We start from the raw sequence: 288,358 nt of genomic DNA on the forward strand, positions 1-288,358 counted from the left end.
AGTCCCAAACATGCTCAATGGGGGACAGATCCGGAGATCTTGCTGGCCAGGGTAGTTGACTTACACCTTCTAGAGCACGTTGGGTGGCACGGAATACATGCGGACGTGCATTGTCCTGTTGGAACAGCAAGTTCCCTTGCCGGTCTAGGTGTGGTAGAACGATGGGTTCGATGACGGTTTGGATGTACCGTGCACTATTCAGTGTCCCCTCGACGATCACCAGTGGTGTACGGCCAGTGTAGGAGATCGCTCCCCACACCATGATGCCGGGTGTTGGCCCTGTGTGCCTCAGTCGTATGCAGTCCTGATTGTGGCGCTCACCTGCACGGCGCCAAACACGCATACGACCATCATTGGCACCAAGGCAGAAGCGACTCTCATCGCTGAAGACGACACGTCTCCATTCGTCCATCCATTCACGCCTGTCGCGACACCACTGGAGGCGGGCTGCACGATGTTGGGGCGTGAGCGGAAGACGGCCTAACGGTGTGCAGGACCGTAGCCCAGCTTCATGGAGACGGTTGCGAATGGTCCTCGCCGATACCCCAGGAGCAACAGTGTCCCTAATTCGCTGGGAAGTGGCGGTGCGGTCCCCTACGGCACTGCGTAGGATCCTACGGTCTTGGCGTGCATCCGTGCGTCGCTGCGGTCCGGTCCCAGGTCGACGGGCACGTGCACCTTCCGCCGACCACTGGCGACAACATCGATGTACTGTGGAGACCTCACGCCCCACGTGCTGAGCAATTCGGCAGTACGTCCACCCGGCCTCCCGCATGCCCACTATACGCCCTCGCTCAAAGTCCGTCAACTGCACATACGGTTCACGTCCACGCTGTCGCGGCATGCTACCAGTGTTAAAGACTGCGATGGAGCTCCGTATGCCACGGCAAACTGGCTGACAGTGATGGCGGCGGTGCATAAATGCTGCGCAGCTAGCGCCATTCGACGGCCAACACCGCGGTTCCTGGTGTGTCCGCTGTGCCGTGCGTGTGACCATTGCTTGTACAGCCCTCTCGCAGTGTCCGGAGCAAGTATGGTGGGTCTGACACACCGGTGTCAATGTGTTCTTTTTTCCATTTCCAGGAGTGTATTTACTCTGAAATGTCTACGTTAAATCTCTAATCGACCAGTCTCGAGTAAGCTAAAATATGGTCGGAATGAAGCTTATTGTGTCAGATCAAATTTCTAGGATTCTGTCATTTTGACACAGATCGCACAGTCTCTCGCGACATTACATAAGGAAAACATAGCTTTACAGGTCAGAATAATAAACAAATAATATCTTTTTGGAATTCTAGGTGAAGCATGTACTAATACAATACGATCGGTCATTGCAGTAGCTTATTCCCCTGTCTTCCAGTCTGACAACATTCCACACACCATGATAAAATAAGCTACGTAGTACGATAGTGTGCATATAAGGTGCAATTCATCAAATAGTTACAGTTTCTTTAAGGAGTTCCATACACAGTATTAGAAAAACAAGCTTCCTAGGAGGCAAATAAAGGTAATATAACAATTTGATCACCAAGAGACACAGAGTTTGCTAATCAGTAGGCTAAGACAGAGTGAAGCATCGGGTTTAACAGATGAGAAAAAAACTGCTCTAGTTGATTGGTTGGTTAATTTGGGGGAGGGAATACACCAGCGAGCTCATCCGTCCCACCTGTTTGGTGAAGGATAGGAAAGGGAACCGTCCCGGCATTTGCCTGAAGTGATTTAGGGAAATCACGGAAAACCTAAATCAGGCTTACCGGAGGCAGGTTTGAACCGTCGTCCTCCCGAAAGCGAGTCCAGTGAGCTATCCACTGCATCACCTCGCTCGGTAAAACTGTTCTAGTCCGAAGGTCGAAAGAGGTCTGACAGTAAAACTGTCAGCGAATACACTTGATTTCATCACAAATTTTCATCTTTCTTAGGCATACATGAAGCCTTTCATTGAGAACTAACAATAGCCGACGTGTTTTTTCCCCCTTGAAACTGGGAGGAGAAGGTCTCCCATGTTGCCGCCACGATTGCTTATTTCCGTAGATTTAGCCTTGCTTTATAAGAGCGTGCGCATTTTCGGATTTAATTTCATATACCATTAGCTTATATAGTAAGGACTCTGAAGGGTTTGGTTCATTAGAAGTGTTGTTCAAGCCTTATGAAACTTCATGAAGTTGGGCTGGGGCAATAGACGAAGGATTTTAGATTTTTACTGCAGGAGTTGTTTCAGTTAGAAGGCTGTCTCAAAGAGATACATCCCATTTCACAAGAATATATCATCTACATGAATCCATACAGAAACTTGGAAAATGGAATGATGGTATGGTATTGTTGGCCGGGAGGTGCTGTCCGGGGAAGTTCGGCCGCCGAGTGCAAAGCAAGTCTTATTTCAGTCGACGCCACATTGGGCTACTTGCGTGCCGGTGAGCAGGATGAAACGATGATGAGAACAACACAACATACACTACATGAACGGAGATAATCTCCAACCCATCCGGGAATCGAACCCAAGCCCGCTTGCATGGGAGGCAAGCACGTTACCACCCGGCTAAGCAGGCGGACTGAAAGTTGGAGTACAATTTTAAATTACGAATAGGACTACAAAGCTGTGACTTCCAAAATAACTATCCAAATTTACAAGCGCGTATCTTTTACATGCATTTACATGTCTTGGCATACTTTTTTACATGTGCCTACATCTGCATCTTCATGGTTATTCTGTAATTCACGCCTAAGTGCTAGGTAGAGGATTCATCGAACCACTTTCACATTATTTCTCTACCGTTCCACTCTTTAACAGCGCACGGGACAAACGAACACTTAAATCTTTCCGCGCGAGCTCCTATTTCCCTTATTTTATTACGATGATCATTTCTCCTTATGCGAGTGGGCATCAACAAAACATTTTCGCATTCGAAGGAGAATATCGGAGATTGAGAGTGAAAAGATTTCGCAGCAACAAAAAGCACTATTCTTTTAACGATCGCCACCTCAGCTCCTCTATTTCGTGAAAATACAAAACGAAAACAAGCTCCCTTTCTTTGAACTTTTTCGATGTCCTCCGTCATTCCTAGCCGGTAAGGATCTCATTTCGCTCAGTAACACTCTAGCAGAGGACGGTCAAGCGTAGTGTAAGCAGTCTCTTCAGTAGACCTGTTGCATTTTCTAAGTATTCTGCCAATAAACCGCAATATTTTTCGCCTTTCGCACAACGTTATTTATGTGATCATTCCAAATTAAGTTGCTCGTAACTAGTATACCTAGATATTTAGTTGAGCTGATAGCCTTTACAGTTGCATGATTTATCGTGTAACCGAAATTTACTGAATTTCTTTTAGTATTTATGTGGCTGACCTCACACTTTTCATTGCCACTTTTCACACAATACAGATAATTTGTCTAAATCATTTTTCAGTCGGATTTGATCTCCTTCTGTAAAACTTTACCAATCTTGGGGACTTTGCATTATTTTAATTTGGCATACTTTTCTCGTGGCTTCTACAACAGGGTTCTGACCCTTTTTGTGTACCATGGGGGATCAATATCATCTCTTATTAATTTATTTGGTATATAAATCTCTCAGCTGCCGCCGATTCTCTTTCTTCGAATTTAAGCCACATCTGGTCTATGCGTCCATAGTATCAATGTAGCTGTAGATGTAGAGTATATAAGGTAGTTTCCTTCCAATCGAACGCACATTGGGTAATGAACGAGCGAGCGGGTGAGCGAACTAGCTTCATTAGTGAGAGATCTACCGACAGCCACACCAAATGGAAACTTGCAACTGGCTCCAAAATAAAGTTCAGTTTTGATGCAAAAATTAAAATCCACCTCAAGATTTTCCCGTCTTCATTCATGTAGACAATATTGTCTTGCGAAATCGGGCGAATGTTTTTAAAACACCCAGTATATAACGGATATCTCAGAAAAAATAGATTAAATTCATTAGATATGTCCAATGTGTCCCATGCTATTATATTAATATCTTCGAAAGCTTCAAGACCACCATAATCTGCATGATTGCTTGCACCAATAGACACAGTTATCCCAATACTTCTTCCATATACATCATCGAGAAGCACACAAATGTCGAAGTGACATCCTTAAACACATTAGAACCTCCAATAACCCACTGTTTGTTTGGCTCGCCTGAAGCTTCGATTGAAACAGCCTCCAAGTTCCTGTAGACTAGAATGTAACGTCGAGGACGTACATAACGTCTCCTCGACGTTGTAGAGGCCTTTGAGCTTCAAAAAATGGTTCAAATGGCTCTGAGCACTATGCGACTTAACTTCTGAGGTCATCAGTCGGCTAGAACTTAGAACTAATTAAACCTAACTAACCTAAGGACATCACACACATCCATGCCCGAGGCAGGATTCGAACCTGCGACCGTAGCGGTCACGCGGTTCCAGACTGAAGCGCCTTTAACCGCACGGCCACACCGGCCGGCGCCTTTGAGCTTGGCAACAGTAACAGAACGATGCTTCTGCCACCAACATACATCACGCGTAATGAACGTAAATGCAAGACGAGAAAACTCAGAGCTCCTGCGAAAGCAAGTAGACTGTGGTTTTTTCCAAGCTCCATACACGAGTGAAACGGAAAAAGGAATGACTAACAATGGTGCAAGTTACCTTCCGCCATGCGCCGTATAGTGACTGGCTGAATATGGACCGAGAGACTTCAAAAAGTAACTAACTCATTATTATAGCAGTCTGCACTATACTTCATAGTGACACAGATACGTGAGACCATTTTTCAATATAGTCACCAAGTCTCTGTAAATAACGGTCGGAACGTTCTACCAATCGTTCAGTTTCTCGAACGGCAGAAATCCACTCCTTGCTCACCGAGCCATTCGCAAACTGCTGTCTTAGCTTCGCCATCGCTGAAAAATCTCTTTCCTCCCAAATGTTCTTCCAGTTTGCCGAAAAGACCGAGGTCTGGACTTCCCGATCAGTTTCACCCTTGTCTGTGCTGTCTCGGTCAAACTGTTGGCACGATTTCACTACGGCTGTACAAGACATCACATTTAGTCCATATAGTGACAGAATTTCACGAGGAATTCCCACAAAATCTAGAAATTTTGCCACAAGAATCGAACTGCACCTAGAACTTCAATATTGCAGTACGTTTCCAATTGCCGTGCTATTTCACTCGCAACCCGTGATGCACCTGTTATCCGTACCGCACCAGAACTGCGTCTGCAGGATACCCTGTGTACGTACTCTCTTCTGGCGACGCGCCATGCTCTTTGAGCTATGGTCTTGGCTTGGGACGACAGACGTAACTTACACTACAGGCCATTAAAATTGCTACACCAAGAAGAAATGCAGATGATAAACGGGTATTCATTGGACAAATATATTATACTAGAACTGACATGTGATTACATTTTCACGCAATTTGAGTGCATAGATCCTGAGAAATCAGTACCCAGAACAACCACCTCTGGCCGTAATAACGGCCTTGATACACCTGGGCATAGAGTCAAAACAGAGCTTGGATGGCGTGTACATGTACATCTGCCCATGCAGCTTCAACACGATACCACAGTTCATCAAGAATAGTGACTGGCGTATTGTGACGAGCCAGTTGCTCGGCCACCATTGACCAGACGTTTTCAATTGGTGAGAGATCTGGAGAATGTGCAGGCCAGGGCAGCAGTCGAACATTTTCTGTTTCCAGAAAAGCCCGTACAGGACCTGCAACATGCGGTCGTGCATTATCCTGCTGAAACGTAGGGTTTTGCAGGGATCGAATGAAGAGTAGAGCCACGGGTCGTAAAACATCTGAAATATAACGTCCACTGTTCAAAGTGCCGTCAATGCGAACAAGAGGTGTCCGAGACGTGTAACCAATGGCACCCCATACCATCACGCCGGGTGATACGCCAGTATGGCGATGACGAATACACGCTTCCAATGTGCGTTCACCGCGATGTCGCCAAACACGGATGCGACCATCATGATGCTGTAAACAGAACCTGGATTCATCCGAAAAAAATGACGTTTTGCGATTCGTGCACCCAGGTTCGTCGTTGAGTACACCATCGCAGGCGCTCCTGTCTGTAATGCGGCGTCAAGGGCAACCGCAGCCACGGTCTCCGAGCTGATAGTCCATGCTGCTGCAAACGTCGTCGAACTGTTCGTGCAGATGGTTGTTGTCTTGCTAACGTCCCCACCTTTTGACTCAGAGATCGAGACGTGGCTGCACGATCCGTCACAGCCATGAGGATAAGATGCCTGTCATCTCGACTGCTAGTGATACGAGGCCGTTGGGATCCAGCACGGCGTTCCGTATTACCCTCCTGAGCCCACCGATTCCATATTCGGCTAACAGTCATTGGATCTCGACCAACACGAGCAGCAATGTCGCGATACGATAAACAGCAATCACGATAGGCTACAATACGACCTTTATCAAAGTCGGAAACGTGATGGTACGCATTTCTCCTCCTTACACGAGGCATCACAACAACGTTTCACCAGGCAACGCCGGTCAACTGCTGTTTGTGTATGAGAAATCGGTTGGAAATTTTCCTCATGTCAGCACATTGTAGGTGTCGCCACCGGCGCCAACCTTGTGTGAATGCTCTGAGAAGCTAATCATTTGCATATCACAGCATCTTCTTTCTGTCGGTTAAATTTCGCGTCTGTAGCACGTCATCTTCGTGGTGTAGCAATTTTAATTGCCAGTAGTTTACTTTCTGAGGTCTCTGCGTATCTAGATGTAAATGTAGATGGGTGAAAGACTGTGATCGTCTCCCTAAATATACTGTATAAATTCGCTTTTAAATATCTAGCAGTTGAGATAAAAGGTGGTAAGAATCTGCCTCCTCCATTGTAAATGGCGTCCGAGGAGGAAAGGGACAAGCCGAAAAAGTTTAGGGCACGCATTAATTAAGCGGAGAGTGAGAGAGTGTCGTTGACTGCAGCTGTTGGTCCTTGCCGGAGCGCTGTCCGTGGCGAGCGCGGGTCTGCTGGGAGCCCCCGCCGTCGTCGCACCCGGAGCGCCACTCGCCGCCCCCGCCTACGCCGCCCCCGCCTACGCCGCCCCCGCCTACGCCGCCCCCGCCTACGCCGCCCCGACCGTCGCCGTCGCCCGCGCCGCGCCCGTCGTCGCCAAGGCTGCCGTCGTCGACGACTACGACCCGAACCCTCAGTACAGCTACGCGTACGACATCCAGGACGCGCTGACCGGCGACTCCAAGGGCCAGCAGGAGACACGCAACGGCGACGTGGTGCAGGGCAGCTACAGCCTGGTAGAACCCGACGGCTCCCGCCGCACCGTCGAGTACACGGCCGACCCAGTCAACGGCTTCAACGCCGTCGTGCACCGCGAGCCCGTGGTGGCCGCTAAGGCTGTCGTCGCCGCCCCCGCCGTCGCCAAGGTGGCTGCCCCGGTCGCCTACGCCGCCCCAGCGTACGCGAAGGTGGCCGCCCCCGTCGCATACGCCGCCCCTGCGTACGCCGCCCCTGCCGCCTACGCTGCTCCCCTGCACACCAAGGCCATCCTCGGCTAAACGATGCTTCATCTCATCCTCTTCCTCACGCATTTATGTTAATTCGCGCATTAAATTATTATATATTTGTAAATAAAGGAATTGCACAGTACACAATTAGTCCTTGTCATAAACTTACAAGACCGTACACGGACACACGCTGCGAGCAAACAGATTCGATGATTTCAGTAACTGCTCCGAATTTCTTAATTTCCAACTACGCGTAATATTCTATTTTTGGTTTTTGATAAATATTATTTCCAACTTCCTGGCAAATCTCATTTGTACGTAATTTTCTTGGCTCAAATGGCTCTGAGCACTACGGGTCTCAACGTCTGAGGTCATCAGTCCCCTAGAACTTAGAACTACTCAAACTTAACTCACCTAAAGACATCACACACATCCATGCCCGAGGCAGGAGTCGAACCTGCGACCGTAGCGGTCGGGCGGTTCCAGACTGTAGCGCCTAGAACCGCTCGGCCACTCCGGCCGGCGCAATTTTCTTACATTACCTTTGAGTAGGCGTAGGTTCTCCATTTTCTCCCAATATGGTTAATTTCTTCGTGGAGTATTTCAAAGAACACGCGTTAAATTCAGATCCTCTTCGTCAATCTAGCTTCTTTCGTTATGATCCGGCCACGCGGATGGCTTTCAAATGGCTCTAAGCACTATGGGACTTAACATCTGAGCTCATCAGTCTCCTAGACTTAGAACTACTTAAACCTATCTAACCTAAGGACATTACACACATCCATGCCCGAGGCATGATTCGAACCTACGACCGTAGCAGCAGCGCGGTTCCGGACTGAAGCGCCTAGCACCGCTCGGCCACAGCGGCCGGTCGGCTACGTGGAATGGAAGCTCCTAACCCATTAACTGATCATATGAATAGCAGGCACACTAATACCAAGTTCAGTGCTGAGAAAAATAGAGAAGGAAAATTGCCATTTTTAGATGTGTCTTTTGTACGAAAGTCACATGGGAGGCTCTGCCACACTATTCACCGCAAACTTACACACATTAAATTACACCTGAATAGACAAAACTTTCGTCATCCAATGACAAATAGATCAGTAAGTTTTAAACTCTGCGGAGACAGGGAAAGGAGAGTCGATGTGTTTGAGATGAGGTGATTAAAAAAAACATATAGCTAAAACTGTTCCTGAAAAGAACCACCTGCATTCCTAGATCAGTTATCTCAAAGAGATGTTCCATATGACCAGCTACAGTGAACGAGATGTTGCATAACCCACCTCCCGCAGATAATCATCGTAAGATGATCAGCCTACTCGGAGCTACAACAAATAAAATAGGCAAAGTTTTGAGAGTACAACACATTCAATCCATTTTATAACGACCCAAGAAAATTAAAGAGATTATGCGCCAAGTAAAATACGGCCTTTGTCCCAGTGTCCTTCGCAAGCTTTTCTGAATGCAACGGCAGTTATATTGGTCATTCAACACTAACGATTTCAGAACGCTGCACAGACCACTGATGCCACATTAAATGTCTCTATTTCGACAAATCTGCTATTGCCTTACACAGCTACATAAACAAGCAAATATCTTACACTATGCATCTACCTACTGGGATTTTGTCGTGAAGCAAGCCGTTGACATCAGAATGGAGAACAACAACTTTAACTGGTGCATGAGAATGGGCGCTTGATACTGAAAGTGTACAAAGAAACAAGGTGAGTTGCCTAGTGTCTAGCGGAATCAGTATCGTTATTAATTTCCGTCTTTCATAGTCATGACGTAATGTCTGATAGCATATGGAAATTCCGTGAGTTCGTGACGTCTCCATGGCATAATTCATCTAACTAAGAACGAAAGTACCACAACACCAGTGGTTAGCACACTGTACTCACATTCTGGAGGACGACGGTTCAAACCCGTGTCCGGCCATACTGATTTAGGTTTCCCAAGATTTCCCTAAATCGCTTCAGGCAAATACTGGGATGGTTCCTTTGAAGGGGCACGGCCGATTTTCTTTCCCGTCCTTCCCTAATCCGAGCTTGTGCTCCGTCTCTAAGACGTCGTTATCGACGGGACGTTAAACACCAATCTCCTCCTCCTCCTACTGATTACCCCTGATGATGACGACAGACAGAGTCGTTGGAATTTTGAGTTTACATACAAATATGACGTGGTAAGAAATCCGAGAAAGTTTTATCCAAGAGTGTCGCCGCGGCAAACAACGTCCTCATAATTTTAGTTATGTTTTCCATATGAAAGTGTGAGGGGCGTATCTTAATTACAACACTTGGATTGTTACTGCTCTTACTAAATACGTGTCGTGTTGTCACAAAAGTACAGAGGTTGTAAGGTTCTAACTGTTTGCTGTTACATTCTAACTGCTTCATGTTGCCGACTATGGTTGGGGACACCCCATATAAAATTATATGACGGTGCTTCTACTGAGTTCCTACCCCTCACAAAGAAAATAATTTCTGAAATTGTTTCAAATTTGACTTTCAGGTTTGCCACCAGCCCAGACACTACTCTACATATAAATATAACGAAAGCTGGACGGGAAAAATTTATATAGCTGCATTAATTGAATCAAGGTATTTTACGTGAATGATCAACAAAGCTTAAACTATGGAGCCACATAGAATTAATAAAAGAGAATAATTTCAAATAAAATGGTTCAATAAAGGAGCCTTCATTCAATACGCATAATACATGAGAATTAAACTTTGACAAAAATATTTATTAATGAAGCTAAGATGGTGGGTTCAAGGAACGACAATATACACAAAATTTTGCTGGTGTCTGAACTCAAAGTCACACGATAACTTAATAATAACCCAGTGATCAACAATTTCATAGTCTGTATGGAAAAGTACCGAGGAAAGGGAGGGAAACAGACCGCACATTCGTTCACAGACATACAGAATAAGACAGGCTTGGATCAGAACTCCGCCAATGCTACATAAATGAAACTACAGTAAGGAGGTTTGTGCGGACTGCGGGGTTAACGGTAAATCTGAATCGAAAGCCAGATAATTTGAACACAATTCAGTACATGGGGATATTCTCACATTCACATAAGTTATGCTGCTACGGTCGCAGGTTCGAATCCTGCCTCGGGCATGGGTGTGTGTGATGTCCTTAGGTTAGTTAGGTTTAAGTAGTTCTAAGTTCTAGGGGACTAATGACCACAGCAGTTGAGTCCCATAGTGCTCAGAGCCATTTGAACCATTTTTTTTAACATAAGTTAAAAACGGTTTAACGTATTGGGCTGTTCTACATCACGCAATGTTCTGAAGGAACAATGCGACTTAGAAATAATTATTAAATCTAGCACTCCTAACATTTCCCGCAAATCTATGAGCTCAACGCTCCATTATTAATAACTGGAAGAGAAAATTAGACAACTTCACCTAGTCTGAAGCAAACATTCACATTTCGCAAGAGAAATTAACAAGGCTACGACCACGCTTAATGAGTACGAAGTGAACTCACCAGAAGCCCAGGACAGAGTGACTTCAGCACAGCCGCTGGTGAGGGTGGTCCCAGGTAAACGGAAGTGACCAGAGTGTTCCTTCCACCATTCAAATCTGCTTACCCTGCACCAAGATAGAAGACCCGCACCGACAGCAGACGGAAAGCAGCAAGACAACGCTGTCCTTTATAACCCAGATAAATGTGCATTCACACACACACAATCGCATCATAAGGTATAGGAAAAGAAACATGATAAATTTGGAAATTTGTGCTAACGTCCTATGAGACCAAACTGCTGAGTTCATCGGTGCCTAAGATTACACACCACTTAATCTAACTTAAACTAACTTACGCTAAGAACAACACACACACCCATGCCTGAAGGAGGACTCGAACCTCCGACTGGGGGAGCCACGCGGATCGTGACAAGGCGCCCTAGACCGCGCGAGGTAGCCGGAAACATGATAATACAGAGTACATTGGATAATTAGGATGCACGTGATATACATATGAACAAAAAGTTATTGTAAAATGAATCCTAATAAAGATGCAAAGCACAAGTTGCCTCTATTAATCTGTCAAATGTGAAATACATCAAAAAAAGTTTTGCATCACCCCTGGTCCACGAACTCCTGAAGATAGACGTTGACTGTGGATATTGTATCACAGGCACGGTCCCTTTGACTGTTCAGAGATGTCGCTAAACCCGCCCAAAGATGTAAACAACTATGCATGAGCAGCGCCTATTAGATGGAGGGGGTCAGACAGCCGATCAGTTTCAGGCGTTTCACCAGGAAGGAGGTACACGGATCGTGTTGTCTGTAGTTCAACCATGCCTAGACGGTCAATACTGCAGTTCGAGCGCGTCCGCATTGCTACTTTGTGCGAGGAAGGGCTCTCAACAAGGGAAGTGTCCAGGAGTCTCGGAGAGAACCAAAGCGATGTTGTTCGGACATGGAGGAGATACAGAGAGACAGGAACTGTCAATGACATGCCTCTCTCAGGCCGCCCAAGGGCTACTACTGCAGTGGATGACCGTTAATACCATGTTGAATAATGCTTTTCGTGCAGCCACAGGACGTCGTGTTACGACTCAAACTGTACGCAATAATTGCATGATGCGCAACTTCACTCCCGACGTCCAAGTTGAGGTCCATCTTTGTAACCACGACACCATGCAATGCAGTACAGATGGGCCCAATAACATGCCGAATGGACCGCTCAGGATTGGCATCACGTTCTCTTCACCGATGAGTGTCGCATATGCCTTCAACCAGGCAATTGTGGGAGACGTGTTTGGAAGCAACCCGGTCAGGCTGAACGCCTTAGACACACTGTCCAGCGAGTGCAGCAAGGTGGAGGTTCCCTGCTGTTTGGGGGTGGCATTATGTGGGGCCGACGTACGCCGCTGGTGGTCATGGAACGCGCCGTACTGGCTGTAGGATATGTGCACATCTTGTGAATGACTTCCTTCAGGATAACGACATCGCTCGACTAGAGTGTCCAGTATGTTCTCCAGACATGAACCCTATTGAACATGCCTGGGCTGGATTTTAAAGGGCTGTTTATGGACGACGTGACCCACCAACCACTCTAAGGGATCTACGCCTAATTGCCATTGAGGAGTGGGGCACTCTGGACCAACAATGCCTTGATGAACTTTGGATAGTATGCCACGACGAATATAGGCATGCATGAGTGCAAGAAGGCGTGCTACCGGGTATTGGAAGTACCGGTGTGTACAGCAATCTGGACCACCACCTCTGAAGGTCTCGCTGCATAGTGGTACAACATGCAATGTGTGGGTTTCATGAGCAATAAAAAGGGCGAGAATGATGTTTATGTTGATCTCTATTCCAATTTTCTGTACTGTTTCCGGAATTCTCGAAACCGAGTTGATGCAAAACTTTTTTTATGTGTGTAGTTCCACCGCTCAGTCTTGTCACAGGAAAAAGAGAACAGCACGAACATACCGGCGCGGAATTTCATTCATAATATAATTTAAATCGAAAGGATGCCACAAAATCAATTTCAGTGTCGAGGTTGTGCCATGAAACGGCTCTTGTAGAGGTCTTTCAAGGTTAACATCAGTCTGAAATTGACTGACAGAAAAAGAAGCAACACAAGGAATATTACACAGAAACATAAAGAGAGTATCACAACGGAATTAGGAGAAATTCCTACACGTCATAAAATGTGCCAGAAAAAAAGAACTTCAAGAATAACTTATATTAAACGCTACTAGGTACGGCGATCTGATAAAATAGTAGATAGAAAAAGAGAATATAATAATGCTATATTGATATGCTGTTCGTTAAGCAAATGTCTCTGAAAGAACATCGAGTCTTGCCCTCTTCTTCATACATATTCTGAAGCTCTAAAGGTCTATATGCATTTAGTTTGACAGATTACCTAGCATCCACCACGGTCGAGCCTGTACTACCGGTGCCGGTACGTGATGTCCACTAGAACATAAACAGCAAAAAAAAAAAGCGTTTTGCATAAACTGCATATGTGTGAACGTGTGTGTACTTGGATGCGAGGGTAGCAGGGCATAAAAGAACGAGCCTTATAAAACTAAAGAAAGTAGTGTGAATTATAAACAAAACAATAACCAAAATAAGGGCAGCCTGTTACGAAAGTGCAGATCTGAAAAATCAAAACTGTTGACGGGTAACATTCAGTGCATCCCATGGTCCGGTACGTGCGCGAAGTGCATGGTACCAGTATGTTCCAAAAATCCGCTCGCGAAAATGCGATTTTTCAGAGTGGCCTATCTCGGGTTGTATTGATCACAGACATAAGCGCTCAAGTGTTTCGAATAGCGCTTGGGCAAGGAAGCATTTGTATACCCATCGGAAGAACGGGATTACCGTAGCTACCCTACAATACAGGATCAAAATTTAAACGTTACACACTTCCACCAGTCCAGACAAATTGAGAAAATCGGTTGGTTCCTTTGCGTTAAGTGTTGTGTATGGTGGACCTTAGGTGGCTTATAAAAACACCATTTTTTATGGGCAGTTCCTGAGAAAAGCTCGAGAAACCACGATTTTTGGGCACGAAAAGCACAAACTGTAAGAAAGGTCACTTCTATAGTTTCTATTCATGGCATATCGTCAAAATTTTTACCACTTGTTCTTAAGATTCTCGGAGAATGTTGAAACTTTTTTAATATCAAATGGTTCAAATGGCTCTGAGCACTATGGGACTTAACATCTGTGGTCATCAGTCCCCTAGAACTTAGAACTACTTAAACCTAACTAACCTAAGGACATCACACACATCCATGCCCGAGGCAGGATTCGAACCTGCGACCGTAGCGGTCACGCGGTTCCAGACCGAAGCGCCTAGAACTGCACGGCCACACCGGCCGGCTTTTTAATATCATTATCCATTACGGAGACACAGAGGTTCAAAGTTACCGCATTCATTCACGTATAATATGCACGTAATATCCGGTCCGAGGCATATATCTAATTTTAACTGAGTTAGTGAACACGTGTAAAAGTTCTGGGGACATCGAAATGGTTCTAAGGTCAGAAAACTACGCTTTTAGTCAGCACCTTTTCACCAATAAAACTTTGTGACGCGCTGTTCCCGTGTAATGCGTACTTCACGCCCATACAAATATGCTCAAGGTGGTACTGCAGTGGCAAAAGATGAGCTAAAAAGGATCTTAACATGTCTGGAAAGAACGTAAGATGACTGCCAAAAATAATGTGAAACCGGAAAAACTACAAAGTCAGTAAAATATTTCTAATAAAATTTTTACTCTTTTAAGATACGAATCATAAGCCGAGCGCTTTCGGCAAATTGCGATCGATGAGCCAAGTATCCAGAAAAGCATAAAGCAAACTATTTTGTGTTAATCATATATTATGAATAATTTGTATGTGGCGAAGAATGTAAATATCTCGGAGTGTATAAGTAAACTGTCAAAATTTTACCGACGTATACACTTGGTTTTATATAAGCAGCACTCCCTGTTGTAGCAGAGAAACGAAGGGATGCGAAATGCCGTGTGTGAGTATGCCACATCTGCGTCAACTTACTCGGAAGCAGATCGCTCTTTGAAATCCTAAAGCTTAATGAAGTGACGCAACGGAATTAATTTTAACGCAAGTTGATAGTAAAGCATTGAATTCCAAGTACCGACATTCCCACAGTTACTGTATTGATTAATCTCATGAGAGGGATGTGCCAACAACGAAATTTAGTACTTGATCCATGTAAATCATAGCTTTATTTCAAGTTGCTGTGTGTGCACAGATTCATAGAAAACATTACATTTAATTACATACACTTCAAGAACATTTAACTGATACATGAAATCGGTTGCAAGACAAGGAAAACTAAAGGTCCGGGAAGAGTATCTGATGAAGGGATATATGACAATGATAAAGCACTTCCTAACATATTCATTAACTATAATGGAGTCGTGCAAATACAGTGGCTGGTTGATCGAAAGAAACAAGAAGCACTACAAATGCACTATGCCTGTGAACTCAGTCATGCTGGGCCTGCGTGCATTTACACTAATCTAGTTGTGGTATCGTCCGGAGAACGAGATTCCCTGTCATAGGTGATACCCCACGACGAAATCACAAGTAAGGCAATCGCTGCCTGACGTAGCAACGAATGAGAGAAGTCCGCGTAGAAACGCACTCAAGAAGTTCCAGAGGCAGCTGCTGCCGAAAGAGTACTTACGTCAGAGCACAGTGTCGTTCAGCTGACACTCTAATCCTCACCTACGAAGTTAGCATCGTCTTACTTCAGGATCCAGAAGCGCGAGTTGTTAGAAATCGGAACTGTATCGAAGTTCACAGTCAAATGTACACTGAGAGCGACAGTAATAAATTCATAGACATTCATGTGGACATGGATTGTTTCCAAGCTAAGTATTCTATGTTGTTCAAGATTTAATAAAGCGATCTAACATTTTGTGTTTGTGTTGGGGTACCTATTCCATATCCCCAAGAAGTGAATCTAGACTTGCTAGGACCCATTACAGCGCCGGCGCGTATGTCTCAAGTGTGTTTTCGTCCAGTACTACACTAGCTAAGCCCTAATGCCGTTGCAACCAAATCCACCGAAGCTGTTGTATGATCTTACCATAATTGTAAGCAGACGTGATGATTGCAGATGTGTAGGTGGAGGTAACCACTATTCGGACTGTCACCTGTCTGTCGCCTTTGCCTCTCTCCACCTCCAAGTACGACACCGACCTACCGTATAAGGAGGAAAATCAAGTTGATGCTGCCTAGCCTGTATCAGAAAGTGAATTAAAGTGAACCCCCTGCTCCTAGCTCCTGCTCTGCGCGAGATTTCGCCATTAAAGCCTTGTCCGGCAATGGCAAGATTTTTCCTAGCTTCCCCCAATAGTATTGTTGTTAGTTTGCAGTTTTACTCCCACCGTGGTCTGCAGAAGACACAGCCTACAATTCTGTGTCCGTCCGCTTGCTCTGTTCTGAGAATTCAGTCAGCCATCAGCCTTCATTGGTGAAGCACCAGGAGACAAGCAAGCTGCATATTTAGCTTTTCCGATTGTGGAGGTGGAAAATACCGCTTCAGTTGTCAGGTTCTTCTTATTTTTCAATAGTTAAAACACGACCGGCTTTGGGCTCTTACATGCCCATCATCAGATGTTATAACTGTGTGCTGTGTCCCCGAACGCCGCGGGGGACGAGTACATGATGCGGTATATCACCAGCTAGCGCAAAGTACGGAGTGTTTACAGTATAATTCTTAAATACTTTGAATGTTTTGTGTGATTTCAAAGTTTAATTTTTAAATTCATTGCGTGGTTTTGTATTTCAATGGTACAGAATAGCGTTTAAGTAATGGTAACAAGTACATTCGCGCATAATGTAGTGCTGTAGTCGTTTTGTTTTGGACAGCCAGTAACCGCTGATACAGCCAGTCAGTCGTCAGCCTTGGTTGCTGAAGCGCCAAGAGACTAGCGAGTCATACATTTAGATTTTGTTTGTGTTCGCAGTTTAATTCTTAAATTCTTTGCGTGTTTTTGTACGTTTGTAAAGTTTAATTCTTAAATTCATTGCGTATTTTTGTATTTGAGATGTTACTGTAGTTAATAAATCCGTCAAGAAGGCCAGCGGGGTGTTTATGCTACGAAAATCAGGTAAGCAGATGTTAGCGTCCCACTTATATAATGAATTTAGCTCTAGCCGGCGGCAAACCTGTGAAGACTATTTACAGCACAAATGTTGACAGACAAAAGTTAGTACAAATTCGTGTGCATCAGAAGGTCAATGCGCGAAGTATACAACTTCCATCGTCATACCCTAGCGAAAGATCTTGCCGAAAACCCCTAGGAAATTCTAGTCATACATAAAATCACTAAGCGAATCGAAAGCTTCTGTTCAGTCATTCGTCGACGGTAAAAGGAAAACTGATTTCACGTTCAAGAAAACATTCAAGTAGGAGAATCGTACGAACACAGAATCGTTTCCAATGAAACGAATACTCCTAGCTGCATACAGGCGTTGATATAAGTCAACGGGGACAGTTGAAAATCTGTGCCCCGACCAGGACTCGAACCCAGGATCTCCTGCTTACATGGCAGACGCTGTATCCATCCTTTTTTTTTTCATTTTCATTTTGTTCGGTATTGTTCGTTACGTTTGGTCTGGGCGGGTGTCACAAGACATCGGTTCAAGTTGATCGTAGATTCCTTTACTCAGTTTTTTTAATTATTATTACAGAGGGCGAGCAGTCCTCTGACCGAACACGCTGAACTACCGTGCCGGCGTCTGAGCCACCGAGGACACACAGGATAGTTCAACTGCAGGAACTTATCTCTGGCACGCCTCCCGTGAGACCCACATTCACAACTTATTGTCCCGCACTATAGTCATAGTGCCCCTGCCCATTATACACATTACTCGCGGCTTTACTGCCGATTCCCGTAAGAGTTCGGGCACTGTTTGTGCATCTGCACAGAAAAAGATGGTCAAAAGGCCTGTGTGCCTTAAATATATATATAGAATCGTTTGATTGTCGTACAGACTCCCGCATGGAGGACATAGAAACTGGCATCCGTGGCGTACAGAAGCAACTGGAAGTGTTGAAGACAGTGAAGTCACCAGGTTCAGATGGAATCCCATTTCGATTTTACAAAGAGTACTCTGCGGCATCGGCCCCTTACTGAGCCTGCATTTATCGCGAATCCCTCCCAGTGAAAAGTCCGAAGCGACTGGAAAAAAGCGTAGGTGGCTCCTGTATCTAAGAAAGGCAAAAGAATTGACCCACATAATTGCAGACTAATATCTCATGTTAATGGCGCTGTGGTGTACGGTAAGATGTCGTCGCTGAGTGACTGTAGAAGTATACAAGATGACTTATACAAAATTTCTAGCCGGCCGCGGTGGTCTAGCGGTTCTAGGCGCGCAGTCCGGAACCGCGGGACTGCTACGGTCGCAGGTTCGAATCCTGCCTCGGGCATGGATGTGTGTGATGTCCTTAGGTTAGTTCGGTTTAAGTAGTTCTAAGTTCTAGGGGACTGATGACCAAAGTAGTTAAGTCCCATAGTGCTCAGAGCCATTTGAACCATTTTTGAACAAAATTTCTAGTTGGTGTGATGAATGGCAGCTTGTTTTAAATGAAGAAAAATGTAAGTTAATTTGTAATTTATTTGCGTGAAACATGCAATTACATGCATAGCAATTGATAGTACAACACAACAGTATACAATCTAATTTTACTTTATAATAGGAACTTAAGAATGTAGTCCAAATTATTTGACATAATAATACTTTACATTTTAGTTTCTACAGTAGGCGGATGAGTAGGAAAAACAGTTCTATAACGTTCGAATACAGCTGCTTGACACACTCAAATCGATTAAATATCTATGCGTAGCGTCGAAAAGCGATATGAAATGGAACGAGCGCGTCAGATTGGGAGTAGGGAATGCGAATGTTCGACTTCGTTTTATTGGGAGAATTTTGAGAAAGTGTAGCTCATCCATTAAGGAGGCGGCGGAGAGAAGGCTGGTATGACCCATTGTTAACCCAAGAACGCCAAAGGGGAAAGTATTACATTGCTACTAAACCATCGTTAAGTTTACAACTCCGCATTTTACTCAAAGGAAATGACAGTTTATGGGTTATGCAGTAATTAATTACATTATTAGCTCTCCAATGCTATGGTACAGAACAAATTAAGTTCAAAATTTCTCGTTTTATGCCCTACTGCAGTCGAATATTTTACGAGAGTTTAGTAACCTAGGGGTAAGTACTGTTCGAGTGTTTGAGATCCCCGTTAGGTCAGATTAAAAATTGGGAATTCCTGGAAGGAAGACGACGCTCTTTTCGTGAGGTACTATTGCGGAAGTTTAAAAAACTGGCATTTGAGGCTGACTACTGAACAATTCTACTGCCACCAACGTACATTTTGTGTAAGGGCCATGGTGATAACATGCGACAATTTAGAGGTCGTACGGAGGCTTTCAGACTATCGTTTTCCCTTCGTTCTATCTGAGAGTGTAACAGGAAAGGAAAGGACTACTAGTGATACAAGATACCCTCTGGCATCCAGTGGTTTGCGATGTATGTATGTAGATGTATAGCATAGCGTCACGTTTTAATAACAACAACGTGCAAATTCGCGGACTCAGTAGTACAGTAGTCATTTGTCTGTTTTGGTCGGCCAGTAACCGTTGATAGTCAACCATCAGCCCTTGTTGGTGAAGCACCAGGAGACTAGCAAGTCACATGTTTAGCTTTTCTCTTTGTGTTCACTGTTTAGTTCTTAACTTCCTTGCGTGTTTTTGTCTGTTTGCAAAGTTTAATTCTTAAATTCATTGCGTAGTTTTGTATTTGAGTAGTATAGTATCTCGCTTTCGTAACTGTAAGGTTTACATTCGCGCATTCTGTAAAATAGTAGTAATTTATTTGATTCTTTTAGATGACCAGCAACCGCTGACCACAGCTCAGTCAGCCGCCAGCCTCCGCTAGTGAAGCACAAAAATACAAGCGAGTCACATAGTTAGCTTCTTCCGTTTATTTTCGTAATTCACACTACTGGCCATTAAAATTGCTACACCACGAAGATGACGTGCCACAGACGTGAAATTTAACCGACAGGAAGAAGATGCTGTGATATGCAAATGAATAGCTTTTCAGAGCATTCACACAAGGTGCTGGAACCCAACGGCCTCGTATCACTAGCAGTCGAGATGACAGGCATCGTATCCGCATGACTGTAACGGATCGTGCAGCCACGTCTCGATCCCTGAGTCAACAGATGGGGACTTTCGCAAGACAACAACCATCTCCACGAACAGTTCGACGAGGTTTGCAGCAGCATGGACTATCAGCTCGGAGACCATGGCTGTGGTTACCCTTGACGCCGCCGGCCGGGGTGGCCGAGCGGTTCTAGACGCTTCAGTCTGGAACCGCGCGACCTCTACGGTCGCAGGTTCGAATCCTACCTCCGGCATGGATGTGTGTGATTTCCTTAGGTTAGTTAGGTTTAAGTAGTTCTAAGTTCTAGGGGACTGATGACCTCAGCTGTTAAGTCCCATAGTGCTCAGAGCCATTTGAACCATTTGAACCCTTGGCGCTGCATCACAGACAGGAGCGCCTGCGATGGTGTACTCAACGACGAACCTGGGTGCACGAATGGCAAAACGTCATTTTTCGGATGAATCCAGGTTCTGTTTACAGCATCATGATGGTCGCATCCGTGTTGGGCGACATCGCGGTGAACGCACATTGGAAGCGTGTATTCATCATCGCCATACTGGCGTATCACTCGGCGTGATGGTATGGAGTGCCATTGGTTACACGTGTCGGTCACCTCTTGTTCGCATTGACGGCACTTTGAACAGTGGACGTTACATTGCAGATGTGTTACGACCCGTGGCTCTACCCTTCATTCGATCCCTGCGAAACCCCACATTTCAGCAGGATAGTGCACGACCGCATGTTGCAGGTCCTGTACGGGCCTTTCTGGATACAGAAAATGTTCGACTGCTGCCCTGGCCAGCACATTCTCCAGATCTCTCACCAATTGAAAACTTCTGGTCAATGGTGGCCGAGCAACTGGCTCGTCACAATACACCAGTCACTACTCTTGAGGAACTGTGGTATCGTGTTGAAGCTGCATGGGCAGCTGTACCTGTGCACGCCATGTTTGACTCAATGCCCAGGCGTATCAAGGCCGTTATTACGGCCAGAGGTGGTTGTTCTGGGTACTGATTTATCAGATCTGTGCACCCAAATTGCGTGAAAATGTAAGCACATGTCAGTTCTAGTAGGATATATTTGTCCAATGAATACCCGTTTATCATCTGTATTTAATCTTGGTGTAGCAATTTTAATGGCCAGTAGTGTAATTCTCAAGTTAGTGGTAGCTGGATGGATAGAGTGTGTGCGTGCTGCATGCGGATGCAGGAGGAACTGGCCCCAGTTCGTGAACAGCTGAAGACGCTGAATGGCCATGGTCAGCATCGGTTTGTGCAGGCCGCGGAAAATCTGCCATGTTGGATGAACACCACAGGTGTCGCTTGTTTCGTCCACAAGCTCTGCTCTTGAGACACCTTCCAGCCCACCCGACGCGCGGGATCCGTGGTCACTACAGGGTGAGTGGCGGGTTGTTACCCAGTCGCGTCGCTCGAGGCCGACAGTCAGTGTGGGCGACATCGCCCATTCAATCTGTCAGTGGACAGATGACTGCTCATTCAGCAGGATGCGAGCACGCACATGTTATCGGGAGTTCCAATGTTAGGCACGTTGTGAAGTCCATTAGGTGCACTCGATAAGTGCCCTGAGAGGCATCATCCGAGATGTGGAAGAGGCCCTGCTGTGGCTATCAAGGGTTCAGGGTGCACAAGCCTGCAACTTGTTGCTCATGTCGGCACCAAATGGCGGCTGTCGCTTGGATTCTGAGTTCGAAGACTGCTGGCAGGGTGCAAGCAGAGGTCACGACTGGCATCATCGTACCCAGAGTCGATCGGCGTTCTTTGGTTTGGGACCGACTGGAGGGTCTCAATCACAGATTCAGTGATGGCCATAGCTATAGATTTCTGGACGCGCGTTATGGGATGGAGATCTGTAGGACTCCCCTTGCTAGGTCAGGGGTACACTACACAGAGGAAGCAGCTGCTCGGGTAAGAGAATATTGTGGAGTGCACATGGCGGTTTTTTAGGCTTGTTGGTAGTTTGAGGTCCTCTGATGAATGCTCGCCAATCGATACACAGAGAGATCGGGTATAAAGTAGAGACACTTCGACTGTCAAAACTGCCGAAGAACTCGTAACAAATGTCCTGAACTTAATGTCCTCCAGGAATGTTGTCGCACTCGAACAGTTTGCAGCCCTCCAGGAATGTCACACTCAAATTATTTTCTGAACCGAGAGCTTGCTTAAACCCGAAGTAGAAAGCTCCGAAATATTTAGCGAGGCATGGAACGTGGAAGAAACGTGTCTAACATATGAGACACACTTATGTAAACCCATTTTAAAGACGTAAAAGTAAATGCAGTTATATTTTTTATCATGGTAATAATATCTTCTATTACTTAATTTTGCCATACATCTACCATATTTGCAATAGTCAACAATCTTACAATGTAATTATTAAATCTTCACATACAAGGCATTTCATATAAATGAGGTAAAGGTTTCCTAATATGACATAGTAATAATATTTTTTTATTACTGAATATTGAAATATGAGCATACAGTTTTCAAATGTTCGTTTATTCCTGTTATACTTCACTCATTTCACACTACTTATGTTTATTTATACGACATTGCGAGCAAACAAAATTGTCTTCTATGACACCGCAATCTTAATGAGCCCAGCGACATTTCGTGCACTGTGTCCATTTTTTCCCCGTGTTTGTCGTCATAAAAGCGCCATATACAGAACAGACGTTCTGCGTCATCGTCATCACTGCTGCCTGATTCACCACTCTCATCGAGATGGACACCCGACGTCGAGTCACTAGACGATTCTTCTGCCTTAGGTCTACGTTTTGAAGACTTTCCACTCTTCTCCCCCGAATAACTTTTTGGCTGCCTTATTCTTAGCTTAAGCTGCTGATTGTTTCTGTTTAGATTCTTGTAATCGCTTCACATAAGGAGATGATGTTCTTAACTCAGGAGAGCACAAATGCGATGTTACACCTACTTGAATGGCTGTATCTCCAAATGGCTTTGCGATCTGTGGAAGATATCTGTAGGGCTGACAGCTTGACCAACATCACCATCACTAGTTTCCTTTTCGGTTTCGGCATCTCTTTCTTGAGGAGGGTTAGTATGGTGACGAGCTGAAAATTCATGCTCCCTAAAGATGTTTCAGTTGCATGCGATGAGATTTGTTTTTGTGAAGGCATTCACAGACACTTCCATTGTTGCTGCTCCGTTGTAAGCTGCCCCAAATAACCAAGCTATTGATAATGAGATGACAACACGACCTGGTATACTTGCAAACCACATGTATATCTCTTGGGCATAGTAAGTTTTCCAGGGACCCATAAATCCGACATCAAGGGGCTGCATTTTATGCGTAGAGTGAGGTGGCGAACATACCGTATGGACGTTGTTTTCACATGCTTTATCTAACACATAGAGATTCTTCGTATGGGAATAATGTCCGTCAAGGTTCAAAATGACAGGGTCATTTTAAGATGGCTTTATATGGCTCACAAAATGATCGTACCACTGAGTAAAAAAATGAGTTTGTATCCAGTCAGTTTGATGACAAGCTGATACTGATCCTGCGGATGAACCAGCCATCAATTCCTACTTGATATCCTTCTTTGGGAAGACAACTAGTGGCGGACCGTTAAGTGCTAGTTGAGTTCATACAAGGCACAACTGTGATGAGATTTCCCCTTTCTGCTTAAATCAAGGCAGCAATTCCTCTCTTCCCTTTCATAGCAATGATCTTGCTATGTTTGTGCTGCACGGGCGTCACCCCAAGTTCTTCAATACTGAAGACTCGGTGTGTGTTATGATTGACTCTGGATAGCACAGATTCGTAAATATGAAAAAAATCTCGCCACATTTTCTGGAGTAAAAGCTTTCACTCTTGTCGCTGCGAGAGGTTGAGGAGTTCCCATTAATAAAATGGGATGTCTCTTAAGGGAATTTCGGATCCATTTCTTTCCTGCTAAAGCTTTTTTCTGAACTGAAGGGATTCTTCAGCCAATTTTTTACAGCTAAGTGGAAGACCATGTTTCTTATGTCTTTACATTTAAGAGCATAAATCGCTCTTTCACTGCAAGACACTATTTCACCAGTTCATCTTCCTGATGAAATGAAAGAACAGGCCTTCTACCAAGATTAGCCCCTAGCAACTCCTGGAACGTATCAGTTTTATTCTTCAAATACCTTTCCGTGCTACGTTTTCATACAGCAAAAAATTTCGAAGCTTTTAGGTACCCCCGTCTTGCAATTTTTCACACATGTAGCGGCGTGAAAAATGGCTTCGTTATCCCATGTTTTCCTTTTAGGTGCCAAGGCCATCTGTGAAGAATGAATACAATAGTCAGATATAGACCTCGAAAGACTTCAATTTCTATGATTTTATTTGTTAGATTATTTTTTATAAGTACTGTGAACCAAGTACTTTGAATCTGGAGAAATATTGATTAACCTATGAACAAAATAGTGCCTAATCCAAAGGTCCAAAAAACATGCCAATTTCGAATCATAGGACTAGTCAAAATAATCCCCGTTTATGGTAATTTAATAAATTGAAATAAACACATTTGTCAATATTTTGCTATAATAAATGATAAAATATTGTCATTTTATAATGTTATTGTATAAATCGTATACAACAAATTGTGAAAGAATTAGTTCCCCCCCGTATGCGATAGGTATCTTAGGTTGCGACATTTCCGCATATTTGAATCCTTATACTATCGGATTTTAGGAATCTCGCCACCTTACACAAAGAATCACGCCCATGCTAAAAGCGCTCGTTGGAAAATGAACGTCATTATCAATAATTATAGGTAATTCCATCACATATAATAACAATAAACGATTACATTAATATCCTCTCACCTTTAAGCAGAAATATTTTCTGAGTACCGCTGTCACGAAAACTTCAAACAGTATACATTTTATAAGAGCCTCTACGTACTCTGTCCGGTTCAACAATCGCATCCTGCTCACTGTATCGTCGTGAACACACTAGAGACATGATTAAGAAGCACTCCACCGGACTTCAACACCTGCTATGAGCATAGTCGCGATGTCTTACATTAGGGAACTATCTCATAATAAGCACCTTTTCTCTATATGAGGAGATGAAGGTGCGCTACAGCTAATGTAACTCTCATTTTATCTCAGCCAAAAGCACAATTCTTAAGCTAGTTCGTCATAATCTTATAATCATTAATTATATCTTAGACATATAGCAGGAGGTAGCACAGAAGTAACTTTTTTATTTACGGATTATTCTCTTACTTCTTGGTAGAACAGGTCCATATTTAAGGTCGAATAATCAGCAAACTGTTTTCGTTCTACTGAATTTTGTTTATTTCTAACTAGTTTTCACTTTACTGGGCCGTCTTCCGGAAACAACTGACTAACATCCACGAGAGACACTAGTTCTTATGCAACCAAACATTATAAACAAAGATTCAATCTACTTGTACAAAATGTTGTGCACCAAACATGTTTTACAGATTATATGGTTATAAAGTTAAAGTTTTTTAGGTCATGACATTGGTTGAGAAACTGTCCAAACGCATAGACCAACTCCAGGATGCTTTTAAGGCAACAAAGGCGCCATTATCAAGACCCCGCTCAGTTTGAACGAGGTCCTAGAACAGGGCTAAAAGAATCTGGATGTCTCTTCTGCGATACTGCAGATAGACTTGGCAGGACTGTAACCAATGTACATTATTGCTGGCAGTGGTGGCCACGAGAATGTACCATCGCAAGAAGATCTGGCTCCGGATGGCCACGTAGCACTACCAGGGGGAAAGACCATCAAGTCTGGCGTATGGCTCTGGCGCATCATACTGCATCTACAGCAACAATTTGAGCAGCACTTGGCACCACATTGACACAATAAACTGTTACAAGTCGGGTACGTCAAGGACTGCTCCGAGCCAGACGCCCTGTAGCGTGGATTTCACTGAACACGAAACACCACCATATGCGACTTCAGTGGTGTCAAGTAAGAGCACATTGGGGGGTCGAGTCGAGGTGTGTTATGTTTTAGATGAAAGTTGGTTCTGCCTCTATGCCAGTGATGGCCACATGTGGTTTGAAGGAAGCCAGGCAGGGGCCTGCAACCAACCTGTCTGCAGCCTAGACACACTCCACCTATAGATTAGATTAGATTAGTTTTTCGTTCCATAGATCCGTGCTGAGGAGATCCTCATCGATGTGGAACATGTCAAATTTTTAAAGATGAAATCACAATACTAATAGTATGAATATATACAATACATCATTTGTTTCTATTAAAAAATTCGTCAATGGAGTAGAAGGAGTTGTCCACTAGTAAGTCTTTCAGGCTCCTTTTAAACTGATCTTTATTTGTAACTAAATTTTTTATGTTTGCTGGCAGATTATTGAAGTCCTGAGTAGTGGACCCCTTTTTGAACTAAAGTAAGTGCTTTTAAGGCCTTGTGCAGATCATTTTTGTTCCTGGTATTGTACGTATGAACTGAGCTGTTTGTTGGAAAAAGAGATATATTATTTAGGACAAATTTCATTAAGGAGTAAATATACTGAGAGCCAGTAGTTAGTATACCCAGTTCTTTGAAGAGGTTTCTACGGGACGTCCGTGAATTTACTCCACAAATAATACGTATTACACACTTTTTGACTCTGAAAACTTTTGTTTTACTTGAAAAGTTACCCCAAAATATTATACCATAATATGTGCGAAGTTATCGGCTGGGGTGCGATTTCGTATGACAGCAGGAGCACTGTCGTGCTTATCCCACGCATCTTGACTCCAAATTTGTATGTCAGTCTGGTGATTCGACCTGTTGAGCTGCCATTCATGAACAGCAAGCCAAGGGTTGTTTTGCAACAGGATAACGCTCGCCCACACACCGCTGTTCTAACCCAGCATGCTCTACAGAGTATCGACATGTTGCCTTGGCCTGCTTGATCACCAGATCCGTCTCCAGTCGAGTACATATGGAACATCATCAGACGACAATTCCAGCATCATCCACAAACAGCTTTGACGGTGTTCAAATGGTTCAAATGGCTCTGAGCACTATGGGACTCAACTGCTGAGGTCATTAGTCCCCTAGAACTTAGAACTAGTTAAACCTAACTAACCTAAGGACATCACAAACATCCATGCCCGAGGCAGGATTCGAACCTGCGACCGTAGCGGTCTTGCGGTTCCAGACTGCAAGCGCCTTTAACCGCACGGCCACTTCGGCCGGCCCTTTGACGGTGTCTTGGCTGACCAAGTGCAACAGGCATGGAACTCCATCTCAGAAACTAACATCTGGCACCTCTATAACAGAATGCTTGCACAGTTGCATACCTGCATTCAGTATTCTGGCGGTTACACCGGTTATTAATGTACCACGATTTCACATTTGCAATGGTTTACCTCAGCGCATACATTAACATATGTTACCTAGACAAATGTATTCTAAAAATTTCATTACACTACATTAATTACATTCTGGTGTTGCGATTTTTTTTCTCGGTGTGTTACACATGACAAACATACATAGGACCCCAAAAGGACGAATGAAATCCTCAAAGAGTAATAAATACAAGAATATAATGAAACTAGTGTTAGCGCCTGCGCATAGCGTGGGTAAAGGAGTTGAAGTTCAGTGTAAAAGACTGAACGATCTACCTCTAGAGTGTGTATATTACAATGACTCAAATGAAATGGTAGATTGATTATGACTACTTACGTCACATCTTCCACGGTGAATACAGGTTGGGTTGGGTTGGATTGTTTGGGGAAGGAGACCATACAGCGAGGTCATCGGTCTCAACGGATTAAGGAAGGACGGGGAAGGAAGTCGGCCGTGCCCTTTGAAAGGAACCATTCCGGCATTTGCCTGGAGCGATTTAGGGAAATCACGGAAAACCTAAATCAGGATGGCCGGACGCGGGATTGAACCGTCGTCCTCCCGAATGCGAGTCCAATGTCTAACCACTGCGCCACCTCGTTCGGTCGGTGAATACAGGTCACCCGAATCAAATGTTATCAGTCATATCTGAGATTCGAGAACGATGCATCATTGAGTAGTTATGAAGTCAGTTGTTCATGAGCTTCACAGACCTGCAACGGAACATTTATTCACAGACGTGATAATAAGAGGATTGGATGATTTATGGCAGGCTGATCTTGCAGATATGCCAGACTACTCACAATCAAATAACGGTTGCAAGTACATTCTAATGGTCATAGGTACATATTCCAGATTCACTTGGGCCCTACCTGTGAAGGTAAAGATGAAAATAAAGATGGGGCAGGAAGATTCGAACATCTTTGAAAAACTGTTGCAGACTGGAATGAACTGGTGTCCGAACAACCTTCAGACCATCCATGTAGGGGAATTATACAATACGATCAGGGATAAATCACTACTCAACAGACTCCTATGTGAAAGCTAGTATTGTCGAATGATTGAACAGCACGATCAAAAACCAGTTGTGGAAGCAGATATGCCAGACTACTCACAATGAAATAACGATTTCAAGTACATTCTAATGGTCATAGATACATATTCCAAATTCACTTGGGCCCTACCTGTGAAAGTAAAGATGAAACTAAAATTGGGGCAGGAAGTTTCGAGTTTAATCTCCAAGGGACATACAAATGGCTAAACATCCTACCACAAATCAGTGACGAGTATGATTGCACAATTTATCAGCACTATTTACTATACAATTAAGAAGAGACCTATCGGTGTCCATGATAATGGACTTCTAACTACAGTGTACAACCGTATTACGATGGTGGGTCCACGCAGATAGGAGCTCAACGTAGATGATTTGCTATATATTTCGAAATACAAAACCGCGTTTGAGAAGTCCTACCTATCGAACTAGTCAACAGAGATATTTACAATTTCCAAGGTGCAGCACACAAACCTCAGAACATACATCTTAAAAGACAGTGACGGTAAAGAAAATGCGGGGAATTTTTAGACACAGGAATTACAGAAAAGCTCTGAACCGAAAATGTTCCTCATAGAGCGGGTCATAAGACGTCAATGGAACAGGGCACTGGTGAAATGGCGTGGCTTCTCATCAAAGCACAACAGTTGGGTGAACGTTTGTAATTTGCTATAAATGGAGAATCACCTAAAACTTGCACCGCAAATATTGAGGAAGCGGAAAGTGCTATTGATGTGCGATTTTCACAGAATGAATTGGTAGTAAGGGGCTCGTATTGTTATCCAATAAGCAGATTGTAATAATGCTTAGAAAGTGTATTTTTTGTGCAAACATACACTTTTTCAGTGGAACAATGCCTACTGACATTAAAAGACTAAAAGAAGATAAATTAGAGGGTCAGTGGCGTTTGTTGCAGGATTCTAGTGTGAGTCACTTACGAGATATCGCATTTTCAAAAGTTCCCACACTGACACTTGCACAATACCTGTGGTAGTATACTAAAGAACAACGCAACTGCATATACTAGTTATGTGGATTCTGACCAGTAATGAGACAGTTGACCACCAAAGGTTGTATTCAGACTGACCATCGGCAGCAGTAATACACACTTCCAGTCTGGTATGGAATTACTGCTTTATACATGATTAGATTAGATTAGATTTACTTTCATTCCTAGTGATCCGTAGTGATGAAGTCCTCCAGGCTGTAGAACATATCAGAAAAACAACAATACATGACAAATATTTACAAAAAAAAGATGGCTCTGAGCACTATGGGACTTAACATCTCAGGCCATCAGTCCCTTAGAAGTTAGAACTACTTAAACCTAACTAACCTAAGGACATCACACAAATCCATGCCCGAGGCAGGATTCGAACCTGCGACCGTAACGGTCGCGCGGTTCCAGACTAAGCGCCTAGAACCTCTCGGCTACCAGCGGCCGGCCAAATATTTACAACTCAAACAAATAAGCTAATGTACCATTCCACAGGTCCCAAGTGGCATGGTCGTCAGTTTTTAAAGAACGCTATATGAAAGAATCATTTTACAAATGCTAATGCACTGAATTTAAAATAAAAAAAGATTTTATTTACTTATAAGGTAATAAACGTGTAGTACAACTACTATAATACTTATTTACAATGAACACATTACTGCACTGAACTGGTGCAGAAGTTAGACGCACACACACACACACACACACACACACACACACACAAACACACACACACACACACACACACACACACACACACATATTTATTTAAAATGAACACATTACTGCACTGAAATTGTGCAGAAGTTATATATATATATATATATATATATATATATATATATATATATATATATATATATCAGTTGGTTCTTCTGAGAAATTCATCAATAGAGCAGAAGGAGTTGGCCACCAATAAATCCTTTAGGCTTCTCTTAAACTGAATTTCATTGGTTGTTAAGCTTTGTTATGGCTGCTGGCAAGTTATTGAAAATGTGTGTTCCTGAATAATGCACACCTTTTTGTACAAAAAAAGCATTTCAGCAGAGATGTCCAAGCAAGCTGCAATAATATGGTATTGCATACATCAGATGTAGTTGGTATGTCCTTATAGACAGCATCTTTCAGCTTTCCCCACAGAAAAAAAGTCTACAGGCGTCTAATCTGGGGTATGGGCCTGCCAAGGTACAGATCCCCTGCGTCCAATCCAACTACTTGGAAACAATTCGAGAAGACATGCTGTAGTACTTCATACACTAGTAGCTGGACAGCCGTCATTTTCGTACCACAGGTCCCTCCTTGTCTGCAGAGGAATGTCGTCTAGCATCCGAGGAAGATGGTCTCTCAGGAGGCTGTGATACTTAATACGCATTCAGTATTCCATCTATGAAACACGGACCCCTGAGCTGCTGGTTCACTATACCACATTACACGTTTATACTCCATGGAAGCTGACGTTCCACTCGATGAAGCCAACGAAGATTGTTAGTAAACCAATAGTGCATGTTTACCTGGCTATGACAGGTAAATTTGGCTTCATCACTAAACAAGATACATGATACATGTGGAGTATCCTATCTTAATGCCCATGTACAGACGTTAACACGATTCTCGTAGTCGTTTCCATGCAGCTCTTGATGCAGAGAGAGATGCCATAGGGATGAGAACTATGTCGATGGAAAATGCGTAGGACACTTGCCTGACACATGCCACTTCCTCGTGGGATAGGGTGGGGAGAAGTACGGATCAACTGCAACAGCAGCAAGAACATTAATTTCCCCCTCTTCTGTCGTCACTTGTTTCCTTCTGTTACGCTGTCTAGGCGTTACTCTATCACTTTCATGTAACTGGTTGAAGGGGTTGATAAATAATTGCCTAGATGGTTGACGTCAATTGGGATATCTTGCTGCAGACACCATACGAGAATGACCTGCATTCTTTCTACACTATTCATACACCATGAGTATGTCGGCGGTTCGTGCATTGGTAAATCCCATCGTCCACTCATGACCTACAGCTTGAACTGTCACACACTGTGTGACTAGCAACTCGCAGTGCACCCAAGGAACGCAGAAGTACACTGTAATCAAAATAACAACATCGTATTTTGCAACTAAGCCGGTTGAATGGCACGAACAAATGTCGGTGTGGAAACTGTTGAAAATACGATATCTCGTAAACGACGCGCACTAGAATCCTGCAACAGACACTACTGTCATTCTAATGTAAACTGTTTTTTGTAAACTGTAGTTTGTTGATGTCAATTGACATTGTTCCATTTAGAAAAACATATGTTTGCACAAAAGACACAATTTGTAAGTGTTATTACAATCTGTTTCTTGGATAACAATACGAGCGCCTCGCTACCAATCCATTCTGTGAAAACTGCACATCAATAACACTTTCCATTTCCGCAATAACCGAGTGCAAGTTTTACGTGATTCACCCTGTACAATAGGAAACGGGAACCTCAAATGACACAGTAGCGTGACATGAGTGCTAGCAAAAACAGAGGTGGAGGCGATATTCTCGAGAATCTACCATTCGAACTCCACATCCCTGGATACAATATTTATGAACCTAGAACGAAACTGAAACAGCGCCTAACCCATGGAGATAAGGAAATTAATATCCTAGACAACGCATGCAAAGAGCACTACATTGCTTATGCTACAAATAAAGATCGTCGCATTGCAGATCAAATATTATGTGATAAGGCTAGACAGATACGTTGAAGAAAGGATATTGGTGTAGGGCAACGTACTGCTGCAGGTGTGATCGATAAGGCAATGTGTGCCAAACTTAAATTGGATGCTGACATAACCCTCAGGCAGATAATGAATTCAGCTCGTCGCACACTAAAGAAGAAGAAGAATACTATGGGATGTTTAAAACGTAGCATCGAATCAACGCTAACAGCGGCGAAAGGGGCTTTGGGGCAGAAAGGAGAAAGGAAAAGCAGTGTTAAAACGCCTAGGGTCCTGCCAATGCCTAAGACATCCGGTGGAATAATTCCATCTCAAGAAGAGACAGTGGACTTTCGTCACAAATGTTCCGCTACCAGGTTTCTTAGATGGATACAAGTGCTGGAGCGTAATACTGATAAAATTAGGAATCGAATCAGCCAGTGTACATAGTGCTAGTCGGTACGATTCGTATAGATTGTAATATCGTAACAAATTCTTACCTTAACGACAGATTAGTCCATACCATATAGTCATTCTTTCCTACAGTGAGCCCCATTTATAAAATTCCAAAGGTTCCCAGTAATAAGATATATCTACCTTGACTGTTCAGGCATTGGACCATCTCGAGCTGAATATCGTAGATCAAAACTCAAATCTAGTTTATTTTCGCGGTGAAAAATTATAGTACGTGTTCTTCTGAAGCAAAATCATGGGTATTAAGCATAAATATGGCTTAGCTAACCGTCGGAAGACTGCAGCGGAAACAGAACGCGATAATGCGCGAGAATTACGAGTACGTTAAATCCATTGGTTTGAAACCTTGTAGTGACGTCACAACTCACAAGAAGTAACGACTCCAATTTAGTACAACGAGTGTATCATTAGCCAAGAATATTATTCACACAAACCGTTTGCATCAATAACGTTTAATATAATGATGAGGAACGAATTATTATACAACATCAAGATGGATTGACACTTCCAAGCAAGAACTTCCTATACTTGTAGAGGGTATTTACTCCCAAGAAAGCCGTGGCGCAATTAGTGACATCGTCCCTTACACGTAGTGCATTTGCCTTTCTGTTTCAAGAAATAAGATACGAGCTTAATGGAGATGAAATCGACTGCACTAGAAACGTGGGGAACACATCTACATTCAAGACATACGTCTCTGCTTCAGCATCGGATCTGCATGCTCAACAAACGCAGTATGGTTCATAGACAGATCTATAAATAAAGTGTGTGCATTCCATTCAAACTTTTAATGGTCTTCTTTGAAGACAGCAATCGAATTTTGATGAATGCAAAGCAGGAGCTGCTTCTAATTCGAAGCGTTACATGCAAAAAGTCGCACATTCTAGGATGGAGAGAAAAAGGGCATAAATTCATGTAGAAATGTACCGCACCTATAGCTACCAGACGAACAGAATCTGAAACTTTTATATGTTCTGAATTCAGGAGTACAACTGCCCATAACTTTCCGTTCTGGGCAGTTGTTTGAATACCCGATACTTCCGCAGTCATCACGCCGAGCATAGATCCTTAAGGGTTCTACCCGACTAGATACACCTTGCTTAGTTATTTTAGCACTGCAGACTGGCAGAAAGGTGAGTCTTGGAAATGATTCAAGCATATTTGACAGTTGTAATCTAATCAGTGCAAGAGTTTACCTATACTCCCAGTTTTTTTTTTTTCTGTGTGATAATTTACAGCTCGGCTGGAGCAGAAACGCGTATGGACTATTGTATGACACGTAGGCAAGATTGAATTCATATTGCGCGATTGGTGATGGTTTCGGATGTACGGTAAGCCTACAGAAGTTTAAGGAATTTATCACCAATAGTCCTGATAAATCGTTCGAAGCAACGAGAGTTGGTGAGGACTGGAGCTGTGGCCATACATATTGAATTCTAATCATCCATAACTTCCCTGTGGGCACTATGTGTATGCATTAATACTGTATAGCTGTCCTGTAACGTACTCGCTGATAACAGGAATTGTACAACTTGTGGTATAAATGTACAGGCGCTACACAACATCCAACGCATTATTCAACTATGCCCCAAAGAGCAATGTTAGTTGCAAACAGACAAGGGTTTTATGGCGAGTGCGGACGATTTGTGTATAAAGATGGGGCGTACCTTGCATTCTCCAACGTCGGACAAGTACTCCACATGTATTCCACAACTATTGTTTTTGTGTCGTCTCGTTGTCTCCATAGAGCTGTACCATGGGAAGCAAGGAGAGGATGTTGTTTGGTGGCCGGTATCCTCTTTCTATAATGCAAACTGCATGGATTAAATGGGTTCTTTAGTCATAAGAATAGAAAGTTGTTTATCTCAATATTGTGTTGTGGTACAAGCTCTCTGTAATAGTCCACTTTAGCCTCAATGCTGGTGAAATGCAAAGTCAGCTATGTACACTATTAGGGTTGCTATGTGCTGCCTGTCTCTGAGTTAGCGGCGGAGCTAACTGCTACTGCGATTCCCACTGGGCTGCGACTGATGACCCTGGAACTCACTCAGTGTGACAGACTGCAACAGACTCGCCCTCCGGTCCGCAGCGCCGATCTAAATACTGGCAGCCGAGAGGACGTTGGCGGCACATTTCCTGTGAGGCTGTTTTTGGCCTCTGTCGATCTCCTCGCAAACTCTATACCACGTGGTGTGCTAGCGCCAGCTTACGCCAGCACACTCCTTACCCCCCCCCCCCCCCCACCCCCACCCCAAAATACCACACCGTTGTCATGTAGTGAGGCTGCGAATGACAATGGGGAGGGAGGCAGGACACTGGACGAATAGATGGTCCAGGAGTCATTACTGTGGAGGATGGCGTACTCTCGACTGTACTCTGACATCTGGCATGTGAGGCAACAGGAACATCCCCTGGAAAACTGTCAGGGCACATCTCCAGGCCTGAGGGAGTTTCCTGGGGTGATGATGGAGAAGGCGACAGCGATGGTGGGTCCAGGTCCATGAAGTCAGTGAGCAGGTGCGGCGGGTGCGAGGGCACATTGTCCATCTGCTACTCCTGGGGTGCCCTGGTGGCACCAGCAGGCACCTATGATGACGTGAATCTGGGGGATGAATAGCAGCAGAATCATGGGACAAATGGCATGCGCGAATTTGGTTCTGGTGACGGCGCTGCAAATCATCTGGACCTCAATCAAATACACGTAAGAGCCAATGCGTTCCTGGATCATGCCTGTTTCCCATCGCCCACAGTTGCCATAAACCCTGAAGGGAACAAGATCGCGAGGTGCAAAGTGATACTTGCGGACCATTGGCAGCGCCGGATGCTGCTGTGGATGCAGCAACAGGAGCAGCGTCTGATGGCGGCGGCCATGCAGAAGTTCCGCCAGTGACGGTCCTTCTCGTGGATGGGAGCGATAGGAAGCGAGAAAGAGTTGCTGTGCCTGTTCCCATGTGTGACTGGTGCAAAGCTTGACCATCTGTTGCTTGAAAGTGCGTACGACGTGTTGTGCTTCTCCATTGGACTGTGGGTGAAATGGAGCACTTCTTACATGACGAATGCTGTTGCGGTCAAAAAAACACGTGAAGTGAACTGTGGTCCATTGTCCGACACAAGTACTTCTGGTAAACCTTCGATGGAAAATATTGAGGACAATGCTTGAATGGTGCTCCGTGATGTGGTAGAAGCCATAGGCACCGCAAATGGAAACTTGCCAAACGTGTCTATCACTATCAGCCCATAAGTGTTCCAAAAGGGTCCTGCAAAGTCTATATGCACTCGTTGCCATGGCGATTGAGTCCTAGGCCAAGCTGAGAATGTTTGTGGCGGAGCGGATTGGTTCTCCGCGCATGCGCGACATAGTTACGTCATCTGCTCAATGTGGGTGTCCATGCCCTGCAAAATACAGTGCCGTCGCACTAACTGTTTAGTGCGAACAATTCCCCAATGTCCTTGAGGGAGCAGTCGCAACACATCCTTTTGCAACACTTTGGGAATAAGCACACGCGATTGTCCACTGTCATTTTGAACTAGAATCACATCATGTTTAATTGAAAGGCTATGCCGACGTGCCAAATATCGGGGCACAGCTGAGTTCTGGATACTGTTCAATGAAAGAGGCCAAGACGTGCGAATATTGTGCAACAAAATCTTGAAGTCTGGGTCTGCTTCCGTGGCCTGTGCTATTTTTCTGCAGTTCAAGGGAAAAGATTCGAGCAATTCAAAGTCCTGCGCGTCAATTTGGCAACAAGATACGGCAGATGCAAAAAAAAAATCAGAGTCTGAGCCAATTGGAAGGCGCGGTAGAGCGTCTGCTTTGCCATGCTTTGCCGTAGGTCTGTACACAATTTCATACTGATACTGCGAAAGCAACAAAGCCCAGCGTTGCAACTTTTGAGCAGTGTGCGAAGTAACTGCCTTTGACGGATGAAACAAGGACTGCAAAGGCTTGTGATCCGGCACTAAATAGAACTTCCGACCATAGAAATAGTGATGGAATTTTGCCACACCATACACAATAGCGAGAGCCTCTTTTTCAATTTGAGAGTAATTACAGTGAGTTTGAGTTAACAACTTTGAGGCAAAAGCAATAGGTCTACAGGGTGAAAAGTAGTTAAACTGACAAACTCTGGGAGGTTGTAAGGGACATCAAAACAAATATTTTTCCCTAATGTCATTTTTTCCTATGAGGAGTATTTAAACCGGTAGAGGAAGATTTCTCCGGTGGCAAATTAATTAAACCAACAAACAGTTCTCCATTTTTTTATGACCAAGAGACAACTCATTAACACAACCCAATTTCAGTTATAGTGGATTTTCAAAAATGCCTCCACTGACACGTAAACAAAGGTTACACCGTCGGATCATGTTCTGTCTGACACGGGCAAAAACCCCAGGAGTATCTTGAATTGTTCCTGCTGCTGCTACTATCCGAGCAACCAGATCCTCTTCTGATGCAACAGGAGTTGCTTAAACAAGGTTGCGCATCTCTCCCCACACAAAAAAGTCCAGAGGGGACATATCTGTGGATCGAGCTGGCAATGGTACTGGACCATCTCTGCCAGTCCACGTTCCTGGGAACAGTCGGTCCAGAAATCGACGCAATCGACAGCTGAAATGTGCCGGCGCCCCGTCATGTTGGAACCACATGCGTTGTCTTGTAAGGAGCTGGACTTCTTCCAGCAATTCTGGCAATGCTCTGGCGAGAAAATTGTAATAGTGCCTGCCATTTAATGGCCTAGATAGTAGATACGGCCTAATTAAACAGTCCCCGACAACACCGACCCACACATTAACGAAGAACGGCACTTGATGAGCGCTAGTAACTGTGGCATGTGGGTTATTCTCACTCTAAACATGCGAATTGTGTATGTTGAAGACTTCATCACGCCCGAACGATGCTTCATCGGTAAACAACACAGAGGATGGAAAGTAGGATGCATTTCACACTGTTCCCTTTACCACAGCAAAAACTGTGCTCTGGGTGGATAATCAACTGGTTCCAGGTTGTGTACACGCTGTAAGTGAAATGGACGTAACAATTGCTCTCGAAGGACTGTTCTTACATTCGTCTGATTCGTCTCCATGTTACGTGCAGTTGCACGAGTGGTGATTGAAGGATCCTACTCCACATGCTGCAAGACAGCTCCCTCAAACTTCAGCGTTCTTACCGTTCGACGGTGTCCCTGTCCAGGTAATCTGCTAAATGACCCGGCCTCACGCAGACGTTGGTACACAGCAGAAAAGGTTGTATGATGCGGGATATGGCGACTAGGATATTGTTGTTGATAAACCCGCTGTGCAGCTCGTCTGTTGTGGTGCGCTATGTAGCACACACCAACCATATCAGTGTACTCACTCCAGGTGTATCGCTCCATTAGTAAACAGAGACAATGCACTACTGCACTAGTGGACAGCAGTTGCCTACAACTGAAGATCGTAATACGGCCTCTAACAACTGAAGAGCTTAATACGGCCTCCACCGGTTTAAATAATCCTCATAGGAAAAAATGATATTAGGGAAAAATATTTGTTTTGATGTCCCCTACAAACTCCCATAGTTTGTCGGTTTAAATACTTTTCGCCCTGTATATTGTGCACCAATTCTGTGCGAAAGCACAGCGCCGATTCCGTAGGAAGAAGCGTCGACTAGCAAAACTACCGGCTTAGCAGGGTCAAAATGTACTAAACATCTGTCACTAAGCAAAGCATTTTTGAGTTTCTGAAATGCGTCTTGACAGTCTTTAGTTCACACAAAACGTACATTTTTGCGACGCAAGCGATGCAATCGAGCCGCGATCTGTGCGGCATTCGGTATGAACCGAATGTAGTATGTCATATTGCCTAGAACTGACGGCAGTTCAGATCCATTGCGAGGAACAGGCAAGTCATGGATTGCAAGCAAATGAGTTTAGAGGGGGTGCACACCCTGACTGTTTATCAGATGACCTAAGTACTGTAATCCAGTTTGAAAAAAGTCACACTTTTCGAGACGACACTTGAGTCCTGCTTCTGACAACACTCGAAAAAGAGCACGCAAACTGGCAATGTGTTCATCTGATGTATGACCCGAGACGACAATGTCTTCAAGGTAGTTTGAGCAAAATGGCACTTTTGCAGTCAGCTGTTCCAAGTAACGTTGAAAAATGGCGGGTGCGGGAGCACTGCAGATGGGCAAACGCAAATACTTGAACAGTCCGAAGTGTGTATTTACAACAAACACTTTCTGTGATACTTCATCAAACGGAATTTGCAAATTGGCATCACGCAAATCTATCTTAGAAAAGTAATGTCCTGCACCAAGCCTGTCCATGAGTTCCTCGGGGCGAGGTAACGGATAAGAGTAAACTGCTGTCTGTGGGTTGAATGTAGATTTGAAGTCAACATGAACGCGAATGCGACCAAAGGACTTAGGGAGCAAAACTAGTGGACTTGCCCACTGACTAGCTTGAATGGGAGGAATTCCACCATTATCTTGCAATTCTTTCAATTCACTGACTACTTTGTTTCTTAAAGTAATTGGAACGGGGCAGGCCCAGGAAAACTTAGGTTGTAAATTGTCTTTCAGTGTAACATTATGTTATTAGCTTTTCCCATTCCTTCTGAAAATAATTAAGGAAATTCTTTAAGCAAGCTATCTACACTGTCTTGTGGTACAAATGTAGAGGCCGACAGTACATTGTCGTGGATGCTAAGGCCAAACAAATCAAAGGCATCTAAGCCGATTATGTTCTCAATGTCTCTTGATTTCAACACAGTAATGTTCACTGTCCTGGTGAGAGATTTGTAAGTGGCAGGCAAACTACACTGTCCAAGAACTGTAATTTCCTGGCCGCACGGAGCGGCCGCGCGGTTCAAGGCGCCATGTCATGGGCTACATGGCCCCTCCCGCCGGAGGTTCGAGTCCTCCCTCGGGCATAGGTGTGTGTGTTGCTCTTAGCATAAGTTAGTTTAAGTAGTGTGTACGTCTAGGGGCAAATGACCTCAGCAGTTTGGTCACTTGGGAATTCACACACTTCTTTTTTAGCAATTCGGAATGAGATAAATAGTTTGTTAGAACTTCATTGCAGAGCACTAGGGCGAGAAGGAGGCAGAACCTTACTTTTGTCAGAACCTTCTATAGATTTGAGGCCGCGCGGGATTAGCCGAGCGGTCTAAGGCGCTGCAGTCATGGACTGTGCGGCTAGTCCCGGCGGAGGTTCCAGCCCTCTCTCGGGCATGGGTGTGTGTGTTTGTTTTGTCCTTAGGAAAATTTAGGTTAAGTAGTGTGTAAGCTTAGGGACTGATGACCTTAGCAGCTAAGTCCCATAAGATTTCACACATATTTGAACATTTAGATTTGGGAAACAAAACGTTCACTGCATGGGCACGAGCCTGTTTCTTCTGGGAGCGGTCAAAATTGGCGTTTTTGTGCCGTTGCAAGCAAGCTGGTTGGACATGGCCCTTTTTTTTCACACGTGTAACACGTTGCGTGACGTGATGGGCAGTCTTGCCTTTTATGGCGATCAAAACATCTAGGGCAAGACTTCACTAAGTTCACAGGTCCGTTTACATGTTTACGTGGCAGTTCTCGCGGCCGTGTAGGCGCTCGCTGTTGTTGCTGCTTGGGACGGTCCGAGCAAGGGGCGACTCGACCCGACAAATCGGGGCCTGGTCAGACTTATCGGCCGCTATGGCACCCGAATCATATTGCTCTAAGATTTGCAACACTTGAGGAAGTGAAAGATCAGAGTACTTTAGGATCCATTCCCGTATTCTACTAGCGGAGACACTTAATGTTATAGCATCCCTTGTAACACCCCACCCGTCACTTATCTGGTTTTGGCGTGTGTTCACCCCAGCTAATTGACTAACAGATCAACAGAGAGTGCAAAACTGCCGCAATATCGGATAACGCAAAGAAAGTAATAAGGCCCTGTGACTCTGATTGAACTGCAGTGGCAATGTTGACATTAATTGATTCAGAATTGATCACTTTTAATTAAAAAGGGGTGCACATGGATGTTATACTAAGCTATTGAACACCAGATACAAATGATGAACATAAAATTAATTAAGAAAGTGACTTAGGATTTCAGCTACTTAATTGAAAACAGATGCAGTCGATTAGCACAAATTTATTTTAACTCCCTACCTTCAATCATCACATTACATGACTCTCCTATCAGGCAGTGTTAATAAATAGCGTTTACGTGGAGTAAAGCGCGATAAATCAAAATTAATTCCTATCGACTGACCCAGGCGTAATGGGAAGTGCGAGAAGAATTCCCCAATACACGGCCCATGAAACTCTCGTGGAAACTTTGCCGACATGATCCAACAAATTAATCAGTGGCTTAATTCAAGCCAGAGAGGGTGCAATATCACCGAATTCAGCATGGCGGGGCATCGTCGTTGTGAGGACGTCAGCTGGCCTCATGTTGCTGCAAGGCTGCCCTCATCTATTCACTCCTAGCTATCTTGCTCAGTACACAACTGAACAAAAACTTTCTATCTCTAAGCTCAATTGTTCCATTTGCTAAGTCCTAAACTGCAGAGATGCTCACTCTTTCTCAGGCAAGCTGAGTAAGGAAAGCCACGTCCGCACTCTAGGCAAGCTGGAACAAAAGACCTCTACGGAGACTTCTCCCAGTCCGCTCTTTGCCTTGGTTTCCCCTCCAGCAAAATCACTTACTCCAATTGCAGCGCAAGTCGCGTTAATTATGTGTCGCTTCCCAGTGCCGACCAATGCCTGCTCTGGGAAGTGAACAAATTCCCACAAAATATCCCTTCCTCTCAACTTCTGCTATTTATCTCCTCCCAAGCCACCCATCAAGGTTAGCGTCTGCACAAAACACCATTTTTTCCAGAATTCTGACTCCGAGGAGAGTACTTCAAATTCCTTGGTCTTATGTTCCCATCGGAGGCCGGCATATTTCTTTCTGTCACTCTTCACCTGATTTACTTCAGACTCCGCAGACCGTGAATTGAGCGTGAAGTTGCTATAGTCACAAACATGCATATTTTGTCCTCTGTTGACCGCTCCACCGTAGCTTTGCACAGCTTTCTCGCATGTTTCACTGAAAATGGGACAGCAGACATTTATCAACAGGCGTACAAGTTCTCTGTCTGGTACACCAGTATGGGGCCAACCACCCACTCACTGTCACTCATCTTAAGGCAGCTGGAGGCCACGCCCCGTTACCGCTTTCTCAGAGCTTGAGCCACCCTAAGCTGCCTATTGTCGCTTCCCTTCGCAGCTCCCCAGCCGGCCACGGTCAACTCTGAATACTTCCCTGGGATAAACTAGCCTCCAGGAATTCGATGCGTTTCCACAAAGTTTTCATGTCATGTGAATTACTTTAAAACCATCACCCGACATTACTTATTCCAATACGTCCATACTATACCCTCTAAAAGATGCATTGTGCCTTGTCAGTCATTTTTGTTCAGCCCTACTGTTCGTTCAGCATGAGTTAGGTGATCTTTAATGACTACATGTAAGGGGCATAGTTCTTGCTATCTTACACCCTAATCATTAAGTCACTCTAAAAGTTGCCACAACTACACTTAAATTTACACTTCCTAGTCATGCCCGTTAATTCTGTATATCACTTATGGTACGTCTGTTCCAGCTTTTTCTGCAAACGAAAAAACTGATCTCTGGCTGCAGCTACTTGAACTTGCAGCTCGTAGTACTGAGTTAATGCAGTGATTACTTCGCCATAACTGAGTCTGTTAGGAGACGCAGTTGGGAATAGTTTTTGTATTATCGTAAACACTGGGGATGTCGCAATCGAAAGGAAGTATTGTATCTTCACAGTACCTTGAACTTGATGAACTGCACAATGAACTTGTAACTGTGTCAGGTATTCATGCTATTCCTCTTCTGTGTTGTTAAATTGCCGGAATCGTGGTATGCTGGTCAGCGGCACTTGCTGGCTGTGTCGGTCGGTTGGCTTCTGTTGTTGTGTGGCCGATGCTGATTGTGCAGCCAGAAGTTGTTATACCTTCATCAGCAAGGCAGCAATTTGTTGGTTCTAAAACTGAAAAGCCTGTGTTAGATCCATTACATTGGCCATCTGCGGCTGAGGTGCAGGGGCAGTGGGTGGAGGGGGCGGGGTAGCCATGGTTTACAGAAATACGTTATAGCAAAGCCTCTGGAAAGAGAAGTTTGATTACTCCTGCAGCTCCCCTGCTGGCGCAAGAACACAACAAAATTTAGCAAGCACTTGAATACGATCACCCCTGCAATCTGAAACACAATAGAAGCAACAAAATTAATCTTCAAAAAAGGATTCTCGTCACTATCTTTTATGTCATCTCGTTGTCTCTATAGAGCTGTACCGCCTCTTTCTGTAACACAAACTGCACACATTAACTGGATTCTTTATTCATAAGAATAGAAAGTTACATATCTCAAGATTGTGTTGTGGTACAAGCTCTCTGTAATAGCCTACGTTAGCCTCACTGCTGGTAAAGTACAAAGTCCACTATGTACATTATTAGGGTTGTTATGTGCTGCCTGTCTCTCACTTAGTAGTGGAGCTAACAGCTACTGTGATTCCCACTGGGCTGCGACTGATGACACTGGAACTCACTCAGTGCGACAGACTCTCCCTCCGGTCCACAGCGCCGATCTAAATACTGGCAGCCGAGAGGGCGCTGGTGGCGCGTTTCCTGTGAGTCTGTTTTTGGCCTCTGTCGATCTTCTCGCAAACTCTCTGTCGCATGGTGTGCTAGTGCTAGCTTACGCCAGCACAGCTGTGGCACCCAAATTGTTTAGCTCAGCACAGTGTGCTAAACCCAAGAAACGGCGACGTGGTTGATTCAATTGCTGGGTTGGTGAAAGGGTGTCGTATGAAGATATGTGTTGTCATTCTGGATGTATGATAATAGAGACAGTATTGTTTATGTCAAAGGCTGTGATAATATTTCCTGGTTTTGAGAAATTTAGAAATGTATATCTATACTGAATGTGAAAGCAGAAGGATGTCCTGCCCTCAAGTAGCTGAAGTAGAAGAGATATGAACAACATGGGTTTATGAATGCTTCAGAAAATGTACAACTATTTTTCAGTTGGCTTACTAATGAATAAATTGTTTCTTAAAAAAGCTTTGTATTTATTCATTAACTTCTCATTTTCCACTTCCTCATTTACAGGCTTTGGGTGAGTATTTAACTTACACATTCTGCTGCATTCCTCATGAAAAGAAGAAGTGCCAGGAATTCCTTGCAAAGTTGATGTGTCATTAGGCAGGAGACATCACACCAGCAGGCACTGGCAGGAAGCAGCAAGAACAGACATGCAGCACGACTTTGATTAGATATGCTGGAACATTACTGCAGTACGGAGTGCACACCACACACAGAGGTATTGGATTACAAGCACCATGAATACGCATGTAGCAGTGTTGGATTTCACATATGTAAGTACATGAACTACCGTTAACTCCCACTCTCATGAAGAGTGCATACATAGTGGTACATGCAAACTTGCGCCTCTCGCTCTCACAAAAAGCATGGACGTCAGCACTGTATACGCAGACTTCTACTTCTCTTGGTACATGCGTAGCTGCACCCAAGAGCACGTGCCGCCTGTAATTAAATCAGCGCTGAATGGCTCCTGCTCATTGCAGTCTGAACAGCCATGACATGCTCCAGTTCTACTGTAGACATCTAATGACAATCTGTATTACATGGTCCTACCAAAAATTCAGCGTATACCACTTCAACGATCAGCTCGGCCACATTTCCACAAACGATCGCAAAACACATCGCAAGGTTCCACCGAGACTCGAACTTGGATCACTGGATTCTAAGTCCAGAGTGCTAACTATTACACCATAGAACCCCATGCTACTACTGCCCTTAAATTCCGCACAAGATGATGACGAAGGCTCTGGTAACCACGCTTGTTTGTCAGTCAATGACAGCTTGATTTCAAGTATAATGTCACCACTTTTCAGTGATGAGATAATAGCATTTATTATTAATGACTTACACGAGGGTGAACATAATATATTTTTTTCTGTATATGTATGCAATTTTTTTATGTTTCATATGATACTTACTTGTTCCTTTGTTTTTTTCTGCTATAGGAGAACGGATCGATACTGATCTGGCACAGCAGGTGCCAATGACGCCATTTCCCTATCAGAGCTCATGGGGATGACACTAGTTGTTGAGAGGCAGGTTCTTAAGTAGCAGTATTATTATTTCTTCCATCAACATTAATAATTGTTTTTTTTATGATTGCATACAGTGTTTTTTTTTATGTGTTCATTTGATGCTGTTATTGCAAGTGAAGTAGAAACAGAATTCATTCAAAAGCTGTTTCAACATATCTAATAGTATAATTAATAATGAGGATGATGAGTCACTGAAAATACTTATCATCAGTGAACCTTGACTAAGTATCGGAAGTCAATTATTATTGGTGGATGTGCTTGCCTATTGCGTGTATCTGTGTGTGATACTGATCAGTTTCGCTTCTTCTTCCATTACAGAAAGAGGTGGGCTCACAACACCTCCACTGGACCCTTAATTGATGGTGTCATCAACGTCTGAGTCACATCGACCTAGCGGTAGCTGGGTGGCGCCGTCAACCACTGTGTCACCTCAGCTGGGGCCATTAGGCTGCCGCCCCTGACCTAGCAATAACAGTGTGGTGTTGTCAAAGTCATCACTGTCACACCGTCTTCAGTACCTGAAAGCGTTTATCATCAATGACTCTCAATGTAAGTATCAGAATTTAATTGTTATTGGTGGATATACATCTCTATTGCATGTATCTTTGTGTGATACTAATTAACTTTGCTTCTTATTCCATTGCAGAAGGAAGTGAGCCCACAGCAGTATCGCTGGCCCCTTCATTGATGTGGGCATCAACATCTGCATCACCTCAGTCTAACAGTAGCAGGGTGGTGCCTCTGATGTCATCGCCATTGCCTCAGCTGGGGTCAAATAAAAATGGTTCAAATGGCTCTGAGCACTATACGACTTAACTTCTGAGGTCATCAGTCACCTAGAACTTTGAACTAATTAAACCTAACTAACCTAAGGACAGCACACACATCCATGCCCGAGGTAGGATTGGAACCTGCGACCGTAGCAGTCGCTCGGTTCCAGACTGTAGCGCCTAGAACCGCATGGCCACTCCAGCTGGCTCAGCCGGGGTCATCAGGCTACTGGCCCCAGCCTAGTGGTAGCAAGGTGGTCCATCACCCTGTCCAAGTTCTAGTGGTAGCAGCCCCACACCCCATCTTGTTAACCAACAGCAGGTAAATTATGTAGCCACATTAGACTACTCTGTGGTTGCTGTTGCTTTCAGGGACATGACCTTCATTGATTGATAACATCAATGCTGGATTTCGAGATCTAGTTACCTTCCTTCGAGCATGCCAAGCAGTGTTGGGAAGGGAGCTCCCTGAAATTGTCAATGCCTAGCTGTCCAACTATCAGGTGCAAAGCAGTTCTCTACTGTGAGCTGTTACACCCTCCCTGAAGGAGATAGCAATGATGCTGTAGAGGCAAGTATCGTCAACCTATGGTGCGATATCATGGGATATGTCGATTGCAGAGTGGTATGGAACATTTACTGAGAGCATCATACTAAAGCTTCTTTCTGATATGAAGGTAAGAGGACCTAGTAAGGCATTCAGCCATAAACACTAGCTTGATGTGTACTCAAACATTTTTGATCCAGTTAAGGGGGAGAGCTCCCGTTTCATCTCTCTCCAAGATGATATTGTTGCTAAACAGGCATGTATTAATGTCCAGAATCTAGATGAGAAGGATGAATACTGCTTTTCATGGTAGCTTCTGGCTTGCAATAGAAATTATCCAAATGATGCATGTCATACAGGTGAGTACCGGATATATAACATCTGCAGGCATTTGAAGGCATCTCACTCCCTGTCACAATCCCAGACCTGTCAAAATTCGAGAGGCAGAACCCTGATTACTCAGTTCGCATTTATGATCTGTCTGTACATGAGAAGAAAAGCAAGCCAGAAGATGTGAAGCATAAGGTAGTTGGGCCACTCTAATTTTCCAAAGTAGCCAATCAGTGTGCTAATCACGTAAATTTATTGCTCTTCTCCAAATGCGAGAAGCAACACTACATTTGGATCAAAAACAAGTGCCCCCCTATTTTTGGCCCAAATGAGTAAATATGAGCATAACTGTCGCTTTTTCTGCAGACACCTCAGTTCTTTTACTAAACATGAATATTTAGAAAAAAGTCTAATTGATTGCTCGAGCCAGAAACCAGTATGTGTAGAAGTGCCCACTGAGAATAAAAAGGTCTTAAAGTTTAAGAACGCCCACCACCAGAAGTGATGCCCCTTTCTACTACACACCGACTCTGAGTGTTTACTAGTTCCTGTGGCACATTGTGAAGGTGATCCCAACGCCTCTCACATCACTTTCATAGAATTGTGTGTACCATGTGTGGCAGTGTATCAGATGGTATGCCCATATGATTACAGTTGCAACAAATTTGACTCACTTGGCAGGGATAATCCTGCAAGATAGTTACTCTCTGAGGTTAAAAAACTTGCATGGGATGTTGATGGCCTTTATAGCAAAAATATTCCAGTGGACACCTCACAGGAGAATGATTCCTTATATAAGCAAGCAGTTAAATGTCGTATTTGTGACCTGCCTTTGGCTGGAAAAGTGGAAATTCCATGTAGAGACAACTGTCATCTAATAAGAATGTTCTGCAGTGCAACTCACAACACATGCAACCTGCAGTACAAACTGCCATGATATGTGCTTCTCTTCTTCCATAATTTGAGCTCGTATGATGTTCACTTTCTTGTTGAGCACTTGGGTGCCTTCGGGATGGAGAATGGTAAGATCAATATCATACCTAAAAATGCAGAAAAATACGTTTCATTCTCCAAGTGAATGATGCCAAGAATATTGATCTGCTTCCTGGATTCACTACAATTTATGTAGGCGACTTTTGAGAAACTTGCCAAGACTATGCATCAAGAGGATATACTTATCACTCGATCTGTATTTCCTGAGGATACACAGTTTAAGCTTGTAATGAAGAAGGGGGTCTTTCCATTGAATACCTTGATTTGATGGAGAGACTCTGCAAAACCATATTTCCCAATATAAATGCATTCACCAGCAAACTCATAGGCACTGCCATAATGGATGTGGAGTATAGGCACGTGGTGAATACTTGGCAGAAGTTCAACATCTCTGATTTAGGGGGGTATGCTAAATTGCACATGGAGACAGATGTGCACCTGCTCACAGACATTGTTTAGAAATTCTGGAGTGTGTGCCTGGACACATATGCACTGGATCCTGCCTTATGTTACACTGTACTGAGCCTTTCATGGGATGCTGTTTTAAAAAAGACACATATCAACCTTGAACTGTTGATTGATGTTGAAATTGTTGTGTAAGGCCTTGTACACAATGGTAAGGAGAGATGGGCTACAGAATGGTGTGGCAACTGTCATCATAGGAAAGCCAGACAGGAGCAGAAATGATTAGCAGACAAGTTAACACAATAAACAGATGATTTACTTAACTTGTATTTCTCAAGGCAAACAAAGACCCATTGCAAATAATCCAGCAAGAAATAGAACCCAGCCACACAGTGTCAATAAGGGTGAGACTCTCTGCACAAAGGCACGAATAATGGTATTGTAGCAATGAGCCTCCAAGTGCATGTGGGCTGAGTGGCTGCCACTGGCCATCCTACATTGCAGTGGCAGACTGCTCATAGTCCAGAGCCACTGAAGGTGTGGCTCTGCAGGTACACACCATTGGGCCTGCCAGATCCCACATAACCGCTATTGGCATTAGACGAGAACTTGTCATTCTGTTACCAACCTTGATATGTCATGGGATGGTATCAATATGTGATACACAGATATGTTGCTTTTATTCAAATGCAGGACTTGCAGAGGACTTTTCCTATGCATCCACAGGTATGCCAAGGTGAATAACTTGTGACTGAGTGAGGGGGAGTACAGGCAATCTGACGATTTGTGTTACATACTTTACTCGGATGTGAACATTTTCTATGAAGAGACCATTCGATGATCTCGCTGTTCTGAAGGTTCCGATAGTTATCAAAAGATGAAATTGTAAAATTGAAGGATATGATCCTAAACATGGCTACATATGCTGGTAGGGGATATGTCCTGGAGGCAGATATGGAATGTCCTGCTTATTTACATAATGCACACAATGACCTGCTATTGTGTCCTGAACACCTGGTCCAGTTAAATGGTTCCATTCCCAAGCTGATGATAATGTGAGGAAATATGCAGAGACACATTTTACACTCCATAAATCTCCAGCAATGCCTCTGGTTGGGGATGCAACTTCTTAGAATCACCCACAGCTTCTCCTTCAAGCAGCATCCCAGGTTGAAGAAGTATATTGATTGAAACACCAAACATAGGACTCTCATGATGAGTGATTTTGAAAAAGATTTTTATAAATAAATGAATAATTTGGTTTTTGGCAAAACCATGTAAAATGTTAGAAACTGTCATGATATTCATTCAGTCTACTATTGGGATGGCCAGTGTGGTGCAAAAGATTATGGCACCAGGTCAGATTTTAAGCAGGCCACGATCTTCAATGGAGGACTAGTTGCACTGGAAGTTGCTGAGGTTTCAGTGGAGTTTACTAAGCCTGTCAATATCAGTATGTGTATCCTTAACTTCTTAAAGCTTCATATGTACCAATTCCATTACAAATTTGCAAAACTGAAGTTCACTGATGTCAAATTATTTCAGATGGATATAGACAGTTTCATACACTGGGTGAAAGGCTGTGATCCATATGAAGTAATTAGGTGCAATCCCAAGAAATTCGACATGTTTTGATTTATAACTGATAATCCTAATTGGCGTAACACCTCAGAACAAGAGGGTTATCAGCTTGATGAAGGATGAAGCAAATGACTCACAGATTGTAGGATTTGTAGGGCTCAGATCAAAGATGTGTTTGTGTTGTGTAGATGCAGGTGCCATCCAGAGATGGGCCAAGGGTGTGCATCACACTGCCTCACAGACTCTCACAATTGAAGGCTATAAGGAGTGTCTGTTTTCTAATGGTGAGTCCTCTCATGTGGAGCAGCAAGTAGTCTTTTGGTCACAGGGCCATGTGGTACATACTGTACTACAACTGAACTGTGTGTGTGTGTGTGTGTGTGTGTGTGTGTGTGTGTGTGTGTGTGTGTGTGTGTGGTGTGGGTGGGTGGGTGTGTTTTGTGAAGTGTTTGTTATAGTTTTGTAGATGTGTGTGTGCATGTGAATTTGTACATATGACTGCTTGTACCATGCACACGACTGCACACTGTGTGTGCTTGTAACGGTATTGTATATATTTCGTGTGTTTTTGTGAATGTGTGTGGTTCCTCAGCTGCTGCTGCTAGTCCCTATACACAGTAAATATTGTAAACAATTTTTTAAAAATAATCTTAGCATAATATATCTCTCCTAGCTGATCAACTGCTGTTGAGTAAATAAAATCATTCTGCAGACGTGCGATCTCTTTTTTGCAAAAAGAAAAAAGTATTGTTACTGATATAATGTATTTGTGCTGTTGTAGCCTATTGTGTAGTTGATCGGTAGCTGTTATATAAAAAACAAAACCATCATGCATTTATGCAAACTCTTTTTATTTTTCAAAAAAAGAAAAAAAAATTGTTTCTTATACTACATTATGAGATAATTTGCCATATCTGTGTTTTTATTATTATTATTATTATTTGATCCTTTCATAATTAAAGTTATTATAGGGTGGAAGTAAATAAGAACAAGTTTATAGAACTTTTTTTATTTTACACACAATCATTCACCTTTTCAGAAAGATCCAAATAATTGTCTTTTATATGCTTTCAGTTCAGCTTGAATCATGTTCAAGCCTACAGGTGCAATTACATACATGGGCATTCCTCCAACAAATCCAGTCTCCACTGATTTTATAATTACACACTTTGGTACATGAAGAATAAAGGCACTGATACATTGCTCCACTTGATCAATATTTACACAGTTCTTGCACAAATACTCAATAAATCCATAATGCACTCCTTTCACATATTGATGCCAGTGACACAATCTATAAGTGACAATTGATAATGCACAATACAGATCTTTCAGTTTAATATGTTCTGAACATAATAAGCTACAGCTGGGTGTTGTGGCATAATTCAATCTTTTATTCTGAAAGTATCTGTTGGTTTTAATTTTTAAAAGGCTTACACTGGATCAGGGGCTATTAACGGGAACAAGTATATATATGATCTTGTTGCTTACATTACCACATGTATATCTTTACCATTCGATTGTGACAGAGTCCCGAATCAGCCAGAGTACCTACAGACTCTACTTCTTCCAAATGTCAACCCACATAACACAAACTGCCAAAGCCAACACTAAAACACATGCACCTACATGGATTGCTGTGGAGGTAGAATGTTGACTTTATTTTGTTATTAACACACACATAGCTCAGTTATCCCATACTGTGCATCAGTTGTCCATGGGGCACTCCACGTTGTCTGGAGACTTAGCTGTGTTTGACAGGTGCTGATCTAATGTGAACTATTATTTGTTTGTCTATAATTTTAATTGTTAACATGGAAACTGATTTCACAGACTTGAACTGTTGGTATACTCTTATAAAATTATGTATTCTGAGAGGTTTACTACAGAGGATGCATAAGTGTATTGAGGGTCAAAGTCTAGATAGTCGGTATTATTTTGTCAGAATTGCAGAGATGCTCACTGCACCAAGATCTGGCCAGTACACACACTGGCCAGTGGCATCTAAGGCATGGGTAGTACTCACAGTTGGTGCACCGCAGTCCTCAAAACCTCAGAAAAATGTTCTTCTCTTTCATCACCAGATACGTGAGCATTCCACCACTGCTTTCGTGAAAGACCAGCACGTACACGTACCTATTTAAGAACACCAGCAGAGACAAGGTAATACAGTATCCCCTACATACAGTTGTGTGCTAGTGTCATTGTACCAACAAACCACATCACTAGAGATACTTACATGGATTGTTATTGGCTGAAATAAGTAATGGAATGCGATTTTTTTCCTATAAACATGAGGTGTTTCAGAGCAAAAAAGTGATTCCAGTCTGAGACCACCAGTAGCAACATTTACAGTGATGACAGCATCAGTAGAGATGAAATGGTGCTGTGGAAATGATTATGGTGACGGCTCATTGGGCTAATAAGCAGGCCCAATTTAACTCCAGTGATCCTATAGGTATCTATTTAAGATGATTTTTTTCCTATGTTTGTGTGTGTTCCTCATACCTGAATTCTGATGATTAATTTCTTCTTCTTCTGCCTTTTTCTTCTTGCTCTGCTTCTGTTGCAGACGTGATGAATTTTTGCAGGTTCAGTCATGCATCTGCAACAACAACTTCATAACCTGACATGTTGATGATGCATTCATCATCCCAGCCCTGTCTGTCAGCAATGTACTTGCTGCACCTGCAAACACCACCACAACCCAGTCTATCCTCATGAACACGGTACAGGCTAATGACACCAGCTCGTTTCCTGATGCAGCCACACTCTTCACACCCTGCATCATCTGACATTGTCATGGCATCGGGCATCATTTCAGCATCACTCTAGGCCTTGCAGCAGCAGCAGCAGCAGCAACACCTTACTCATTCAGTTACACATCACCAAGTCCTGTAGCCACATTGGACTACTCTGAGCTTGATGGCACTTTTGCAGACTATAGTATCCTGCCCACTTGTCTAATATAGGGTGCCTAGGAAGCTATTTTCTTGAATCGCTGGGCAACCAGTCAAGCAAATCATTTTAATGGAGTTTATTACAATAAGTTAAATCAACAATACTTAACTTCACATTTTCACAAAGAGGTGTTGCAAGCAATTGATGACATGCAAATAATCAATGTCTTTTGATATATACAATTTCAATGCAAGTAAAAAACAGTTCATAAGTCATGGCTAAAGTGTTTAGATGGTGGCTCGTCTTCAAGTGCCCCTGTGACTAGATGGAGCAGCGCTTATATTTTCTTCATATAGGGGCTGCTCCTGCTGTGATGTGATCCTAGTCAGCTTACTATTGGCTGACATTGCCTCACAGCCCTCTCTGCTGTAACATTCCAGGCCGACGTGCTAGATGTTACACCAGAACATTCCTCCCCCCCCCCCCCTACCCACCCACCCAAAGTGACAGACCGCGATACGCGATAATGGCAGGGGTGGCCGGAGGGTGGACGCTGTGCTGGACCGGAAGCTGTGGCTGCAGGGGATGTCAAGCTCCCAGCTGTACCCCTCCATCTGCCCTTTGCTCTGGCGGAAACAGCATTGCCTCACAGCCCTCTCTGCTCTTCCATTCTTCATCGCCCTGCCGGCACTTGTCATCACACCAGAACACGTACACAATCTCACAAGCTCACATTGACAACACTAATGCAGGATACCGAAATGTTTAATTGTTCTGAAGCCATTTTGAAAAGGCACTTTCCAAATCTGTCAATGATCTACGGAATGCTGCCATTAAGTTCAAGGTAGTTCTATCTTGTGAAACCACACAATCCCCAAAAGCAGGGTAGTGACACTGTTCAGGAAAAGAGCGTTGTACAAATTTGGGGTACTAATGGAATGATATCATGGGGTGACTCACACAGTGATTCAGCACTTTTACTGAGAATGTCACAATGAGCCATTTTTCTGAAATGCAGGAAAGAGGATCCTTTTAAGGCATTCAGCTGTGTACTCCATCTCAATGTTCCACACCTGATCCCTCTTCTGAAAAATATAGCCACTCAACAGGCATGTATTAATGTCCAAAATACTGAAGAGGGGGATGAATTTTGATTTGCATGGTCCCTTCTGGCTTGTTATAGAAAATATAGTGTTCATCCTGAGTGTATACTAAAAATCAAATGTCTGTGAGCATTATAACTTCAAAGACATCTCGTTTCCCATAAAATTACTGGGCATACCAAAATTCAAGAGGCAGTACCTGGATTATTCTATTCACATATACAGCCTGTATTTAATAAAAGGAAGCCTAAGGAAGATGCCCAGGAGCACACTGTGCAGAAAGAAGAAAAGCTTAAAATAATTTTCAAAATTAGCCAGTCAGTGACCTAAACATATAGATTTGTTGCTATTCTCTGAGGGTGAGAAGGCTCAAATAGTTCAAATGGCTCGGAGCACTATGCGACTTAACTTCTGTGGTCATCAGTCACCTAGAACTTAGAACTAATTAAACCTAACTAACCTAAGGACATCACACACATCCATGCCCGAGGCAGGATTCGAACCTGCGACCGTAGCGGTCGCTCGGATCCAGACTGTAGCGCCTAGAACCGCACGGCCACTCCGGCCGGCAGGGTGAGAAGGAATAATATGTGTGGATCAATAACATGTCCTGCCTGCTTTCCTCCCAATTCTCAAAAATGGAAGGAGCAAGATATTTCTCCTATAGATGTCTCGACTCCTTTACCAAGAGAGGGGAACTTCACTGTCTGCTCTAGCCAAAAACCAGTATGTGTGGAAATGTCTGCTGAGGATGAAAATGCATAAAGTGTAAGATTGCTCACAACCAGAAGCAATGACCCTTCATCAAATATGCTGCCTTTCAGTGCCTCATAGCTCCTGAGTGGATTGTGGAGTTTATCCCAATACCTCTCAAACTACCTTCACAGAATAGCATGTACTGTTTGTGGCAACATATCAAATTGCATGCTCATATGACAGGAGTCACAACAAATTTGAATTATATGCCAGTGATAATCCTGTGAGATTGTTGTGCTCTGAGCTTGAGAAACTTGCATGGGATGTTGATTGCATTTACCACAATAACACTCATATGACCAATTGCAGGAGAATGGTTCCTTGGAGAAGAAGGTAGTTGATTGTCATATATGTAGGCTGCTGTTGGATAGAAACGAGGAAACTCAGCACAGATATCATTGTCATCTAATGGGGAAATTCTGTGGTGCAGCCCACAATGCATTCAACTTGAAGTACCAACTGCCACAGCAAATACCTGTCTTCTCCCATAATTTGAGTGAGTATGATGCACTTGGATAATTTCAGTTTGAAGGATGATAGGATCAGTATTATTCCTCAGACCATTGAAAAGTATATTTCATTTTCCAAGTGAATCATGCCAAAAACAGCGCTACACTTCCTGGATGCACTATGCACCATGGATGTGTACCTTCAAAAACTTGCTGAGGCGATGCATCAGGAGGATATGCATATCACCAGAGCTCCAAAGCTGATGATGGAAAATTTCAGCTTGTGCCAAAGAAGGGGGTCTTTCCCTACAAATATTTGGGTTCTATGGAAAGATGGCACAAAACCAAAATGCCCAACAAAACCACATTCTGCTGTAAATTAACAGAGGTGGAGTGTGAACATTCAGTGATTGTTTGGCAGGAGTTCAGCATCTCTGATTTAGGGGTGTATGCTATGTTGTACATGAACACTGATGTATGATTGCTCAAAGACATTTCTGAGGAATTCCAGAGTGTATGTCTGGGCACATACTCCATGGATCCTGCCTTCTATTACACCACACTAGGGCTTTCATGGGACACAATGTTGAGAAGAACCCATGTCAGCATCAAACTGTTGGCTGGTGTTGACTTGCTGCACTTCTTCAAATGTGGGATTCATTGGGAACTTTGCCAGTGTTGCACAGGTATGCGAATATGAATAACCTCTGAGTGAGTGAGGAGAAATATAGGTCATCCTGTACTTGAATGTAAACAACTTCTTTTTGTAAGCCATGCAACAATTCTGCCATTTGGAGGAGTTTGATGGATGCCCACAGGGGAAATCTCCAGACTGAAGCAAAAAGTCCAAAATGTGGCTGCTGATTCTGGTGAAGGATAGGTTCTGGAAGCAGAACTGATATATCACACCCAGTTTCATGACATAGACAGTGAACTGAATCTGGAGTGCCTAGTCCATGAAATGGTTCTGTTCCAAAGCTGTTGACAATGCTGGGGAATAAGCAACAATATATTCTGCACTACAGAAACCTCCAGCAATGTCTGAGTTTGTGGATGAAGCTTGTTAGAATCACCTGTGGCATCTTCTTCAAGGAGCACTGCTTGTTGAAGGAGGACATTAATCTAAACACCTAACAGAGGGTCCTCCACCATGTGGCTTTCAAAATGATTTTTACAAATTAACAAATACCAAGTGATTGGTTCCCAGAAGTTCCTATCAGTGGACTGGACTGATTCAAAGCAGTATATCAGGTGAGCTGGGGGGAGGAGGGGGGGGGTGTTCTTCAATATACCTAGCATAATTGCCTCAAGTGTAACTTGATATCCCCTCTCACCAAAAGTTCTTATAAGGTGCAAGGGCATGGGCACTAGCAACCCCAAATTGTAAGTAATTATACTGATACAAGTATTAAAGACCAGCAAACATTTTGATTCATTATCTGATGTAAGTTGTAGATAAGCACCTTTAAAATCTATTTTTGAAAAATATTGGATACCAATGAATTTCATTAACAAAACCTATGTGTAAGCCATATGACAGAGATCAGTGCTGGACTGAGGAATGATAGGTGCTTTGAAATTGCCACAAAGGCATAAAGAGACATTATACATTTTAATGACAACCCTAGGCATCGCCTATTGACTGATTGAGACCAGTGAAAAGACATATAGTCCTTGAAGTCATATATATTCACCCTAAACAGTATCTCCCCAGCAAATGGTATATGGTGAGTTCTACAAAATTTTGGCACCATTGACAATTTTGTAGAGATGTGAGCAGTAAATGTTTTGCACAGCCTAGCAATGGTTTGAAAATCTCTTTGTATGTATCTAGATCACAAGATATGACTGCTTCACTGCTTCAGACACTAAATTTACATGGTCCACTATTTTGAAACCAAATACCATAAAAGCATGTAAATTGAAAATGTTAACAGTGTTGGGTGATTTCACTAATAAGAAGGTTAGAACAAGCTCAGTGTGCTTGTACTTAACTGTAAGTTGCCTGGTCGGCTCTTGTGACTGTGTGGAGTGGAATGCTATCATTGGAATGCGCTGGTATTGGATGTCAACAAGCAGCTTGTTGACACACAGCTGCCAGGTGTCCAGGTATGCCACGTGCCAAACACTGTGCAGCACAGTGCAGGCAACAGTGTGCTGAATGATGGCTGCAGCAGTCCAGGCTTGACTGAACCAGCATTGGCTTGTGTGGAGAATGCTTCAGTGTCAAGGGGGAAAGGTATTTCTGATGCACCTATTTGGTATTAAGAAGTGGTTTATTCAATAATGAGTGGGGCTCATTAAGATTGACATACTTAAGTCTCTCATGAGATGATAGCAATATGGACAACCATGAACTCAGGCAAGACTTGGGGGTGTGAAAACAAGATAATGAACCAGGATCATCAGCTGGCTGTTGCTTGTGATGGAAATAAACTACCTTGACATTTGAATTTTGTTAGTGAAAGTATACTGAGCATTGGAAGCAGTCTCAAAAGATTTAGCAAACTTAAGAACTTCACTAATGTAGGATTAGGATCAGATATGGCTAATGCTTTATCTGTGACTTCCCTGTCAGGTATTAGGCATGCAACCACATCACAAATCAGTAGGAAACTTACAATTCTCACAAGTGAAACTGCCCTGGTGTGATAGATTCTGAAAATCGGCAGCCCACACTGCATAAGTCTGCCCATATTTTTTTATGACACTGATTAAAAAGTAGCTACAAGGTGTTTCTGATTACCATGGTATTCAGTTAATGGGGCACATGATTCAATGAATGAAAAATGACTAGGGTTTGAGAGCGGTCATAACTTTTGTACCTCTTCATTCAAACAATTGCTAGAAGACAAAAATAAAGAACTTTATTGCCTAGTGGAAATACTATAAATAAGGAAACACTGTTCAAAATGTCAGAGGTATACTTCTCAGCTCTCTGAAGCATCGTCAAAGGAGGTGAATGGCAGTGGGGGCATAGTTGTGACCATTGACTGATGTTGTTGCTGCTGTTGGGACAAGAGCTGCAGGAGAGTAGCTTGCTGTTCTTGTTACAGTTTTTGTTGTTCCTGGTGCTGTTGGTGTTGCTGCTGTTGCAGTGACAGCTGCAATTGCCAAAGTTCCAGAAACTTCAGGTCTGTAATACCAACACTAGGTGTGAATGTGTTGCAGACTGCACAATAGGTTAAGTCATCAAGTACATGTACATCTACATACATCTCCACAAGCCACTGTACGGTACATGAGAGAAGGTAGCCTCTACCACTACAAGTCATTTTCTTTCCACCCCACTCACAAATAAAATGAGGGAAAAACCACTATCTATATGCCTCCATATGAACCCTAACTTGTCTTATCTTCATGGACCTTATGCAAAATGTTGCAACTTTTCTGGCCACATACACTGTGAAAGCATAAACTGCAAACACAGCAACAGTCATTGTAATGTGTACACTGAATGCAAACCAATAGTGAAACTAAGAGAGTCCAGGAACTAAGCAGGATTTTTGTAGTCACATTGTTATGTCGGTAGACAAAGTACTTCATACAGAACAGCACAATATAAGACTAGCTGGCCTGCTGTATTAGCTCCGTGCAAGAGTCATGGCCCACATGGCACATCAGAGCTGCCCCTTCTGGTTACAGGTGTTGGTTGTCATAATGAGATAGAGGTTTCTCTGCAATTTCTATCAATACCCTCTGTAGATGGGGATACTAAAACTGAGATATCAGTTAAGAGGTATGATAGTTTACCTAACTGGAATACAGGGCTTTTTAGCTGGTGTCACTTGGGCAGTATTTATTTGTCGATTATACAGCATAGTATTACATCCAGCTGTTGTGACCACTTTAGGTGAGTGGTTGTTCCATTTTTTGGAGAGATCAGCTATTGCTAGAGCTCTGTACATTTCCCAGTGAAGGTATGAGCCCATCCTATTGTGCCTCTTGATGTATTCATTCCTTGTCACAGTGGGGCAACCTGATATTATGTGGTCCATGGTATCAGAACATACTCTACAAATTTAATACGTACTGTATTGAGTAGTTTTTATGATTCCTTTTTGGTATTTCTTCATTCTTAAGGGTTGATCTTCATTCTTAAGGGCAGCTACTATTAAGAGCTTGTAATTCTGCTCTCATTCCTCCTCTTTTAAGTTACATATCTGTCTTATTTGCCAGTCACCCTGGATACTAAAAATGCAGTTATTTATGTCTCTGTGATTATTTTACCTTATTCTGAATCTTAATTTTGATATCATATTTTATAAATTAATCAGTACTAGTACCTTCTGTGGTCTGTGATATGTTTTTTGCAACATTCTTAGAATGGGGAAAAATCATTTGTTTCAATTTAACACCTCAGACCATATTATTTGATGCACTGGCAGATAATTCATGTGCTGGGTCACACACCTTCCAAATCCAACTATGGCATTATCCACAGTCCAGTCACATTAATGTGACCACCTGTCAAAAGCCTGAATAACCACCTTTTGCAGTGCATGTGTGTAGGAAGAGAGTCAGGAAGGTTCTAGAAGGTACTGATGGTGATGTGGAGCCAAGCTAACTCCAGTGCTGTGACTAGCTGTGCTAGGTTCCTCAGTTGAGGATCCATGGCATGAACAACCTGATTGACGTGGACCCACAGATTCTTGATTTGGTTTAAATACAGGATGTCTGGTGGCTTGGTAAATATGGTTAACTCATCCTGGTGCTCTTTGAACCTTGTATGTACACTATGAGCTGTGTGACATGTTGCATTACCGCGCTGGTACATGCCATCATGCTGATGAAAAAATAAACTGCATGTAGGGGTAGACATGATCCCCAAGGATAGATGCACACTTGTGTTGAACCATTGTGCCTACCAGAATGATGAGATAACCCAGGGAATGGTAGAACATAAAGCTGCCTCCTCCAGCATGCATGCTTCTCACAATCACTGCTGGGCCATACACACCAACAGCCTTCTGAGTGACAGAGCATAAAATGTGACTCAACTGCAAAGACCACCTGTTGCCACTCAGTGGATGTCTAGTTGCAGTTTTGATGTGCAAATTCCATCCATCATTGCCGATGAACAGTAGTCGTCGTGAACCAGGCGGCTGCTGCGGCGGCCCATACGGAGCAAAGTTCGCTGAACAGTCATTGAGGAGATACTATCAGTAGCCCCTCGGTTCACCTGGGTGATCGGTTGCTCAACAGTTGCACATCTGTTCACCTGTATGTATCTCTGTAGCCATTTCTTACCCCTGTGTGCACTACAATTGCTTCAGTCCCAGTTTTGGATAGTGTCATTTTTCCATGCATGGTATACTTTAACCAAGGCAGCATGCAAACACTTTACAAACTTAGCAATTTTGGAATACTTCCACCCTTCTCACAACAGCCAGTGATGATGCCATTTTAGATGTGAGATAAATTGCTCTGTTTCCGCATTAGAACAACAACTACGCTGTTTTCCATGTCCTCCTGGTGTGCTTTAGATGGCCTCCATTGGTAGTGCTGTCACCTACCATCTGTGAGTCATTATGGCATGTTGATGTCTAACATAGGCAGTGGTTGTATTAATGTGACTGGACTATGTATAATGAAATACTGTCTGAAAAAATCTGACCAAATATTCAATCAGGTCTTGATAAGATTTCAAAGTGGTTTAAAGATTGGAAACTGGAACATGTAATGTGGTGTCTCTATTTGTCTCAGATTTCATCCTCACCCAATATGTCATGAATAGTCTGTCAATGTCAGCTCTAAGGTGCACAGCAACATTCGTGGTAAGTGTACTATGTTCTTCACGTAAAATGAATTTTTAGATACAGTCTGCCAGATCAAAACTGTATTTAATTATAGGAATTGCCAGTGATCCCATGACCCTAAGTTTGTTCTTGGTGTTGGACTTGGTTTTTAGTACAATTTTTACCCTCCTGTAGTATTATTGAAGCATCTTTTCTTCACTGCCCCTTTGCAGTTTTGTTATTCTCTTCTGTGGCAAGGTACTTGTAAATCTCCTCAGGTTCTAGATTCCTAATACTGGTGTCTTCATCCAAGTGAATGTGCTCTTCCATCACAAGTTCCCTCTAACCACTCTTAGTTTTGCACATTTGCCAGTACCAAGATGCATGCAGATGTCATCGTTAAATGTTTTAAGAATAGTATCAATTAAGGTCTTGTCATTTCTTCTAAATAATTAAAACATCATCCATAAATAAATGCAACTAATTATTTGCTGGTTGTTGTGGAGATTATAACAAAAAGAGCGTCTATTCAGTTATCTGGAAAGAGGAATAAGGCAAACACAAAATAAAAGTGGAGGCAAAGAATCACCTTGAAATATTTCCTGTTTCATCTGTGTGATAAATGACAGTAAGCATTGCTGTCCATTATTAATGTATAGCATGACACTCTGTCATTCGATGCTATATCTACAGAACTGAATCAATTTTGGAAGCTCTTTATATAGTTCAAGACATTTCAGCATCAAATCATGTGGTACACTATCTTATGCCTTTCTGTAATTCATCCATGCCACACTTAGGTTTCACCTGTGTACATAAACTGGTAATATTACTATTATCATTATTATTACTATATACCTCTTTAGGTCCTAAATCTTACCAGGTGAAATATGGCAAGGTCTTGTACAATCTGTGCAGGAGTAGTGGACATGTTCCATTTCCCAAGGTGCAATACCATGATGGCTAAAAGTCTTTGTATATCTTACAAACTGAACATGCTCTGTTTGGCATCAGGTTTTTCATCTAAAGGTTTACAATCATACACGTAATGCATCATCAAAAACGTTTTCTATCAGACAGAAGCAACATAAAGAATTGAGTGACTTTGATTGGGGAATAGTTGTAAAAGACCACTAGCTTTGGCATTTGAGCAGAGAGATTTCACAGCAGTATGTTCCCAGGACTGCTTTATCACTGTTATCCTGTAGTGAAAACACTGAGAAGCATGAAACCTAATCATCTTTCTAGTAGATCTAAAAAATTAACTGATCTAGACTGTTGAAATCTAAAGCACACCATATGAATTAAACATTCTAGTCAGCTATTGCAGGTGACTTATGTTGCAACTCAGATACAGAAATTTAGTGACTGAATGATTCCTAGACACAAGACAGAACTTAGCTTTCAAGATTATGCTGCTACACAGAAGTTAATGATCAGAAAAAAAATTGTGATGTTGGTTAGTATAGTGAATATTACGCTGACATTTATGGAAGAAGCTTTCATAGAGTGATGTAGCATCAAAGAGAAATAAGAGTGGGGCTGGCTAATTCTGGCAAACAATACTAACCTTAGTGTGTTGCATGGAAGTGGTATCCAGTGGAGGTTATGTGATGCTATGGAGCAATGAGTACCTAACATTGTGCAGTGGTTAACACACTGAAATCCCCATTTGGCCATCCGGACTTACGTTTTCTGTGATTTACCTAAACAGCTTAAGCCAAATACTGGGATGGTCACCTTGAAAAAGAAGTAGAAAATTTTGTCATCAGCTGTGTTGAATTGATATGTTATTCAAAGACATTACAGCTCCATGCAGGTAGCATGTGATTTCAAGTGTTTACAGTTCTTTTCTGTAATAAGATTGGCAAAGATATATGTCAGGTGAATCTGGAGAGGCAAACCCTATTTTGTTTCCACAGTTGCTGCTTAGTAAAAACCAGCAAACAAGGAAGGACTTGTTGACCAATTGTGTGGTTCATTGTCTGCCAGGCTGTGAGCTCACAGGCACCATTATCTCACAGAATGTCCTAGCCAGATCACAACATGCTAACACCACTGAATAGATGGAGAGATTTCCTTCACCATTTCCCATTGAACTGAGAATCACTATAATTGCAAAACAAGAAATCATAAGATAACTCTGTGCAGTGGAAATCTTATTCCCTTCACACTCATTATTCTTCCTCATATTGCTGAAAATAAATTAGCTCACTCTCATTGCTGAAAATAATGTCACTCACTCTGATTGCTGAAACGCATTTGTTTAATATCAGTACTCAACCTAATTGTGCTCAGTCTCAGTGTAATAAATCACCAAACTGTTCACATCAATGGCTTCACATTATTGTCAGCCTGTTGTAGCCACTTGAACTGAAAGTTTTCTTTTTCAGTGCTTAAACCATGACTGGTTTTGGGCTATTGCATGCCCAACATCAGGTGTGATAATTTTGTGCTTTGATCCTGAGCACCATGATTGAGGGTATAGGGTGTACTGTACCACTCCACCAGTGAGCACAGACTCTGTGCTCTGCACTTGCTGGCGTACATTGCTTCCTATGCTCTCCATGAAGTTGCTCAGAGTCAGGGCACCAGATGGTGGGCATGCAATAGACAAAAATTGGTCGTGGTTTAAGCACTGAAAAATAAAAAAATCTTACACCTGAAGTGTCAATTTCAAAGTCTACTATAATGCTGAATTGCAGATTTTCCTCCAGCAGGATTGTTTGTCAGCCCGTTGATGACTGCACTCACTTGCCAAGAAGTTACATGTTTTCTTATAAACCCTGGAGTAGGTTGAATGAGTTATTATGTCCTGCCTGTCAGTCAAGATACCATCAACTGTCTACTGTTGTGCATAATATCAGACTGTATATCAAGCTGCCTGTTATATCTAGCGCAGCATGTCAATATACTTGCCTTCAGTCCTTATCCTGAGAAGAGCAAGCCCCATTAGGGGAAGGATGGTGAAGGAGGTTGGCCATGACCATTTCAAAGGAACTCCAACCCCCTCTCCCTGCATTTGCCTTAAGCTATTTAAGCAAACAACAGACAACTTTAATCCAGATGGCCAGAGGGGGAGTTCAACCATTGTCCTCCCAAATGTGAGAGTAGTGTCTTATCACTGCATCACCTTGCTAGATCTGGCTGCCAGACCTAGAAAAATCAGCCTTACCTCTTATTTTTAGTACAGGAGCAATGTAGATTCATGCAATGTAATCAGGCCACAGTTGGTATTGCTGAATAAATTTGTTTTAAATATCAGTCATTTTCTCTATCAATGACGTAAAATCATTGTACAAATTCAGCCACGACCATTAGTCAATAAAATTGTCAGTCACGATCACTATTTACATTTTTATTTTTTTAAAATATGCACCTTAATGTGTTTCAGCCACAGCCTTTATCAGAATCTATCAGATAAACAGTAAAAATGAGATGTGATACTTCTACAAGAATTATAATAATACAATTATGGAATGAAGCAAAGACATACTAAATTTAAAATCTCAATATACTGTATCTCGTCAGTTCACATGTACACTTGCACCACAGACTAGTGCTGTTTAGTGAAGCAGCCTACCTTATATAACAATCTATGACCATTAGGTGGTGTTAAATTCAATTGGACTTGTCATGTTAAAATCCAAAATAATGTCTGCAAATTCAACATAAAGTCATTATATGGATAATCTATACAAATAATGAATTTAACTTGTCATGTTAAAAATCATTGTCTACATATTAAGCACACAGTCATCTCATAAAAAATCTATAAAAATAATAAAACAGACAACAGAGTTGATAAAATGGCTTAAAATTATACGTGACAGAGATTAATGTAGCTTTTCTCTCTCGTGTATAGAATGTAAAGCTGTATTGCAACCCCTTCTTTTTTCTGCAAAAATTGTTAAATACATAGCAAGGGCATTAGCATAAAAGAACTATAGAGTTCAATATTATTCCCATCCTGTGTCTGTTGCACTTACTTCTAGTGTTGATGCTGCAAACATGGCACCTGTCACAGCCAGTGGCCAATGCACACGTGATGGTTGACAGGCAAGCACCATCCTCAGCCCAGACCCCCCTCCGCCCCCCCCCCCCCCCTCCCCCAGCTAACTGCACTGCTACACTAGTGATCTCAGAAGATGTCAAAGCAGCAGTTTAAGCAGAAATCATTTTGTTTGTTAAGCATGCACTGTGGTTCTTTTTGTACTGAATAAAGATTGCCATTTCTTCTAGTCAATTTACGATGTGGCTTTTGGGTGCCTTGTGTAAAATTTCTAAATTGTGTTGCATGTGGCCTGTTTTATGTCTGTCAGTGTTCAGATGCTTACCGAGGCCACTCTTGTTCTGATCATGTGTGTGCTCTCTAAATCAAACAGCAAAGTGCCAGTTCACTTGTCTCACAAAAAATTTATTACAATCTTGGCAGTTTAACTTATAAACACTGAAATCCTTAAATTTATTACTTTTCTCATGGATTCTATGCTGTAGTCTTGCTTCCAAAGTTCCTTTGGTGTGAATGCCTACATTCACTTTAGCTTTTTTAAAAAATCATTCTAAGTGTGCTTCACTATGTCGTTGGTCAAGGTAAAAAATATGTATCAATGATATACACTCAGGCATACTCAGAAAGAATCATATGTAGTTTTGACACTACACCATAGAATCAATGAGAAACATAATAAATTCATGGATTCGGGTGTTTATGAAATAAACTGCGAAGACTGTAATAAATTTTGTGTTTAACATATGGGCAAGAACTTTACTGTTCCATTTATATAGCACAGACATGATAAGGACAATACTGCTCCCGGTAATCATCTGAACACTGATAAACATAAAACAGACCATATGCAAGACAATTTAGATATTGCACACATGGCAGCTAAAAGCTACATCCTAAACATATTAGAAGAAATGGAACTCATTTTTATGGCAAAAGAGAACCACAACATCTGCTTAATCATTTCAGATTAAATTGGCACTCTGACATCTTGAAAGACTTATTAGTGTCGAGCAGAGACAGGACTGGCTGAGGGTGGTGCTTGCCTATTGTCCATTGTGTGTGCATTGGCCATGGGACACAACAGGTATGATCATGTTTGCAGTGTCAACTCCAGAAGTAAACACAACCATGAGATGGGATGATACCGAAATCTACAGTTCTTTTTATGTTAATATATTAATGCCCTTGCTCTGTATTTTAATAATAAATTCATTATGTCTTACATCCTCATTTTTACAAAAAGAAAAAGAGGTTATAATACAGCTTTACATACTTTGCGGTAGAGGGAAAAGTTATGTTAAGCTCTGCCTTGTATAATTTTAAGCCACACATTAAATTGTTTTTATTAACGCAGTTGTTCATTTTATCAATTTTCTGAAACAATGGAAACTCCAGATTGGAGTACCAACAACATTAGGAAAAGGAGAGATTGCTACTCACCATACAGATGACATGTTGAGCTGCAGACAGGCACAATGAATAGACTGCTACACATTTAGCTTTTGGCTAAAGCCTTCTTCAGAAAAGAAAATGTTTTCTTTTCTGAAGATGGCTTTGGCCAAAAGCTAAATGTGTAACAGTCTTTGCATTGTGGCTGTCTGCAATTTGACTTACTGCTTTTATAGATTTTTTTAATGAAATGACTGTATACTTTTAACATGTAGACATTAATTTGAATTTTAATATGACAAGTTCAGTTCAGCATTTTTGTAGATTATTTTTCATGAAATGACTTTATTCTTAATTTGTAGACATTGTTTTGGATTTTAACATGACAAGTCCAATTGAATTTAGTACCACCTGATGGTCATGGATTGTTATTTAAGCTAGGCTACCTCGCTAAACAATACTAGCCTATAATGCAAGTGCACATGTGAACTGATGAGATACAGTGTATCTAGATTTTTAATGTGACATTTCTTTGTTTTCCCAATGGCCCTGTCACAGTGGTAACACCAATTCCCTTCAGATCACTGAAGTTAAGCACTGTCAGGCTTGTCTAGCACTTGGGTGTGTGATCATCTGGGTCTGCGAAGTGCTGTTGGCAAGTGGGGTGCACTGAGCCCTTGTGAGGGTAATGGAGGAGCTATTTGATGGACAAGTAGCAGCTTTGGCCATGAAAGCTGACAACAGCCAGGAGAGTAGTGTGCTGACTGCATGCCCCTCCATATCTGCATCCAATGATGCTTATTGGCTGATGGTGATACAGCGGTCCATCAGTGCCATTGCACCTTCCAAGGCCAGTTCAGATGGAGTTATTGTTGAATTATGTTATTGTTTTATTCTATAAGTGTATTGTCACAATGTTTTTAGAAATATTATATCTCATTTGTTGTGTTTATCTGATAGGTTCTGATGAAGACTCTGGCCGAAACACATTAAACTGTTTATAGGTATGGTATGTGCGTGCAAATGTATGCCTGTCCTTTTTTCCCCCTAAGGTAAGTCTTTCCGCTCCCGGGATTGGAATGACTCCTTACCCTCTCCCTTAAAACCCACATCCTTTCGTCTTTCCCTCTCCTTCCCTCTTTCCTGATGAAGCAACCGTTGGTTGCGAAAGCTTGAATTTTGTGTGTATGTTTGTGTTTGTTTGTGTGTCTATCGACCTGCCAGCACATTCGTTTGGTAAGTCACATCATCTTTGTTTTATATATATATATATATAAAACAAAGATATATATATATATATATATATATATATATATATATATATATATATATAGAGAGAGAGAGAGAGAGAGAGAGAGAGAGAGAGAGAGAGAGAGAGAGAGAGAGAGAGAGAGAGAGAACTTTATTGATCAGCCATTTTGGTTCTTATTCTTACTCATAACACTTATCTCATCCCATCAATAACCTACACGAGCATATTTCTTCCAAACTATCCTCATGCCCAGCAAATGCAAAAGGTAAATATTTGAAGACAATCAGACAAATATAACAAGCCAACTGCAAAAGCAAGTCTTCATTTAATAATATTGTCTCCTTCATTTTAGTTACAGTACTACATTAAATTATTTTGCAGCATGGGGCATGATCTGGTGTAGCTCTCCATGCTAGTCTATCTTGTGCAAGCTTCTTCATCTCTGCATAACTACCACAACATATGATTTTCTTAATCCACGTGGCACTACTCCAGTCCATAAAACAAAGAACTCTGAACCACGGCTCAAATAAAATCATATGCATTTGATGAATTGGCCTTTACAAAAACCAGATCTGAACATCTTTGGGATGAAATAGGCACTCTATTGTTTGCCAGAGCAATTCATTAAAAAATCCAGGAACAATTCGTCATGCTCCAGGAAGAATGAAAACAAATTTCACCTTCAGGGTATCAGAACTTGCTGGAAAGTCTTCTTATAGCATTAAATGCCATACTGGTAGTGAAATGAGCTGCTGTGTGATATCAGTTATATAGTGGGCACATCAGAGATATTTCATAAATATCATCACGGACTACTATTCAAGGAATGAGCAAGAAAGTTAAAAGTAGAAACTTCATAAAAGGGTGATTTTGTGGTTGATTTAAGTGAATATATCTAGTGATAAGATTACAATGTGAACTGATGTTTCAGATTTTTCAAAAGGTTTCGTTATTTTTTCCATGATGTTTTGTATGTTGAATGATGTTCCTAACATTGAGTAAATCTGGGTATTACCCAGGAATAAGGAAGAGGAAGGCAGGGAGGGGGAAGCTGTGACAATTTACAGGGCTTTTTTGTGACATCTGTGATTTTTCGATGTATTCATCAGTTTGTACAGTCTGTACAATGCACCTACTGAGTACTGCTGCATGTATGAACCTTTTAGTGTGTGTTTACCTTGACATCAAGTTCTAGGACAGATACTTTGGAAAAATTTTCATTAAATTTTTATTGAATGTGTGTGGACATCAATTCTAGTGACACCACTGACCAGAGAGTTTCTGCAGCAGAGTGGAGTAACTGCAAGTTGCGTGAGTAAAGCAGTTTGGTTTAAAATGTAATGTAATGTGATTATATTGTATGGTGTGCTGTGCTAATAAAAAAGTGTTACTGTCTATTGTGTCACTTACATTTATGGTATGTCTCCTTACACCAATTAGGGAAGTCTACCATAAATGCTTCCATGATAGATAAACTCTAAATTAAATATTTGTCAGTTTTGAAGCCTAAATATGTAACTGTGTTCATCAGAATGACAGCTATTTCATTTATGTGATTTGATGTATGGGATCATGTCTCATAGTCCTGAACATAAAGCTCTGACAGCTTTTTTGGATTAATTTTGACTTCCAAGGGCTACATCGCTGAGTAATTTTCTCATGGAGTGTTGGAAATCTCATGATGATGTAATTAAGATTTGATCCCAAACAAATTCTATATATTGGTGTTTGGACAGGTCACATGTACACAACAAGCATAGGATTGGATCCCACATTAAACACAGAAGAAGCCCAGCCTCTGTGGGTTGGATAATGCTGCTTGTCTTTTCCTTTCACTGTAGAGAAGCTCTGACAAGTTTGGTTTATGATGAAAGCTGGAGTGACACACTGTTGACAATATGATGCTATTTATGGTTAAATCTGATTCCTTGTGTAAGCTTGTGTCCTATCTGATAAATATGTACTTGCTTCCCAGATCAGAAAGTGATGTTGTATAAAATGTCTGCTGTCTTACTGTTTCACAACTGCAATGAATGCAGTTCCCATAAAGATTCAGTGGTAGGTCACAAACTTTGATTCAATCTAAAATTCAGCCCCTGTTCATTAAGTTTTCTGTCACCCTCATTTTAACAGACTCAGTAATTCTGCAGTCCCAGAAACTTGGAGTCTGAACCACAAAGTTGTCTGTAGTACTCATTTCCTGACAGGCATTTCTCTGCAAAATTTCATTTGCTTGGCTGCTTTAGTCAAGTGTCTCTCTGATGCTCAAGCTCTGCAGTAGTATCAGTGACATGGTTATGGTTTTGTTGTGGACTTCTCCTCAGCTGTAACTTCAGCAGAGTATGCAATATATACATATATTTAAGGCCTACAACAGTGCTAATGTCATAAATAACATTTCCAATTCTTTTACTGATGTGAGGTACCCAGTGTACCAATTTTCCATGAGTTTTCATAGATTTCTACTGATATTTCCAGATATTGTGCCTGTATAAGGAAGATATGTGATCCTTTTTCTTCCTTCAGTTTCAATCTCTGCAATAAACAGTGTTGATTTCTGAGACAATGCCAATCAATTTGTCAGTCTGAGTTTCCATTCAACAGACAACATTTCATAGGTTTGTCATTCTTCAGTAAGGCTTTCCTTGTATGACAGAGTATAGCATCTCTTCATGAAAGATGATAATTGTTTCCATTGTGTAGATAGAAGTGGAAGAAGGAGATTTCTAATAGAGAAGGTGGACAAAAATATGGGAACCAAAACCACAACACCTTACCATGCCTAATACAGTGCAGGAGGCCTGTTGTCATTGAAAACAGCTTCCAGCCATCTCAGAGTGGTTTTCAGAGTAATATTATACCATTCTTCCTGCAAAGTAGTGGTAAGTTCAGTAATGATGATAGAGGTGGACAGTCATCACACATAAATAGTGATCACAAATCCTCTCCAAAGTAGACCACAAAGGCTGAATAATATTGAGATTTAGTGCCTGTGATGGCCAGGGGAGATATGAAACTTCATCCTAATGCTCACAAAACCAGGCCTGGATGATTTGAGCTGTGTAAACAGCAGCCCTGTTGCCTTCAAACACAGCATCACCATTGAAAAACAAACACTGTAGAATGTGATGGGCCTGATCAGTCAAAATGGGCACATAGTCCTCGACAGTAATGCAACCTTACAGAGTACCCATGGGGTCCATGAAATACTATGATATGGCTGCCAAAATCATTAACAGACCCCCCACCATGTTTCACTCTTGAAAGTGATCTCAGTCAGAAGTTGCAAACAATGTGAAAAAAGACTTTTTTGATCAAAGAACGTTCTTCCACTACTCCATGGTCCATGTCTTATGACTTCATCACCACATTTACCTGTAATGGACATTTGCATCACTGATGAGTGGTTTTGTAATTCCAGTTCATCCTGCAATTCCCTGCTTATGGAACTCCCTTCATGTCTTTTTGGTGCTGACAGAGTTCATGAGTGCAAAATTCTGTTCCGCATTGACTTTTATAGCTGTCATCCTCTTATTTTTCATCACAATCCTCTTAAGGTTTTCCACTTTTCCTGTGTGTGGTATAAATCTTTGATATTGTGCCTCTTGAAACACCTAACACTTTGGGTACCATAAAAGCGCCAACAATTTTTCTACATTTGAATTCACTTAACTCTGACATAATGCACTCACAACCACGTGGAACACTGATCTGATCACAACTGCACTTAAAATATATTGAGCCACATTGTGTAGGCGTTGTTTGTAGTCAAGCACAGCAACACAAGCTGCAGGCTCTCCTAGCATATGCATTTACATTCAAGAATGCATTTGTCATGGTCTTTCCCTATTTTTGACCAACCCCTGTGGCACTGTGGCACAGAGACCTGTTTCCTCTGATCTCATCCATCAAGTTGATGTTAGATAGGTGGCCCTACTTATCAAATTCCCACATTAATTTTATATTAGGTGAGCTACTGCAAGAAATCTTTTAAATTTTCCATTTTATATGGGTACACCACCACAAATGTGACCACTTATAGAACAAAATGTGTTTGCTTGAATGTGGCAGATTCTAGTGACTGTGTCTCAAAACATTCCATTGTGAATATGCTGCCACCACCACTGTAATGAGCTGTTAACCATCACCTAATTGTTTTTTTTTTTTTCATTATTACTTTCAAATGTGAAGTATGCTGATGTGAATAAATGCCTAAAAAACTAAAAAATGCATCAAATGTCTCACTAGTCAGTTTTAGAAGCCAAAAACTAGTTGCTCAGTTTTCATGTCATCAGCTTTACAAGACAAAAAGGAATGGAATTGCTAGAAGACCTAGACACCAACAAGACCTAGACACCAACAAAAATAATTTCTATCAAACAAACCAAAAAAATCTTCAGATATCACACTACTTTTTCATAGGATCTTAAATTTCTCTACTCAGTTCACCTAGTTGCACTGATCACATACCCCAACTTTTTCACTGACTTTCACCTTTACTGTCAAGCCATTATACAAAGGTTCTCAAACCATAGGCTTTCTGTGAATTGTGCTTACCTTCCTGCTAGTTCCCCCCTCACTTAACACTGAGTATACAGAAACTAGAATTGGACACAACCAGGAGGTGTTGCCACTGAGTTGGCAAAACACAGAAAGACAACAACAGTGATGGACAACCAATGAAGACATGATGATAGAATGACAAATGTGGGAAGTGAACCAAATAAAGTGTCTAGATGTAGACATATTAGGAATGAAGCACTGTGGAGTACAATGAACAACATGAGAGTGCAGTTGGAACATGCCTGAGGTCTGGGCCTCTATGCTGCTGGTTTTATAGCACAGCCACTGGTGCTGACAGACACCTGGGATGTGGCCCCCACCTAGTGCTGAGGAGTGCCACCTGGTGGCTGTCGCCTAGGTCCATGCATTCTGATGGGCTTTCAGACTCATCGGGCTGGGATACTACGAGAGACTATTTGCCTGTGTATCTTTCTTTATACCAAAACTTTTTTCCCTTTGTGGGATAAATTCTTTTCCAATTGCTTGTTGACTCTGCTTTTGCTTATTTAAATGTTTATCTCTCCTAAGGTTGGCTTCTTTTGTCACTGAACCTAAATCAGTCCTCTGCTGAAGGCCTACTTTACTTTGTTTCTGTAATATTACTTAGTCTGCTTATCTCTTGGGCACAAGTGCCTCTGCTTATTCCAGTCTGAAAATTTTATCTTCATTTTTGTCCTGCCTTCTGCTTTTTTTCTTTTCTTTTGAAGTACAATCTCAACTTTGTTAGTTACTCTTAAGTGCTCTCTGCCTCTTGTATCGTCCAGAATAGTTTCTAAATCCTCAACTATAATCGAGTGCAGTTATTACCTTACTGTGTACAGATACCTCTTTTTCCATATGTGTGTATTCTTTCATTATCTATGAAAAAGAGATTGCTAATCTGTTATTATTACATCCCCTGGATCTACATCTACTTTGCAAACCACTGTAAAGTGCATGGTAGAAGATGCACCCCATTGTATATATGCATTAAGGTTTCTTCCGTTCCACTCACATACAGAGCGCAGGAAAAAAAGACTGTTTAAATGTCTCTGTACACTCTGTGACTAAACTAATCTTGTCTTCACAATTCCTTCAGAAGCAGGATGTATGTGGTTCCTTGATTAATACTGGTTTATGAAAATTTGTAAGCAGGGTTTTGCAGGTTAGTTGGCCTCTAATTTCAAGCATCTGCCAGGTTTCTCAGCAAAAGGTCAAACAATGTTATGACTATTCAAGCTGCCCTTCTCTAAATATGTTCACTATCCCCTGTAAGTCTTATTTGGTATGGATCCCACACACGCATACAATATTCTAGGATGGGTTATTGAACAAGTGCCTTGTGAGACATTCTCTTTACAGACATTTTCCCAGTGACCTACCAATAGACTGAAGTCTGCCATCTACTTTACCTACTACTGAATCTAAGTGATTATTTGATTCCATATTCCTACAGATAGAGAAACCCAGGTATTTGTACGAGTTCTCTGGTCTCAGTTATTACTCATTGATATTGTAGTCACAGGGTGCTATGTTTTTGCATTTTGTGAAGTGCACAATTTTATATTTATGAACATTAGAAGCAACTTACAAGTTTTTGCATCTATCTGAAATCTTATAAAGATCTAACTGAGTGATTGTGTGGCCTTTTTTGAAACAGTTTCTCACAGTGGAAAACTTCATCATCTGCAAAGATGCTCAGGTTACTATTATTATTCTCTGCCACATCACATCATTAATATACAACATGATCAGCAAGGGTCATAAAATTTCCCTGAGCCACACAATAAGTTACTTTCACATCTATTGATGACTTTTTATCCAATATAACTTCCTACATCCACCATACCAGAAAACCCTCATTCTGATAACAAATTTCATTTGATAATCTGTATAATCATACTTTCATTGGTAAGTCTTGGTGTGGTACTGAGATAAATACTTTTTGGACGTAAAGGTGTACTGGATCTACCTGACTGACTTGACCTGTGGCTTTCAGAATGACTTGTGAGAAAATGGCAAGTTTGGTTTCCCATGGAAGAGGTCATTCTCTTCCTAAAACCTCATTACATTTGAACTCAGAATATATTCTAAGCTTCCATGGATGTCAAACATGTCGGACAGTACTTCTGTGGATCACTTCTATGAGGGCAGTCAAATGAAAACCCAACACCTGCCACAACAGGACCATGGAATGGTCCTATATTTATCCCACTGGGAGATGAGACAACGAATTCCTGTCTTGTAGAAAACTGTCAGTCACTGACAGATCCACAACCATGCCCATTTTTGCACGTTGAGGAAAATGTTGCAGTGTTTCCCAACCAAATCACTTAAGTGTAGCCTCTGTCCGATTATCAGTGTGGGGGCGGGTGTTATAGTGTAACAGGGTGATTCAGTGTGACAGCATTCTTACAGCACGAGGGGCAGGGCCTTCTGTTCAAGTTCCTCTAGTGTCAATGCGCAGCACTATGCACAAACCTACATGCACCATAAAGTCAAAATGTCCAGGAATGCTGTTGGACAGAATCATCCTGTTGCACGATAATGCCCACCGCCACGCTGCCAATCAGATGAAGGCTACCTGGATCCTCCACCATGTGGTTTTCACATCATTGGTGACATGAAGAAGGATGTGTGTAGACATCGGTTTCAGTCAGATGAGGAAATGCAAGAGTGGGTCCGACAGTAGCCGAGCGCATTCTATGAACCCAATTGATTGTCTCGTCTACCAGTGGGATAAAGGTCTTAGCGCATGTGGTGATTACTTTTGAATGGAACCATTCCATGGTCCTGTTGTGGTAGGTTTTCGGTTTTCATAACCCAACAGTTTGGTGGTAGGTTTTTGGAGGTACGTGGCATAGATGTTTAAGCACAGGTCATGTAATTCATGTGAATAGTGTGCTACCGATTTGCAGACTCAGTGATGGTGCCTGATAGTGACCCAGATGGTTTCCATAGGATTTACATCATGAGAATTTGGTCACCGAGACATCAACGTGAGTTCACTATAATGCTCCTCAAACCATGTAGCATGGCTGTGATTCTGAGACACTGACACTAATTTCTGTATCACACATCTTGCAGTTGAATTAAACTGGGAGGGTACTTCTGGATTCTCATTTGTAAAGGAACATTTGAAAATTGAACTCAGCAGTTGTGTTTGTGTGTTGTTACCCTCTATATCCATCCCTGTGCCACCCTTGAGTGTCTGGACCTTGCTGTGGTTGACAGCCATTACATACAAGGGAGTGTTGAAAAGTAATGCCTACAAATTTATGCGAAAGCTCTAAAAGCTTTTCAAATCAAGCAACATTATTAACATTCTGCATCTTTACTCTTCATGTCTACATATCTGCAGACCTCTGTTTACATGGCGGTGTGTAGTGTAACAGTTGGTGCGAGAGAAATAGCATGCTGTAATTGAGTTTTGAATTTGAAGAGTTTTTCCACACATGAAGCACCCTCTCCTTCAGTATGGCAATGCCAGACCACATACAAGTGCTGTGACATCTGCAATAATCTGATACCTTAGGTTCAGTGTCATTGATCATTCTCTATACAGTCCCAACTTGGACCCACTCGATATTTTCATCAGTTTCCAAAACTGAAAAAGCAGCTTTGAGGACCTCACATTGATAGTGATGAAGTAGTGCTATCAAAGGTGAGGTGGTAGCTCAGTCAATAAAGGGAAACATTCTATAGCAACAGCATCAACAAACTGGGCTCTCATTGCGAGAAAAATGTTTGTCGCCAAGGTGACTATGTTGAGAAATAAATATGTAGACATGAAGATTAAAGATGTAGAATGTTAATAACATCTGTTTTACAAAAAAAAAAAAAAAAAAAAAAAAAAAAAAGCTTCAAGAATTTTCACATAAAATGGAGGCATTACTCTTCAGCACACCCTCATATGACCAGAATTTCTTTGGGTTTTGTAGGATATCTTTCAATAAGATTCTGCTATGGTTGTAGTTAAAGGCCTTCATGCACCACCCTCTTGACAGCCAAATGTGTTACACTCAGTATCTATCTATTCATTTATCTATTATATATCTATCTATAGGCCTATGCTTTGTATTTCACCTATTACACAGTAGTAACTTTCTTTACTAAGTTTCTTTGCAGACACTGTGTACGATGGAGGGTCCCTTCCATCACATACTGTTCTACTAGGTGCATACGAATCCAGTGACTGGTTAACTGTTTTGAGCCTGAGACAGAGCTACTCTACATGCTCCTCCAGAGAGTTAAATGCTCCCAAGTTCCCCCTTGAGATGAGACTTAACTGTCTCTTTGTCTAGTTTACTGGACATATAAATCTTTGTACGTGCTTTAGTTGCCCTTTGTACTTAATTATTCATTGTTTCTACAACCTTCTACATACTTCATTATTGCTTTTACTCTCTCATGAATTTTCTGTTGTATCAACAACTTGAAATATAAGCATTACTAATAAAATTATTGATATTAATAGATAAGTTGTAGTTCCACAACGAATAATTTGGTATGTGATTGTAACTTCCTTTGTGGCCCACTTCTACATACACTGATAAGCCAAAACAATATGACCACCTGCCTAATAGCTCGTTTGTCCATCCTCGGAACAAAATACATCATGAATTCTGAATACCAGAGACCCGAAAGTTTGGTGGTAGTTTTTTGGAGGTACCTGGCATAGATGTTTATGCACAGGTCATTAATTCACATGAATAATGTGCTGCCAATTTGCAGAAACAGTGACGCTGCTCAATAGCAACCCAGATGGTTTCCATAGGATTTACACCAGGAGAATTTGGTCACTGAGACATCAACGTGAGTTCACTATAATGCTCCTCAAACCATGTAGCATGGCTGTAGTTCCAAGACACAGACAATTACACTGCTGATAGATGTCATCGCTGTTGGGGAAGACATCAGGCATGGAGGGATGCAGGTGATTTGCAGCTGTCAGCATGTTTTTGATTACTACGACAGGTCCCATGTGAGCGCAGGAGATTGTTTCCCATAGCATAATACTGCCACCAACAGCCTGCATCCATGGCATGCTGCACATTTTGAGCCATTGTGCACCTTGATGACAGAGTTTGTGGTGGAGACAAGCATCGACCTAGGATAGCAAAAATGTGTTACACCTGATGAAGTGACACATTTCCATTGATGAAAGGTCAAATCCTGATGGTAATATGCCCACCAGGTAGGTATGCTGTGGTGATCCATGTTCCAGAAAGTGTGATGAACAGTGTCCTCTAAAACACTTGTGCATGCACCAGTATTGTGCTCTTTTGCCAAAGATTCCACAGATCACCATCTATCCTACTTTACAGACCAGACAAGCCTCTGGACACCAGGTTCTGTGAAGAGACATGGATGTCCAACCATTTAGTGCCTAGTGGTAGTTTCACTGTCCTACCTCTTTCCGTAGATGCCCACGACAGTAGCATGTGAACATTTGACCCGCTTTGCCATTTTCGAGGTACTTGTTCACAGGCTTTGCATAACAACAACCTGTCTATTGTCAAAATCGCTTATCTCAATCAATTTCCCTATTTGCAGTCCCATACCTTTACTGGGGTGATCTCCGTTCTGTGCCTGCAACACTTACAAACTTTTGTTACCGTGTCATGTGCCCGCAATGCCACCAGGCAGCATGATGGGCAGTGATGATCATGTTTTGGTGTATCAGTGTACATAGCCACACCAATCCATATTGCATTTAATCTCCAAGTGTTCAATGTTATTTATTTCAATTAGAATGGCTGTGTCAGTGAGATACCAATCTGAAGGTAGCCAGTATAGATAAATTGGTTTTAAGTGCTGACAGCAGTCTCCCCCCCTCCCCCCCCCCCCCTCATCCCTACATCAATTCAACCATCACTTATACAACTTGTTTAATTTGGACCATTGTATAGAAACAAATAGTGCCCAATGAGGTACAAATATATCAAATCTGCACATTCTTTGCTAATTACTGTACATTCAAGAAAAGTTTGAGTGCCCCACTCTGTATATTCTTCCAGCTAAATGATAGCAGATTTAGAGGGTAGTCTTACAGCAGATGGCACTCAATCACATGACATTTATCTGCTACATCATGTGCCTCATTCAAAGTTTAGCCTGCATTCAGCTTCAACACACAAAATACTCAGCTATCATTTGCTATACAACTTCCATAACAACTAAGTTTCAGGAGGTAACTTCTGTCATTGGTTTACATGGGGAATTCGAACACTAATGAAATAAAATGATAAATGTTACACTAGAACTCTCAACATAACACTAATAGCAGCTGGAACACTTCTAAAGGCATTGTGAAAAATGTCAAACAGGGACTTTTAACTCCCTAGATGTGTGTATCAAACATTAAGTAAAATACTAATGTCCCTAACATCTGTAACTAGAAATGGCACGTTTTGTTACGTCATACCCATAATTGTACAAAAATGTGACTGAATTCAGCTGATTTTTCCATTTTTTTGTCAAACTTCATTCTTTCTTCAGAGAACTTTCCTTTCTAAAACAAAAACATTTACTAATTGAGCTGCTCGGGGGAACAAAATGGTAAACGCCAAAATCACAGTTTCGAGATACAGTGCATTGAAAGTTTCAATTGATCTACAAATCTGAATAATTTTTTTTGAACAGTTCTTTTATTCTGTAGTGATTCAAACATCTATCTTCTACTATAAAGACCTAAATGAAACTGAGAACTGACTAAAACAAATGAAATATACAAAAATTATTACATTACCATACACCATTAACAACACATAGTGATAGAACATTACATATTAAATTTTACAGTAAGTCTTCAACACTTTACTGAAACTGCAAAATCATTCATCACTCTCATTACTAATGTCTTTTTCATCTAAAATTGTTGGCTTTAGTGACAGGAAAAATCCATTGTGGACAGGATGTATGTAATTTAGGAGTGACAGGGTGTCAGCAACTTCCTTCTTTTCAATAAGCCTTGGCCCATTGTATTTAAGTCGAAGCATAGGAACTCGTCCTTGCCTTCCACGTTTCCTGAAGTTTATTTCATGCCAAATGTCATGACATGTCTCGCTGATGAATAAAAATGATGGATATTCGGAGGTCATCTTCCACCTACATATTTTCCTTAGGTTGACATCTCGATCATCAACTGTCTTCTTTCTGAAGACAAGCGCTTCTTTAGAGTGTCGTATTTGATAGAAATCCTCTCTTTTCATATTATATACAAGCCAACTTCTTGATGATCTCGCACCACTTATCTGGACTGTACACATCTTGTACTTGTCGGCGAACGTAATTTTCAATTGTACTTCAGGAACGTAATGGTATGTACATGCACTTACCATTATGTTCGTGAAACGTACTAAAGACAGTATATTTACAAAATAACGTACCTCTGAGTCATCTGAATCGTTAGGAATGTATTCTGGATCCCTCTCGAAGATATTAGTATCATTGGAAGTATATTCCTCGTCTTCTGCCATGTTCACTGTTGCCATAATCTCAGAGATGTTTTTACTTGCCACCATTCTCTCTGTCACTTACCATTATGTTTCCGCAACAGATGGACAGTGGCGCTTACCATTAAGCTCCTCCCTGACTTCTGTTGAATGAATTTGGAACTACTAGTAAGTTTACTGCATTGTGCATCCTACAGGTGGTGTCATTAGCCATCTACCGCAAAATACACGGTGATGGCGCTTACCATTGTGTTCCCCCGAGCAGCTCAATTCTGGAAAGTAGGATGACTATTGTCTGTTTTGTGTGTTTCTATTCAAAGTGCTAGAAATCTTGTCTTCTGAAGGTAAGGATTGGCCTGTAATTCTATTTCTCATTTTAATAAATTTTTGTATAGAGTGGGTATTACCAAATTAATTACAATTTGCAACTATTGTTATTATTCATATTTGTATGAATTATTCTTAAAACATTTCACAAGTAGTGGAAAATCACATTAGACTCATTGAACATAAATACTGATGTATTCAAATATCTTTGAAGTGCAAGGTATGGTATCTTTGTTGTTGATTTTTGTATATCAATTATTCAGTTAGTTAGGGAGTATCAGTACTGTTAGTAGTAGGGTAGCAGTGAGTCATGGAATAGTACAATGTAAGTTGGTGTGTTATGGTGTAAAACACTGAACTATCTGCCATAAAATTGTGGTGCCATAGAATGGATATTGGATTTGTTACAGACGACTGGAATTTGAGCCGAAGGAAATAAAAAGGCATGTTGAAATATCATCACGCAGCAGTGTCCTTATCTGTTACATACCAGCTTGATCTTACTGACATACGAAGATTTATAACCAGATAAGTATGTTTTTTAGTTTAAGTGTTACTTCAAACTTCCTTCTCAATTAAAATAGTTGCACCTAAAAGTGTGGCGTGAGAACAACTGATGACTTGTTACCAACGGTGGAGGGATTTATTATAGTATGGACTGCTGTAGGGAGAACTTAAGAAAAAATGCTGAATTGTTATGCTGTAGAAATTACATAAATAAGGAACTTTCTTTTGCATACAACATGGGATGGAGAATTTCTGGGTGTTTAGGTGCAGAATGTCTGGGTATAAGTAAAAACAACAATTTAACATTGAAATTAAATAAATTTATTCTTCATTTCTTTAATAACAAATAAATTAATTGTATTATTTTTATTTACATAAGTACAGAATGTTCCTCTAGTGAACAATACTTATACCAGTCATACTGTAACTTTTATCGAACAGTCAAAATCAAAACTGCTAAGGCCATTTCCATTGAGGATATATATATTTTTAAAGGAAGAAACTACAATCTGTTATACAAAACATCTATAATTTATAGTTCTTTATCCAGTGCAAGTTCATTGCTACAGAATGTGAAGAATACCACTCTAACTTTAATGCAACCTTAATCTGTTGAGGAGGTTGAGGGTGAGATCCAACCATATGTACTGAAGGAATTTACATTTAGTTAAGTAGAATAAATTTTCTAAGAATTTGACACATTCTGCACAATAACACCTACCATTTAATGTGCTAGTACATCCACAAGAAGCATCTGACTAGAAGTTTAACTGGTATACCATTTCTGCTGATAAGCAGGCAGATCAACTACATAATCATCTGTTCAGCAGCATATATTGCATATATAACTGCAATTAACAAAATGGAAAGTACTCTGTTTTACTTAATTATAGCTTATGCTATCTATATCTAGTAGAATGAATAATACAACATGTCAATAAAACAATAGTGATACATTTCAAGTACAAACTGAAAGGATTATATTATAAAGTATAATACAATTAAAAGCAATTACAAAATTTTTTAGGACCTTTAAAATATTTTAAAGGCTGTGTGTAATCCACTTGAATACTGGTGTATTTTTTTTTTAAAGAAATTATTAATTATACTATATATGTTACTCACTGTTCTTTGTGAGTGTATCATGGAATGTGTAAAGGAATGATTTTTTCCAAGTTACTACATCATAAAATGAGCTTTTCAGCATTACTGGACACTATTAACATTAACTGTACATTAAGTGATATATTATTTTGAATAAATGGCACAGTCACTTTCTCTTCGGACACAGTGACAACATGAATATGAGAAACACAAAAATGAACACAGTAACCAACAAGACACATACAAAAATTATTTATACACCTGAAAAAGTTTTAACAAAGATGTAACAATTATTTACATTTATTGGCATTTCATATATTATGTCAAGAGCCAACAGTGTTGTTAATGATTACAATAAACTTCAATAAACAATTTACTATTTAATGAAGATTTTTTACTCTGAAAATGAAATCAGGGACTACGTGCCGGTTTACTGTATCTCCCAGTAAAATACAATAGCACACACAACTAACAGCATGCAATGACTTAAAAACATTTGTCTCAAATGAATATAGAACAGCCCGATCTTTCATAAGCATGGATTTGCAGAACATTTGCAGTGTTCATTTATTTTTTTAATTTCCTTCTATTCCTCCATTTTACTCACCATAGGAATTCAAGCAAAGTATCTAAATTACAGAGTGCAACATTGAAAAAAGACAAAACATGCTCGCAATAATTTCATGCGAGGGCTTTCATTATAACTTAAATAACACTGGTAAGATAGCATAAATTCTTATTTCAACTGCTTTATTTGGAAAGCAACACAAATTTCTACACAATTATTCAAATTCATGGAGAGAGCACAGATGAAATTTTTGCATTATCTATGGCAAATAAATACACACAATGAAGACAAAGGAATTGGTATAGTGATTTTGATAAATACATAAACCCAGAACTTTATCACAGAGAACCTCTTATCCTTCACATCAAGCCACAAAATGTATGGAGGAAGATGAAATTTAAGTTCTGGTGCTGGAAGACTCACTAAGGAATACAAATGATTAATAAATATGCAAAAAACAATGAAGTACTGAGTGAAGAAATTGCACCCTGACAATGATGCAGTTAAAAGCTTCATAGTAAGAGAATTGAATCTATTAATAAAATATTGAGTACATGAGCACACAAGCTGAATGAAATTGTCAAATGATTCCTACCCTGATGCAGAATTTACATCTCTCAATGAGAAAGTGATTTCCAGTTAACTAATAATAAGTAGAAGGGAGGAAGCTGACAAAATAGAAAATTGTTAACCTTAGTATCTTCCTGGAAATCAAATGTACTTGTCATTGTAAATTTTACTTAAACATTTTCAGTTTTACTTAAACACTTGTGTGAGAATGTTTTACTACACTGACACAAATTTTATGAGAGCATTTCAAGTCAAACTTTTAAAAAGGCACATTTTGTAACAAATGCTGATTCTGTCTTACATGAGTGTACTCTGAACAACATTCATGTCAGATTTCTGCGACTAATGTCAAATAAAACAATCTTTTAGCACCTTATTTTTTGGTTACACATCACCAACGACCAGGTGTTTGATACACCTCTTGTGAATTTTAAATCAGAAGAAATGCAAATATTTTAACAAAATTTAAAATGTAATGTCATTTTGTATCAACACATTTTACCAACAGCTTTAGTAGCATACACAAATACAAACTAATTTAAATATGACACAGAGTAGTGGGTCACTGAGTAATTCTTCAGGAAAATGTTCTTTTCGGGTAATCTTTACACCATTTCCAGAAGTTATAATCTTTTGCATGCTAATAAACAATGACATTATAAAAAATTCAATCTGTCTGAATGCCAGACATTCACACAAGCGCACACACACAAAATTATCACAAACATAGTACGACTTTTACGTCGTTTACTATGTATAGATTATTGGCATCTGTTGTGAGAACATACAATAGTTAACAAAGAGTATAATCTACAGAATGAAAATCTGTAGTATAATGCTTTATGGTTTACACTTGCTTCCAAGTAAAAAGACAGTCTACCAGTCTCCATAAATTAAGTTCCTTCTACAACATTAGTGCATGTAGCTGTCTCAACAAAATAACAAATTTTGTATGCTACATGACAACTAGGATAAAAATACTGTTACACATGAATTTTACTTACAATACAGAAATTACATCTAGCTTATATATGTATGAGAAATGCACTAGTCTTCAGGTATTATAAGAAAAAGGATTTCACACATTCATTATCATCATCTCATTTCTTAATGAAACTGTGATGACAGAACAATATCAACACCTTTTAATAGACACTACTGAAGACCACGAGAAGAAGATTCAAGGGCACCTTCTTCCTCCAATTTTGAAAGAAATTTTATAATTCTGTACTGTTCCTCAGTTTGTCGAGCCATATCAATTAAAGCCAACAATTTCTTAATTCCTATAAATAACCTGTGCAGAAGAGAGAGAGCAATTAATTCTTTTATTTCAAAAGGACACAGCAACAATCTAACTATGCTATGTCAGAATAAAATGAGATTTAATCACTGCTGTTTTATTTTTCTTGTAACCAAGAAATCAAGCAAAGCAGTTAGGTGTCAATGTCTAAATTGAAACAGCTTTGGTTTTGTACAGTAAATTGTGTTTAATATCAATATAATTTTTGGCAAGGTTGACAACACATACTCTAATAATGTATTCATACTATATAGTGAGTGAACTTTGGTGTACAGTAATTCCAAACAGGGGGCTGGAATGAGTTTTTCGGTGTCTATCATACACTATGTAAAGTAGAAAATATGCACAGAAACAGATAAGTCAGAACATTATGACCACTGCCCACCATGAAGTTTGACACCACTTGGTGGTGTTGTGAGCACATGACAAGGTAAAAAAAGTATGTAAGCAGAGCAGACACAGAGTGAAGCTATGGGCTCACAATAGGGAAATCCTTTGAGATAAATGACTTTGGCAAAGGGCAGATTATCATCGTACAGACCCTGTGAATGAGTATCTTGAAAACAGTGAAGCTGGTCGCTTGTTCCTGTGCTACTAGGTGCTAAATGGTTGGATGTCTGACTCCTCACAAAAAATGGGGTTTGGAGGCTTGTCTGCTCTGTAAAACAGGATAGATCATGATCTGTGGCATATCTGCTGAAAGAGCACAATGATAGTGCACACACAAGTGTTTTGGAGCACACTATTCGTCACACATTGTTGAACAAGGAGCTCCACAGCAGACCTACATGTTTAAATTTTGACCCAACAACATCACCAATTATGACTGCTTTGGGCATAGGACTGTCAGGATTCAATAGTTCATTAATGGAAACATGTTGGTTCTTCAGGTGAACCACATTTTTGCTGTCCTAGGTTGACAGTCATTTCCACAAATGTCATCATTGAGGTAAACGATGGCTCGAAACATACAGTGGGGCACAGATGCAGGCTGTTGGTGGGAGCAGTAAAGACAGACAAACAAGCTATTAAGCAGGTGGTTATAATGTCTTGATTCATCTGTGTATGCAAGTACGGGGTGTTCAAAAAGTCTCTCCGAAGTGCCGTATGATTGTTAGCCACGCGTGCTGTGATTGTTTGCCTGTCTAGGTTACTTCTCTTCAAGCGGACTATCCCAACATTCCACCGTTTCATTTATCTCAACCAGCATCAGTAATATCATTGGTGTGTGCTGTTACGTGTTGACATGAACGTTTAAGTTTAGTTACTTTGTTTCATTTTTGTTACTGTTAAAATGCTAACCATTGAAGAACGCGTGTTTTAATTCGAACAAGTGTTCAAAGCTGGAGGTAAATACATAGTTTCAGTTCGTCAAACATTTAATTCAGTTTTCCCGGAGACAACACTCCATCGCGATACTGTGCGAGATTTGATTAACAAATTTCGAAGTAAGGGTTCAGTGACAGATGCACCTTGAAGTGGTCCGAGGATAAACTACTCAATATTTCTGATAAAATATCCACGAGTCTGAACAAGTCAGTAAGAAAACTCATCCAGGAAATTGATCTTAGTGTCGGAACAACTAACACAGCTGTAAGGAAAAATTTTGATCTTTTCCCATACACAGTGACAGTCATGCACGAACTGAAAAGTACTGATCATGGCAAGAGACTGTCTTATTGTCAATGGTTCAAAAATTTCGTCTCACAAAATGGAAGGGATATTCTTAATGAAATGTTTTTCACTGATGAGGTGTGGTTTCATTTATCCGGGCACATGAACTAGCACAATTCTCAAATGTGGAGTACTGCAAATCCATTGTGTATTCATGAGGAACCACTTCATTCTGTGAAAATAGGAGTTTGGATTGCAATTTCTAGACATCAGATTGTGGTTCCCATATTTTTCAATGAAACAATAAACGCACAACGATACTGCAGCGATATTCTGAACCCATTCATAGGAGAACTTATGTTAAGTGAAATACTGAATGGTTATTCTCAACAAGATGGTGCAACTGCACATACAGATCGCATTTCAATGTCACTGCATGTTGATGTTTTTGGCGATCGCATAATTTTACAGGGACTTTGGCCTCCACGATCGCCTGACCTACCACCACCTGACTTTTTCTTCTGGGGTGCAGCAAAAGCAACTGTCTATAAAAACCGTCCAAAATCCATCAATGAATTGAAAACTGCAATATCCACTGAATTGTGTATTCTACAACAGGGGTAACACTTTCAACATTTAATGTGAAAATTTGTAAGTAAAAATGAATATTCAATAAATTAATAACTTTTATTTCACTAAGTTTCATTTCAGTATATTCACTGCAGCATATGGCACGCGCGGCTAACAATCATACGGCACTGTGGAGAGACTTTTTGAACACCCCGTAGAATCTTGTTATTAGCAATCCTTAAGCATCACTAGGCATAAGAGTATCGTATTTACTTGAATCTAAGTCACACTTGAATCTAAGCCACACTTGAATCTAAGCCACACTTGAATCTAAGCCGCACCTGAAAAATGAGACTCGAAATGAAGGAAAAAAAAATTTCCCGGTTCTAAGCCGCACCTGAAATTTGAGACTCTAAATTCAAGGGGAGAGAAAAGTTTTAGACCGCACCCCCAAATCGAAACAAAGTTGGTCCATTGTGACATGAGACACAATTTAGGTCTAATGGATGATGACAGAGCTACAGTAGTATGGTTCGAGTCGTAAACTTAACAGTTAAGCTTTACCAAGTAGCCATTACTATGTGTCAGGTGCTCCATCCGTATTTATATGGGTACCCTTCCTTTTTGATGTGCTTCGTCTGGTTTGAATCGATTGCTTATTTTGCTTTGATATGATAAGTGCCGTTCTCTTTGTTATAGGTGTTTACGTCAGTAAGCTGAAAATGCATTATTGTACTATGTCATGCATTGTTTGTCACATTCTGATCATAATTGTTTATGACCTGTCGCTGCTCGCGGCATGGCTTGCTTTTGTGCGTGCTACCACCACTTACAATAAAAAGAAGAGAGTAATTGTCTCATTAGGGAAACAATGGCAACAGACTGCCATTTGTTGTTACTTACACTGCTGCTTTCTTTCATAATGACCAACAAGAACCAAATAACAGACTGTGTATGATAGAAGATGTTCTGAACAAGAGGTTAGTAAAAAATTTTCTCCGTTTGAAAATCTTTGCAGATGCCTCTTTAGTACATTACACTCTGCACAGAAATTAGAGTCATCTTAGATTTAAAAATCTAGTCAGTTGCCGTGCATCATTTCTGACTGTATCACTATTCAGCATAAGGATAATATGAATATAAACATGACATGATACGATACGTATATTCTAAAAACAAAGATGATGTGACTTACCAAACGAAAGCACTGGCATGTCGATAGACACACAAACAAACACACAAAATTCAAGCTTTCGCAACAAACTGTTGCCTCATCAGGAAAGAGGGAAAGACGAAAGGATGTGGGTTTTAAGGGAGAGGGTAAGGAGTCATTCCAATCCCGGGAGCATATTCTTTCGCGTTTGCTGTTGTCTCAGTATAGTTTCGTAGTTTATTAGGCAGACAGGATTTAAATGAGATAGCAGCAAACACGAAAGAATACATGGCATAATTTTTACATTCTTCTACCTTTTCTTTTAATTTATTTAGGCCTACTGACGCAGAGGTTTTGGCGCCAGTATTTATCTTTGTGCCTGCAAATCATGCCTGTGTAGCACTACATATATTCGATGGCAGAAGTTAGTTGTGGTGGCACCTACCAACATTTTTCAGAACTTCCGCTTACTTTGCACTCGATTCTAAGCCGCAGACGTTTTTTTTGGGTTACAAAAACCAGAAAAAAAGTGCGGCTTCGATTCGAGTAAATACGGTATACACAGTTTTGAAAAGATTGAACTGTGAATTATTTGTTGCTATTTCAACACATTATCCCGCATAATATGACAAAGTACACATATTAGACACCTATCCTGATCAAATACAATACAGTGCAAAGTAGCCCACTTGATATTTTTGCCTTTAGTATGAGTTTGTGTTTGTCCCATAACAGGTGCCACATGATTCACTTAATGCATAGTCACAGGATGAGATGTTGGATCTCATGTCCAAGCTACCCCTCTCCACTGTTGCACAGTAGTGGCAAAACACTGGATCTTTGACAGAAGTAGCAGTAACAGAAAATTCTCATCCGTTGTCTAGGACATGTGCCCAGGCTTTCTTCCAAGGCAACTCTGCCTTACCCAAGCTGCTGCAGGTAGCAGAATGCTTACATCTACATCTATACTCTGCAAACCACCATGAGGTGCATCACAGATGGTACGTACGTTCCATTGTACCACTTATCAGGGTTTCTTCCTGTTCCATTCATGTATGGAGCATGGGAAGAACGATTGATTGAATGCCTCTATGCACGCACTAACTATTCTAATTTTATCTTCACGATCCCTCTGTGAGTGATATGTAGGGGGTTGTATGTTCCTAGAGTAATCATTTAAAGCCAGTTCTTGAAACTTTATTAAGAGACTTCCTTGGGATAGTTTACATCTATCTTCAAGAGTCTTCAAGTTCAGTTCCTTCATTATCCCTGTGAAACTCTCCCACGGATTAAACAAATCTGTCACCATTCGTGCCACCCTTCCCTGTATACGTTCAATATCTGTTAGTGCTATCTGGTATGGATTTCACACAGTTGAACAATGTTCTAGAACTGGTTGCACGAGTGATTTGTAAGCAATTTCCTCTGTAGACTGATTCTGTCAACAAACTGAAGTCTACCACCTGCTTTATCTATGTCTGAACCTATGTGATCATTCCATTTCATATCCCTACAAAGTGTAACACCCAGGTATTTGCACAAGTTGGCCAATTCCAACAGTGACTCATTGACATTATAGTAATAGGATACTATGTTTTTTCATTTTATGAAAGGCAAATTTTTTCCTTTCTGAACATTTAAAACAAGTTGCCAATTTCTGCGCCACTTTTAAATCTTGTCAACATCTGATTGAATATTTGTGCACCTTTTTTCAGATAGTACTTCATTATAGACAACTGCATTATCTGCAAAAAGCCTGATTTTACTATTAATATTGTTGCAAGATCATTAACACTTTGCCATCCGCACGCCTCGTACAAATTTATTTGCTCGGAGCCGGCAGCACTAATTGAGATTTCGTGGCTTGTCGCCAGATGTTCTTGACTTTATCGGGAGATCGTAAATTGTTACGTTTTACTAATCTCATCATTAGTTCTCATAAGTTCTCAACCCTGTCCCCTACTTTCATGAAATTTCGAAGATATACATACATAAATAAATACAAAATTTATTTCATATATTTGTTTATTTGCATTGTCTTTGGTACTCAGTATTTATCTTACATATGACATGCAACAAAACAGTCACCAAGACAAAATGCAACTCAACAAGACTTGCACATTAAGTTTGTTGTGTTTTTAGTTGTTGTTGTTGTTGTTGTTGTTGTTGTTGTTTTGGGAACATACATGGCAGTTTCTTCATTTTCATTTATTTGTTTCAGGAATATGTAGGCCTATTAGTTGGTGTTATTTTATGTGACCAGAAAGTCTGTCAGCCAGATCACGGTGAGACATACGCGATGTAGTGGCAACCTCCAAGATTTGCTCCACACAGTCATCATAAATAATCGTATTGTCTCTTTCATCTGCCAAGATGAAAGGGCACAAGTACTTATAAGAACAAAAAACTTGTTGATGTGTGTAACTTATTGTTACCTAAACAAAACACCACCAGACTTCAAAAGATACTAAAGTATTGTCACCGGCCACTGCACAATGCTATGCTCATGACACCATTGTGGTGTCGCTGGCCGTTGACCGCTATTTCGCGTGTGACACCACTTTGGTGTCACCAGGACAGCAGAGTGTTAATATACAACATAAGCATCAAGAGTCCCAACACACTTCCCTGAGGCACACCCGAATTTACTTCTACATCTGATGATGACTATCCACCCAAGATAACATGTGTCCTTCCTACCAAAAAGTACTCAATCCAGTCACAAATTCCACTTGATATCCCATATGATCACATCTTTGACAATAAGTGTAGGTGTGGTACTGAGTCAAATGCTTTTTAGAAATCAAGAAATACAGCATCTACCAGATTGTCTTGATCCAAAGCATTCAGTACTTATTGAAAAAAGTGAGAGTTGGGTTTCACATGTTCAACGTTTACAAAATCCATGCTGGGTGGCACTGAGGTAGTTTTGGGGATCACTTTTACTACCCTTCCCTTAGATATGTGTGACCTGTGCCTTTTTCCAAGAACTGGAGATAGTTTTTTTGTTCAAGGGATCTACGATAGAATGTAGTTACAAGAGGGGCTAACTCAACTGCAAAATCAGTATAGAATCTGACAGGTATTCCATCGGGCCCTGGAGCTTTGTTCAGCTTCAACGATTTTAGCTGCTTCTCAACACCATTGACACTAATACTTATTTCCTTCATCTTTTCAGTGGTACGAGAATTAAATTAGAGCAATTTTCCTGTGTTTTCCTTTGTAAACGAACATTTTAAAATGGAGTTAATCATATAATCTTTTGCTCTGCTACCCTTAATTTCGGTTCCTGTCTCATTCACTAGTTATTGGACACTAATTCTGGTTCCACTAACAGCCCTTACATACGACCAGAATTTCTTTGGGTCCTGTGAAAGATCACTTGACAATATTCTGCTATGGCAGTCATTGAACGCATCACGCATTGCTCCCTTGACAGCCAAACATGTTTCATTCAGTATCTCTCTACCTATAGCCCTACACTTTGTTTTACACCTATTATGCAGTAATCTCTGTTTCTTTAGAAGTTTCTTTACAGTGACTGTATACCATGAAGGTTCCCTCCCATTATGAACTGTTCTTCTCAGTCCATATCTATCTATCCAGGACACGGTTAACTATTCTTTTAAACCTGAGCCAGAGTTTCTCTACATTCTCCTGCCTTGTGCTGAAAGTTACACATTCCTCGTCGAGATGTGACACTAATAATTTTTTCTGCAATCTGGTAGATGCTGTATTTCATGACTTCCAAAAAGCATGCTTGTTTTAGCTGTCCTTTGTACTTTCGTCATAGATACCAGTTTTAATGTGGACATCCTCAAAGAGGTCAGGTCTATTTGTTGCCATTAGATGCAATATATTTCCATCATGAGTGGGGCTCCTAGCTACCTGTTCTAAGCAGTTTTCAGAAAGGCATTTAGTATAGTTACACAGGATGTCTTATCACACCCACCACTAACAAAACTGTTAATTGTTGGATGATAACAGTCTCCACCGTATGATTGGGGAACTTACCTAGAAGTGAACTGAGGTTTTCTCTGGTGTTTTTGGTTACAGAAATTATCATTTTATGCCCACACCTGATTCTGAGTCTTGCCCAAACAATCTCACATGCAGCTTCAATTTCTACCTCACTGGATTTGAGTTTCTTCCCCAAAAATCTCACTGCTATCAATTTCAGGTTTACTAGAAATCCTGACAGTTTTCCAAACTTACGTAGAGCAAGTGGAAAGGTAGACAGTGGCATGGAGTACCCACCACAACTCTTTTCTGTCAAGCTTTGGCCGTTGTGGCCTGAAAATCTGCATTTTCCCCTAAAGTATTTATATTGGCACAGAACTGTACACCTAACCTGGGCTGCCAAACAGCACTTGTCACTCACCCAAACAACAGGCTGCCTTCTAAAGTGACATGAGACGATTGGGATCGATAAAACAATTGCATGGTAGGATCCAGAATGCTGTCTTGGAGTTAAAAAATCAGCCACTTCGTTGTATGCCTTTGCTCTGTTCATAATCTCTGTTGTTGCCTTTTGGGGCTTTCTCCATCTGATAGGTAGGTCCATACTTTAAAGTCATCACTAGTTTAATACTAATAAATCTGTAAATTCCTGCTGAGCAGAATCTGTAAAGGTTGAGCAGCAAAATGTGCAGACTGCAGTTTGAGGATGGCACAGTAGTAGTGCTGAATGCATGCTATTGTCAATGTTGAGGATGCATAGCTCTTGGAACATGAAGCTCTCTACTGTTCAGTGCCTGGGGAAGGCACAGAATTGGGCAGTGTGTGTGTGTGTGTGTGTGTGTGTGTGTGTGTGTGTGTGTGTGTGTGTGTGTGTGTGTGTGCGCGCGTGTGTTAAAAGTCTCAAGTAAGTAGAAAGGTAGAAGGAGTTGCATTACGAGGACTGGCAACCTTTTAGTCTAAGGCCTCTTGCGGTGATAAATGCAGGGAGCATCTTTGCCTCAAGCCTTTTTAAAAGGAATTGCTTTAAATCTGTAGATGGGGGGGGGGGGGGGCAAAAGAAGTGTTAATGCATTGTTTGTGCTAACAGTAATAACGACAAATTTGTCAAATGAAAAGTATGGCTATAACTTTTCCTTTGGCTTTTCCTTAAAAGGTAACCATTGTGGTGAGTAGTGGGCGGTACTTCATGTACAACTATCACTTCATCCTTTCCTGTTCCAGCTGCAAATGGCGCATGAGAAGAATGACTGTTTATCAATTCTGTGTGACCTCTGTGTCTAATCTTAGCTCTGTGGTCTTTCCACGAAATATGTGTAGGAGGAAGCAATATATGGCTAACTCTGCTAGGAACAGATGGTCTTGGAATTTTAACATAAAACCACTCTGTGATGCACAACACCTGTTTTGTAGCATCTGCCACTGCAACCCAATGAACATCGCTGTAACATTTTGCACTTCGTAAATGAACTGTGAAGAAACTCACTTCTTGTCTATGGATCTTCTCACTTCCTCTATCAATCCTATCAGGTATAGAGCTCAGACTGATGAGCAGTATTCAAGTAATGATTGAATGAGGATTTTGTAAGCTACTTCTTTCTTTGGTGGACTACACTTCTTGAGGATTCTACCAGGTGGCTATAATTAATCTGACGGTGCTCCAGTGCAACCTGTATATGTTGTAGGATGCTAAAACATCGTGGGTACATTCATTAATCAGTGAACTCGGAGTATGATGAAAAACATAGTTCCAATTTCTGCTACCAGGTGAAAATATGGTGCTGTAAGCAATCAACATGGTGTGTTGGGCAGGGAAAGGGCTGAAATGATCAAACACATGATAACAGTGGTTCTAGCACATTTATTAGGATATGGTCACAAGATACAGCATGTTTTCAACATGATCTGTCGACTCAGCAACATGCTGCATCCCTCACACAGCATTATCAACAGTTGCTCGCAGCATATCCAGTGTAATCAAAGTGATACATCATTGTATGCTATCCTTCAGATCAGACAGAGTCCAGATGCATCCCTAATAGACATGACCTTTCCAATATCCCCACAACCAGAAGTCACATGGGTTTAGGTCAGGGGATCCGGAAGGCCACAGACCTTGAAATTGCTTAGAGATGATGCTATCGTTACCGATGTTTCTTGAAACAAGTCTTTAAACAGGCAAGAGACATGGGGTTTCATCCTAGCTTGCACGAAAATAGTAGTGTGGACACAGTTTTGTTCTTGCAAAACTACAATCACGATGCACACATAGGTCCTTACAATGAACAGGTGTCATTACACCTAACAGGTCCATGATGTGTCATCTCCTTGAAGAAAAATGGACTGAGAATGAAGGAGCCTGTAAAACCACACCACTCCGTCATGTAAGTTGAGTGCAGTCGATGTTCTTGCACAATATATGGTGGAGTAGAACTAAATATGTGACAGTTCTGTGCATTCACAGCACTGTGCAGAGTAAAATGTGCCTTGTCCATCAAAAGAATATTCCCTGGCCACATGTCAGCCACTTGCATGCATGCCAAAAAACAAAGGGCAAAGTCATGGTGTTGCAACGTACTTTGGGGCTCATTTGGTGCATATTCTGAATCTTGTAGCAATACCAGCGAAAATGCGCTGTAAAATCCATTTGAACTGTTGACCAAGGGAGATACAGCTCTAGCACTTGCTGCAGAATTTGAGGCACGTGCTGCACAGTTGGTCATAGCTACAGCATCTTAATGAACAATAGTCATGGGAACGGGCCGCCTCTCTCTTCCTGCAGCCCCACCTAATTCACCCGTTTCTTCAAACTTATTGATCGTATTCTTTAGTCCATTTATTGACATGGGGTCTCTACGCAGCTGTTTCTGTCAGCGACATTCCCACAATGCAGTGCTGCTATTTCTGCCATTCTGATAAAACAACTTTACCAGTAGTACACAGTCTTTCTTCTCAATAGTCTCTGTGTTTCATATGGAGAACTTCAACCTTCTTAACTCCTTACAACAACAGTATGTAACAAAAGAAATCGACATGTGTCAACAAGTAACAAACAGAATACTGACATCAAAACAGGAAACACTTCACATTTTGACTACTTACAGTTTTTGCCTGATAGCGGGGAGTGGAACTATTATTTTTTTCAGCGTGCTCCATGAGCACACAGTAGTGGCACCTAACATACCTAGAATGTTTCAGCATTATGCAATATATACAGCCCACACAGCAACACTATGAACACTGTCAGTTTAATTACGAGGGTTGACTGAAAAGTAATGCCTCCACCTTCGTAACTCAACAGTTGGCAGCATTGGCACACGACAGGTACTGGCTTGTTCCGGAGCCTCTTCTCTACAGCTCCAGTTGGCGGGAAGCCTTAGCATTGAACAGTTGTGTTGTTACAGTATGAAGTATGGAACCCTGTGCAGACAGTTGGTCAATGCGATTTAAGCAGCATGCAGTCATTGAATTCTTGACAGCAGAAGGTGTCACCCAAAAGGAGATTCACGATAGACTGAAAGCAGTTTATGGTGATTGTGTTGATGTGAGTACTGTGCGTCATTGGGAGAGTAAGTTTAAATATGTTGAGGTGGGAACATCTGACCTGGGTGACAAACAAAGAGTTGGACGTCCTGTGACAGCAACCACCAAGTTTCACAAGCAAAATGTTGACAGATTGATTCAGGACGATCGTCGTATCACTCAGAGAGAAACTGTAAGCACAATCGGCATTTCACAAGAATGTGTGAAGAACTGTGAGATTGTGGTTGCGGAAACAGTGAGTCAACTTCTTCCAAAATGGCTTCAGAAAACTTTTTCATCATTGGCAGAAATGTATCCAATTGGCTGGCAATTATGTGGAAAAGTGAATATTGGTAATTGAAGATCACATTCTAAGGATTATTTCTGCATCTGATTTATTAAAATAGTCCCATCCAAACCGAATTAAGAAAGGTGGAGGCATTACTTTTCATTCAACCCTCATATTACCAATTAATTTCAGTCTCGCCTCAGCTCCACCTGCAATTAGTTTTATATGATTGTTCCAATTTAAATAACTTTGTACACATACTCCCAGGAATTTAATGGCCGAAAAACCTATTTTTAAGGTGTAAGAGATTTACAATTCTATCATACTCGCCATTCACCATCAGGTGGGCAGAGACTAGACAGGAAGGGCAAATCTGAAGGTGCAGCATCACCATGGATTCCTTGCATTAGAAGTGCCAAAGACTTAGTCTCAGGTGCCTCAACAGCATCACAACCCAGCATAGAAGCCTGAAGCCTGTCTTGGCAGCCACCAAAACTTCCAACTGTTTCTGGACAGTGGCCAATTCTTCCCACATCTGTACACAACAGGAACAGTCTATCTATCTAACCTAGGTTTGTCTATACCACAGAGAATATAAAATTAACCCAAACAGTCACTAGTTATGATGTAAGTACTTCTGCTATCATGTTTGTGATTATTAATACACTACAAAGCAGCTCAAGTGACACTGCTCCTCTTCAAACATACTAACCACAGAATAAGTTTACGAATGGTAGTCAGCACAGTTAAATACGCAGATGATGTTCACCTTTTTTCCACACAAAGGATAGAAATACTAAACTAAATCCTGTGTACAAATGGAAAAAAGCAACAACAACAACAACAACCGCCGCCGCCGCGCTCTCATATTTCTTTTGGCACCGATATAACTACCACCCCCACCCCCCTCCCCATCACCACAGCCTTTGTGTGGTTTTTGTTATTCTGTTAACAAGTGAAAACATGTTTAACAATGGTATTACTTACCGCTGGCCCTGTATTTTCCGACTAATTGTAGCAACATCTTTCTTCGAAAAAACATCAGTTTCTTCTAGCACTGCTATAAGGTGCTCTGGTTTAGAAAGATTTGGTACATGGAGTACAGCTGTGAAGGCAGACATCATTTCCATGTCTTCAAGAACTTGCCTGCAATAATTTCACAATAAGTAATACTTCAACAAAAGTGCCCAAAAGTTCTTCACAGATATTTTCAATCAAAACAAAGAGATACATTTACCTTCTACTACTGGTGCACAGTATGAGGAGTTTCCTGCCTTTTGGTGGTTCTTTCTTCAGAAGCACTAAAAGTGCCTGAAGTGTCAAATTGGAATACCTGGGTCCAATAGGACCATAATCAAGTAAACGTTCAATATTATCAACAAGTATACAGCTGAGTTGTGACCTATATGCATCATCAAAAACCTGAAAAACAACGTATTCACACATATTTACATTTTTGTATTTGCACAACAACATTAATATCTTTCACTACAAATTTATACTTCCAACTGCCATTCATATGCATTTCTGGCATAAATTAAACACACACTTCTGTAGACTATATGCCATAGCTTACATTCCTTGATTGTGGAGTATGATCCTACATGATTTTTAAAAAAAGCTGAACTGTAAGGTTGCAACTGGATTTAATGTTAAACAATGAAACTTTTATCACACTTTAACACAATTTAAAGTAGTAAAAACAAATATGCACACCTTTCTGATTTGTAAACATTTTGCAGATTCTGTATAGCCAACCATTTCTTCAGGAGAACACACTTTGACAAATGGGAAATCTGAATCTTTTGCAAGCTGTGCAGCAATAGCAGTTTTTCCTGAATTAGGAGGTCCTTCAAGCAATACAGACACCAATCCTGATGTGTCTGTCATGCGAGCTTGTTGAATTAGAAGCATGCCATCTTCAAACACACCACTAACAGGTGTACCCCAATTGATAATACCACGTGACAAGAAGTGTTCCAGTACTTCTGCACTTGTACCAAAGGCCTGTAACCAAATAACATAATGATAATGAAAGTGTTTACTACTGATGACAAATATAAAATACAATGAACTGCCTTCTTCTAATTCCTGGTCAATTAATCTTTCTCACATAAATAAAACATTGTCAGAGACATTAACACAGTTCACGCCACAATTCGTATTTAGTGACTGGCTTCAGTTATATTACCATTCTCAGACCAATTTAATATCCACAGTGAGACAGTAGCATTAATAGCGAAATGCTCTCTAGTAACTGTCTGTCAAATGTTTAAAGGAAACAACTTCTCAGAGATGCAAGCCATGTTATGGGTACGGAAAATAATAGGACCGTATGCATATTGAATTCCAAACCTTTATATTTGTGTCCTGCACTTATCCCTGTGTTGCCCCTGGATTGAGAGATCTCCAATGTAAAATTCAACTTCCCGTGAAGCAATATTTTTCATTTAATCAGGACTATGGTGTACCATATTTGCAATCATTTAGGAGAGAGTTTTCTTCAAAATTTATCCAAAGGAAAGTAGTCTGTGAAAGGCTAGTTGTGTAGTGTGTTTTGTGCCTATAGAAAAGTATGAAAGAATTTTGTATAAGATCTTTTTGGTAACACAAATGCTTAACATGTTTATATATAAAGGTGTAACAACTTCTTTAGGCTGTGACAGCTTAGCAAACTTCTCTGGTAAGAAAGTTTTGGGAAACTGTGCACTGATGGACCTTTTTATCCTTCATTTCTTGCTGTTTGATGATAACCTTAGTGCTCAAATTCATTTTAATTTTTGAAGTCACCCAATGCCTTTAAGATATGTTAGTGTTTCCAAGATAAATATCCAGAAGCACAACTATGAAACCAGTAACAGAAACATCGAGAATTACATAAGTTGTAGAAATGTGATCCATTAATACTGTAAGTGCTGACATGTAATTTATTACTTTTTTCTGTGTAAGAAATCCTACAGATGAAGTTCAAGATATCGAACATTAGATCTGTTTCATCAAGGATTGAAGCAAGTATCAGCTGCACTCTCATTGCAGAAGCGTAATTGTATAGACTAAATTAGGGGACTACAGCAAATGTATATCAAGATGGAGGCACTGACATTCAAACCTCATGCAATACTGGTGTACCATCTCAAAATCTAATTACAAAAATGAAATCTATATTTTCTAGTTTATCTGCACTGGAATTTGTTATGTGGAACAGACTGCTATGGCATTTTAGAAAAGTTTTTATTCCCAGTTCATCTAAATAACCAAAAATAAATAATATTTTCTTACTGGCTTTATATCATGTTCCAGTGCATGCAGAAAGTCTGATCTGTCAACCAACAGCTTCTCCATTGCCTCAGGATCAACTTCAACTTTGCTTGATGCTTTGATGAGTCTGTTCATGGCAGTTGATTGAGCAGCACGCACCAGACCTTCCAGTTCAGCACCACTGAAATTTTTTGTCAGTGCTGCAAGCTCCTGTAACAGCAAGGCAATAATTAAATAACACACTACGACACACACATTTTGCTGGGATATTTATACTTCTGATTTAAGTAATTATTTCATTCCATGGCTGGACACTATCAAGCAAGCAGTATGAAAGGGTTTCATTGAAAAGTAATTGAAATGCACACTTGTGTTTTTTATTTTTTAATTAAGTAAAATATTGTACTATACAGGGTGTCCCAGCTATCTTGTCCACCCAAAATATCTCTGGAACAATAACAGCTATTGGAAAACGACTTTCACCGGTATCAATGTAGGGCTGGGGCCCATGAATGTATATATTTGGAGACATTCTAAAACGAAAGCATATGTGTTTTTTAACACAAACTTATGTTTTTTTTTAAATGGACCTTCTATATTTTTTCTTCAGCAATCCATAGCATGACAAAGCACATACACAATGGCGTTGATTGCATCGCAATATTGCCATTACATCCCGAGATATTGAGATGCGAAGTTGATGCTTTAAACACCCGACATGCGCTGGTAGCGCACGTCCTGAGGCTCAGGCGTGAACCCCATGCTGCCCGTAATCGCAGCAGGATGGCAGCAGACCGTATTATTCGATTCGGACCTCTTGATAATTATGGAGGTGTGATTACACATGTAAATCACATCGCGATTACAGGCAGCATGGGGTACACGCCTGAGCCTCAGGACGTGCGCTAGCAGCGCATGTCGGGTGTTTCAAGCATCAACTTCGTGTCTCAATATCTCAGGATGTAATGGGAATATTGCGATGCAATCAACGCCATTGTGTATGTGCTTTGTCAAGCTATGGATTGCTGAAGAAAAAAAACATAAGTTTGTGTTAAAAAACACATATGCTTTCGTTTTAGCCCTACATTGATACCGGTGAAAGTCTTTTTCTAATAGCTGTTATTGTTCCAGAGATATTTTGGGTGGACAAGATAGCTGGGACACCCTGTATACTTAAAACAAGCCGCAACAAAAAAATATTCAAACACACAGTTTTAATCTGCCAGGAAGTTTCATATCAGAGCACACTACACTGCAGAGTGAAAATCTCATTCTGGAAAAAAAAAATATTCGTTTCAAAGTTCATCATCTGGCAAAATTCAGCCAACACCTCTTTTGCCAAGGTTGTTCATCAACCTCCTTTTGAGAGGTCACTAGTCAAACAGCATTACTGAACAATCCATCAAATTCAAGGGCAGGTAAAATGAATACACACTGAATTAACTGTGGAGGCTGAGTATACAGAGTAAGACAAACTGTTTGATACATTCAAAATGGGTTCCCTCCCCATACGACCAAGTAAAAAAAAAGTGGGAGTGGGTGAAGGTCACACAGTGCTATGAGAAAAAGACAAAATAGCTGCAAGAATATGTTTACACAACAGTGTTTATTGAGATGTGACAGTTCAATGTGCATCTTTCATCGTATACATTATTACATTCATAGTACACTTTTTTTTAACATCAAGGACACCAATAGTGGCTTTTGAGTGTTCTGATGATTCACCTCAACATACCAGAAACTTAAATACAAAAATACAGAAAAGAGAAAAACTTCCTTGCAGCACTACGGGCTTCCAATTACCTGTCTTTTTCCATAACATTTCTACATTGACCCCCTTTCATAAGCCAGCTTTCCTGCAATATCTTCACATCATATTAGATCATTTGATTTCTGACTGTATCCCTAACCATCCTGGAGTGGAAACTAAGTTAGAAATTTTTTTATACACTAGTAAATACAGTAAAACCCCTTTTTAACAAATCTATGGGGACCCAAATATTTTTTCCTTAAACAACAGTTTGCCTTCTTCTTCTTCTTCTTCTTCTTCTTGTTACATAGAAGGAGTGACCCTGAATCAGAATTCAGTCATGTTTAGGTAATGTAAGTGCTATTTAATTACAAAATTACCACTATCATGTGCTGCACATGTATAATTATTACACTTATCACAGAGCACATCCTTCAGTTTCTTTAAAAACCAAGATGACTTGTTTTTTTCGTCCTTCCAGCAAACTGTGGTGAAAGAAGTTGTCATTTTAGTTAGTTGATATAAGTTAAAATTGATTTAGTTACATTATAAGAGGAAAAATTTCTAGCAGCATAAATACATTGCATCATCATAGTCATAGTCAGCCTCATCCTTGGCATCATCACCAGCAGCTCCTAAGCCACTGTTGCTCCACAAATATTTCACACATTTCACTTGCATCCATTTTGGATGTGGAAATAAGGAGATCAACATCATAAAGTCATAGAATATCACATTTTCATAAATACCAGTGATTCTTCTCCATTCTCCTGGAAAAACATTGTTCTCAGCAGCAGCTGATATGCTGCAGACAATGTTTGCGAAAGAATTTAACGCAATCTGTTATGTTATACTAACTCCATGCAACAACCTCCTCAGTTACTTCCTCTCAAGGAATGTAATCTACTTCGGCACAACTGCTACTCTGTATTTGGCATTAACGAGTACGATTCCCACTTAGACTTCTGCAGTTTGGAGGAAAGAATATGACATTTATATGCCTCAGAAAATACAGGGCACCTGTCAATAATAAGTACAATTTTCCTTCCTACTGCACTAATCTTTTGATCTAAATGCCTGAAAAATCTCAGATTTCTGATGTCATCCGGGCACTATTGTTGTACATGTAAGTACAAAGTAGTGTTTCTGCATTGAGGTGTCAAACGTCACGAGATGGCAATATGCACATATATTGATGGCGAAAGTATCGCATACACAAGGTATAAAAGGGCAGTGCATTGACAGAGCTGTCATTCATTTGTACTCCGGTGATTCATACGAAAAGGGTTCTAATGTGGTTATGGCCACACAATTGGAATTATCAGACTGAGAAGGAAATGATAGTTGGAGCTATATGCATGGGACATTCCACGTTGGAAATCTTTAGGAAATTTAATATTCCGAGATCCACAGTGTCAAGAATGTGCCGAGGATACTGAATTTCAGGCATTACCTCCCACCATCGACAATGCAGTGGCTGACGGCCTTCACTTAATGACCAAGAGCAGCAGCATTTGCGTAGAGCTGTCAGTGCTAAGAGACAAGAAAGACTACTGGAAATAACTGCAGAAATCAATGTGGGATGTACGTTGAATGTATCTGTTAGAACAGTGGGGTGAAATTTGGTGTTAATGGGCTATGGCAGCAAACAATTAAGTTCCCAAACAACGATGGAATTTTTATGGATGGCAATGTGCCATGTCACCGGGCCACAATTGTTCACAATTGGCTTGAAGGACATTCTGGACAACTCGAGCGAATGATCTGACCATCCAGGTCACCCAACGTGAATCCTATTAACATTTATGGGACGTAATCAAGACTTCAGTTCGCGCACAAAATCCTGCATCAGTAACACTTTCACAATTATGGACAGGTATAAAGGCAGCCTGGCCCAATATTTCTGCAGTGGACTTCAATGACTTCTTGTATCCATGCCACACTGAGCTGCTGCACTACGCTGGGCGACTCAATATTTGGAGGTATCTTATGGTTTTTGTCACTTCAGTGTACATTTTCGAAAAATCTGGGAATTTTAAATTTTTTTATTATTAGTGGACATCAACACCTCAATAAACAAACAGATGCACTTTGCACACTTCGTAGACTCACTTTCTGATGTCAGATCACATGACCCAAGTCGCATATTAGGCAGGATGGAACCTGATTTCCGATTGGTTCAATGTATCTGCCAGTACTACTAAAAGGGAAGACAATAACTTTACTACAATCTAGGTATGTGTCGACTGAATCTATTACTGTTTACTCCATCACACAACACAAAGCACAGCATGTGTGACACCGAAGGAAATCAGAGATTCACTCTGACATGTTAGGAATTGCATGAAAACTAGATTTTAATGTGTAGAATGTTTCATTTTTATTTCTTAAAAACTGACTTTTTCTTAAAGCAGTGTTGATTAAAAGCAGGGAGGAATAACACTGTTCTTATGGGAGTTGCATCAGCACCAACGTAAATTTTCATTAAAGGCTGCTGTGTCAATTCAGGGTTCACTATAGGTCTATATCCTAAGCTCCAAGTGATGTAAAGTAAACAAAATTTAACTGACATACAGGGATAGGAATGAGAGTTTCCTTATTTCAGTCATGCTCCTCTTTTCCATTCGCAACAATACAAGACTATCATTGATACACTTATGAGCTCATATCCTTTTAGCAGCACAAATATCTAAAAACAGCACATACATTAAAGCATTGGTACATCATACACTTTTCGGGATAACATATTATGAGACTAAGTCTCTAAAGAAAATGAGTTATGGATTACACATACTAATTAATGTATAAAGATGTAGATGGATGCATTATTAATTCTTTAATTAGAATTAACAACCCAATATGCAAACCTTTATGTCCACATCTGGTGCAAGCTTCTTGTGATCCTTCATTCTGCTTGTATGTATACTGAGGATCTGGAAACGCCCATTCTCATTTGGAAGACCTATTTCCATCTGGACCTACAACAAAAATAGATAAGGAAAAAATTTAAAAATGCAGCAAATGAAGCAGGCAAAAGGGAATATAAATGTTTAAAAAACGAGACTGACAGGAAGTGTAAAATGGCTAAGTAGAAATGGCTAGAGGATAAATTTAAGGATTGACAAGCGTATTTCACCAAGGGAAAGCTAGATAACACAACAGGAAAAATTACAGAGGCTTTTGGGGTAAAAGTGAAGCACCTGCATGAATATCAAGAACTCTGATGGAGAACCAGTCTTAAGCAAAGACGTAAAAGCTGAAAAGTGGAAGGAGCATACAGAGTGTCTGTACATGGGAGAAAACTTGAAGACAATATTATAGAAAGGGAAGTGGACATAGAAGAAGATGAGATGGGGGATCTGATACTGCAAGAAGAATTTGACAGAGTTCTGTCTCCTTTTTTGTGTAATAGTTTAACAATAGCATATTTAAGTCTATCTGGAAAAGTACCACTGTGGAGGGATTCATTACGAAAGTAACTCAGTATGTCACAAAGTTCTGTGGAGCAACACTAAATTATGGTAGTGCTGATTTCATCATAAACAATGGAACATTTGTTTTTAAGAGAGCTAATAATATTAGAAATCTTTTTCAAACAATGTATGTTCCAGGATCCCACTGCATATCGACATTAATGATATGGGCCTGCAATTTAGTCGATTCCTCCTGCTACCTTTCTTTAATATTGGTGTGACCTACGCAACTTTCCAGTCTTTGGGTACAGATCTTTAGTCGAGCGAGCTGTTGCGTATGATTGTTAAGTATGGTACTATTGCATCAGCATACTCTGAAAGGAATCCAATTGGTATACAGTTTGGACTGGAAGACTTGCTCTTGTTAAGTGATTTAAGTTGCTCACTACTCCAAGGATATCTACTTCTACATTACTCATGTTGGTAGCTGTTCTTGACTTTAATTCTGGAATATTTACTTCGTCTTTGTTGGTGAAGGAACTATGTTTCGTAACTCTGCTCTGGCAGTACTGTAGTCAGTATATCCATTGCTATCATGCAGAGAAGGCACTGATTGTGTCTTGCTGCTGGCATACTTCACATACAACCAGAATTTCTTTGGATTTCCTGCCAGGTTTTGAGACAGTTTTGCTGTGGAAACTGTATAAGCATCTCGCATTGAAGTCCAAACTGAATTTTGAGCTTTTGTAAAAGATTGCCAATCTTGGATATTTTCATCTGTTTCAATTTGTCATCTTTTTTTCATTGTTTCTGCAACAGTGTTCGACCTGTTTTGTGTGCCAAGGAGGATTAGTTCTGTCCTGTTAATTTATTTGGTATAAGTCTCTCAATTGCTGCTGATACTATTTCTTTGAATTCAAGTCACATCTGGTCTACACTTACACTGTTAATTTGGAAGGAGTGAAAATAGTCTTTCAGGAAGCCATAAAGTGAATTTTTATCTGCTTTTTTGAATAGGTATATTTTTCATTTATTTTTGGAGGATTTGGGGTTTACAGTATTCAGTCTCACTATGACAACCCTGTGTTCACTAATCCCTGTATATATTTTGATGCTTGTTATTAGCTCACGATTATTTGTTGCCAAGACGTCAAGGGCATTTGCACAACCATTCGCGTGGGCTCATGAACTAATTGTTCGAAATAATCTTCAGAGAATGCGTTTAGTATAATTTTGGATTATGTTTTATGCATACCTCCAGAATTAAACATGTACTTTCGCCAACATATCAAGGGTAAATTAAAGTCACCACCAACTATAATTGTATAAGTCAGGTAAGTGTTTGAAATTAGATGGGTCGATCATGTAACTAGTGAGGAGGCACTGTATAGAATTGGGGAGACAAGAAAAGAAGGAATCAGTTGATAGGACATGTTCTGAGACATCAAGGGACCAGCAGTTTAGAACTGGAGGGAATTGTGTGCATTAAAAATCTTACAGGGAGACCAAGAGATGAATATAGTAAGCAGATTGCAAAGGATGTATGTTGCAGTTGTTATTCAGAGATGAAGAGGCTCACACAGGAAAGACTAGTATGGAGAGCTGGATCAAACCAGTCTTTGGTCTGAAGATGACGACGATAATGACTTCCATAATAAATTTTTATGCACAGGTGGCGGTTTTTACATAGTTTTGAATATTTTGAATGACTTACCTTGATTTAAATGTAAATCGGTTAATAATGTGTCTAATTTGAAGTTTTGTCAATAGCCTTTGTCAAACTTATTTTATACATCTTGCTGCAAAAATTTTATTTATTCCTTTTTACCTTTTAACGCAGACCAGCTGAATCAGACTGTAGCTTCTCCACACACATCACATGTTAAATCTTTTCCACAGGCCTGAGGTAGCCTGAGAGCCCCAAACAATGTAATCAACAGCAGAGGGAAAGAATTATCAAGGTGTTATCACCCATACTCAGTCTAACCAGTTAGGTTGCACTACTTTCCTTACAGCAGTCTGATGCAAACTTGGGTTGTTCGTCGGGCACCAGTGTTTGCATGTGCAAGTTCAGTCTATTGTGAAATTGGGCGAAAGAAGACAATATCCAAACCAAACCTGCACATTCATGCCACAAGGAGTCAGCTTCTGCTGATTGTTAAATTAGTATTCTCTTTCAGTACATGGTAGTCATGTTTCAATATGGGGGGAAACTGGGTGATAAGTGACAAAATGTGTGAAGAGTTAATAGTTTACACACATACACATTTAACAAAAAACAATATTCACACTCTCTTACTACAATTATTTTTATTTCTCTTCATTTCTTTCATTCAGAACTTTCAGATTCATGATTTGAAACAGAAAAATTTCATAAAATGGGAAGTAAATGGCTATAAGCACTTAAAACATTCAATCTCCTGTGGATACAATTGTTCAGAGATGAAATATTGCTGTGAAAAGAATGGAGTACACATGCAAAGTAAATGAAGGCCACCTTAAAGACAACTTAATTTTCAGGTAATATCTGAAAATGAACTCTTACCTCTAAGCGTCCAGGTCGAAGCAGTGCTTCATCTATCATATCACGTCGATTTGTCATTCCAATGACTAATATGTTGTTCAACTGTTCGACACCATCAATTTTAGCCAGCAGCTGATTTACAACAGTGTCATGAACACCTGTGTTCCCCGCGACAGACCCACGGGACTTGCAGATAGCATCAATTTCATCAAAAATAATGATATGAAGACCACTGTTTGGACCTAACTGAAAAAAAAGCATAGTATATTTAACACCAATACTAACAAAATTCTTTGAGGAAAAAGAAACCTATAAATTCTGGGTATGTACAATTCAGATTACTGTTAACTTCACAACAGCTCAATACCATGTACACATCCTAGGGTTGCCACACACCACTATGAGATGGGCCAAAAGCCAAAATGTGATAATGGTTTCGAACTGGGCATGTCGCACATTGTTGACATGCACTGTAGTAGTAGTAGTAGTAGTAGTAGTAGTATGCAGCATCAGATCAGTTGTATTCCTCTGCTGTCACCAAATGTCTGATACTGATGTCTATAAAACCACAGAGATCAACATACATGCTACTTAGACCCAGCCAGAATCTGCATAGCAAAACCAAACATTAAATGAGTATGAAATTCTTAAATAAAATCCGGAAGTGGAAACATGAAAAGCACACACAGTACAAAACCACAAAAGTAAATGTTATTCAATAATAATGGTGTCTAATTGTATGTACCTTTATTGTATCCAACAATATTGTTAAAAATGCTAACGAAACCATTTGACTGTTCAGTTCAAACTATTCTCTTAGAGAAACTCAAGTATTATGGCACCAGAGATCTCGCTGGTAACTGGTTTTCATGTTCACAGTGAAGAACAATCAGTACAAGTTACCACACGAATCAATATTGGGTCCACTCTTGTTTTTGTCATGTACAAATGATCTTCCACCATAGATCCAAAAAGCAGAAATATTTCTCCCTGTTGATGATTCCATGGACTAACTTCGACATTTGAAAATGGAAATAATACTTTATCAAAAATTAATAACTGATTCTCTGCAAAAGCCCTGCCCCAAATAAGAAGACAAACGCAAATCACGGATTAGGCCTTATGACTGTTCCAACTGCTGACCACAAGGCAGTATGAGGAGCAGTCTGATCTTTGGATACATGATCTTCATTTCAACAATCCCTCCAACCGTTATTACCGATAGAAGAATTCTGATGGTACTTCTGCTTCTTTATTCAAAGAGTTTCTCATTAGGCTTTACAAAGCTAAATGGATCCTGTTCCACACCCCTCTGCCTCAAGGGCGGGGGGTGGGGAATCTGAGGTGGTACTAGGAATCAAATCTGGGTCTTTCCAAACTGAAGGTAGCAGGAAAAATCCATATCACTTCAGGCAGGGGGGTTACCGTCATAGTCTCAGATGTTATTGTATTTAACATATGTTAAAATTCAGGAGTAAATAAGAAATACATATATTTTTTGTTTTCTCCAAAAAATTTCTGCCTTGAGACACATGCCTCCAAAGATGACACTGTGAACACCATTTTCAAGATGCGAATTTCAGAAATTTTTTTAAAATGCTGTATCCCTGTAACATTTCTAGATATTTTGTTACAATTTTTTTTTATTTGAAAGATAATTGCTTTATGATTACAATGGTATCCTCCATTTGGACATATCTGTTGATGTTCTTTTACTGTTGCCTTTTGAATTTTTTTATAATTTACAGAATTTTTTTTTTTTTCCAAAAATGTCAATCCAGAAAAAGTTAGATTTTTCTGTTGATTAGTATCATCTAGGACTATGTTCACTGTAAAGGAAAGCTTCCACTTTTAAGTTGGACAGGTTTTATCTTAAAAAATCTTTCAACTTTCAAGGGTAACATATATCTTCACTGAAGTTTCTTACTAATTTGTTTGTTACTATGTTTATTTGTATTGTCTTTGTTGCAGTTATTTCTTTTCACTTTCTTTGTTGCAGTTATTTCTTTTCACTTTCATTGTTGCAGTTATTTCTTACACTTTGTTGTTGTTTCTTGTCAGTTTCTTTGTCATGGTAGTTAATTGCAGGTTTCTGTATTGTAGTTGTTCAGTGCCAATTTGTTGACTGAAGAGGGTTCTAAGAAATATGAGACAATCCAGTGTGTTCTGTGTTTTCATGAAGAATTTGCCAGTTGGCACAGTTGCAGAGTGTTTTGTGAAAAGGACTGTATAAAACATCTTCTGACGGGGTCCACAGGAGAGTGAAGTGTGCTGACTATTTGCATATCAAAAAAAGAGTGATATATAACAAACAAACAAAAATTGAATTTGCTCAGGTTGAGAATAAGTGTTCTCATTTGAAGACTATTTCAAAGTGAAGATGTTTCCAGTGACGACATTTTGTGTTCTAACTGTTTTGACAGACTAACACAATGATAGTATCCGAACAAGTTGAAGCCTCCTATGATGCAGATGATGCAGATTTTGCATCAATAGAGGAAGAATTAAATACCTTTAATCAGTCAACTACAGAGGTGAGTGTCAGTCCTGTTAAGAAACCATGGTCAATGAAGTAGAGTCGTAAGCTCTATGTATCAAGAAAGCACAGAGAAATTACTAAAGCTATGGATGAATACATTACAGCAAAACTGACCACACTCTTCAAAGTAGAAATTCTATCTTCAGAAGAAAATGAACTAAAGCACTCTTGCACCTCTTTCCAGGAATTTTTCACAAATATTAATTCACCTGTTGAATATTGTGCATCCTACAGTGAAAAGGTGCAAGGAAATGTGAGGTCTGTAAAAGGAGTCTTTGGAAGACCAAATCCCTATTATGGCCATCCTGTAGAAGCACCTCAAGTTCAAATAGTGCAGTCATTTTGTCTCAAAGATAGACGAGTCTGTTCTTGCCAGAGTGCCAACAAAAAAAGACACTATGCCTGTAACAGTTGAAGGTCGAAAAGTTGTAGAAATGAAGAGGTACATGACTCTCAGTATTAAAGAAATTTTTGCAATTTATAAGAGCAACTATACAACTTCACATATTGGAAGATCAAATTTTTGTGCACTACGACCTAAGTGGGTAGATCCACACCCACCTAGAGATGTCTATGTGTGTACTGTGCGAATTTTGAACTTTTGTGTGGTAACTTTGAAGAACTTACATGAGCGTATGACATATGACACCTTGGTTGGGTGTGTGAAGTCATTAGTAGTCTGTGACGTAAAGCGAGAGACTTGTTTGTTTCAAGAATGTGGTGACTGCCCTGGAAAAGGAGGACTGTCATTACAGACACTTGGCCTGGAAGACGTAGCAGACAACTCTATAGAAATTACATATGTGACATGGGAGGAAAATAAACTAATTAAGAAAACTGTTGCCTTGGACAGTTTCATTGATGAACTTGGTAAATGGTCAGTGAAAGCAGTAACACACCAACATCTGAAGAAATTGCAACAACAATACATTGCAGAAGTGAAAGGGTGTGTACAGACTGAAGAACTATGTTTAGTACTTCACTGTGATTTTGCTGAGAACTGGTCTGTAGTTCTCCCACAAGAAGTACAAGGGTATCATTGGAGTAATGACCAGGTTTCAATTTTTACAGGAGTGACATTTTCAAAACAAGACCACAAGTGTTGCAGTTATAAGTGATGACACAGGACATGACTCAGCCCATGCTTTGCTAGCAATGTGCAAAATTCTTCAACTGCAAACAGAGGCAGAGAAGATGATCATTATTTCTGATGATGGTCCCAGTCATTTTAACAACTGTTGCCAGCTGTTTGAATTGAGTAAGTCGTTTGTGCCAACTGACTGGGTATACAGTGTTACTGGTCACAGGAAGGGGCCTTGTGATGGTGTAGGAGGCCTGCTGAAGTACCATGCTACAAAACAAAGTTTCCAGACCAAATACATCTGTGATTCAGAATGCTGAGGATTTTACAATAGTTGTGAAATCTTACACATCCACAGCCCTCATTCTTTTGTCCAAAGAGGAAATCAGAGAATTCTGTGAGCAGAAAAAAGAAGAGTGGTCTAAACAAACTACTCCTGTGAAAGGAATTCAGAAGACACATTTTTAGACTCAAAGTGATGGGCAAACTCATACTGCACACACTTTAAAGAGCAAGAAAAAGAAATTTCGTTTGTTCAGCCAACACCTCAGAAACAGCAGGATAATATTCAGATTCTCAACCCGAGAAGGGAGATGTTTGTGGTGTGTGTGTGTGTATGACTGTGGCTGATGGATTGCAGATATTATAGACACCAGTTATGAGTTAAATGAAATTGTAGTGAACTTTATGCTACCACATGGACCAGCTGCTGGATATAGGTTTCCAGCTTAAGGGTGGCAAAAAAGCCATCAGTGCTCACTTTCTGTTCACAATGTTTTGAAGATTCCTATTGGTTCAACAGGAAGGCATCACACTATATCAAAGGAAGATACCATGGAACACATTTTTAATTTATTGAATGGTTAATTTCAGTACGAAACATTAGTCCACACAAGTTGTATAAATTGAAACCTTTGCAAGTCTTTGGACCTTTCACATTCATTTTGGAACCATTTAAAATGCTTGATAACTGTGTCTCTTACTCATCTTTCAGAACTAAAATTATGTTAAATAAGGCTAGGTTTTGATTTTTACAAGCCTGTTATGTGATAATAAAAAAGGTTTTATGTATGGCAAAAATTTCCCATTTTTATATAACCTCTTCCACCTAAAAGTGGAAGCTCTCCTTTTCAGGGAATCTAGAACTATATGGTACTAATCAACAGAAAAAAATCAAAATTTTATGGATTGGTGTTTTTGAAAAAAAAATTTCCATAAATTATAAAAAGTTCAGAACTCTATAGCAAAAGAACTTTGACAGTTAGGTCCAAATGGAGGATTTCTTTGTAATTACAAAGCAATTATCTTTCAAATAAAAAAACACCAACAAAATATATAGAACTTTTACAGATATACAGCATTTTAAAATTATTTCCAAAATTTGCATCTTCAAAATGGTATGCACAGTGTCATCTTTGGACAGCTGTATCTCGGAGCAGAAAGCTTTTTGGAGAAAACAAAAAAATGTATGTTCATTACTTAGTCCATTTTAACATCTACATCCACACTCCGCTAGGCACTAAGTGGTGTGTGGCGGAAGGCACAATTCACACCAATGTCATATTTCTCCCCCTCTGTTCCACTTGTGGAACGCGTGAGGGAAAAATTACTGTCTGAACGCCTTCAGTATGAGCTCTAATTTCCCTTATCTTTGAATGGTGATCATTGCACAATTTCAAAGTTGGTGGTAAAAATATATGCCCTACATCCTCAGAAAAGATTGGATTTCAGAATTTAGTGGGCAGCCCCTTCCGTTTAGCGCGTCGTCTATCTGCAAGTGTGCCCCACTTCAAAATTTCTATGAGATTTGTAATGCTCTCATGACACAGACCAGTCACGAATCTTGCCGCTCTTCTTTGGACCTTCTCAATCTCTTGAATCAGACCCAACTGGTAAGTGTACCATACAGATGAACAATACTCTAAGACTGAGCAAACTAACGTATTGTAAGCAATTTCCTTTGTTTAAGGACTGCATCGTTTCAGGATTCTAACAATAAACCGCAATCTAGAGTTCATCTTGCCCGTTACTTGTGTAGTCTGATCTTTCCATTTGAGATCATTTCAAATAGTCACACCCAGGTACTTATGCTACCGATTCCAAAGGCTGTGCATTTATTTTGTACTCTTACATTAATGGGGATTTTTGCCTTGTTATACGCAGTAGGTTACACTTACTAATATTGAGAGATAACTGCCAGTCATTATGTGAGGTGTGTGCACTTTGAGTGATATGGGACCCCTGACACATCTAGATACGACTGACAGGTGACAAGTACGTAAGTATCCTGTCTGATCACTTGCCTCCATTCACCATTGTGCATTCTGACAGACTTGGGAAATTCCAGCAGGACAATGTGATACTCCACATGTCCAGAATTGCTACAGTGTGGCTCCAGAAACACTCTTCTGCATTTAAACACTTCCACTAGCCAACCGACTCCCCAGACATGAACATTATTGATCATCTCTGCGATGCCTTGCAACGTACTGTTCAGAAAAGATCTCCATCCCCCTGTACTACTACATATTTAGGGAAAGTCCTGCAGGATTCATGGTGTCAGTTCCCTCCACACTACTTCAGACATTAGTTGAGTCCATGCCATGTCGTGTTGCATCACTCCTGTGAGCTCGTGGGGGCCCTACATTATATTTAGACAGGAGTACCAGTTTCTTTGGCTCTTCAGTGTAATACTAAGAGGAGGAATGATTTACACTGTTCATTATGCAGCCTTAATGTGGGACAGAAAGGAGTGGGGTATACAGCCATAAAAAAAGATCTTTGACCACGTAAGTGATGTGAAGGATTTAACTGATGATAAAATTAGCTTTGAACACGTACATAAATCTCTCTCTCTCTCTCTCTCTCTCTCTCTCTCTCTCTCTCTCTCTCTCTCTCTCTCTCTCTCTCTATCTCTATCTCTCTCTCGCACTTGGTCAGCATGCTACCATATTTTTCACCAAGAGTGTGCTATATAATTGTGAAACTGCCTAGTTCCACTTCATAGTGTTCACAATTATGATCCACAGAACATGAAAGTAATGAACTTTTTTTAACAGAGTTTCACATTAGGTTTTCAATTTTGCAGAGTCAGATTTTTCTCCCATGTTACTAATAATCTGACTATATTTATTCTTAATACAGTAATAACAACATGTCAACTCGTGGCATCATTACATTTGTGAAGACCCACACTAGATAACATACTATATTTAATGGTTAAATTTGGCCAAAATTGGTAATTACAGTTAAATAAAAAATGTGATCTAGACTATTTTGTGTGTAAACTGTAATAAACTAATATCCTACCACAGCTTTGCGGGGATAGCACTAAGTATTTAGTCAGATGACTTACCTGGTGCAGCAGTAATAAATCATGTACACAAACCTTTCTCTTGAGTCTGTTAATGAAAACAGTATCAAAATCCCTACAGTATCTTTCAAGATTAGCATTACATACAGACAGAAAAATACAGCAGGGGACTTTAGTTCCTATTGTGTAGAGGTAAGTATCTCAGTTTCTTACCACATATAATATTTCACGAGTCTGCATTCAATGGGCTTTATTTAAAGAGGAATCGCAAGAAGAAAGTACGCCTCAAATAGTGACATAATCTAACTGACATGATATTACAGAATGACAATTGCTTATATTTAGCATATATTTTTTAAGCTTAGGAATTTTATGTTAGCAAAGTCCCAAGACATGAACCAATAAAAGTTATCTTCATGTTTTACACAATATATTCTACTCACTCTTTTTTCCTCCTCCTCAGCATCTGCAAATAAACGTCTAATGTTGGCCTCTGATTCACCAACATATTTATCCAAAATTTGAGGGCCATTGACTATTTTGGGCTCACGAGCATTAAGCATTGTGCCTATCTGTCTTGCCATCAGTGTCTTTCCTGTACCTGGAGGCCCATATAACAGTATGCCTTTCACATGTTTGCAGCCTGTAAACAGTGAACTAATGTAATTCTATTTTGAAACAAAAATTAGGTTTCTAAAAACACATTATACTAGGACTGATTATTTTATTGGTGGGGAATATCATCTACTATGCAGATTTTTAAGCACATAAAATGTATGGGTAATTACTGAAGCAGGCAAGAAACACATTCTAGAATAGTGGCTTTCTGTTTCTTCTACATTTCAAGATTTACCTATTGGATTACAGCTCCTACCATTGTATGATAATGAAATACACCCACAATAATGCCACAGAAACTAACTGTGACCAAATTCAGTACAAAACTCAAACATAAGTGTCTTCAGTTTAATGCCAAGGGAAAAAATTGTGAATAATTTTGTAATAGTTTATCAGAATTGATTACTGTCATAAAATTATTTAAGGCTATTTCATATGACTGACTTTTTAATATATAATTTTATTTAAATGCATTTTAAATGGTGTCATAACTTCACATGTATTAGAAACAATTGTTACTTCCATTGCTAAAAATTATGTATCCACCTTCATGCACAATTTTTAGATTTCCTGCGTCCCAAAACACAGTAATAAATTTTATTTCAGATTACACTGCGATGACAGTGAAATTTAATACAAAACAAAAAAAAAATTGTTCAAAATCTACCAGCACAATGTGGCGGAGCTTCTTGTTTAAGCAAAATATCTACACTCATACTAAGGAGATGGAAAAGGATGGCTGCTTTCCCTTCCCCGATGTGTTGGTCAAGAAGAAGGTTGGTGGTACATCAGGGCATGCCATTTACAGGAAGCCTATTCTCACTGACTTGTATCTACGTGCTGATAATTGTCACTACCCAGCTCAGCATGAAGGGGTACTTCATACCCTGGTTCACAGGGCCAAGGTCATCAAGCCCTGGGAATTTGTCAACTGAGCTAGCTCCTCCTGAGGTTACCTTTAGCCAGAATGGTTACAGCAAACTACAGATCAGATATGTGTTGCACTATCTACTAAACGTGCACACCATGAGAGATGACAATACCAAGGTCGCACCAAAATCTATAGCCTTTTTGCCTTACGCAGGGAGCATTTCCAATAGGACTGATTGCATTTTGCAGAAATATGATGTGAAATGTGTTTTTTGACCATCATCAAAGATTAGAGTCCTCTTGGATTCCATAAAGGGTGATCTTTCTTTGCGTAGCAGGTGTCAACCATATTTCTTGCAGCTGTGGTATGTCATATTTTTGTCAGACTGTCAGGACTGTTGAGGACCAGTGTACTGAGCATAAGCATCAAACACACTTACAACACCTGAGTAAATCTGCTACTGCAGAACAATGTCTTAGCACTAGTCATCTTATGGAATATAACACAAAGATACTGGTCTTACTGGTCTGCACTTCCAGCTATTTGAATAGTGTTATTAAGAAAGTAGTTGAAATTAAACTAGCAAGTAATCTTATAAACAGAGATGGGAGTTTTGTTTAGATTATATGTAGAATCCTGCTTTCTCCATTGTCAAAACACATAGGAACACAGCTAATGCTAACTCAACCACTGGTTATTAATTTTCAGTATCATTAACTTCTGAAATCCACCTTCTTTGGTTGTTTGACAGTGCTAGTATAATGTGTGTGTGTGTGGGGGGGGGGGGGGGGGGGCTTTCCAAACCCCCCTTGAAAAATGAAAAGGTGTGCACCTGCCAAAATATTGACAGTTGCCAAAAATGTCACCCAGCTGCATTACCATAAGTTATTTGATTGAGAATATTTGGAAGAAAGCAAATTCTGCCCTCACAAAACCAAGCTTGGTAAATTTAGATCTCCATTATTTCAGAAACATTATGCAACAATTCTCCTGCCTTCACTGTACATCTGACATAGGGATCATGAGAATAAGATGAGAAACTAAGACATGTACATTGGTACGCAGACTATCATTTTTCCTTGTTCCACACACAAACAGAATATAGTCAAACATCACTTGTGTTTGTATGAAGCACACTCCATGATTCACTGTCGATACGTTGCAGAAGGATATGCATGTTATGCATGTGCAGATGCAGAGATTTGACCACACTGTGTCTCAAGAGTCCAGTCAGAATTTGGAGAGAGAGAGAGAGAGAGAGAGAGAGAGAGAGAGAGAGAGAGAGAGGAGGCTAAAACCATTTCAACAAAATTATTTTTTGTAACTGAACACATACTCCTCTACACCCCATGTCTACAATTACTTTCTTGCAATATTTTGCAAGCACTTCAGGACACTACTGCGCAAAATTTTAGTAATGGAATCTCAATACTTCATTTTGCTATGAGATCTCTGAACATTATTAAAAATTCTGAGGCAGCCACTCATGATGGATTATAGTAAAGAATGAGAAGTGTGTTGTAAATGAAAAGGGGAAAATGGTCAAGGAGATGACACACATTTGTAACTAGAGAAAGTGACAATGATCTAGTGTAAGTATAAGTGGTACGAGAACAAGAGCTGGCATGGATTCACTAAGATTTTGGCAGCAAGCAGCTTTCTGCCTGACCAAATGGTAAGGCAATGAATCATTTCATCTTAATTTGATGTGTGTGAGGGAAGCAAATTCTGTGAGGCATTCTTGCTTAAGGATGAACTTAGTAATAAGGAAAATAATAAAAATAATTCCAGATAAAAAGCCTATTGGATTATCAAAAGACTGGAGTCAGGTGCACAGCCACTTCGTAAATATATTCAAGAGGGAGATATTTTGACCTGATTCACTTTGTTTTTTTTTAGTTCGTATATTAATTTTGTTGGGGGGGGGGGGGAGGGGGGGGGCAATATTTTTTGATTTATGATACATTTCACTGATCCAATTCCAAACTGGGCATCTTTTAGAGATAAATAGAGGGAGTACAAACGTATTTGAAGTGAACATTCCACATCCTACAAGGTTTCTTACCAAAGTGAGGTCCATGACCCTAACCTGTAATATAATACATATGCACAGAAGCAAGCAGCAGACAGATAAATTAATGAGGTCTGTTTCTGGCATCTCAGGTGGGAACTGGTGTTAGTGACAATATAGGGGGAGAGGAGGGAATGAGGGGGGAGGGGGGAAAGAAGGACATTAAATTTTCTTGCCTAGGCATCAGATAAGAATACAAGGGAGAGCTGGTAAGTCTGGCAAATTTTGATTAGATAACAGGAAATTGTGCTGAGTGGCATAAATGTTCATAAGAATATTTTATTGCTGAAACTTCCCAATACTTTTCAGACAAACACTGCAAATCTGACATCTTCTGGATTCCTGAGAAAGTTTTCTTGTAAAGTAAATGTCAATAAAATTAATGGTATCATGAGATTCTTGAGAGATGGTAGGTCTCTCATATAAATGGGCACCCTATAAACTGAATGAAATTCTATGTATCAATTACTGACCAAAAAAGCTAAAAGAATGACACTTCAGAATTTTAAGTTTAATTCAAACAACTATTATTTTCATATGTTGTTTCGTATGACACATTTCACATATAACTTTTTATGCTGTCATCTTGTTAATATCAACAGTAGCACTATAACATTTATTTATTCATCCACAATGTGTCATGAATAGGGTCTCAGGTATACCACCCAATACCCCTTAATAATTAGCCCCACAACAGCATGGGGCTCTGACCTCAACCCACTAAATCCCCAATTTTCATGGGACCAAAATGCGGAACACAACACAAAACAAAAACTGAGGGACTTGATGAAACCTCACACACCCAAGCACCAGAGTTGGAACTGGTGACAGCTGTTCCCACAAGTGGATTAGATGATACACCAGTCCCAGCAGTGGAAATTGTCACAGAGAAGTTGGACAATGTCAAGACCAAATCCTGGTCTGAGGCTAAGAGGAGAAAACTTCTAAAAGAACAAAAAGAAAAGAAAGCCAAAGAAAGGCTTCAAGAAAAGAAAGACTCTCTTAAAGTGAAAAGTGAAGGTAGTAAACATTCAAGAACTGTTCATTGTATGTTAATGCTTTGTGTATGTGGAAGTTCCCTTAGAAAGGAGACTGGTTTCTGTATTTGCTGATTTTCAAGATCATGCCTTTTTCTATAGTGCTTAGCTTATGGTACTCCTGTTTAAGGTGGTCTGTAAACATTGAATTGTTTGTACTGTATTTCAATACCCTGATGTGCTCTTCGTATCTTGTGTCAAATGAACTGCTAGTTGTTGGATGCAGATTTTTTAACAGTACCTGAACTGAACTGGTAGATAGATTATTGGTATCTATCTGGTTTTGATTTTAGTTTAGAGATGTGTTAATGTACTGAATTATTTGTTTTGTAGGTAATGTTTATGCCCTATCTTTTGAATATCTCATGTATTTTGTAAGTGGATTTGTTGTTGTAGGTAGGCCACCTTCTTGTGATTGTGCTGCTTCTATGTGATGATGTGATTTGGTTCATTCCATCATTTTTGTTCTCATTTTTCTGTTAAATTTACCTAATATTTTCTTTGTATCCATTTTTTATTCTATCTGTTTCATCTGACTGCAGCTTTTGTAGTATTCTTGATTGAATTCAAAATAGTTTTGTTGTGTTGTTAACGATAAGAATTCTACTGTTTCATCTGTGTGCGTGTTCATGAAGTAGCTGGTTTTGTGTTTCAGGTTTTCTTCAGTGATAATGGTTTCGTTAACAGTGGTGCAACTGAACATGCTTTCTACATCAAAGTGTTATACTGGGACTTTTATAACTCTATAGTCTATTGGCTGAGTGGTATTTCTTATTGTCCTATCGTTTTCAAGTTTATAATATTGGGCGAGCTCTGTTTCTCCCTGTCTGAAAATGCATGATCTGAATGTTTTTAATGTGTTTAAAAACTGTTTGGTGGCACAATGGTATTGTCTCTGTTACATATTGTTATAAAAATGATTTCTGCTTGCAATTTTTTCTCTAGATTAAGTTTTGATTCATCACAATTATTTTGGATTTGTTTCCTTCTTTAATCTGTGGTGCTACGTTTTCAATTTCCTCTTTTATTAATTCTCTATTTATCCTTGTATTTACATTACTGTGGTCATTTTTTTCTTCTATTGTGAGAATATATTCAGATTCTGTAATGAAATCTTCTATTTGTTCATTTGTGAGTGAGTCAACATAGTGTTTCAAACCTTTTTCTAACTGCTGCTGTTTGCTTTCGCTTTCTATTATGCTTGTAAGAGTGACAACCCTTGGATGGAAATTAATTTTGTGTGTGTGTGTGTGTGTGTGTGTGTGTGTGTGAGATGAGATTTTGTGCAATTTGAGAAATTTTCTTTTTATGCTTTAGTCACATTTTATCTATAGCTCTGCATGTATAGTATTAAACTTTTTCTGTGATGGAAGCCCACTGGACTTTTTTCTACATCGTTTCAGGCAAATGCCAGGATGGCTTGTGCTCCATCTCTAATGACCTCGTTGCCAACAGGACATTAAACACTAATCTCCTCCTCCTCCTCTTTGGGTAGAAGGACCAAATAAATAATGTTAACACTGTATAAAATAATTGAAAAATCACAGAATGAATAACAAAGTTTCCTTTCCCATCCTTCACTACTTCCACCCTCCCTCCCCCCCCCCCCCTTTCATCCTATCTCTCGCTCCTCACCATTTTCCTCTCACTCACTCTCGATCCCACTACTCTGTACTCACTTTTCACGTATCTCTGCCTTCCCCCTGCCAGTTGGACCCCACACAAAGAATATGTGTTGCATGGTGAAAGATGCTCTTATGTGCACAAGCCTATGATAAGTTGTGAGACTATTGTACCACAGAATAAAGCAGAACAGAAAGTGGCTGCTACGGATCATTTCAAGGTGCAGAGGTTGGACTGCTTAGCCATAAAAGGTAGAATTAGCAGCACACCCACTGCTGGGATGGACACCAGCTTCAATTACACAATGGAGGCAGCAGCAGCAGCAGCAGCAGAGGCATATACTTTAATAGGAAATAACTTGAAACCTTTATGAAAATCCGAATCCCACACCAATATAGTGAATGAGGTAAATATAAGAATGGTCAGTGATATGCCGGCTGATTATACAACAACTTCCAGCTGGTTCAGTAAACCTTTCAAGGTAACAACTGGAAGAAAGGAATAATGGAAGAACAAACCTCAATACTGCTCAGGAGACAGTCTCGTTTATTGGTAGCCTCAAAACAGATGAGGGCATTGGGGCCAGGGTGTATGATGTACAAACTAGAATAGAGAGCAGTCTCTATACGGAAGTTTGCCACATTATTCCAGGTGGAGATAATCCCTGTCTGACTGTGCACAGAGCAGAATTTGCATAGTGCTGAAAGGATTGTGGCATCTAATTCCATTCAGACAGCCAAGTAATCCTGAAATCTCTATTAGTTCCTGCAACGAGCTCAAAGATGATTGCAGAATACCATGAAGCCCTTGTAGGATTACAGGAAAGCAACAGGGTAAACTCACTGTAGGTCCCCAGGTACTCAGTAATCAGTTACAATGAAGAGGCTGATATGCTGGCCAGGAAAAGTGTGATGACTCCATCTGCAGGACCAGAACCTGTCCCAACCTTCACTATGGTGATGGTAAAAATAAATCTACATAGACGGATTACGAGGCAGCACACAGAACATTGGAATAATACAGAAACATGCTATGCTAATGATACTGAAGTCATATTTTGAAAGAATATCTGTAAACATAACTTGTATAAAGAAAGAGAAAGAAGTTCCTAAATGCATGCTGCACAGTGAGGGGGATCAAACTGGACCACGTCGAATCTTGAAATGTGAAGTGTTGAAAGCCAAAAAAACACAGCATATTTGGGTCATTAATTCCTGAAGAAGTTGTGTCTAATGAAGAATTAGAAAAAGATCTACTACTCTATAGGTACTGGCTGGCTTTACTAAAATCACAGGAAGAGAAACCACACAACAAGCATAGTTTCAGTGTGGATAACAGTGGGTTAATATCACTCTTTAGTCTCCCTGTGTAAATCTATCAACCAATCAACAATCTGATTAAAACCTGTATTCCTGATTTACAGTATAACCTTGTACCGCACGAGATATGATTAGGCTCTCAACTATTTTTAATTACACTAGAATGCAGCATCCTCTTCTGTTCTTAACTTAAAGAAAAAAAAAATTGGCTCTGAGCACTATGGGACTTAACTTCTGAGGTCATCAGTCCCCTAGAACTTAGAGCTACTTAAACCTAACTAACCTAAGGACATCACACACATCCATGCCCAAGGCAGGATTCGAATCTGCGACCGTAGCAGTCGCGTGGTTCCAGACTGAAGCGCCTAGAACTGCTTGGCCACTCCGACCGGCGTTCTTAACTCAATGATGCTATCAGTGTAAATGCTGCAGAAAAATTTCACAATCAATTTATAGGCAATGAACATGGCAAGTATGTAGTATTTACCTAATTGTTCAACCACTTCTGGAGGAAAAACACGTGATGCGAAAGCTCGTCTGAATATAGCATTGAATTCTTTATCCAGACCACCAATTCCCATTTTCTGAAAATCCCAGTCTGGGTTGATAATAGACTGCCGTGGCTGTTTACTGTAAACAGAAAGATAATATATGAACACTACTAATAGTCAGTAAGAATTTTTTTTATTCTAGTCACTTTCATTATTTACAATTTAAGAGCCTTCTGAAGTCTATTTAAGTACTTCACTCCATCTGAGAAATGACTGTGACTGTCTTGCATGACACAAAGTGTAATTAATGTCAAGCTAATTTGCTGTGAATGGTCTATTCAGTACCACATTATACTCTTAGACTTTCTATTCAACAAATTTACATTTAACTACCAAACAAACGGATAAGGAAACAGCAACCTATTCTTGCATACAAGTACTACAGACACACACACACACACACACACACACACACACACACACACACACACACACACACACACAAGCGTGAGTGATGCCAATTTTCAATTTCAGCACAGTGACTGGAACTGTAGATTAGCTGCTCACATGCTGATCTTCTCTAAATGTGCACAGATACTTTATAATGCAGGAATCTCAGCTTGAGCTGATGTAATAAAGTATCCTTATTTGTAATGTGTTTGCTTCTCTTTGAGGTCATTGAACCATGCTGGGTATGGTATTAAATATAACAATGGATTAAGCCACCAACAGACATTTCTTTGCTACACTGACCAGTCACATTAATGTGACCATCTTTCGAAAGCCTCTATAATCATCTTTTGCAGCACAGACCGCTGCGAGACATGTGGGAATAGAGTCCATGATCTTCTGGAAGGTACCAACAAGGACGTGGAGCCATGATGACTCCATTGCCATGGCCAGCTGCACTAAGTTTCTCAATTGAGGATCCAGGGTGCGAACAGCCCTATTGGCATGGCCCCACAGATTCTCAATTGGGTTTAAATCTGGGGAACTTAGTGGCGAGGGGAGTACAGTAAACTCACCTGGTGCTCTTCAAACAATGTACACTGCAGATTGTGTGACACATTGCTTCGTCCTGCTGGCAGATACCATTGTATCGATTGTGTGTGGGGGTGGTCGTGGTCCCCAAGGATACATACATACCTGTGTTGATCCACTGTGCCTTCCAGAATGACAAGATTACCAAGGGAATGGCATGAAAAAATTCACCGGACCATGAAATATTCAAGGTGTTCACTTTCAAATCTTTTATGTTGCACATGCCAACAGTGATAGAGGTACTCAGGGTACCCTCCGCCACACACCGTCGGGTGGCTTTCGGAGTATGGATGTAGATGTAGAAGTGATCTGTCCAATGGAGCATAAAATGTTATTCATCTGAGGAGGCCACCTGTCGCCACTTAGTGGATGCCCAGTTGCATTACTGCCGTGCAAATTCCAGCCTTTGTCGCAAATGAAAAGCAGTCAACATGGTTGGTAGCTCCTTTGTTCATTTGAGCATTCATTCAGTTGTTCAACAGTTATAAATCTATTCATCTGTACACATCTCACAGCTATCATTCACCACAATCATCTACATCCTGTGGTGCACCACAGTTGCCTCTGTGCCAGTCTAGGACAGTGCCGTTTCGCCACGCGCAGTATACTTTAACCATGGTGGCAACAGAACAGTTTACAGACTTAGCTGTTTGGGAAATACTTTGTCCAAAAGCCAATGATCACGTCCTTTTGAACATCAGATAAATCATTCCGTTTCCACAATACGATACTGTTGTCCGCTCCCTCTCCCCCAACTCACTTTATACACCCACAACTGCAAGTGCTGCCATCTGAGTAGGTACTGCATATTAACATCTAACATAGTCGCTGGCCACATTAATATGACTGGACAGTGTAGTAACAAATGTCTGCCACACTAGTATGTGGAAAATTTTGTCAAGACTTGTCATAATTTTGTACAAACAATTCCAAAAAATTTAACTATTCCTGGCCAAATACTGAACATTTTTTCAAATATATACACAATGTTGAGCAAGTAGCAGTTTCAATTTGTTACAGTTTCAATTTGTTATCTAAAGGTTTCAGTAACAGTAATGTTATCAGTTTACTACAGAGAAGAACAATGGGAAAGAAAAAGTGAAGGAAAAATATAAATGTGCTGGAGAGAAAGGGAAATCACTCCAAAGTCTGGACCAAAACACTTATTCCTAGGTAACTTCTTTACCTCCAGTGCCCATACATCTTTATTTTTGTCTATGTCCCATCTGCATCTTTACACTCATAAATCAATTTTCTCCTGGTTACACAACTGAGGTGTACACTCAAATTCAATCTCATATCCAAATATAATGCTTCTTTAATGACTTTACCCACAATATTTACATTAATTCATTCAATTTAGATAACCCTCACAATAACAATAGCTTAATAACAACACACACACACACACACACACACACACACACACACACACATATATGCACGCACGCTAGAAGAAATGACTTTTTTAACTACATTAAGATGCACTCTATACTATTTTGTGTATACACTGAACTATAACTATGTAATACCCACACTATATTACTCGGAACCCTAACAGTGACTCAGTGCAGCTCATTTTATCTGTTCCTTTCACCATATCACATAAATGAGGACTCAGAACCATACGAACCATGCTATTTGATGTCACATTCCTGTGAGAGATTAAAAACACTCTGTCTAGTCATTTGTAGTTACATTAACAATGCTTTCCAAGTGCCTTGTGTTTCCAGGCAACATTTAATGCCTTCTATATGTAGAATAAATAGCGAATGCCACATAAAAAACTCTACAATTTTCATGGAAGTTCTGTTTTCAAATTCACTCATCTCACTTGTAACACAATTAAGTACAAAGGAGAAAGGAGCAACCATGATCTGAGTGTAACTGACCCATAACATTGAGTTACAGATTTTCTTTAGAAGAAGCTAAATTGAAGCATGTGTTTCAGGAAGTTACAAATTACTGACAAGAAGAGCTAAACTTTCAGTAACTGCATTGAAGTAAATGCTGACTCTAAAATGCAATATTACTTAACATCAAACAGAAGTGGCACTCAGAAGCAAACAGGCACAATCCCAGTAACACATACTACTCAGTGCCTCTTTTGCTTGGCACATTTTGATCTATTTTCAAATGAATATTATAATCAGTTTGGATTTTCTATCAGTGCACATATGCAATAATAATGTTACTCAAAGCTTTAAAATAGTTGTGTTACATTACTTTTTCCCTGGATTAAATTTAAAAAGATTATTCCATTCTGATTCTTTCATAAAACAAAGGAAGGCAATTTTAAATACGAACAAAACTAATACCAGCTATTGGAAGGAGAAGGGAGAAGAGCATCAGGTTCATGTGTAACAAAACAGATCTCCCATTGCCTCAGCCACTCCCTGGAAGATCAGTTACACCACGTCATTCATGATGATCATTTAAAGGACATGACTGTCACAATTAAGGCACCAGTTATGCACTGACTGATCTGCACCTCATGCCCGGTCACACAATATGGCCATTATGGGTTTTCAAGCACTCCCACAAATTTGACTGGCCACAATCACTCATGAGCAAGAGTCATTAGACACACATCTCCTACATGTGGACGTATATTTTCCATTATTAAACATCGACTGACAACAGTGGTATTGGATGTGACTTACAATTGCAGCAGGAGCACAACTGACCTCCTACCTACCACGAGCCAACCCAATGTCTTCTGGCCTCTGCTGGCCTTGACATCACTGCTGCCAGCAGGAGTGATGACCTGTGCACCACCCCAACCAACCCCCACCCATTCACCAATGATACCTGTCCAGAACCACTTCTGCTGGTACCACACGATTCGCTGACTATACCCACAACTGTCATTTGCCATACAACATCCCAAACTCTAGGCATAGTTTGCAGAAGGGGCACTGAACTGTACGGGATACCTCATCTGCCTAGACAAGATGGCAATGGTTCTCTGCCACCTCACTATCACAGCAACAGGCTCTTCATTCTCCACTGCATCAGGGACCGACACTTCCTCATTGAGCAGCTCAGAAGTCAGTACTTTGGAACCCTCTTCCATATCACCGACACCTGCCTACTCATCCCTCAAGCTTTGTGTAGCAAATGACTCCATAATCTGAGTCTGTGGATCTCAGACCCATATGCTGGATGTGGGTTTTGATTTTGTTCTCACCTCAACATTGAGAGTTATGGGTGTTAGTCAGCCAGTAATAGGTGGAGACTTCCTTCAAAACTTACGTATGGGTCCTGACCCTTACAACAGTGTTTTGACTCACTACTAGTGGCTGCTCTGTCAGGTGTTGTCAGTCTCACCCCTCAGCAGACCAGCACAAAGAACGTCATTGAACATGACTTACAGCTGCAGCAGGACCGCAGCCACAGTGGGAGCTTATGCAACTGCTTCCGCCACTCACCAGAATGCACAATGGCCACCAGTACGTTCAGGACTTCCCACCATTTATTGCATTCAGAAACTGCAGCTCTATTTTGCCTTACACGTGACAAACACCTATCTGCAACACAAAAATTCTACTATCCAGTGCAGAATTCACCAAGTTGAGGAGGAACTCCTAGTGGCGCAGCACTGCCTTGGCCATCTTCATCGACCATCTCCGCCCGATTCCAACATATGTTTTGTTTCCCTGCACCGACCCAATTGCGAAGCTTTACTGTCATCTGCAGATACAACTACAGCATCAGCACCATCTGCACTACAAAGGCCATTACTACACTTTTCACTTGTCTTCCCTTTGATGTGCCTGAGCTCTTCCCCACAAGACTTGTTTGTGCAGTGCCCTATTGCAAACTGAACTGTTCATATGATAATCACTAACTCCCCTCCCCAGTACATCACAGACCAACTAACCTACTGCCCATTTAGTCAGGGCCACTAAGGCAGCAGCAGATTAACTCCCACATTGGCTAGCATCATACAGCCCTCTGACTGTTACCGGGCTTCACCCATCTAATTAGTTCCCAAAAGAGACTGATGTGTCAGGTTGAGTGGTGATTAAGAGTTCTCAGTGGTCATAGTGTACTGCAAAGCCACCCAATCCTCAAAATCCTGGACTTAACTCATTATCTGGCAAACGCCACTGTTCTGCACACCCCTATGTCCCTTGCCGATATCCAAAATACAGATATTATCACACCATTAGGCTTGTTTGAGTTTATGCTCATGCCATATGGAATTAAGATTGGTGTTCAAACATGGTAGTACTTTATTGATGATGTACTTTTCAAGTTCTTGTTCATTTCCTCCACAAGGCTCTGCAAGTTTGTGGAGTTACACCGTGACACAATCTGACCAACCTTCGAACCCCATACTCGGACCCCCAAATGGAACTTCGAAGGGATGACTGTACCTTTCACATACTATTACATGGGAAACCTAAGACACTGACTGTGTCTGTCAGTTGCGTTAAGCCAGCACGGACTCTGCAAGAAGCTTTAGCAGGTGGTGATCTCTAACCAACACCCTTCACTAAATTGGCTGATGACTCGTCCCCTCCTAGTGACATACGCCGAGCTTATGTTCAAGATTTTCTCTCTGAAGACCATAATCACAAGTTGACTGACAATGAACTACTTGTCAACGGGAGCATTCAGATCACCCGACAGCACACAACTATCACCTGTCATTTCAAAACAACCATTAAGACACCGCCGATGTTGATAGGATCACTTTCACTTACCGCTTCTCTGCCGATAGTCTCCTCACTGTCACAACTGCTCAACCACTCCTTCAGCTCTCACACCTTCACTGGCTCCACATGGCCCAAGTGACCTCTCCACCACACCAACACAACCATGCAGTCACGCTTCAGCTGCCCCACCATGTGTCCACACATCTTCATGAATATTACCTGTACAACGTGTGACATACACTGGTTCTGCAGGAGATACCAACACACCCATTATTTCCCCACAGTGCCCTGAGGACCTCTCCACCTCCATGTCATCTCATCACCTCCGCACTGCACACACGTACCCTCTCCGTGCTCCGCACAAGGGGAAGAGAGGGAGGGGGGGCTCTGTGGGAACTCCGTGAGAAACAATATCACACACGGTCAGCTGAGACCATGTGTGAGCAAGCTGACAGACAGTTTTTGTATTTGTGTAATGACTTCAAGCAGTGCAGATGTCCCTTTGTTGTACTAACTGTGCGAGGATAAATTGTGTGCTTATTCGGATACGGATTGTGTTGTTACACGTCCTCCATTCTGTCTATAGTAGAGCACCAAATACTCAAACAAGTGACGGCCAATATAACTTTGGAATAAAGTTTGAAACAGTTGTATTTGGTCTACAGACTAGACAATGACCATCTAGATGATCAATCCTAAAAGAAGCAACACAATTTGTTAATATTACTGAATATTAACAGACTTTACACATCAGTAAAATATGCAGAAATCAAGAAAATACTCTAATCACATGTAGATGAACAATTGACATATACACAAGCAAGTTGAAGAAAGAAAAACTACTGACAAAATATTAATTTCTGTGTTTAAAAAAACTCATAGTAATTCCTGTATGTGTGCTTCACAGACACCAGTGGTGCATTTTATGATTTAAAATACTCCAAATTGTTTGAAGTATGTTGACTTACACAGATACCAGAGCAACTGATATCTTCATAGAAGCCAATACATAAATGAAATATTTACAGTAAAAAAAAAGGAATATTTAGAAAAGAGAACATAATGAAACATCAGAAAAGGGTTTATGCTATCTCTGGGTTCCTGATTTACGTGGAGAATTAACAGTGAGAGATGTAGAATGAACTGGCATGGAACATGAAATTAAAATTTGAGCTCAATTAATCAATAACTTTAGATAAGCTGATGATAACACTAGTGACACAAAGAATACTACATCAAAAAGAATAATTTTACCATCAGGGACTGAAATTAGTATCAAGACACACATAGATGCCTCCAAGAAAATTGAAAAATATGGGTAAAGCTGTCATCAGCCCAAAGGATGGTTTGAACACCATGGTGCTATTGAAGGTGGTATGCTCTTTCCTTCTTCCAATTATTAAACCACCTGAGCCAGGAAGTTTTAGAGCAATCCACAATCAAATGTGGACACAAATCACAATATAACTCAGCAATTTTTACTTATACAAATCATTGTTAGAAGTGAAAGAAGCAGATGTGCTGAACACTTAATATTAAGGTTAAAAGTGTCTCCTAGCTCAAGGTTACAAGTAAATAAGGTGTTTATGCTGCACAGACCCACTTATGGAACATTTTAAAAGTTGCATGCTAAGACATTGTGAGAAGGGTTCCTCTGCTGTGAGTGAGTTTCCAGTACAATTTGGCAACACTGCTTTACACCATCCAGTCATGTTACACCATCCAGTCATGAAAACCTTGTACAACATAGAAACAAGACACAATTTTAATTGTCGTTTGTCATGGCTGCCTGCTCTTGTGCTACGTTAGTTTTCTTGTTACTGGAATGAGTGTCGTTATGGTTGGCAGTGAATATATGAGTGGTAAAGTGTTGAAACTGATGAATTGTGTTATTGTGCATGTGTATACTCCCACAAAAAAGCCCTGCACCTGCAATGACAAACCCGATAGCTTGTAACATCTGAGATGATGTTATTTGTGGTTCATGAAGGTGATCATTGACTAAAGCAGTGAAACAAGCATATGCCTTTGATTTCAGGTGTCAAGTTGGGAGACAAAGATAAATTGTGGCTCCACGCTTATGTTGCAACTTATGTTCGTCAGCACTGAATGCTTGGATGCATGGTAAAACATCTGCATAAAGTTTGGTGTACTTGCAATTTGGCCCAAATCCACACATCGCGCTTCAGATTGTTATTTTCGTATGGAGTCAATACAAAGATGAAGAGGAATTCAATGTCCTGGCATCCCATCTATCATTTGGCCTGTGGCTCATGGCAAAGAATTGCCACATCCTGTTCCCTCATGTGTACCACCATCAAGCAGTACTGATGATGGTGAACTGACACATCAGCCAAAAAAGTGCAATCATCTGCCAGTGATACTGACCCAACATGTACAACAACATCGTCTTGAGAACCAAACAAAATCACACAGTGTAAACTTAGTGATCTGTTTACAGATTTAGATCTTCCAAACCATAAAGCTGGACTCTTGGCCTCATGATTGTTGCAGTGTAATCTCCCCACTGGCCAGTACATTTTGTCTGTGTTTCAGGAGCGTCAGAAAAAGCTCGAGTGTAATTTCAGTAATGAAGATGACATTACATTCTGCAGTGGCACTGATGGTTTGTTGGAAGACCTGAACATTACAGACAAGCCAGATGAGTGGAGACTCACTATAGATGGCTCAAAAACAAGCCTGAAGCCAGTACTGTTACACAATGGTAATGAAAGCCCATCCATCCCTACCGCATATGCTGCCACAGCTAAAGACATTTACACCGCGTTAAGATCCATTGTAAAATGAATTACACTAAGCGTGAATCGCTGGTACGTGGAGATTTGAAAGTCAATGCAATTTTTTGAGTGTGCAAGGGGGTTACACCAAGTATTGCTACTATTTGAGCAAGTGGAAAAGTCACACATGAGAAGAACATTACACACAGAGAGAATTACCTCCACCGACAGCTCTGGTGCATAGGTCAAAAAATATTGCCAAAGAACCTATGGTGAACTCTTAACAAAATTGTTCTTCCACCATTGCATTTCAAGTTGGGACTCATTATAGTAGTTGTTAAGGCTGACCACAGGAATGAAGCAGGATTTCAGTATTTGTGTAAGAAATTGCCATGACTCAGCACAGAGAAGATCACAAAGGAGACATGGGGGTATTCACTGGCCCACTGGTATACCAGATGTTGGAGGACACACAATGAGTCCACTATAATCCCTGATCAAGCTGCAAGCTTGTAATGTGACAACATTGTTTGTTCTTGGGTAACAGGAGAGCTGAAAATTACAGGGACCTTGCAGATGAACTCATTTATACTTATACGGTAATTGGCTGCAACATGACCCTGAAGATGCACCTCCTTTACTCCTGCCTCAAAGTGTTTCCAGAGAACTGTAGTGCATTCAGTGATGAGCACAGCAAGTGGCTGCACCAGGACATTTCTCTCATGGAAAAGTGGTACACGGCATAGTGGAGTACTGCTATGCTGGCTGATTTCTACTAGATTCCACAGATAAATACGCCATATGCTATCCACAAGAGGAAGGCAAAGAAACGGCATGAATGGACTATGTAAGTTCAATTAATGTGTATGTTCTGTTGATTATGGTAGAAATGTAAGTGAGACAAAGTCCCATCTCACTTGTAACCCTGAGCTAGGAGACATTTTTAATCATGATATTCATGTTTAGCACATCAAAACCTACTCTGGTTTCTGCAAAAAATCCACTGTGGACCAGGATAAGCAGAAAAAAAATCCATGGACAAACCAAATAGTGAAACCAGATCTTTGGATATGGTAGTTAACACTAATCCACAAACCGAGTGAGGTGGCGCAGTGGTTAGACACTGGACTCGCATTCGGGAGGACGACGGTTCAATCACGCGTCCGGCCATCCTGATTTAGGTTTTCCGTGATTTCCCTAAATCACTCCAGGCAAATGCTGGGATGGTTCCTCTGAAAGGGCATGGCCGACTTCCTTCCCCATCCTTCCCTAACCTGATGAGACCAATGACCTCGCTGTCTGGTCTCCTTCCCCAAAACAACCCAACCCAACTAATCCACAACATTACTTTAGCCCTTGACAAGTAATTCCTGTGAGGAGGATAGTGCCTTGAAAGTCTGATTTAACCAAAACAAATTAAGAAAAAGAAAACTTTCATTTCAAGCATGAATGGCAGAGACTTCTACTTACAACAGCCTTATATGGGTGTGGAGAAATTTAATGTAACAAGAAACAATTCTTTTGAAATTTTGGTTTGGAGACTGAAAAATATTCAAAACAGGTTTTGTTTGAAAAAAGCTAAACTGCTTTTGAAAAGGTAAATACTGTAGATGAAGTTGAAATCTTCGGGACATGCGGTCAAAGAAACATTGGAGAAAGTGAAAGAGTAGGTCACATACACGGTAAAATTTATGGTATTTGCTAGATGAGTTGGACAAAAAACTAGAATATTGTAAAAAGAGCTGTAGAACCACACATTCTTCAGAGTTATAAGGGAACACATTACTCTTAATACCATGAGTTGGAAACAATGGGTTACAACAATGTAAGTAACAGTTACAATAATGCAGCACACACACACACACACACACACACACACACACACACACACACACACACACTGAATGGCGACAGAAGAAATTAAACACATACCCTTTGGCTTTTCCAACTAAATTAAGAGAAGAATTTTCTGCCTTCTCAAACTGGACAATTGTGTCACCTAAGCATCTTCCCAGCCTGGTTTTCTTCGGTTTAGCATCCTGGCCAGCTTTGATAGCATTCAAGTCAGCAGCTGAAAAATACATTTGACAGTCACATTATGAAGACAAAAAAAAAATCAAAACTTAATCCTGTTATATTCTACACTACTATTTTCTCATAGTATCCTGGATGTTCAGCTTGGCAAATAATCTGACAAAAGTCTTTCTCCACACAGAACTTACTATAGTTATCAGCACAGGTCACTAGAAATACACAGAATAAATTACACATGTAGTATAAAGATTCATTCCTGGTTCACAATAAAGGAAGTGGAATTGTTTTTAAAAATGAAAATTAAACACGTAATGTACTTTGCAATGACGTGTCAAAGGAACGTGCAAAACATTGTTTAGGTTGAGTAAGAGAAGCAACGTCAGATTGGGCAATGAAAAGATATTGCAATAGGCCTGCCCTTGAAAGTAATACAGACAGGTTTGGCACAAATAATATTTAGTGTGAATGCCACCAATTACCTCTACATATGGCCACTGTTAGGTTTCCTTCAATATTTTCAATGTTCTTACACTAATACCACAAGATCAAAGATATTTCAGTTTCATGGCTCAGATTAAGGGACATCATACAGTCACTTAGTGCTAAGAAATAGTAGAGATTTCATTCAGTAAAATTTCCACTTCCTTTCTCATTACAACCTCAAAACTTAATAACAACACTTTGTAATTTTATTTTTGAATGAATCATCCACACTTCACACTTATGTTTTTGGAATTGCATAAATGGAAAATTGGAAATCCAGATGAAACTGCTATTATAGAAGACAGTGTAAAAATTAACATACCTTCAAGGCTTTTCACTACAAGTCCCAGTAGCTTTTTATCTTGAAAACTAAATGCCAACTGTTGACCAACTGTGAAAGCTTGGCCAGAGAACTGAAGCAAGAACTCACGGGCCATAAGGTCTGTGTCGTATGGCTCCAGTGATACACTGTAACATACACAATTCAAAATATTTTATTCTACTACTAGACATCTACTGTAAAATCTGACTGATATTCAGTGTGTTGATTATTAAATTTTTCAAAACTTACAAAAGGGAATATGCTGTTAGGTCTTACACGCATAGCATTTGGTGAAATGCTATTTTTCTCCCTATTACATTTACATCTGTGCTCCATTAATTTCTCTAATTCTGCTGTCACAGTCAGGCCATAAGATGTATTTTTAGAAAGTATATATCTTTTGAAATGTACTGGAAAATGAGATTTTGGAATATGTAAGTATAGCTACATCATGAACTATGTCTTTCTTGTAGTGTATCCAACTGCAGTTTTTTCAGTAAATTTGTAGCGCCATCATGCTGCCTAAATGAACCAGTGAAAAAGCTTGCTGGTCTTCTTTGATATTTTTCTTTCAATTCAACGTGGTAAAGGTGCCAGACCATCAAAAAATCCCCAGGAACTGGCCAACCAAGGATTTTGTAAGTGTTCTCTTTGTGTGTGAATTACACTTCCTTACAATTCCTACAATAAATCTCAGTCTGGAATCTGCTTTCCAGATAGCTGGATTCAAGTGGCCTCCCCACCCTTACTTGTTCTGGACAGGCACTACTAAATACTTAATGGTTGTGATCTAAGAGGCTTATCAATGATTTCATCCTCAAACAACATGGGACATTTTCATTTACTTAAATAAAATATAGATCTTTAGATATAAAATCTGTTCCCAAACTCTGCACAGGCACTGATCAACTTCAAATGTATCTGCATTTTTTTCAACAATTTCCTATCAATGACACTTTTCTATACGCAACACCATTGTCTGCAAACTGCTCTATAGATAAGTACATATTATCTCCCAGGTAAAACTCCTGCATTTACAAGAGTGAATGGCAAATAGCATAAGTGTTTAAATGCCTCTTCACTTAACCCTTAACTACTATCGACCGTCTCTTAGACCGCTACAGATTTTTGTGTCGAGATATTTCTCACACCCCCGCAAATCCAAATGGACTCTTCTGTGTACCTTCCTATTAATTGACAAGCTACATGTCCTACTGTTTCTCCATGGTGGGGAAAGCTGGACCTTCTATGCAATGTGTGTTTTGTGAGACTGATGTGGATGTTCAAGATCACCCCATTGAATCTCCGGATGAAGACTTTGATGACAGCGATAATGATCCTAATTTTGAGATATTTAGTGATCACGACACTAATTCAGAGCAGGAAACTGAAAGTGATGAACGTGTGACAGCTGATGACGATGGAGCTTACTTCTTCGGTAACAACAGATGTTTTCAATGAACAAAAAACCAGCCACCAGCTAACATAAGAACAAGGCAACGCAACATTGTCTTGCAGCTTCCTGGACTGCGACAGATGGCAAAAAGTCTTTGAGAAAACCCTGCTGTTTTGGAGGTATGGAAACTATTCTTTACACCAGACATTCTAGACAAAATCATTCGATGGACAAATCTGAAAATATCTAAGCTTAGAGCACAGTATGCTAATGATTGCTTATCCTATCTACAAGATGTTGATGTCATTGAATTGAAGGCTCTAATTGTTCTATTGGTGTATTCAGCCATTTTCAAGTCGGGGAACGAGTCTGTTTACAGGTTGTTTGCAACCAATGGAACAGGCAGAGATGTTTTCAGATACACTGTTAGCTAAGGAGATTTCTGTTTTTATTGTCTGCATTATGATTTGACAATTCAGATGACCAGGATGAAAGAAAGAAAATAGACAAATCAACATCAATTTCACAAACCTTTTTCAGTATCATCAAAAACAGTCAACTTTGCTACTCTGTAGGTGCAACAGTGTGTGTCGATAAAATGCTTGTTCCTTTTCGTGGAAAGTGTGGGTTTAGAATGTACATGCCAAACAAACTGGCAAAGTATGGCCTGAAAGTTCAGTGTTTGACTGACACTTGTTCAAATTACTTGTACAACGCATACATTTATTCTGGAAAAGGCAGCAATGGTCACACCCTTTCCAGCCATGAGAAAGGTCACAGTGTTCCCACACAGGCTGTTCTTCAACTGGTGAAACCCATTGAAAACACAAGGAGAAATGTTACAGGTGACAACTGGTACTCATCAGTATAACTAGTCAATGAACTTTCAAAGAAAGGTCTCAAATACGTTGGTATGCTGAAAAAGAACAAAAAGGAGATTCCACAGAACTTCTTACCTAATAAGAAACATGGTGTGAAGACATCCCTTTACAGTTCTACAGAAGACATGACTGGTTTCCTTCGTGCCCAAGAAGTCCAAAGCTGCGATACTGATCTAATCTATGTGCCATTCAGTAAACAATGATCCTGAACCAGGAAAACCTGAGATCATCCTGTTTTATAACACAACAAAAGGTGCTGTGGACTGTCTTGACCAAAGGTGTGCTTCTTATTCGTCAAGTCGCCGGACAAGAAGATGGCCTTTGGCTATTTTCTTCACATTAGTGAATGTTGCTTGCAGTGTAAATTGTTATGTGGTACATCAAGCTTATCCAAAGGCAGAAGTAACAACAAAATTGAGCTTCATGAAGACTCTAGCAAGAGACCTAGTTGAACCTCATATGAAGTGTACAACTTCTATTGGACACTTGTCATGAGAGTTGAGTGACACCATCAGAAGAATACTTCACTTACAAGATGAGCCTCAGACACTGAAAGAATTCAAAAATCGAAAAATGTGTGCCTTTTCCCTCCTCATCTGAAGAGGGAAACAAGATATCCGTGTCAATAGTGTGGTGTTCTGATTTGTTTGGAGTGTTCCAGGAAGGTCTGTGTGAAGTGTTTGCAGGAGGAAATTGACTGAAGTATGATTCAGAGGCACATGAGAACACATACTTAGTTTTTACTTGTCATTTTAGAAGTAAAATGTGGCAAAATTTCTCCATCCATAGACTTATGGACTGAAATAGTCGCTCTACATTGCAAAGATGAGTCTTAAACTGAAAGATGACTTGGCACGCAATTTATCGTAAGTCAAGTTGGATTTTTTCATCTAGTTATATTGCCTATTTGTAATACAATCTCTCTGATGATCATCTGTGTATGAGTAGAGAGCTATTTGCTGTTATTTTCATAATTCATAAAATAAAAATATACTCCAAATTTCGCTTTGTTTTAATTGTTGAAGTGTTTAAAATACTGTGTTGTTTTTAAAAAATAAAATTTCTACAAAGTCCACATCTAAGAAGTGTAATGAACGACAGGAATTCAAGAAACTATATATATTCAGCAAAATTCTGGTTTGATATAGAAAATATAAAAATGCGGTCTGTGAGATCACTTCAGAGTGACTGTGTTCCTGTGAATGACCATACTAGTTAAGGGCTAATGAAGTAGTTGTATGCTCATCATACTTGGTATGCATTTAATTTTCATATGGAATGCCTTACAACATTCCAAATGTATCTGTAAAAGACTGCCACCCACATATACTCAATCTGCTATTCTGTCATGCACACATTCCTTAGGGTAGTATCTAATCTGCAGTACTGTTTTTCTGACTGACCATACATTTGCAGAAGATAATTCAAATGACAGTAACTTCTGGATGCATGGGATATGTGAATCTCTTCCAAGGTGTATCCAGATAAACCCAAAAAAATTTAACTCTTGAAAGAGATAAGTGATTTAACATTACCAAAGCAGAAGAACAAGTACAAAATTTTCTTCACTCACTAATAGCACAATAGGTGTTTACAGGTTGAAGCAAAATATTAGTCAACAGAACATGCACTAGTTAAACTGGACGAGGTTGGACAATTGTTGAGCATCTTATCACAATTACCCAAAATATTTTAGTGTAATCAGAATATTTAAACCATGATTGCCAAACCAGGGTTTGAACACATTGTTCCCAAAGAGGAGTCTAATGTCAGTTTGACATATGCAGTTTCATCCAGTGTTTTGACAGTTACTCTCTAATTAATGCTCTATAAGTAATGCAATAGGTTGTTCTCTCATTCGCTAGTATTCAATAAATCACTAAAACATATACATGACTAAATATGCCACTTGTAAAGTGCTCATACTTATTACCAAAGCTAGAAATGTGAAAGCAATGCACAATACTCTGTTGTTCCACTTACAGTGATTTGTGCATGCACTTTCAAAAGGCCATGCGTGAGCCAGTGTTATGTCATCCACGAAGGGTGCCTCAGACTCTGTGCGTGTGCGTGTGCGTGTGCGTGTGCGTGTGCGTGTGCGTGTGCGTGTGTGCGTGTTTAAGGTTAACCAAGCTACGCTCAGCCGCAGTTCTCTCTGTGTAGTACTTTGGTTCCCATTGAATGTTACTTAAATACTCTGTTCAAGTTGTTAATGCTTCCAGGGAATTGTGTTCAGTCAGTCAAAAGGTCATGTTGTAATTACACCTAACAACAACAAAATTAGCAACGAGTGTGGTCCTGTTCTCGATACAAATTTCTCCTCTGGTTGATCCCTTGTTTATTCTCACAATGGCTGTTGGTGTTACAGAGAACATTTTACATCGGTTGGTTGAACAGTAACAATCATTCACCAAGGCATTGCACCAAGAACCACAGGTGCTGGACAATCAAACTCAGGTACTTCAATCATTGGCTTCTGTTTTGTCTAGTTAGCATGCTCATCACTCTGTGTCTCCAGCTGGTTTCCTCCCCACAGCCTCCACGATTTAAATGCCTCCCTTTTCTACATACGATGAGTCCATTGAGGAATGAGATGCATACTAGAAACATCTCCTACAACACTTTCAAGCTTTTGGCATTACTGATGCCATTTTGTCATGGGCAGCTCAACTCCATGGGTTAAGTTGTCATCATTTTGTGTCCGATCTGCATAAAGAGCCGTATGCTGATCGGATTGTGCAAGATGCTATCATATTTCTAGCACAGGATAGTGAGGTGCTAGAGTGTGCCCTGCAGTGTGAAAATTCATCCCTCTCTGAGGTTTTAGCTATTGCACCGTCATTAAAGTGTTGCAAGATGCGGGTATCCAAATTGGGTCATGGTGTGAGATATCAGCAGTCCAACCCTCTTCTCTGCACCAAGTTTCGGATAGTTTGCATGGGGAAGACATGGTAACAGCAGCCCACACACAATCACAGCATTATGGCAGCCAGTCTCGCTCCCAGCAGCAGCCACACAAACAAAGTAAACAGGCCAGTAAACAGCAACACACATGATCCATACTCCATTCCTGCCCTTATTGTTTCATTAACCATGAGCACCCACACTGTCGGAAATGCTAGGCTACCTATCATAATTGTAACAAAAAAGGTCACACTGCTTTGTTTGTTATGCAAAAATGCAGCACAATGATTCTGATGCAGAACAGACATATATATTGTATCAGCTATTTTTGTTGTACCAAACAAGCTTTTCATTGATGTTATAGTTTTTTGTAAAGTTCAGCACATGCAAGTGGATACAGGAGCTGTGGTAACCTTGATAAACTTATAAACGTACATGGACTTGGGCTCCACTCCAATTCTCTTTGTGTCAGAAAAGTTAGTAAAGTACAATACACAGAGTTTTCCTATTCTCAGCCAATTCTCTGCCCCAGTGACCTACAAGTCAGTAGACCGGTCACTTACATTTCTTGTTATACATAATGCACATATGGAGAAACTTTCTGGATTATATGCTTTTCAGTTGTTTGACGTTACCATTTCTGATAAAGTGAATTTAGTGTATGAAAAAGTGCCTTGTACACAGTTAGATGCATCATGTTCTGAGTTTTCCTCTTTGTAGTCTCCTGGAATGGGGTGTGCCAACAATTTTCAAATGCACGTTACCATATCATCATCTGTTCATCCTCCCTCCCTCCCTACCTCCCTCTTTTCAGGCCCATCTGGTGCCAGTGGCACTCAGGGAACGTGTCAAAGATGAATTCGATCGCATCACAGAATGCAGTGTTTTTCAGCCGATTGCATCAAGCGAATGGTCTACCCCGTAAGTTATAGAAAAGAAACCGAAGGGCCAGCTATGCCCCTGCAGCGCTTTTGAAGTTTCTGCAAATGCACAATCTACAGTGGATGCAAACCCAATACCACACACAGACAAACTCTTTGCAAAGTTATCAGGTGGTCAATATTTCTCAAAAATTGACTTGTTGGATGCCCATTCTCAAATCCCTTTAGATACAGAGTCACAATGAATGTTAGTTTTCAATATCCCATACTTGTGGATGCCTTTTGGAGTTGCCACTGCTCCCGCTATTTTTCAACATTTTTTTGGGACAACTTACAGCCTCAGTATCAGGTTGTGCAAACTATTTGGATGACGACTTATCTGGTGCCACCGCTGAGGAACATTTACAAAATCTCTGTATTCTTTTCTGTCCTCCAAGCAGCCGAGTTGAAGTGTAATTTAGAAAAATGCCAATTTTTTCAGCCTTCTGCCATTTATCTTGAGTTTGAAGTTTCTTGCGAGGGTCTCAATCTGCTGCATCAAGATGTTTCTGCTAGTATGTTGGTTTCACACCCTATGTTGGTCAGAAAACTTCAGGTTTTTCTAGGCAAAGTCACCTACCTGCATAAATTTTTGCCTAGGGCAGCAACAATCACATAGATGTTACATGCGTTGCTGTGCAAAGGGACTCAGTTTTGCTGGTTGCTGGCTTATGAAATGGCGGTTTCCACCCTTGAAACCAAGTTGCAGTCTGCGCTCTGCTTAGTGACATACCCACCAGGTCTCTACTTGGTTCTTGTAATGGATGCTTCACAGTATGGATTGGGGGCAGTACTGGCTCATAGACATGCCCATAGCTCCAAGTGGCCTATTGCTTATGCCTCAAAAATGCTGACTCCTGTTCAAACTGGGTACTCTCAGGTAAAAAAGGAAGCTTTGGTCACTGTATACGCTGCGATGAAATTCCATGTTTTTCTCTATGGTACCAAATTCCACCTGGGAAACAATCACAAACCGTTGGTTTCCTTATTCAGTCCTTCTGCGTCATTACCAGTTTAAGCAGCACATCACAATCAACACTGCCCTCTTTTCCTTTCACATTACAACTAGAAGATTCATTTATGCCCTACAAATCAACAGGCAAATGCTGATGCTTTGTCCCACCTGCTGGCTGGTCCGGATCTAGGATTTCATCAAGAGGAACTCCTTTGTTCCCAAACTGATGTTGCCGCACAGCAGAAAGTTGATGGTTTTCATGTATCTAGCACACTGACTGTGAAGCCTGTAGCTTTGGATCCCGTTTTGCAGAAAGTCATAACACTCACACAACATGGTTGGTCAGATTCACCATCTTGTCGTGCGTCTGACCCCCTCCATAATCATTAGATCTTTTGACATCAATTTTCTGTTGTGGACAGAGTTCTGCTTTTACAGACGGGTTGCACTGCCCCTTGGTTTGTGATCTCCTCAGTGCTTCATTTGGAGGTTCTCCGTTTATTACAAGCATATCATTGGGGTGTATTGCGCACAAAAGTGGTGACCCATCAACGCATGTTTTGTCCTGGTTTGGACAGTGACATTACTTGCCTGGTTGCCTCATGTTCAAGCAGCTCCCAGAGTGTCATCGTCTCCTTGGCTGATGCCGTTGCATGCGTGGGAGACTGTACACACGTGGATTTCACTGGCCCGTTTCTCAATGGTTATTGGCTGTTGGTGTTTGACTCATATACTCACTTTCTGTTCATAGTTTGTTGTGTTTCCACATCCAGAACTGTCACCATCACAGCCTTGTCCAAAAATTTTTCAATCGAAGGCTTGCCCACTATGTTAGTGTCCAACCGCAAGAGTTTGCAGCGATTTGTGATTCCCATGGTATCCGTCACATAACTGCCCCACAGTTACAGCCCCAATATAATGGTGAGGTGGAACGCCTAATGTAAATGTTCAAAACTCAGATGAAAAGTATATTGCCAACTCTTTGTTTGACAATGCCTTAGATCTGTTTCTCTCCACATACCATTTCACACTGTTCTACAAGAAGACTCTGGAGGAACTACTCATTGGGCACCAGCCGAGGACATTGCTACACCTCCTGTGTCCTCCACAGGGACATCAACCCGTGCCAGCATGGTGTGGTGGTCTGGGCATGCAGTTTTGAACATGATTCTAAATGGATTCTGGCTGTCATTGGCACATACCAGGGGCAGCTTTCTGTGACATCCGCACAGAGGATGGCCTCTGCTCGAGGCACCGTGATCAGTTCCGCCTTCGTGTGTACTGCTGGGGGTCCCCTGATGTCACACCATCGCCTCTGAGCCAGTCCACATTGGGTGTCACATCACCTACTGCTGCCAGTTTTCAACTCTCACACAGGAGAGGGCACCTGTCCTCTGTGGCCGAACCAGCAGTTCCTCTATTGCTTCTGACACCACTGTCACGGATTCCGTCAACTGTTCCTGAATGTCACAAGCACTGTCTCCAGAGCCAATGCCCCAGGACAATGTAGAAACAAACCCAAGTCGCAGGTGTTGCCGTATGGTTTGACACAGGAAGGTGGGTGCAGAATGTGTCAATGCCCAAAGCACTTCTGACTGTACACTCCCACTGCAGCACACCACCTCAGTCAGAGCCCAGCAGGCAAGGACAGTGTGGACATCTCTAATAAAATGTGATCTCCCTAAGAGAGGAGGATTGCAGTGACACATGTGCATACTTTCAAAAGGCCGTGTGTGCGATAGTGCTTTGTCGTCCACAGAGGGTGCCTCACTTTTTGTGTGTGTGTGTGTGTGTGTGTGTGTGTGTGTGTGTGTGTGTGTGTGTGTGTTTCTACCCCCCTCCCCCCCCCACCACCACCACCACCACCACCACCACCACCACCACCACCACCACCACCACCACAGACTCCACTCTAAGGCTAGCCAAGCTACGCTCATCCTCAGTTCTCTCTGTGTATTCTACAACTATCTGTTCACATAATTGGTTCCTGCTGAACATTACTTAAATACTGTGTTCAAGTTGTTAATGCTTCTGTGAAATAAAAGTTGTGTTCAGTCTATTGGTTGTGTTGTATTTAAATACAACACTGCTGTACAGAAAAAGGATCACCAAGTAATTTAACTAGACAGATGACAGATTTGACACACAGTACTAATGTGTAAACTGGTAACTACTACTGAATGAAAATACCTGGTAACACTTTTCACCATTCACATTTCAAGAAATACCCCGCAAGTCAAGTATCATCATCATCTCATTGTGATAAAATGATATTTGTAAAGAGCAAGAGTTATATATAAAATACAGCATTACATTGTTTATGGCATGATGGAAATTCCATACTAAATTCTCACAGAAGTACAAACATGTGCCTTTCTTCAAGTACACAGCACTTCCACAAACAGTACAACCTGGAGTCCAAAATTACCTCTCCTCATGGATGACAATTATATCCATGCATAAAATGTGACATCTTTAACAAATCACCATCAGTCCTGCTCGTACACAATTTTACCATTCCAAAATTACATTTTTCTTTTTGTTTCCTTTTTCTTGTCTTACATGTGAGCAAACTGTGTGCATTGCTCTTATCAGACAAAAAGAAAGGAGGGCGATTGCCATTACTCTCCTTAAGGATAGCCATTTTAGCAAACAGCAAGACATGTAAGCCAGAGTCAGAATGAGATTTAAGTGTAGCTCCTTCCAATTAATATTTCAGTATACAGTATATTACCCAACTCATCTTTGAGCTTTAAGTCTATTTCTCAAATGACTAATGTTTATTTTTCTGCACATTTGGCAAACCAATTGACAGTATTTGTATATGGTTTCTACAGTGTAGTGCCTTTCAATTTATTTTTGTTGTTTTCGTTCTAACACACTGGGCCATTCCTGTACACCTAAGCGAAATAATGATTCAGTGAAGAAGTTAGCATCTATCAACTGTGCCTAATCACATAGTGTCACTGTTAGAGAACCAATGTCAGCTGGTCAGCTATAAAATAACCCCAGTGTATTGCTCACTGACAACACAAAGTCAAAACATTATAATTCATTTATTACTTGCATTTTGACCAAGGTAATTAACTTTTACTTAAACTTTATTTCTGCTTCATACACCTCAAAATTTCCAAGCAGGATGAAAATTAGTGTTTCAATACCAACTTGAATTTTGCAGCCCAAATATTTAACGTAAGGACTAACACTTTAAACTTAAATGACATATTTATTTAATTAAAAAAAAGCAGCTGGAAATGTGAGACACAATGTCTTCATTAGTTTTATAACACAAATAAAATTGAAGATACTGCATGCAAAATATTTAACAATTTTCAGCAAATATGAAAATGTTTCTAATATAGGACGATCTTCAGCAACTCAATATCTACACAGTAAGGGCTAATCTCCCTGAGCACATTTAATAGTTTACAAAAGAGCTTTCATATTTATAGTACAGTGTCAATTTCCATGAATGAGAGGAAAAGGGCAAGAAAATTCTGAACAGTTTTAAATAATAACTAATTTACAGCGTTTCTAAATATGCCCAAATTGTCTTGGTCTCCTTTCTGACTCCAGTACTTTCACCAAGATAAATAAAGAAGTGAGGTCTTTCTCCCAGAAGCAAGCTGTTTAACTTCCAAGCAGAAACAACACAGATTATGTATAGAATATTAAAATATGAAATTGTGTTTAATCATGATAATGCAGGATGAATGAATGTGTTACACTCACGATTTCTTTTGCAGAAAATCTGCTTCTAGAACAATGGTGCACAAGCACTCTGAACTGGAAGTAGGATCAAAATAATATGGTTTCACCAGTATCTCTTCATTTAGTGACAACATTGCCCATTTGCGTTGAGGTAAGCTGAAGCCAACATGGCCCCGAGGTACATCAGGATGGAACCGCACACTGAATATAAACTCTTTCCCATTCTTGGGTGTGACTTCTATATGTCTGCAATTTATAATTCCCAAAGGTTATAGGTAAATGTATTATAGTCATAAAAATAGATTTACAAATTTGTAAAAGGAAGACATTTGTAATTGAAATAAATATCATCAGTTCAACACAGTAGCAAAAGCATTTATTTATAATTTTGTAGTGCACATTCTGAAATTTTATTTTCCAGATAAAATAGCAACGTAGAAATAATTAGATCTGAAAGTTTATACTTTATAATTTAAACAATGGAGTGTTCAGGTTGAAAAATCAACAATATTATGAAAAGAATAGATTGCTATTCACAATAAAGATGACATGTTGAATTGCAGGCGCAACAGAAAGACTGTTACACATTTAGCTTTTGGCCACAGCTGTCTTTACAAATGCGCATGAACACACCACTATCGGGCCACTCCACCCAGAAGGCAATTGATGCTATGTGAAGCAAGCTGGGATAAATTTAATTCCTCTCTTGTTTTGCCGTCTGCCTCATGAAATTTGTTTTGTTACTTTTAACTATTTACCATTAGCATATGTAAATAGAATCTGCATTTTCATATAAGAGAAAGGTTGGCCCTCAGTTTTAAAGAATTTAACACCAGATCTAATTTTGTGCTTAGTTTTATGTATGTAACTGATTTTCTAATTTATTTCAACTATGCCTAGCTAGTATCATTCATTGTTGGGAGAAATCAGTAATTGTTTTGTAACTTAATTGCTACTGTTGACATATAAACAAATACAAATTCTATAATAATTATAAACGTTTAGAAGACAAAATGTTAGTAATATTAAAGTATCTATTTCGCTCTATTCGAAAACATGTTTGCAATGTCAGCACTTAATTCCAAAGTAATTAACAGTTTTGTCAAAAGTATTGTTTACATAACTACACTTGTTAATTTAATGATTTAGCCTAAACCTTGTAGCAGAAGAAACTGTTAAAAGGAACAAATTTTTTGATATATTCAGTTAATTTAATGAGTAAAGTTTTAATTGTAATTTCTGTAAATTTAACTTCGAATAATGTGTAGTTTCAGTACCTATTATTGTGAGGATATATAAGGGCCTGATTTTCAGTCACAAGGCAATCAGTCCATGGCCGAGTTTCAGACAAGAAAACTGTGTTGCTTCAACTTAACTGTGGAATAAGTGCTAAACAGTTAGGCCATGTGTAAAAACAGTCACAGTGTCTGCTCCATATGTACCTTTCTATTCTTCAAGAACAGTGAACTTTGTGGTTATGTTTTACCTGCTCAAAAATGTTCAACAGTAAACTATTGTAGCAGTATGTGGATCGTTCATCTGCAAACTATTAATGAGGCTTATGGAAAGTTAAACAATAGTGCACTGGCCATATAAATGTGTATATGGGAGGTTGTGAGAAGTGAAAATAAAAGACAGTCAAACGCAACAGTGCATCTGTCGGCAACATTATTTACAGTAGTCGGTGTCCAAATTACAACACCATTTTTCATCCAGTACATCGACACCAAACACAAACAACGAAGAAATAAAAGCAGGCACAACCGCTACAATGCGTTGAATAAAAGCAGAAATCCAGAGTGAGGCAGGGAAGGGGAAAGAACAGCAGAGTGTGGGTAGAGGGAAGAGCATGCAGGGACTAGACTGCAGGAGGACAAGGCTGCCAGACGCAGCGTAGGGAGGCTGTAGGGGGTGGGAGGGAGGGAGGTACGGCAGGGAAGAGGGAGGAACAGGGAGCAGGACAGGAAAAGAGCACAGAAGAGGAAAATGCCACTGGTTGCATTGGCAGATTGTGGCAACAACGAGTATGAGGGAACATGAATTGGGAGTAGATGTGGAACAGAGGGGATGGAGGACATGGGAGTAGGTCAAGGTAGGAATAATTCCAGCAGCAGAGAATGTGTCTTAATGGTAACTCCCATCTGTGCAGTTCAGAAAAGCAGGTGGTGGAGGTAAGGATCCAAATAGCCCAGGTTGTGAAGCACCCACTGAAATGAAGTACATTTTGCCACAGAGTGGTCCACTTTCCTCTTGGCCACAGTTTGGCAGTGGCCATTCATTCTCATGGACAGCTGATTGGTAGTCATACCAACAAAAAAAGCTGTGCAATGACCGCAGCACAGATGGTATATGACATGGCTGCTTTCACAGGCGATCTGGCCACTGAAAGAATAGGATAAGCCCGTGATGGAACTGGAATAGGAAGTGCTGCATGGGTGGATTGGGCTGGTCGGGCTACCTGTGAAAGCAGCCATGTCATATCAGCTCTGCTGCAATCATTGTACAGCTTTTTATATTGGTATGACTACCAACATTTGTCCACTAGGATTTACCAAGCATCTGTCCATCAGGATGAATGGCCACCTCAAAACTGTGGGCATGAGTGAAATGGGCCACCCTGTGGCACAAAGTGCACATGAACATACTGTGCTTGATTTCAACAGCTGCTTCACAGACTGGGCCATCTGGATCCTCTCCTCCACCAACAGCTTTCCTGAACTGTAGAGACAGGAGTTATCCTTACAACACATTCTCTGCTCCCGGAATCATCCTGACCCAACCTATGGTAACCTAAGGTTTCCACACACTCCTCCGAAGAGTTTCCATCCCATCCCACACATCACCTGATTCGCGGCTTCTCACCCTGACTGCATGCTGATCTCTGCCAATGTACCCTCCAGTCTTTGCCCCTTCTCTGTACCTCTCCTTCTCCCCTCCCCACTCCTCCCCCTCCTCCACCTCCCTCCCAACACTGTACCTGACAGCACTGTCCTGCTGCCACCTAGTCACTGCATGCTTTGCCAGACAGCCTTCTTCTCTCCCTCACCAGTACCCTGTTATCCTTCCCCTTCTCTGCCCCACTCTGGATTTCTGCTTCTGTTCAACACGTCAGTTACATTCTGGCCTGAATGGCCAGAGACAGCAGCCATGCGTACATGAGGTGTGCTTGACTGTGTGTTCTCTTCTGAAGAAGGCTTTGGATGAAAGCTAATTGTGTAACAGTCTTTTCATGGTGCCTGTCTGCAACTCAGCTTATTTGTAATTTAACAATTTGACACTAGCTGTAAAGTAAATAATTCAAGAAAAATACAGAACTGTTTCTTATTCCAACTAGGCTAAGTTTATTAATACAGTATATATAATTTTTACTTACTTTACATCATTGGGAAAATCCCCTTCATTCAAAATTGCACAATTTGTCAGCGTCAGTTCATCAGTTGGACAGCGGAAGACTTTCATACGCTGAAAGAATTAGCATAATAGTCAAATGCAGTGAAACTAGAAAATCTTACCAAACAATATTTTCTAATGGACTTGTTCATGCAGCAGTAAGTACAAGGAGAAAATTTCAAAGCCTTATGCACTGTCTTTTAGTTCTCAGCCAACTGCTGAGATCTTTCACCATAACCAAGAAAAATATTCTAAAGCCACACTAAAATTTTTGATCCATTTTTCATAAATAGATAAGAGACAAAATTTTACTTTTTCTGTAGGAACCAATAAATGAGGAAGATGTGGTGGCACTGTAGAAGGGTGAAAGAGACATGAGAATGATGCCAGTAACTAAAGCAACAACTATGGAAATGTAGATGAGAAAAGGTCATTAAATGTGTTCTACTCATTCTAATCTCAATCTGGTAATTGCTTCTTTCTGTTATAAAAAAAATCAGCATACTTCTTTGACAGGCTTATGAATGAAAGGAGTGGTTAATGAAAAACTATGTACTTTCATCTAAGATGAATTTTCTGATAAACTATTACTTTTTGCATAAATACTTAAAATCTGTTTAACTTTTATTGTTTATTCACAATGAAGTAATGCACACATTAGCACTCTGTTGTCATCCACAAGAGTTCACTATGAAAGATCAATACTGTGAACTTCCAATAGAGCCAAAGTGCCTGTTTAAACCCTGCCGCATACGCTCGCTCTCAGTTACGATGTTACTGCTTGGATATATTTGCCTTAACTTATTGATTTCAGTGCATGTCATGGTTATTGGCATACATGTCACAGTCTAATAAAGTTTTACAACATTCGTGGTTGTGTTGTGTATCCAAGTGACAACAAGTGGTGACAGGGATGTGATTGTTCTCTACATGGTTTCCTGTCTCTGGTCAGTCCTTTGTTGCACCTACATTGTCTGATGGTGCTACTGATGAGTTTTTATGCTGGCTGGTTGATCAGCAAGGGGTTCTTACTGCTGCATTGCAGCATCTCAGTGAACAGCAGGAGGTGTTCGCCACAGCACAACACAATCAAACCCAGGTATTGCACATGCCTGCCTTTGTTTTGGCCAGTTCGGGTCCGCCTTCAATCTACATTGCCTGCTGTGTCACCCCTTGAACCTCCTATTATGCCTGTAGCTATCCCGCTCATTTATCTCCCACCGTTTCTGGCTTACGATGAGTCTGTTGTAGAATGTGAAGCCAACAAAAAGTGGTTGTGGCAGAATTTTCATGCGTTTTGATTGACTATTACCATATGCTGTGCTTTCTTTTTGTCTTGGTTATTGCCTTGTATGTATCAGCTACCTTACCAACTGGCCCCCTGCAGAATTCATCTTTACTCTCTTTTCATAAGATGTGTGACCTTCTTCCAAAATACTACTGTAAATGGATGCACATAATTGCTGCTCAAGTTGAGTTCCATCAGTGTCGCAAGAAACTGGAACATTCCTACAAGACTTGGGTAATTGAGCTTCATAGTTTAAGTCGTCGTCATTAATTTGTCACTGATGTCTGGTTGAGACCCGATTGTGGGGTTTCTGTGCAGGCCCTTCCCTCTCTGACGTTCTGACTATTGCACAATCGTTTGAGGTTTCGAGAGCTGAGGCTACTCAAAGTGAATTGTGGTGTGCGGTTTCAGAAGTTTCACCCACTTCACCCCATGGTTTGTCAGATGGTTCACACGGGGAGAATATGGTGGCAGCAGTCCGCATGCAGGCAAAACAACATGGCAGCTGATCCACCTCGCTGCGGCAGCCACGGCCAGAGCAGCAGCAGCAGCATAACAGTGCAACGAACAACAACGCAAGCATTCCATGCTTCCCTCTTGTCCAACGTGTTTTGTCACTCATGATAGGCCGGACTGTCCTAAGGGGTGAGTCGTTTGTCACCAGTGCAACAGAATAGGCCACATTGCTCTTGTTTGCAATGCAAAATTCCAACAGCGTTTTGCAGATGCTGACATGGATGTAAACTGCATATCAGCAATCTTTGTTGCACCCAATAAGCTTATTATTAATGTCAAGGTTTATCAGAAGGTTTTGCACACGCAAATCGACACTGGTGCTGCTGTGTCATTACTCAACTTGCAAATTCAGATGGACTTGATTTCTCCCCGTTTAGTGCCAGTGCCTGTATATTAATCACCAACAATAAACAAAACATTCCAATACTAGGTAGTTTCTCAACCCCAGTCACATACAAATGTGTGGTTAATCTACTGACCTTTCTGGTGGTGGACAATGCACACACTGAAAACTTGTTTGGTTTGAACACCTTTACCCTTTTCAGGTTTACCGTTACCAATCAAGTTAATCTCATCCCTGATCAAGCGCCTTACACACAATTCAACTCTTTACGGTCTGAGTTTTCTGCCCCATTTTCTGTAGGCTTGGGTTGTGTCAATAATTTCAAATGCCACATCACCATGAAACCTTCAGGCAGACCCCATTTCTTTCAGGCTCGCCTGGTACGGATGGCACTTTGTGACCAAGTCAAGGCAGAGCTCAACTGCCTCATGGCCTCCAAAGTCGCCTTTACTGACTGCATCCAGTGAATGGGCTACCCCTTAGTCATTGTCAAGAAGCTACCAGGATGGTTACGCCTTTGTAGCAATTTCAAAGTTTCTGTCAATGCTCAATCATTGACACGTACCTTTGAAGTACCCTGATGAACTTTTTGCTAAGCTAACTGGTGGTCAGTATTTTCCCAAGATCGACCTCTCTGATGCACATTTTCAGCTTCCCGTTAATGCTGACTCAATGGCACTTGGTCATTAGCAGGCCTTTTGCAGTTATCATTTGGTGTGGCCAGTGCCCTGGTGATTTTTCAATGGTTTCTTGATCAGTTCACAAGGTCTGTGCCAACTGTTTTGATGATATTGTGGTCTCTGACTCTTCCACTGCCGAAAATCTCAAGAACTTACATATGCTTTTTCTGTGTTACAGGCTGTCAAGTTAAAATGCAATTTGGGAAAGTGCCGATTTTTTCAGTTTTCTATTGTTTATCTTGAGTTTGAGGTCTCTAGCGATGGTATCAAACCAGCTTCATCAGAACATCTCTGCCATTGTGGCTCTTCTGTGTCTTACAGCTTTCAAGGAACTCCATGTTTCCCCCTCCCCTCCCCCCCCCCCCTGCCCTCCTCACCCAGGTAAGATTGCTTCTTATCATCAGTTTTTGCCAGAGGCGGCGTTGGTTGCACAACTGTTCCATGCCTTGCTGTATAAGGGGACATCTTTCCACTGGTCGCAGGCATGTGAAACAGTGTTTTCTAAACTTAAGTTTGTTTTAAAATCTGATGGCTCTGAGCAGCTTACTGCATATGCATCAAAGATGCTTAATTCGGCTCAGACTAGATATTCACAAATAGAGAAAGAAGACCTCAACATCGTTTATGCATCAAAGTAGTTCCATGCTTTCCTGTATGGTGTAAAATTCCATCTTGTCATGAATCCCAAGCCGTTAGTTTCATTGTTTAACCCATCAGCATCATTGCCACACAAAGCACCACATCGCCTTCAATGTTGGGCACTGTTCCTCTCTTGCTATGAGACTCACTTCTGCCCCACAGCTACACATGCAAATGCTGATGTGCCTCCCATTTTTAGGCCAGTCCAGACCCAGCTTTTGATTGGGAGGAGTTACTCTGATTCCACTTTGTTGAATGTGCTCAACAAACTGTCACTAGTTTTACAAATACAGGCAACCCACGTCATGTAGGCTAGTACTACAATCTGACTTTACAGAGAGTGATACATTGCATACAACATGGGTGGCCTGAGGTGCCTATTGTGGGCATCTGACCCCTCAGTAACTACTGTGTGTTTCAGCATCTTCCTCTGTCATTGATGGTGTTCTCCTCCTTGATACGGTCTATTCAGCTCCTCCCGTAGTGGTTGCCTCGACTCTCCATTCAGAGATCCTCCAGCTGCTGTGCACTGATCATTGGGAAGTGTCATGCACCATGATGTTAGCCCACCATCATGGTTTTTGGTCTGGTTTGGATGGTGACATCACTCATTTGGTTACGACATGTTCTCACCGGTGGACAAACCTGGTGCAGCTTCTTCAATACCGCTACCAGTACCGATGCAATTGGCGTCTGTACCAGAGCTGTCTGTCTCCTCCACCTCATTCGTCAATGGGGGGGGGGGGGGACACCACCACCACCACCACCACCACCACCACCAGGCCCTGGACCTGATGTGGACATGGAGCTTGTGCCGGCATCACCCGTCCTACCATATGAGTTGACACAAGATGGCGGACTGCGATGCTGCCTGCATCCCAAGTACTTGTGACCATCACCCCAGTATCAGCACGCCATCTCAGTCAGACCCTCACGGAGGAAGACGCTCTGGACATCTTGCAAATCTGAGCTGTTCCCCAAGGGAAGAGGAATTAAGTAATGTCCACACACTTGAAAGCAGTGTGCATTAGCAGTATGTTGTCATCTGTGAAGGTGCACCACGAAAGAGCAATACTGTGAACTTCCGACAGACCATCATGGGCAAGTGCCTATTTAAACCCTGCTGCACTCGGTTATGTCATTACTGCTTGCATACATTTTGGTTATCTTACTGTGTTTACAGTATGTTATGGTGATTGGGATACATGCACCAGTCTAATAAAGTTGTTCTAACATTCTTGGTTGTGTTGTGTGTCCGAGTTACCCCAAAATTGAACGGAATTAAGTGTAGGTTTACATTATAAGGATTCTGCCATGTGCCTGCCATTCACCTAAAGGGATCAGCAACCCCTCAGATGCTGAAGCATCACAGGTTTGCACATGTACAAAGCATTGCTTCCCTGGACTGTCTCAATCACAACAAAAATAACAGCTGGTAGAACAAGCACCACCAGAAGTCCTCCACGCCAGAGACCTATTTCCTCTGCCGCGTCATTTGCAGAACTGGATCACCACAAATTCCTCTACATCTACATCCATACTCTGCAAGCCACCTGACGGCGTGTGGTGGAGGGTACCTTGAGTACCTCTATCAGTTCTCCCTTCTATTCCAGTCTCGTATTGTTCGTGGAAAGAAGGATTGTTGGTATGCCTCTGTGTGGGCTCTAATCTCTCTGATTTTATCCTCATGGTCTCTTCACGAGATATACGTAGGAGGGAGCAATATACTGCTCGACTCCTCGGTGAAGGCATGTTCTCGAAACTTCAACAAAAGCCCGTACCGAGCTACTGAGCGTCTCTCCTGCAGAGTCTTCCACTGGAGTTTATCTACCATCTCCATAATGCTTTCGCGATTACTAAATGATCCTGTAACGAAGCGCACTTCTCTCCGTTGGATCTTCTCTACCTCTTCTATCAACCCTATCTGGTACGGATCCCACACTGCTGAGCAGTATTCAAGCAGTGGGCGAACAAGCGTACTGTAATCTACTTCCTTTGTTTTCATATTGCATTCCCTTAGGATTCTTCCAGTGATCTCAGTCTGGCATCTGCTTTACCAACGATCAACTTTATATGATCATACCATTTTAAATCACTCCTAATGCGTACTCCCAGATAATTTATGGAATTAACTGCTTCCAGTTGCTGACCTGCTATATTGTAGCTAAAGGATAAGAGACCTATCTTTCTATGTATTTGCAGCACATTACACTTCTCTACATTGAGATTCAATTGCCATTCTCTGCACCATGCGTCAATTTGCTGCAGATCCTCCTGCATTTTAGTACAATTTTCCAATGTTACAACCTCTCGATATACCACAGCATCATCCGCAAAAAGCCTCAGTGAACTTCCGATGTCATCCACAAGGTCATTTATGTATATTGTGAATAGCAACGGTCCTACGACACTCCCCTGCGGCACACCTGAAATCACTCTTACTTCAGGAGACTTCTCTCCATTGAGAATGGCATGCTGCGTTCTGTTATCTAGGAACTCTTCAATCCAATCACACAATTGGTCTGATAGTCCATATGCTCTTCCTTTGTTCATTCAACGACTGTGGGGAACTGTATCGAACGCCTTGTGGAAGTCAAGTAACACAGCATCTACCTGTGAACCCGTGTCTATGGCCCTCTGAGTCTCGTGGACGAATAGTGCGAGCTGGGTTTCACACTACCGTCTTTTTCGAAACCCATGCTGATTCCTACAGAGTAGATTTTTAGTCTCCAGAAAAGTCATTATACTCTAACATAATACGTGTTCCTGACTATTAAGGACAGCACAAACCCAACACGTTGGCAGTTCGCTCCCACCATACATCTGAGCGTATTCATGTGCCAGCTCTTAGCAGCCCATCAGTGGCATAGTCTTTACATCCCACTACATTTTTTTAGTTTGTGTTCCAGGCATATGCCTGTTAGTGCCTGAGAAGTTTTATTACTTTGTTACTGAGAAGAGTTTTCCTTTGTTATTATATATCTCTACTCTGGTCATAGTGAACCCTTGTTCTTTTTTACCTGTATCTTATTATTTCTTATCAAGCATATCCCCATGGGAGATATAGCAGACTCCTATTTGACATATGGCACAGCCATTCCTGATTGGAGATTTCCAAAATAATTCCATTTCAATGCCAGATTAAGTCAAAACAATACCCCATGTCGATCACCTTCCTATTATTGGACTGTATCCCATACTAAATTTAAACATGACCTGCTTTGAGACTTATGTGCTCCATTTCTGTAAGTCCTTCAATAATATTTTTAATATTTAACAGCATGGTCTTTTCTGATTGAAAATGGTCCTACAACAAAATTGTCACCCCCCCCCCTCCCAAAAAAAAACACCACTGTTTCCTGTAGTGCCATGTTGGACAAAGCAAGTGTCTTGGAACAACACTATATAATTCACAGCTAGCTGTTATAAAATTTAAAACATATTAAATATGTTTCTGTGGCAGTATGCACGAATAATTGACTGACTACAGCAAAATGCTATCTTCTGCAAGAAACTATTGCACAGAATAAAAGGACTTCTGTAAAAGATCTTTCAAATTAAATTTGAAAATTTTTGTTTTAACACTCTGGTCTGCTGGAAGTTTATTGGAAATAGAACCTCTAGAATAGTGCAGATCTATCTGTATGGTGGTTAAAAAGCGTTATTAATTGGTTATTGGAGTTAAAGAAGATTGTTCCAATAATTACATGGAGTCCACACATCTCCAGCTGAGGGATGTGGATCAGTGTCCCTGATGGGCAGGGAGCCATTGCTCCCTAAGTGGGTATGGAGAAAGCAGCAGGAGGAGGAGAAGAGCCCCCCAACCATATGAAAGGGTCGAGTCGAGCATCCCTGAGAGCTCGTAGTAGGATGCATAATGGAGGAGAGTACCACCAGCAGAGAGGGTAGGGACGTCATAGCTGTAGGCAGCAACATCATAGCTATAGCATACGACATTGTCATGTGTGTAAATCTCTCTGCAGATGCTCATACTACCTCTTGGCCTCTTAGTATGTCAATCTCTCTGGAGTCTTATATTCCCGTATTTTTCCCCCCTCCTCTCTCTGGAAGATAGTGCAGTCTTGAGCAGGGAGAATTGTGTTCTCCACAGCTGACACAGATGGGGGAGGAGCAATGGCCATTCACAGTCCCAACAGACCGGACTGGGATTGCAACATGAAGACCTGCCCAAATTTCATACATCTGAAGCACTGTATAAGCGAGGTCGGTGAGACATACACTTTCACATCACATCAGTATATCACCGCCTTTACCCTTTCATGCAACTAATCACCCTCAAAGGCCAAGATGAAGGCCCAGGTAGCAACCCTATCATCCTCAGGCCCCCTATGTACATGACAGACAAAGTGTACACCTTGTCTCTTTGGCATGTAGATCATATGGTTGTAAGAGCAGGACTCTGTGGAAAATAATGGCCTGAACTAAATTTACACTGTTATGGGGAGTGACAGTCACTGGAATGTTCCTCAACTTGTTACAAGCAAGGAACACCCATGGCTGGGCAGGGAATGCTGTTTTAATCAATACTGACCCACTCTTCATTATGGAGATGGCTGCAACTTCCCCAAACTTGTCCTCTATAGTCTCTACAAAGAAGAAAGGCTTTAGGGTGAAAAAAAGAATCCCCAGCTCTCCCTGTACAAACCGGGTACTGAGGAGAATATTTCTCTGCTTATTGTTAGCTCTACGTTCCTCCCATGGCATAGTCAGGGAAGGAAACATTTTGGGGTCATATCTCTCTGTGTTGAACAAAATTCTTTCATTCAGAAGAGATAGCTGGGGCCGCATGACTACCAGTGGGAGAAACCTTCATCTGTTTCATACGCGAGTCATCCACAATGGTGACACCTGCCCCAAATGAGGGTTCTCCCCATGGGCACCACCCAGCCTCAGAAGCAGCTAATTAGCCAGTAATTCATTGCTCAGATTCCCTGTGCCCCAGCCACAATGGACACATACTCCTTGGCATACATACGGAGGTATTACTTCAGGCACCAGCAATGTTATCCCTGTGTGGTCAGGGAGCTACCATTGTGCAGGTACTTGACGACCCCCACACAACGGGATGGCTACCTTGCTGGGTTTTGGGCATAATGCCTTATTAGAAAGGAGGGGTGTCAAGGTGGAAAGGAACAAAAGTGAAACAGACACCACACTGGGCAACCTCCCCTGCATGATCCGTACTTCTGAAAATTTTGGAAAAGTGGTGGCAGGTCAAACCCAACAACCGGGACCACATACTTATTAACGGAAAGGTGCAGAGTGCACTGGAAGTGAAATGAAAAAACTAAGGTTCTAAATCATATACCAGATTCAAGCAGGAACTGCACCAGAAAGACCATCCAATGGAAAGGCACGAGAGGGGGAGTATAGGCTAATTATGGGCTTGCAGCACAGAAAGGGAAGTAGTGCTGCAAAGGCTGGGGCCCTATGGTAGCCAAGTACATACTCACAAAAGAGTTGTGAGCCCCCCCTCCCCCCAAATGGGGAGTGTTACTAAACTGCAAATACTTTTTCCTGACAAATACTCACAGAACACTGTTCTACTTGAATAAGTTTGTACTGTCAACTACAAATGCCATGTATGTATGAAGGCAGAGGAAGGACTCCTAAATTCTTTAACAATTGTCCATATGAAGTTCACAAATTGACACCACAGCTCTTTCTGACAGTTTTCTGGTTATGTATGCACAGTTTCCCAAAAATATTGTAGATAATAAAATGGAAGCAAGCAAAGTAAAAAAAAAAAAAAGATTTGTCACTACAAAGTCAAGGTTATTACTAATTGTATTACTAAGGGAATATCCCAAAACCCGGTACCAGTTGCAGGTTACCTAACAGCCACCAGAGGCAACAAAAAATTTCATTTTCAAAGTTTTGCCTAATTACTGACTGAATTTAAAAACTTAAAATGCTGTCATAATCTGCTGATTAAGAGGCATAATCATACGTTAAATTTTTTAAATAATAAGACAAGTATTACAGTTAGAAATGTGTTTGCCTTGAGGCAGTGTAATTGACAGTATGCGAAAATTGCCTTTATTCAATCAGTATTTGAGAATGAGAGCACTTAGTGACTTCTAACAAACTTTAAACATAATGACAAACATTTTCTTATCTTTTTCTCTCTCAGATGCTTATTGTTAAATGCTTGACACAAACTCGTACATACAGTAACCCGATGTTTGAAGCTATTTTATACATGGGAGTTCAATTCTTTTAAAGAATTGGGGATTCACTGGTAGTAAAGAGAGCAGAAATAAGTTTTGGCAAATGGATCTTGAACCTGATACATCCAAGAAAGTTTTTCCTCTTCCTACACTCCTAAGAATTAAATCTTTGACTTTACTGAGCCGTCCACAGATATTAAAAGGTTGCTTTTACTGGGAGGGGGGGGGGGGGTGCTGATCTGGCTCTTTGTCGACATTCTTTCACAAAACACAAACTTATTCACAGTATCTCAGAAAGAGAGGGCAAGTGATATTGTTGATGGGGGCCTATCAGTTGGATGGGCAGTGCATTAAGCTCAGCAGCTATTTTAGTGCTAGTCAAAAGGAGTTGGCCTCACCTACATAATCACAGAATCTGTAAATGAGGCTTACTAGCCTTTAAATTCAAATATTATGGAGGGAAGAAAGATAATTTTTACAGGGTGTGTTGACAAGGCAATCATTAGGAATGGAGAACAAGCTCAGATGGGACAAAATTGGAGCAGTAAATAACCTGTGTTCTTTTCAAAGGAGCAATTCCAATCATTCACCTAAAGCAACTTAAGAAAACCACTGAAAATTGATATCTAGATGGAAGGAAACACATTTGAACATTGCTCTTCCCAAATCAAAGTCCAGCACATCAATTCCTGTACCACCTTGTTCGATACATAATGAAAATAATAAGCAGATGTGTGTGTGTGTGTGTGTGTGTGTGTGGGGGGGGGGGGGGGGGGCTGTAACAAGCCTATGAGGAGAGCAGCACTGGACTATATAGCCTGAAAGCTGCTAAAGGAGTCACTATAGATTAGTATACTCTTGCTAGTGCAAGAATGAACATGCCTAAGGGCTAGATTAATGGCCATCAATTCAGCAGTGAAGACACTGCAGCCATCTAGCAGAGTGTGGAGTTCAGTACATCATGCAGGAGTGTATGCAAAGTTTGCTCATCCATCCATTGTAGACCGGTCAGTGAATACCACTTCTGAACCCAGACACATCTCAAGGACAGCCAAGAATAGGTGGCACAAAATGGTGGGGTAAAGGGAATCTTTTGGACCAAATGATACTTCGAGACAAATTTAAGGTCATGGTACAAGCCATGGGGGTTGGTTGGTTGTATAAAGGGACCAAACTACAGGGTCATCAGTCCCTTTTTCCTGATGCAAGCAAGGCTCAAGGTACAAAAACAGCCAACGCCACACCTGAAAAGAAAACAAATGGAATGAACAAAAAATGGGGAAAACATACACCACAAGGAAACGTGGAAGAAAGTATTAAAACCATAGAGCATATGGTTTGGTCTGGCTGATCACAATAATAAAAAAGGATGAGCCAGCCACTCTGCAACGCATTAAAATGTCCACCCCAAAAAGACAAGGCGAGATGAACACATGTAGGCAAGAGACAGCCACCAAGACAAATATATGCAAAGGAAGTGTGACATAGTTAAAATGGAGGGAGGGTGGCGACCTCAGAGATAAGTCTAAATGCCCACCCTTAGATGGTAAGATAAAAATCCCTCTCACGAATAAAACATAAAACTACATCTGCTGTAGAGGCATTGTCACCCAACACCGAAGATAAGAGTGCTGGGAATGTTATAAGTACGCCGCAGAGCAGTTAAAAGTTGGCAGTCCAGCAAGATGTGGATGACAGTCATATGCGAGCCACAGTGACACCGACTGAGGTGGGTCGTCACGGTGGAGGAGGTAGCCATGTGTTAGCCATGTACGGCAAATGCAGATCCTGCAGAGAACCACACAGCCCCTGTGAGAGGCCCAAATGGAGGTCTTCCACACATTTGTAGTCTCCTTAAGGGCATGCAGTTTGTTGTGCGTACTGAGATTATGCCATTCCATCTCCCAAACCTGAAAAACCTTGCGGCATAATAACAATCGCAGGTCAGTTACAGGGATGCCGATCTCCAGAAGCAGTTTCCATGTAGCCTGTCAGCAAGTTCATTTCCTGGGATTCCGATGTGGCCTGGGGTCCACACAAACACCACCGAACGACTGGACCGTTACAGGGTATAGATGGACTCCCGGATGGTCACTACCAAAGGATGGTGGGGGTAGCACTGGTTGATAGCTTGTAGGCTGCTCAAGGAGTCAGTACAGAGAAGAAACGACTCCCCAGGGCATGAGCGGATGCTCTCAAGTGCAAGAGAAATGGCTGTCATCTCTGCAGTGAAAACACTGCAGCCATCTAGCAAGGAATGCTGTTCAATATGGCCTCCATGAACATACGCGAAGCCAAAGTGACCATCAATCATCAAGCTGTCAGTATAAACCACTTCATGGTCCTGGTACATGTCAAGAATCGAGAGGAAGTGACAGCAGAGAGCTGCAGGGTTAAATGAGTCCTTAGTACCATGCGAAAGGTCCAAGCAGAGCTTCAGCCTAGGTGTACACCACGGAGGTGTATGTGAATGGACCTTGAGTATAGGTGGTAAAGGCAAGGACTCCCCTCCAGACAGAAGAGATCGGACGTGAACCGCAATCTTAAGCCCTGACCTGGGCCTCCAATGCGGGAGATGAACCGCAGTGGATGGGAAAAGGAGATGGTAATTCGGATGCTCAGGAAAACTATGTACGTGTGCAACATAACTGGCAAGCAACTGTGCATGTTTAACCTTCAACGGAGGGACTCTGGCTTCCACCAGGACACTGGTCACTGGACTCTTCCTAAAAGCTCCTGCTGCCAGTCTAATGCCACAGTGGTACACTGGGTCAAGTAAATGCAATGCTGAGGGCTCCATCAAACCATAACCCAGATTCCTATAGTCAAGGCGGGATTGAGAAAGGGTTCTGTAGAGCTGCAGCAGCGTAGAGCGACCTGCACCCCAGTTTGTGCTGTTCAGGCAGCAGAGGGCATTGAGGTGCTGCCAGCACTTCCGTGTCAGCTGATGAAGATGAGGAAGCCATGCCAACTGGGTGTCGAAAACCAGTCCTAAGAATCGATATGTCTCCACTACAGTGAGTGGATCGTCATTAAGGTAAAGTTCTGGTTCCACATGAATGGTACAACGCTGACAGAAGCGCATGACACATGACTTCGCAGCTGACAACTGGAAGCCGTGGACTAGAGCCCATGACTGCACCTTGTGAATGGCTCCCTGTAAGTGCCGCTCAGCAACCCTAGTACTGGAGGAGCAGTACGAAATGTAAAAGCTGTCTGCATACAGAGAAGATGAGACCGACGGCCCGACAGCTGCTGCTACACCGTTAATGGCCACTAAAATTAGAAATACACTCAATATAGAGCCTTGCGGGAACCATTCTCCTGGATATGGGGGGAACTATGGGAGGCACCAACTTGGACATGGAAAGTAATGAGCAATAGGAAATTTTGGATAAAAATCGGGAGCAGGCCCCAGAGACCCCACTCGCATAATGTGGCGGGGATATCATTCCGCCAGGTCATGTCATAAGCTTTTCGTAAACCAAAAAAGATGGAGACCTGGTGTTGGCATCTGGAAAAGGCTGTTCGGATGACACACTCAAGGGAAACTAGATTATCGATGGTAGAGTGACCCCGGCGGAAACCGCCCTGGCATAGAGCCAGTAGGCCACGTGACTCCTGGACCCAACATAACCACCAACTTACCATACATTGTAACAGCTTACAAAGAACATTGATGAGGCTGATGGGCCGATAGCTATCCATATCAAGCGTGTTTTTACCAGGTTTGAGCAATGGAATGATGGTGCTCATTGTAATGGAAAGACGTCATCGCACCAGATCCAATTGGAGATGATGAGTTGATGTCGCTTGTAGTCAGACCAGAGATGTTTGATCATCTGACTGTGGATCCGATCAGACCCAGGAGCAGTGTCGGGGAATATTCAAGGACACTGAGGAGCTCCCACTCTGTAAATGGAGTACTGTAGGGCTCACTGTGATGTTCAGTGGACGAGAGGGCTTTCCTTCCCATCTGCTGTTTGAGGGTGCGAAAAGCTGGGGGATAATTCTCTGATGCAGAGGAGGAGGAGATTAGTGTTTAACGTCCCATCGACAACGAGGTCATTAGAGACGGAGCCCAAGTGCAGGTGAGGGAAGGATGGGGAAGGAGATCGGCCGTGCCCTTTCAAAGGAACCATCCCGGCATTTGCCTGAAGCGATTTAGGGAAATCACGGAAAACCTAAATCAGGATGGCCGGAGATGGGATTGAACCGTCGTCCTCCCGAATGCGAGTCCAGTGTTCTGATGCAGAGGCTCGAGCATAGTGTTCAGTGTTGTGTCTAGACAAGACAGCCTAGACACAATGAGAGGAAGCCGAAAGGCAAGCGCTAAGTTAAAGCAGGAGGGCGTGAAGTCTGAAACAGGATACGTAATGAGTGCTATAAAGAAAAGTACGTAGCTTCTAGAATACTTAACTTTAATCCATCCTTTTGGTACATCTGGAGATTGTGGCGATACAAGTGAGACTCTTTAGATACATGCAATGTTACTAATGGCGCCTGGCTAGGTTGTAGCCATTGACTCAGCTGAAGGCTATTCTAAATATCTGCTCGGCAAAGGAGCGAGGCTTCGTCAGTGTAGTCGCTAGCTACGTCGTCCGTACAACTGGTGCGAGTGCTAGTCCGTATCTCGAGACCTGCCTTGTGGTGGCGCTCGGTCTGCGATCACACAGTGGCGACACGCAGGTCCGACATGTACTAATGGACTGCGGCCGATTTAAAGCTACCACCTAGCAAGTGTGGTGTCTGGTGGTGACACCACATCCAGCAAAGTGCTCAGCAATTGCGTTTGCATCAGTAGATAACATGCTATTGATGTTGATGCCCGTAACACCTGTCGGGGTATGGTACCCACAAAAACATCTGATCTTCGTCCAGACTTGGGAAGGTGACGTATGGCACCAAATGCTCGAGACGTACCTCTCCAACAGGTCTGTTTCTGTCTTTTTATAAGCTGGCGAACCCGGACATGAAGCAGTTTAAAAGCTATTAGGTGCTCTACAGAAATGTGCTGCTTATGTCACTGTAGAGCTCGCCAATGATCCTTAATTGCCTCAGTGATTTACGGCAACCACCAAGGTACTGTCTTTCGCCGGGGGCGCCCTAAAGGGCAAGGGATTGTGTTTCTGCTGCAGAAATGATCATTCTAGTGACCTGCTCAACTACCACATTGATGGTACCATGTGGTGGAGATTCAATGGTGATAGAGGTGAAAGCTTCCCAGTCTGCCTTGTTTAAAGCCCATCTTGGTAGATGCCTAGGGGAATGGAGCTGGAAGAGTGACAGGAAGATGGGAAAGTGGTCACTACCACACAAGTCATCGTGGGCTCTCCAGTGGACAGATGGGAGAAGTCCTGGGCTGCAGAGGGTTAAATCAATTGCCGAGTAAGTGCCATAAGCCACACTGAACTGTAGGGGAGCCCCAGTATTTAAGAGGCAGAGGTAGAGTTGAGACAGGAAAGTTTTGACATCTCTAGCTCGGCCAGTAAGCAGTGCCACCCCACAAGGGGTTATGGGTATTAAAATAACCCAAAAGCAGGAAAGGTTTAGGGAGTTGATGAACCAGTGCAGCCAATGGGTTCAGGGGTTCTGCACCATCGGGAGGAAGATATATGTTGCAGACAATTATTTCCCGTGTCGCACTTATCCTGACAGCCACAGCTTCAAAAGGGGTTTGAAAGGGCACTGGTTCACTGCATACTGAGCTCAGGACACAAACTCCACCTGACACTCTGTTATAGCCACTACAGTTCTTGTAAGATCCCCCACATAGCCGCGAAGGGCAGGGGTCCACATTGCTGGGAACCAGGTTTCCTGGAAGGCAATGTAGAAAACAGGGGTAAGGCTTAAACGTCGCCATAGCTCAGCCAGGTGGTGGAATAAAAACGTAGCTATTCTACTGGAGGATGACGTTATTGTGAGGCTGGGAAGGCATGAAGCAGGCAAGGAGGCAGGTTACACCTCAGTGTCACCTGCTGCCACTGACTGAGTATTTGTATCCATTCATATTGTGAATGAGGCATCAGTGAGATCCATATCCTAAACGGATGCTGAGATCTCCACCTCATCCACAGGTGCAGAACTAGTAGGGAATGGTGGTGTTGGGGCCACTGGAGGGTCCTTTTTCATAGCAGACTTCATTTGCTTGCCCTCTCACTTCTCTTTAGGGGCTTGCTGGGAGGACTTCCCTGAAGTAGCTTCAAGCATGGAAGAAGACCGTGAAGCTCTTTGTTCAGCAGCTTTTCGCTTATTTGTCCGCTGTGGAATTAGTGGATTAGTGGAGACCTTGGGAGAGAGGGTCCCAAGGGATCCCTTCCACACAAGAGGAGCTGGAGGAGGCTGTTGCTTATCCAGCTGGAGTGAGCGGACCAATGTCCCCTGTGTTTGGGGGGCCTTGCTCCCAAAGTAGGTACTTTGGGAGCAACGGAAGGAGATTTTTCCCCTACCACCAACGGGGCAGATGTATTCTGGAGGCCCAGAGAGCCCACTGTTCATGGCACAGTGTGTGGTATGACTGGTACTTGTGATGGTAATGTAGCTGCAGCTTAAGTGGACATCAACCGAACGAGGTGTAATCGTTCAAATTTACGTTTACCCTCCTGGTGAGACAACCAGTCCAGGGTCTTGTACTCCATGATTTTCTGCTCTTTTTGGAGTACTGTGCAGTCTGGCGAGCAGGGGGAGAGCTGCTCTCCGCAGTTGATGCAAGTGGGAGGAGGCGTATAGGGAGTATCTGGATGGAGTGGATGTCCGCAGTTTCAATATGTGGTGTTGTAAGTGCAGCAGGAAGACATGTGCCCGAATTTCCAGCACTTAAAGCACCACATAGGGGGAGGGACATCTGGTTTAATGTTACAGCGATAAACCATCACCTTCACCTTTTCAGGCAATGAATCACCCTCAAAGACTAAGATGAAGGCACTGGTAGCAATCCTGTTGTCTTTGGGTCTCCTGTAAACACACTGGATGAGATGAACACCCCGCCATTCTAGATTGCTGCAGAACTTGTCGTCAGACTGCAAGAGGAGGTTGCAATGGAAAAGAATCCCCTGGGCCATGTTGAGGCTTCTATGGGGAGCGACAGAAGCAGGAATATCACCAAGCCGGTCACAAGCAAGTAAAGCCCAGGACTGGGCTGGGGCTGCTGTCTGAATCGAGACCGCACCGCTTCTCATCTTGGTCAGCACTGTCACTTCCCTAACTTATCCTCAAGGTGTTCAACAAAAAACTGAGGCTTCGTATGTAGAAAGGAGTCCCAGTCCATTCTGCTACAGACTAAATACCGAGGCAAATTTGGCTCTCTTCTTTCTGTAGCCCTACGTTCCTCCCATGGTGTAGCGAGGGAGGGAAACAATTTAGGGTCATATCTGTCAGCATTGTACTCTACCTTGCCGTTCTTAGTGACTGCTGGTGCTGTACGGTCACCAGCAAGAGATGACTTAGTCCACTTCATTACCGGTCATCTACCCTGATGCCACCCACTCCAATCGGGCTCTCCCCATGGGTGCCACCCAGCCACAGCAAAGGCCACCTGCTTTTTTCTTTGTTTTGTTTTGCTTTAGGGTGCAAGAACAATTGCAGTCAATACACGCCCAAGTCAAAACTATAGAACACGAACACAGACAAGAGTTAAACGACTATACGTCAGTCCCTAGGGACAGAATAGGAGACAGCTAAAAACAGGCACGTGGAAAAGAGGCTAAAAAAACATCATACAGAAATTGAGATCCAAAAATAAAAATTAAATGGCCTTCGCCATATTGCTTCGGCAGATAAAAAGCAAAATTCGGTCAACAGCCCGCGCACCATTCGCTAAAACGGCTGATAAATTAGATGGCAAACCCAAGCTGAAACGTAAACTGTTAAGAAAAGGGCATTCCAGTAGGAAGTGGTGGACAGTTAAAATTTGGGCACAGTGTGTACAAAGTGGTGGGGTAGCGCCACTTACCAAATGACGATGGCTAAAAAGGCAGTGCCCAATACACAGTCGAGTTAAAATAATCTCCTCCCGACGGGAGTTCCAAGAGGAGGTTGTCCAAGGTGCTGGAAGAGGCTTAATAAGCTGCAGCCTTGGCACCAGCGTCAGCAGCCTCGTTACGTGGCAGACTGACATGACCAGGGACCCACAGAAATGTGAAATTGGCTCCACAAAAAAGTGAGAGTGACAGTTTTCTTGGACCCGCTGCACTAAGGGATGAGCAGTCTATAGCGCACATAGACTTTGGAGGGCACTGAGTGAGTCTGAGCAGAGAACACAATTGGAAAGGCTGTGTTGCCGGATGTACTCCATGGCCTGATACAAGGCGAAGAGCTCGGCTGTAAATACTGAGGCGTGTGCTGGAAGCCAGTATTGAAAGACACAGGTGCCAATGACGAAGGCACACCCGACTGTATGGTCAGTCCGAGAGCCATCAGCGTAGACAAAGGTATTATCGCGAAGTTCCATGCGAAGGTCGTGAAACTGGAGGCAATAGACCGAGGCTGGAGTAGTGTCCTTAGGAAGTGAATGAAGGCCAAGGTTAAAATGGGCTGCTTCACCAAGCCAAGGTGGTAAAGGGTTCACACCCACTGGGAAAGTTGCAGGTAGTGTGAAGTTAATCCACTGTAGCAAGTGGCAAAGGGGGTTCAGAAAGTAACATAGCAGAGGAATGAGCCCAATACTGAAGATCAAAGGAACCATCAAAGGAGGAGGCATAGGAGGGGTGGCCACGCATGGCACACAAACGGCATGCATACCTGTTGAGGAGGAAGTCAGGGCTGTAGGACAGTGACAGTTCAGCAGCTTCAGCATACAGACTCTCAACCGGGCTGGTGTAAAAGGCACCCATACCCAAACGGATGCCATGACGGTGGATAGTGTTGATGGGTAGAGGATTGGCATGCAGTCGCATAAACAAAGCACCCATAGTCGAATTTTGAACAGACAAGGGACCGGTACAAATGGAGGAGGGTGGTTCGATTGGAACCCCCAGGAAGTGCCACTGAGGACATGTAAGACATTGAGGGACCAAATACAGCGGGATGCCAGGTAAGACACATGGGAGGACCAAGAGTTTCCTACAGAGCATGAGCCCCAGGAATTTAGTAGTTTCAACGAAAAGAAGGGGAAAAGGTAGAGATGGTGGGAGGAACCATTTGCGCTGCCAGACGGTTTTGTCAGGGGAAAAGCAAAAGCCACTGTTAATGCTCCAGCAGTAAAGACGATCAAGACAGCGCTGAAGATGCTGCTCAGTGAGACAGGTCCGTGGAGAGCTGCAATAAAAGACACAATCGTCAACAAAAAGGGAGCCAGAGGTGCCCAGTGGGAGACAGGTGATTTTAGGGTTAATGGCGATAGCAAAGAGGGCGACACTCAGGACAGAACTCTGAGGCACACCGTTTTCCTGGATAAAAGTGTGACAAGGCAGAAACCACAAGCACCTTGAAAACTCAATCACGTAGAAATGCCTGAAGGAAACAGGGCAGGCAGCCACGGAAGCTCCACGTGTAAAGAGTACGAAGGATACCAGTTCTCCAGCAGGTGCTGTAGGCCTTATCCAAATCGAAAAACACGGCCTCAGTATGGGCTTTCCGCAGAAAGCCATTCATGATATGGGTGGACAAAGTAACAAGATGGTCAACTGCTGAACTCCATGCTCGAAATCCACATTGTGCATTCATCAGTAAATTGCGAGACTCGAGCCACCATACCAGCCGGGCATGAATCATACATTCCATCACCTTGCAAATGCAACTGGTATAGAGATGGGGCAGTAGCTAGTAGGATGGTTATTGTCCTTGCCTGGCTTAGGTATGTGTATGACGGTGGCTTCACACCAGCGTCCAGGAAATTTGCCCTCTGCCGAGATGCGGTTGTACGTATTAAGCAGAAAGTGCTTGCCCGCAAGGAAAAGGTACTGCAAAATCTGAATGTGGATGGCGTCCAGCCCTGGGGCAGAAGATCGGGTTGAACTGAGGGCATGATCAAGTTCCCTCATAGTAAAGGCGGAATTGTAGCACTCACAATTCGGAGAAGAGATGAGTATCGCCCAAGCTGCCTCCTCTCGTTTCCGTTGGAGGAAGGCAGGGTGATAGTGCGAAGGGCTCGAAACTTCCCCAAAATGGTAGACCACAGTGTTGGAGATAGCAATAGGGTCCACAATAACATTGTCTGCTACTGTCAGGCCAGAAATTGGGAAATGGATCTTGGTCCCAGGGAGCTGTCGGAGGTCGACCCACATGACAGAGGAAGGGGTGGAACTGTTAAAAGAACTAGTGAATGAAAGCCACCTAGCTCGTTGGCTATCCTGAAGGATGCAATGACACTTTCCACGCATGTTTATAATGAATGCAGTATACCATCGCAGGTTGATGGTTAAAACCGTGGAGAGCACGTCTCCGTATGCGAATTTCATCGCGGCATGCCTCAGTCTACCAAGGGACTGGAACACAACGTGGTAAAGAGGAAGTACGAGGAACGGAATGTTCTGCAGCAGTGAAGATAACATTGGTGATATAGCCCACCTGGTCATCACAACTGGGGAAATATTGTTCTCTGAAGGTCGCCAGGGAGGAATAACACTGCCAGTCAGCCTTAGTAAGCTGCCACAGCCTTAGTAAGCTGCCATTTGGGCATGCAAGCGGATGGTGTAGGAGTCAGCAAACGGAGAGCATATGGGAAATGGTTGCTCGAGTAGGTGTCAGGAAGAACGGGCCACTCAAGATGATGGGCAAGCTGGGCAGTGCAAAAGGAGAGGTCCAAGTGGGAATAGGTGTGCAAGGAGTCGGCAAGGAAAGTGGGTGCTCCAGTGTTAAGGCAGAAGTAGTTAGGTTGGTTAAGAAGGTCTGCAAAGAAGGCACCTCTCTGACAGGTCCTGGGAGAGCCCCAGAGGGGATGATGCACATTAAACTCACCGAGTAGCAAAAGCGGGGGAGCTAGCTGTCCAATATGCTGAAGGAAGTCTGCCCTGGCGACATCGAAGGACAGAAGTACATATATGGTACAGAGGGAGAAAGGCAGGCTGGGAATGAAAAGGTGAACTGCAACAGCTTCAAGATGGGTAGTCAGGGAAATGGGCTGAGTATGAAGGTCATCCCATATGAGCAGCATGACGTCCCCATGAGACGGAAAGCCGATCTCAGGGGGAAGGCCAAAATGAAGCAGTAAGTAACGCGAAAGCTCAAAGCGGTTATGAGGGCACAATTTCGTTTCCTGAAGGCAGAGTACAAGGGGATGCTGTGATGCTAAAAACAGCCGTAAATCCTCTTTGTGGAACCGAAGGCTGTGAACGTTCCATTTGAGGACAGTCATGAGGAGGAAGAGACGGAGGTGTGTCAACTCAGCAGCTGCCGAGTGACAGCCGGTGTAGAGTCGCTACTACAGGGCACAGGAGCAGTAGGATCCTGCTCCGTTGGGTCCACAGAAACATCAACTTGCTTGTGCGGTCGGTCCGTGGAGTCCAATGCTGAAAAACGGTTGACAGTGCGGACCGGTGAGACATAGGTCGGCCGGGCTTAGGTACCACGTGGTGACAATGTCGAACAGGATCGTCGAGTTGGGGAAGGAGAAGACCGTTGGCCTTTAGCGGACTTCTTCAAGCCCTTCTGGTTAGAGGAAGTCTCTGGTGTTGTTTGGCTGGAGGGACGGAGGAAGTCTTCATGGGAGTACTCCTTCGATCCTTTCCTGCCTACTGGTTGTGTAGTGTAGTCGGTGGCATCGGCCCTTGAGGCGAGAGTTTGACGGTATGTTGCACAGCGGGACAGGGGGATGGTGATGCTACCTTGACACTGGGCAATTTCACAACCTCCGAGCTGAATTTGAAGTCACATGTCTGCGTGGCCATGTCCTTCATGGAGCAGGGGGTAACAAGAACAGAACTGTAGGTGCCAGATGGGAGAACACAGAGTTTGCAACTAGCCAGTAATTTGCGATCTACTGGGTAAGGCACTTTTTCCTTTACTTGAAACTCTTGAACAGCCCACTCATCTGGACACATAGGACAATCCCAAAAGAAGGTAGTATGGCCACCATTGCAGTTTATACAGCGGGGAGAAGGAGGCGGACAATTGCCCTTGTGTGCATCCCTGCCACAGGTTACACACTTGGTTGGGTGTCGACAAGATGTTGTAGTGTAGTTAAAATGATGACACTGGTAGCAGCGCATTGGGTTTGGAATGTAATGCCAGTCTGTGATAATTTTATAGCCTGGTTTGAGCTTTGACGGCAGCACCAACCTATCAAAGGTGAGGAAAAGACTGTGGGTGGGCACTAAGGAGGAATCTACCTTTTTCATTACATGACGGACAGCAATGACACCCTGAACAGAGAGGTAAGATTGTATTTCAGCCTCGGTTAGGCCGTCAAGCAGTCTGGTGCCAATTACACCACGGGAAGAATTCAAAGTTCTGTGGGCCTTGACATGAACAGGGTAGCTGTGGAGAAGCGAGGCAGCAAGCAGTTGTTGTGTTTGAGAATCAGAAGCAGTCTCCAAAAGCAAAGTGCCATTCTGTAAATGAGAGCAGGATTTCACAGGGCCAGCAATTGCATCAACACCTTCCTCAATAATAAATGGACTGACTGTGGTGAAGGACTGACTGTCTTCAGTATGCGAGACGACAAGGAACTGTGGTGCAGCGGGACAGGTCTTTGAATCAATAGCCTCATTACACTTATGTTTGGTAGACGCTGAATAGGGAGACGATTGACTCATCACGAGCAAATCCCTCACAATTTCCAGTGTCTCCGATGGCACACTCCTTCCAACTGGGGGCTCCTTGCACAAGGGGGTACACCCGCCTTAGGTGATTATTTACACATCAGGTCACACCTCCTGAAGATCTGACAGAGGGACCAATTGGCAATTTGGGAAGGTTGCAGCTCAGGCAATCACCCCTCCCTGGGCCTGGCCTGTACCAGGGGGTACATACGAACCCTACCTGTCAACCCGGGGCTGGGAATTATGCATTACCGAGTCACCTGTTACACATTAGATGTGTGGGCCAACCTTCAGGAGCACACAGGTAGGAAGAAGAAAAAAGGAGATCCTCTAATGCTGAGACAGAGGAATGAGAGAAGAGAAACAAAGAAAGGAAAAGGGAGTGAAAAACAAAGGTGAGACTGTTGGCACATCAGAGACAGAATGCAGAACATTCCCAATAATACCCCAGACATGTTCCCCAAGGGAGGGGAAAAAGAATAGCAAGAGGATGGACATGCAGCATGGAAGGTATCAGATATCAGCAGTGCGATCCCTGTGTTGTCGGGGGGGGGGGGGGGGGGGGGGGGGCACCAAATGGGTACATGATGGCCCCATCACAAAGGGATGGCTACCATGCTGGATACTGGGCACAGAGAAATCCAATACTGTCATGGGGGTGAAAGAGGACAGGAGACAATGGAAGACGATGAAATACCCCGGAAAGTGTCCTCGCCCAAATAGTTGAATTGCAGCAAAGCCATGACAAGAGGTTTAGGAGATCGAATCTAAGGGCACTATGGATACTCATGCACCACATAAGGTGTCCTTCCCCATATGGCCAGCACTTCTGTAGAATTTGGAAAGTGGCAGGTCAAACCATACCATGGGACCTGAACTTATAGAGCTGAAAAGTGTGACTCCTTTTAGTCACCTCTTACGACAGGCACGGATACCTCGGGCCTATTCTAACCCCCAGACCCACTGGGGGACAAGCCATGGAGGCAGATGCTATGTCTACCTGACCACAGGCGACAGTGGAGGAAGTTGCAGTTCTGAACATTCTAAACATAGTCACTGTAGGCATACAGCAATTGTAAACCCAGTTGTGAGTCATCATTGTGGGAGGGGGAGCTCCCTTCCAGAGAAAAGGACATGGTAGATGGGATGTTCAGGGAAGCTACCAACACACTTAGATGAATTCAGCAGCTGTTGTTGGTGCCAGACAGGTAATGGACAGACTCCAGCCTTGACCAGTGGGCTGTTCAGGGATAATTCAAATGGTTCAAATGGCTCTGAGCACTATGGGACTCAACTTCTGAGGTCATCAGTCCCCTAGAACTTAGAACTACTTAAACCTAACTAACTCAAGGACAACACACACATTCATGCCCAAGGCAGGATTCGAACCTGCGACCGTAGAGGTCTTGCGGCTCCAGACTGTAGCGCCTAGAACCGCATGGCCCAGGGCTAATTCTGAAGGCTCCTGTTGCAAGTCAGATCCCACCATGATCAATGGGGTGCATTATCCGCAATGCTGAAGGTGATGCTGAACCTTATGCAAGACTCCCATTACGGGGGACAAATGGGACAGGATCAGGGCTTTGTAGAGCAGCGAAAGGATAGAGTGATCTGCACCCCATCTACTGTTACTGAGGCAGCAGAGACTATCAAGGCATCGCCAGTACTTTCGCTTAAGTTGGTGAAGATGGGAAAGCTACATCAGCTGGGAATCAAAGACCAGTCTCAAAAAGTGGCTACCATACCAGGTTTTGGGCATACTACGATGACAGGAAGGAAGGGTGCCACGGTGGAAGGGCTCAGAGGTACAGCATACACCATAGTGGGCGACCTTCCCTGCATGACACGCACTTCTGTAAAATGTGGAAAAGATGGCACATCAAACCCAATTATGGTGACCATATAATCGTTACAGGACGGTGAAGATAGAGCTGGGAGTGAAACTGGAAATGAAAATCAAAATCATGAACCAAGTCCATGCAGGGTCTGCACCGAAAGGATCATATGGCAGAAAGCCAGAAGAGCTAAAAGATAGTCTCAGTGTAGGTTTGCAGCACAGAAAGAGAAGTACACTGAAAACGCTGGGGTCCCATTGTAGCCAAGCACATACTCACAAAAGAGTGGCGAGCCCCCTGGGGGGTAATGAGAAAGTTGCACATGATTTCTAGCCCCATAGTTGTATACTGTTTCCTGGCAGGATTCCTAGAAATCAATCACTGTAATTGTATAACATACTGCTCAAATCATCATTGTGGGTGCTATGGCTGTTGCAATGACATACTACACATCAGAGTAATTGCCAATGAAAATAATATCCTGTAATGATCCAAGAAAATGACTGCAAGCCTGGAATTTTATTCCTACAATAGTTACGCAGAAGATTTGGTGCATTCTTGTTAGTGAGAAAATGCAATACTTTCTTTGCATAAGTTAAGAGAGTTTTGCATTAACGTCAGTTGCCATGAGAGAGTAAACACATCACGTCAGTTCTCAGCTGCCTGAACAGACTGATATACAATTTGAATTAAAGACACTTTCTTCTTGCAAAATGCACCTGTGCTAAGAATATTCTTGTTTCTGAGAACTACTGACATAGAATATTTCAATGCACAAGAGCATAAAATAAAATCAGATTAAGTAAACAAACCCCCATAAATCTATGCCTGAAACTACATGCAATTCTCTGCTGGCAAGAGATGTTAATTTCAGCCCCCACCCCGCTGTGTAAATATTTAATTTATATTTTATTTTTTGGACTATTTATTTTGTTTTAGTGTTACATCCAGGTAGTGAGTGTATCACAGGGATAATATGGAACTTTCAAAATTGTAGAGATCAAAAATAACTTAATGACAATAAAAGACTATTACAAATAAAATATTACAGAAAACATACGCCATGGAAAATTGTTGTACTTAAACTTGAGTCACCAGCTTCATAACATTTAGCAAGATAAAAATATCATTTCCAACAAACTTTAAATTAAGATATGCTAATGATAGCATTTTAATGTCACTAAGCTTCAGTCTTCACCTCTGCTCTGTTACTATGTTTAGCAGATGCACTGTCCTTAGTTCTACTTTGACGTACTACCATCAAATAGATAAGCTTCTATACAAGTTATTTTTAGTATGTGTTATAGTTGTATGTATATAACAGGAAGTAAAGTATGAAAAATGGTCTTCACTGAAGCAACTAGAGGAAATACTGTGATTCATGAGAGAGTAATTCAGCTCCACATTCCATGTGCCATAAATAGGAATGAAATTTTCTCCAAGTTCACTTAGATCATATCTGGAAGCATAGTAGAGTCTATCCAGATAATTTTGTGAAGACAGAAACATATCAACCACACACATACTCGAATCAAAATTACTGTCTGATAAACGTTTCTGTGAGTCAAGTGGTAGGAGCCATCCACCAAAACAACCATAGTTCTTTATCAAATGCCATGAGTTCACTGTGTTGCCAGTTTTGTTAGCACATGCAGGGCCTTGCCCAATATCACTGGTTGTCCACTGACAACACTGCCCCCCTGCTACTGCAACCTGTCAACTATGAACTTATTTTAATCTGATTATAATTTTTTACAGATGCCTACACTCTCTTTTGAAAATGTGAAGTGTCCCACCAGTTAGGCATTTATTTTCCGAATGACAGTAAACATCTTAAATTACTGCTTTCTGAACATGTATTTTACAGGTATCTGTGTGCCAGTTTTTGCCCCATAATTGTAAATTTAAAACACTGAATAATTAATCCCAACAGAGAACATGTTACATTAGTGAAAAGATAGACTGACTATCCCAATTTCATGGCTTCAAAGGAAACAAGCTACTTCAGTCTCAGTTATTTATTTTCTGAAGATTTGTCTCCAGTGGCCACAACAATGGAATCAATTCTGCAACATTTCAAAGTGGTACCTTACTCAGAATGGATTTTCAATACAAATTGCCCAAAAATAAAACAAATTGATGAATAAAATTTTCACACTATAATGATGGTAATTTTGTTTTAATACACCTTAAAGATAAAATAATCAAAATACAGTACACCATACGAAAAAATTCTCGTGGGAATAAGCTATGAAGCAGACACTCTCAAGCAATGAATTATATCTAATGACACTTTGGTACATGTATTTAAATAAGGAATTTAGTAACTTGAGTAAGAGGTAGCTTTATATGAGAAATGTTTTAGCTGTCAAAGTTCATTGTAAGTTAATTTCATTTTCCATGGATCATTTGCATGATAGGGCCTACATTGTAATTATGTGGAATGAGTCATTTTATATTCATATTACAAATTATTTTGCAAATATGCCTACATGCTAACAATTTACAAGATTTTTTTTTTTAATGATGTAAACATGCTACTCAGTAATACCTACTACCCCTTTTACACATAATAGCCAGCCGGAGTGGCCGAGCGGTTCTAGGCGCTACAGTCTGGAACCGCGCGACCGCTATGGTCGCAGGTTCGAATCCTGCCTCAGGCATGGATGTGTGTGATGTCCTTAGGTTAGTTATGTTTAAGTAGTTCTAAGTTCTAGGGGACTGATGACCTCAGAAGTTACGTCCCATAGTGCTCAGAGCCATTTGAACACATAACAATAATAGATATTCTTCTATAGAATAGAAGGAGTCGTCATGAAGGAAGTTTTTCAGTTTCTTCCTGAATTTTACTTTTCTGTCTGTCGGATATTTTATGTCACTGGGCAAGTTATCGGAAATTTTAGTTGCCGCATTGTGCGTCTATTTTTGTACTGAAGACCACCTTAATGTGGAGTAATTGATGTCATTTTTCTTCTGGTATTGTAATGACTTACATCATTGTTTCTTTGAACTGCAGTGAATGATTTACCGTATATTTCATGAGGGAATAAATATACTGTGATGTACTAGTCAATATGCTCAACTCATAAAGATATCTGTAAGATGATTGTGGGTGAATACCACATATTATTCTTCTTCACGTTTTTAAGCAACAGAAGAAATGGTAAACAAAGTTCTTAACAGTATCATTGACTGGTTTTCTGCAAATGGTCTAACCCTCAATTTTTAAAAGAGAACATATTCAGCTTTACACATGTAGGGGTACTAATCAAATTACACTAATGATAAGGTAACACATGGCAAGGAAGTAATAAATAGGGTGGAAACTTCAAAATTCCTAAATGTCCATATTGATGAGAATTTAAACTGGAAAAGGTACATTTTGGAACTCCTATACCAAAACTTAGTTCAGCCACATTTGTGTTTGGAATCATTGCAAATCTTTGCGAGAGAAACCAGTAAGTTGACGTATTTTCATTCAGTAAAGTGATATGGAATTATGTTCTGGGGTAAACAAAAAAAGAAACAAACTTGGATATGTTCACAATGTAACCATATGTAAAAATTAATTTGCTATGCGATTGTAAAATGACTTGTTCCCATCATTCTGACCTATCGTGCAAAATGATCCATGAAACATGAATCCAACTACCAATGAAAACCTTTCTTAAAGATGAGTTACCCCAGAACATTATTCAATATGACATTGCTGAATGAAAATATGCAACATATGTAAGCTTACTGATTTCTCTCTCACCAATATTTGCAATGATTCTAAGGGCAAATGTGGCAGAATGAAGTTGTTTTATGAATGGGCTTCTTCTGGTTCAAATTCTCACTAATATGGACACCTAAAAATTTTGAAGTTTTTACCCTAATTAATATTTCCTCACCTTGAGTCACTCTTATTGGTATAGTACCTCTGGATGTAAAGGAATGAATATGGTTTGTCTTTTTAAAATTGAGGGCAAGACCATTCACAGAAAATGAGTCAATGATACTTTTAAGAATAACTTCACAATTGCCCTATGTATGCTTGGACCAATTACAATACTAGTGTTACCTGCAAAAGATTTATTTCTGGTTGTTCTATGTTAGATGGAAGATGGTTTACATATATGAGGAACAATAGCGAATCTACTTTCGCCATTCTTTTGATTAGATATGACATCCACTGGTTTGTCATACCATGAATCCTATAAAACCAACTGTCTAAACAAAATATGGTGATTCAGGGTCATGACATTTTACCTAGCTGAGAAATCAAGTCCCAATTACATACAGCTCCTATAAACATATTTAAGGCACATTTAAAAACACAAATCTCACAATATATTATTTACCAACATGAAAGTATCAGTCACAAATAACACAATGTTTAATTATCTTCTATTACAGTTGATCGTGAATCAATGGCCATTTTCATGTGGGCTAGCTTACAACTACTAAAATCTATACTACCAAACAAATGTTTGCTTGTTTATAAACATGACCTTATAAACGATGTTGGTACATTGGAATTGTTGAATATAAACGACAAATGTTGCCCATTAACAAAAAAAAAAAAAAAAAAAAAAAAAAAAAAAAAAAAAAAAAAAAAAATGAAGGCATCTCGGGAATCGTTGAACTGATACAATACATTAACTTATGAGAATCCACTTTATATAGACCATGGCTTTAAGGGTACAGCGACGAAAAATTTCCAGGCAATTACATTCTTCTTGTTGCGCACAGATGAAAATACGTTAAAAACTTACGGTTCGTTACCAAATTATGGTGACGTTCCATAACGAGATGAATGAACAGAATATAGATACATTACAGCAATTCCCAATTGGTCGGGTGAGGTTTAAATAACCACAATGGTAGTTACTACTATTACTACTACAACTACTAACACCAGTAGTAAGTAAAAACAGTAAGAAGCAGTAGCAGCAATAGTAGTAGTAAACAACGTAATAGTTACGTGAAACAAATTCACCTGGAAATCAAGTGTTTCATTTACTGCATGAACGATTTGTATGGATATAAATTCATGTAAAAAACGACTATGCAAAACATAAAATTTTCCACAGATTAGTAGAGCTAACATTTTCTCACAGGAGAACGCAAGTGATAAGACATCGTTTAGTATGTAATCTATATGGCATTCGTTTAATTCACTTTAATGTTATCTTGTATAAGGAATCTACCAAAACACTACAGCACACTTTCTTCCTTCCATAAGAATCTGACAGTTTTAACTTCACGCTGTTCTAATATTCATTATTCGTCAACGTGGTTGCTAAATTGAAAATGGGCGTCTTCATTAATAAAAATGTACAACTACAAGCGGCCTATAATCTCGTCTACTTCACAGTATATGGGCATTTAAATTCCATTTTCGTCCAACTATGCAAGGGTAAGCGGGCCATTGGGTACTTGTAACACAAATTCGTATTAATTATACTGCAGTTTGGAACAACGCTTATTATGACGATAAACAAAACAATGATCAGATTTTAGGAATGTATATTTACCGCGCCAGACGACATGTCTAACATGCCCAGGAATATCAATACACGGAAAACTGCAATGCAGAACACGTAGCTTACAGTGACACAACACTAGCAGACAGCTCACAAAACGCATCCAACCAAAGAAGTACGTAAAGATAGTACTACACGTGCCACCCCACTACGAAAGATTAGTGAGATATCTTTGACTGCTAAAGGATCAGCGTGGCTCCAGCGAGAGACGCTAGGTTCACCTAGGTAACATTTCTCTAGAGCTCATATATATTAGGATGAATTGTCCACCATGTTTTCCCTAACTTTGAGGATTCGTCAATGTTTACCCTATTGGTAGTTAACCTAGTAACGCAACTTTATACAATATTTCTTATAAAATAGTTGATGTTGCATGTATGCATTGTGCTGGACATAATTAAGGCGCATAGAGAATGCCCTTTTCATATAACAGAGAAACTGAAATATTATATTAACGGCTGTAGAAATGTAGGCTCAGAACTTGCGTGGTTTAAGTCATGAATTAAGACCTCAGTACTAATGTTCTCAAATGTGAGTGTTACGTAGTAACAACCTAGCCTATTTATTAGTTTTTGCTTGTATACACTTGCAAAACTGGTGTTCCTTTTTTTAACCATAAGTAGGTTCTATAAAAAAATGTAATGTTTTTATTGTACAGAGGGAGAAAAAGTATAATTTCACGATACAGTGAAAGACATTTTCATCAATAATTCCATCTGTTATTGAACCAGTATTCATTCTGTATACTTCCAGACACGTTAATTCAACTTAGTGAAGAAGTGTCAGAGAAGTATCAGAAAATAATTTGTTGCCCTAACTTCTATCTAGGCATAACGTAAGCAAGTAGTAGGGTTTCTGGAACATATATTGTCGAAATTAACACACCTACAGTATCGTAAAAAGCACTCAAGCTTGCCTCATGCATACCTTCAAAATATTTTATGTTAAAAAAATTCATATTACAACCTTGAGTTGCTAGTAACGTACTTAATTTATAGAAGCAATTTCAGTCCTCTGACCATCATCAGGTTGATAAAAGTGTTCAGAGCATCATGTTAGCCAAAATATAAAATCATTAGTGTCGGGTGATAGAATCACGAATAATACATTGTCATCATATCATAATAAAAATCACGTCGTGAATCCATAAAAACTGTGCTATTGAGTGCATTCATTTATGTTAACACTGTAGTCGGTTTTAACGTTGTGACTTACCACCGGATGACAATGATTTTATATTTCACCTACCATGGCATCGAGTGATGATGGTAACTCATGTGTAAAGTGCAAAAAACAAGATATAAGCACAGAAATAGTTTTGGTATGTGTACTATGGTGTGGAAAATTCTTCCACAATGATTGTGTAGGCCTCAGTAACAGTGAAGGTCACGCCATGATGTGCTCAAAAGGAAGAATTAAGTTTCATTGTGAAGCTTTTGGGAAGAGCTAGGCATCAAACTTTTTCGAGAAAAAGGAACACAGGAACTTAAAAAATTGAAACATTATGTCAACAAATGCGTCAGCTTAATGGAGTTAGTACAAAATCTTGTCGAGCTAGAAAGTAAATCATCAGATGATAACTCAGCAATAAACACAAAGCTACAAAGTTAAATATAATTCTTATTCAAATGCAAGATTAGGAAGATACGAGGGAGGATCGGAAAATAATGCACAATAATTTTTTCCTCCCGTGGCACTGCAGCTGGAATCTTGAAATTTCATGTCGATATGGTTTGAAGTTTGTGTTAAAGCAGGTATTTTGTTTTCATGCACAGCACTAGCGAGAGAAACATGGCCTACGAAACAAACATGGCGCGCAGGCTACTGTCATCAATTTGTGAAGAACAAGCAGTGTATTTCGATATTTGTGTACCGAAGGGCATAGACCGAGTGAAAGTCAAGGGACGTGTTTGGCGTGTATGGGGACGACTTTATGGACTGTAGCAATGTCTCCAGAGGGTGTGCATTCTTTCAAGAGGGCCATGTGAACGTAAGTGATTCACCATGCTCTGGGCGGTCAGTAACAGCTGCAACCCCACAGAATGTTGGAGCCATTTAGGTAGTAATTTTGAACGACCGGCGTGTGCAACTGCAAACGTTATCGCAGCACTTCAACATTTCTTATGGTACAGTGTATATTATTGTTCGTGATCTGTTGCAATTTCGTAAAGGTAGTGCTCGCTGGGTGCCTAAGAACCTGACAGACAATCACATGGGCCAATGAATGGTGATCAAGCTTGGAACACTTAACATGTTACACAGTAGAATGGTATGACTTTCTGAAAAGAATCGTAATTGGTGATGAGTCGTGGGTGTGCCACTACATATTCAAAACCAAGCAGGCCTCTTTGGAGTGGAAACATAAAGGTTCCCCAGTACAAATAAAAAAAAAAAACTCAATCTGCTAGTAAACTGCTTGTGACAATGTTCTGGTATATCCATGGTCTGTTATTGGTGGACTATGCTGAACATTGGAACACTGTGAATGCTGCAACTTTGGTTAAATTGTGTTTTGCTCTTTGTGACAAAAAGTACAACATTAATGCTGAGGGTTTCAGACTTCTTCATTACAATGCTCGCCCCCCTCCCCCCCCCCCCCCCTGTCGCTCCTCCACTTCGTGAGAAATCGAAAAATTTGGATGGGAGGTGCTCCAGCATCCACCATATGTTCCGGACCTTGCGCCACTGGGCTTTCGTCTGTTTGGTCTCATGAATCAAGACCAACTGCGAGCAAGAGTAACTTAGAAGTAGATATCCTTGGTGTAGTGAAGCAGCTTAAAACACTTAGGAAAGGCAAAGCATCCAGTCCAGATAGTATACCAGTCAGGTTCCTTTCATAGTATGCTGTTACAATAGCTTCATACTTCACAATTTTATACAACTGCTCACTCATAGAAGCATCAATACCCAGATCCTGGAAAGTTGTACAAGTCACACCAATATAGTGAAGTAATCCACTGAATTTCAGACCCATATCACAAACGTCAATTTGCAGAAGGATTTTGGAACGCAAACTGTGCTTGAAAATTATGAATCAACCCAAAGAAAACGATTTATTGACAAATAGACAACAAGGATTAAAAAATATTGTCCTTGTGAAACACAACTAGCTCTTTATTCTCATGAAGTAATGAATACTATCGACAATTTCGATATTCCATATTTTTAGATTTCCAGAAGGCTTTTGACACTGTTCCTCACTTGTGACTTCTAATTAAATTGCATGCCTATGGAGTGTCATTACAGTTATGTGACTGGATTCAGGATTTCCAGTCAGAAAGATCATAGTTCATAATAATTGATGGAAAGTCATCAAATAAAACGGAAATAATATTTGGCGTTGTACAAGGAAGTGTTATAGGCCCTCTGTTGCTCCTGATCTATATAAGCGGTTTATGAGACAATCTGAGCAATGCTCTTAGACTGTTTGCAGATGATGCTGTCGTTTACCATCATGTAATGTCAACAGATGATTAAAACGAATTGCAAAATGATTTAGAGAAGATATCTACATGGGACAAAAAGCTGCAATTGACTGTAAATCATGAAAGACGTGAAGTCATCCACACGAGCACTAATAAGAATCTGCCAAATTTCAGTTACATGATAAATCACAAATCAGAAATCTATATGCTGTAAATTTATCTATGTATTTAGGGATTACAATTACGAATAACGTAAACTGGAACAATCACAAAGGTAATGTTGTGGGGAAAGCAAACCAAATACTACAAGTTATTGAAAAAACACTTAGAAAATGTAGCTCTTCTGGAGAGTAACTTGTGTGATAAGGGATCCAAATAAGATAGGATTGGCAGAGAACATACAAAGGAGGGCAGCTCGTCTTGTATTATCACGAAATAGGGGAGAGAGAGCCACATACATGATACACAAATTGGGGTGGCAGTCATTAAAACGAAGGTGGTTCTCGCTGCTGCAGGACCTTCTCATGAAATTTCAATCACCAACTTTCTCCTCACAGTGTGAAAATATTTTGCCGGTTCTTTCATATGTAGGGAGAAATGTTCATCTTAATAAAATAAGATACATCAGAGCTTGCTTGGAAAGGCTGAAGTGTTCGTTTTTCCCACACACTGTTTGAGAGTGGAACATTAGAGACGTAGTTTAAAGGTGATTTGATGAATGCTCTGCCAGGAACTTAATTGCGAATTGCATAGTAATCATTTAGATGTAGATGAAGAGATTTCTCGCTGGGCAATGTTTTTTGACAGATGGGGGAGTGAAATCAGTGGTCAGCATATGGCTATACTCCAACCAAATGGACTTCCACAAACAGGGCATACTGAAACTGGTAAAACGATTGGATAAATGGGTTGAGAACGGCAGTGACTATGTAAAATGTAGGTAATAGATGGAAGTTCATTTGTGATATTTTTTGCTTTATTAGACATTAAACAATTTGGTAATAAAATTATTGCGCATTACATTCCAATCTTTGCTTGTATTTATTGCAATCGTCTAAGTGCTTTGAAAAAATGAAGTGAAGAAATCCCTAAAAACAGCATGGTGTGTGTTGAAAGTGATTCTACAAAACGAAAAACGGAAACTTGTGAGCAAGACAATGATACAAACTCACACAACCAAAGCATAAACAGTTAACAGATGAAATGTTGTACACTGGAGATCTTATTACATGAACAAGCTGACGATAACAGTTCGTTACATGTTGCAAATGTTTGCCCCAGACATTTCACTGATATCCAACAACAAAATGCTATGGAAGGATGTGGTTCAACGTAATTGGTTTTAACACTGCAACATATCACCCGACAACAACGATTTTATACTTCGTGTAACATGATGCTGCGAAAACTTTTATGATCCTGATGATGGCCAGATGACTAAAATTGGTTGTATAAATAAAGTATTTTACCAGCAGCTCAGGATATATAAGAGTTGCGAAGCACCACCTCCTGAAAATGTTACAGTAGCTTAGATTCCGTTACCACAGAGTTAATGCCTATAATTTAGGTTAGTTAGACATAAAAAATGTGAAACTTCATGGCAGATTAAAATTGTGTGCCTGACCGAGACTCGAACTCGGGACCTTTGCCTTTCATGGGCAAGTGCTCTTGGAAGGTAGGAGACGAGGTACTCGGAGAATTGAAGCTGTGAGGACGGGTCGTGAGCCGTGCTTGGGTAGCTCAGATGGTAGAGCACTTGCCCGCAAAAGGCATAGGTCCCGAGTTCAAGTATAGATCTGGCACACAGTTTTAATCTGCCAGGAAGTTTCATAACTGCACACACTCCGCTGCAGAGTGAAAATCTCATTCTGGAATCAAGATGTGATTCCATTCCTTCTGTTGAGAGGGAAGTCTACAGAGTTAGTGCAAATTTTGTGTATCTGGAATTCATGCTGTTATTAAATGTCTTTATTGTTAACATTGGTTAAAACTTCATTGTTTGAAGGTTATGTTACTTGTGCAGGTTCCCTCACAGTGATCAATCTGCTATAAAAATACCTTAGTTATTACTCTTACTACCAAACCTATGTAAGAAATGGAGTTAAGTATTATTCAGTTTTTGTAAGTATGTTTCTGATAATGAGTATTAAATCCATCACAATAAATATTTGTCTCCACTTTGCCAATTGCGAAAATATCTCTGGACTCTAAAAATTTTCAAAGAACTGTTTCAGTAAAGTCTTCGAGTGGCAGAACAAAAGCACTTGTATACAGCTGGTTTCATGTTTATAGCTATCTTTATTAAGATATACTTTCAATCAGTGCTTGATTTGTAAAAAAAAAAAAAAAAAAAAAAAAAAAAAAAAAAAAAAAAAGAAAGAGGTTTCAGTACTGTGACTTAAAGGAAGACTGTTTGAAATTTAGACCACTGCATACGTACAGATAAGTCCACTCTAGTATAAACCTGTCTTTGACAAGAACGGGATATAGGAGGATGATCCTTTGAGGGGGTCAGACTTGACTGCAGGATTCTGGTGTGGAAAGATGCTAATAATGTAACGTGCCATTTATTTTACCAATATGTTTACACAGGCATACCCTGATCTTACAAAATTTCACCAGTAATATGAATTTCTTTAAATCTCAAAAACACATAAATCAACCTACTCTGATTTAATAAAGTAAATCTTTACAATCTAGCAAAACTGTGGTAAAATAACTAAAATTTTAAATACTCTTTCTTAGTTTGCCTGATAAGACTCATAAATTTTAATAATACGAGAGGGGACCCAAAAGTAACGGGAATTGGGCTGCGGTGGGGAGGGAGAGAGGAGGAACCCATTGTTCGACAGGTGTCCGTTATGGTCGCGCCACCTGAGTCAGTGTGCGAAATTGTGTCACTGTGAGTGCATCGGTTCGCCAGCGACAGCTTTTTTAGCAAAATAACTTCTTCCATTTCTGCGAAAACGTTATGGCGCGGCTGTGAAATTTTGTTTTCTGTTCGGGAAATTGGCTGTGGAAACTATTGTAATGCTTAAGACTGCTTATGGGGATGCTGCCCTAGATAAAACAAGAGTCTACGAGTGGTATTCACTTTAAAAATGGAGAAATGTCAATTGAATATCAACCCCGTTCAGGACGCCCCTCAACGTCCAGAAGTGAAGAAAACGTCAACAAAATCAATGCCGTCGTTCGTGAAGACCGTCGCCGAACCATTGATCCACTCTGAGAGATGTCTGGAATATCATGGAGTTCAATTTAGAGGATTTTATCAGAAGATTTGTACATGAGAAGGGGTGTAGCCAAATTTGTCCCTCCCCTTCTCACAGACAAGCAAAGGGAGCGTCGACTTCAGGCATGTTTTTAGCTTCAGAATCAACTACTGGTGACGAATCGTGGTGCTATGGATATGACCCTGAAACAAAGCAGCAGTCAAGCCAGTGGAAGACAAATGGCTCTCCTCATCCCAAAAAAGCTAACCAAGTGAAGTCAAAATCAAGACAATGCGCATTTATTTTTTTCGATTGCACAGGTGTTGTGGGAGCGGAGTTCGTTCTCCCTGGTCCAACTATCAACCAAGAGTTCTACTTGGAGTTTTTTAAAAGATTGATGGAGAGTATCTGAAAGGAAAGGGCAGATCTTTGGCGCACAAGTGAGTTGTTCTTCCATCATGACAACGAGCTGACCCACACTGCTCTATCTGTAAAGTAGTTTTTGACCAAAAATGGCATGACACCGATTGTCCATCCCCCTAGCAATCGGAATTTTGGAAGAGAACCCCCTGAGATTTCTTTTGTTCCCCAGATTCAAAAGGGACATGAAAGAAAAGCGTTTTGCCACTGTGGAGGAGATAACATAAAAATTGCTGGAAGGCATAAAGAACATCGGGATAGGCGAGTTTAAAAACATATTTGAACAATGGAAGGAAAGTTTGAAGAAGAGCATTGCAGTAAATGGAGGATACTTTGAAGGTGATCTGAATTTAGTGTAAAATATTAAGAAATAAAGACATTCAGACGAATTTCCCATTTTTCTTGCCCCCCCCCCTTGTACATTAAAGAAACACAGTGTTGTAATTTCCGCCCCAAACAGAAGTTACAAACATCAATTTAACTAGAATGGCTAACAACTCAGACTCCATAACCAATACCAGCTTTTATCACCGAATTACAATGAAATTTAACAGGGAATTAAAATGAGCTCTCATGATAATCTAATTTGATTGCTTAACTGCAGTAGGATAATTTTAAACACTCATAACCAATTGTATAAAACTGTCAAATTAATATATATAAAGGTGAAGACATTAACACACTTCTTTAATTTAATTTACATTTGGCAGGTATCTCAATACAATGAAATCTCTCTTCCAAAATTTTCTTGAAAGTAGCACAGCAAGCCTAGTCAGTTTAACAGATAAATTTATCTTTGAAGGATAGCACCAGTAACCTAGAGCCTTGGGACTGTGGCTTCACCAACACCATTTGCAAGTAGACCCATACTATCGAAAAATATCTCTTCAGTTACTTCCTAGTTGAAAGCATGATACAATTTAAAAACCAAGAACTCAACTCACTCATACATCAAACTATTCTCTTAACTGAGTGTGCAAAACAATCACATCACATCAAAAAGCACTTAAACCAGAGCAACTTGATATTAACAAATAGAACTAATTTCGTTGCCCTTCTGTGCTGGAGCTGCCCAGGAGCTGAATCAGCAAGACCACAGCTTCATGGCTGGCACCTTGCACACCACTACAATACCTGAACCCAGTCCCCTCCTCCACAGTCTCCCATTAATACCAGAGCTGCATCAACCTCAATGTATAAACTTCTACAACAGATAAACGTCCAGTTAATCACATGCCAATTAAGGAACCTCCAACTGCTGTGGGGCCAGCTAATAGGCATGCAAACTTTCTAAGGTGAGTGTAACCCTGCACAACTACAGTTAGGGATTAAATGTCGGCAACACCTTTCGTTAACAGGAAATCTCAAGCCGATGACAGGGTACCTATTAACCTAACTGTCTTAACCAAACCTGAAAACATTAAAGAGCAAGGTTCACCTCATCATAAGAGGCACATCATCATCAGATATTTCTATGAAATGGTCTGACAGTTTAAACAGCACGTCTGCTTACCAGAAAGGAAGTTCAAACATCAACTCGGTCACAGCAGCTCGTGTTGTACCTGTGTCAGGCAACAACATTTCCACTGGCTGTCTCATCAGTGAACTGTACTCTGCTCCCCTTGCACTGTACAGGTGTCTCCTTTACAACTTCCAAGGTGTTGGCTGTCCAATCTGTTCTCGATTAGTGTCCTCTCTTCTTCATTCCAAGACCTCCAAGAGAGGCCACAACTCCACAATTTCAGCTGCTTAAAAGCCCACCACCCACATACTTCCTCTGGGCCGAGCACATACTCTTTGGACCTACAGTACGCTCACAGCAAAATCGGTATGGGTGTATCACTAGTATCACACTAAGCAGGAATATTTTTACATTGTTTGAACTGCAGCAAAAGTTCTATCGTACACATCTCAAAATTATGGTCCTAACTTCTTTCGAAAAAAGTACTGGTACATAGTACTGACACTGTCACAAATCAAGCACTACATACTATATACGTACATTTGGGCATCAGGTCCTGGTCCCCTGTCGTCCCTGCAGCAATATATAGCTGATCTTCCCCGTTCAGGGTCACTTGGATACCTAAACCTGCATAAGCCATTTCTGCAATGGTTAGTAGAGTTCACAGCTGAGCAGCCACCCATATTTATGATAAATTCTTCAATACATTTAGTTAGAAATCTCCGCTCGCATCGTGACTATTATGCCAAGTTGGCGGTGAGTGGCAACAGTAATTCATGTGTAAAGTGCAAAAAAAAAAAAAAAAAAAAAAAAGTGAAATCATGGAAATAGTTTTGATGTGTGCACTGTGGTGCAGAAAATCCTCCCACAATGACTGTATAGACCTTAGTGACAGTGAAGCTTGTGCTGTGACGTGTTCAAAAGTTCAAAAAAGGAATACAGGAACCTAAAAAATTGGAAAATTGTGCCAACAACTACGTTAGCTTACTGGAGTTAGTACAAAATCTTGTCAAGCTAGAAAGTGAACTATATATATATATATATATATATATATATATATATATATATATATATATATATTTGAAACTATCATGTATCTGAAGTTAAATTATACATGAATACTAAACAGAGAATTACACAATTACAGCCCAAGAGTGAAATATGTCCATCACACAACAGTACCCAACAGTACAACTGGCTGAAAAAGACACTGCTAAAGCAAGGTTCTTATTATACCACAGATCACCATACAATTTCAAAAACATAGATCTGCTGCCAGTTTTCAAAACAAAACCAAGAGAACTTAAAACAGCTTGTCTGTACAGAGTTAAGTGATATTGTGACACCAGTGAAAAAAAATTGCAGTAAAGAAGCAATACTTTGTGAACTGTACTATATACACTGTCTCAGTTAAAAGTACATTCGAAAATTACTTCTGTCTCAGGTATTGCAGCAGAAATTGAAATTGGTTGCCTATACATAGTACATTATATCAACATTAAAATGTTGGATTTTGCTATGTGCTCCTTAATTATTTTACATATGTGTATAAGGCTACTGTAAAATGATAATATATGTGCTCATCTTGTAATTTATCCTGTAACTATAATTGTAAATGTATACTGACATATTCAATATGGCTGTAAACAGTAATCAAAGAATGACTAAGTGGAAAAAAGTAAATAAATAAACAAGTTGGAGCATCCTATATTTTGGGGAAAACAGGCTGGATAGTTCAATTCATGTTATAGAACTCTTACACTTCTCCATGATGTCACAATGATGTGTATATGCCCAGTTGTGAGTGTTGGTTCAAATGGTTCAAATGGCTCTGAGCACTATGCGACTTAACTTCTGAGGTCATCAGTCTCCTAGAACTTAGAACTAATTAAACCTAACTAACCTAAGGACATCACACACATCCATGCCCGAGGCAGGATTCGAACCTGCGACCGTAGCTGTCATGCGGTTCCAGACTGAAGCGCCTTTAACCGCACGGCCACACCGGCCGGCGAGTTGTGAGTGTTGGTTGTATTGAATCTGAGCAGTGTGAATCTGCCTTGGAATGGTTATCCATCTTTTGCTTATGGAGAGGCATTACTGTACAGATTTGACTCAGGAGATTGCTCCATCATTGTGTTAATGCAAGTCACCACTGATCGAAAGTTTTTGTAACAGCAGTTTACCAGTCTGAAAGAATGTGACTGGTTGCTGTTTTCAATACCTAATTATTTCCAAGCATGAAAGTAATGTGTGATGACAAGGTTATGTTCTTTTCAGAAATAGTTTGCAAATATTGTCACATAGTAAGTAGAAGAATGACAAACACTAACTTCACTTAACGAAGGTTTATTCAGCACTTGCACATACAAGAGCGCGGAGCGAACAGCCTCTGGCCAGAACACATACAGCTACAGAACATTCCAGTACGATGATTCTTGCCCTTTGTGGATACTTCTAGAATGTACTCGAACTGAATATAGAAATTAAAGTTGTACAGGCTCGGTGAGTTTTGAACTCACGACCTTCGATGCAACAGTTTAGTATCATATCCACTACACCAGGGTGGTACTCACCTTCTTCTGAGAAATTGCTCCCTCCTTAAGCGAACAGCGACTCGGTGTTACGTCGTCCTAGTTCGGGAACGAGTCATAGGTCCTGCATACCCCAACTCCCGATGACTGATGTTTGCCCTGGCGGTGATCTTCTTAGAACTTCCCTTGCCACTACATTCTTCGTTACTTTTCCACTTGCCGCCTGTCGCTGGAACTTCGAATTTACCCTGGGTTGCAGGATCGTTATAGGGCTTAATTCGAGGGACGTGGACTGTATCTCTGATCTTTTGTCGTCTTGTGTCGGGGTCAAAATCTTCAACTTCATAAATAACATCAGACAACTGTCTTACAACCTTATAAGGTCGAAAGTAGCTCCTGGGGAGCTTCTCAGAGAGACCATCTGAACAGGAGTGAAGATTCAGATGAGGTCACCAGACCGGTAGACAACAGGGCGGTGGCCCGCGTCATACCTTCGGCGATCGTTTTCTTGAGCCTGCAGCGTGAGGAGTCGAGCAAACTTCCGAGCTTCCTCAGCTCTGGTTAACACCTGGCCAATGTAGTCGTCGTCCACGTCATCAGGATGTTATGGAAACACAGTATCCATCGTCGTCATCGCCTCACGACCATGCGCCAGGAAAAATGGCGTAAACCCTGCGGTGTCTTGTTTGGCTTTGTTGTAGGCAAACGTCACAAAATGTAGCACCTCATCCCAGGTGGTCTGCTCAACTTTGACGAACATTGATAGCATGTCGGACAAGATCTTATTAAGGCATTCAGTAAGGGTTGGGTTGGGTTGTTTGGGGGAAGAGACCAAACTGCGAGGTCATCGGTCTCATCAGATTAGGGAAGGATGGGGAAGGAAGTCGGCCATGCCCTTTCAAAGGAACCATCCTGGCATTTGCCTAGAGCGATTTAGGGAAATCACGGAAAACCTAAATCAGGATGGCCGGACGCGGGATTCAACCATCATCCTCCCAAATGCGAGTCCAGTGTGCTAACCACTGCGCCACCACGCTCGGTCATTCAGTAAGCCCGTTAGTTTGCAGATGGTAGGCAGTCGTCATGTGATGAGCAATGTTGCACCGACAGTTTATCTCTGTCACAAGATTAGATTGAAAAACCTTGGTGGACAGAGCCAACAAAATCTGCGAGCTGGCTTACTTATAAGATGAACTAAATCACTTTCGGTCAGCCTTAATGAAAAACGGATATACTAGCAATGAAATTGATTGAGCCCTCCATCAAAGAAGAAAAGAAACCAGAAGTCCAGAGCAACAACGGTCACCTACTGAAAAAGTTTATTAATGACTGGTAGGAAAATGGACCGTATCGGGAAAGTTCTGGCCACTTATGGGAACGAAACAATCTTCAGACCCACCAAGAAGATTAAGGTATATTTAAGAACCGCAAAGGACGCCCAACACACCCTAGCAACACCTGGGGTATACAAAATTCCATGCAGTTGTGGACAAGTATATATTGGAACAACGAAAAGAAGTGTAAACACCTACTTACCCATAAAAGAAACTGTCGCTTAGGACACATCGAAAAATCGGCCGTAGTTGATCATGTTTTTCGAGATGGGAACCACGAAATTAAATTTAATGAGACAAACGTTCTAGCACGAACATTCCATTATCATGCGCGCATATATAGAGAAGCAATAGAGATTCACAAACACCATAACAATTTTAAAAGAAAAGAGGAAGTTTTAAAGTTAGACAAAATATGGATGTCGACGTTGCGCCAGCAGAACCACAATCGATTACTCTTAATCGAGAATGATGACGCCTTCCAAAGATAGGCATACCGTCGGCATCACGTGACGAATGGTGGTGCCCTCTATGTGCTCTCTAAATGCGAGAGTACCTGAAGCCTCAGTGGCAGTAGCCAGACGACCGCAGAAGATGTCTCCCGCATATGGAGACGAAACGTTAGGTAGAAATTTTATACATCGACCACAGCCTCTCAGCCCAGAAGTTTCAACTGAACACAACACCGGCCGTGAAAGCGTACATTGTTTGATTCGTCGCGAATTATTCGACGTTCCGTTGCTGACACACGGTATGCTCTCTGGCTTATTGGTTGGTGGTCTCCAGTGCTAATCCGGTGCTTCACCAACGATTTGCCTAATTTGCTCTTCACCTGTGGACTGAAGCATTCAGAGAACTCTTGAAGAATGGCAAGTAGCTTCTTCTGTTGTTCCTTAGTGAGCTCTGGTGACAGACTAGGCATGGGAGGTTTCTATGACGCTGAGCTGTTCTGCAATTAACGGCTCAGCGTTTGCTATGCACATGCATCTTGGAAGGATCTGCGGTTCTTGGAGACACTTAAATATCCACAATTCACTGAATCCGTTCTTCAACGAGACGACACAGGCTGGGATGACCAAGTTATTCTTCAGTGGTATGCTTCTCTTACATTCCACTACAGATCCATGGGTTGACGCATGGCATGACACGACAGCTACCTTTCTAGCGCTGACTGCAGGAATGATCACTTCATCCAGGACAGATAGTCTCCTCACACTCGGATGCACATCTTCCTGTCCACAGTATCTCATCTCGTCTAGCATAATCTTCGAGCGACCACAATCTATAATTGCTTGAGAAACTTTCAAAAAGTCCCATCCAAGAATGATGTCATGACTAAAATCTTGTAAGACGATGAATTCTAAGGGCTCTGTATAGCCACTTGTACCCACACAAATGACACATCTTCCTGTAGGTTTTACATATTTCCCATTAGCCACCTTCAGCAGAGATGTTTCGTTGTCGACGTTACAGTTTTCTGCTATTGGCGACGGTACGTCTCCGAATTGACTGAATATGATGCTCCAGAGTCCACAAGAGCTTGGGCTGGTCGGCCATCCATGAGGAATCGACGTAGTTTCCTATCATTTTTGTAGTGATCGACGGCGGAGTATTTTTCTCTTTGGCGGCCTCACCTCTAAGGAAGGTCGCATCCTTTAGTTTTCCAGGTTGCGGCGGCTAGGTGATCGGCTGGAGCCTCTAAACGGCGATGGAGACCTTTATCGGCGTGTTGGGGAGCGTCCTCTACAGTGGCTAGCTTGCGGCGATGGTGACCTACGTCGTCCTGCACCTACATCTTCTTGTTCATCTTCGCCGTCCCGGAGTTGGCGTCGGCTAAGATCGGTCTGCTGTTTTCTGGCGCGGGCATCATCAAACATCCGCCGCCTTTCTCGACAAAAGCGCACCACATGTCCCGGTCGTCCGCAGTGGAAACATACTGGTTGGTTGTCCTTGGTTCTCCAGACATCAGTCTTCCTTGGTGTCCAAACAGGTTCCTCATGCGGCATTGTAGGAACATAACTTCGCCTGGGTCTCGACTTTTTTACCGTTTTAAAAGGAAATCAAGGACGAGAGATTGGGTTCAATGTCTGTTCCACTTCCTCCCTTATGACCCCTTGAAGCGTCTCGGTTTTTTGCTCGCTGTGCAATCCAAGTGCCTTCTGAACTTTCTCTCTCACTATCTGACGAAGAACATTTGTGAAATCCGTTTTTTCATCCATCACAGACATCGATACGACGTTTGAAAGCTGTTCAGACTTCTTGCGTGCAATTCTTTTTTGATGCATTGTCTCGATGTACTGCACCATTTTATGAAGTCGTCTGCTGTCGAAACCTCCTTCAGGAGTGGGGCTTGATACATGTCCTCAGCAACACCCTTCATGAGATGTGCAACCTTATCTGCCACCTTCATTCGAGGATCCACTATTTTACACAGCTCCAAGACGTCTTGAACGCAGGATGCTGTCGTTTCGTTTCTTCTGGACGCTGTGCTCTACACTTTAATTTATCTTCAGCCTTGCACTTCTGTCGTTGTGTGTCGCCGAAATACTTGTGCAGTTCCGCCTGGAATTCTAGCCAGCTTGTGAACTCCTCCTCGTTGTTCTCATACTATTGCTTGGCAGTGCCCTTCAAGTAGAAAAATACGTTAGCCAAACACACAGTGTCATCCCATTTGTTAAATTTGGGTATACGCCCATATACCTTCAGCCACTTGTTTGGATCTTGGCCATCGTCACCAGAGATCCCGGAAGGATGTCTCATGTGGTGGCACACAGTTGCTGTCATAGTGACGTACTCTTCTTCTTCTGTCTCCGATAGATTGCGATCTGTTGAATATGCATCTAACTCGGGTGTCACGACACGTAAACGGCAGCTCTGTCGTGGCCCCTGTGTCGTCGACAGTGTGTGCTATCACAAGCTCCAATATCCAGCGCGTCCACCAGATTAATGTCACGTAGAGGAAGGTCTAAATAGATGAATGACAAACACTAACTTCACATAACGAAGGTTTATTCAGCACTTGCACATACAAGAGCGCAGAGCGAACTGCTCCCATCACATACAGCTACAGAACATTCCAGTACATGACTGTTGCCATTTGTGGATACTTCTAGAACGTACTAGAATCGAATATAGAAATTAAAATTCTACAGTTGAGGTGAGTTCTGAACTCATGACCTTCAATGCAATAGTTTAGTATCCTATCCACTACACCACAGTGCTACTCTGCTTCTGCTGTGACAATATTAAATCATTGTGTGTGTCTCTTTAAGTATTAAAAAACTGAGATGGATCTATTGGTAGTTCACTAGTGGATAAGTCGCATCTTCTCTCATCTTACTCAATTTGATATTTTTATTGGCTGCATTTTAACTGATCTGTTTATTTATTTGAGAACCATATGTATAACATAATTTTCTATAGTTACATATACAAAATTATACGTGCTTCACACACTAGAATAATAAATGTAGTACTGTCATGACACTCTTAATGGTAAAAGTGTGCAGGTTGTGTGAAATATGCTCTAGTTTGTGCATAAAATTAAAATTCACTGTGAGAAAAATGAAATTCTTTCTTTGCACTTGAAAGTAATTGCAACAATGGCAAAAAACAGCAGCAAGCACATTCCTGTACAAGTGGCAGAGTACATTCCGTCTGCATATGTATAAGGTGTTCTTGTTTGGAAAAGTGTCTCCTATAAGAACTAGCTTGTAAATTTTGTTTTATACTTCACAGGCATCTAAGTTACCTTTTATTTCTTTTCCAAATGTATCACTCTCCTCTATACATTTTAAGTGGTACTTAATTTGTTGTGCCAGATTATCAACATAATTCGAACATTTACTGGCCTTTTCTTATTTCATATTTAATTTGTAATTTATTGATAATGACAACTCATTCCAGGAAGAAAGCACTCTTATATGCACATAAAATTGAATATTACACAACATATTTTCCTTAAATTAATAGGGTACCAGAATCTTTTAAAAAAGGAAAGTAAAAAAATTGTTCATAACTCAAAATTCTATCCATTATGCTACTACCGATACTTGCAGTGAGGAACTCAGTTTTGTACTTAGAGATGCTGAAGACTTCAACTGTCATTATGTTTTTACCTTATATTTAATCACAACAAATCATATGCAAAATGGGCCACTGTCAATATCTGAAGGAACATTTATTTGTGGAATATACGTTGTAGTTTAAAGCCAGCTTGAGACAGGCAGCTAATGTGGTGCTGCAGCTTATGGCTTTCTGTAGTGGCATCGTCAGCTACCATTCACACAGGATTCCACAAATTCTACATAGTTGCAGAGCTTTCAATATGGTGTCAACTGAAATCATATGGCTGGGTATGAATGTTACAGTGCAGTTCATGCCACTAGAGCTGTGACAAGAGTTAGGGGCAAGAAGATGAAACACAAATGTTAGATCCGCAAATAGATTTCACACAGGGGTTAATCAGGGACCACAAACACATTTATGTAAGAAATAAAAATCAGAGACGAAAATGCTGTCTGCAGTGTCAAACTAAGCAACAGCAGGATTCCAAGATTTTAGAATCTTCTGTATTCATTGATACAGGCATTTTAAATACTTAAGTTTTAGATTAACAGCTGCCACATCATACTTGGGAGCTATTTCCCACTCATAATCCACAACTTATAGACTGCTTGGTCTCACGAATCACGAAGTTTATAGAACTCGCTTTTTTTGGTTACAATATTAAGTTTATTTATTTGTTCATCCAAAAATCTTTTAAAACTGCTGGGTACTTCATTGGTTTGCAAATATTGCCCATCCATCCACCTGCACATACAGACACACACACACACACACACACACACACACACACACACACACACACACTGCTGCAGAAAATCAAACACAGGTACTGTTCTTGCAGTTCCAGAAGCTGCAGAGGAGGAGGAGGAGGAGGAGGAGGAGGGGGCGGTGCCCTTTCAAAGGAACCATCCCGGCATTTGTCTGAAACGAATTAGGGAAATCACAGAAAACCTAAATCAGGATGGCCGGACTTAGTTTGAACCGTCGTCCTCCCGAATGCCAATCCAGTGTGGTAACCACTGCGCCACCCCGCTTGGTCCAGAAGCTACAAAAGTGTACATGCTGACCACTATTTTCACTTTTTTCAGTAAGAAAATGAAAACACACTGAAATCGAATGGAGCACAACAGACAATTACTCCACGATAACTGCGACAGAATTCTTGTGTTTCGAATTATTGGCATAAGTTGCTCCATTAAGTTGTGACACTAAAAACTGGGAGTTCACACATGCAACTGTGATGTAATTGCAGTAAGCCACTAGCTATGGGGACACTTTTGTTGTGTGTTTGAACCCGGCTTAAAACCTATCAAATATGGCTTCACCCATTTTTCAGAACTCGATACAAGCACAAAACTCTATAGACATCCCTGACAGTCGACACTGGACATTTTCACATCATAGTGATGTCACAAAGTGTTAACAAAGTGAATGTAGTGTCTCTTGTCTAAAGTCGGGTTTTCACAGCCACTGTTTTTTACACGTGCATCCCCTAACCACTACTCTTACGCGCATGTTAGGGTTTCCACACGCCTGACGGAAATACTAGCGGTACTTACGCGATTTTCAAGTGTCGACAAGTGAAATTATTTGTACTGAAGACATTATAGCGATGTTGGTAAAGAAACCACAGACACAAAGATTTTGGATATGGAAATGAATATCTTATAGGAATTGTTTGGGAATATCAAATACGCTAATAATGGAATTTTGTGATGAGGACGATGTTTCCTTTGAAAATTGTCTTCTAATCAGTAAAACTAATAATTTTTGAGCCCTATTTCTGGCCCTGTACAAATGTCTAATAAAGTATGCAAGCTGTCATGCCAGCTCATATTAAACTGCAAGCAACATTGAAAAATTTGGCAACTGGTGTTACTGCAATATACATATTACATTCCAAAGGGTACTATTTCTAAATTTTTATGTTATCTACAACACACTAAAGGTACATCGGAAAGTAAGGTTTTCATCTAAGCACTAAAAAGTTTATATTTGTTTTTATTTTCAAAGTTAGTCAAGGTTTTGTAGGTTGCAGTTGCTGTTTTCCTAGTTTTTTTCTTTTTTTTTTACCAATATGGTACTTCATTTTGTAACCAAATTTTGTACTACCGTGCACAACAGTCATTACTCGATGATAGCGCCAATATCATATGAATATGATTATATTTCCATAGGATTTTAGTAAGGGTCAAGAGTAGTTTTAAATATCGAAACCGATAAATAAATTTCCTTTTCACTGTAGGATTCACACTCAAAGACTAAAGGAAAACCATACTATTGTTATATAAATTAAATAAATTAAAATTCTTATATGAATTAAAAAAGTAGTATCTTTACCATGTTGACTCATGTTGCAGTAATATGAACCTCATCAAGTACACACTCTCAGTTTCAATACTTTTTAATCCATTTCGTTATGTCATATGATGGTGCATTACTCTATTACAAATAAAAGATTATAAGGAGTTGATGAATGCTAGAATGATATTCCTGTCACACTGTTTAAGAACATTTTGCCACTTTGGGAAGTATTTATTTACTTAATTGAAGATTAAGCCCATTGTTTTGGTGTGATGCTAAATTTCCTTGTACATAAACAAATGGTTCTAGATCTGTGCTGTCGAATAAGCTAGAGCAGAATGAGAACAAATGCAACTACTGGCAGTTTCAGAAGCTGGTAGGCAACGGTAGGTGGAGCAACATCGTGCAACAAGGTAGAACCTCTTTCAACTTTCGTAACTTACGTGTATGACAGTGTGTAAGCAGAATGTGTCCATGTGTAAGTTGATTTTCGTGAGTAATGATGGGGATGCACATGTAAAAAATGCAGTCCTATAGAAACACAACTTAGCAGTACCAACTGAGTGCCAATAAACCTTTCTCATCTTACCTTTCAAGTGTTATCCTACATGATAAGTGCCTCTTACGGAAATTTTATAAAATTGTGTTAGCAAAGAGCTGCCTGTGATCAACAAGCTCATAAGATAAAAGCATGTTTTGATATAATCTGAAAACGTTCAATGGTGCAAGGGGAATGTCGGTCAAGCAGCTGATTTATTGCAGTCAATTCAAATCATACATAATGAGTGAAGTAAAATAGGCAGTGAGAACTTCATCTGTAATAACTAAGGGAGAGAAGTGGTATTAACAATGCTTACTAGATGATATATGAAAACATACACAGTGAAAATCCTTTGCTGAGAAGAAGATGAAGAGAATTTCACCAAAATGAAAAATTGTTAACTAATGCACTGTTAGAAGAAACAGAAGTAGTACATTCTGAAATGTTGCAAAAAATTTAAAATTATCATTGAAAATTCTGTGGCTCTATGTTTCTTAAAATAATATTGACATTCCACAGACAAATAGATTTTCGAGTAGCTTAATATTTGTATAACACATTCTTTAACAGAAACGGAAGAATAGCACTTGAAAGAAATATCAAAATATAAGTAATTACTCTGGGTATTCAGTTTAAAGGACAACTCTAACGAGAAATTTGTATATAGTGGATGAGGCCCCTAAAAATGGTTTCCCTGTAATGGGTTCTATGTCACCAAGGAAGTGTCGCAGTGATGAAGATCCCCAACCCATATTTACAAGGAACAGGGTTGACATAACCACCTGACTACATAAGTTTAATTTTTTTTGCAATTCCCCTAATAACTTTACTGTAATGCTATGACAGTTTCTTTATCAAGGTCACAATCTAATCATACCATCATCTTGATCAGATCCAATGTGATGCTTGTCTTACAGTGACTACTATGTTGACAGGGAGCTACATTCTAATGTTCTATTTATTCCTCTGAATCTATGTCAGTATTCAATTTTACGCCCCCTGTGCCATCAATTACCAGTATGGCTCATTAATACTCTAGCCAACACGTACAAACTTCACGTTTTTGACATTTACTCTCAGTTAGAAATTTACGCATTATTGTGATACCTCGTGAAGATCTGACTCAATAGCTATACTTTTTCTTATTCCATACTATGTGCTGCACCTCATAATGGGAAAGAAAATATGAACGTTATAAAGATTAAATTTACTTACAATTTCATTCTCTAGTATCCCAAGGATCATAAATATAGGTCATCAACAACTGAATGCATGGTCAGCAGTAACAAAATTTTTGGATGATTCGTTTTTCATTTTGAATGATTCAACAGAAATTGTGAGCTGTATTGGATTCAAACAACAGAAATACAATTACAGCGATACAGCGTTTGTAAACTTTGACGTTGAATCCTGTCTTTAAAAAATCGAGAAATGTCCTGGAAATGGAGAGCATGGTGGCCGGAATCGGCATAGTGGCGCAAACATCTCAAAGCAGAGCTCTCGTGCTATGCTGTATCAGAATGTCAACACATATGCCTGTTTACTTGTCTGTATCGCAGGCTGCTCATTTCTGCTACAGTATCCGTTGCGAGCAGACATGTACACCAATGATGAGAAGTTGGAAACACTACTTTTATATGGTGAATGTAAAAGAAATCCTATACAAACAGTACAATGGTATAGGGTTACTTATCAGGATTGCCAATGTCCGACACAGCAGGCAATTGCGCGAATTATTAAGACGCTAGTGCGGGCAGGCTGTTTGAACGTCAAAAAGAGAACAATAAAGAAGACTGCAACTGATAGACAACACGAAGAAGGTATTCTGGCTATGCCGTTAATGAATCCACACAGTGATACAAGACATATTGTAAAAGAATATGGAATGGGCCACTGTCATTCGCATCCTTCATCGACATATCCTATCATATGTCACTACATTAGGCACTCGACGGCCTTGATTTCGAACGTCTTACAAATTGTTGTTGGTTTTTCCTTCAGCAACTGAGAGACGATCACATGTTTTCCACCGTCTGCTCTTTACCGACGGAGTGATGTTAACTAACTACGTTAATGTAAATTTGCTTAAGAAGCACTACTGGACAGCCAAAAATCCACACTGGCTTCGTCAGATACAACATCAACGTCTGTGAAGAGTTAATTTAAGATGCAGCATCATAGGAAATTACACTGTGGGACCTTACTTATTCTCAGGCGTTCTAAATGGATATTCATAAGCACACTTTCTGACGAACACTGTGCCGGTTCTTCTAGAAGAAATACTACTGGATATTCGACAGTGTGTGTGGCTGTAATACGAAGGATGTCCAACTGACTTGCTCTGTATTGCAACGCAAATACTGAATGAGAACTTTCTTGCGAGTTGCGTAGGACGAAATTCTGCTGTTAAATGGCCTACGAGGTTTCCAAATTTCTTTCTTTGAGGAGTACTCGAAGATGCAGTCTATGAAGAAGTCCCAACTACGTCAGAAGACAAGTGTCGCTGAATCATCGGTGGATGCTCTGCCATATCAAACACAGTAAATACACCTGTTCATCGTTTTTTCAAATGGCGATGGAAAATGTGCCCTTCAGTCCATGGTCAACAGTTTGAACACATGCTTAAATAAATGATGAAGTTACTTTTTGGAAGACAAAAGTTTAGTTATATGATTTGGGTTGTTACCAAATCACAGTCAGAAATTTTTTTATTTCATCTACATGTGCATGAAATTGCATTGCAATGTCAAATAGTTGATAGTGCATATTGCATGTAGCGTTTAACACTGTCATTACACGCTTACCTTCAGCATGAAATGACGTTTCGTTGACAAGAATACTTATTTTGTGGTGTATTGGTGGTCACCAAAGTATTTTTTTAAATGTTTAGCTCAACGACTGTATCCTATATGATATAATTTAGAGCAGTGTAGGTAGAGACAGTTGTACAACAGTGTGTGTTTTATCTCTAAGAAGCACACAGCCACATATAGGAAAAGATAAGTCAAATTGTACTTTTAATATTTAGATATTAATACAGTAGTTGCATTTTGCAGTATATAAGACCTCTTGATTTTTGAAGAATGAACAGTTGATTTCTCTGTTTCAGCTTATGTAAATCTGGGAGGATACAGAAATGTAAAATAGTTGTCCTAAGCCCTTTGTGATATGCTAGCTTCTGCTCTATGTCGTATTTCCATATACATCATTCGTAGGCGAACCTGCATCTGGGTCGAACGTTAGTTGAAAGCGAAATAAAACCTGATTCTCGTAGCGCAGGCCTATCTTATGGTACACAATTACGCATCCTAGTCCAAGACGCCTGCCTGGCAGTGTTTGCACTGCAAGTGCCGTTTCCAGTCTCCGTTCTCCCACATTCCAGGACATTTCTCTAATTTTTTTACTACAGCTTTCGTTGTGAACATTAACATCACTGTAATTGTCTTCTCAAGAGCTGTCAAATGCATTTATAAAAAGTATACGGTTCCATTTAAAAATAAGTACTACCCTCGATATCTCTGTTGATACCAGCGCCAAAAATATTAACCAAACAAACACAAAAGTGCCCCTCGACAATCTAACATTTGCAATAATCATGTTTCGACATGTGTAGCCATTCACGAAATAAAAGGGGTGTTAACGTCTTACATGACTCGCCCTGTATGTGTGTGAACTTGATGCATTACTACACTTCTTGATTTCCAAGTAGAGGAATTAATATTAAATGAATATTTTAATTTAATTATTTTACAGCATACCCATTCCAGAGTTAGACTCGAATCTCTTACTATTTCAAATAGTCTAGCTAAAATTGGCAACAAGAATTATGGGGACCAGCAACACTGCTATTGAGAACATTTTTCTATAGGCATTGAGATTAGAAAGTCGTAGTCTAATTATTGATTCTTAATATCAGAGTGTAAATAAATAAAAATATGAGGAAAACTATAAGCAACAACTGAAGCAATAATTACTAATTTTTTTAATATAGTCTGGAAAGTTGTACACAACTCCAATGGTATTAATGAAATATAATATATTCTGGAACATACGCATAGATAACAATGAAAACAGTTTTCCTAAGAAATTAACTACTGGAAACAGATTAACTGTGCCTGAACACTGGGTTATATTTGCAATCAGAACATCATATAAAGCTAAGAGGAAACCCTTCTTGGCATCATGGGAAAGAGATGATGGCAGGTGTAAGTTGCATTACAAACTGTGCTGAAAGTTGTCAGCAAAGTCATTAGACCACCAAAATGTACACATTTTTAAGAAACAATACATTCCTCAAACAACAAAATTAGAACTACTTGGAACACACTGAAAAATGAGGTAGGAGAAACAAATCATAAAAGAATTCCTTAAAGGTTGGTAATAAACTGATCAAAAACAGCTCCAAGATTGCAGCAACATTTCATAAATTTTGTATTGTCGATAGCAGATAATGTAGGTTTTAACTCTTCCTTATTAGATTGCACTCAGGTCCTAAAAATAGCCTTCCAAAACTAGTTTCATAAAACTATATAGGTCCACTGTTGATAGTGTTTTCACCTACAGCTCCAAAGATGTTTCAGTGTTGTAAACTGTCTTAAAGTAAATGATCAAGTGTTTGTGATAAAATTAGATGTAAAACTGTGAAATACACTTAAACATGCTAGTGTCAGGTCACTTCACAAAAAGGATACAAAATACTGTTTGGAATTACTAACCAATCTCACTGCTGGCAGTATTTTCAAAAATATTTGAGAAGATTGTGTACTATAGAACTCATTAAACTTAGTGAAGGAGAATATATTCAGTTACAAGTACTTTGGGTATCAAAAAGGTCTATCTACTGAACATGCCATATTTACCTTTACAGATGTTACATTGGATTCAGTAAATCAGGAATTACTGTCATTGAGAATATTTTATGACTTGACTATAGCTTTTGATTCTGTGAGCTGAGATTCTGTAATGCAAAAGTTAAAATATTATGGGGTTTCTGACATGGCAGGCCCATGAGTTTATCTTCTTTGAATGACAGAAAGCAAAGTTTATCACCTCCCTGTCAATAAAATAACAATAGGCACTCTGAGTGCAAGCAACTGAACAACGTTGAGGCATTAGCCTGCCATCTCACAATGAAAGTTAAAAAAGTTAAAGGTTTCTCAAAGGTGAAGCAAGAAGTTAAAAAATTGCTAATTGTGCGAGTTAGTATAACAGAACAGCCACGACATGGAGGCAACCCCCATTGATGATGTATAATTTTACTATGAAGCACACAATGTGGTGCTTTTATACAATTTACCTTATAGAAATCCACCATTGTGTAGTTTATTTGCAGATCATCTTGATTCATCAGGTCATCTTGATGTTATGTCATTAAATAGGCTTGCAGACATCATTGTTCGGAAACAGAAACTGATCAGACCCATGCAGTTTTAATTGTAAAATATTGCATTCAGCTGAGAAACGATCGGAATAAATATTTCACGAGGGTTCGGACACTTAAATGAAAATTAATTACCGAAAGGGCACTACGTATGTCCAATCATCCATATCTGAACAATGCACCACCAGCTGCGCCTATGTTATGCTGTAAAACACAGAAATCACAACACAAATGATTAAGAGTCAAGGTAGTGGTTTGAATCAGTGACACAGTGGAAACAACAGAGAGATTTAAATACATTGAAATTTATGAAACTTACATCTATTCAGCTTGGGCTTCAGACAACAAAGTCTACAACACAGGAAGAAGATAAAGGAGTGGCTTGGCCTCCAGCACTTTTACAACTTTTGGTTACAGCTCCTGCAACTTTTACTAAGTTAAATGGAATCTTTGAACATATACTGAATATGACTTTTCTGAAATGTTTAACTGTTTTTACAAATGAGACATGGTTTTTGTATTATACATCATTACACTACCAATTCTGAGAAAAACATTTAGGGCAAAGACTGAATGATAATATGAAATACTTTAAGGTGTACCACAAAGATCTATTTTGAGTCCTCTGTTGTTTCTGATACACATAAATGATCTACCATTCGCAGTTTTGGAAGACGCAAATTTTGTACTTTTCGTAAATGATACAAGTGTGTGGATAAAAAGTAATATCAGGCTCCTTACTGAAAAGGCAGCTTATGAAATATTAAAAAATACTAACAGGTGGTTCATGACACAAACTATTATTGAATTTTGTCTAGATTATTCAGCATATTGCCATTCACTAATGAGTCATGGAATGATTTTTGTAGAAACTCAGTTTACAGGAACTGTATTTCCAGTATACAGAAGTGTGTAAGAAGAATTACATCTTGTCTTAATTCAAGAACATTTGCCAAGACCTCTTCAAGAAGCTAATTATCATACCAACTACTTTGCTATGTCTCTCCCTCTCTCCCTCCCTCCCTCCCTCTCCCTCTCTCTCTCTCTCTCTCTCTCTCTCTCTCTATATATATATATATATATATATATATATATATATATATATATATATATATATATATATATATATATATATATATGTGTGTGTGTGTGTGTGTGTGTGTTGTCGTTAAGGTTTTATAGTTAGAATTAGCAATGTAAAGTTACAAGAGGTGGCTTTTGTTTCAGTACAAGGGAAGGCTGCGAATTTATTACCAGTGTGATTAAAATTCTCAAGTTCTGTAAATTTTTTGCCTATTCAGTTATATCTCGAAATATGTTTTTTGCAGTTCTGTTCAATGTGCACATTGCGAAAACCCTCAAAGTGCAGCTCAAGTATTAAAAATAATTTTGAAGATACTGCACTTCATCAACCATATACCATCAGCAAGCAAGGGAGTTGTTAACAGCTGAAAGCAATGATACAGATTTCATGCCCTTTTTCACCTAATCATTCACGAAACTCTTGGTTACCATATTTTAACACAATCTAGTGTAGCAGTTTACAAACTTACCATGCATTTACTGTCATTGCCACAAACAAAAAGTATTTCTTTTAACACTCTCAAAATATTAGTGTTAAATGTTGATTAATGACACATCAAAGGACAATAGAGAGATACAGTGACTGGGATTCTACTGTGGAGGTTCATTCATCCTGCTGATGTCCCTGTCTTGTAAGCAGCAGAATGTGAAAATCTCATGGAGGGTGGTCTGACTCCCTTAGGCTCAATTAGGTGATCCTTCTGGAAGCCCGTACAAGCTGTATTCCATAGAAGCCATGCCCTCAGACCACTGCTACATTGTGTTAACTGGTGTTTCAATGTGCATCCTGAAGTCTATCTATGATGTGTTTGACAAACATGCCACTTGATAAAAATATCTGTTAAGAGCTTTTAAAATGTTGACAATAATTATTTAAATGCCTGTGGAAAATATTCGAAATACTTCATCATAATTTAAATTGTATAATACAGTATTGAGAACTATATTTTAATATATTTTTGGCACAGCTCCATCTCTGAACCTTTAACTCTGAGCTGTGTCTGATCTTTAATAATTTTATGCCATTTCATAATATTGCACTAAATTAAATTAAATGTCTCTTGATTTCTCTCCACACTTCATAGATCCCTCTCCATGGGATTTGAGGAATACAGTTAGTGCAATAACCTTAATAAATAATGAAGAAGAAAGTACAAATTTCAGGAGAAAAGCTTTGAAATTATTAGTTTCGTTAATAGATATTTCGTCTTTTTTGTAGGAGAACACTAGTAGGAAAGTATACCATGACTTTTGTAACTTTTAAATGAGCCACAGAAGCAAAGCAAACATCACAATAAATATTTAGAAGACACAAATGTACAAAATCCATTTCTATAATAGGAGTGAGCTTGGAAAGAAGAGGTTTAACTTCCAACGTTAGGAAACGTCAACACAGTCCCCTGTATCTGTGCATGCTCAGTGTGTAACGTACTCAGAAATTTAGAACTCTACACTTGGCACAGTCTATAGATCATTGACATTGCAGACATACTAGCGTAGTGGTTGGTTGCTGATTTACATGGAGGCATAAAACGTAGTCGATTTTGACCAGAAACTCCCTTGCGTAAAAGGGGCTTTTGTGTACACACTTTGGGGGGGGGGGGGGGGCAGCACTTCAATTGGACCCCTAGGCAGCCATGGTGCCTTGCACAAGCTCCATTGGACCCATGGATGCAAACATGAATGTTCCCCAGAGCGTGATGGAGACACCGCCAGCTTGTCTCCATCCAGCAGTACAGGTGTCAAGGTACTGTTCCCCTGGAAGATGACGGAATCGCGCCCTGCTGTCGGCATGAGGAAGAAAGTACTGCGATTCATCAGAACATACAACGCTATGCCACTGTGCAAAGTCCAGTACCAATAGTCACGTGCCCATTTCAGTCGTAGTTGCGATGTTGTGGTGTTAACATTGGCACATGCATATGTCATCGGCTGTGGAGACCTATCGTTCAGAGTGTACAGTGCACTTTGTGTTCAGATACACTTGTACTCTCCCCAGTATTAAAGTCTGATGTTAGTTCCACCACAGTTCGCCTCCTGTCCTGTTTTACCAGTCTGCCCAGCCTATGACATCCAGCATCTGTAATGACGGGTGGCCACCCAACCCCACTACGTCTGGACGAGGTCTCACCTTGGTTTCGCCACATGTTGAAGACACTCACCACAGCACTCGTCGAACACCCGACAAGTCGTGCAGTTTCCGAAATTGTTGTGCTGAGCCTCCAGGCCATCACAATCCGCCTTCGGCCAAACTCAGACAGATCATACACATTCCCCATTCTGTATAGGGGCAGCATTGAGAGTTGGCAATACTCTCTTAGGGTTTAAAGGTTGGCTACAGCGCGCATACACAAGCTCTGGAATCTAAGATACTGTTGTCGTGCAGCGCACGGATTGTGATGGGGTGGTTCGAGGAACACAGTGGCGAGTTCCAATTGAAGTGCTAGCCCCCCAAATCGCCAGGTCTGAACCCAATCGAACACATCTGGGATGTGATTGAACTTGGTGCCAGAGCTTATCGCCCTCTCCCCGTAATTTACGAAAATTAGGTGACTTGTGTGTGCAGATGTGATGCCAGTGCACGGATTAATGAGTTGCAGTTTGGAAGCCAGTGTAGGAGCCCGCCTGCTGTGGTGCGCACGTGTGTTGGGTGAGGAGTCGTCGCCGAGCTGCCGTACAGCCGTGTCCGCCAGCAGCGACACAGGATTTGGTATTGAGTTGATATTTTTTGTAATTTGCAGCACGCTTACTAATTTAAAGAAAAGGTTTTGTGTATGTGCGTAGCAGCAGACGGTAATTTTGATAATGATAGGAGTTGAATTCTTAAGGGAAACCATTGTTAGGCGAATAGATTAAGTATTGATTTTTGTCACTGATTTCTTTTGTAATTGTCAGGGAATTGTTTCACTATGTATTTAATTGAGAAGTATTTCAGTCTGTCTCAGGAGTTTGATTAATTTGTAATATTGCTTTAATGCCACTGGAAACAGATTTACATACGAAGCGATTGTTCAAAGAGCTTCTATCGTTTTGTTAATTGAATGAGAAAGAATCGCTTTCAGAATATAGTTTTTGAAAAAAAGGAATTACTTGTTTGGGTTATCATTTATCGAGTTTAGATTTGACCAATCCCTTTCTCTTGAATTATATGTAGTTGTAGTAAGCAGCAGCAGCCGCAGCAACAGCAGGAGCCGCCATACAGAACATGCATTGCACTCAGCATGAATAATAGGTTTTTTAATGTTTTTGTTAAATAATGGAATGCAGCAGATCAAGCAGTGGCAGCAGAAAGACCAAGTAAGTTATTTGTTGCGCACAGAACCAATAAAAAAAGTTTAGGCGATCTCTGTAATAGTAAAGTTAACAAGAGTACAATCACGAGATTTTCGGTAGAAAACACGAGATAAGAAGATAGAGCTCACGACTTTGAGCATGCCCACTGGTACTACGTGCACCATACATGTGTGTGACTAGCAGTCATTCCTCAACAGGTGATGCTGCTATCACCTTGATGGGGTTGCTCATACCTGAGGTACTTGGACAATGCACAGCACTGTTTAAGAAAGAACAGCTTGATATAGTCATAGAATCGAGACAGGCACATTTGGTTTTTGCCCCACAGTTAATTCACTGTAAACAATAATTAGTAGCTGTGGTCCTGCAGTCAGATCGCCTGTGCATGGCTAGAATTGCGAATTAATAAAATACACAGAAATAAAAAACAAAGATAAATGAATAATTTAATGATAAGGGTTCTATTCTAATTACTGAAAATGATGTAGACGAGAGAAAATTATGCTGAATATTGTTTGTTCAAGCAATAACATCTCAAATACACTACTGACCATGAAAAATTGCTACACCAAGAAGAAATGCAGATGATAAACGGATATTTATTGGACAAATATATTATACTAGAACTGACATGTGATTACATTTTCACGCAATTTGGGTGCATAGATCCTGAGAAATCAGTATCCAGAACAACCACCTCTGGCCGTAATAACGGCCTTGATGCGCCTGGGCATTGAGTCAAACAGAGCTTGGATGGCGTGTACAGGTACAGCTGCCCATGCAGATTCAACACGATACCACAGTTCATCAAGAGTAGTGACTGGCGTATTGTGACGAGCCAGTTGCTCGGCCACCATTGACCAGACGGTTTCAGTTGGTGTGAGAGATCTGGAGAATGTGCTGGCCAGGGAACCAGTCGTACATTTTCTGTATCCAGAAAGGCACGTACAGGACCAGCAACATGCGGTCGTGCATTATCCTGCGGAAATGTAGGGTTTCGCAGGGATCGAATGAAGGGTAGAGCCACGGGTCGTAACACATCTGAAATGTAACGTCCACTGTTCAAAGTGCCGTCAATGCGAACAAGAGGTGACCGAGACGTGTAACCAATGGCATCCCATACCATCACGCCGGGTGATACTCTAGTATGGCGATGACGAATACACGCTTCCAATGCGCGTTCACGGCGATGTCGCCAAATACGGATGTGACCATCATGATGCTGTAAACAGAACCTGGATTCATCCGAAAAAATGACGTTTTGCCATTCGTGCACCCAGGTTCGTCGTTGAGTGCACCATCGCAGGCGCTCCTGTCTGTGATGCAGCGTCAAGGGTAACTGCAGCCACGGTCTCCGATCTGATAGTCCATGCTCCTGCAAACGACGTCGAACTGTTCGTGCAGATGGTTGTCTTGCAAACGTCCCCATCTGTTGACTCAGTGATCGAGACGTGGCTGCACGATCCGTTACAGCCATGCGGATAAGATGCCTGTCATCTCGACTGCTAGTCATACGAGGCCGTTGGGATCCAGCACGGCGTTCCGTATTACCCTCCTGAACCCACCGATTCCATATTCTGCTAACAGTCATTGGATCTCGACCAAAGCGAGCAGCAATGTCGCGATACGATAAACCGCAATCGCGATAGGTTACAATCCGACCTTTATGAAAGTCGGAAACGTGATGGTACGCATTTCTCCTCCTTACACTAGGCACTACAACAACGTTTCACCAGGCAACGCCGGTCAACTGCTGTTTGTGTATGAGAAATCGGTTGGAAACTTTCCTCATGTCAGCACGTTGTAGGTTTCGCCACCGGCGCCAACCTTGTGTGAATGCTCTGAAAAGCTAATCATTTGCATATCGCAGCATCTTCTTCCTGTCGGTTAAATTTCGCGTCTGTAGCACGTCACCTTCGTGGTGTAGCAATTTTAATGGCCCGTAGTGTAAATGGGAAGTAATCCTGCAGTATTCAATTAAAATAAAAACATAAATACCCCTATCAAATCCAGTAAAATAAATAGTCATCAAAGATACGCAAAAACTAAGTCCATTTGGTGATCGCAATGCATGGGAGAGTCACCTGCTCAAAATACTTCAGAGTTCAACATCATGATTCACAAATTAGCACATGTGATACAAAGAATAGTAACTCATACTTGGTCTGTTCTCAGTCCTGTAAATCAAGCGGCAGAAGTTTGAGTCCTGTTCCGGAACACATTCAGACCTCTCGAAGTATAAAGCCGCTCCAGAAGTCAAGGTATGGTAGCGACTGTTCTCCACCCAGAATCAATCAGCTATATGACTGAATCACACACGTTAGCTCAGGCAGGTCTACCTTCTTCAAAACACATCAAGAGCCCGAGTTACTCCCTTGAGCTCTTCATTCGAAAAGTCCCAGTCACCACCTGACTCCCATAGTGTTCCTCTACTGTCTGCTTCTCCGTTGGCTGAAGGCCATTCCCACCAAAAATACATCGTTCTTAAGCTCTACAGACATGATATGATTCATCTTGACCATTTTCCCACACTAAACCAATATACCAGGTGGTTATAATTAAACTTTCCGAGTTTAAGACTTATAACACGGAAACTAATTACGGTCCAAGTTCCAAACTTGGTAGCATTCATGTCAGGGACGTGATGAGGAGAAATAATGCAGAATCAATTCAACTGAAACACTTTTAATGTGCTGGTATGGTACATCATACCATTACATCCAATGCCATTCCTGCTACAAAAGGGGTTCAGTATGTCGCCCATCAGTATTCAGAGGAGTCTGAGAGCGCAGGGTTGCATTCTGCACAGCAGAGCAAAGCATGTCCGCAGGTATGCTGGCTACCTGTCTTGATATGCGGTGCTTCAGATCAGCATATGTGTGAATGTTCCCCCGGTAAACCCTGCAATCAGGTAACCCCACAACCAGAAATCACAGGGAATGAGATCAGGTTATCGTTCTGGCCAAGCATTTGAAAACGACCAGCTGATACTTCGATCGTTTCCAAATGTGTTTCGGGGAAGCAGGTGAACTTCACGAGCAATGTGCGGTGGGACCCCATCTTGCATGAAAACTGTTGAGTACAAAGCGTCTCGCTCCTGTAAGGCGGGTATGGCATGATGGCGGAGAATATCGCAGTAAGCCGGCCGAAGTGACCGAGCGGTTCTAGGCGCTTCAGTCTGGAACCGCGCGACCGCTGCGGTCGCAGGTTCGAATCCTGCCTCGGGCATAGATGTGTGTGACGTCCTTAGGTTAGTTAGGTTTAAGTAGTTCTAAGTTCTAGAGGACTGATGACCTCAGATGTTAAGTCCCATAGTGCTCAGAGCCTTTTGAACCAATATCGCAGTAACGCTGGCCAGCCACACTGCATGTCTTTGGTCCTTGAGGGCCAACCTCTTCAAAGTCCGCCCCGGTAGCTGAGCGGTCAGCGTGACAGACTGTCAATCCTAAGGGCCCGGGTTCGATTCCCGGCTGGGTCGGAGATTTTCTCCGCTCAGGGACTGGGTGTTGTGTTGTCCTAATCATCATCATTTCATCCCCATCGACGCGCAGGTCGCCGAAGTGGCGTCAAATCGAAAGACCTGCACCAAGCGAACGGTCTACCCAACGGGAGGCCCTAGCCACACGACATTTCCATACCTCTTCAAAAAATGGAATGTGATAAAATGGCCCAATGGATAGCCCATGAAAAACTCAACACAGATCAAGCATGAAAACAGGAAGAAGGTGTACTGAACTGTGAAAAATGATGCAAAATAGAAACAGTGAACTGTGGAAACTGAAGGTGTGCAACGCGGAGCGACTTGCAAGAATAACAGCGTCGTGCTTTTGTGGTCACGGTGCTGGACTGCAAGGTGGTAGATCCAGGTTCAAATCTCCCTGACGCTCTGATTTTTTTGGTCACAGATTTATGAACTGTCCATCTGGTCATTGACGTGTCTGCTCTCCTTCTGTAGTCTTGGCAGTTGTCATACTCCACACTGTTATTGAATATGAGTCATGTGGCAAGAATATATTACCTCTGTAAATAAATGTGGTGAATAGTGAGAGCAGGTGAGATGTCGTGTAGACCTCTCACAGAAATCAAAACAACTAAACGAGTGTGAAGTATCTTATAACAAAGGAACTCAAGAGTCAAAAACTTCCAAAACGGAACGCACGAGTCATAATATGTGGTACTTGTTTGGAACAAATAGAAGGTACGTACGTCTGGAGGTGCCTTCCTTATATCTCGCTGTTGCAAATGGACGTTAGACCATGAGACAGACACAAATCTGAATACAGCGAACAGACACGTCAGTGACTGGATGGACAGTTCATAATTTTGTGAAAAAGTTGGGGACAAGGAAGAATTTCACTGTCCAGCACCGCGGCCACATAACCACGACGTCGTAGCTAATGAAGTTCGCTCGATGTTGCACTTCTTGAGCTTGTACCGTTTACTATTTATATTTTGCTTCTTTTTTCGTAGTTTAGTAAACCTTTTTCTTGTTTTCATGCTTGATCTGTATTCAGTTATTGACGGGCTATCCGCTGGATCATCTTACCACTAAATATGAGGGAGGTGTGAAGCGGAGTTTCGCTCTTAAGAAGGGACAGAGTCCACAAAAGACGCTGAATTGCGTCGCCATTGTCTACTCTGAGACCGGCCAGGTGGAGAGGTACTGAGTTGTGTTTATTCAGCAGCGGTTCGGCGTAGAGGGGAATCTTATTTCTGCAGATTCCTTCAAAACAACACGGCAGCCTTCTCCGGCCTGGACCTGAATCTTTGTAACGCAAGTTTCCAAGTTTCATAAACTCTGAACATAACTTTGCCATACCATACAGTGATGAAAACTATTTAGCGACAATGATTCACCATAGCGAAATAATGCGAACACGTAACAAACCATTCAATAGTAAAGATAGATAACATAATACAGAGGAATAACTAAATGAGCGCAGCTGAGCTGAAAAGGGCATACCAGTTAATTCTGGGACAATGGAGAGCGTGTAGCACACAAATGTAAAGATAGGAGGCCCCTACGTCTTGGGCTTCTTCACACGGAGCCACCGAGAAGTGCTTCTCGGTGTCGCCCGACCCTCTTGGAAGTCGCAGCAGTAGCTTGCGAGCTGCTTTGATGCTGCCGCCCCGCCGCTGCTACGCCTGCAGCTGCCCTATTGTGTGTGCGTTTCGTCATAGTCAGACGAGGAGGATGCCTTTCTTTTACTTCTCTTACCGAAAAAGAAATGCAAAAAGAGGAAATTTAAACGGAAATTCTGGGTTCGTCCATTTCTAGAAGGAAGAATTTTATTTTATTTTATTTATTTTTATTTACACGTCAAGTTCCGTAGGACCAAATTGAGGAGCAAATCTCCAAGGTCATGGAACGTGTCAGTACATGAACTTACAACATAAAGGTAATAACACATAAAAATAAATGTTCATGAACCTGAAAAAAAGTCTGTCCATAAGTTTAAGTAAACGCTATCAACAATACAATAAGAATCAGCTTAATTTTTCAAGGAACTCCTCGACAGAATAGAAGGAGTGACCCATGAAGAAACTCTTCAGTTTCGATTTGAAAGCGCATGGATTACTGCTAAGATTTTTGAATTCGAGTGGCAGCTTATTGAAAATGGATGCAGCTGTATACTGCATACCTTTTTGCACTAGGTTTGATTTCTGCCGAGTATTAACCGAGTGAAAGGTGGTTATTTTTGGGAATAAACTAATATTGGTAACAAGAAACGACAATAAGGAATATACGTATTCAGAGGCCAATTTCAAAATACCGAGACTCGTGAACAGAGGTCGACAAGAGGTTCGTGAACTCACACCACTTATTGACCGAACCGCCCGTTTCTGAGCCAAAAATATCCTTCTAGAATGGGAAGAGTTACCCCAAAACATAATACCATACGACATAAGTGAATGAAATAAGCAAAGTAGACTAATTTACGTGTCGAAGTATCACCTACTTTTGATACCGTTCGAATAGTAAAAATTGCAGTATTAAGTCTTTGAACAAGACCCTGAACGCGGGCTTTCCACGACAGCTTACTATCTATCTGAACACCTAGAAATTTGAACTGTTCAGTTTCACTAAACATATGCCCATTCTGTGAGATTAAAACGTCAGGTTTTGTTGAATTGTGTGTTAGAAACTGTAAAAACTGAGTCTTACTGTGATTTAACTTTAGTTTATTTTCTACAAGCCATGAACTGAGGTCATGTACTGCACTATTTGAAACCGAGTCAATGTTGCACACAACATTCTTTACTATCAAGCTAGTGTCATCAGCAAACAGAAATATTTTAGTTACCCACAGTACTAGAGGGCACATCATTTAAATAAATAAGGAACAGGAGCAGCCCCAACACTGATCACTGGGGCACTCCCCCCCCCCCCCCCCCCCACTTGACAGTATCCCACTCAGATCCCACATTACAGCCGTTATCAACATTGTGAATAATGACCTTTTGCTACCTGTTGCTAAAGTAAGAGGTGAACCAATTGTGAGCTACTCCCCTTATTCCGTAATGGTCCAACTTCTGGAGCAATACTGTGAGATCAACACAGTCAAATGCCTTAGTTAAATAAAAAAATACGTCAAGCGTTCGAAATTTTTTGTTTAGCTAGGGATTTGTTTCATACATTGTATAACGACCGTCAGCAGGACGACGGGAATTTTTTTTCTGTATTTCCAAATGTCGTGGGGATCCTTCGACGAACTTTTTTCCGCTGTTCAACCTGTTATATAGGGAAGAAGTACCAACATGCAACCTTCCATTCGAGCAAATGACAAGCATGCGCTCACATTAAGATGAAACACTTTATATTGATATCCAGTCAGACATTTATTGTCTTACAAACTACAGATCAATTTCTTATTGAAATTATTCTAAATTTATTTGTGAATAGATACTTGAATCTGATGTATTGGATGTTAGTCTGTAACGCTGTTGACTTCCTACGTGCATGTCTGTTTGAGTGCTCTTAAGAGTGACTCAGTTGGTCTGAGGAAAGTGTGGGACATTTCCATGTTGCACATGTCGCTTCATGTAGTACCATTCAGGATGATCATATGGAACTAAGCTGTGTGAGGTGTAAGATGTAGAGCTACAAGCTACTGTGACACTTTGGATCCTTGCCTTTCTTAAAAGACTTAAAATTTCCTCCTTTGTGTCTAATATTAGAAGTTTTGGAAGTTTTTCAAGTTCAGGCACTAAAGATAATATAAACAATGTATCTTCATCGTTCTGCTTACTTGATGTTTTATGGCTGTAGAATTTAGCTTTAAGAGTTTCGATAAGCTCGTCTGTTCCTGTAGGCTCCTTTGAACGTTTTTTTTCTTTTTATTGTGAGTGGGACCTACACGTTTTTCAGTCCCTTCAACTTGTAATTCATCGTGCTAGGAGTCGTCCTCAGTATCTCCTTCAATACTGTCACATGTAGCTTTAACTGGCATTTCAATTAAACGTAAATTCTCAAAGAAAATGTATTGTTTTCTCCCAGCATCTGCAGAACTAGACTGCTCTTTCTTTTTTGCCAGTTCTCTGGTGTAAGAACATCTTAAGCTTTTCCACTTTCTTTGAAAAGTGGATGCTGAAAAGAAAACGAAAACAATTAGTATCTGTCAGCACTGTATTCTGAGTGTTTTTATGTAATGATATGCTTGGAACAGCAAAGAAAATGCTTCTTGTGCGTAACAGGCATTTGTCGTTTTCAGGTATCTTGCAGCCAGAAATGACGGAGTTTCACCTACAATGTCGAATTGCCCTGTCAACTACATCTGGCATATTACAACCGTGTCAGGCTATGTGGCAGTGCTTGAGACTAGGACTGCTGATATTTTTAAAATGATCGGGAGTCCGATATATCGATACACAGAAAATACCATTGTCGGCTCTCGAAAATGGAAATGAAGTATCGATAGATCAACGGGAAAATATCGAAATATTGTCATGTAAAAATATCGGCTGCACATTGTAAATATACTGCTGGTTTTAGAGCTGTATATTTAAGTTGGTTGGTTGATTTGGGGGAGGGGACCAAACAGCAAGGTCATCGGTCCCATCGGATTCGGGAACTATGGGGAAGGAAGTCGACCGTGCCCTTTCAAAGGAACCATCCCGGCATTTGTCTGACGGGATTATGCAAATCATGGAAAACCTTTGTCAGGATGGCTGGACGCGGGTTTGAACTGTCGTCCTCCCGAATGCGAGTCCAGTGTGCTAACCACTGCGCCATCTCGCTCGGTGTATATTTAAGTACCGATTTATTATTAGGTATTCTGTACATCAACAAGCTAGTAATCTGCTTTTCCCCCGCACAGCAAGAATTGAAAGGAAAACGAAGCAGATTCACGCTTGACGATAGCCGCTTTGCTAACAACGCACAACGAAAGATGTCCGATGGATCAATCGTTCGGTTTCGTCGCATATCGGATTTGTCCGGAACACTTCATGTCGACTCCCTGCATTTTTCATTTCTGCAAACGCCAGCGAACTAGCAGTTGTAGAGTGGAACTTGCGTGGTGAAGTTGTACGTTGCAGTTTTTGTTGGTAGCGGCAAACGCCTCACATTTCTCCACCCGCTGCAAAGACCAATCTTGTCATTCAGATATTTATTTATCATTTTCAGCAACTGTTTTGAAGAATGCCGATGTGAAGAAATAACACATTAGTAGCATTAAAAACTGTTTTTAACGCAACTGGTGTGCTATTTCTTCACACGGGAAATCTTGTTATTCCATACAAACCGCCACCCACCAGTGCAATCAGACTTGTTCTTTGTTCCACCTATACTTGCTTCACACAATCGAAGATGAAGTGCGGACGTGATGAAAGTTCAAAATTAGTAAGACTCCTTCACACAGTGAAAATAAAATTATGTTCTACTACAGTTTCAAAAGAATAATTTCAAATATTTACCGAAAACTGTGAAAACATATAATATCAAATAAAAATATCGCACTCGAAATTGCCATTCCGATATCGAAATATCGGTGATAAATATCGCCTACGTTTATGGACTTTATTTACAAAAGATATCGATACAGCGATCTTTTTATCAACTAGAGATGGGCAAACTGAAACACGTAACTGTTTCGAAACAAATGAAACAGTACAATGTAATGTTTCGATACGCTGTTTCGAAACAGTAAAACAGTTTGTGTTTTGTAATCTAATAAACCTACACATTTTATCATCTTGAATGTCTACTCTATGAGTATGTCAATATAAACACAAATGAGGTGCGAGAGCGCTAATGATATCGCAGAAAGCATGAAACTGTCACTTAGGCGTCTTGGGAGTTTCGTATTTCCTGCAGCAAATGCGCTGCTTTCGTGTCGTGTGACTTTCATACTTTTCAATTGGCTGAGGACAGCCATAGCTGAAGACAGAAGAACCACCACGAACGGAACTGGAGGTGGGAGCAAACTGCAGAAACAACGGATATGCTACTGGGATTCCCATATTCTGTTATTATGGGTAATATACCCATCCTGCTAATTTCCATTCACACAAAGGGAATCATTGTGGATAATAGGCACAGTGACTATAGACTCACAAATAACGCCAAAGAATTCGAATAAATAACAAAATATAACAGAAAAAATTTTTGTCTTTCAAGGTGTTACGTACCGTTACCATAAATTCACCATGCTTCCCATCCCTTCCCGTTCACCATTACACTATCAGTGATACGTCAAACAGATTGCTTGCAATTATACCTACATCAAATTTATGTATTTGTCTAATAACTGTCACTCTACGCCTTTTTTTATTCAAAATGTTGTAGGCTTACTTGCGTTTCTTAATGTGATTACTGTACATGAACAGAGAAGCGTATGTTATAAAAAAAGTGGTAATTTAACTGAATGATTTACACATATTTATTATTTTGAATGTAAATAGTATGCGTTGTTTTATTGTTTGGTTAGTGTTTATAAAGCAGATGTTACGCCATTTCGTAATGGGACAGTCAGATAGAAACGGAGCTTTATTTTCGGATATCTTAAGCTTCATGCTATTGCTTGTCAAAAAGATTTCGACACTCTTGAAAGTGTTTCATGAAGTGTTATGTTGTGTTTCAGTACCTGTGCCGTGCCCGAATCTCGTCCGACACAGAGCGGAATGAAACATCACTGTTTCGATACAATTAGTCCGTTCCAAGCACAAGTGGACTGAAACAGCCTTATTTTTAAACAACGATACAGTTTCTGTGTCTGGCTCGAGATCGAATCTGGTCCGGTTTTCCGAGACGGGGGCGAAATGAAACACCACTGTTTCGAAACAGTGAACCACAGCCGTTCCGAAACACTGAAACAGTTCCACGTATCGATACACTGTATCGAAACATAGAAACAGTGGCCAAGTCTATTATCAACAGTCCTACTTGAGACGTGGCTGCTTGCCCCCTCTGAAAGTAAGTCGACTTGCGGAATCTGCCACAGGCTTTGGAAGGACAGCCAATTTCCCCAACTGGGGGGCAGCTATAGATGATAAACATGCAAAAAACATACAAAAACTTTTTCTCCATGCTGTTGCTTGCCTTGTCTGATTCCCACTACAGATTCATGTACGTTGACGTTGGTGCCTATGGTAGATCGTCAGATTTTACAGTGTTCCAGAATTCATTCATTGCTTTATAAGAATATAATTGAGGAAGACATCAAATTTCCTCAAAGTAGACAGTTCTATAGAGATTCCGATTACTTTTCTTACGTAATTGTTTGTGATGAAGGTTTCGGTATGTCATCGTTCTTACTAAGATCATAAGGAGGCAAAGCCTTATCGTAAAAGAAAAGGAGTTTTCAGCTACCTCTCTGTAGTACTAGAAGATACACTGAGTGCACTTCCGGTTTTCTTGCTGCTAAATGGAGAATGTTTCATAGTCCACTGAATCTGTCTCCAGCACTTGCTGAAGACATTATAAAAACAAGCTGTATGTCGCACAGTTATGTACGTGATCGAGATGGATAGAGATCTGAGGACACTTTGACTAAATGTGATTTCGATGACAAACGAACACACGCAACACAGGCGGGAAGAAATGTGAACAATGTTCTTGCCAAATTTGCAGAAAACGGAGGGACAACTTCAATGGCAGCTTGAAAAAAATACGAGTTCACCTTCCTCAAAATTTCCTGTAAGTGAAGTGTATTTTGTATGCGTATTCGTTTCATAAAACTGAAAGAGTGATATATCTAATTTGTTAAAGATTTTGTTGTTATGGCACTCACCAGTTGCGTTTTTCTCTACAGCACTTGTGTCACCAATGTCAGGTACAAACTTAGAAATGATTGCCTCCCACGCTTTCAAATGGCTCTGAGCACTATGGGACTTAACTGCTGAGGTCATCAGTCCCCTAGAACTTAGAACTACTTAAACCTAACTAACCTAAGGACATCACACACATCCATGCCCGTGGCAGGATTCGAACCTGCGACAGTAGCGGTCGCGCGGTTCCAGACTTCTACAGTATATTTGAAGAAGCTTCACACTCCACGTTCCATATTAATGGATATTTTTCAACTTCCGAGATCATCTTCTGTATTCACATCCATCTCCACTTCAGTGTGACCTACACAGCTGCGCTATAGAATAACAATGAGCAGCGTACCGATTGTCCATACATTGTGACTGGCCAGTTGGGCTGCCAGCCATACCGCCGAGTGGCGTCGTGTGAATGCCCCCATTAGAAGCAGTTTTTCGCCAGGGGTGGCTTAGTGGCGCTTCAGCGCCACCGGTGGTTAAGGGTCAGCTATCGAGAGCTCCAGCAGTGCGATGCGCTGCACGTGTGTAGGCGCCCGATAAACCAATGCTTCGCCAGCGGAAGCGCCACCGAGAAAGCGCTTCTCAGTAGCTCCGTGTGTGCGTCCCTTAGTAGCATAGGGCCTGCTAGTTATGTGTAACAAAGGTAGGGTTGCCAGAATTTGTTGCTAGCAAACCGGGACATTTCTCTAAAATTAAATGAAAACGGCCATAATTTGTGAATCATAAATCGGGACATTTCGGGCCACTTTTCTTAACGTTGAAAAAGCGAAATATCTGTGCAAATTACTGCTGTATTCAAATGATGTAGTAAAATAAATAAATAAATAAACACTTTATACTGTAATTAATTTAATAAAACCTGAGGGAGGACATTTAAATGGTAATAACATTTTACAATACTAATACTGGTAACACAAGAATTTTTTATTTTGAAACATTAAGACGAGGTACAAAATTACCTACTGAAACACTGTATGTTGAAGTGCAAAGTTCACATAATTTGTTATCCTATGCCTCATATTTATCTGAATTCTGAGTTTTGGAGAGAAGATCTTTCCGCTGTGTGATGTATTCATAAAACTTAGAGCAACATTTGATAATTAAAAACACATTTAATTATTGCTTCGACCGTTGGTACTTGTAGTCTGTTTCGTTCCTCAGTCCACTGCGCATTCACGAGAGAAAATACTCGTTCCACATTTGCATTATTCCCTGAAATACTAATGACCAATTCACACAGATTCAGCAACTGAGAATACTGTTCTTCTCATCCAATCTATCTAAAGAAATAGGTCCATTTCTCCTGACATGATTTACTACTCCAGTTATCACTATTTTTGTTGATTTCTGATTTAGTGAACTGCTTGAGTAAACAAAACTGGTCAAACAATAAATTACCATCTACTGACAATCCTCTTCTACCTTGTACAAATGTTATAATCATTGTCACATTGCTCCACTCAGGTTCTGCGTCCAGCTACATCCACTTAAAAATGGAAAACTCATGGAGATTTGTTAACAATTTTCCTAAATAAGCTGTATGCGTTTCACAAAACTGTTCTACATCAGCATGAAATTTTTGAATTAGGCTAGTTAATGCAACCTCGCTGTTCTGCAAGAGAGATGTCACTTTGAGTGGAATAAAACTCTTCTTTACGACCTTCTATGATTCTGCTAATATTTTCCAAAATCGCAGCTACTTCTATGACACTGCTGTCTGCTTTCTCAAGTTGAAGTATTTGTCTCTGAAACACGCTCAACTGTCTGCAGGAACCACTGATATGCTTCCGTTAACGGATTCTGGAAGAGGGTTGTCAGAAATTTAGGTGACTTTTCTGATAAGAGGAAGAATTATTCAAGAGCATCATACAACTTCAGTACTCTCTCTACAGCAACAAACAAAGGTAACCACCTTGTTTTTGTATGTGACAACAATGCATGATACTCTATGTCCACAAACACACAAAACTGCTTGAGACGCTCCGTTCGTACTGTGTATATGGTGAAGTAATTGAAAAGTTCAATTATAAAGGTTTCTACGTCAACACTCATCATGTCAACGGCTATCTTGGCAGCATTGTGTAGTATGTGAGTAGGGCAGCCAATTTCTAAAAGATTTTCGTTTACTTCACTTTTCAGTCTAGCAAATACATTGTTTCTACCTGCTCGTCGCACTTCTTCAAAATTGGTGTTAGCATTGTCACCGAAAAATGCAGTATGTTCTTATTGTATAGGCGGTTTCATTTGGAAGCGAAACTAATTTAAGCAAGTTAAATTGTGTGTGCCATTCTCAGATGTAAAATATTGAACAATTAATGGAAATATTTTTTCAGCCTTGTGATTACTCGCATCTGTAGCTACTGAATAATACCGGAACAGTGAAAGGTCGTCGCATATTTGTTTGACAGTGTCAGGTGCCAAAACTGCTTTCAAAAGTGCTGTTGTTTTCGTTCTGCCCAACGTCACACTCTTCGCTGAGACAGAATCGTTAAAAATATTGGAGCTTGGCCTAGAAGTACAGTCTACATATTTCAAAGACATATGATGTTTATCAGTATGATAACACATTGTTAATTCCGCTGCTGCTACTGATTGGCTCTGTTTTGCTGAATCTGAAATAAAAAAGCTGTCTATTTTTTTAAGTGCTATAAGTGCACATGTTTGATTTATGCTTTTGGCTGCCTAAAAGATCTGTAATATCTGTCTTTCCTCTATGTGAAATGGAAACATATGACTTACATATTCCACATTCCATTTCATAGTCACATCGTCCTCATCCGATGAAAGACCATTCTTCTGTCTTGAAAGGAACACTTTCACTTTGACATTTGGAGGTCACTTGACACACACGCAAACATGAACTAAGCACAATTATCCTCGGATAGAGAACCACGTAGTTGCAACGTCTTAACTGAACTGAATCCCAAGACAAGTGTTAATAATAGAAAGAAGCGTTACGCGCAATAAAGGCCCTTGATAGACGCTGGTAAGTACAACAATGCAACAAAAATCATTATTTTGCTTAACAGTGACACTTAAAATACAAATCCACTAAAACATTTGGGAAGAAATAGACGGAAATGAGAGTATTTCTCTGGCATTACAATACTGGAACTAAACTGGCACCCCGAAAGCAATTTTCGGCACGCTCATTTTTTAATCCGAAAACCGGGATGTCTGGCAACCGTAAACAGAGGAACAACGACATTGTAACACAAGGTGGCGCGCAGCGGACAGAAGGCGTCTGTTGTGTTGTTGGAATTGTTTGACGAAGTCCAGAGGTCCATAACGAACAGGCTATAGCCTATAGCAACAATCGAATGGGAAAGAAGAGTTGTAAGGCGTAGTTATAACAAACATTTTTTTTAAAAAATCTATACGGCACCGAGGCAGTTTTACAAGAACAGCACAAATGCAATATTTAAGCAAAGTATTCTACTTATCAAAGTCCAGTTGATATACGTAGAAAATACCAATTTTCGTTCTCAATTCCTAGACCGTAAATTGTACGGAGGGGCAGAATGTAAATAATAGCGACCTGAATTCGTCGATTGCTGTGTAACAGTTTTAGTTTGCATTGGCTTTTGTGCCGAACGGTTCTTTCTGTGTTTTGCTGGAAGTTGTTTCTTTTCTTCAAACAAAGTTGCAAATTCGGCTAGAACTGGGTACATTAAATGCCGATCTGCCTTCCACAGGTGTTCATATTTTTCTCAGTTTCCGCTTTTACGGGTGACGTCACAGAGGTAGAGCGTATGCAAACTGTTCTTTCAGGCTGTTCGTTTTCTTGGTATACTGTTATCTCACCAGCATTTACTTCATGCACTTTGACGATTATGGTACCCCAGGAAATATTAACGCCTCTGCTTCGAAAGTAATCTGTGCTCACTGGCAAAAACGTAGCCTCTTCTGTCGCACTCATTCAGGCTAAATTACGCTTCACATGCGCCTATTTACCGTCTAAAACTTCATTTCTTGTTAATGAGTCCACTCAAAAAATGTCTCCTCTTAAAAAATCTTTCTGCATTTCTATCCAAGCCGCTAGATATTTTCTCGGATTTGTTTGACTTCAGCGCTGTGGTACGTGGCTTAGTGGGTTGCCGAAACGGGGCCATTGGATTTTGGACCCCCTTACGTCCTTGTAGCGGGCACACTACGAAAAGGGTGGACATTTCCCCCAAATTAGACTTCTTGTAATCGGAAGTTAACTATGCCTTTAAAATGGCACAGAAAATCGTTGCCTAAAATGGTATCAAAATCGTGATCATACTTCCAAACCACTTCGAATACGACCCGATACCGCCCTCTATTTCCAGTTCTACATAGGCCTATTGTGAACCTATTGAGTAGATCACATTTTTCCCAATCCACTCAGTCTATAACGCGGGGATTTGAATTCACGATCGCCAATAGATTTAACTAAAAAAAACACTTACTTGTGCGATTTTGCAGTGTCTGTGTTGTTAAGAAGAATGATGCAATGTTCCTTCGGACATGCATGCATGTACGAAGGAACAGGCACTACGGCGACTACAGTCGTCATGAAACGCCATGAATTGTACGAGGGGGACCCAAATGAAACCGGATTGTTGTCATAAAAAATTTATTGATGAACCTTTTTACAAAATTACTTCAGTCACCTTCAAAATACTCTCCATTACATGCGATGCACTTGTCAAGTCTCTTTTCCCACTGTTGGAAGCATGTTTGGAACTCTTCGAGTTTGATATTGTCCAGTGCCCTTTGCGAAGCTGTTTTTACCTCCTCCACATCGTCATAACGCTCCCCTTTTAGCGTTTTTTTCATTCGTGGAAATAGGAAAAAGTCGCACGGGCGAATACGGAGCGTGGGGAACGACAGACCACCTCTGAGATGCCAAATAGTGGGTCACTCGTAAGGCCGTGTGTGCTGGAGCGCTGTCGTGATGCAGAAACCAGTCACCTGATCGCCAAAATTCCGGGCTTTCCTCCTCACATCTTCTCGCAGACACCTTAAAACATCCAAGTAAAAGTGCTGGTTAACAGTCTGGCCAGGGGTAGGAATTCCCGATGCACAATTGCACGAACATCAAAAAAGATAATTATCATCGTCTTCACATTTGACCTCACTTGCGTTGCTTTTTTTGGTCTGGGAGAGTTGGGAATCCTCCACTGGCTTGACGCTTGCTTGGTTTCTCGGTCATACCCGTAACACCAACTCTCATCCCCTGTAATGACTTTGTTCAAGAAGTTTGGATCACGTGCAGTCTCTGTTTTCAAGTCCTGACACACATTCATGCGGATGGTTTTTTGCTCCTGTGTGAGAAGGCGCTGAACAAATTTAGCAGCAACACGTCTCATGTGCAAATCCTCACTCAAAATCCGCTGGCACGAGCTCCAACTGATTCCCGTATCTGCTGAAATTTGGTCGATCGTTTGGCGACGATCCTCGTTGATCTTTTGGCGGACCTTTTCAATGTTCTCCTCATTTCGCGATGTTGAAGGGTGTCCAGAACGAGCTTGGTCTTCAACACACATCTCACCACGTTTAAAGCGCCCAAACCACTCGAAAACCTGTGTGCAGCTCATAGCGTCCTCCTGGAAAGATTCCTGAAGCATTTAAGCAGGAAACAAAATTTCACACACACTCTGCGTTCTTTTAAAGTTGCCACAACGACTTCGCAGAGGTAACCCGCCAACAGTCAGAGAAACACAAAACCACACTTTCACGTTCAGCTCTACACTGACGCCGTCTGCACAGCTGTTTCATGAAGGTCTCTACTAACACCATCTAGCGTGAGAACCCTGCAGTACGTCTACGAGTGGCAGCGCCCTCGGAGTCCGTTTTTTTTTTTTTTTTTTTTTTTTTTTTTGGGTCCACCCTCGTATTCGCATTTGTGGATACGAAAAACCATCAGCTGTATGAGGGAATGATGACTGAAAATTTGTGCCTGATGGCAGTCGAACCTGGATTTCTCCTTTTACAGGAGCTGTCGCCTTAACCAGTTTCTTCCCCCAAAAGAACCTTCCTGACGCCCAAAGGGAGGGGTAGGGGCAAAGTGAGCAGGGATTACAACCCAAGTCTTGACCACCATGTCCCAATCCCTCCCCTAGGAACCAAGGAAAGCATAGGGAACATGGAGTAGAGGTACAAAGCACAACAACGATATAAGTTTATTTATTTTATTTTTTTTGTTAGTTTTTATTGTTGGTATTTTGTTTATTTTATTATTATTATTATTATTCGTTACAGTCAACTTTGGACTACGCTAAGCATCAGTCATTTCTTGTGCTTTTTCTTGCGTTCTTCCCAGTACTTCTTCATTTTTTCTGAGTGGGCTTCTTTACGTTCTTGCGACCAGGTTGTTCCCGTCTTCTTTGATTGCGTTCGGTCTTTGAATCCCTGTATTTTGTTGATGGCATTCCTATATTCCATTCTGTTGTAAACTGTCTCTGGTATAATGTTCATTTCTGCAATGTCTTCTTTTACTTCTTTCAACCAGTTAATTTGTGTCTTTCTGCTTTCCATGTATTCCAAGATTTTCTTTGCCGTTCTTTCTGGTGCCATTCTTTTGACATGCCCATAGAAACTCAGTCTTCTCTTTTTAAAGGATGTTGTCAGTTTTTCAATTTTCTCGTATAACTCTTTATTGGATCGCAATTTATAATCCTGTCCATCCTTTTTAGGTCCTAAGATCTTTCTCAGTATTTTTCTCTCTTTTATTTCCAATTTCTCCAACAGACGTTTTCTGTTCAGTGGGATGCATTCAATCGCATACAAACTTTCTGGTTTTGTTACCGCATTGTAGTGCCTGAGCTTGGCATTGATGGAGATCGACTTTTTATTGTATACATTTCGGCATAGCTGGTTTATTTATTTATATTTATTATACTTTTTTATACAGGGTGTAAATTTTAAGTTGACAAACCAGAATAACTTGAAAAATAAGCTTCACACGAAAAAAGGTGTAGAATCCAAAGTTGATTATTTTCGAGGGGGACATCTGCTGGTGCTAAAATTAGCCCGCCACCACAGCCCCCTGGGGGTGGGCCGGGAGGCAACTTTAAAATTTCTCCACTATTAGTACCGGTTATTCTCTGGACATAGGAATGTTCTTTCCTGAAAAACTGTGCGTCGATAGTCCAACGGAGCGTGACGAACTGCCGCTCCCTCTTCCTAGTGACGTCGATTTCCTGCTACAGTGCACCATCAGATGTCACCCTCGAAAATAATCAGCTTTGGATTCTACATTTTTTTATAGTGTGAAGCTTATTTTTCGTGTTATTCTGGTTTGTCAACTTAAAATTTACACCCTGTATACCACCGAGCGTAGCAGGAAATCGACGTCGCAAGGAAGAGGGAGCAGCAATTCGTCACTCTCTGTTGGACTATCGACGCACAGTTTTTCAGAGAAGAACATTCCCATGACCAGAGAATAACTGGTACTGCCGGCCGGGGTGGCCGAGCAGTTCTAGGCGCTACAGTCTGGAACCGCGCGACTGCTACGGTTGCAGGTTCGAATCCTGCCTCGGGCATGGATGTGTGTGATGTCCTTAGGTTAGTTAGGTTTAAGTAGTTGTAAGTTCCAGGGGACTGATGCCCTCAGAAGTTAAGTCCCATAGTGCTCAGAGCCATTTGAACTATTTTAACTGGTACTAATAGTGGAGAAGGCGTGGATGAAATCCTCATTGCAGTAGCTTCCCAACTCCAGGGTGGGTTAAGAAAGACGTTACAAAGTAAATTCGAGAAAAATTGTGAGTATTTGCGATTGCGGACAGCTGCCAATTTCGTTCATAAAGGAAGTGCCAGAAATCAAGGACATTTTTCTCACCGTTTTGAAACAAAGTATTATTGTTGTCATTCCCTTGTACAGCTGACGGTTGTTCGTGTTCGCAACTACGAATACATTTCATATATTTCATAACAACTGTAGTTGCCGCAGCGAAAAAAATTGCGGTAAGTTCTTTGGGACCAAACAGCTGAGGTCCTCGGCCCCTAAGCTTACATACTACTTAATGTAACTTAAACTAACTTATGCTAAGGACAAGACACAACCCATGCCCGAGGGAGAAGCCGCAGTGGATGTTTCTTGTATCGTTCTTCTTAACAACAGAGGTACCGGTACTGCAAAATCACTTAGCAAATTGTATGCATCACCTCGAAACCTAAAGCAGGGTGAATTCGGCATTCCGATTCCGACACCAATTTGTACTTCGTATCAGAGGTATACTCAAGATTAGAAAGCGGTGTGGCCTTGTAATTAATACACGATGCATAGGTTTAGAAAAGGAAACTGTGTCGGTTTCTTTGCTCCTGGTGGGGAGGTTGGGAGGGGGGAGGCTGCAGGGGGAGGGGGGAATTACAACCTAACCTAACCTAACCTTTACATGGCGATGATTGCCAGGAGTACGAGAGAGGACAACTCCAGTAGCCTCTAACAACCCTATCACAACAAAGGTCAAAATTTTAATAACGATTGTGGTGTTGCTCACGCTGCTAAATACTGCATTATCGGGCAACAACAGTCATATTATGTGGCAGCTGTCATTAGAGCACTGTTAATAGTCATTTCATGTAATAATGAAAAAACTAGGCACTAATCTTTTTGTGTTTCCCACGCTGGTCTCGTCGTAAAATCATGGCTCAATCGTTGAAAATCTAGGTGGTTATAATTCCAAGCTCGAATGCAACGAGGCCTAGGTTTTAGCCTGCTATATTCAAAAGTTTTGTAGATGCGCTTCACAAAACATTCTTGGAGATTACACTTTTCCTGGACAATGGTGATGTAAAAAAATAATCAGCACTCCGAATTTAAGTTACACTTCCTTTTAACTGCTTTTATTGCAATATCACGTATCACACAAAACATCACTTCGCAATACAAAACATACTTGAAAACATCTTCCTCACATTTTATAAGCCAACTATAATATGCGTTTTTCCAACATGACGTCCAAGACTTGACTTTTTCAAGTTCCGACTCTCAAACAACTCCACAACTAACTAACTATCACTTACGCGCCCAAAAATCAGAGTTACAAGTACGTCAAAGATCATAGTGACAAAAGAAAGAATACACATAAGAATAATATCATTGCAATATAAACATATGGATGTATCAAAAGTGAAATCAAATCTGAATGTTGTCTCAGAAATATGTCAACTACTTTGCAGAAATACAGTAGAATATTGCTGGTATCGAGAGGTTCAGGTGAGGTGCCGTAATGGTTGCGTAATTCAAGTACCATTACAAGCCCCAGACCCACCCCGAAGGAGAAGGGAAAATCCAATGATGAAGTAACTAAGCCGTTTGGCGTCTGCCACTGGCGGCAGCTCGGAACAGAAAGTGAGATTTTTCGGTCGAAGCTCCAGAGCCCTCAGTCTCACCTGTCAGGTAATCTGGGGACGTTATATGACTGGCAAGGTGCCTCTGCTGACGTCGATTCGGCTTATTCCGGTGTGAACTGTTGCCGCATCAGCTAAAAGGCGACGGACGAAATAGGCGGATTCTTTGTAAAATTTAAATGATTAAAATTATCCACGTTCAGAGCCTGGAGCCACCTTGTACACTGCTATTATTCCTTCTCTTCCTTTTCCTAATGTCGACTTCCATTCCTCCATCACAGTTAAATTTTCCTCTTTCTTAGCTATCTGAATAATTTCTTTTATCCATCGTACATTCATTCTCCTTCTTTTTTATCTGCGGTGTTAGTTGGCATATAAACTTGTAATTCTCTCACGTCTGTCTGCTTCGTGTCTTTCTTGGCTATGATAAAGCGTTCACTATGCTGTTCCTAATATCTTACCTGCATTCCTATTTTGCCGGCCAATTTGGCACATCGGTTCTAGGCGCTTCAGTCTGGAACCGCGTGACGGCTGCGGTCGCAGGTTCGAATCCTACCTTGGGCATGGATGTGCGTGATGTCCTTAGGTTAGTTAGATTTAAGTAGTTCTAAGTTCTAGGGGACTGATGACCTCAGATGTTAAGTCCCATAGTGCTCAGAGCCATTTCAATCATTCCTATTTTCTTATTCATAAGTGGGCCTACTCCAGCACTAACCCTATTTGATTTTGTATTTATTTCGTACTCATCTAACCGAAAGTCCTGTTCGTCATTCTATCAAACTTCACCAATCTGCACTATATCTAACTTCACCCTATCCATTACTGTTTTTAAATTCCGTTACGCACCTTCCTGATTAAGGAAAATTTGGAAATTTGTAGTAAGGTGCTAGGGGACCAAACTGCTGAGGTCATCGGTCCCTAGGCTTATACACTAATTAATGTAACTTAAACTAACTTACGCTAAGGACAACATACACACCCATGCGCGAGGGAGGACTCGAACCTCCGACGGGGGGAGCCGCGCGAACCGTGACAAGACGCCCAAGACCGCGCGGCCCTGATTAAGGGATCTAACATTGTACACTCCGTCTACAGAATTCTGGTTTTGTTTTTCCTGATGACGACAATCTCCTGAATAGCCTCCGCCCAGATATCCGAACGGGGGCTATTCAAATAGTTCAAATGGCTTTGTTCACTATGGGACTTAACATCTGAGGTCATCAGTCCCCTAGAACTTAGAACTACTTAAACCTAACAAACCTAAGGACATCACACGCATCCATGCCCGAGGCAGGATCCGAACCTGCGACCGTAGCGGTCGCGTGGTTCCGGACTGAAGCGCCTAGAGCCGCTCTGCCACAACGGCCGGCGGGGGACTATTTTATCTCTATAATATTTTATCCAAGAGTACGCCACCATTTAACCACACAGTAAAGCTACATCCCTCGGGAAAGGTAAGGGCTATAGTATCCTTTTGCTTTGAGCCGTTCGTAATATCGGCACAGCCATGCTGGCTGATGTTACAGAACCCTTGCAACTATTGAAAAGGCTCCTGCCCCTCTTCTGGAACCACGTGTTTGTCTGACCTATCTACAGAAACCCCTCCGTTGTCGCTGAACCTGCTGTATATCTATCTGTATCATCGAGGAACTGAAGCCACCCCACCTCGATGAGGTTGAAATGTTCAAATGTGTGTGAATTCCTATGGGACCATACTGTTGAGGTCATCGGTCCCTAGAACTACAAAGTACTCAAACTAACTTATGCTAAGAACAACATACACACCCATGCCCGAGGGAGGACTCGAACTTCTGGCGGGAGGGGCTGCGCAATCCGTGGCAGGGCACCTCAACCGCGCGGCCACTCCGCGCGGCTCTCGATAAGGTCCGTGGTTCATGTGAGGATACTGTTAGTTACAAATTTTATTTTCAATTCAAGATTTCTGAGATCCTGCAAGGCATGATGATACTGCTGGCAGGTGTAACGGTTTGGCTGTATTTGGTTAAACGATGTCATTATGTTTATGGAGTTGTCATGTATTGCCCACCAGTTTATAATACTACGTCATGCACTATTCTTTGTTTTATATTAAGCGAACAGCATGTACGCAAGTGTGCTTGTATACGATACACTTTTTTTTAGTGTGGATAAACGTGTATTCCTGTCACGGACATTAGCGCCACTGTCGACTCTGTAGTCTTTACTCTTTATCGTTCTACGGCCACATACGAGCCAGTTTGCACTTAACGTTTAGTAAGCATAATGTGTACGCAATACTTTCTATCTACGGAGTTCTGGTAGGTGCAATTTCTGCTGTCTGTAGTGTTGTATTCTGTTTGTGAAGTAGATACCTTTCTGATAGCGTGCTTTTCCTTTTATATTCAGTTCCTTTGACATTGACGAAGTGCCGAAACACGCAAAGAAGAAATGAAATAAATGCTTTATGCTCAAGATGAGGGTTTTGTTATAACTACGAGATCTCCAACATCCCCGTTGCAGTGATCCAAAGATGAGTAATACTACTACTACGATATTACCTTTCCGAAAATTTTTGAGAAAAAAAACAAAAATGGCATTTGGCAGTAGGTATCAATATATGTATACCCACTCTGTTTTATAGAGACTGCGTCGCTACATATGTTAAGTCCACCTTGAAAAAGATCTAAAAAATGGTTCAAATGGCTCTGAGCACTATGGGACTTAACATCTGAGGTCATCAGTCCCCTAGAACTTAGCACTACTTAAACCTAACTAACCTAAGGACATCACACACATCCATGCCCGAGGCAGGATTCGAACCTGCGACCGTAGCAGTCGCGCGTGAAGAAGATCTGCCTAAAGAGTTACACTGCATAGTTAATCTATGTAGGGCACATCATAAACGTATGAATCATTATACTGCAGTGACCTAGTAACTACCTCAAGTTCATCAGAATGCCTGTAGGAAACCGCGAAAAAGTCATGTCTGGCGTGGCCAGTTTATCACACTCACGAGCGTTAATCCCATACGCATTATCTATCCGCAACTGTTACATCTCTGTCTCTCTCAACTTTAAGCTTTGCACACTGCGTTACACTAACAGGTTAAGTACATGACACTGTACATCTTAGGTACCTCAAGCTATGATGTGTAATGAGAGAGAGTAGAATTTCACCCGATTACTAGTTCTTCATTGCACTCAGATAAATGTGCGTCGCTCAGTTGTTGCCAAGAATTACCGTTATTTTCGAGCTAGGAATGTGGTGTCACCGCCAGACACCACACTTGCTAGGTGGTAGCCTTTGAATCGGCCGCGGTCCGTTAGTATACGTCGGACCCGCGTGTCGCCACTATCAGTGATTGCAGACCGAGCGCCGCCACACGGCAGGTCTAGAGACACTTCCTAGCACTCGCCCCAGTTGTACAGCCGACTTTGCTAGCGACGGTTCACTGACAAAATACGCTCTAATTTGCCGAGACGATAGTTAGCATAGCCTTCAGCTACGTCATTTGCTACGACCTAGCAAGGCGCCATTACCAGTTACTATTGATGCTGTAAAACATGTACCGTCAAGAGCGATGTTCACCAATTATGGATTAAAGTTAAGTATTGCAGCAGCTACGTCCGTTTTACTAAAGTCTAATTTCCTTGTCCTGTTCCAGACCTCACGCCAGCCTGCGTGAGCTAAAACGCGTGCCTTTCGGCTTCCTCTAGTATTCCTGGGTTGGCTCTCCTGCCAATCCACAACAAGGAACGAACTCTGCAGCAATAGCGTAGATGCTTATGAGAGGAATGGACTGATAACTTTACTAGTTCACGCTTCGCCCTTTTAATAAACAAAGGCTAATTTGCTGTTTCTTCCACACTCTGGCAACAATTATCTACCCGAAGGATTTTAGAATTAATAAGTCGGTAATTGCTTGCGAAGGACATTGACACATAATGTCCCCCAAGTTTTTTACAATTGTTATCGGCTGCTTTAACTTTATTTTCATTCCATTGATACTTCAATTTGCATTTTTATTGGTTCAAATGGCTCTGAGCACTATGGGACTTAACATCTATGGTCATCAGTCCCCTAGAACTTAGAACTACTTAAACCTAACTAACCTAAGGACATCACACAACACCCAGTCATCACGAGGCAGAGAAAATCCCTAACCCCGCCGGGTATCGAACCCGGGAACCCGGGCCCGGGAAGCGAGAACGGCATTTTTATTACTTTTACTTCTGTCCTTACTTTAAAATACGCAAGTAAGATTCATATTTTTCCTGTAAAGAAAGATTTAGACTTGGTGATTAAATCCCTTAGTTCTCATCATACTGCTGTAGGTTTCAGAAGCCGTAGAAAATTTGGGTGGCTGATTTCTCGTATTAATCCCTTTAAAATGGTATCATACTTCCCTAGTGTTTTGCTGCAGATCGTTTGGTGCGTTGGGGGTTGTTGTGTCGGTAGTTGGGCCGACACCGTGAAGTTGAGATGGCTGAAAATGAATTCTAGACTAACGCTGTAGCCGATAGGGCACGCACGGCTAAAGCAGACGGGCCTGAAGTCTGGAACATGAGAACTTATAAATGAATAAGAAGAAAAGTATGTAGATGCTATTTACTTATCTTTTATTTAGTCCTTGGAATACATCTCTCTTGAATACTCGTAAGCTATAGGCACTGATACAACTGGCGCCTTGCTAGGTGACCGCTATTAACTTAGCTGAAGGCTATTCTGTCTCTCGGCTAATGAGAGCGAAAGGCTTCGTACATCTGGTCGGTAGCTAGGTTCTCGTACAACTGGGGCGAGTCCACTCTCGTATCACGAGACCTGCCTTGGTGGTGGCGCTAGGTCTGCGATCACAGTGGCGACACGCGGGTCCGACATGTACTACATGGACCGCGGCCGATTTAAGCTACCACCTAGCAAGTGTGGTGTCTGGCGGTGACACCACATTCCTCCCCCGCAAATCGGCGAACGGTCGTGTGATAAGGCTTCCGCCCGCCGTGGGGAGGACCACATGTTGACGTATGCGATGAGGTGGGGAGCCTAACAACAGGCGAGGCTGTGCCACCCGCACCCGGCCATTCGGCCCGAGGGGAGCTAGGAAACGCCTGAAAAACTAGTCCAGGGTGCACGTCAACATGCGGTGTATGCGCCCGTAAAGAGACAGGAGGGACCGACGGATCAACCCCCATCGCGTCGGGGTAGCCGACGCGCGATGACGTCATGTGGTCCGGAGCGGGCGGGAGTTCCATGGCGGAGGACGGCTGGTCACGGGAAGCGATCGGCGGCGCGTGACCCTGGGAGGCGCTTGGCGGCTGCAACGAAGCGTCGAATGCGGGCGGCGCCGGCGGGAGAACAAGCGGCGGCGGCGGCGGCGGCTGCTGCTGCTGCGGCGGCGGCGGCGCGTCGCCATGGGGCAAAACGGAAGGCATCTAAAGCAGACAAAATTTCCTCGTAGGACAGAGTTGCTACGTCGCGTCGGGGAAACAATTTCACTATCACCCGGTATGTGGACACACCGACACAAGAAAGCAAAAACGGCTGCCGCTCTTTACCTTGAATTCTGTAGGCAGCGAGGTGAAAGTTGAACTGGCGAGACCACTCGTGCCAGGTCTCATCGGCTGCCACGTATGGTCGAAAGGGAGGTGCAACAGCGTTTAGTGGCAGCGGTAGCGAAGAAGCGGCGGCGGCCGCATCGGTTTGAATGGTACGTTGACCCTGGACGAGCTGTCCAAGGGCATCCAGTAACGCCTGCGTCTGCTGATTCTGCAAGCGATAAAATTCGGACAGTACATCTGGAGAATGTGGCGAAGCCATGACACAATTAAATGTAAGCAATCACAAATAACTCTTTTATCCCATCCTCGTCGCCAATAAATGTTGTGTCGGTAGTTGGGCCGACACCGTGAAGTTGAGATGGCTGAAAATGAATTCTAGACTAACGCTGTAGCCGATAGGGCACGCACGGCTAAAGCAGACGGGCGTGAAGTCTGGAACATGAGAACTTATAAATGAATAAGAAGAAAAGTATGTAGATGCTATTTACTTATCTTTTATTTAGTCCTTGGAATACATCTCTCTTGAATACTCGTAAGCTATAGGCACTGATACAACTGGCGCCTTGCTAGGTGGCCGCTATTAACTTAGCTGAAGGCTATTCTGTCTCTCGGCTAATGAGAGCGAAAGGCTTCGTACATCTGGTCGGTAGCTAGGTTCTCGTACAACTGGGGCGAGTCCACTCTCGTATCACGAGACCTGCCTTGGTGGTGGCGCTAGGTCTGCGATCACAGTGGCGACACGCGGGTCCGACATGTACTACATGGACCGCGGCCGATTTAAGCTACCACCTAGCAAGTGTGGTGTCTGGCGGTGACACCACAGGGGTCATTGTGGAAGAGTTAGATCTTGGTACGTGTCAGAGTGACGGGACAGCGGCAGGGCCATGGCTGGTCTCGCCCCACTCAGCAACACTGAATAATTTGTGCGGGCCGTGCGCAGCAGCAGCGCGCCGAAACACGCAGTGTTCCTCCCGCAGCGACTTGCAGGTTCACACGCCATCATATTTTAGCATCATGTTCATTCATTATGAAAGAAACTTTTTCCGATTTAGACCTCCCGCAACTGTGTAAAAGTATGGAAAACAATGTGACCTAATTAACCAGTCACAATGGGTCATTTGCAGTGTCTCATCGAGAGTACGACCTGCAGTAACTGCATTAGCATCCATCTGAGTGAGATTATTGTCTCTGTGAAAGGATGCAATATTATTCATTGTTAGATGCTTCCAGGCACACTACTATCTAAATTAGAGTGTTGTAAACCTTTAAGGGGGGGGTAGGACGTCAAGCGGCCCGACTTGGAGCAAGACAGGCATCACAGGACATTTTAATTCCCACTGTCTATACTTTTACAAATAAATTCGTAAAACTTTGTCAGCATGACCAAGAAGGATTCAGGATTCACACTCATAACAGTGGAAGTTCAAACACATAACAGAATAAATTTTTTTTGCTTGTGAAATTTCAGCATTTTTTCAATTACTATCGGCTGCATTTGTTGCTATAGGTACACTTTTCTTCATAAGTAAGAGAGATTTTTCTCTGAATTTTGCACAGCATACAAACCATACTTATAGGTGTATGAAACTCTAGAATTTTCCAAATCTATTAAAAACTGTGGTAAAAATTGAGGTAATTAACTATAAGAGTTGAGTTTTTTCCAAACATGAAGTTTAAAATGCAACAGCTCATTCATTTTTTCATAAATTAAATAAATTATAGAGTTTCATAACCTGTAAGTGTGGTTTGTGTGCTGTGCAAAATTCATCGAAGAATCTCTCTTACGTACGAAGAAAGGTGTACCTATAGCAACAAATGCAGCCAGTAGTAAATGAAAAAAATTATGAAATTTCACATGTAAAAAAATTATTTTTTTATGTTTTTGAACTTCCACTACTATGAGTGTGAGTCCCGAATCCCTGCTGATCATGCTGACAAAGTGTTACGAATTTATTTGTAAAAGTGTAGACAGTGGTAATTAAAATGTCCTGTGGTACCTGCCTTGCTCCAAGTCGGACCGCTTGATATCCTACCCCCCCCCCCCCCCCTTAAGTCTGAAGTGAAGTCATTAAAGACAAAGCACATGACGTTGCACCCCCTACTGCATAGATGCATGCACTGATTCTATTGAGAAAGGTGTTAAAAGCCGTTCTAGCCTCTCCTGAGGCAAACTGGTCCACAACTATCGTAAATGCTTCTCGATAAACTGAATAGTGGCACTGAGACTTAGTTGATGTCTGAACTGATACCACACAACAACTAAAGGATTAGAGATGGAACACTGGCCGAGTTTAATGAGGATGGTGACTTGAGACAACTATGACTGTGTTAAAATCCCAGCTCCCACCTGGTGTGTTTTAAGAACACAGGAAATCAATATGTGGCAAACGAGAGACTGCAACATCTACATACAGTAAGTACTCCGTAAGTCAGCACACGGTGTGTGACGGATGGTGCAGTGTGCAAAATTGGCAACCGAGCACTCATTCATCTTCCTTCTCCCCTGCCCCCACTTATTCCATTCGCCAAGGCTTCATTCGAAGAACGATTGGCAGGTGCCTTTGAATCAGCTTAATGTTCTCTGATTTTACAGTCATGGGCAGGGGCACCAGTAGGTTTTCCTCTTAGTAGTGGTAAAACATTTTCCTCATAGGGGAACTCGGGGCGGAACGGGATACTTAATGAAACTTCCGGGCAGATTAAAACTGTGTGCCGGACGGAGACTCAAACTCGGCCTGCAGAGTGAAAATCTCATTCTGGAAACATCCCCCAGGCTGTGGCTAAGTCATGTCTCCGCAATATCTTTTCTTTCAGGAGAGCTAGTTCTGCAAGGTTCGGTCCCGAGTTCGAGTCTCGGTCGGGCACACAGTTTTAATCTGCCAGGAAGTTTCATATCAGCGCACACTCCGCTGCAGAGTGAAAATCTCATTCTGGAAACATCCCCCAGGCTGTGGCTAAGCCATGTCTCAGCAGTATCCTTTCTTTCAGGAGTGCTAGTTCTGCAGGTTTGCAGGAGAGCTTCTGTAAAGTTTGGAAGGTCGGAGACGAGATACTGGCAGAAGTAAAGCTGTGAGGAGCGGGCGTGAGTCGTGCTTCGGTAGTTCAGTTGGTAGAGCACTTGCCCGCGAAAGGCAAAGGTCCCGAATTAGAGTCTCGGTTGGGCACACAGTTTTAATCTGCCAGGAAGTTTCATATCAGCGCACACTCCACTGCAGAGTGAAAATCTCATTCTGGAATTTTTTATTTATTTAAATAATATGAAGTGAAAAATGACCGAGTAAAATAATCAATTTTATACTAAAGATCAGCGTTAAGGAAACATCTATAAATATGTCAAAACCTAAAAGTGTAATGTCTGTGACATATGTTCATAAGTAGGAGAGAGAATTCTGTGAAAAATTAATAATTAAAAAAAATAGAAATGAATGTATGTTATAAATGTAGTGACAGTAACGTTCTAAGGGTATGAGAACATGTAATTCATTTAAACAAAGTGAAATCATAAAGGAAGGAATCCACTATGGGTTTCCAAAAGCCCATCTTTTGGGTGATCTTGGGGTGAGCACCGCAAGGGAGAAAAGAACGGAAAACCAGTGCAGTTGCAGTCGAGTCTTGACAGTGTACCTCAAGGTCCGTAAAAAAAATGTGCACCTATCGTGAGTTGTAGGGCAAAGACTAAGCTGGCGCGTTTTGTTAGTGCAGGTTGCTTACATCAGAGGTAAGTATCCACTCAGGAGCAAACCGATTGTTCTCTTTTGATTGACAGGTTATGACTCCCTGGGGATAATCCTTCCTTTTGATTGACAGGTCCTTAATCTATTGTCCCCCATCCCTCCTCCTACCCCTCCTCCCCCCAACCCCTCAGGAAACATCCAACCCTCTGCCCTCCCCCTTACTGATACAGGTACACTTTCAGGCCTTAGTTATTAAAACAGCCTTCTCTCACTCTTATCAATTTGATTGACTACTTAATTAAACTGATCAATTAACTAACCGCTCCTCCTCTGGTAAACCCCCCAGCCCTCCCCTCACCTCTCCCCCTCCACTACCTGGATATTGGTGGCGCTGTGGTGGAGAGAAGGGATCTCATGACAAGAAATAGAATTACATATTGTTTATTTATATAAAAAAATCAGTTTTCAAGTTTTGGATCTCTCTTGCTCATCATCCTCTGCTGTTTTGGAATATGCAGGTCTTGTTAAGAAGTAAATTCTGATGTTTCAAACCAAAGATACAGTGTATAGCACTACGCTGTAAAATATGAACCTATGCAACGATGTCTGACAAAGTTGCATAGTTATAGGTGTAATCAACGGCGATCTGGTGGCTGACGCAAATGGCATGGGCGACATAACTTTCAGAAAGGCAGCTCTCTCAGGTGCATTGGAGACATGCAGTTATAAATGTCATATCTAAACAAAGTAAACCATTTAATGTTGCTAGTACACTGTTCAGCCAGAACATTATGACCACCTACCTAATAGCTGGAATATTCACCTTTCTCAGAGATAACAGTGGCAATGCAATCATGGCATTGATGCAGTGAAATCCTGGTAAGTCGCTGGAGGAGTTGGCACCACATTTCCATAGGCATGTCAACTAATTCCTGCAAATTCTGGGGCGGGGCGATGAGCTCTGACGCCATGTTCAATCACATCCCACATGTGTCCGATCTGGTTCAGAGCTGATGACTTGCGCGGCTAGAACATCAATTGGAAATCCCCACGGTGTGCCTCTAAGCACTTCATCACACTCCTGGTCTTATGACATGGCGCATTATCTTGTTGAAACATGCCATTACCATCAGGAAACATGATCAGCATGAAGGGATATACATGGTCTACAAACAGTGTACGATACTCCTTTGCCGTCATTATGAGTAGCACGAGCTCCACTGGACCCATTGATGCCCATGTCAATATTTTCCAGAGCATAGTGGAGCCGCCGGCAGCTTGTCTCCATCCCACAGTACAGGTGTCAACGATCTGTTCCCTTGGAAGACGACGGATTCGCGCTTCCCATTGGCATATCATGCAATGCTCTGCCAATGTGCCGACGTCCAGTGCCGATGGTCACGTGTCCATTTTATGCGTAGTTGCTGATGCCGTGGTGTTAACATTGGAACATGCATGGATCGTCGGCTACGGAGGCCTATTGTAGGAGTGTTCAGTGCACTGTGTGTTCAGAGACATTTGTATTCTGCCCAGCATTAAAGTCTGATGTTAGTTCTGCCACTGTTTTACCAGCCTGCCGCGCCTACAACGTCCGACATCTGTAATTGGGGGGGGGGGGGGGTGGCCACCCGACCCCACATTCACCAAGATTTCGCTACGTGTTGAAGACATTCACTACAGGGCTCCTCGGACACGCAACAAAACCTGCAATTCCCGAAATGCTCGTTCCGAGCCTTCGGACTATCATCATCTGCCTTCGGTCAAACTCGGATAGATCGCGCGCCTTCCCCATTCTATACACAGACATCATACTCACTGATACTATAAGCACCATGCATGTGTCTGATTAGCAGTCATTCCTCATCAGGCGACGCTGCTATCGCCTGGACAGGTTTATATATAGTAGGTCAGTGGTCACAATGTGCTGGCTGATCAGTGTATAAGCTACATTATTATTATTCCCGTATATTAACTATAGTAAGATCCGCTATTAACATAATTCGGACTGATCCTTAGAATTCCAAAGACACACGCTAGATAGCTAGCACACTGCCGTATTCATAAAAAAATTTTACTATGAAAACTTATCTGTGCATTAATAATGAGTGACATCACATACATACGTATAGTGTTAATAGCCAAAGCATTACCACAACCTACCACAACACGATATTTATACAAACAACCGTCAGGGTCGACCCCAGGGATTTTGCGCGGCGTGCGAAAATTTCGATCCTACTTTCTCATCTTGTCGTACTTAGTGGCTTCAGCGTTAGGGTAGATATGCGGTCATTCAGGACCGCCCAGCGTCGCGTAGACGCAGAAAAGAAATCATAAATTTTTCTCATCAAACAAAGAATGAAACTGCAGCATCATTCACAGCTGGGTTTAAGGAATGACTACTGCAGGCAACATAATATGTCTTAGGATTTATATGTAAAATTCTCTTTTGCATTCATATGTTCTTGCCTTTCATGTGAGAACCGTTTTCATAGCGCTGACCCCTCATGTTCTCCAAAGGTATTTTCATTTCTTCTAATCGTTTTAAGACAACCTCTGTAAACCCCAAACCAGACGTATCTCTTACAGGTACAAATCCGAGAAAATGTCCACTAATATTTACATCGCACGTGTCAAGATCAGTAGAAGTCACACTCACACAATGCACTATCAGTCTCATTTGCTCAACACCTCTACAGTCAAAAATTAAACCATAATATTTTGCAGATCTCAAGAAAGACAATATTTCGTTTTTAATTTTTTGATGGAGAATGTGAATTATTTCATTTTGTATGTTTTCACCCTGATAATGACGAGACTTATTTACACCATGCGTTGTTCTCCTTACATGTTCGCTGAGAACTGAATTAAATTTACCAAATAATGCGACCAGTTTGAAAAATTCCCGTTGTTGTGAGTGAACAGTTTGACTGAAATTTCTCTTAAGGGAAGACGCAGTCGGTCCAGAAACTGGATAACTGCTATAAGGCGTTCAAACACCTTTCCATCGCCGGGTGTCTGCCTTTAATATTTGCAGGGTTCCATTCTGTCTGTATTTTCGTCTTCGCTAATTTCAACTAGGGCATCTTATACCTCCCCTATGATAGACTTCAGAGGAGCGATTGCATCGATCCCACTTTCCCATCCTGTCGTACTTAGTAGCTTCAACGTTAGGGTAGATATATGGTCATTCAGGACTACCCAGCGTCGCGTAGATGCAGAAAAGAAATTATAAATGATACGGCCGGTGACAGAAAATAAAATGGCAAATAAAATATGTTTATAACAAGTGCACCACATACAGACCTATATTAGCCCCATAATCCACAGTTCAACTACTATATCAAACACTTAACTCGCTACTTAGCTATTAACAAACAAAGCAAGCGACCATTGTTGCTATATAATGAAACTCCCAACTGAGAGTGGCGTATCCACTGTGCACGGCTGCCAACTCCCAAAAATATTTGTCCCGTAAACTCAAGTAGAAACATCCCTAAGACTCAGTGTTCATTATCTAAAACGATTAAAAGAAAATATCCATGTTTTGCTGATGATTTTAAGTATTTGTTTGCAAATTTCTCAACATTTCGAACATAATTTCAGCTTTTTATGAAGCATTCGAAGTTTTAATGCTAACGCCAAACAAACTTGTCGTTTTGAATGGATTATGTGTGGCACAAGATCTGCATTTTGTTGCAGACAAATATTAACCATCAAAACCGTCTTAAGCATTTCAATGCTCAACCTGCTTCACAGCGATTTTTAAATTCTTTTTTACATTAATGTAAATATAAAACGTGCGTCAAATACCAGCATCTGAAATTGCTATGCATAAATCTCGTACAAATTATAGAGAAAGAGAGAGGCCATATTTTGAAACGTCTTCGTTATCATACTGTTGAAAATGAACTCCACAGTGAACGTATTATTGTGTTTATAATTGCTCCATGTCATAAAGAGATTTGCGGAAGTCTGTGTAAGATTCGTACAAATTCTGTTTAGTAACTAAATAGTAGCCAAATATTTAAAACTTGAAGTTCGTTTTTTAATTTGAGAATATTGACGCTATCCGCCTGTCACCTATTTCACGATACCGTTATGGGAACGAGACAACAACCAGTGTTGCTCAACGTGTGACGAATGAAACGTCTTTTTGAGCAAGAGTAATGGAGCCTAATATGATTATATACGCATATTTTATTTTATATGCGCATGAAACTATTGTCTATATCAACGTGTTCAGCAATAAATATTTCGAATTTTTTGTGGGAATAAACGTTTCGGATCACACTGTTTCTGTACCTTAGATAATTTACGGTATGAGCCTTGATCTTATGAATAATTTGTATTTACAACTTATTCTCATATTTCTTTATTTTCCGCCCCCCCAAAAATCTGCTTTCTTGGGCGATGGCACGGTTCGACCCCCCTCTCCCCCCCTCCCCGAGAGCAGGCCCTGATAACCGTGCAATGTTATTAGTTTGTGGCGACGCTATAAGACACTTTAATACAATCCAGGAAGAACACTGCCTGTGGACGAGATTCACCAGGGTTCCCAGGCAGAACAAAAAGACATGTAACTCTCGCAGTATTGGTGTGCAATGTGAGTAAAAAAACTCGTAAATAGATGCGGAAATAATCCACAGTACGTACCTCCTCGCCACAGTCAAATGAGACTGACGAATGGTCATAGCAGGGGACTTATGACCACAGCAGTTGAGTCCCATAGTGCTCAGAGCCATTTTGAATGGTCATAGTGCAGAAAAAATAAACTATTTGTACATACACTCTCATAGGCTCACAAAGACCACAGCACCTCTCTCGCTATCCAATAAAACGCAATCTTAGACAGCAGCAGAGTTTGTACATCAACTGTTAAGTATATTCTTCAAAGATCAGTTATTACGGTTAACAGCTTTACACGCACACACACACACACACACACACACACACACACACACACACACACACAACTGTGTGTACGTATATTATTCGAAGATCAGTTATTACAATTAACAGCTTTACATACTGTAACTTCCTAGCACATTAAAATTGTGCGCCGGACCGAGACTCGAACTCGGGACCTTTGCCTCCTGTCGGAAATAGATCTGCGAGGATGGGTGGTGATTCATGCTTGGATAGCTCAGGCGACAGAGCACTTCCCTGCAAAAGGCAAAGGTCCCGAGTTCTAGTCTCTGTCCGACACACAGTCTTAATCTGCCAGGAAGTTTCGTATCAGCGCACACTCCGCCGCAGATTGAAAATTTCATTCTGGAAAGCTTAACATACTGTCTTTTTGCTTCATCAATTAGCAAACACTCCTTCTCATCTGAAGGAAGATATACTTTCCTTTTGACTGAGGAATCTCTTTTGGTCATGGAAATATTCTATTCAAGTTGAAAGCATTATTATCAATTAAGGTAACTGTTATTACATAACACTATATACTTCCAGCTACGAATACATCTGCATCAACTAATTTTAACAAGAGTTGTCCTAATGATTCAACTAGAAATAGACTTCCAGCTATGACTTCATCTACATCAATTGACTTTAACAAGAGATGTCCTAATGATTCGGCTAGAGGAACAGGAAACTTCGCGTCTTTCAACAGGCCTCTTATTAAATTTAGAAGCCTTACAATTTGTATGGAATTTATTATATGTGGCTGCAGTATACTCTTCTGTGCGTTATCAATAGTATTTACCATTCGCTGAAATTAGACTTCTATTTCCCCAAACACATCTGACACTTCCAGCACTTGTTCACACATTTTAACACACATTGCGGTTCTCTTAAATCTCGTGTCTGTTTCCTTAACGTATTACGTAATGAATTTTGCTAACCTTTCTCTTCATCAATTTAAAGCGTTTTTGTTTTCTTTTACTATACTTACCATTCTGTTTACTGTAGACAACGTGGGTCTCACTACTGCCACTTTTTCCATAGTTAACCTCAAATGTCCTTCAGAGTTCCTTCCCATAGTCTCTATGTGTTCCTTAAAATATGCCAATCTAATGTGCCGAATAATATTTTACTTACCGGCCGACAAACTTAAACAAGCCAGTGTTCCTCCTTGCCTCTTGCCCTTGTCACCTGGCGTACCAATTGCTGCAGCCTTGTGGCTTTCTCCACGTGACGTGCCACTTGCTGGTCTAAGAAGCGGCATTCTTAATGCTACATCCAGTTCTTTCCGTGCGTCCCCACACTGCTGTACTGCTAATTTTACAGATCTTTCAGACTTCTGAAAAAGTTCGATTATAGCATCTAAATTTACATAATGGGTTATTATAATTAAAAAATGGTTCAAATGACTCTGAGCACTATGAGACTTAACTTCTAAGGTCATCAGTCCCCTAGAACTTAGAACTACTTAAATCTAACTAACCTAAGGACATCACACACATCCATGCTCGAGGCAGGATTCGAACCTGCGACCGCAACGGTCGCGCGGTTCCAGATTGTAGCGCCTAGAACCGCTCGGTCGGCTATTATAATTAAAGTTACAGTTTCAAAACGCTGTATAAAAATGAACAACTGCAAAGAACGATGTCAAATTTGAAATGAATATTATCGAAGAAGGGGGAACCTTATGTCGAAAAAAATTAAAGAAAGTAGAGGGCGTTGTACGCGTCATAACGTAAATGGGTTCGGTTATAAATCATAGATGATTCATAATACTATGGCTGTAGTGTGAATTGCACATTAAACCAATCATACTGTGCAACGTACATGACAGCACAAGTTTGACATTCAACAGTTGTGTCATCGGATGGGAAAAAACGTTCGTCTTATTGGAAGGTCAGCATAAAGCAACACCTGAATATTAGTGATTCTGTGTGGATAGCAATACAGAATGTATTTTAGCATTTTATGCCCGGTGTTCACAGTTATGCCCAAGGTTCGGGCAATTCACCATGTACCACATGTTTACACACGGGCAATTCACCATGTACCACATGTTTACACACCACCGCTCGACACCTTCTGCAGCGCTGTGGCCCCATCATCTACAGACATCGGATCAACTGTTTCCTTTCCTCTGCCACATTGCAATTCAAAAGAACCTGTCTTTTCACTTCCGTAATCATTTTCTCCAGACCCTCGCCAGACATCGGGTCAATGCCTTTTTTCATGCCCTTGAGTGTCCGGAACTTCTGCAGAGCTATGTTGTTGTTGTTGTTGTCTTCAGTCCTGAAACTGGTTTGATGCAGCTCTCCAAGCTACTCTATCTTGTGCAAGCTTCTTCATCTCCCAGTACCTACTGCAACCTACATCCTTCTGAAGCCGCTTAGTGTATTCATCTCTCGGTCTCCCTCTACGATTTTTACCCTCCAAGTTGCCCTCCAATACTAAATTGGTGATCCATTGATGCCTCAGAACATGTCCTACCAACCGATCCCTTCTTCTAGTCAAGTTGTGCCACAAACTTCTCTTCTCCTCAATGCTATTGAATACTTCCTCATTAGTTACGTGATCTACCCATCTAATCTTCAGCATTCTTCTGTAGCACCACATATCGAAAGCTTCTATTCTCTTCTTGTCCAAACTATTTATCGTCCATATTTCACTTCCATACATGGCTACACTCCATACAAATACTTTCAGAAACGACTTCCTGACACTTAAATCTATACTCGATGTTAACAAATTTCTCTTTTTCAGAAACACTTTCCTTGCCATTGCCAATCTACATTTTATATCCTCTCTACTTCGACCATCATCAGTTATTTTGCCCTCCAAATAGCAAAACGCCTTTACTACTTTAAGTGTCTCATTTCCTAATCTAATTCCCTCAGCATCACCTGACTTAATTCGACTACATTCCATTATCCTCGTTTTGCTTTTGTTGATGTTCATCTTATATCCTCCTTTCAAGACACTATCCATTCCGTTCAACTGCTCTTCCAAGCACTTTGCTGTCTCTGACAGCGAACCTCAAAGTTTTTATTTCTTCTCCATGGATTTTAATATATACTCCGAATTTTTCTTTTGTTTCCTTCACTGCTTGCTCAATATACATATTGAATAAAATCGGCCGGCCGCGGTGGCCGTGCGGTTCTAGGCGCTCCAGTCCGGAGCCGCGCTGTTGCTACGGTCGCAGGTTCGAATCCTGCCTCGGGCATGGGTGTATGTGATGTCCTTAGGTTGGTTAGGTTTAAGTAGTTCTAAGTTCTAGGGGACTGATGACCACAGCAGTTGAGTCCCATAGTGCTCAGAGCTATTTGAACCATTTGAATAAAATCGGGGAGAGGCTACAATCCTGTCTCACTCCCTTCCCAACCACTGCTTCCCTTTCATGTCCCTCGACTCTTATAACTGCCATCTGGTTCCTGTACAAGTTGTAAATAGCCTTTCGCTCCCTATATTTTACCCCTGCCACTTTCAGAATTTGAAAGAGAGTATTCCAGTCAACATTGTCAAAAGCTTTCTCTAAGTCTACAAATGCTAGAAACGTTGGTTTCCCTTTCCTTAATCTAGCTTCTAAGGTAAGTCGTAGGGTCAGTATTGCGTCACGTGTTCCGATATTTCTACGGAATCCAAACCGATCTTCCCCGAGGTCGGCTTCTACTAGTTTTTCCATTCGTCTGTAAAGAATTCGGGTTAGTATTTTGCAGCTGTGACTTATTAAACTGATAGTTCGGTAATTTTCACATCTGCAGAGCTAATGGCGCACTATTACCGTTCTTGGAGAGTCTAGATTTCAGACATTCCAGCAGAAGGAGCAGGGGTCTGTTGCGGAAATTAGGGGGTGCCACGGTACCTCGCAAGCCATCTCTGGGCTCTCGCCCATTTGAGATTGCGACTGTCCTGAAACAAACCTCCAAAATCCCCAGTATTGACATTGCAAAAGAAATGGAAATGCAAGAGATTACCTACGCGTTGAAGCTAATGGCGACAAGAAAAGCTGCTGGGCCTGACGATATCCCATTAGAAATCTTGAAGGAAATAGGAATTTTTGGTAAGAAGATGGTTGGCCAAACTCTACACAGAATGCATCAGAATGGGCACTCTCCCTGAGGTCTGGAAAGAAGCAAAAGTCATCGCGGTGCTGAAACCCGGAAAGTCTGGAGATAACCCAAAGAATTTCAGACCGATATCTTTGCTATTTACCACACATAAACTCCATAAAACAAAGCCATCCTTCCTACGCACCAATTGGATTTTCAAGTAGGCGATCAAGTGCTGACCCTCACAATCTATACTGAGAACGGCTTCCAAAACAAATTGAAAACCGGCCTGGTCCTCATAGATCTTACATCAGCTTACGATACAGTATGGATTGAGGGTCTGCTGCTTAAATTAGCTAGAATCACCAAATGCAAACAGCCTTATACTTTACTCAAAACATGTTAACAGACAGGAAAATCAAAGTTTCACTTCATGGCATAAACAGCAACATGGTTCTGAATAATGACCTGCCACAAGGATCGGCACTGGCAAGGATTCGACACGAAGACAGCTTGGAAAGAACTGTGGGTTTTAAGTGGACATAAGAACCAAAACTCGGTGGACGAACCCAACAAGAATATCGATGGCTTCAACCTCCTGAGTATATTGTGGACAACTTTGGACCGCGGCAGGACAAGTGTTGGTAGGTGTAAGCGGGACCAACAAAGTATAACATAAATTTCGGGAAAACGTAAATTCTGGAAATTTAAAAACAAGTTTTACTGTATTTATGCTGTCAGTTTGATTATGTCTATAACATTGGGTACTAAAAGTGCACTGTAGAAATCAACAGGCCAAAGTTATGACCAGATAACAATGTCCTCAAAATTGACATATAGGGGAACACGAGGCAGAACGGGAAATCGGGGCACAATGGGAAATTGCTCTTTTCTAGACTGGACAGTGTTGCAACCTGTTGTATGGGCGTGTAACTATTTCTCCGAATGGAAGGGAAGTGAGGACAGCCATTCTGATTTAGTTTGATGTGCAAGATCTAAGTGAATTGTTGTCCATCACGTTACCGCTTGCGTTGTTCTAACGTTTGGTGAATTTCAACGCCAGGTATGCTGTTAATTGTTAATTGTATATCCTAAAATGACACATTTCCTTAAATTGCATGGCATTTGTTATACTTTAGTTATTTAATGCGTTTAAATACGTCAGTTATTACACTCCATAAAAGTATTTAACCTCAAAAGTGGTCTTGGGGCGGAACGGGACAGGGCAGATTGGGTAGTGTCCCGTTCTGCCCCGTCATACACTCCTGGAAATGGAAAAAAGAACACATTGACACCGGTGTGTCAGGCCCACCATACTTGCTCCGGACACTGCGAGAGGGCTGTACAAGCAATGATCACACGCACGGCACAGCGGACACACCAGGAACCGCGGTGTTGGCCGTCGAATGGCGCTAGCTGCGCAGCATTTGTGCACCGCCGCCGTCAGTGTCAGCCAGTTTGCCGTGGCATACGGAGCTCCATCGCAGTCTTTAACACTGGTAGCATGCCGCGACAGCGTGGACGTGAACCGTATGTGCAGTTGACGGACTTTGAGCGAGGGCGTATAGTGGGCATGCGGGAGGCCGGGTGGACGTACCGCCGAATTGCTCAACACGTGGGGCGTGAGGTCTCCACAGTACATCGATGTTGTCGCCAGTGGTCGGCGGAAGGTGCACGTGCCCGTCGACCTGGGACCGGACCGCAGCGACGCACGGATGCACGCCAAGACCGTAGGATCCTACGCAGTGCCGTAGGGGACCGCACCGCCACTTCCCAGCAAATTAGGGACACTGTTGCTCCTGGGGTATCGGCGAGGACCATTCGCAACCGTCTCCATGAAGCTGGGCTACGGTCCCGCACACCGTTAGGCCGTCTTCCGCTCACGCCCCAACATCGTGCAGCCCGCCTCCAGTGGTGTCGCGACAGGCGTGAATGGAGGGACGAATGGAGACGTGTCGTCTTCAGCGATGAGAGTCGCTTCTGCCTTGGTGCCAATGATGGTCGTATGCGTGTTTGGCGCCGTGCAGGTGAGCGCCACAATCAGGACTGCATACGACCGAGGCACACAGGGCCAACACCCGGCATCATGGTGTGGGGAGCGATCTCCTACACTGGCCGTACACCACTGGTGATCGTCGAGGGGACACTGAATAGTGCACGGTACGTCCAAACCGTCATCGAACCCATCGTTCTACCATTCCTAGACGGGCAAGGGAACTTGCTGTTCCAACAGGACAATGCACGTCCGCATGTATCCCGTGCCACCCAACGTGCTCTAGAAGGTGTAAGTCAACTACCCTGGCCAGCAAGATCTCCGGATCTGTCCCCAATTGAGCATGTTTGGGACTGGATGAAGCGTCGTCTCACGCGGTCTGCACGTCCAGCACGAACGCTGGTGCAACTGAGGCGCCAGGTGGAAATGGCATGGCAAGCCGTTCCACAGGACTACATCCAGCATCTCTACGATCGTCTCCATGGGAGAATAGCAGCCTGCATTGCTGCGAAAGGTGGATATACACTGTACTAGTGCCGACATTGTGCATGCTCTGTTGCCTGTGTCTATGTGCCTGTGGTTCTGTCAGTGTGATCATGTGATGTATCTGACCCCAGGAATGTGTCAATAAAGTTTCCCCTTCCTGGGACAATGAATTCACGGTGTTCTTATTTCAATTTCCAGGAGTGTATTTTGATGCAAGTAGAAAGCAAACCCAGCCTGGATGTTCATGGATGCCAGACTCTCCCAACCGACCGCTATGGTCGCAGGTTCGAATCCCGCCTCGGGAATGGATGTGTGTGATGTCTTTAGATTAGTTAGGTTTAAGTAGTTCTAAGTTCTAGGGGACTGATGATCTCAGCTGTTAAGTCTCATAGTGCTCAGAGCCATTTGAACCATTTTTGTAGTGTCACAAGTCCCACGCAGCACAGAAATATTCGTTGCCTTACCTCTAACTGAACATACACGTATCTCACTACTGGTGTAGAAACTATAAATATTTTATGTCTATTTGTAGGTATAAGACAATAGCGAAAGGTGCCCGTTTCGAATCCCGCACAGGCAAAAATCATTTGTATCGTCATTTCATGTTTCAGTATCACGCTGTTGGTGAACATACTTAATATCTGACATCTGACTGTGCTTAGTTAACAATTGATATAGGTACTGTGTTCTGCTACCTGTCCATCATCATAACTTTACTTCATGGCGTTTCACACTTGTGCGTCCCACTTTATAACATACGTTTTGTGGTTACTTCTCAGCGGCGATAAAAGCTTCATGGGGTTACCAGTGCGGAGCTAAAAGTATTGTCATTCATTTCCAGATTTGAGCATTCAGCCTTGTAAATTGGTGAACACTTCAGTATTTTACTTTTCCTTATGCCTAATCGAGTCTCGATCAGACTGAAAAGCTTGATTAACAATGGGTTCAAATTCGGCTCACGAAAGACAACTCGTCTTGTCATTTAATGAGTGTGATAAGACTTCTGTTGTGTCGCTTATTGTAATGAAGTTTATCCATCTCTAATAACGTGTTTTCTAATATTTGTTGTATCGTGGTATTAGTTTTCATCTGAAATGTGTGTCATAATGAGCAGGGTTCTCTAGTGGTCTCTTGTGGTACCCATTGTGTATAGTCAAATGACTGCTGCAGAGGGTTTAGAGGACCTGTGGCACAGCTGTGCTATGTTGGTTGCATGTGGCCAGGCGTGGCGTACACATTGGAACTCAGTGGTAGCCCGATTTTTGCTGTCGAGTGTGGCTACAAAAATATATCACTGTACAACACGTAGTTGAGGAAAATGACGTCAAATACTGAGATGCGTTAAAATGTATCGCATTATGTATGACGTTTGAATTTATTTCTTCTTCGGTAATAATTGTATTCACAACACATTTCGCAGACACTAGCCACATATACTACTGGATGCGCCGGCAAAACTTTATCATTTTACAGCACATATTTCAGAAGATACGTTGTCATAAACAGTGAGGAGGAGGAGGTTGAGAAAGAGGTTAGTGTTTAACTTCCTGTCGACAACCAGGTCATTACTGACAGAGTTCAAGCTCGGATTATGGAAGGTTCAAATGGGTTCAAATGACCCTGAGCACTATGGGACTTAACATCTGAGGTCATCAGTCCCCTAGAACTTAGAACTACTTAAACCTAACTAACCTAAGGACATCACACACATCCATACCCGAGGCAGGATTCGAACCTGCGACCGTAGCTGTCGCGCGGTTCCAGACTGAAGCGCCTAGAACAGCTCGGCCATACCGGTCGACTGTTATGGAAGGAAGGGGATAGAAATCGGACATACCCTTTCAAAGTACCATCCCGGCATTTGCCTGAAGCGATTTAGGGAAATCACGGAAAATCTACTTCAGGATGGCCAGAAGTGGGTTTGAACAGCCATCCTTCCGAAATAAACGTTGAGAAGCGTGAAAATAAAACTGCATGGCAAATTCGCTAGACATAGATGTGGATTATGTGTACAAATACGCGCGAAATGTGTGAAATATAAGTGAAATATATTTGACATATGCGTATGCGAGCACAGCCAAGAGTAAAAAGTTCATCCTAAACCTCTGGAATGATTTCAATCAAATTCCGTATATATATTGCACTGAAGCGCCAAAGAAACTGGTATAGGCATGCGTATTGAAATAGAGAGATATGTAAACAGGCAGAAACCGGCGCTGAGGTCGACAACACCTACATAAGACAAGTGTCTGGCGCAGTTGTTAGATCGGTTACTGCTGCAACAATGACAGCTTATCAAGATTTCAGTGAGTTTGAACGTGGTGTTATATTCGGCGCACGAGCGATGGGACTCAGAAAAAAAATGTAAATTTGTGATAAGATCTTATGGGACCAAACTGCTTAGGTCATCGGAGCGTGACAAGACGCCGTAGACCGCATGGTTACCCCGCGCGGCTAGGACACAGCATCTCCGAGGTAGCGATGAAGTGGGGATCTTCCTGTACGAACATTTCACGAGAGCACCGTGAATATAAGGTATCCGATAAAACATCAAATCTCCGACATCGCTGCGGCCGGAAAAAGATCCTGCAACAACAGCAGCAACGACGTCTGAAGAGAATCGTTCAACGTGACAGAAGTGTAGCCCTTCCGCAAATTGCTGCAGATTTCAGTGCTGGGCAATCAACAACGGTCAGCATGCGAACCATTCAACGAAACATCATCGATACGGGCTTTCGGAGCCGAAGGCCCATTAGTGTACCCTTGATGACTGCAGGGCACAAAGCTTCACACCTGTCCTGGGCCCGTCAAGACCGACATTGTACTGTTGATGACTGGAAAAATCTTGCCTGGTCGGACGATTCTCGCCTTAAATTGTGCAGAGCGAACGAACGCGTATGGCTTTGGAGACTACCTCATGAATCCATGGACCCAGCGTGTCAGCAGTGGAATGTTGAAGCTGGTGGAGGCTCTGTAATGGTGTGGGGCGTGTGCAGTTGGAGTGATATGGGACCCTTGATACGTCTAGATACGACTCTGACAGGTGACACGTACGTAAGCATCCTGTCTGATCACCTGCATCCATTCCTGTCCATTGTGCATTCCGACGGACTTGAACAATTCTAGTAGAACAATGCGACACCCCGCACGTCCAGAATTGCTACATAGTGGTTACAGGAACACTTTTCTAAGTTGAAATACTTCAGCTGGCCACTAAACTCCCCAGACATGAAGGTGTAAATTCCCTCCAGCACTACTTCAGACATTAGTCGAGTCCATGCCAGGTCGTGTTGCGGAACTTCCGCACGCTTGCGGGGGCGCTACGCAATATTAGGCAGGTGTACCAGTTTCATTGGCTCTTCAGTGTAATTAGAATCTGTAAAGAAATATTGTAGGTGTAAGAACCACAAACCTCCTATAGGGATGAGTGTGACAGTGGGAATAGAGAAGCTAGGACAAGGAGATGGACAGATAGCGAGGAGGAAGGAGGAGATAGGCAGAGATAAGGGGAGGCGAAGATGGGCAGAGATACAGGAGAAGGAAATGGGCAGAGACAGGGGAAGGAAGAGGTATTCAGAGATATGGAGAGAGAGAGAGAGAGAGAGTGAGGAGGAATTGGAAAGAGAAAGGGAACAGGAGGAGATGGATAGAGATAGAGGAGAGGAGAACATGGACACAGAAAGGAAAAGGGAGTGAGGGAGATAATCAGGGGAGGGGGGGGCAGGAGGAGATTGACAAAGAAAGGGGGAAGAGGAGGTAGACAGAGAGAGGGGGCAGTGGAAATGGACAGGGAGAGAGGGTTGGCGGAGATAGACTGATAGAAGATAGGAATACATACATACCCGGCCAACATTGGGCACTCAGCTAGTCATATTATATGATTATATCTCATATGAAACAATAAATGCATATCGCCTTGCCTGTGTTAATTAGTGCAGCTCCTAAACTAGTAAGAGGGATGTCTTGAATAGACTCGATCTTCGTGATTACAAGAATGAGGCTGCCCAGTGTGCAATACGAAATCAGTGGGAGAGCAGGTTATCAGTGGGCATACGGGACAAGATAAAGATCTTATCACATCTGGTGTCCGGTTACACATGCGGTATCAGTTTACACACTTGCCCCGAGTTATACTCAATGTCAACTCCACTCCGTCCCCCCCCCCCCCCCTCCTCCCTCTGAAATCTCCTGGAATTGAACAAGGTCACCCAGGGAAATCCCCCATCCCTGTGACTTTAGGAAATTGTGTGACAGCAGTCATGTGATATAAAAAGGGTGGAAAAAAGCTCCTTATCTCTCTAAGCCAATGGGGACACAATAAAACTGTGGGAAATCCATTGGACCAGTAGGAAACTAGTGTCCAGCTTGTCGTCTTCTATAAATGGGACACTTGCATTGGTGACCTTCACTCTGGGGCTGACAGCGTAGGGAGACACCAGGCTCTGTCTGTTTGTTAATAACAAATTACATTAGTTGTTTATTTAATTTATGTTTATGTAATTTATGTAATTTAATATTTCGTGATCTAAGGCATCAGCAAAGACCACATCCAGGCAGATATGAAAAAATCTCTCAACCCACCTATGTTTTACGTATTTTTCTCCCATTTTCATATTTTATCTGTATTTTCAACATTTCTTCCATTTTTCAAAAATTTCATCCGCTTAAGTGAGATTCAATCTACTGCTCTTGACGTCATGTAGACGTCACGATGCTTTCAGCCAATACAACGGAAAATGGGCCTGATTTATTTATCATTGCTAAGCCATCACTTCATTACTAGTGTGTGTCATGTCATAGTGATAGACGTCACATCATATTAATGATGTCACAGCAAATTCTAGAATCACTATCGATTTCAAACCGGAGATAACGTATAAGAAATACTACACTGCAATGGATAAACCCACTAATAAGCCCCCACCACATTAGTAGATAGTTTGACGCCAATGAAAATTCTGAATGCTACCGATTTCCAACCAAATATGCTGCATGTATAACAAATGCCACACTGTGACCGATAAACCATCTGCTAAGCCAGTACCACATTACTAACTGATGTCATCATAGTGAAATTCTGATGCTTCCAACCAACGACGTTGTGTGCACAGTACTGCGCTACAAAAAGTGCTCACGTAGAGAGGCAGCTGACCAGTGTTTCCAAATTATTATTGCCAGTCATTAGATGTTTTGCAAAATATTAGTCTATCCACAACATCTCGATGAGCTGTCTGGGCCCATCACCTTGGTGAGATTAGCCTGGTGGGAAGACCTGTCACCAGTACCGCAGTTCGATATACAAACTTTTGCAACGCCATCCCTACAGTACTAGGGTATGTTAAAATGAGCTCGTTCCCATATTTGTAGAAATAATGAAGCATAGCAAAATTGTGATGTTTCGAGCCAAAGATACAGTGTGTAGCACTACACTATATAATACAGACCTACGCAACAATGACCGACAAAGTTGCACTGTTATAGGTGTAATCATCGGCGATCTGGTGGCTGACGCAAATGGCACTCAGTCATTCAAGAAGGGGACATCGCGCCACAGCAAGACTGTAATAGCTCGTTAACGCCTTTGTAGATAAACGTTGCTAACAGTTTAAGCCCCAAGCACTCCCCTGCCCCTTTCTCTCTAGACTAATGAGAAACAAGATCCCCCTCGTCTTTCTGCTGACAATCAACATTCTACTAAAACTTGCGCTTATTCGTGGGCGACATCAGGTAGGTAGCACTACCGCGTGTATTGAAGACACGCAATATAAATGTGATATCCAAACAAAATATACCATTTAATTTTGTTAGTACACTGATCAGCCAGAAAATTATGAACACCTATCTAATAGCCAGAATGTTCACTTTTCTCATGGGTAACAGCGGCAATGAGTCGTGGCCTAGGCGCAGTAATGCCGTGGAATGTCGCTGGAGGGAGTCGGCACCAAATTTTCATAGACATGTCACCTAATTCCTGCAAAGTCCGGGGAGGGGGCGATGAGTTCTGACGCCATGTTCAATCACATCCCACATGTGTTCGATCTGGTTCAGAGCTGGTGACTTGCGCGGCTAGCAAATCAATTGGAAATCCCCACCGTGTGCCTCGAACAACTTCATCACACTCCTTGCCTTATGATCTGACGCATTATCTTCTTGAAACATGCCACTACCGTCAGGAAACATGATCAGCATGAAGGGATGTACATGGTCATCAACCAGTGTACGGTGCCCTTTGCCATCATGATGTCTAGCATGAACTCCACTGGACCCATTCATGCCCACATCAATATTCTCCAGAGCATAGTGGAGCTGCCGCCAGCTTGTCTCCCACAGTACAGGTGTCAATGAGCTGTTCCCGTGGATGACGAGGGATTCGCGCTTCCCATCGGCATATATTGGTATTCATCAGATCATACAACGCTCTGACATTGTGCCAACGTCCAGTGCCGATGGTCACTTGCCCATTTCATTCGTAGTTGCCCATTTCGTGGTGTTAACATTGGAACATGCATGGATCGTCGCCTACAGAGACCTATTGTAGGAGGGTTCAGTGCACTGTATGTTCAGAGACATTTGTATCCTGCCCAGTATTAATGTCTGATGTTAGTTCTGCCACTGTTTTACCAGCCTGCTGAGCCTACAACGTCTGACATCTGTAATGGGGGGTGGTTCAAAATGGCTCTGAGCACTATGCGACTTAACTTCTGAGGTCATCAGTCGCCTAGAACTTAGAACTAATTAAACCTAACTAACCTAAGGACATCACACACATCCATACCCGTGGCAGGATTCGAACCTGCGACCGTAGCGGTCGCTCGGCTCCAGACTGTAGCGCCCAGAACCGCACGGCCACTCCGACCGGCAATGGGGGCTGGCAACCAGACCCCACAACGTCTGGACGTGGTTTCAACGAGGTTTCACAATGTGTTGAAGACATTCACCACAGCGCTCCTCGGACACCCAACAAAACCTGCGGTTCCCGAAATGCTCGTTCCGAGCCTCCGGACCATCATAATCTGCCTTCGGTCGAACTCTGGTAGATCGCGCGCTTTCCCCTTTCTGTACACGAACATCACACTCACTGATACTAAAGCACCATGCATGTGTCTGATTAGTAGTCTTTCCTCATCAGGTGACGCTGCTATCACCTGGACAGGTTAATATATAGTAGGTCAGTGGTCACAATGTTCTGGCTGATCAGTGTATATGCTACATTAGCATTAGTCTCTATATTAACTACAGTAAGATTCGAGTATCGCCATCGCTATTAACATAATTTTGACTAATCCGTTGTTGTGCTTGTTATATAATAATGTCGTGTGACTAGGGCCTCCCGTCGGGTAGACCGTTCGCCTGGAGCAAGTATTTCGATTTGACGCCACAGCGGCGACTTGCGCGTCGATGGGGATGAAATGATGATGATTAGGACAACACAACACCCATTCCCTGCGCGGAGAAAATCTCCGACCCAGCCGGGAATCGAACCCGGTCCCTTATGATTGACATTCCGTCACGCTGACCACTCAGCTACGGGGAGCGGACTTTCTGCTTGTTGAGACAATGGCTTAGAAGGACGCGGGAGCTTTTATTGTAGACTGAAGGGGTGTTACCTCATTAATAGCTATTACAAAGAAGGGGGTCTACTGACGGAAAGCGTGAAGCAAACGGTCTCCGCCGGGCAAAATTTTTCACAGTTTTCAAACGTTACGCGATTACTGGACGCGTGTGGAAGGATGAAGCACAATTTTCAGTATTGCTTCTATTTCGAATACGGACAGTTTCCTAGTCGCTATGGCTAAATTCATTATACATTTGTCATCATCACAGGTTGATATTATTAATACCGACAATGGTAAAACGTATGTTCGGCCAAAAACTAAGGAACCCGACAATGTTCTTCTACCTGTGCCTGTAGTACATCAGCAAGAAGTATCAAGAAACCATCAGGCAGGTCGTACTATGAAGGATGGAAAAGTACATTTCCTTGGATTCATTACGACAAAGAATTGGACAAAGCGTTCTGTATCGTGTGTAAAAACACTTTTGGTTCCAGTATAATGCTTATGTCTGCAACTGCTACTTCTGCAGACAGGTATTCGTGTAATGCATTTGTTCGAAATGCATTTTCCCAATGTAATAAGGCAGTTGAACGTTTCCCTGATAATTTTAATTTCAGTTTTCGGCAGGCCTGAAAAACTTCATTCTTCTTTTCAGAAGAAATCATTGTCATACCGAGAAATCAAAACGTTCGTAGAAGCTATGTCTGCAAGTTTAGCATCACAAAGGCATATACACTATGTGATCAAAAGTATCCGGACACCTGGCTGAAAGCCGGCCGGTGTGGCCGTGCGGTTCTAGGCGCTTCAGTCTGGAACCGCGTGACCGCTACGGTCGCAGGTTCGATCCTGCCTCGGGTATGGATGTGTGTGATGTCCTTAGTTTAGTTAGGTTTAAGTAGTTCTAAGTTGTAGGGGACTGATGACCTCAGAAATTAAGTCCCATAGTCCTCAGAGCCATTTGAACCATTAGATTTGAAGTGCCACCACGGGCCGGTCCTAGTGGACGAGCGGTTCTAGGTGCTTCAGTCTGGAACCGCGCGACCGCTACGGTCGCAGGTTCGAATCTTGCCTCGGGCATGGATGTGTGCGATGTCTTTAGGTTAGTTAGGTTTAAGTAGCTCTAACTTCTATTTTATTTTCTTAAGTATTTGAAGTAATACTCTCAAACCATACTAAATGGCACAGACATACCGACGAATTTAACAGCAGAACAGTGATCGTCCATGAAATCCAGTAGCAAATCCATCCACTCAGCCTTTATTTATAGGCCGCTGTACCAGCTGAGATTGCTCTGCATCGTGTATCGAACGCTTTATTTTGTTAAACATGCAGTGAAACGAAGTATATTCTTCACGAAAAATAATGAATACACTTCATGTTCCACAAGTGGTATTTGGAAGAAGGATTGTGGCCACATTAACCAGCAGCTTTACCAGTCTAACGAATGCGTCATTTGCCGGGCATTAAACATTAACCTCCTTTCCTTCTATTATTTTTTCCTTCCGTCCTCACTGCCTTGGTTATGAAGAGTAATAATGTCCTTACTTCGAACCGCAGAAAATAACGATCAGCAGCAGTTGATTGAAATACGTCGTGAGGTTTGGAATATTATATGTGAATAAGAAAGAGTCAACAGAGAATATGAACTTTCACCTTTTAAAAAGTTCAGAGTTTGAGAGAAAAAAGAGGCAATCCAGGCTAAAAACTGGAAACATTAACCTTGTGCTGCAACGCGTAGAAAAAAAGAGACAAAGTCATTAAGGGACATTAAATACAGTTCCAAGAGCGAAAGTAAGGTTATTGTTCAGCGTTTTTTCAATTTCAAATCATGAAAGATGACATGCTAGATTAATCGAAAAGAATGACGTAGGAAAACGACGGCGACCTTCTCGAAGAAGCCGTGTCGACATTAACCTAAAGTGTTCGTTGAGGGAAGTTCTGGTGTTGTTGGGAGCCATCAAGTCTGTAGATGATTAATTAATGCAAGTATCTGCCTGTCACTACTTTCCTATTAGTAAATAAAAGTAATTTCACCTGCCAATCGCCGGCCGGTGTGGCCGTGCGGTTAAAGGCGCTTCAGTCTGGAACCGCGTGACCGCTACGGTCGCAGGTTCGAATCCTGCCTCGGGCATGGATGTGTGTGATGTCCTTAGGTTAGTTAGGTTTAAATAGTTCAAAGTTCTAGGCGACTGATGACCTCAGAAGTTAAGTCGCATAGTGCTCAGAGCCATTTGAACCATTAGCCATTTGAACCTGCCAATCTTCTGTCCGCTGACTGTGGAGAAATCAGACCTGTTTTTTCTGCTTTGGATGTTTCAGCTACCAGAATAAATAACGTAAAGAATTAAGGGCAGGGGAAAAATTGCAGACTAGTAACAGACAGCAAATTTCAGGTAAATCAATATACCGTTTATTCAAACAAAATAAATGCGACGTAGCCGTGTTACATAAATATAACAAAATAAACCTGCAATTCTGGATTTCTTGGCACGAAGCGATCTTGTAGGATATGAAAAACACACAAAAAACAATAAGAAACAAATGATAACTCGTACGGCCCTAGGGAATGGTATTTGGAGAACTGTCATGAGCTTTCGGAGGTGAGTATCATGAAAGAAAGTGGTTGGCCATGAGGAATTACGGTGCTTGCGTAACGAAGGCAGTCGAAGTGCTCGGTGTTTCAAGAGGCACAATATCGAAGATTTATACCGCAGACAGGGAAAGCGGAGAAACATCATCCACTACGTCAAAACGTGGATGAAAATGTGAGTTGACTGATCGTGACAGACGGTCAATAAAAAGGATTGTGACGAAAAATAAGAGGACAACATGACATGGATTCAAATGGCTCTGAGCACTATGGGACTTAACATCTATGGTCATCAGTCCCCTAGAACTTAGAACTACTTAAACCTAACTAACCTAAGGACAGCACACAACACCCAGCCATCACGAGGCAGAGAAAATCTCAGACCCCGCCGGGAATCGAACCCGGGAACCCTGGCGTGGGAAGCGAGAACGCCACCGCACGACCACGAGATACGGGCACAACATGACATGTATTGACGGCATAATGACTTGTACATTGTCACGCTTAAGGCTGTTGGGAGCCATCAAGGGCATTTCAAAGTAAGGAATCAGAGACACAATGCAGAGAGCGTACAAAAGTGGTAGCGTTTAGGTTACCGGAGGTGAACGGTAACACTACAGCCCTGCAAATTGCAGACGCTCTGGGCAGCTGTCCCAGGGGAGAAGTTTTACTTCAGAGGATTATCTGGTAACTCTGTCCACCGCCTAGACGCTCTTGTAAGGCTTCACTCTAGAACACGGCCACGAAAAGGAACGTCATAGCAGAGTCAGCAAGCTTGATACTTGCTCCTGAGAATTGCAACATCATTAAGTTTACACAGGTTAGAGTGCTACTACAGCAGTCCCCGCCCACAGAAGGACGGAGGGCGGGGCCAAGCGAGGTAAAACACAGTTGTTGCTGGCCATAACAGCAGTGGCAGTAAGGTTTAGCCTTCAGCTGAACGCTGTGGATATCCAACTTGGAGTTTGTTATTGTAAAATCCAAAAGCATCCCCACCTACGGAATAAGAGCAGAGGAGGGATCTAAATGTGCTTCGCCAGGGGCGCTGTGGAGGTGCAGAGCGACTCGCCAGATTGCCCGAAGCTTGTTAAGTGCCGGTGGATTGATGGGTCGACTATGTTGTTGTTGTCTTCAGTCCTGAGACTGGTTTGATGCAGCTCTCCATGCTACTCTATCCTGTGCAAGCTTCTTCATCTCCCAGTACTTACTGCAACCTACATCCTTCTGAATCTGCTTAGTGTATTCATCTCTTGGTCTCCCTCTACGATTTTTACCCTCCACGCTGCCATCCAATGCTAAATTTGTGATCCCTTGATGCCTGAAAACATGTTCTACCAACCGGTCCCTTCTTTTTGTCAAGTTGTGTCACAAGGTCCTCTTCTCCCCAATTCTATTCAATACCACCTCATTAGTTATGTGATCTACCCATCTAATCTTCAGCATTCTTCTGTAGCACCACATTTCGAAAGCTTCTATTCTCTTCTTGTCCAAACTATTTATCGTCCATGTTTCACTTCCATACATGGCTACACACCATACAAATACTTTCAGAAACGACTTCCTGACACTTAAGTCTATATTTGATGTTAACAAATTTCTCTTCTTCAGAAACGCTTTCCTTGCCATTGCCAGTCTACATTTTATATCCTCTCTACTTCGACCATCATCAGTTATTTTGCTCCCCAAATAGAAAAACTCCTTTACTACTTTAAGTGTCTCATTTCCTAAACTAATTCCCTCAGAATCACCCGACTTAATTCGACTACATTCCATTTTCCCAGTTTTGCTTTTGTTAATGTTCATCTTATAACCTCCTTTCAAGACACTGTCCATTCCGTTCAAATGCTCTTCTAAGTTCTTTGCTGTCTCTGACAGAATTACAATGTCATCGGCGAACCTCAAAGTTTTTATTTCTTCTCCATGGATTTTAATACCTACTCCGAATTTTTCTTTTGTTTCCTTCACTGCTTGCTCAAGATACAGATTGAATAACATCGGGGAGAGGCTAAAACCCTATTGCACTCCCTTCCCAACCATTGCTTCCCTTTCATGCCCCTCGACTCTTATAATTGCCATCTGCTTTCTGTACAAATTGTAAATAGCCTTTCGCTCCCTGTATTTTACCCCTGCCACCTTTAGAATTTGAAAGAGAGTATTCCAGTTAACATTGTCAAAAGCTTTCTCTAAGTCTACAAACGCTAGAAACGTAGGTTTGCCTTTTCGTAATCTTTCTTCTAAGATAAGTCGTAGTGTCAGTATTGCCTCACGTGTTCGAACATTTCTACGGAATCCAAACTGATCTTCCCCGAGGTCGGCTTCTACCAGTTTTTCCATTCGTCTGTAAAGAATTCGCGTTAGTATTTTGCAGCTGTGACTTATTAAACTGATAGTTCGGTAATTTTCACATCTGTCAACACCTGCTTTCTTTGGAATTGGAATTATTATATTCTTCTTGAAGTCTGAGGGTATTTCGCCTGTCTCATACATCTTGCTCACCAGATGGTAGAGTTTTGTCATGACTGGCTCTCCCAAGGCCGTCAGTAGTTCTAATGGAATGTTGTCTACACCCGGGGCTTTGTTTCGACTCAGGTCTTTCAGCGCTCTGTCAAACTCTTCACGCAGTATCTTATCCCCCATTTCATCTTCATCTACATCCCCTTCCATTTCCATAAAATTGTCCTCAAGTACATCGCCCTTGTATAAACCCTCTATATACTCCTTCCACCTTTCTGCCTTCCCTTCTTTGCTTAGAACTGGGTTTCCATCTGAGCTCTTGATATTCATACAAGTGGTTCTCTTTTCTCCAAAGGTCTCTTTAATTTTCCTGTAGGCAGTATCTACCTTACCCCTAGTGAGATAAGACTCTACATCATTACATTTGTCCTCTAGCCATCCCTGCTTAGCCGTTTTGCACTTCCTATCGATCTCATTTTTGAGACGTTTGTATTCCTTTTTCCCTGCTTCATTTACTGCATTTTTGTATTTACTCCTTTCATCAATTAGGGAAGGAAGGGATAAATAACGTGCCAATATGATTGTTTAAAAACCCATATTTTTGTATTCAGATGGGGTTCTCAGTCAGATCGGTGGGACGCAGACTCCGTGTCGCTAGTGGCCAGCCTCAGTAAGCTCCGACATGTCTGTTTTCCTTACTTGGAGTGCTGCTCTCAAGTTTGAACTTAACGTGCTGTTAGTGTCCGCTACTTCTGTTAGCACCCGCCCCCATGGCTTCGGACGCTGACTTTTTTATGCAACCAGTTGTCTCCTTTGCCTTTTTCTAATATTTACAGTTAGCCTTCAGTGTATTAGTTAGTCTGGTCGCAAATAAATAGTGTTAATCATACCTCTGAATTCCATGAGACTCCTGCTGCAAGCATTCTGTTGACTCCCAGAATCTGCATCTCTCGTAGGTGCCCTGTGACAGTGGTTGTTGACGCTGAGACAAGTCATCAATCTGCCTTCACTGGGAATTTGTCTCTCTGCATTTGCTCCTCACCGCTCGGAAATTGAAGGCTGACCGCAAACTCCCTAACTTCTCCCCATCCCTTGTCAGGACACGACAAACAGCTGCAAAAGTCCCTGCAGAACTGAATATCTCAGCACCAAAACAAGACGAAGGGAACGTCATAAGCAGGAACTTACAGAGAGAAGTGGGATTCCAAAACCACCCATCAGTGACGCAAATGCCCAGAACAAGACAACTTTGTGACGACGCATGAACTATGAAGGAATGGAAGAAAGTCATTTGGTCGGAGGAGTCTTGCTTCACCCTGTTTCCAACTTCTGGCCGAGTTTACGTCCCTAGAGTGACACATGACGAGGGTTTGGTGATGGTTTGGGCAGCAATATCGTGGTACTCTGTGGTCCCCATATTCTGCAAGGTCGCATTACTACGAAAGATTATGTGACCATTTTGGCTGATCAGGTCCATTCCATGCTACAGTATTTCTTCCCCAATGGTAACGCTGTGTTGCAGGACGGCAGGGCCTCTGTTCACACAACTTTCACAGTCCGGGACTGCTTTTGTTTGGATGAGGATGAACTTCGCATCTACCCTGCCCACCACACACATCAGATCTGAATAGTATTGAGTCTGCGTGGTCTGCTTTGGAGAGAAGTGGGCGTGATTGCTATCCACCTCCAACGTCGTTACTTCTGCAGGAAGAATGATATAAGATTTCCTTGAAAACCGTACTTAAACTGTATTTATCCATTCCGAGAATACTGGAAGTTGTTTTGAATACCAATAGTTTTCCTACATCGTATTAGGCATGGTAATGCGTTGTGTTTTTTGTCCAGCCCCTCCACAGTAAGATGGTGGCAACCGCTGCACTACTACCAGTAACAATGTGATACCGACTTAAGAACTGCAATGGAATGAGTTTTGGGAGCGTCTTTACTTGGGCTTGTACGAGGTGCGACAATAAAGTAATGAGACTGATGTGAAAAAAAATGTTGCTTACCGTTTTAGTCAAGTTTAGTGTTGTCTCCATCAAAGTAGTTGCCTTCTGATTGCACACACTTTTTCCAGCGCTTCTGCCATTGATGGTAACATTTCTGTAACTCATCTTCCGCAATATCATCCAAGACCATCGTCACAGCTTTTTGGACATCTTGTGTTGTTTGAAAATGGTGTCCCTTGACCGCCGTTTTGACTCTTGGAAACAGAAAAAAGTCACACGGAGCGATATCTGGTGAATAACGTGGCTGTGGTAGTACTGAAATTTGTTTTGAGGTTAAAAATTGCTGTACTGACAGAGCAGTGTGGGATGGCGCATTATCGTGACGCAGAATCCAATTATCAGCAATATTGGCACAGACTCTTTTACGAAGTCTTTCTAAAATTTCTTTGTAGTAATATTGGTTAACTGTTTGTCCAGGAGGCACCCACTCTGTATGAACAATTCCCTTGGAATCAAAGAAGCACGCAAGCATGCATTTCGCTTTTTACTTTGACATGCGAGCTTTTTTTGGTCTCGTGATCCCTTTGAACACCATTACGAACTTTGGCGTTTTGTCTCTAGATCGTACTGAAAAAACCAACTTTCATCACCAGTGATAATACGGCTCAACAATTCTGGATTGATTTCCGTTTGCTCTAACAGATCGGCTGCCACATTTTTCCGTGTTTCTCGCTTTTGTGGTGTGAGATTTTTGGGGACCATTTTTGCAGAGATCTTTCTCATACCAAGCTCTTCGGTTATTATTAGACGAACCGTGTCTCGATTGATGTTCAGTTCTTCTGCAATCATTTTCACGGATAATATTCGATTAGATCGTAGGAGTTCACGCACACTGGCCAAGTTGGCATCCGTACGTCAGGTTGATGGCCGTCCACTGCGGTCTTCATCTTCAACATTCATTCTGCCTTCACTAAACATTTTATGCCAACGAGAAACTTTGAGCTCTTGACATAACCTCCTCTCCAAAAGCCTTCTGAAGCTTACCATAAGTTTCGTCGCGTTTTCACCCAATTTATCACAAAAATAAATGGCATACCGTTGCGCAATATTATGCGGTTTCATTTCCGTGACGAGAGACATAAACAAGTGTTACTACAGCACAACTCACGGCTGAGCAGTTGCATCGATGTGCTGCTTGGACTAGAAGCAGCTTATAGACCAAGGTCAAAGATATTGTGCCTACACAAGCCTGCAGGGTTGCCACATCTTGCAAAGAAAATCAGTCTCATTACTTTATTGTCGCACCTTGTAAACTAGGACGCAGCAACGTAGTGTGGAAAAGTTGCTACAGCCACATTTACTGGGGGTGGCTTTGAATACGTTTCCTGCTTCTTCCAGCAGGAGCTGCGGATCGCCCTCCTGTAGTATAAGTTGTATAACCTCTCCTGGTGCCATCTCAACGGACGCGGAAGAAACTATCGTACCTACGCAACAGCGTGTCGGCAGCCGAAATTTGAATTTAACAGCCCCGAACTTATACTGATTTTCCCCATCTTGTAGCTTTCCTAAATTAATTGATTTGTGGAAACGAAAATTAATCCATACCCAGCATCTGATGGTCCTCTATTGAGGCAAACCAATGATGGTTTCTAATGGGTGGAGGAAACTGATTGTAATGCATAAATTGACCGATGCAACAGACGTGCGATTACCATCCCTGAGATCGTGATTACGAATGTCGTATGACTCTGCAATTAGGAACATGATATTTATTTTATTTAATTCCCTTTCTTCGTAAGGGGTCTGGACTGGTCAGCTGGTGAGGCATTTCTGGCTGGTTTATACGTCTTATGAAAGTCTCAGGGTTACAAAACTAACTAGGGTACAGCGTTCTTTACTGGAATTTGCTACATTTAGGAATTCCAGCACCAAGAAATATCGGCTTTTGAACTTTAAAACCTTAACAAAAACGGTTTGTAAACTAATCACCTCTGTGGCCTGTGGATCGCCAGCTTAAGCTTAATCAGTGGTTCTCAATTCGATGGCGGCCGATTCGAATTCTTCTGACAAATAATTTTAAACGTCAGAGGAAAAGTGGCGTCACAAAATTCATGACGAGAACTTTCAGCAATGTTACTTGTTAATGTTATATATATCCTCTGATTGTCATTAATAACAAACCAAGCTCCACATGACATTCTACAGACAGAATTCGTCACTGCTGCTGCCACTCTACCTGTACGCATGTTACGCATCGGATGTACAAACCGACAAAAATCTGTCCAGTAGAAAGCTTGCATCATCAACATGACCCACTTGAACGTAAGTGATAAATTGTAAAGTATTTTTGGAACAGCTCTTCACCAGATAACTTCGTGCCACACAAAGATGGATAACTAAATGAAAAAATGCCCTCAAATGTGTTAACTCGATCACGTTTGGCCGCTACGATCACTTTGATGAAGTCCCCCCAGGGGATCCACAACTCTTTTGTGGATACGTGCGTAGCGAGCACGGGGCCCCGAGCTAATGTGGCCTTCCTTCCTTTCCGGGCTGCATACCTTCCCTTTCCGCATCCTTCCCCATCCCCTGTCTTCACCCCCCCCCCTCACCTCTGGCTCTTTCCTTCACTTTCTCCCCCTCTGGGAGTATGGTTTGCGCCTACGTCCGGAGACGGACGCTTGTAAATTTACCGCATTCTTCTTCTTCCTTGCTTGTATGTCTTCTTCCTTGCTTGTATGTCTTCTTCCTTCCCTTGTCCATCTCCTTTCCTTACCTCTTCTCTTTACCCTTTTCTCCGCTGCGGCGTTTGAGACCCCCTCTTCTTTCCTTTCCCTTTCTCTTTCTTCCTCCCTGTGCGTGTCTGAAGGCCGACCCACGCACTTCCATGCGTAGCCGGTGACGGGGTAACGCGTAATTCCCCGCCCCGGGTAGACAGGTAGGACACGTACGTACCCCCTGGTAAAGGCCAGGCCCAGGGAGGGGTGATTACCCGAGCTGATACCTTCCGAAAGTGCCGATTGGTCCCTCCGTCCGTTTGTCGGGAGGTGTGACCTGAGGTGTGAACAATCACCTAAGGCGGGTGTGCCCTCGGTGAGGGCCCCCACAAGGGAGGAGCGCGCCATCGGAGACGCCGGTAATCATGGGGGATTCTTCCGCAATGGTTTCCTCACCTTCCACTATGTCTGCTCACAAACGTAAGTTCACTGAGTCTCAGCCACAGACTGTTCTTCCATCGTTGCCACAGTTCCTTGTTGTTTCTCGGTCTGACGAAGGTCACGACTTTTCCACGGTCAACCCTTTCATTATACAGAAAGGTGTCGACGCAATTGCGGGTCCTGTAAAGTCTTGTTCCAGATTACGGAACGGCACCCTGCTGTTAGAAACACACAGTGCCCTCCAGGCTCAAAAATTGCTGCGTACTTCTCTGCTCCACACCTTCCCTGTCCGGGTGGAACCGCACCGTACCTTAAATTCCTCGCGTGGAGTCGTTTATACGCGCTCCCTCGATGGATTGTCTGACGAAGAAATTCAGCATTACCTGTCTGACCAGGGCGTCACAGCTGTTCATCGGGTGATGAAAAGGGTTGATTCGAACATCATTCCAACCCGCACTGTCTTCTTGACATTTGACAAAGTTCAACTCCCATCAAAAATCAAAGCAGGCTATGAGATAATTTCCGTTCGCCCTTATGTCCCAAACCCTACGCGTTGCTATCGATGTCAGCGGTTCAATCATACCAGCCAGTCCTGTTCCAATCCGGCCAAATGTGTTACTTGTGGCAGGGATGCCCATGAGGGTGCTTGTCCACCTCCATCCCCTCGCTGCATCAACTGTATGGGTGACCACGCTGCCTCCTCTCGAGATTGCCCCGTTTTTAAGGATGAAAAGCTCATCCAGGAAATAAGAGTGAAGGAAAAGGTGTCGACCTTTGCTGCTCGAAAGTTACTCGCCAGTCGACAGCCCACCGTGCCTCAGAAAGGTAAATACAGCGCTGTCCTTGCTTCTCCTCGACCAACAAAGGAGGCGGCCACGCAGACTTGCGACTTCACCTTTAGTACCACGGTCGTCAGATCGGCCAGCGCAAAGATAGCCCGTTCAACCTCACCCCTTTCGCCTGCCCACTCTATGGCTCACCCTTCATCGGGTTCTGTTAAATCTCGAGCCCAAAAGTCAGACGCCAAGTCTTCGAAAAAAGAGCATTCTCGTGAAGAGTTTTTACGTACCGCAACTTCACAACCATCGGTTCCTCCTTCATCTAAACATCATACTTCTAAGAAGGCTACGAAGAAACACAGTTCCTCTCCTTCTCCGCCAAGGCGTGTCCCATCTACAGCACCACCTGGCGGAAATCGCCCTCGGCCATCTTCTGTGTCGCCGAGGCGCACTGCTGGTGGCCGGTCAACTGGCCGATCGTTGGTGGCAGGAGCTGCTCCTGACCAACCTATGGATCAGGATCTTCTGCCTTCGACTGAATGCAATTCCATGCTGTCGGTCGCAAGCTCTGAGCAGTCGTTGAGTTGACAGCACCCTTGGTCACGTTCCTCCATTTTCTGTTCACCCTATGTCCATTATCCACTGGAATATCCGCGGCATTCGCGCCAATCGGGAGGAATTGTCGATCCTTTTACGATCCTACTCGCCGGTCATCTTCTGTCTTCAGGAAACAAAGCTGCGTCCCCATGACCGCTTTGTTCTCCCTCATTTTCAGTCCGTCCGATATGACCTCCCCTCTGTTGAAGGCACTCCAGCCCATGGAGGACTCATGATTCTGCTCCATGATACTCTCCATTATCACCCAATCCCCTTAAACACTTCCTTCCAAGCTGTCGCCGTCCGTCTTTCCCTTTCTGGATACACGTTCTCTCTTTGTACGGTATACATTCCATCGTCTACACCAATGGCACGAGCTGATCTCCTTCATCTTCTTGATCAGCTTCCACCCCCCTATTTGCTGGTTGGGGACTTCAATGCCCACCACCCGCTTTGGGGATCTCCACATCCTTGTCCACGTGGCTCACTATTGCTAGACGTCTTCCACCAAGCGGATCTAGTCTGCCTCAACACTGGGGTCCCCACATTTTTGTCTGCCTCCACGGCAAATTTATCTCATTTGGACCTTGCGGTCGGTACTGTTCCGCTAGCTCGGCGCTTCGAATGGTTCGCCCTTGATGATACACACTCGAGTGACCACTTTCCATGTGTTCTTCGACTGCAGCCTCAACTGCCATATATGCGCTCGCGTCGCTGGAAGTTTGCCCAAGCCGATTGGACACTTTTTTCGTCTCTAGCGACATTCGATGACCGTCGCTTTCCCAGCGTCGACGATGAGGTCACACATTTTACCGACGTTATTCTCACAGCTGCGGAACGTTCAATACCACGCACCTCCGAATTGCCCCGGCGCCCTCCAGTTCCTTGGTGGAACGAGGCATGCCGTGACGCAATACGTGAGCGGCGACGTGCTCTTCGCATTTTCCGTCACCATCCAACTTTGGCCAACTGTATCCGATATAAGCAGCTCCGTGCGCGATGCCGTCGCGTCATCCGCGATAGCAAGAAGGCAAGCTGGAAATACTTTATTAGCTCATTTAACACCTTCACTCCCTCCTCGGAAGTTTGGAGTCGGCTTCGACGGTTCTCAGGCGCGCCTAGTTTCTCCCCGGTCTCTGGGCTCACTGTCGCGCATGATACCTTAGTGGACCCCGTCGCAATTTCTAACTCATTGGGTCAGCACTTTGCTGAGATTTCGAGCTCTTCAAATTACCCGCCAGCGTTTCTCCCGAAGAAACGTGCAGCGGAAGTGCGACATCTTGCTTTCTCCTCTCACAATCGCGAAAGCTACAATACTGTTTTCTCCATGCGCGAACTCCAACATGCACTCTCTTCTTCTCGCTCCTCCGCCCCAGGACCGGATGGTATCCATGTCCAAATGTTGCTGCATTTATCAACCCATAGCCTGCGTTACCTCCTTCGCCTTTATAATCGAATTTGGACCGACAGTACCTTTCCCAGGCGATGGCGGGAAGCTATTGTCGTTCCCGTTCCGAAACCTGGAAAGGACAAACATCTCCCCTCTAGCTATCGCCCCATTTCTCTCACGAGTAGTGTCTGTAAGGTTTTGGAGCGTATGGTGAATTACCGTTTAGCTTGGTGGCTGGAGTCCCGCAGTCTTTTAACACCAGCCCAATGCGGATTCCGAAAGCATCGTTCTGCCGTTGACCATCTTGTTGCTCTCTCCACTTATATCATGAACAATTTTCTCCGGAAACGCCAAACGGTAGCAATATTTTTTGATCTGGAGAGAGCATACGATACCTGTTGGAGGACAGGCATTCTCCGCACACTGTTCTCTTGGGGCTTTCGAGGCCGGCTGCCCCTTTTTCTTCGCGAATTTATGGCAGAGCGCACATTTAGGGTGCGGGTGAACACTACTCTCTCCCGTACTTTCTCCCAAGAAAACGGGGTACCCCAGGGCTCCGTGCTGAGTGTTGTACTGTTTGCCATCGCCATTAATCCAATTATGGATTGTCTCCTTCCTGATGTCTCGGGCTCCCTCTTTGTGGACGATTTTGCGATCTACTACAGCTCTCAACGGACCAGCCTTCTTGAAAGACGTCTTCAAGGATGTCTCGATCGCCTCCACTCGTGGAGCATCGAAACCGGCTTCCGTTTCTCACCCAGTAAGACCGTTTGTGTAAATTTTTGGCGACGTAAGGAGTTTCTTCCGCCCTCCTTACATCTAGGTCCTGTCAACCTTCCGTTTTCCGACGTCGCTAAATTCTTGGGTCTTATGTTTGACAGAAAACTGTGCTGGTCCTCCCACGTTTCCTATCTTTCGGCTCGCTGTCTGCGTTCGCTTAACGCCCTCCGTGTCCTGAATGGTACCTCTTGGGGAGCGGACCGAGTGGTCCTTCTCCGCCTCTATCGCGCCTTAGTGCGCTCGAAATTGGATTATGGAAGCATAGTCTACTCCTCTGCTCGGCCGTCTATTCTTCGGCGTCTCGACTCTATCCACCACCGTGGATTACGTTTAGTATCTGGAGCTTTTTACACCAGCCCTGTGGAAAGCCTTTATGCTGAGACTGCTGAACCTCCGCTGTCCAATCGTCGGGCAGTCCTTCTGAGTCGTTATGCTAGCCATCTGTCTTCCATGCCTGCTAATCCAGCGCATGACCTTTTTTTCGACGCCTCCTTTGATGTCGGGTATGCAGGCCGCTCCTCCTCCCTACTACCCCCGGGAGTCCGCTTCCGTCAACTGCTCCATTCTCTTTCCTTCCGCTTTCCTAAAACCTTCTTGACAACTTGGGGTACAGCACCGCCTTGGCTCCGTCCCCGGATCAACTTGCTCAGAGACCTATGTCAATTTCCCAAGGATGGTACCCCTACACTTGTTTACCGTCGGGCATTTGCTGCTCTATGTGCACAAATGACGGATGCCACATTTATTTACACCGATGGCTCGAAAACATCGTTAGGTGTAGGGAGTGCCTATATTGTTGGCGACACCCCAAATAACTTTCGGCTTCCCGACCAGTGTTCAGTTTATACTGCGGAGCTTTACGCTGTTCTCCAGGCTGTCCACTACATCCGCCGCCATCAGCGGATACAGTACGTAATCTGCTCAGATTCTCTCAGCTCTCTCCTAAGTCTCCAAGCTCTTTACCCTGTGCACCCTCTGGTCCACCGGATTCAGGACTGTCTGCGCTTGCTCCACCTGGGGGGCGTCTCAGTGGCGTTCCTCTGGCTCCCGGGACACGCTGGTATCTGTGGAAATGAGGCGGCCGATATAGCGGCCAAGGCTGCAGTCTCTCTTCCTCGGCCAGCTATTCAGTCTCTTCCGTTTACTGATCTACGGAGCGTTTTATGCCGCCAAGCTGCTCATTTATGGCATGCGCATTGGTCAACACTTCCCCACAATAAATTGCGGGAAGTGAAAGCCCTTCCTTGCGCTTGGACCTCTTCCTCCCGAACGCGTCGTCGGGAGGAGGTAGTTTTAGCTCGACTCCGGATAGGGCACTGTCTTTTTAGTCATCGACATCTTTTAAGCGGTGATCCTCCCCCACTCTGTCCCCACTGCTCTCAGCTGTGGACGGTCAGACACCTTTTAATTGAATGCCCCTATTTTAATCCGTTACGCTCCCGTCTACAGCTATCGCCTGATCTATCGTCGATTTTAGCAGATGACACGCGCTCAGCTGACCGCGTTCTACAGTTTATTAGTGACAGTGAAATGACGTCAGTCATTTGAAGTTTTTTTTTGGGGGACAACCAACCCCTTTCTATAGTGGATTTTTAAGCGTTCCTTCTGCCTTTAGTTACTCAAATTTTATGATTTTGTTCCCATTGCTGCTGATTTTAAATTTCGTTTTTTTCCTGTTTTCTATGTCACGGGCTGGGCGCTAATGACCATAGAAGTTTTGCGCCCTAAAACCACAAACAAAAAAAAAAAAAAAAAAACTTTGATGAAGTGGAGTCAGAAGTTCTTTGTGGTTATTTTCGTACTTATCCGATGTTAACGCTTCGAAGTGACACACCTCAACAGAAATTTTGAGTAAGTCAGGTAAGTAATCTTACAGAAAGCATACTGTCACCAGTATTTTCAGATATATGTTAAGTGATTTATAATGCCTCTTTCGGCTTTGGTAGTTTGAATAGGAAGGCGTCATTCGCAAGTCGCCTTTTATGACAGTGCCATTAAATTGTAAACAACTGTTCCCAGAGCTATTTTCAGGAACTCTCGAAGATAATTTACCGTGTCTAAGGTGTGAGCACGAGGTATCTCTCGACACCGTGGTGGAAGCAAGTAACTCTAAACACGTTGAGCGGCGTGTGAAAAGCCGTGGTGAGGAGTGCTTAAAGAGGAGCGGGGACTAGCCCTCGACGTGCGGTCGATGCCACACCGAAAGCGCTGGCGATTTCCAGACGCAGCGGTGACCTTATTTCCAGGACGAGGACAAGCAAAGGTTAAGCTACGTCCAACAGAGCAAGTCATTTGCAACACAGCCTTTATGTAGGTCCTGAGGTCTAAGAATGAGGTTAAATGAAAATGATTTTTAGTTTACTTGTTCCCTTCTTGGTAATGACCATCTAAATCTACAAATTCATCTATACCTTGCAAGTAACTATAAGGTGCATGGCAGAGGGTAGCTTTAATTTTACCTTATTGATTTGTCTGCCTTTGCTTGAGGCCAACTGTTGGCAAGACAGCCATGAAACTCTCCCCGTGAATCCCTCGGAAAGACAGCTATAAAACTACAGTCTGAAAACGTTCCTTCCTCCGATTTTCTAGAGCCAAGGATGGTTGCAACATGTTGCGTTCCTCATCCTTCTATAACTGCTTTTAGTGTGAGCAGGTATGAGGCTATGGGATGAAGTTATAGCACGAGCCGCTGTTTGTTAGCTATTTGTCCCTGTTACGTCGTGTTGTCTGAAACGAATCCAGACACAGCAAATGTTATTGTACGAGAAGATTTGTGAAGCCCGCAATCCAATGGAAACCGCTTTTTTTTAATACTCCCAGGTGAAATCTGACGAACTCTGAGGCTTGAAAGAAACTCACCGATAAACTGGGAAGAAGAAAGAAGTTAGTGGTTCAAATGGCTCTGAGCGCTATGGGACTTTACTGCTGTGGTCATCAGTCCCCAAGAACTTAGAACTACTTAAACCTAACTAACCTAAGGACATCACACACATCCATGCCCGAGGCAGGATTCGAACTTGCGACCGTGGCGGCTCCAGACTGTAGCGCCTAGAACCGTACGGCCACTCAGGCCGGCAAGAAGTTAGTGAATGAGTAGCAATTATATTTCCGTCTTTGGCGAAATAGCATATTACTTCTGACCAATGGCACAAAAAAGGTGAAAAGTAGTATCTCAGAAGGTACACGGGAGGGGAGGCCGAACAAGGAAAAAGGGGCTTCACATGCAAGAAGTTGGATTATTATCTGCCTGATGTCCGTCATCGTTGATCGGCACAGTCACACCAGATGGATGCATACATTATCAGCCACTTATTCACCTGCTGACTTGCAGCCATGATTCATGGCCTCCGACTTCTTCAAGACGTCAAGCGGAGGCAGTCCACTACTTAATAGTATAACAATGTCTTAGGAGGCAATGAAAGCTACATGGGGGCACAACAATGAGGAATTCTCGCTTTACTCCTGGAGTGACACCTCTCTTAGCTGCTCACCAAACATGTATAATGTACAGGGTGTTCATTTTAACTGAAGAAATTGAAATATCTCAAAAACTACTCATCGGATCAAAAAAAGTTATAATTACAGTGTTTGTCTCGAACCGCCACACCACCCCTTGCGTGGGCGGCGGGGGACAACTTTGAAATCTTCAATGGGATCCTCCGTATTTTATAGCAGGTTATGATTCTACGACAAAGTCTACATGTGCTTTTTGTGAAGCATTTACTTCTATCGCAGGAATAGAAATGGGTACACAATCTTAATTTACGACATACTACATGGCTCTTGAATATCCAATGGCGTATGGGACCCCATCTCCATGCTCCGAGTGTAGGACAGGCCAGTATTTGGTAACTTCTAATTGGAAACCCCATTCGCAACGTTATATTCCACAGACACGTCGAATAGGGGACTACCAGACGGGCCACTCGTAGAGAACTACGACCTATCATAACAGGAAGTACGCTGTGACCGGAGCTCAATTATCCTGCAGACTTAGATTAAATAGCGGTTCTAAACATCACAATACTTGTTCATTGTCTATTGCCTGCACACCTGCCTGTCACTTGGGCAACAGATATTCAAATAGACGGTGAGTGTTGCAACTGCAGAAGAAAACATTGAAGTGACCCTGCTTTACGGAGAATGTAGAAGAAATGTTGAGGCTGCTGTTGCCTTGTATACTAAGCATTTTCCAGAGAAAGCTGCCTCTCGTTCGTTCTTTTAAAAGGCTGTGAACTCATTTATGTCTGATAGCAGCGCACAGACCGGCAAAAGGAAGCGAAGGAAATGTGTTACAAGATACGATAGCTGTACAAGCGGCAGCGCACCACAACCCACGGAAAAGCGGCCGGCAATTACACCGCGATTCCGTTATGTCCGTACACAGTATTGTCACAACACACGAGTCTACATTCAGAAATCATGTTAGCGTTAACTGATATGACATGCTTTACTAAATTGTAGACAGTCCCCAATGGTTACGTCAAGCTGACCATCAATGTCATTGGTCGGTTAACGTATAGCGTAGCATCATAGGGAACAAACTCATTGGTCCGTATTTTATGGACGGCACATTGAATGGATGCAAAGATAGAACGTTTTTGGAACAGAAACTACCGGTACTACTGCGGGTTGTTGCCCTGTTTCTTTCTGTGGGGATATTTAAAAGATAAAGTGTACCAGCAAGTGCCTACAGGCCGTGAGGAGATGGTCGACCGCATCAGAAACGCCTGTGCTGAAATCCCCGCAGATTTTCTTCTGTCCTGTGTACGGTCATTTGAAAAGTGGATCACTAAGTGTACTGAAGTTGGCCGTATTACGTTTGAACGCTTACTCTAATTGGAAAAGTAGTGTAGCTTTCGCCTCGAGCAACGATCACAGTGGCGCGTCGAATAGTCCCCTGTTCGATATGTCTTAGGAATACAACGTTGCGATGGCGTTTTCAATTAGAAGTTATGAAATACTGGCCTGATCTACCCTCGCAGCATGGAGGTTGTGGCCCACGTGCCATTGGATATTCAAGTGTCACTGATTAGCACGTCGTAACATTCGGTTTTGAACATGTTTCTATGCCTCCTATCACAGCGTCAACTGTGGTGAAACGAAGAAAATGCCTCAGACAAAAGGTATGTAGGTTTGATCGTAGACTCGTTGTTGTTGTTGTGGTCTTCAGTCCTGAGACTGGTTTGATGCAGCTCTCCATGCTACTCTATCCTGTGCAAGCTTCTTCATCTCCCAGTACCTACTGCAACCTACATCCTTCTGAATCTGCTTAGTGTATTCATCTCTTGGTCTCCCTCTACGATTTTTACCCTCCACGCTGCCCTCCAATGCTAAATTTGTGATCCCTTGATGCCTCAAAACATGTCCTACCAACCGATCCCTTCTTCTAGTCAAGTTGTGCCACAAACTTCTCTTCTCCCCAATCCTATTCAATACCTCCTCATTAGTTACGTGATCTACCCACCTTATCTTCAGCATTCTTCTGTAGCACCACATTTCGAAAGCTTCTATTCTCTTCTTGTCCAAACTAGTTATCGTCCATGTTTCACTTCCATACATGGCTACACTCCATACAAATACTTTCAGAAACGACTTCCTAATCTGCAATAAAAAAACGGGGGTTCCCATGGAAGATTTCATAGTAGTCCTCCGCCACCCACGCACGGTGTCAAAAAAATTGGAATTTTACCTGTTTTTGATCCGGTGTGCAGTTTTTGAGATATTTCATTGCCTTCAGTTAAAATGAACACCTGTATATCAACTAGCCTGAATTTATAGGCCCACATAAAATAATGAACGTATAATACATCTTCCACCCAGGCCAAGCACGTTAATATCTACCCGTCAATCGTTTAATTTAGTTACTTGATTAAAAATAAAAATTCATAATGTATAGCTTAATTTTAATATGTATGTTACCCTATTAGCTGTTATCCCTTCCTCTAATCTGTTTCTAGTTGTATAAATATGATCGTAGTTTGTTTACCTCCTCTGGTCTGGTGTCCAAGAATCATTACAACGGCTGGAAGGACGAGGAGCCTACTACAAACTTGACGCTCAGCATTCACCTCAAAAAGTAATCTCCACAGTGTCTTACTCTGGGTACATTCAAGCATGGAAATATAAGTTAACGCTTTTATTTCTTTGTGGGAACAGTTATTAGATATCATTCATCGTCATCGACCCTGAAGCAACAATATTAATGGAAACGGAAAAGTATTCGTAAAATACAATACTTGGAATTTTTTAAATTTTTATTTTATTTACACGTCAAGTTCGGTAGGACCAAGTTGAGGAGCAAATGTCCAAGGTCATGGGACGTGTCAGTACGTTACTATAAAAGTAATAACAGATAAAATAAAATGTTTATGCACACGAAAAAAAGTCAATTCATAAGTTTAACTATATGCAATCAACAATACAACAAGAATCAACTTAATTTTTCAAGGAACTCCTCGCCAGAATAGGAGTGACTCATGAGGAAAGTCTTCAGTTTCGATTTGAAAGCGCGTGGATTACTGCTAAGATTTTTGAATTCGAGTGATAGCATATTGAAAATGGATGCAGCAGTATACCGCACACCTTTCTGCACAAGAGTTAAGAAAGTCCGATCCAAATGCAGGTTTGATTTCTACCGAGTATTAACTGAGTGAAAGCTGCTTATTCTTGGGAATAAGCTAATATTGTTGACAAGAAATGACGGTAAGGAATATATATATTGAGAGGCCAATGCCAAAATACCCAGACTCGTGAACAGGGATTGACATGAGGTTCGTGGACTTACACCACTTATTGCCCGAACCGCCCGTTTCTGAGCCAAAAATATCCTTTTAGAATGGGAAGAGTTACCCCAAAGTACAATACCTTATGAAATAAGCGAATGAAAATAAGCAAAGTGGACTAATTTCCGTGTCGAACGATCAGATACTCTTCGAATAGTAAAAATGGCAGCATTAAGTCTTTGAACAAGATCCTGAACGTGGGCTTTCCACGACAGTTTACTATCTATCTGAACATTTAGAAATTTGAACTGTTCAGTTTTCAGTATAGGATATTAAATGTCTTTCTTCAAACTATGTTAGACACCGGACTCACATTCGGGAGGACGACGGTTCAATCCCGCGTCCGGCCATCCTGATTCAGGTTTTCCGTGATTTCCCTAAATCACTCCAGGCAAATGCCGGGATGGTTCCTCTGAAAGGGCACGGCCGACTTCCTTCCCTATCCTTCCCTAATCCGATGAAACCGATGACCACGCTGACTGGTCTCCTTCCCCAAAACAACCAACCAACCAATCTTCAAACTATGCCAGTTTGGATTTTGTAGCATTTCTGTTACATTCTTCAGCTAGGCAACCAAGCCATTACCACCAGCGTTGAGCCTCTCTTGAATGTTCTGTTGGCCTGGTAGGCAGTCCAGACACAGCGCCAGGGTTCCCACGCTGGAGGAGCGAACCTCCACTTTGCATCTCCTGAAAGGAACCAGTCAGCGATTTCAAATCTCTCTTGTCTGTAAAAAAGAAGATTTTAGATTAAGGGGGCATCGTACTCACAGTAAACATGGCAACGTTGGGAAAAAAAAACATTTACCTGGATGGGACCACAGTTCCTCATTCACAGGGAGATCTAATTTTTTGACGACAAACATTTCCAATTTCTGACAGAAGGCTATTGAACTTCCCACACAGTCGTGCCTATGAATATAAATATACATATGGTTTTGCCGTTCGCTAAAAGAATGCAACGACTTCCTGGCGACAGGGGAGCTATATTTCTGCCTCGAATAAACACGTGCGCCAGCTGCTCTGTCCGTATCGTCTCAGCTTCTAATTCCCACCGTGTGCACAAAGGCTCAGTATACAGCAGACTCTCTTAAATGGATTCCTCCACCAACTTTCCACAAACTTCGCGACGAACTGCCACCTGGCCCATGTAAAATGTCTTGTGAACTGGCGCCCTCCTATCCGACCCTAAGCAGGAGGAGGAGAATGCTACGGCCAGGCCGGCCGCTGTGGCCGAGCGGTTCTAGGCGCTTCAGTCTGGAACCGCGTGACCGCTACGGTTGCCGGTTCGAATCCTGCCTCGGGCATGGATGTGTGTGATGTTCTTAGGTTAGTTAGGTTTAAATAGTTCTAAGTTCTAGGGGACTGATGACCTCAGATGTTAAGCTCTTTAGTGCTCAGAGCCATTTGAACCATTTGAGCTACGGCCAGAAGTCCCTCTGTAGGTACAATCTACTGAGTGCTGCTTTCCAAAATCACACACGCAGCCTTTTCGCTGCACTGAGAATTTATGGCCCTCCAATCCATCACTCTCCCTGTTCTCCGCCACCTCCACTACAGCCTCTCGTGTACAAGTTGTCTACAGGTTACACATGCAGTTATAAGAACACCTTGCCCACAATTCACTCTTGTAAAAAGTCGTAAACCACACATACCAAATGTAGTACTGGGGACATTGATATCATGACCTAAAATATGAATGTTAACCTGACTGACAGAGTTGTTAAAGTGATAGAGTGGCCTGCCACCTCTTACTATCTACCCATTATCCAATAATTTCTGCATGGGGAGTGTTACACTTCAATAAAGAGGTTAGTGTGTCACAGAGGAGAATATATTATGAAACTTTAATTGGATCTTTGAGAACGACATGCCAGACCATGACAGCTTTGTCAACCAAAAATTAAAAGATACCACACACTGTCTTGACCTCATTCAGCCAGTGGTCATACCCACACTCGCTGCTGGATGCCTGCAGAGGTTTTGTGATGTGCTGGATGTCAGAATTGTTCCTGTGGACCGTCAGGTCTTTGACATACACCCCTGATCAAAAATACAAAGATTGAGTGGTTAAAAGATCATGCAGAAATTTAACTAACCCATTCACACCGAACCTGAGGTTAGAGATGATTTGTTTTCCTAACCACAATACAGTATCGTTGAGTATCGAGCATTCTCTGCCTCAGATTTTGCTACCCTTACCCAAGTATTCACAATGATTTAGTCTTCCATGGAGACAATAACATGACAAATACTATCCAAGCAATCTGCAGTTCTAGTTCTTTTAGGACAATGGAGTAAATGGTGTTAACACAAAATAAACAACATTTAAGTGACATTTGAAACATAGTGAGACTCTACACAAATGACAAAGATAAAGTAAAATCATAAGTCAGTCTTAAAAATTAATGTATTTCTTGTGTGTGATCTTTTGTCAATCTTAGATTTTAGATGACAGTGACATTGTACCCCAGTACACATCTAAAAATGGTGTTGACCTGCATGACAAACATAGTAAGGAAGAAAAGCGAAAAAATTACATTAAACCTAATAAAATAAATACAGCAAGGCACACAAAAATAAGAATTAAAAAAGAAAACACAAACATATTTTAAGTCTCCTACTGCTCCCTCACCCCCCCCCCCCCCCTCTCCCCCATGAACCATGGACCTTGCCGTTGGTGGGGAGGCTCGCGTGCTTCAGCGATACAGATAGCCGTGCCATAGGTGCAACCACAACAGAGAGGTATCTGTTGAGAGACCAGACAAAAGTGTGGTTCCTGAAGAGGGGCAGTAGTTGCAAGGGCAACAGTCTGGATGATTGACTGATCTGGCCTTTTAACACTAACCAAAACGGCCTTGTTGTGCTGGTACTGCGAACTGCTCAAAAAAAGAGGAAACAACAGCCGTAATTTTTCCCAAGGGCATGCAGATTTATTGTATGGTTAAATGATGATGGCGTCCTCTTGGGTAAAATATTCCGGAGGTAAAATAGTCCCCCATTCGGATCTCCGGGTGGGGACTACTCAGGAGGACGTTGTTATCAGGAGAAAGAAATGGAATGGACAGTGTCTTGAAAGGAGGATATAAGATGAACATCAACAAAAGCAAAACGAGGATAATGGAATGTAGTCGAATTAAATCGGGTGATGCTGAGGGAATTAGATTAGGAAATGAGACGCTTAAAGTAGCAAAGGGATTTTGCTATTTGGGGAGTAAAATAACTGATGATGGTCGTAGTAGAGAGGATATAAAATGTAGACTGGCAATGGCAAGAAAAACGTTTTTGAAGAACAGAAATTTGTTAACATCGAGTATAGATTTAAGTGTCAGTAAGTCGTTTCTGAAAGTATTTGTATGGAGTGTAGCCATGTATGGAAGTGAAACGTGGGCGATAAATAGTTCAGAGAAGAAGAGAATAGAAGCTTTCGAAATGTGATGCTACAGAAGAATGCTGAAGATCAGATGGGTAGATCACTTAACTAATGAGGAGGTATTGAATAGAATTGGGGAGCAGAGGAGTTTGTGGCACAACTTGACTAGAAGAAGCGATCGGTTGGTAGGACATATTCTGAGGCATCAAGGGATCACCAATTTAGTATTGGAGGGCAGTGTGGAGGGTAAAAATCGTAGAGGGATACCATTAGATGAATACACTAAACAGATTCAGAAGGATGTAGGTTGCAGTAGGTACCGGGAGATGAAGAAGCTTGCGCAGGATAGAGTAGCATGAAGAGCTACATCAAACCGGTCTCTGGACTGAAGACCACAACAACAACAACAACAACAACAACAACAACTGCTCTCTTCTCAAGGGTCTGTAGGGAGTCCAAAAATTAGCTTTACATTAGTCACATGACTAAACACAACACTACGCTCATGAGGTGTGTAACACATTGGATGTGGCAGATGTAGGGGGTGAGCTGGTGCTAAGAAAAGGGTTACTCCTTTACTGAACAGCATCAGTGAGGGCAGCAGTGTCTGTGGCAGGACCTGTCTCCAGTCTATGGCAGCAACAGCGGGGCATCTGGACTAATTGACAGACCAGAGATGGGGCAGCAGTCTTTCTTGTCTTTCTTGTTGAAGACATTCCTCCAGCAGTAGTTGTCAGTATTTTGGCAAGTGTCCAGAGATGTCAATCGCTTTCTCGTTGGCAGTGGCATACGTTCAGGTCCAGTCCCTCGAGATTCTTGTGTCAAACAACGGTGTCCCCTGGTGATCGCATGATGTCAGGGGCGTAGCTCCACTACCTGCTCGCTGCAGGCGAGGTACCCCTTCTGTTGCTTTCACTCTCCATTGGCATAAGTGAAAGGGACGCGCGGAATTCTGTTCATGCCTCTATCGCCGTGGAGCTGCCCCAGTGTCGTCAGGTCAGCCATCTGCCTGCCCTGTCGCCTCAGGGGGGGTGGGGCGGAAGGGGGGTGGGCGAGGTCGCCTGTAACTGACAGCTGCCGATGTGGCTATGTGGTGATGTCAGATCAGCGGGTCGTTTTCCTGGGATGGTCGCCCGGCTGTGACGTCACGCTGGCAGCTGCACTCGAGCTCTCGAGCGCCACCAGGATCGTTGCGATACGTGGCGCCTGCCTCACGCCCGGCCACGTCCAGCCATAGTCCGCTTCTCGCTCGCCGTTAGGAATGCCGTAGTCGCCCCCACAATCCTTAGCGCGTATTTTAGTGCCGTGTTTTTACAATGAATGTTTACAAAAACACATACATAGAAAATCATAACAGAAATATTAACTGTTTGTAATTTAGACATTACAATACGATTAATGCAAAACAAGCACCTTACTGCTTCTTTCATTTAAACAATGTTACTACTAAGGATCCTTGTATAAAAGTTCACTATCATTGCTAATTAACCACTTATCTAAAAGACATAAACTAATCATTTTCTAGTTGCGAAGCTGTGTTGCTGTTGCGTATGTCAATGTTTTGTCGGTTTCCCAATACCACTTATGCACCCTCAGTGGGCTAAGCTGACACAGGCTGTACATTCATACTTCAAGCACTGTCACAGCATGCAACTTTTACTTCTAATTATACTCTACCGATCACAAGTCTAGCTACGACCCTTTCTACTTTACGCTAGTCTGGACATTGATACTTTTCCTGACGCCATCTTATTGAATGGTGACACTGATGCGGATATCCGGGACAGAAACTGGGTCGAACACCGCTCACCGCCATCTGTACACTCCTTTCTGTGCTGTCAAAATAGGTCAGACACCGGCACAAATTCACCTTTCCCTCTGAAACTGACCAATAATTCTCAAAAATCGCCGTACAGATATAATCAACTAACAGCTGCTGCAAAGACATAAATACAGTATTTTTATGATTTGTAGTGCATAAGGATGTATGTTTGTCTTCCCCTTTTTTCTGGTCCCATTCGAAATTACCTTCCTTCCTATTCATCCGAAAATGTACTACCGTGACTCGCACCCCACGTGCTCACGCCACGTAATACGAAACTTTGCCGACGGAGCGCTTCTGGCGCTGAAGATCCACAATCGAAAAACCACAAGGCAAACATCATTGCACTGCTGGCGGTAATCCATAAACAATAACCACAAACGAAAAAGCACCAGCAGAGAAAGATATCGCACCACAGGCGATTATCCATAAGCGTAACCACACTCGAAAACCACCAACGAGAACACATCGCTCCAATGGCGATATCGCTAATCGAACTACAGGGAGGAAAAAAAAAAACCCTACTCTAACGTCAACATGCTTTTGGTGTGGACAACCCATGTCCATCGCGCAAGATACTCCCATTGGTATCGGTGACGTGATCCAAATCACGCCAAGATGCATTATCGGATCACAAATCAACTTCTGTGGCACCACTACCACTTCCCCCAAAATGAATTCTGAGCAGAACTGTGTCTTCAAGACTTGTGCAGTTATTTCTGAACCAAAAATACAGTTTTCTCGTTGTTCCAATATATACCTTTGCTGTGGCGTGACAAGCTACTAGTCCAGCAATGTTCAAGCATTGAACCAACCATTTTTACCATAAACTCAAGAGGTTTCCGCCGAGAAATCGGCACATACCCATCCACGAAATAAATTTCTATCTGTGAAACATGAAAGGATACCAGTGCGTCCCAAATTTGCAGTAAACTATCAAGGCGCAAATGTTATACAGAAAATTACAAACACCTAACGCATTGATCGGATGTCACAGGAGAAGATCTTATCCTACAATATTACAATAATGAATCATCCAAAAAACAAATAAAGAACAATACGCTAAGTGACTACATAAGTGAATTGGAAACAAATGATTCTTGACATTAACCCACGCGGACGTCTGCTGCGGTTTCTGTTTGAGGGGCTAGGTGGTCTGATTTCCACTGCGTCATTCTGGTGATCACGTTGAGGACTTCGCCTACCAATCCCTCCATTATTTCTTGTTTGGCCCGCGTTCCACCCGGGCTACGTGAACTGGTTGCAATTTTAATTTCCCTCCTGTTGTTATTTCTGTTTTCTTGAAAATTGCTACCATACGTCCCTCGTCGGCTCCTATCATTTCACTGAGGCTCATTGTTGAATCTTTGGCTTTGGTATTGTTTCTCGTCGCCCTGTTTCTATTTGTGTTTTTTCTGTCATTATTTCCACCTGATGCACCTTGCGAATTCGGTCCCTCGCGATTTGTGCATCCTTGACAAAGTCCAGCTCTCGTAAAGCGCTTTTTAATGACTCTATTGTTTCGTTACGTTTCCCAATGAGCAGTTCCTGGAACCCCAATGACAATTTCATGCACCACTGTCGCATCATCTCCTTATCACTATACGGTTGGTCCAGGTAACGGTTTTTGTTTTCAAGCGTCTCGAAATACTCTACTGGATGCAGCACCCCGATGCTTCGTAGTCCTTCAAAAAATGGTTCAAACTGAGGTCATCAGTCCCCTAGAACTTAGAACTACTTAAAACTAACTAACCCAAGGACATCACACACATCCATGCCCGAGGCAGGATTCGAATCTGCGACCGTAGCGGTCTCGCGGTTCCAGACTGTAGCGCCTAGAACCGCTCGGCCACACTGGCCTGCCGACCGTAGCAGTCGCGCGGTTCCGGACTGAAGTGCCTAGAACCGCTCGGCCACCGAGACGGCTCGTAGTCCTTCCCTAGCATAGTCTCCTGTTAAATCATTTCTTGGGTGTCCTGCGACCACTAGGTCTCTAGGAAAGCCTCTCTTAATTCACCGTAGCTGCGGCAGTCGGCTGCAACGCTACGCATGTGCTCTGCTATTGAACCTTCCAGGTATCCACAGACAAATTCCAATTTGTATACTAGTGGCCATGACTCGAGTAGTGCGCAATCATACTGAGCCATCCATGACTTGGGGTATAATGAATTGTGCTTCTCTTTGTAAACATGAAAATTTTGAATTGAGAGAAAATATTTTAAGTCGATATATCTATAATTTTGCGCTCCTGGACTTTCTCTGAATTCTGGCAAGCGTGTGCCCAAAATTTCACTGCCAGTCGATCCCTGAATGGTGTTTTACCCTCGTCTCCTGTCATCAGTCATGTAGTAGTTTTTCAGTACGTCTGGGTCGCGCGCATTGGTGGTCCGGGTCGATACTTCATGTATTACGCGCCACTGACTGCGCGCGCTCTGCCGAGCGTCGTACCCCGATAAGCGAGACCTCCTGCCGTATATTGGCCTGTGCCAGGGATATGGCTCCAGGTTGGGTTGCAATATTTTGTCTTTGAAATTCCTGGAGATCAACGAACTCAAGACGCCGTGCTGTTGCTTCTTGCTGAATTTCTATACGGGCAGCGACCCGTTCGCATATTTGTCTCATCTCATCCGCCAGCTCATTCTGATGGGTAGTAATATGTGTTTGCTGGTCTCTGACTTTTAACCTTTCTTTCTGTGTCTTTACAGCTACTCTCTGTCCCTGTTTTTTGAGAGCAGAAATAGCCTTCTTGGTTGCGCCCACTTCGACCTTTGCCAGCGCTGCCTGATCTCGTGCAATCTGCGCAGTCTTTCGCGCATCTCGTGCTACTAATCTGACTGTCGCAGCCTCACATTTGGACTCTACAGCTACTTCTCGCGTCTCATGTGATTTTTTTAATAGTTTCTTCAATATATGCCTTTTCACCTTCAACTTTATTCCTGATCTGATTTACGTTTTCGACAAACTCAGCAGCCCTCCTTTTAATTTCCTCGATTTCTTTGATGACTTCGTTCTGTCTCTTTTCCTCCTTGTCCTGTCACTTCTAAATTTTCCTAATTTCATTAATGAGGACCTCCTGTCTTTGGTCTTCTTCCTGCCGTCTCTTTTCTTCCCTTTCCTTCCTCTGTTTTTCCTCGTCCCGTCGTCTCTTCTCTGCCTCTTGCATAAATTGAATGATCGATTCTAATTGTGTACTTCCAGTTACGTACCCTGGACTAGACGCACACGACTCAACTGCTCTATGACGCCCAGTCCGCGAAATTGGACTGTAACTTTCCGTTCTGTACCTCTTTCCGTATTTACAGAACCTACATGACCTGCCATCTAGGCACCGTTTTCAGTTTCATTTCATGAATGAACTGAACCCTCATCATCGGAGCATACTGCATTTGACATTTGTGCCCTGTTTGCAGAGTGATTTAAATGAACTTCTTACGCCGTTCTGCCTTGTTCTGCATCAATGGCTGGCTCGTATTGCATTTTGAACGACATTAGTGTGCAGCCTTTCTCACAATACAGATGTGCCGCGCTTCTCGTAAGCATTCAAATCGATTGCTACTTCGGTGAGTTTTCGACTCACCACAACTTTACTCTGATCTTCTTTCAAATAATGCACACATTTATGCCTAAGCCCATGAAACAAAACCTATTCTACAATATCGTCCACATCCCCATACTTAAATTTTTTCCACAAAATCTTGCACAACGCTACTAGCAACGACGCAACATCAGATACAAACAATTCATGCACTGAAATCAAATAACTACAAGATACTAATAATTGCTGTGATGTAACGCATAGCGCCAAGACCAAGTCTAAATGTTCTCAGCCCACCATACTCTCAATTTGAAAAAAAAAAAAAATAAAAAAAAAAACAAAAAAAACCGGGCCTGTTCGATAAGATAACGAACTAACTAGTTTACAAAAGCGCCATGATTCTAGATCCTGGTCAGAGGGCGCCAATAGCAAGCTGTCGCTTGTTTTAATAAAAAGTATGTGACTGAGTGATGCTAAATGTTATTATCTTAACATAAAAAAGTATTATCTTCTCAATAACCTTCAAGTCATGAACACACCCTCATTTTTTACATTTGAAATTAGTGAATTTTACTCATGGCACTTTTGTTGCCTATGCCTGTGGTCACTTTCAGAATTAAAATTAATTAATTTAATAAGATTGGACCTTAAATTGCTGGTGCACCCATGAACCACCACAGTAAAATAAAAACAGTGAATAGTTGAGAGTGTATGAATGAGAACAGTGGCACGTTTAAGGTTAAAAAATAATGACAAGTTTTATTAATCCTTTTATAGCTACAATGAGCTGATAAATCTTACATACAAATGACAGACGCAAATCTGAAAAATGATAGTGTTTTATTGGCAAAGCAAGGAGCCAATCAGCGACTCCAGATCTCTCTCGTCTGAAGAAACAAGATTTTAGACTAGGGAGGCGTCGTTCTCATGGTAAGCATGGCCGCGTTTGGGCAAAAATAAAACATCTACCTAGATGGCCATTCCTCTGTAAAGAATTCGTGTTAGTCTTGGGAGGCCAAGACTAACACGAATTCTTTACAGACGAATGGAAAAACTGGTAGAAGCCGACCTCGGGGAAGATCGGTTTGGATTCCGTAGAAATATTGGAACACGTGAGGCAATACTGACCCTACGACTTATCTTAGAAGCTAGATTAAGGAAAGGCAAACCTACGTTTCTAGCATTTGTAGACTTAGAGAAAGCTTTTGACAATGTTGACTGGAACACTCCCTTTCAAATTCTGAAGGTGGCAGGGGTAAAATACAGGGAGCGAAAGGCTATTTACAATTTGTACAGAAACCAAATGGCAGTTATAAAAGTCGAGGGACATGACATGAAAGGGAAGCAGTGGTTGGGAAGGGAGTGAGACAGGGTTGTAGCCTCTCCCCGATGTTATTCAATCTGTATATTGAGGAAGCAGTGAAGGAAACAAAAGAAAAATTCGGAGTAGGTATTAAAATCCATGGAGAAGAAATAAAAACTTTGAGGTTCGCCGATGACATTGTAATTTTGTCAGAGACAGCAAAGGACTAAGAAGAGCAGTTGAACGGAATGGATAGTGTCTTGAAAGGAGGATATAAGATGAACATCAACAAAAGCAAAACGAGGATAATGAAATGTAGTCGCACTAAGTCGGGTGATGCTGAGGGAACTACATTAGGAAGTGAGACATTTAAAGTAGTAAAGGAGTTTTGCTATTTGGGGAGCAAAATAACTGATGATGGTCGAAGTAGAGAGGATATAAAATGTAGACTGGCAGTGGCATGGAAAGCGTTTCTGAAGAAGAGAAATTTGTTAACATCGAATATAGATTTAAGTGTCAGGAAGTCGTTTCTGAAAGTATTTGTATGGTGTGTAGCCATGTATGGAAGTGAAACATGGACGAAAAATAGTTTGGACAAGAAGAGAATAGAAACTTTCGAAATGTGGTGCTACAGAAGAATGCTGAAGATTAGATGGGTAGATCTCGTAACTAATGAGGAAGTATTGAATAGCGTTGAGGAGAAGAGAAGTTTGTGGCACAACTTGACTAGAAGAAGGGATCGGTTGGTAGGACGTGTTCTGAGGCACCAAGGGATCACCAATTTAGTATTGGAGGGCAGCGTGGAGGGTAAAAATCGTAGAGGGAGACCAAGAGATGAATACACTAAACAGATACAGAAGGATGTAGGTTGCAATAGGTACTGGGAGATGAAGAAGTTTGCTGAGGATAGAGTAGCATGGAGAGCTGCATCAAACCAGTCTCTGGACTGAAGACCACAACAACAACACCTAGATGGGACCATAATCACTCTTTTATGGAGAGATCTAATTTTTCCAGACCGACCATTTCCAATGTCTGAAGGAAGGCTGTAAAGCTTCCAAGAAATATATATGTTTTTGCCACTTGCTAAAAGAACCTGGCTGCTTGCTAGCGTCAGGGGAGTTACAGCGTTGCCTCAATTAAACACATACACCAGCTGCTCTGCCCGTATCGTCCCAGCTTCTGATATGAGGATGCATTGAGTTTTATGACCTTCCTACCAATTGCACAACGGCTTAGTTTACAACAGTCTCTCTTAAATGACTTCCTCCACTCACTTTCCACCAACTGGCCACCTTCGCAAGAGACTGCCGCCTGGCCCAGGTAAAATGTTTTGCGAACCAGTGCCCTCCTGTCAGACCATAAGTAAAAGGAGGAAGGTGCTATGACCAGGAGTCTCTCTGCAGTATGATCCACTGAGTGCTGTTTCCCAGAATCACTCACACAGCCTAGTCGGTGCACTCAGAATTTATGTCACCCAAATCATCTCTCTCCCCGTTCTCTGTCGCCTCCACTATAGCCCCTTGTGTACAAGTTCTCTACAGGCTACACACGCAACTGTAAGAATATTCTGTCCACAATTTCCTCATGTAAAAAGTCATAAAACACACATACCAAATGTAGTATTAGAGAACACCGATATCATGACCTAAAATATGGGTATTAATCTGGCTGACAATGTTGTTAAAGTCAGAGAGTGGCGTGCCACTTCTCAGATGTTTCACATGCCACATGAGATCATGTATTGTATTCTTTCATTCAGAATTTTATTCTGAAATATATACTACAGCTGCTGAGAAAACAACAGCTGTGAATAAGATCATACATTCTTTGTATGGGAAGCCATATGAGAATATGAGTTGTCATGGAGCTGCAGTAGCCCTTGTGAGAGAAGAACCTGACATGTTATTGATATGGTAACCTTCAACTGGCTTACCGACTTGCCTTGCCAAATGCGTTATTGCAGTGAGCAATAAACACAATTTGGTCCTTCTTTTAGAGGTGATCCTTGATATCAAAAAAGATTGTCAGGATGACTTCCCAGTTGGTCCTTCCGTTTCCAGATCTTTCACGAATGGAGACAATGAGTATTTCCACTTTCTCATCAACGTCTAAATCTACGTGATTAGTTTGCTATTCACAATAAAGTGCCTGGCAGAGGGTTCGATTAACCACCTTCAAGCTGTCTCTCTACCGTTCCACTCTCGAACGGCGCGCGGGAAAAACGAGCACTTAAATTTTTCTGTGCGATGAGTCTTTCTCTCTTCTTAGTAATTGTCCACCCATAAATAGACTCCGGTCACCATTTGATTGAGAAAATCATTCCCTTCACTATTGTAATCATGCTCCTGCGTTATTGTCTTCTGTGTATGAAGCTGATAATGGTTTTCTGTTGACAAGTTCATCACGGATGATACTGTGTCAAGAGCCATAACTTACGTGGAATTCGCTGCAATTTTAGTTATAACGATGAGCCTGATGGCACAATTTCACTGGCTGATCTGCTGTTTCACTGCCCCAGTTTGCAATGTTACTATGGCTCACTATAATCAAAGACAAGAACAATGTGGTGAATCCTGTGGCACCTGTTGCCCGAAATTTCAACTTTTCCATGTCCATATAAGGTCAAGGAAATGTGTGCTGCTGAGGACATCGCCGAAATAAATTGGCCGAATAATTCTCCGCCAAAATACTGTAATTTCAAATTTAAATGTGTTCATAAAATCATTTTATTCTGTGTATCCTAAATCTAACTGGAAAGGATGTAGTAATATGTTTTAGATAAAGAAAAGTTGGAACGAAGTACGCCCTAGACCGAAAACAAAAAAAAAAGCACTCCGTCTTCAGGTCACAAGTAGCCCATCGGGACCATCCGACCGCCGTATCACCCTCACTGAGGATGCGGATAGGAGGGGCGTGTGGTCAGCACACCGCTCTCCCGGTCGTTATGATGGTTTTCTGTGACCGGAGCCGCCACTATTCGGTCGAGTAGCTCCTCAACTGGCATCACGAGGCTGAGTGCACCCCGAAAAACGGCAACAGTGCATGGCGGCTGGATGGTCACCCACTCAAGTGCTGGCCACGCCCAGCAGTGCTTAACTTCGGTGATCTCACGGGAACCGGTGTATCCACTGTGGCAAGGCCGTTGCCGCAGACCAAAAACAAGCTTAAAATAAATTAAAAGAGTCGCGAAGCAGACTAAGGCTAAGGAACCAATGGGTTACTTCCATGTCGTCAGAAGCAGAGCAGAGCGTGGACGGGAGGCAGGCAAGAGGGAAACACTTATGGGTCGCCAGGCGACGCTGTCATGTATCTGGAGAAAACCTGTGCTGTTACACAGCCACTGTCATCACAGAAAGCACAATTTTGTCTGTGTAGGTGCTACGAAAGGAGTGATTGCCAAGTTAATGATAACTTATCAGGTAGTGTAAAATGAAGAAGTCATTGCGAATATGACTTTCATGATATACTGGTGTATGGTGTATGAGGAGTGCAATTATATGGCGTTAGTTGCACATCATTAACTTTCATGGACCCGAGTAACGATAAATCTAGCTGGAATTCGCTGTACGACAGCAAGTGAGTTCCTGTGTGTCCGTAAATCAGTTACAGAGATTAGTAATGGTGACAAGGTGGAAAGTGCTATTTAATGAACAGTCTTGAGAAGTGGCTGGCAGCATACGATTATATTAACTGAACGAGCAACTGAAGAGCCGCGCAGGATTAGCCGAGCGGTCTCAGGCGCTGCAGTCATGGACTGTGCTGCTGGTCCCGGCGGAGGTTCGAGTCCTCCCTCGGGCATGGGTGTGTGTGTGTGTTTGTCCTTAGGGTAATTTAGGTTAAGTAGTATGTAAGCTTAGGGACTGATGACCTTATCAGTTAAGTCCCATAAGATTTCACACACATTTGAACATTTTTGAGCAACTGAAGAGTTGGGTCCTTTGGAAAGACAATCAGGCCTTACGTAGCTTGAAAATGTTCCAAATTCTGTAATTGCTCTAGGAAGTAATTTTGTGCCCTTTTTGGGAGGATATACAACCATTCAAAATGCTGAAGTTCAGTTGTAATTGACGGACAACACTTCCTAGTGCCCCCGACGATTTTATAGAATAACTTTACAGGAAGCACACTGGAAGAATTTCTACGAGTACTACAAGTCAATAAATCATAAATAAGCGAGAATTATGTGTAATTTCAAAATAGGGCCAGTATGGTGGAAGTGTACTCACTATCTTCTGTCAACCAATTAAGGTGTTGTTTGAGATAGTGTCCACCATGCATTTCAGACAGTTCAACCATTGACTTACCTTCTGATAGAAGTTCAGTACAATAGCTGCGGGCATGCAGTAGTT

The 288,358-nt window shown here is 41.8% G+C and overlaps 2 protein-coding genes, 1 non-coding gene and 1 pseudogene across 3 annotated transcripts in view; 1 reads left to right on the forward strand and 3 right to left on the reverse strand.

The window, feature by feature from the left end:
* LOC126471325 (cuticle protein 21-like) overlaps positions 1 to 7,516 on the forward strand; it is an 11,298-nt gene extending 3,782 nt beyond the window's left edge. The window contains exon 2 of the mRNA XM_050099448.1: positions 6,929 to 7,516. Within this exon, the coding sequence (XP_049955405.1) occupies positions 6,929 to 7,516 (588 nt within the window). The remainder of the gene's footprint in view (positions 1 to 6,928) is intronic.
* Positions 7,517 to 44,469: 36,953 nt separating this feature from the next.
* On the reverse strand, positions 44,470 to 44,541 carry Trnal-uag (transfer RNA leucine (anticodon UAG)). Its single transcript has one exon. It is a non-coding gene; the product is annotated as a tRNA-Leu (tRNA).
* Positions 44,542 to 80,238: 35,697 nt separating this feature from the next.
* On the reverse strand, positions 80,239 to 175,754 carry LOC126471189 (vesicle-fusing ATPase 1). The gene is made up of 14 exons (XM_050099298.1): positions 175,644 to 175,754; positions 145,918 to 146,006; positions 142,566 to 142,790; positions 131,778 to 131,923; positions 130,871 to 131,009; positions 120,492 to 120,634; positions 112,909 to 113,108; positions 105,554 to 105,778; positions 102,463 to 102,573; positions 97,867 to 98,055; positions 96,304 to 96,594; positions 95,825 to 96,009; positions 95,575 to 95,733; positions 80,239 to 83,476 (listed from the first exon to the last, which is right to left on the reverse strand). The coding sequence occupies exons 1-14, from the start codon at positions 175,665 to 175,667 to the stop codon at positions 83,338 to 83,340; spliced, it is 2,265 nt and encodes a 754-aa protein (XP_049955255.1). The 5' UTR covers positions 175,668 to 175,754; the 3' UTR covers positions 80,239 to 83,337.
* Positions 175,755 to 287,039: 111,285 nt separating this feature from the next.
* Positions 287,040 to 287,156, reverse strand: LOC126471681 (5S ribosomal RNA; annotated as a pseudogene).
* Positions 287,157 to 288,358: the final 1,202 nt, after the last annotated feature.

Source organism: Schistocerca serialis, chromosome 3 (genome assembly GCF_023864345.2).
Source record: "Schistocerca serialis cubense isolate TAMUIC-IGC-003099 chromosome 3, iqSchSeri2.2, whole genome shotgun sequence".
Lineage (NCBI taxonomy): Eukaryota > Metazoa > Arthropoda > Insecta > Orthoptera > Acrididae > Schistocerca > Schistocerca serialis.

Excerpts from the sequence above, each read along its gene's own strand:
- LOC126471189 (XM_050099298.1), bottom strand. The coding sequence starts at position 175,667 with ATGTTAGACATGTCGTCTGGCGCG. Across the intron at positions 142,791-145,917 it reads GATTTTCCCAATGATGTAAA|ACATATAGAAGTCACACCCA; the intron begins GTAAGTAAAAAT and ends TATAAATTGCAG. Across the intron at positions 131,924-142,565 it reads GATTTTCTGCAAAAGAAATC|TGTATCACTGGAGCCATACG; the intron begins GTGAGTGTAACA and ends TGTATGTTACAG.